General features: G+C 51.0%; 2 protein-coding genes, 1 long non-coding RNA gene and 1 pseudogene across 6 annotated transcripts; 2 read left to right on the plus strand and 2 right to left on the minus strand.

Annotated features, from left to right (window-relative positions):
- Positions 1-556: 556 nt before the first annotated feature.
- Positions 557-18250, plus strand: LOC142843208 (uncharacterized). The gene is made up of 4 exons (XR_012909594.1): positions 557-952; positions 13864-13950; positions 15049-15173; positions 16475-18250. It is a non-coding gene; the product is annotated as an uncharacterized LOC142843208 (long non-coding RNA).
- Positions 18251-24704: 6454 nt separating this feature from the next.
- Shisal1 (shisa like 1) lies at positions 24705-136672 on the minus strand. 4 transcript variants are annotated; one of them, XM_075960213.1, is made up of 5 exons: positions 136375-136672; positions 61399-61494; positions 58234-58447; positions 46867-47184; positions 24705-30347 (listed from the first exon to the last, which is right to left on the minus strand). In XM_075960213.1, coding segments are annotated over exons 2-5 (600 nt in total). In that variant the 5' UTR covers positions 61466-61494; positions 136375-136672; the 3' UTR covers positions 24705-30346. The 4 variants fall into 4 exon arrangements, with proteins under 4 accessions (XP_075816328.1, XP_075816327.1, XP_075816326.1 ...); XM_075960212.1 differs by lacking the exon at positions 136375-136672 and adding an exon at positions 94772-94778; XM_075960211.1 differs by lacking the exon at positions 136375-136672 and adding an exon at positions 86398-86466.
- Positions 136673-191025: 54353 nt separating this feature from the next.
- LOC142844707 (NADH dehydrogenase [ubiquinone] 1 alpha subcomplex subunit 3 pseudogene) lies at positions 191026-191277 on the plus strand (annotated as a pseudogene).
- Positions 191278-193684: 2407 nt separating this feature from the next.
- Rtl6 (retrotransposon Gag like 6) lies at positions 193685-198892 on the minus strand. The gene is made up of 2 exons (XM_075960214.1): positions 194950-198892; positions 193685-193775 (listed from the first exon to the last, which is right to left on the minus strand). The coding sequence occupies exon 1, from the start codon at positions 198092-198094 to the stop codon at positions 197375-197377; it is 720 nt and encodes a 239-aa protein (XP_075816329.1). The 5' UTR covers positions 198095-198892; the 3' UTR covers positions 193685-193775; positions 194950-197374.
- Positions 198893-287124: the final 88232 nt, after the last annotated feature.

The following is a 287124-nucleotide window of genomic DNA, read 5'->3' on the forward strand; positions in this document are numbered from 1 at the left end:
CAGTGCCTCCTGCTTTCCGGGTACTGAGTCACACCTTCACTTTCATCTGGTCCTTGGAGACATAACAGGAGCCTGTAAGGTGGGTCCGGAGCTCAGGGGCCTCACCACCGGCAGTACGGACCCTCCCTGTGTTGGTGGTGACAGGCAGTCTAGCCTGATCTTGGAGGCTGTGTCATTTCTTCTTGCTGGTGGCTCCTTTCTCAGCAGAACACACCAGGGAGCTCTCTCCTTGACCCGTGTAATGAAGGACGGTGTTGCCCAACCTCCCTCTTCTCCCTGCAGTTCCCACTTCCGGTGCTCTGACCCACAGATTCTGGAGGCCTCGAGGTTCTCCCACATAAGCCCCGCCCCTCCTCCTGGGTCTCTGCATGGGTCCAGCCTCAATTCGGCAGGCTCCTCTCGTTCTGCTTTCCTGGAGGAGGGAGTGTTGGTCCCGCCTTCCGTGTTCCCACGCCTTCAGTTCCCGTGCCTGACCGTTCCCACCCCTCCCCCACGAGGGCCACTGTCCCAGCTAAGCGCTAGCCTGTATTTCTTCTTTCTAGCGCGCTTGTGCAAATGTATGGAGCGTCTTTCTTCCGGTGCTGTTTACTTCTTATTTATTGTTTTTACACAGCCTCTTATTGGTCAGGGTCTCAACAAGTAGGCTAGGTTGGATGCCCGGGGAGCCTAGAGACGTACCTGTGCATGCGCACGGCTGCACCAGCCTTTCGAAGGTAGACTCGTGGGGTTTGTGCAAGTGGGGTTTGTGCCCACTAGTTTTATGTCATCTTGGCACAAGGGACAGAAGCTAGAGTCATTTGAGAGGATACACCCACCAGAGTGGCCTGTGGTGCATTTTCTTAAGGATGACTGATGGGGAGGGCGGAACGCACTGTGGGCAGTGCCACCCCTTGGCTGGTGTATTCCGGGTGTTAGAAGAAAGCAGACTGAGCAAGCCATGGGAACCAAGCAGGTAAGCAGTGTTTCTCCATGGTCTCTGCTTCCAGGTTCCTGCTTGGGTTCCGGTCCTGACTTCCCTAAGCTTAAGTACACCCTTTCCTCAAGTTTGCTTGTTCATGGTGTTTTTGAAACCCTAAGGCAGGTTTGAACTCAGGTCATTATGTTTGTAAGGCCAAGGCTTTAACAACTAACTGAGCCATCTCCCTGTCTCCGTGATGGAGCATCTTTAACTGTGTGGTTCATTCAAGTCCCTGAAGGACCCTCTCTGTATGGAAACTGTCCTATTAGGTAGAGACTCCGCCCCTTCCCCCCCCCCCCCCCTTGGCAGCTACCAGGCTACTTCTTAGCTCAATTCAGAGGCTGGCTTCTGTTGGGGTGCCATTCAAACCCCTCACCTCCAAGTCAGAGCCTGCTCTCCCCAATGCTGCCTCTGACCTCCCTGCCTTGCTCTCTTTGATCCACTTGGTGACATCATCCCCCATACTTGAGATCAGCAGCCCATTCTTCCAGGGTCTGGGTACCAAACCCCCGTGCTTCCCTCCAGCTCACCCTACCTTCTCACCCCTCACCCCTGCGCCCCCCCAAGTCCAGATCGCTGGTCTCCTTGCTTTATCCTCTCTGACTGCAGTTCTCCGACAGCCCGAGTGACCCTGTTTCACTGGCCTCTTTGAAAGCTGTTCTAACCCTCTGGGCACAGTGGGAGCTGCTGACTCACGGTCTGGTTTTCCTCGTGCCTCCCTCCTGCCTCCGTTAGTGCCTGGCATCCCCAAGCTCTCTCCAGCATGCCTGATGTCATCTCTGCCCAAGAGGCCCCATGCCATCTAGGCAGAAACACACCATCCCCCAAGGGCGTGGGGGTATCCCCGGAGCTTGGGAGCGGATGCTTGGGGGGGGTGTGAGAGGAGAGAAGCCCTTCCCATGCTTGCTCTGCACAGTCCAGAGGCTACTCCTGCCTCCTTCGTGGCATGAAATCCGACTCCAGTTCCAACCGCTGTTGAAGACGAAGCTGGAAGCAGGATAATTATAGTGGGCTGAGCAGGAAGATGGGAAGCCGGCCAGGGCTAGAGAGGAGCTGGCAGCCCCGGTGGGGCATGCGAACAGCTTCAGAGTGCCGGGAAATGCCTCGAAGGCCGGGGTGCCTCGGAGTTGAGCCGATTCCCAAAATAATCCAGGGGCAGCTGTCTCAGCTTCTGAAACTGGGTCTGTCCGGGGGAGCCGCGGGAGCCCCCGGCCCCACGCTAGCCCCGTTCTGGGAACAGATGGTGTTAGTGAGTTTCCTTTCTTTTACCAAAGTCAGCTGGTGAGGAACAGCTTGCTGAAGTGTTGCCCACTCCCCACTCTTTTGGCTACGGATCAAAGTCGCCCTTCCCCCACGGTCTCCAGTTCCTTTCCTTATAAGTCTTGTGCAGCTCCTTCCATTCCAGAAGGGTCCCCACAGGGTCCTCATCAGCTGGGGGGCGCTAGCCTAGGGAGCATCCTGGACTCCTCTGTCAGTGGAGTCTTGCTTGAGATGGGGCCTCAGATTCTGAAGAGGTTCCTGTGAACCTCTTAGGTGGAGAGCAGACAAGGAGGATACCCCAGAAATAAATCTTTCAAGGACGGCTCACCGCCACCCCCCTCCACCTGGCTGGCCAACAATTACCTGGATTCTTTCATTCACCCACATGCCTATCATACTGATTGACAGCTGAAAAAATAGGACTCACCACTCAAGAGCCTTCTCCATCTGAACTGTCAATAGGCCTTGCTGTGTGTGCTTTCTGTGTGTAAGGCTTGGAGCAGGGAGGGGGTAGAGCCACTGTAGTCTGAGGAGCTCGGGGCCCATTGCTTGGCCTGCTGGTTTGGATATGCTTGGGCCAGCTTTTGCCACGTGATCCCTGCATACATCCTTCCCATACATGAGACTTCTGAGTAGATGGCTCACCTCCCTGGGTCTCGGAGTCCTTTTCTGTTAAGTGGAAGCAAGAAGGAATCTGCTATTCGTGTTTTGTGAAAATTACAAAGAGAATCCATCTAAAGAGCCTGAAGTATGACTAGGCCTATGACACTCAGTAAAGTACTGTATGACGTCATTATCACCATCACCACTTCTCTCAAAGACAGTGCTGGCAGTCCCCGCCTCCATCCTAGTGACACGCCGTGACATGAGGTATGTGAGTCTGGGGCCTGGTTCACAGTTGGCATTCAGGGCCAGGAACAGAGAAGCATCCTATGCCTCCTTGTCCCAGTCTTGCCTGTGGACACTGTATAATTAATACTTGGTAGAAGACACAGTGATGATGACCTCTTACATCTTCCAGGTCAGGCAGATCAGTACATGCTACCTTACCTCCCAGACCCCAATGTCTGAGACCCCAGCACCCCAGGATGCCAGTGTTGAAGCGAGAACCGACTCCTGGCACTTCCCTGACCCCTGGGTTGGGCCTGTAGGTTCCTCAGCTCAGCCAAGGAAATGGGGACAAAGGAGTCGACTGCTCTTGTTCTTCCCTGTCCTGCTGTCTAGAGGGAGAGGTGGCAGTGTAAAGCAGGAAGGCTGGGCCCCATCTCCAACCGGGCCTCTTAACAGCCATGTGCTCCTGGGTAAATCATGGCCTGTCTCTGAACTGGAGTTTCCTTATGTCAAATATGGGGATGATCCTCCCTGTTTGGGTTAAATAGCAGGGAGGGAGCTGACAGAGCAACCGAGATAATGATGGATCATGTTTGAGCTGGGCAGTGTGCTAGACAAAGGCCACAGCCAGCTTTGGCTTCATCCTCCCCTTCCATCAGCAGCCACACCCCGGACAGGCTGGATACCTACCAATCCCCTTTCTTCTTCCCCCTGAGCTTGCACTGGACTACATTACCCAGCCTCCTTTGCAATCTGATGTAGCCCAGCAAAGCCTAGTCAATAGAGAAGAATAAAGTGAGATGCAGGCTTGTGAGTCTGGTTCTGGCCAACGCTTGGGCTCTCTGATGCTCAGGGGAGGCGATCCAACATGCAGTCTTGGAGGTTGTGTGCTCAAGGTGGTGAGGTCACACACGGAAGCACCAGGGAGCAGGGCCTGGCAGTCAGGAGCACCTGTTTCCACCTCTACACTGGCAAGCAACACCCAGACTCACCGTCTGGTGCTTGCTGCAGCAGCTGGTGCACCAAACCTGTGCACCTCCATGAACGGAAACTGCCGTGGCTCCACGTGGCTTCACGTGGCTCCGCGTGGCTCTATCACTCACTTCGTTTCTGCCGCAGTCTGGATGTGTTCTTTCTAGAAGCTCCAGCTGCTCCTTTACCAAAATACCACAGCCATTTTATAGTCTTAATTCTTGCTAAGCAGAGACCATTATACCTTCGATAGGAAATGTTTTAGGAGTAGAGAAGAAAGCCCTGGTGATGTCTCCCGGGGTCCCTGGGTGGTTACCTCCATTTCCTTATTATGCGTTCTTGGCTTTGGACCTTGACTCCAGCCAGCAGCTGTCTCTGGGTCACGGGAATCACTTCTAGCTTTGGTCTTGAAATGGGGCGGTAAATGTGTCTTAGACTCTGTTATGTTCTCTGTGGCCCAGAAACACAGCCCCATCCATACTGGGACACTGCCATGTCTCTGGGGGTCTTGGACCAGGACTGGCTGAGTGTGACGTCGTCCTAGAACAGATCAGAGCAGACAGTGAGGACCCGCTGAATGCCTGGACTGGGGCCAGGGGAGGACCATGGGGTGTTCTGACTACACCAGTCTGCTGCTTCCGGTTAGTTGACTTGGTGTGTGTCCTTCTGAGCCACACAGGCGGTGCCAGTCCAGCCTAGAGAGGTGGTCGTGGTCTGGGTGGCAGTCAGCTCATTCTATTGTCGGGCCATCTGCTGTTGGCTCAAGTAGAACAGTTTGGGTGAGTTCTAGGGCCATGGTGGTGGTGGGGCTTAGATCCAGGACCACAGGAAGGCGCCGTATGGCCAGCCCTGCCCCATAGCCCAGGGCTCCTTGGAGCATCTATTACCAGGTCGTTTCTTTGCTTTCTGAGATGTCCTCATCAGTGTAGCAGGTCACACCAGCAGCGAAGCCCAGCTGTCACAACTTATCCTGCTATCCTAGCGGGAAGGATTTTCCTTCCGCTCTGCTGTATGTCCTTGTGCTCCAGCAGATGTCAGAGTTAGCGCCATAGCCACCATATTGGCCTAGAACATTCTAGAAGCTTCTCACTTTCCCTCTACCCTAGCTGTGTTTCCATAGAAGCCTGGCTCAGCTTCCCGATAAAGGATCAAACTAGCACTAGGGGCAGCCTGGAACTGTGCTGGAGGCAAAAATACCCGACTCCTTTGCCTCAGGTATTTTGAAAATGTTAAGATTTGGGGTGGGAGAGAAACTCGCATTGCATCACACACCACTGAAACCAGCCATACACCTACTTTATGGGGGAGCACTCTTGTGTATAACTGGTGTCACACGTCTTTCCCGTTGTCACACTTGGTGGTGAGAGTATATATAGCAGGTCTCATTTCCAACAGATCAACACCAAAGGACCATTGAGAGATTGTGGACAGCAGAGGGGGCCTGAGGTCCAGCAGGAGATGGAACCCCATTGGGCTCTGTATGTAGCAGAGTGGGCCACGCTGTCACCTCCAGGATCCAGCCTAGTTCTTCTCTGAGTAAAGACAGAGAATGTCTTGGACCTGGGTTTCCTCAGAGCTCAGATTCAAGACCATCTATGGACTGACATCACGAACCCAAGGGAGCTATGCCAGAAGCCGGGAAGTTCTAGGCTGTTTAATTTCCAGGCACAAACAGAGAGTTCCCACTCTCTCAAGCATTGGAGAAGGGGAGCCACACATCCCGCCTGGCTGGACTTTAGCTGTGCAATGCATCAAAGGGCATCCTGCCCCTCGGTTTCCGAATACCTCGAGGGAACATTTTACACAACAGCGAGATCCTTCAGACACACTTAGTTCTACAGCTTCTGTGGGAAAGAACAAAATCACACATGAAAAACATCAACCTCGGGCAAAAATACCCTGTGTTTGGTGCAAGGCACAGGATAGTGATGGCTTCCTGGCGAGATGGAGGAGACACATTGGTGCTCGCTGCCTGCACAGCTACCGTGAGCCGCTCCTGGCTGTGTGTTTCCAGCCCCCAACTTTGCCCACAGCAGAAGCCCACGCATACATTTTCACCAGGAGCCCAGAGTCTCCAGGCCACAGAGTGGCAGGTTGATCCAGGAGAACCATGCACGGAAGGTGCTGGCTAAGGCTGGGATTCCTGAGGGGACCAGATGAGAGGGACTTTTTGGTGTGAGCAACAGTAGGAAGGCCCGTTGAGGGATGCTTGACTCTGCCTGTGCTGGGCCAATGACCACCCATAACCCTTCTCGCTAATGTTTGTGAAGCCCTGGTCTTGTTAGCAGGTTTTTTGCTTTATTTTTCCCCTTTGGTGCTGAAGATGAAACTCTGGTCTTGTCAATGCTAGGCAAGGTCTGGCCAAGGGTGGTAACAGGTGATCATAAATTGGGTAGCTTTGTAGAACTTGGCTGGCTTCACTCACAGCTCTGAAGAGTAGCATCTGCAATTCAGGTGAGCACTAGCCTGGGACTCTCTGGAATCCGGAATCCTCGAGGGAATCTGTTCCAGGCCCTTCCCTGATCTTGGTGGTTCCTTGGCTTCATCAATGCTGCCTCTCTGCCCTGCCCTCATATACCTGCCCCCCCCCCCGGGTCTCTTCCACATTGTGTGGCTCAGAACTTTCCCCCCAAATGCTCATTTCACCGTTTGAAAATGTAAACAAGAGGTCTGGGAAGAAGACTCATCTAGTAAGTCGCTTGCCACTCAAGGCCTGAGTCCAGCCCCCCAGCACCCATGTAAAAGCCAGGTGCTGTGGCACATACTTCCTATCCCAGTGATAGGAGCTGGGAGGACAGTGACAGATAGGTGCTTGCTGTCCGGCAAATGTTACCTAATTGGTGAATCCCAGGTTAGTGAGAGGCCCCTCTCAGAAACTGAGGTGGAGGGTGTCGGACACACACACACACACACACACACACACACACACACACACACACACACACGGCTGGGTTCGACACCTGTAATCCCAGCAGTCAGGAGGCAGAGACATGAAAATTGACACAAATCTGAACTCAACCTGGGTTACATAGTAGTTCCAGGCTAGCCAGGGCTATACAAGCAAGACCCTCGAAACTCCCAAACAAAACCAAATAACAACAATAAACAAAAGCCAAATTATAAAGGGGAGTTTGGAGCACCTCCGGCTGTTCTGGGAAGGGATAGTGCAGACAGGGACTGTGGGCAGGGAGGTCACCTCAATATCATCAGATAGCAGAATGACTCACAGGCGTCTCCCCTTCCACAAAGTCTGGATTCTCTCCCCCAGGAGGCTGATCAGGGTCTGGGTTTCTGCAGGCTGCCTGCCCTCCTGAGAACAAGCCCCTCCATCCCAGCTGAGGCCACTCAGCCCCCACCTCGGGGGTGCACCAAGAAGTGAGGTTCCCCAGTTGAGCCCGTGAAGCTTGTACGCATTTCGCTTCTGTTATACGAGTTTGAATGTCTTTTCAGGGGGACATTTTAATCAATGTGTTCCGTAAAAGAAAACCCTTGGTTTTGAAATGAATGCTTTCATGGGTTTAATTTAACAGCAGAAGCTTAATAGGGGAACAATTCTGCGCTGTTTAAATAATTCACAGCTGCAGGGATGTGTTCGATTTTGAAAACACAAGCAAGGTGAGGGCAGGACTCTGAACGGTGCGGTACTGGAAACCAACCCCTGCTGGGTCTGTTGGTTCCGTCCTGTAGTCTTAGTTCAAGTCCCCCCTGAGGACTTACTGAAACCCTGTCTCAAACTAAAGAGAAAAAAAAAAGAAAGAAAGAAAAGAAAAGGCGGAGGTTGTGGCTCATTGCTAAGCCTAGGGACACCTGGGAAGAGGAAGATCATTTGAGAAAATGCCTTCATCAGTTTGACCTGTAGGCAAGCCTGTGGGGCATTTTCTTGATTAATGATTGATGTGGGAGGGACCAGCCCCAGTGGGCGAGGCCACGACTGAGTGGGTGGATCTGGGTTGTATAAGAAATGAGACTGAGCAAGTCAGTAAGCAGCATGACTCCAGAGTTTCTGCTTCAGCTCCTGCCTCCAGGGTCCTGTCCTGACTTCCCTCAGATGGACTGTGATGAAGTGTAAGCCAAATACTACTACTACTACTAATGATAGTGACAATGATAATGATGATGATAATAATACTACTAATAAAAAAACCTTTACTCTCCAAGTTGCTTTTGCTCAGCGTTTTATCACAGCAATAGAAAACAAACTGAGACAGAGGTCCTGGGTTCAAGACCTAATACTGCAAACAAATAAAACCCCAGCCAATTACTGAGGAGTCAAGGTAGCTTCTCCTTGGTGGCACTGGGCAGCATTTGCAGTGGGGACACCAATGTCATCTTTTTATGGTTTCAGATGCTCTGGTGAATTGAGTACCACCTTGAAAGGTGATTTAAGATTATTAGTGCAGCCGGGCGGTGGTGGCGCACGCCTTTAATCCCAGCACTCAGGAGGCAGAGGCAGGCGGATCTCTGTGAGTTCAAGACCAGCCTGGTCTACAGAGCTAGTTCCAGGACAGGCTCCAAAGCCACAGAGAAACCCTGTCTCGAAAAACCAAAAAAAAAAAATTATTAGTGCAGGGACTGAAGAGAAGGCTCAGCAGTTAAGAGCACTGGCTGCTCTTCCAGAGGACCTGAGTTCAGTTCCCAGTAGCTCCCAACTGTCTGTAACTCCAGTTCTCCACGGGATCTGACACCCTCACACAGACATGCACACAGGCAAAACACCAATGCACACTAAAATATTAAATAATTTTTAAAGACGATTATTCGTGTTCTTTAGTCAGAGGTGACCAGCGATGGCTGCCATGTGTGTAGGGCTGGCCACCCAACTTTTACCTGGCCATTTTCTTCCCTTTTTGCACTGGTCCCACTTTGACCAGTCCCTGGGACACACAGGGGAAAGGCAGGCCACTGCCACTCATTCAGGAGAGTTGCCCGTGGAAATTGGCAGGAGCACAGCTTTTAACGAGTCTGGGCCCAGACCACGCAGCACCACGCCTCTGTCTTTCCTTTGCACCTCTGCCGCTGTAGAGGCCTCTGGGTGACTTAGGGAGTCTGTCTCCTGTTAGTCTCTGAGTCTAGACACAGCTTTCTTGTAACCGTATCTTCAAAGATCCAACAGCTTACATCATAACTTCTGGGGCCTGGGGTATGAACTCTACTTCTTTTAGGGACACTCTTCAACTTGATGGAGTCTTGGCGAGGGCCCTGGAGGGGCAAGATTTTCCTTTGAAGACTTTTTTTTGGGGGTCTTTGTAGGGCTGTCTCCAGGGACAGTAAGCAGGAACATGGGTCTCCAGGGCAGCACCAGATGGTGGGAGAAGTGGGGGGAACTACTCGCTGAGCGCACAAGCCCGTCACATAGTCCCACCCCTCTGTCCACAGTGCATCCCCAACCCGCTCTGACGCCTAGCGTTTTACCTGCTGGATCTCAGATGAGGGGTCCCAGCTCTGGCCACCCCATCACTCTCCTACGTCATCCTTTATTCTCTGTCCCGTGTTGGCTTTCTCTGCCATCACCTCTTTCTCTTGGCTGCCATGGTTTTCTGTGTCTCTCCCCTGAGGGTAGGAGCCCTGTAAATCTCCTTCACGGCACCCTGTGCCAAGAGCAGTGCCCAGATCTCAAAAAGAACTTTGTCAGATGGAGAAGTTGGGTTCATTTGACAACAGAGACTACCAGACAGTTGCGAGCTTCCTACCCTGGTGGCGTGTACGCTGCTTCTAGAGACAAATGCCTCCAGCCTGTGTTCCTTGCCCCTCAAGACCCCGAAGGACCCCTATTCTTCCTCAGGCATTCCTGTAGTTCGGAAAAACAAGAAGTAGCAGCATCCTGTGTCTGAGCCATGCAGATACCCGCCGCAGAAGGAAGGACAACTATTCATTATCGTCTTCAGACATTAGACGGAGAGCCACAAATAGACATCTCTAGCAACTGCTCCTGCCTGCGGGGCTCTCGCTTTTCTCCCTCATCGCATCTCACCACCTCCTGCTCGGAGAATTGGATATTTGCCAGTCGCTTGGTTATTTCCTGGGGGAATTAATGAGAAGGTGGGCCGTCCGAATGCTGGCAGGATGTTATTCTGAAAGCACGGATGTCCCCTCCATCTGAGCCCCAACGCCACATGCACAGAGACTGGCCTCCTTTCAGAACGGGCAGCAGACAAAAGAGCCACGAGTGATGAGGGCCTCCGGCTGGGAAGCTCCCTAGCAAAGCTGGGGCTTCAGATTGGGTGCAGCACACTGACTTCCTTCTCTGTGCATTTGGCCAGAGTCTGTCTCAGTCCACGCTCAGGACCTGTGCGAGGATAACTTCCTCCCAGCCTTGGCTCCTGACAGCTGTGTTCATGCCCTGCTCTTTCTCTTAGCTCATCCATCCTTCCCTTTCCTGACCATTCCCTTCTCCCAACTCCATGATGTGACTCTTCAGACCAGCTCCTGGTAGGATGGGCAGGGATTGATTGGTCTGAATGATATAGAAGAAACTGGATATCTATATATATATAACTGGATATACATATATAATAATATATAACTGGATGTTATAAAGGATATGCTAAGAAAATACTAAATAACGCAAAGTGGAATTTAGCTAGAGGAGTGTTCCGTGCTGAGTAGTATACACCGACCAAGACTGTCATAGAAATTCCAGGAAGGAAATTCTGTGCCTCTGACATAACTAAGCTTTAAGTTTGCCAAGAGCATGCTTCTTAAGATTGTGTTGTAAGTTCACTAAGATTGCTGCCAATTAGACTCTATTCTCATAGCACAAGGAGACACCCTTGGCTCATTGCCAGACATCAAACCCACCCCCACATCGAGGAACCTCTATAGGGCACTTCAAAGGGGACAATACCAGGTCAGGGCTGCATCAAGTCCTGGTCCATCGTTAAGCCCTTTGCCTCTTACTGGGAAGAGCATAATTCTGCCAGGTGGGGAGGACAACTCTGGCACCGGCCCAGGAAAAGCAGCCTTGGTCTGTCTTGGGATAACTATGGCAGTATTTCTACATTGCAAATCTCCCCATTTGTCTCGACAACCAGACCTCGGAGCTCTGTCTCTATGGAGCACGTGTAACTGCTCCAAGTGTAACTTGGGGCCATGCACCTTTATAAACAGGGATTTCCGTTCATGGCCGGTTCCCTCTTGTGTATTAGCCAGAACAGCTCGTGTGTTTTTATTAAAGAGTTTGGGGAAGGCAAATTATTTCTTCAGAACTAACCCAGAGCTTTGCGTCACTCCTCAGCCACACCAGCCTTGGGGAGCATTTGTTCCTGATGTTTAGTCACCTCCCTTACCTGCCCTGGCTCCCCCCAGGGGGGCTGCACGGTGTGACTTGCTCCAACCTCTCTGATGGGTCTTCCTTGCCCCCTCCCCCCATGGTCCCTTTGACCTTGAATGTGTTGGAGTGGTCTTAACTTCTGTATCCTTTTCTTCCCTCCTCCTTGCCTTGCTGATCTGATCTTACTTGGTAGCTTTATTTGCTACCAAGATGCTCAGGTCTCCGCTATCACCTCCAGTTGGGTTTCTTCCTGTTCCCATGGCCTTGACACTTGTGTGTCAGGGCTAAGTCTCCACAAGGACAATGAAGCCCTCCTGTCAAACCAGATAGCAGCTCCCAACTTTCCTGCTTCTCGAGCTTAAGAGCCCAGGCTCATCCACAAGGCTCACACCCCAGCTCTGTCTTCTGAAAGCATGGGAACCTGTTGGCTTCTCTCTTCCACCCTGGCTCTCTGCAGTCAGCTTTTCCCCAGCACTCCGGATTTCCATCAATGTGAAGCCACAGCTCACCACCCCTAGCCTCCTAACTTCCTGAGTCATCCTGCCTTATACTGGAAGCTCAAGTCCTTACCAAGGTCCCCAGAGTCCTCTCCAGGGTCTCCCTGTGTCTCCTCTCATGTTGCCTCCCTGCCCCCTCCTCCCCTCTTCATGTAATCATGCTGCCCACCTTGACATTCCCCTGACGATGCACCCCAGGACCTTTGCACTGGACATTCCTCTTCTTGGATACCGTACTCCAAGATCCCTACTGGACTCACGCCTTCGCCAGCTTTAATTCTGCTCACCATCCTGGTGTGACCCTTCCCCACACTGCAAACCCTTGCCTCGCTCTACTCGGTCTTCTCAGAGTGCCCGTTGTCTCCCATCACACAAGGTTTCATTAGTTATTGTTGCTTTTCTGTCCCCTACTGTTGGGATGGAGGGTCCTCCAGGGGAATTCAGTAGGCAGTCAGTGCGCATTTGCTGGATCCTAAGTAAGCAGGCAAGCGTGTGTAAAAAGGTGTGTGCACGGCTGACCCTGGCAGGCATGTCATGGTGCTAGTTGTCAGGTGGGGATCATGGCTAAGCTTTCTGACCCTCAGCGCTGTCATCCATAGTAGGGGATAACAGTGGGACCAACTTCTATGCTTAGCTGCCAAAAAGAAGCAAGGCGATGATGACTAGAGTCCCCATGCCATGCTTGGAATAAAGCACGTCTGCGTTTTCCTGTGATAGTGACCTCACCGGGCTTTTCATGGTGCCACCAAAGCTGGGGGAGCATGAAAATGCAACCTGTGTAGTGCCCGAAAATGCAACCTGTGTAGTGCCCGAAAATGCAACCTGTGTAGTGCTTGCTCGGGACTTCATGAGCATCTTTCTCTGCTGGGGCAGCTCCTTCCTCACCTACCCATCCACGGGAACATGGCTGAAGCTCTCTGTTCAGCTGTGATGCAATGCTAATCACAGGCTGCCCAATCAGCTTCCCAGGGCTGTCACTGATGGTTAAGGGCTTGAGACTTACCATAGGGAAATGAGGACCGAGGAGCAAGGACTAAAGTGATCATAGAGGAAACCCAGGTGACAGGCATCCACAGGTATGCTGGCCTTTGGTATCCAGCACGGTGCCCAGGGTGTGGATAGGTAGATGGAAGGGTCCAGATGAATGAATGGGTGACATATTGGTCACTTTTCTCACTGGGGTGGCAAAATGCCCAGAAAGAGCAACTTAGGGCAAGAGGAACTTATTCTGGCTCACAGCTTAAGGACACAGTCCACCGTGGAGGGAAGGCCTGGTGGCAGGAAGATGAGGCAGCTGCTGGTCACTCTTCCTCTTCAGTCAGGATGGAGAGAGAGAGATGAATGCTGGGTCTCAGCTCACTCTCTTTCTCACACGTGATCTTAGTCAAAAGGCTACAGAATGATTAGTGTCTCCTTTTTGTTCAGTCTGGTATCCCCAGCACGTGGGATGGTTCCACCCGTATCTACAATGGGACTTCCTTCTTCAGTTAAATCTTCATGGAAACACCTTCATAGGTACAGCCAGAAGTGCGTTTCCATGTCGATTCTAAATCCAGTCAAGTTGACGGTGAAGACTGATCATCAAAGACAAATGAAGAGTAGATGGGTGGTGGGCAGATGTGTGTAGATATATAAATATGTATGTCTCTAAGTACGGGTGGATGATAGTGTAGTGGTTGAATAAGAATGTCAAAGGGGCTGGAGAGATGGCTCAGTGGTTAAGAGCACCCGCTGCTCTTCCAGAGGACCTGGGTTCAATTCCCAGCACCCACATGGCAGCTTATGACTGTCTGTAACTCCAGTTCCAGGGATCTGTCATCCTCACACAGACATGCATGCAGGTAAAACACCAATGCACACAAAAAAAAAATAAAAATAAATGAATAAAAAAATGACCCTCACAGGCTCATATATTTGAATGCTTAGTCACTTAGGGAGTGACTCTATTTGAAAAGGATTGGGGGTGTGGCTTTGTTGGAAGAAGGGTGTCACTTGGGGTTAACTTTGAGGTTTCAAAAGCCCATGCCAGGCTGAGTCTCATCTGCTCTCCCTCCCCCTCTCTGACTTTGGATCAGGATGTAGTTCTCAACTACTCCAGCATTGTGTCTCCTGCATGTCACCAGGCTTCCTGCTTAATGATAGTGGATTCAACCTCTGAAACTGTAAGTAGGCCTCCAATTAAATGCTTTATCTTATAAGAGTTGCCTTGGTCATGGTGTCTCTTCACAGCAATAATACAGTGACTAAGACAGATAGATATATGGTTGGATAGGCTGGTGGATGGATGGACGGGTGGGTGGGTGGGGTAGATATGGATAGATGGATGGGTAGGTAGTTGGGTGAGTAGATAGATAGATAGATAGATAGATAGATAGATAGATAGATAGATAGACGGGTAGGTAGATGGGTGAATGGATAGATGAATGGATGGATGGACGGGTAGGTAGGTGGGTGAATGGATAGATGAATGGATGGATGGACGGGTAGGTAGGTGGGTGAATGGATAGATGAATGGATGGATGGTAGACGGATAAATGGAAATACATATAGTCTAGGTAAGAATAGGAAAACTAGTTTGTCTTATCCATCAAGAGTCATTAGACAAACAAGGATGACAAAGATACTGTTTTGTCTGTAGACGTGGCTGGTATCTGTTCTCTGTTTTTGTGTGATGGTGGACACATTGCCTTCCCTTTTTGAGCCTCTATTTACCCATTACCAAATGAGATATTTGGACTAGCCGCTCACTAATGTTCTCTCTCCAGCTCCCAGTCTCAATGAATCCATGATTTTCTGTGTGCTGCATAGACCTGCAGGGCTGTGGTAATTTCCAGAGGGCCCCATGGTCTCTGATACCCTGTGCAGTCTTACTACTTCCTCATAAAAAGGGAAACTCTGTTTCTCTGTCCCATGAATCTGAGCTGACCCCAAGGCTGAGTGACCCTCCTCCAACCTCTCTCTTTGGAGTGGTTCTTCTTAGAACACAGCCGTCATTACGCAAGAGGGTTCAAGTTGCCCTGAAGAGAGCTGAGGTCCCATCCCATAGCGGCCAGCATTAGCCGCTAGCCAAGAGAGGGCATGTGGAGCCTCACACCATCACACCCCAACCAACACAACACAGAGCAATAGGAGTGTAAGCACAGCCCACGGCTTTGCCACAGAACGTGGTGATGGGTGACTGTCTGGTCTGTGTCATGCTGGCTCAGCAGAATGCTCCATAGCCAGTACTTTCTAACGAATGGAAATTTATGTTCCTGCAGTTCTGGTGCCCGGAAGTCCAAGATGGAGTCCAGCATCTTGCTGCACCCTTGAATGGCAGAAGAGAATATAAAAGCACCCCTGCTTGCCCGGACCTTTTTATGGTGGTGTGAGTCCGCTCCTGAAGGTACAGCTGCTGAGATCTAAGCATGTTCTAGAAACCTTCATCTCACAGTATAGTCACTCTGGGGACCAATTTCTCAGCTAAGGAATTCATGGGGGGCATTTCAAACCAAAGCACCAGTTTTACCTGGAGTGACTCGCAGCACAGGGGGAGACTCTACACCACTGCCCAGAAGGGACCTTGGCTGAAAACTGGATTTTTAAGTAACATAAACAAACTAAATGCATCCATAGATTTTAAGCAAATGCCAAATGGGTTAACATATGCACCGTTTGCTTTCTTGGCCGCCTCTTTGGTTCTGTTTTCCTATTTTGTTTGGCTCCTTTTCCTCTTTCCTACCCAGCCTATCCTTGGGACAATGAAGCTCTGGTTTTATTCTGCTGAGACTTATGGCACTGTGCACTGGTGTTCAGAGATGCACGTAGAAAGGTGCCAGGGGCCACAGTTGCTGTAAAAACCTGACCAACAGTGTGCTGTCTGCTATCTTAGGTCTTCTCCAGCTTCTCTGCTTTAATTAACAAGTCCTTGTGACAGTCCTCCTAAAGCCACCTCATAACACCCTTCAACGCATCCTTCTAAATAGTTGCAGGGAATTCCTTGTCCTTCCATCAGTCAGCAGTGGCCCGAGGCAATGTGGATGCCTGTGATAGTAGATTGTGCATGCCCCAGGGAGCTTATGAGTCCATTTATTAGAGTCAGCAAAGGTTCAGAATGGAAACTTTCCGTAGACACATTATACCCGCCCCACCCCACCCCACCGCCCGCGCAGCTCAGGGACCATAGGGAGTGGGAAGATGGTAAGACAGAGGTCAGGGAGGACCGGAATGAAACTGTGTCTTCTGGAAATGATAGGGACCGCTGCACACACGAACCTGCAGCAGCTGTGGCAGTCTGCCCAAAATCAAGTCAATTAACGCTGAAGCACTGAGGAAAGGAGCTCAGAGCCCCCACCCCTAGCTGAGGATCGGACTCTCGAAGGCCTCTGGGGAGGGAGGGTCAGTTTTCTTTCAGGGTGTCACTGGCCCCCGGTAGGTCAACCACACTCCTGTGGATGGCCTCACGTGTAAGAGCATACGTGCAGCTCAGGGGATCTTTCAAAGAAGAGAGAGAGCATGAGGTTTGGAATGTGTGAGGAGTGAAAGTGGATCTGTATGGGAGGAGTTGGAGAAGGACCTGGGAAGAATAGGATCAAAATACATTGTACACAGTTCTCAAAGAATGAATAACATTTAATAAAACCTTTATATCAAAAACAAAGGCAATCCATGCTCAGAATATTGATCGTGCCTCCTTTGCCATTGTAGGTGTTCTGGAAGTTGTTGACTGTTGCTACGGCACATGACCCAGTGGCGCACGGCACGTCTCTCCCAGGATAGTACTCCAGGATGACGTGCTGGCATTTCGAGTTGGCTATGGGCCGTGTGTGTCCCACGGAGCCTGGCAAGCGCTGCACCTCAGGGCCAGATGGATGGTTTTGTTGACTGTCTAGACTGGAGCAAGTCGCAGAGGGAACATTACCAACCCGGTCAACTTCAAGGTGCGTCACGTCTGTGGCTACTGTGTCGTGGAGAGCAGGATGGAGCTGGAGAAATGTTCTTCTGAGATCTGGAAACTCTTACTCCATCCAGAAAGAGGAGGCTCATGCCAAAGGAGGGAGGCATCTGCCCACACCATTGCTTCACTTCTGTCTCACTGTAAGAGTGAAAGTCACACTGACTGTTATCACGCTGAGTGTTCTCGATGGAAAAATGTTTGTTAGTTGCTCACACATTCTGGAGCCTATCCCCTGTAGATAGAACACACACACACACACACACACACACACACACACACACACACACAGTCAATTTGTTCTCACCTAATACAGAATTCCATTCTGTTCATGAGGGATCAGAGGGGGGGGGTGCTCCTTTTGGAATGGATATTTTCAGGTGTTTTCTAGACTCTTCTTTAGAGTTCGGAACAGGCGGCCCTACTCACAGACTTGACAACAGGGGGCTTGTAGAATTGTTCCTGCCAGCCTGGAGGGTGCCCAGCACAACCTCATCATCTCACCAGATCCTCGTCTCACGGCAGCTTCTCATGATCAGTGCCTCTCAGTGTCCCTCGTGCTTTCCCTTGCTCCCTTCTGTCAGTGTGGCCATGTTTGCAGTTTGTTAAAACCAAGACTTGCTTGTGGTTTTGCCCTCTGAGTCTCTGCTTTATATGCTGATGTTGACTGTGCCGTCTTCTATCAGGTAGAAACAGCATTTTTTTTTTATGTTCATCGTGTCTCCTGTAGCTTCAGGGCATCTAGTATTGGTTAGGAATATTTCCCCATGTCCTGCAATTTTATTTTTCTCTGCAGGACTTCTCGCTTCACTTCCAGCCTATCTTACCTTTCTGTTGTTGTGAGAAAACAGCAGGACCAAGGCAACTTCTGAAAGAAAGCGTTTAACTGGGCCTATGGTTCCAGAGGGTTAGAGTCTGCACTGGCCAAGAGAGATAGAAAGAGAGAGAGAGAAAGAGAACTGGCAATGGTGTGGGCTCTTGAAACCTCAAAGCCCCACCCCAAGTGACACACCTCTGCAACAAGGCCACACCTCCTACTCCTTCCCAAGCAGTTCCACCAACTGTGGACCAAGTGTTCAAACATATGAGCCCATGAAGACAATCTCATTCAAACCAGAGCAGATTGTTGAGGAGAAAAGACAAACACGGTGCCCAGCTCCCCCAGCCCAGGGCAGGGGTGGTTTCTTACTGATCCACATTAGAGTCTGCATGAATGATGGGTGTGCTTTTACTATGCCTGCCTATTGAACTTAATTTTATTTCAATTAATTTGAATTCTCCACCTACACAATCATAACACGCTTTCAGACCACAAGCAGAGTGTGGCCAGATTCTTGGCTCCAGCCCAGTTTCTGGTAGAGTCTGCTCTCCTCTCTGACACCTCGAGCATGTAGCCTTTATTTTTTAACATACTATTTTTCTTGATTATTTGGTAATTTCATTCAATGCACCTTGATCACACTCACTCCTCATTCCTCCATGTCACCCTCCCACTTGGTGCCTTCCCCAAAGAAAAGAGAAAAAAAGAACACACCAAGTCCAGCTTGTGTTGCTTGTATACTTACTCACTGGAGCATGGTCGAACTCCCAGTGGCTAGCTCCTCAAAGCAAACAGAGTCCTTCTCCACCCTTGATCCTGCCAGAGGCAGGGACAACTGTGAAAAACTATACTTCAGCATTTTTATCACAATTTTTAAGGATTCTCTTCAATAGCTTCCTGTCTCTAGACCAGTTCACTTTTTGGGAGTGAGGGACAAAGTTGTCGGAGAAACCATCCTTGTCTCTCATTCTCAATTATGAGTCTGGGATCATCAGTGCCACTGCAAAAGAAGCTTTCCTGCCCCCAACAGTCAGCCTCATCATAGATCATGGGCTTCCACACAGGTTCTGATGGTAGTAGGGACCAGAGACATCCACACGGTCTTCAGTGGTAGGACACACAGACCACGGTCTTCAACATGGCCTTCGGCGGCAGTACGGACACCAAACATCTATAGCCTTTACTGTTTGTGTTTTTCTTGGCCTTCTGATCTAAACTCCCACGGGACCGGTCTGTTAATCTTTGCTCAAAGCATTCTCGGGCTTCTTCAACTCTCAGCTCTGACCTCTTCCATATTCTTTCCACAAACCAGATCTAAAGGCTTAAGAACCATGTGGTCAGGTTTGGTACAACAGCCCTGATTCTCTATTCCACTTTTTTACATGGGTCACTTTCTCTGTGAACAAACACAGCCAGCAAATCCAGGAAGAAAAACTTATTTTGGCTTATGGGTTGAGGTGATCCAGTCTGTCAGGATGGGGAAACGGCAGCAGGTGGCTCCTGGGTGATGGTGGCTTGTGACGGACATCAGCTGACACCTCCGCGGGACAGGGGACAGAAGACTGGAAGCAGGGCCAGGCTGTAATCTTGGAGGTCTGTCCTCCCTCCCCTAGGCCTACTTCTACCAAAGCAATCCCACCAGCTAAAGGTGCTGTAACTTCCCCAAACGGGATGAGTCATCAGCCGGGAACTAAAGGTTCAAAACACTGAGCCTGGGGAGACATTTCACTTTCAAATATTTCTGTCACTTATAAATAATAAAAATGTGTGGAGCTTGACATATTGCCCAACCGCACTACAGAGGCAACTGTGGGACTGGATCTGAAGGCCAAGATCAGGGAGCCTACACACACGGTGCTAGGTGGAGGCCACCTCTATCTCTGAGTTGTGCGCCCTGGGAAAGCATGCTGCGTGCTCACACCATGAAAGGGACAGAGGCCATAAGGGACGTGGCAGAAGAGTGAGAAGAATAGAGCCGGATACTTCATGAAGTCCTTTTTAAGGTCACTAATCCCATTCATGTGGGCTTCACCGTCTCAGCTTCATCTCTAACAGGACCTGCCTCTCAGTGCTATTGAGTTGGTCCCCCAGATCCCACCGTGGGAGTCTCGGGAACTCAGGTCCACCCAACCACAGCAGTCTCATATCTTCTTATGTTTGTTTCTCATGTGGTTCTGGGACTCTGTGTGGGTCTTATTTTCATCCTGAAGACTTTTGCTGAGGATTGGTCGATGGATTAGCTCCCGTTGTAAACCGTAACTTGGCCTTGTGGCCTCTGTGTTGTGTTTGGTTTTTTCTCCCGTGGTTGTGCGTTCATCACCATTGCTCTTTTCCTTCTGTTTTGTGTTTCTCTTACTAGTCTATTTTTGATCTGTGGGAGGTGTGGCTTGCTCACTAGCCTTCAGCTAGCTCCAGCATCAATTTGGGCACAGTTACTGATCATGAGCTGTCTGCTTCTTAGTCATTCAGACCTTTTCCCTCGCTCTAATCCCCCATCCCTTCACCTCCCTTCACCTCCTCTCCTCTCCCTTCCCTCCCCTCCCCTCTCCTTCCTTTTCTTCTACTCCCCTCTCCTCTTCCCTTGCTTGCTTCCATCAGTACAAGCTCTGGTTGGTTTGCTGCTTTGGGTTAGTGATCATGGTCCATTTTCCTGTCCTTTCTCTTTACTTTCCCCATATATACTCATGCTGTGCATAACTTTTATAAATACCTATTTAAAATATTTCAACAACATTCTCATTTATTTATTTTCTGTGTGCATGCATGTATATGTCACAGTACCTGTGTGGAGACATCACACTTCAGCTAGAGCTTTCTATTCACGTGTGTTTAATGGGGTCACTGTAGGGCTAGGTTTTAAGGGTTTTAACATCGTGATCTCCTACTCTTTGTTGTTTGTTCTCAAATAGGCCTGGAACTCTGCAGACCAGGCTGGCCTCAAACTCACAGTGTTCTCCCACCTCTGGCTCTTAAGTGCTGGGACTAAAGGCCTGACCTATGCCTCCTATCCTCTTTATAACCACTCCCACTTACCTCCTCTCCTCCCACTGATCCCTGGCAATCATTCATATATTAGTCATATCTTTGATAAATTTTAAGCATGTTGTAGAAACAGAACCATCCAGTATATAGCTTCTATATAATGTGCAGTATATTATAGTATATATATAATACAGCATATTACAGTATATAACTTATCTATAATCTATAGTATATTGCAGTGTATAACTTCTTATATAATATACAGTATATTACAGTACATAACTTCTATATAATATACAGTATATTAGAGCTTACAATTTCTATATGAAATACAGTATATTACAGTATATAACTTCCATATAATATACAGCATATTACAGTACATAACTTCTACATAATATATAGTATTTCAGCCAGGCGGTGGTGGCACACACCTTTAATCCCAGCACTCGGGAGGCAGAGGCAGGCGGATCTCTGTGAGTTCGAGACCAACCTGGTCTACAGAGCTAGTTCCAGGACAGGCTCCAAAGCCACAGAGAAACCCTGTCTCGAAAAAAAAATATAGTATTTCACAGTATATAACTTCCATATAGTACACAGTATATTAGAGTATATAAATTATCTATGTATGCAGTATATTAGAGTATATAACTTTTCTATAATGTATAGCATATTAGAGTATATAACCTCTATATAATATACAGCATATTAGAGTATGTAACTTCTCTATAATATACAATGTATTAGAGTATATAACTTCTATATAATAATAGAGTATATAGCCTCTATATAATATGCAGTATATTACAATATATAACCTTTATATAATATATAGTATATTACAGTATAGCTTCTATATAATATACAGTATATTATAGCTTATAACTCCTATATAATATATAGTATATTACAGTGTATAACCTCTATATAATATACAGTATATTACAACATATAGCCTCTATATAATATAGAGTATGTTACAATATATAACATTCCCCCTCTGACCAATAATTTCCAGATTGCTGTATATATCATTTTTTATCGCTATAGTATTCTGTGGGGTGGACGTATCACAGTTTTTTAGGCACTGACCTGGAGAAGGAACTCTGTTTGCAGTCAGATGCCCTTACGAGTGGAGCTGGAGTGAGCAGTGCAGGCTTTCATGTGGATTTTAGTTTTGAATCATCTGGAGCAGATGCTTGGAGAGTGGCTTCTGGGCTATGGACTGGCTTCATGTTCAGTTATTAAAGACTGATCTCACTTTTAATTACAGGCAAGTGTGTGTGTGTGTGTGTGTGTGTGTGTGTGTGTGTGCAAGAGAGCGAGAGAGAGCGAGAGCGAGAGCGAGAGCGAGAGCGAGAGCGAGAGAGAGAGAGAGAGAGAGAGAGAGAGAGAGAGAGAGAGAGAAAGACTATGTGCACTAGAGTGCAGTGTCTGTGGAGGCCAGAAGAGGGCGCCATACTCCCTGGAGCTGGATTTACAGGCAACTTTGATGGTAATATGGCAACTGGGAACTCAGGTCTTCTGGAAGAGCAGCCAGTGCTCTTAACTACTGAGAACACCCGCCTCCTTCTCCCCCACCTTAAAAAGAAACTGATAATTATTTCCAGAGTGTCTTTGCCACCCCTGAGATATGGATGTCACCCCTTTCTCTGCGTGGCCACCAGTTTGCTGCAGTTCTCGACATGGCTGCTCTATTGGGGGTTTTGTGACGTCACGCTGCAGTTCCTTGTTTCATTCAGTTGCTGTGATAAGCATCACTACCAAAATCAATGCGAGGAGGAAGATTTTGTTTTGTTCCCCTCCCCCTTACCACTTAGGTCCCAGCCCGTCACTGAGGGAAGTCAGGACAGGAACTCAAGGCAGGAACCTGGAGTGGAAACCACGAAGGAACACTGCTTATTGCCTCGCTCTCTCGTTCATATTCAGTTACATTTCTTATACAGCCCAGGACCACCTGATCTCACCCACAGTGAACCAGCAGTCCAGGCAATCCCCCATGGACACACCCATAGGCCAGGCTGATGGAGGCAATTCTTCAACCGAAGGTCCCTCTTCCCAAGTGTGTCAACTTGACAACCAAGATTAGCATCACAAAGACAAGGCTTGGGCTCTGAACATGGAAATGGAGTAAGATTGCAGCAAATGAGAAAACATCCCATGTTCATGGACTGGAAGAAGTGGTGGTGTTTAGTTGGCCATGTTCTCCAGGCTGATCTGCAGACACAATAGAGTCCTCTTGGCACCCAGATGACTTCATCCTACAGTTCACAAATTCCACAAGGAACCAGAACAGCCCAGACAGTATGGAACAGAACAGAGAGGGCTCAGATGTCTGAGCCATGCTAACCAGGACAGTGTGTTCTTGGCATTAGGAGATGTATTAGTCACTGGGACAGAATTTAGAGTTCAGAAATAAGCCTCACATTTATGATGAGTTGACTTTTGACACACGACGATTTCTCATGGTACTGGGACTATTGGATGTTCACATTCAAAAGCCCTAAACTTCACCATATGCAAAATTAATTCAGGATGGACCAAAGGCTTGTGTGAAGAGTCTAAATTATCAAGCTGAGAGAAATCTTCACAGACTTGAATTAAGTCAGTTTTTAGGTATAAGGCTAAAAGCACAGCCAATAAAATAAAAATAGGTTAATTGGCCTCCCCCGGAATCATTTGCCTTCTGTGCTCTCTGGAGTGAATATCTCTTCATGTCTAGTTTGATTTTTTTTCCTAATCATTTTCTTATCTCTTCTCCCCGTTCCCTCTCTCCCTCCCGCTTCTCCTTCTTTGAGACAGGGTCTAACAAATCTCAGGCTACCTCCACCTGGCTGTGTAACTGAGGATGATGTTGGTCGTCTCATCCTCCTGCCTCCGCCTCCCAAATGCTGAGATTACAAGACATGCTTCACCACACGCCATTTATGTGGCGCTGGGGTCTGAACACAGGGCTCTGTGTGTACTAGAGGAGCATTCTCCAAACCGAGATACACCCCAACCCTAATATGATGCTTTCTTGTTTCGCTCTGAGTTTCCTTTATGTGTTTTGGCTGATGTTATTTGTTGCCTTTGTAGCTGCAAATGTTTTCCTCTCGTCTATATAGGGCTTGTCTTTTCTTCTTTGTAACAGGACCTGTCATGGAGCAGAGCTTTCTGGAGGAATAATTGATATTTTTATCATGCTGGGTCTTTCGATCCATGATCAAGGTACGCCTATCTTTGGTTTAGAATTTTTTTGGGGTTTTTTTTTGTTTGTTTTGGGGCGGGGATTAAGTCATGCATGCACGATATTTTTATATCTGCATTTAAGTATTTAATTTGGGGTGGAGGGGCTTGTGGCTGTTATAGCATTTTAAACATCTCTGTTCTTATGTTTGATATTAGTAAGTAGAAATCAATAGGTTAATGGCTTCTCATCCAGTGTTCTGCAGCTTTTTAAACTCATGCTTCTGAATCTCTGTAAATGTAAAGGATTTTTTCTTCCTTTCCTACCTCCTCACCCTGGCTCCAGCACTCAGTGCTACCCTGAAGAGCACAGATGGGCGCAGGCATTTTGCCGTGTTTCTGGAGTCATTTGCTTTTGATTTTTTGACCAACCTGTTTTTAAGAGTAGCTTCAGGTTCCTAACACCACCAGTGGCCCTTCCCCCTAAACACACCTAGTGTCTCCAACATTCCACTAGAGCCATGTTCACCCACGGTCAGTGACCCATGTTCACTCCACGGTCAGTGACCCACGTTCACAGGTCATCATCATCAGGCTTCTGGGTTTTCCAGAGGTTCCGTGCACTTCCTGCTCTGTATCCTGTGGGTTTGGACACAGGTGTAGTGATAGGGACCCAACCTTACAGCACCATATACGGCTACTCCAGTACTCAGAGCAGCAGGACAGCCACGCCCAGCCTCCCAAACCTTATCCTGCTGTTGTTGCCCTCACCATGTGACCCAGGCTGCACCCACTCAGAACAGGGTCTGCCTGGCCCTGCCTGGTCCTGTTTTCTCTTCTGGACCTTGAGCAGATCTTGAGGTCTTCAGGATGGACCTGTGACCCCGCCCTCTACCCCTCAGCTGAGCCCCCAGATCCTGGTCCTCTTTCCCCCTCAGCCCTCAGCGAATTACACCACTCCGGTTCCCAGTGTGTGTTCGAAACATCAAAACCAACTTCAATCAGGAGAACAGTTAACTTGACTTCTCCTTTATTAAAACTAAGGACGTCATTATAAAAACCACTATATAGAAAGACAAACGCAGCGAGACAGCATCGGTGTAAACACGCCGCTAATACATCAAATTTGGAAGGGGGACAATTATCTGATATCAGGTTTTTGTTTTTTGTTCTTATTTTGGTTTTCCCGGTCATGGGCTCTGAGAGAGGCTCCCCCATGCCTTCTCAACATGAGCCTGGCGCTTCTAGCATAGAGATGCCTTCCTGCCCCACCCTGCCTACCTGGCTTTGTCCTACCGACCCAGGGAGAAACAAGTCCTTTGTAGGGAGGTCCCTTGACCCTCTAGGATGGCCGGGCTCTCACCCTGCATCTTTGTTGGTTATTGCACGTTGCCCGTACGCTCACCTGTGGATATGAGATGGGGACATAGCCCCCTCGCTTGAACACAGACTGTGGGGAGAAACAGGAAGAGACTGGGTGTGAGAAACAAAGACACAAGCCTGAGCGTCCACCCTAGTCAAGTACCAGCTGTGACCAAATGGGAGGCCATGGTGGCCCTGTGACTCCAGCTGCTGCTCCCATGTTTAAGGTTGGCGCTGGCAAGAGGACTCTATATGTTTTGGAGGGTGGTGTTAGTTTGTCAAGGGTAAACGGGTCAGGGTTTTGACATAAAGATAGGAGTGTTAACCACTGAGTGACTGACTAATGGTTAGCCCACTCAATCACCAAGCATTTCTAGCACCGGCTACCCTGGCAGGAATTTGGCCTGGAAACAGGGCGGGGCAGGACAGGCGATGCCACCTCCAAGGTCACTTTTGTGGGAGGGATAGATAAACGTTCTGTGTTTATTTTGCAAACAGGAGTGTTTCTGGTAGGCACGGCGAGTCAGGTCTGTAACATTGGACCCCAGCCTCTCACGGGGCCACTCCATGTTCTCTGATGGAACCCGTCTAGACACAGGAGGGACTTCCGGTGGACACTGGTGACAGAGAGTGGCAGGGGCTACTCAGCAAGTGTCTGCCGAACAGCTGAGGATTTGTGCAGCGTTGTGGGTGGTACAAGCCCCTGTGCTGATGGCCCCAGCTGCCAATCTTCCCAACCACAGCTCAGGAAACCGAGGCACATTGTTGAGGCTACAGAAGGGATAGGAAAGCATGGTGACACCCGACACACAGTAGGCATAAAGGCTCGTTCTCTAGAGGGTACGGGGCGCCACCTTGGCTCTGTGACATCATCTCCTCATGGTCCTCTGACAAGGGAGACATTGGCACACGCGTGGTGAGCTGTGTGACTCAGTCTGAGGTCGCTGCTGTCCCGACAGAGCTCCCTGGCAGATGCTGTGCTGGCTCCCTGCCCTTCACACACACAAGAAATGCCCGGGAGGCCACTCAGATAGTCACCTGTGCCCAAATGCCTGGGGAATCTCATGTTTACCTCCCAAGCAATTCCTGTTAGTGGGAACCAAGCAGCCAGATGGAAAAATTAAACAAGCCAATAAGAAATGTCTGGAAGCCCGAGGCTCTGGATCCTCTCACAAGCTCTTGCAGAGCTAGGGACCAGCTGTAAGGAGTTGTTCAGAGGACAATGGCTGGGATGCCAAGTGGGGCTTGCCCTCCTGGTGTGGACAGGGGTGGGGACTGGTGGCAGTCAACACAGGGCACAGCCACATCATAATCCTGCTGTTTGCAAGGACCTGGGGAGGGGCACTAGACAGGACGACTGAGAACCAGCTCTCGACTGAAGGCCACCTCAACCACCATCCCTGGCTTGTTTTCCTGGTACCTCAAACCCTTCTTTCTATCTTGGGGCTAAAGAGCCTGATGGGTTTTTGGATAACCCAGAAAGTGGCCCTGCCCTGGGCGCACCACTGGACACATCACTGATTGTCTGTAGTCTCAGAGTTTTCAAGGAATTAGATCAACATCATGTGTGTGCATGGGTGCATTGGCTCATATGTAGGTGTCTATGTTTATATGTGAGTGTATCTGTGAACACATGTGAATATGTGCACGTGGCATACATGGGTGGGTATGCATACACGGGACTCTATATCTGTTCTCCTCTATAGTGTGTATGATTTCACAGGTGTTTATTACTGAGCATGTAAACATGTGTAAATTACACTCACACGTGTGAGTATACATGTGCACATATGGATATATGCATATTCGTATAGATGTCAATGTGCGTATGTGTGGACACATGAACACGCACAAGTTATGTTTACGTGTATGAGTGCATGCATACATATTGTGTAAACGTGTGTGCTCATGGGTAGGCACATGTATGTGTGTGTGCGCGTGTGTATGCGTGTGCGCGCATGCACTCCTGTTTAGATTAAGTGCTGCTGCACACTGGTGACAGTCACCAGCAGATGCTTGGCCACTCCCACAAGGGGATGAGCAAGACATTTCCCTGGTGACTACAGCCAGCCAGGGAGGAGGCTCTGAATGGAGGTCCCAGAACGCAGATGACAGGGCATAAAACTGCTTACTAAGGACATACAGCTCCCCGTGGGAAAAGGTCAGACAGACACAAGGACGTCCCATGACCCTCCTTGAGCACATGGCGTCACCAGCTTCTCTGCTTCCTGTGGCTACTTGTTGCTACTAGAGTGTACTGTGGCCTGAGGCTTACAGAAAAAAGGCGGGGGTGGGGGACACAGGCAACTGGAGGAGACAGAGACAGCTCAATAAATATTCAGGAACTTGTCTCTACTCTGTGTCTTTTCAGGACAGGCTACTAACTGACACATCTGCCAGCCACAGACACATTGGGCAGGGGGCAGATTCTCATCGTGGCCATCTGGGGCCCTGCCTCCCACCCCAGGGCTCACATCCCCATGGACACAGCTCTTGTGTTCAGTAGCTTTGTGAAGCCGCGTGGGGTAAGACCCTGCCTTCTAACCCCGGCTTTCCAAGTGAGGAAAGGGGGCTTGGAGAGAGACTAGGTAGGGGAGCCAATGTCACCTAGCTGGGAAGGAGCAGGGTGCCCAGGGCTGCAAAGTTGAAGCCTATGCTGACCTCTGGCAATCAGGGTATTCCTGTGTCCTGGACAGTGTCTAGACTCTTAGCCCCAGACACATATCTGAGCAAGGCAGTCCCTCATAAATGAGAGATACAGACGTACATAGGTGAGAGATTCAGGCCATCAACCAGAATCTTCGTGGGGACCTTCAGCTATTCCCTAAGAGACTCTTGATGGAGAACCCCTCTGCCACCCAGTACCCTACTGTCTGCATGGCCATGGCCTCCTGTGTCTGAGAAAGGATGCCTAGTAGCCCTGAGCCCTGTGCAAGCAACTGCCAGAGTGTTACTCAGAGCCACGCAAAGCCAGAAGTCCCCTCAATATCCGGTCTGACTCCTTCCTGTTACTACTGGGGAACTGAGGCAGGAGGGCCCCAGGTCTTGCCTGTGATCTCTTCGTTCAGGTGACATCAGGATCTGTGCAGCTTGGGGAAGGATCCCCTTTCCTGCAGGGGGCCCTGCAGGTGTGGGCTGGTCCAGCTGGTCCACTGCTAACAATCCTTAGGGTAATGGTTGCTCTGCACCCTAGGATGCTTCAGCATGCAGGAGAGGGTCCATGCCTATCTTTAATCAAAATCCAAGCATAAACTTTCCAGGCTATGTGTGGGGCATAGCAGTGCATCTCAGGAAAACAGGCTGGGTGAAGAGAAAGAGGCCTTTGACCCAGTAGCCTCTAGAGTCAACAGAGTGACCGCTTCCATGTCCACAAATGGGACCATCTCTCCCTCTTGTGGGGCTGAGATCATGAACAGCCAGCCAGAGCGGAAAGAGCTTTGTGCTCTAACACACAATATTATCAATGAAGAAGTGCTGTGTGTGTACACCATTATGGTAAACACGGAAATCTGCATATGGAACCATCCCTTTACCTCTGCCACGCTTTGAGTCCTGGCCACCCTAGCTTGTCTGCATCTAGGAACCTGACAGGCATGTGGCTCCCATGGCCCCCTCTTTGGCTCCTCTTCTCTAGATACCATTGCTGGTCTTGCGTGTCATTTGGACCGGGGCTTAAAGATTCCCCAACCATCCAAACCTCCGCACACAGTCTCCACAATGTGATCCCCATGGGCACCTCCACCCTGGCTCTTCCTTCTTGTTACCCCTTGCTCACTGTCCCCTAGAGTGTGTGGCGGGCAGGTGGCCAACCCATGTGGGGCTATCGCTGGTCAAGTGAGGCTCAGCTTCAAGTAGGGTGGGTGATGGGGCTGAGGGCAGGGTTATTTGACCTCATTGATAGGGGTGGGGTGGCCATGTCTACATTGACAACGCGCCCTCTGGAGAGTTCCAGGGTCACTTCAGGGGGATGTCTTTTCTTCTGTGTGCCCGAGGGCAGTGGGTTTGAGGCGGTGATGGTGAACTCCGTGGGCAGATGTTACGGGTACCCAGACTTACTCGGAAAACCCCCATTTTAAGTAGACAGACTCATAGAACCCTCTGCTCCGGGTTTCCTTAGGAACCTTCACCCTGCCTGTGTGTTTTTTTTTTTCCCTTTAAAGGTGCAGCACCCCAGGGCGGGACCTGGCATCCCTCACTTCTGGATCTTACCATTGCCTGGTGCATGGCAGGCGTGTGGCTAGTGTGAGCTTGTGGGGGAGGCTCAGGTAGTGATGACGGAGGACCTGGGTGGTGGGTGTGCTGCACTCCTGTGAAAATGTCAGGTGTGTGCTCCAGTGACCACCGTGGGGGACCTGGGTTATGGGGCCTGTTACACCCTGGGAATCAAAACCTGGACTTGGGTTCCTGTCACCTGGGGGCCAAACTGTGGAGCTGGCCCATATGACTGTGGCACCCTTCCGCAAGCTACACTGTTTCCAGAGGTGTTACATGCCCACCTCCCAGGAACTGTGATGGTTCACACAACACAGCCAAACCTAGGCTGCCCAAAGCCAGCTGAATATTTCCTTAGTACTGCTGCTGTGGGAACAGATTCCACTAGAACCCATCCTCAATGGTATGCTCCAGGCACGGGAAGGCTGGGCCCTGTGCCTGTCCCCTCCCCCAGCTCACAGCTGCTGACCACGGTAAGAGGCCTGAGCCTCAGACAAGGGCATGGGCAAGACTCTTCAGTCACATGGTGACATGTGCCCATCAGAGAAACTACAGCCAGTGGCGACGGGGCTCGATTAAACACTAGCTGAACGAACATATAGAAAGAACACCCTGATTACACACGTGCGCGCACACACTCACAGTCGATATTCCGACACGGATAGGCCTAAGGGGGCCACTATTGGGGGGAGTGGAGGAAGGGGGAACGTCAGTGTTTGGACCATGGTACAACTCACGGCCACAAATCCTTCTGGCTGGGGTCAGCCAGGGCAGCTAAGTGTTGTTCCTCTCAGTCCACACCGAGTCTCTTCTCAGAAGCCACCAGCCCAAAAGAGAACTATTGCTTGCAGACAGGTGGCTCAGAGCCCCTTTCCTGTACCCTGTCTGTCCCCGGACCCTGAGTTTGCTCCTAATCTCAGAAGTCCTCGGAAGGGGGTTCTGGGCACAGGTGGTATTTCCTCTTCTGTTACCACGCCACTGCCCCGGCTCTCCCTGGTGTCTTGGTTGAAGCTATTCTTGGAGGCTGCACCAGGAGCTCTGGGTCTAACCTCCTCCATCCTGAGGCACAGCAGAAGGGTTTTCTAGAGAGAGTAGGAGAAAGAAGTATCAAGCATTAGGGTGAGGAGAAACCAAGAACACGTGACATTTGTACTAGAGCTCCTGGCCCATGCAATAAGACAAGAAAAATGTACAGAGTGCCAGGGCTTGAATACAAAAAACCCAAATCACAATTAACTGTACATAATTTATCTGGAAAATCTAACAGAGCCAGCAGGCTGCTTATCAGGACAGAGATTGCAATGGTAAATATGGTTCTCACTCTTCAAGCCATCAGATCAATTGATAAGACCCAGTGGGGCTCCTCTCACACAGCTTGACCATACACCTTGGCTTGAGACAGTTCCAGTGAACACCTGTCATTGAACATAATTATTTTACTTTCATACTGTTAGTCTTTAGCCTTCCGGAGTACTCTGATTTGATGAAAATGTATATAGCATCCTTGTGTAATGAGCTGACAACTATTCAAAACAGATATGGATGCCTTCCATATGAATAACAAAACCCATTATGCCTCTTGGATAGATCTCCATGGCTTCAGACCAGACAAAGTCACAAAAAGGAACTCAAGACATTCATGGACCAGAGATGGGCCGGGAGACCAGTGGGTAAGAAGAAGGATGTAAGGGAGGCCTGAGGACCGAGGGCCTTGAGTGGATGAACCCAGCTACAGGTACAACAACAGGGAGGGGGAGCAAACTCATTATGCCTGCTCCACAGGTCACCATGCTAAGAACAATCACCCAGGGCCAGTGAGCCAGATCAACGATAAATGTGCTTGACCCCAAACATGGTAAGTCACATGGTGAAAGGGGAGAAAGTCACTCTCTGACCACTCACACACGCATGCTGTGTACACACCCACACACACGACACACACAGAATAAAGAGATGAATGTGATGTTGAATAATAAATAAATAAAACAGCTACCCAATTCCAGATCCCTGTCTTCCTAGAGGCAGATGAGGGTGACCACGTGATGGAGTGACTGACCTAGGGAAGTCAAAGACTACTAGGCTGCAAGAGGAGCGATGTGGTTGGCTGTTTCCTTATCTTGTATTTCCAGGGCCTAGAATAGCAACTGGCATCCAGTAGGATTCAATAAATACCTGATGAATGAATGAATGAATGAATGAACCAAGCCTGGGCATGGGAACCATCTTTCAAGAGAGACTTGTTTGATAATACATACATACAGACATATATATGTGTGTGTGTGCGTGTGTGTGTGTGTGTGTGTGTGTTTCAAGACAGGGCTGTTCTGGAACTAGCTCATGTAGACCAGGCTGGCCTCGAACTCACAGAGATCTGCCTGCTCTGCCTCCCAAGTGCTGGGATTAAAGGCGTGCGCCACCACCACCTGGCCAGTTGTTTGATATATTTTTGAATTACTATCCCTGTGAAGCCGTCTAAATAAACTACCAGAGGACAGGCCTGGGCCTGTGAGGAGCACAGAAAAGGTGCTCTCTCTAGGAGTATATTTGAAAAAGCCCAAGGGCGCTGACAAGTACAGAAGAGAATGGAAATGAAAACAGGGAAGGGTATAAATAACAGACCGTAGGAGGGACAAGGTGAGGCGGAGGCGGCGTAGATAAACGAGGTCTGGCTCATTTAGAGTTGGGGGTCTGAAGAATCCCTCAGCAGCTAAAGTCAAATCAGAAGTGCGAAGGGGCACGAGGGAGAAGAACGCAGCGATCAGGAGACAAGAGGAGGGGAAGGCGAAGACACTGAACACTGACGCTGTTCATTGTGGGGGGAAAATAAGCGCCGTATCACGAAATAAATGATCAAGCCTATTGCATCCCATTATAATCATGGAGGTAACCATGGCATCCAAACACAGCTTTCCGAGTGATCAGAAGGCGTTTACACGGAAAAGAAAACAAAGAAAACCCGGGCCATATGGGGGAAATTGACAGCCCCCACCAAAGCTATAAACGCAAAAGATGTATCATAAACCGGGATGACAGAAATGGGACTGAGCGTGTCTGCGGTGGCAGTAGACATTAATGAGCCACACGAACTTGCTAAAAAAGAAAAGGCGCTTAGCGGGGATTGCAGCTACGTTCCACGTCAGGCCAAGCGGCTCAGAAGAGCCCCCCACTTCATGCCACAGGAGCCTACACTTCAAAAGGGTCAGGCGGTAGGTTCTGTTTCACGCGCTCTACCCCATTTCAAAAGAGAGCGTGCGTGGTGATACATGCAACAGGATACCAGGAGGAACTCAGGGTCAGACACAGTCGAAGCTGGGTGTAACTGGGACGGAGCCTGGTTCAGGGCTTTCCCGAGGCACGGTCCCGGGGTCCATCCTCAGCACCGGATGAACTGGGTGTGGTGGGGATTCTAGGTTCCCCAGGCTACATGAGGCTTAAAGCGAAACGGGGGTGGGGCAAAAGGCAGAAAGAATAGGAAAAGCCAGGGCAGTGTGTGGAATGGTAATGACAGTCACCATGAGGCCCAACACTAGCGAATCCCTGTGCTCAAGACAACACAGCTTTGCATTTGCTCCACAGGAACAGCCAGGGATGCAGGAGAAAAAGAGCCAGAGTGAGCTATGTTGGTTCGCCCAGTTCCCCTCTCTCCATGACAGATGGAGGGGCCAGCATAAGGGAATCTCTTCTCTCTCTCTCTCTCTCTCTCTCTCTCTCTCTCTCTCTCTCTCTCTCTCTCTCTCTCTCTCTCACACACACACACACACACACACACACACACACACACACACACGCTGACAATCAGGCCTAAATTTCAAACATCAGAAATAAAACAGTGTCTGGTCATAATAAAATATAATTTGAACAAAAAACCTCAACTCAGGTGTCAGAGGTGTAAGTGATACACACTTATAATCTCAGCTTTCAAGACACAGAGGCAGGAGGATGGCTGCAAGTTTTGAGCAAGCCTGGACTACATAGCAAGCCTCTAAACAAACAAATAAATGGCTGGGGCTCAGCTGATAGAGTGCTCACTGGCCTCACGAGTGTGAGGACCTGAGTTCAGAGCCCCAGCATCCACATTGAAAGCTAGGCGCCATAGCAGGCTCCTGCGATCCTAGCATTGAGGAGGCAGGTAGGCGCATTCCTGGCTTGGCTGGCCATGCAGTCTAGCCAAACTGGTGAGCTAGGTTCAGTGAGGGACCCTGTCTCAAACAATGAAGTGGAAAGTGATTGAGGAAGACATATGGTGTTGCCCTGTAGGCTCCATGTGCGTGCGCACACACATGTACATATACACACAAACTCGCGCACCAGAGAAAAACTCCCAAAATAAAATAAACTCTACTACCAGAGACTTTATAAACTCTTTAAAATAACACCTGGATGAAAGAGACTGAAGAATAAACATCACAAAGCATCAGACAAGAAAAACAGGAATTTCAAAATTGGCCAAAAATGAAACTAACATTTCCAAAGCCGAGTGGCGCAGCTAAAGCTGCACCAAGAGGTGGCTTCATAGCCGTAAATAAGCCCTTCAGAAATGTGAAGCCACAAGTGGGTCACCAAGCTCAAGCAGTTAGAAAAGGCGAAATCAAACAAGCAACAAAACCAAGGAAGACCCAGGAAAGCAAGAAAGAGATCAAAGTGGAAACAGCCAGAAGATGACTCTCATAAACAAACCTAGCTTTGGTTCTTTGGAAAGCAATAGGCTATATGAACAGCTGGGATTCCAACACAGTAGAGAGCTGGGAAGGGAGGACCCGTGTACTTTCCGTCCAAGTCCATTCTCCAACTAGAATGACTTGCAGGTCTCCACAGACACCCATGTGGCCAGCAATTGGCACTCCCTCTCCCAGCACTAGTCTAATGGTGTTGACTCTGCCATGCCTCCTGTTCTAGGATGTTCCTGCCCTTTGTCCTGATTCTTCTTGGCTTCCAAGGATGCTCCAGTCCCTGACTATCAACCCTCCAAATGTCTTTATCGTCTCAGACCATATTTCCCTATCATCTCCTGCCTCCGTTTTGTCCAGAAAACGCAGGATACTTTCCACATGCTAGACACATCCTCCCCCCTTTCATCTGGGAAACTCCTACACAACCATCAAGAACCCTCATTAGGTGTCCTTTACTGACGCTTCCCTGCCTCCCTCAGGCATCGGTAACATGTTACCCCATATCCCACATCGCTGGGAAGGGACCTGGCTTCTATTGAGCACTGTCCAGCAGTCCTGGGTTGTGAAATGCTGTGTGAGTCTGGGCAAGTCACTAATGTCTTAGGGCCTCAGGTGCCCACTTGATGCCACTCCAGGCCCTCAGTGGTCATTGCTGACCACTGTGACATGCCTCGCCTGGACACTAACCACAGCATAGACCATGTTGGGATGGCTGGCCTTGGCCTAGCTTTTTTAGAAGAAACTGTTGGAGCAGGGGTACCTGCTATGCCAACCACATTAAAACAAATGGGTCCTAGAGGACCTGGCCTGGTCCCCAGCTCAGTGGGGGCCTGAGAAGGAAGTTAGTTGATGCTGGGGTATGGGTGGGCAGGGGATATCCTAGTTGAGGACATTCAGGAAGCCATAGCAGGCCTGGTAAGAGGGACAATGGCTACTATAGACTTAGACCCTAGATGAAGGTCCTTGGACTCCATCCCAGGGTCATGAGATTCTAGAAAATTCTGTGGGAGGCAAGTTAGGGCTGGTCAGTACTCCTGAGCCGGGTCTTCTCAGAGTGCCGTCCCCTGTGCTGGTGAGCTCCATCCTCGGTAACCCATTTTCAAACTTTACTAGGTAAGGACTTGGGCTCTGAGGGGACAGTTGACTTGCCCAGGACCAATGTCCAGCCAGTGTTGTCCGATCTGTGCTGCTAACCACTGGGCAACACCGCCATTCTGCACAGGGGCACTGGTGAGCAGTGCTGAGCCATGCAAGGGGCGGGGGAGGGGGCACAGGAGGAGCTGTGCAGCTGGCTGGTGGGGGGGGGTGGAGCGTCTGCGGCCTGGTTGAAATGAGATGGAGCACCTGGTGATTTGCATAGTAATGAAAGCTTCCCAAATGCCAGGAGAGTCTGGAACAATAAACGCGAAGGAGAGGCTAACTACAGGCGGAGTGTGGACAGAGTAGCTCATAGCCATTCAGCCCTGGCTAGCTGCCGGGCCAAGGCAGGAGCCCTGACACTTCTCCTGGGGTGTTCCCCCAGCAACCCCACAGTTGGGACAGCTTTAAGTACATATTTTTTTTAAAAAACAAGGGAGCGGAAAGCGGGATGCTGGGAGAAGCATGGCAGGAACAGATGCAATACCAGGGCACAGCGGCAGCCTGGGCAGCAGATGTGGGCCCAGCAGGTGGCAGGTCTCCAGTAGGAGGTGCTGTTCCGGCAGAAGGATGGAAAGCAATGCGCATTCAGATGCAGCTTGCTCACCGTGGGGCTGGGTGAGGATGTGAGCAGGCCAAGTTCTTCTTTTAAACTGCAGCGGAGCTGAGTGCACACCCACCCGTGGCTGCCCTCATACACCTGAGTAGACGTACGTGGACAAGACCTCTAAAGTCCCCTGCCCCCTGCCTGGGAACTACGATTGCACTTGTCAGCCAGGGAGCTTCCTGCTGGGAGTCCCCTCAGGGTCCTAACAGAAGGCGTGGTCAGGCTCATCTGGCGGGGCACACCCAGGGGAGCCATAGACATGAAAGGGTCTCAGAAGCAGTAGTTAGAGAGAAGGCTCAGTGGTTAAGAGCACTGGCTGCTCTTGCAGAGGGACCCAGATTCGATTCCCAGCACCCACATGGAGGCTCACAACTGTCTGTAACTCCAGTTCCAGGAGATCCAACTCCCTTTTCTTGCCTCAGCAGAAACCAGTCAGGCAAGCAGTACACAGACTTAGGCTGAGCATCCATACACATGAAGCTTTTAAAAAGTTTTAAAGAAAACAGAAACAGGAGTCAGACAGCAGCAGCTGCTGCAGGTGGGATTATGGGCCAGTGAGAGCAAGCACCTCAGGAAGTCTCCTTACTGCCTCCTGAAGGAGCAGGCCTGTCATCTTGATGCAGGTGCTACAACATCTCATGGCTCTGGGGCTCCTCAGCTCTGCCCCACACTGTGTGTGTGTGTGTGTGTGTGTGTGTGTGTGTGTGTGTGTGTGTGTGTGTGTGTGTTTGCCTTTGTACCCAGCCTGCCTACATCTCAGTTCTGCGTCAATTCCCTGTTTTGAGTGAGTCTCCGCAGTCAGCAAGGATTCAGGCCCTGGCTTGGCTGCTAGCAGTGTGGACCAGGTCCTGGTTAGCCCTCAGGATGAGATCATCTCCCTTCCTCCCACCTATTATCACCTGCCCCCATGAGCATCTTCTGCTCAGCAGGGATGCGCGTGGGTACTATGTTAGTAGGTAGAGAATCCTTGAGCAAGAGGACAGCAGTGATGTCACCTTCAGAAGCCAGTGGCCTGTACCACCTTCACTCCAAGGTTAAGTCAGCTGCCACTTGCTCCTGGAGCAAGGAAGCTTCTAGGTCCACATTCGACCAGCATGAGGGAGGTAACCCATCGGTTCCAACACAGGCCCCAGAGGGGGGCAGAAGTGTGTGGACAGCTGTCCATCACAAGTGCTTTGGTAGGAATCTCTTGGGCCACCCAGAAGGACAGACATTGGCTGTTGCCTCAGCGTAGAAGAGATGAGCAACAATGAGGGTGGCGTAGAGGTGAGTGACACTGGCTTGCACTCATCTCTGCTAGGGACATGGAGGCTTCTAGGGACCAACTTCTCCTTGGCTGTTTGACCTTGGATGTGTTCCTGACCTTTCAGAACCTGGTACCATTAAACAGCAGGAAGAACTCCCACCGAGAGGTTGGTAGGGTAGAATGGCATTGCCCTCCCCCGTTCCCCGGAGTCTGACTCTCTTTCACTTCCCACAGGATCTCAGGCCTCTCTGTGATGGTACAGACAGTATCATAGCATCCTCTAGCATCCACTCTTCCTGAGGACATGGTGGTACTCTGAGGAATCTAATGTGTGAGATGAAGGCACGGATCCATCAGGGGAAGGCCTGCCTAGCGCGCATGAAGCCACATGATCCATTCCTAGAACCACATGAACTGGGTACAGGAAGGCAGGAGGAAGAGAAGGCCAGGGCCAGCTGGGCTACAAAGCAAAGATCTTTAACATGAGCCCTGATCTCTCCTTCAGAAGGAAGCTGGCAGCTGAGGGAATGCATTTGTTCTGATGGCCAGGGTGTCTCTGTGCGGTTACAGCTTGGGGGAAGGGCCAGGCATCTCTATGGCACAGGGCAGCGGGCAGCACATCTTGGAAATGGGGCTGCAGGGTGGGCTGGGGGCTTTGGGGCTCCTGATTCTAGTCCTTCCTGCTGCCCTCCCTCCTGTTCCCCCACCTCTCCCTCAGCTGTGGGTCCCTTGGTCCTTTTAACACACACACATCCTGCTGGTTAATTTTTAATGGCACACTGGTCAATAATTGATGGTACCACTTTAAGAGGAAACTTGTGTTCTACATCAGCCGCCTCTGCTCAGGCTGTCATCCTTCCTCGAAGGCCTCTGTCTGGAACTGCCCATCCCCGCCCCCCAATCAAGCCGCCTTCACCTCCTGCACCAGAGGTTTTAAAGCACTTAGCCACTCTCGTCCCATTAGCATCGCCAGCAGCCCAAGAAGGTCAGGAGGCTCTGTGGAAATGTGGGGCTGAGACGTGGAAGGTCACGGCTGCACAAAGTCAAACAGCAAGGGGAGGCAGAGGGTAGAATAGGGTACCCACTCCTGCCCAGAACTCTGCTTTGGTCCTATAAACTCTGATGACTCAGGCACACCCTGTCGTCCTGTGGACTAAGTGGCTAGGCTCTTACTGCAGTGGACACAAGGAGAGAGGATTTTCAGAAGAAGGAGCCTCCCCTCCATCAAAAAAAAAAAAAAAAAGGCCTCAGCAAGGTTCTGAGGGATGAATAGGAGTTTGCTATGGCTGGGAAACAGTAATAAGTGCTGGGATCAAGTCTATGCTGAGTCACACAGACATCACAGTACACCACATGCTGGTACACAGTCAGCCATGAACCAGAGAATACAGACACGCAGATACACACACACACACACACAGCAGCAGCACACTGACACAGATAGACACCATCACAGACACACATATACACATGCACACTGACAGACACCAACACACACACACGCATGCATGCACACAGGCACACATACATTCATGCACACACACAGACAAACATACGCACGCACACACACACACAGCAGCACACTGACACAGACACCAACACAGATACACACACACACATGCACACTGACAGACACCAACACACACACACGCATGCATGCACACAGGCACACATACATTCATGCACACACACACACACACCACCCCTTGTCCTTGTCCACTGTTGCCAGAAATACCGAAGATAAGCCATTTTTCAGAGGTGGTGGCCTACTCAGCATCTCTCCTGGGTCATCATGCCTGCTGGAGACCATCTGTCCTTTGGGCATCTTGTGCCTCCTGTTCACCTGTTTCATGTCCTAGTTACTCAGTATCCACCCCACCCTCCTCCTCTCCCCTGAAACCCAGAGAGCCCAGCCCTCACTACAGTGTAACCTACCGAGCCATGTCTACCACGCCATGCCCAGGTCTCTCTGGAGTCCACTGTGCTCTTACTGACCTGCACCCACCTTTTCCAGGTCCTATTCACCTCTAGAACAGCCTTGCAGCCCCACCCTTGGCCTGGACACAGTCACTGCTCCTCTTGGTGCCACCTGCCACTGTGACCCAGGCCTTACCAACCCCCACCCGCAGCTCGGATGGATTCTCAGACTAATGGACAACACGCTCCTGTCCCCAGGCTCCACAAAGAGGTCTGCCTCCCCCTCCTCCTGCTGTCAGCGAGGAGACACACTATTGCCATTGACTGACTAATGGCTTTTAGGAAGACAGCATTGGTCCATTACACATGTGTATCGATCGGTATACATCTGGATTTGAGCTCTGCGAGGCAACAAAGATGCGTCCTTGGAAATAGGAAAGTGGCCACGATAGGAGCAGAGACACAGTGATCACAAGAGAGAGACTTGGAGGAGCTGCTCTGGGGGAGTGTCAACTATCCCTCTCTACATCCTCTGACCCCTGACCCCACTTTATGGAGGACGGTATTCCATAGAGGAATCCAGCTCCCACACTGTAGGGATACTGGTCAGAGAATACCCAGAGAGGCTACTGGGCAGCTCAGGTCAGAAGACCATGGATGGAGGAGATGGGATGGTCAGTGGAAGTGAGGCCTATCGGACACCCTGCTAAGTAGCAGCCAAGGGTCCCTGGATGGGCGGAGGCTCTTGTTTCCATGAGACTCTGGTGAAGTGTCTTAGGTGGTTGCTTGGCTGGGGTGGGATGTTGGACTGGAGATTGACGGAGACTGTGGGCCCTGCACAGTTGTGCATCCTGGCTCTCCCGACTCAGAACCACAGCTCCACGGGTTGAGTCTTTCTGAACCCCGGCCCATGGCAGGCAACGAGACTGAGAAAGTGAATTCTGGAGCTCAAAGATCCAGGGACCAAGCTGATAGCAAAAAACTCAACCCCAGGTCCCTTCTTCCGTGTGGTTGGAGGAACAATGACAGAAGCCGTCCTTTACTTCCAGCTAGGACGGGGCACGGGGCAGTGTCCTTTCCTCCAAGTACACGAGTGGGAAGGAGCAGGCAGGTGGCTTTTGATGCCCTCTCATGGGTAGGCCTCTGTGGTTCGGGGTGTGATTTTAGGGATTCTATCAGGGACACGGAGGGATGTCCCTTCCCCATGGAAGGTCACACTTAGCCTTATGAGATGTCTCTTTATTAATGACTCATGGGACTGGGATCTCTACTTATACAATTGTTGTGTTAGGAAATTTTAATGAAAGTTCCACACAAGTGTGCGGGTTGGATCTCTGAGGTGTAGGCCTGTGTGGAGGTGGCCAGCTGGGAAATGGGTGCCGTGTTGCCCAGTTCCCAGCAGACCTCCCCGCAGCCTCCCAAAGTCCCTGCTTTCCCAGGTAGGCAGGTAGGGGCTTACTCAAAGACCCAGGGATCCAGACCGGAAAGCTTCTCTCCCACGGTCTGCTGAGAGGCTCCTGGTCCTCCAGACCTACAGTCTGCTGGGAACTGAGGCTGGAAGAGGTGCCTGCGACCTCCCAGCTCCAAAGGTCACTCTGGCGTGGCCTTTGAAGTGGCTTCCCTGATCGTCTCTAAGGTGTGTTTGTCCTTGATGGAAGGCATTGATTTTTTCCAAGCAAAGCAGGTGGAGGTCAGCGTGAGCCTTCGCTGAGCCAGTGGTGGCTTCTGAGGCTCTGGGCTCTGCCTTTCTTGTCTCTTGACTCCGGACCCTCAACACGGGGCGTGGACACAACACCTGGCCTCCAACAAGCACTGGCTGTCTGAGTGAGGGTTCCGTGATGTCTGTACAACCCTCGCCTCCACTCAGGCTGACTCGGAAGCAGGCTGGGGCCAGGAAGCTGGTGAAGATCCTTCGGGGATAAAGGATCCAGCCACACAGTAAAAGTGACCATCCTGTTTTCATCCTCCCCTGAAGTGGCCTGGAGCTGGGAAGAGCTGATAAACTGACCTTCTAGAACCACGGTGGCCCCTTAAGCTGACCACCAGCTGCCTGCCTGCGGGTGACCCTGCAGACACCAAGTTACTTGTTAACGTAAGCAGAAGAGACACATTTGTCCCCAGAGAGGTTACAGGCCAAGGGGCAGGTGAGGGTAGTTGAGGTGGCAACGTTCCACCCCTGGGACGTTCATGACTGGTGACAGAGAAAGGGTTGGCAAACACTGGACACCCTGCCCTCAGAGGCCAGCAGAGTCCACATACACTGGCCAAATCCCAGCGCATGCTGGCTGCTTTTGAGGTGTGAACAACACCCCAGCTCACTATCCCTAAATGAGGAGGGATGCCCCAGGCTAGCCCATCTGGCCCATCCTGCAGATATCTTCCAGCCAGACAAGACCAGTACAGACATTCTCTGACTCAGGAGCACAGCCACAGCCAACGCAGCAACATAACGTGCGGAGTTCTGAAGGGTTACCATTTCCATGTCCACTACAGTGTGTTTTATCATCAGCTTATACAGTCTGATTTTTAGCCATTCAGCAAGAGGCTTCCAAATTCCCACTGTCTTTCTGGGCATTCTTGGCATGGGGCAGGAAACCCTGTCACATGTGGGACACGCATAGGAAACCCTGAGAATCTAGCCCGAGCTGTGTCAGTCAGAGCAGACCTGGGTTTTCCAGAAAAGCAACTTGACTGAAACTTAATTAAGAATATATTTAGTAAACGGTGAACGGAGGGTAGAGGGGAATCCCAAGGAACCGAGGTTTGAGGAACAAATGCTGGTTCGTGGAAGCAGAGACCATTATCAGTGGTCTTGGAGGCACAGTGAAATAGAGGCTCACCAAGAGAGGAGACAGAACGGATGAATAGCATCGCCAAGACAATAAAAGAGATAGCGCCCCAGAGTTGCATCATGAACCCCATCCGTGGTGCCAGCAGGCCCGGCAGCTGCGCATGGGGGCCGTCAGACTGTGCATGGGGGTCATCAGACTGTGCATGGGGGTCATCAGACTGCGCATGGGGGCCATCAGACTGTGCATGGGGCCATCAGACTGTGCATGGAGTCGTCAGACTGTGCATGGGGCCATCAGACTGTGCATGGGGTCATCAGACTGTGCATGGGGTCATCAGACTGTGCATGGGGCCGTCAGACTGTGCATGGGGGTCGTCAGACTGTGCATGGGGGCCGTCAGACTGTGCATGGGGTCATCAGACTGTGCATGGGGGCCATCAGACTGTGCATGGGGCCGTCAGACTGTGCATGGGGCCATCAGACTGTGCATGGGACCATCAGACTGTGCATAGGGCCATCAGACTGTGCATGGGGGTCATCAGACTGTGCATGGGGCCATCAGACTGTGCATGGGGGTCATCAGACTGTGCATGGGGCCATCAGACTGTGCATGGGGCCATCAGACTGTGCATGGGGCCATCAGACTGTGCATGGGGGCCATCAGACTGTGCATGGGGCCGTCAGACTGTGCATGGGGCCATCAGACTGTGCATGGGGCCGTCAGACTGTGCATGGGGCCATCAGACTGTGCATGGGGGTCATCAGACTGTGCATGGGGCCATCAGACTGTCACTCCAGGCTCAGGCTTCTTCCTGCCTGGAGTCCATCCGGAGGAAGCAGCTCACTTCCTCCCCTGGGGAGAGGCCAGAGCCAGTGAAATGTTGGTTGCACCCCTTCAGTGTTGGTTGCACCCCTTGTTTCCCTCAGCCCTGCCGCTCTCTCTGGTTTCTGTCACAGCCAAAGAAAAAAGGAAAAAAAGAAAAAGAGGTGTGAGCTGTCTTAAATGTCGCTCTGTGGGAAACTTAAGTTTAATGCCAGCACGAGGGATCTTCACAAGCCAGTAGATGCTAAAACGATGTTTAGAGACATTAAGGAAATGCGCACGATAATGGCCAATTTACTGTGGATAAAGCTAGAAGGCAAAGTCCCCGTACATCCTTGAAGGAAAGGCAGAAAGCAGGCACAGGGGACAGCAGGAAACAAAACAGCAGCCAGGTGGGCCTGATGGCTTTCCTCTCCCCGTCGTTCACTAATTAAATAACAGCAATAATAATAACAACTCGTGCTCACTGAGAAGCTGGCCATACCTGGAATTCTCCTTAGGAGGCTATGAAGTAATCTGATTTGCACCCATTTCACATATGGGAATGCAGAGGCTCCAAAAGCCTAAGTGATTGGCCTGAGGTTTCCCCGTCAGCCCCAAGGGGTGGGCGTGTATAAAGCCAGGTCCAATTCTGAGACAGCTGCTCTCAGACTGTAAGTCTGCTGGAGTCTGAGCCGGAAATGTGGGGATTAAGCTGACTGGAAATAGCGTGGGCGCTGCACAGCTGCAGTGCCCCAGCCTCCTGTGGTGGGGAGGGAAAGGCGGCCAGACCAGAGAGCAGGTGAGGGGCAGGTGGTTGACTGGCTGGGTGGACTGTCAGGTGGGTGAGCAGGCAAGTGGATAGGAGGGTGGGCAGGGAGGAGGGCAGGAGGGTTGGCAGGGAGGAGGGCAGGAGGGTGAGCAGGCAGATGAGGGTAGGTTGGTGGGTGGGCAGAGGTTCGGCAGGGGGTGGGCAGGAAGATGGGCAGGGGGTAAGCAGAGTGTGGGTAGAGGGTGGGCAGGTAGGTGGCCACTTCTGCTGGGTCCTTGAATGCTAGGAACAATGTTGGTACTGGAATAAGAGAAAGGAGAAAGACCCTGGAGACCAATCCCCTGGGCAAACAAGTACCAGGACCATCAACCAGGTCTCCTCAGCCTTCAGGGAGGGTCTCGAACAGTGGGACCCAGCTGAGTCCCACCACTGTGGGCCCCCATGCCAGAGGGCTTCTTATGAGGCTACTTGGAGCCCTAGGCTTCCTGTTTTTGAGGACATTCTAAGTTCCTCCAGGGATGGGTGAGGTCCACATAGGGAATCCACACTTCTAGCTGGTGACACCCAGCCTGGGACAGGTGTTCCCAGGTGTCTTAAGAGGCAGATGTCCCAGTAGAAGAGGGACCTCCATACCCACGACATAGGCTCCAGCATCAGCCATCCTGAAGTCCACGTCCTGCCCAGCCTGCCGGCCACTGTAATTCCCCTGGGCCTCAGTCTCTTGCACTGACCTGAAGACACTCATCCTGCAGTGAATCAGGGGGTCACCAGAACAGAGAAAGAGCCTAAGAATCTGAACAAAATTCCTCTGTAAAATTCAATGAAGGCTTGCCTCTCCAGCTCACCCCAGGCTCCCCTATTCCCTAACTCCGTTAGAGCCAGACAGCTGGCTGGAGCTCCCTATGCCTGGCTGTTCGATTGGCACCTGGTTCTGCCTTTACCAGGCAGTCACATTGCTCAAGAGGAAGATGAACAGAGAGTGTGCTCACAGGGCTTGAAGGACCAGGGCTGTGCTACAGTCCCCAGGGGCGCTCTAGTACTGCTCCGGATGTGGCAAGAATTTAGAAAGGACCCAAGGCTTATTCACCAAGCCCCAGCTGGGAGTCACCTACTACCAGGTGGTGGCCCTGCTGCTAGCCGGATGGTCAATGGTGCTGCTTTCCCCTGCCGCCCCCATAGCAGGGCAGGGCTGCCCAAGGCCTGGGCAACCGAGGCCACACACAGCTGCCTGGAACTTGATCTTGCTAGAGCCTTAGACCTGCCCTGCCCAGCTGGCCAGCTGGCTACCTGCCCATGAGCCTCAGTTTCCCTAGAGGGTCCAGATCTACCGCTCATCTCAGTTTACAGAGAGCCTCCCCGGGGTGAGGCGATGTATGGGTCCTCCATCATACCCTCTAGGTGATCTGGCTCCTCTGCAGGAGGCTTTGTACTCCAGCAAGGGGAGGAAGGCTGTGTCGGAGAAGCCGGGGAATCAGGCAGCCAAGATGCCGAGGTCTTCCACACAAGTCAGGGTGAAAAGGGCAAAGCAGCAGGCTGAGCTCAGAGGGTGGCCTCCAGAGTCCTGCACCCTGTCCCTCTAGTCTCCTAGGGGACCCTGGAGTGGCAAAGGAGGAGGTTCCACATGGTTGCTCAACCCTTTCCCCTGTTTCTCCTCTGACAAAACTGAAGCCTCATCGCTTGTCACGGCACATCCAAGCACTAAAAGGGACCAGGAGGTGATGTGTGAATGTGGCCGGTGACTAGAACACTCCCTCACAACACATCACAGCTTCTAGGCCATGATTCAAATGGACAATCAGGTAGCTTCAGACACAACTTCCCAAGTCTGTAGAGGGAATCAGGAAGGCAGGGACATGTGAGCTCCACAGTCTGTGAGTCCCAAATAGCCAGGCAGACATCTTCCCTCAGTCTCTATAAATTCTAGCTTTGTACAATTCCAAGCTCTGGGCACATCCTTGCCACCCCCTCTACTCCTGCATCCTGAAGGTGCAGCGTGGCACTTGGCACAGAGTCAGTCACAACAGGTTCACATTGGTGCAAGCCAGTGTGGGAAAGGGGAACACGGAGACAGACACAGCGCTCACAGCAGGTAAGCCGGGGACACCGGGGGCAGAGGTGGGGACTCAGTACATCTCCAGGCACCATGGGCCTCCATGCAGGCCAATATCCTAGCTGTGAGTGTAGACACTAATAACCTTCATCGCCTTGGAGGCAGGTGGGGACTCCGCCAAGATGTCTACCAGTGATTCTCAAACCAGGGTGCCGACAGGCACCCCACCAGACCAGTGAACTCTGGGTAGTCACAGACAAGACATGAGGTACACACTTTGGGAAGTCCTGCCATTGGGCACAGTAAACAGGCCGCGCCATTTGTGTCTGGCTCCCCACCTGAATGGTGGCTCTCCACACCCTCCCCTCACATCTCAGGAGCCAGCCCAGGGCCCATCCGAGGGTAGACAGACAGTGGCTGTCTCTTACATGATAGACAGGCAGTTACTCGGTCCATAGGCGCAAGAGCCGGTAAATACATCTGATTAATTAATTATTCATGCCATTCATTATTAAAAAGGTCACTACCTGGGAGCCGCTCCAACAGTGGCTAACAAGCTCGCCTGTACCTCCCAGGAGAAGCAACAAAGGTTCACAGTGTGCCTACTATGCACCATGCACCCCCAGAATAACCCAAGAAGGGGTGCACAGCTTTGACTTCTCACGAGGACTGGGAGGTCAAAGGACAACACAACAGTTGACGTCATAGCACTGGGAAGGGGCAGAGACAGGCTTGTGCTGGTCAGTCCCCTACAGAGGCCAGTGGTCACTGTGCTGGGAGGGGTAGGTGGTCAGTCACCCTCAGAGCCCGGTGGTAACTGTGCTGGGAGGGGTAGGTGGTCATTAGCCCACAGAGCCCTGAGGTCACTGTGCTGTAAGGTGAGGGCCATGGGCAAGAGGGCTCAAGATGACCTTGTAGCCTGGGCTCCTGGCTGTGACCCCAAAAGATATTGTGCTCAGGGTCTGAGGACCCACAGTCTGTGCCCACAGCTACTGCCTAGGCCCCCAGCCTCTGTCCACCCAAGACCCTGGGCCGAGGAGCAGGCCATGCCCGTCTCTGTCCTTGGGCTGGTTGGCCCCGTGGGACAGCTGCTCTCAAAGTCCTCGGCTCTGGGCAGCAATACTGCCACCCCCCACCATCACCATCAGCCTAGAGATAACAGCTGCCCGGATGATGAAACCAGACCTGGCCACCCTCAAAGCCAAGTCCTTGATATGTCACCTCCCTTGCCAGTTTCCTTCTCCCCCCAGCGTCAGCACAGGACAGCCTGCCTGAGTCACCTCCAGGTACGCAGAGCAAAGGAGCTAAGGGCTAACTAGGTTTATTTCCTGCTGGAAATTCTCCCTCCTGTCCCTGACGAGCTTCCCTTTCTTTTGACTAAACCACAAGAATACGAAAAGCCGTCCAACTTCCCCTTTCATCTCGGAAACTCGAGTGACAACCTGTCTCATTTTTTGGCTTCTCCTCTAGACACACATGTGCCGCCACAAGTGGCTTCAAGTCCTCCTTGGCAAACAGTAAGGGCGTCAAACAGCCTGGTCGCCCATGATCCGAATGCAGCAGCAGTACCAACATCAAGTCCACCAGAGCTGTTATTGCAAACACTCACCAGGCAGATGAGCTTTGGAAGGCCATCAGGGGTGGGCTGTGTGTGTCTCCCCGCAGCGTGTGCACGGCCTGGGGGGCTTGTGGCAGGACACCAGGGGGAGGCTGCGGCTGCGGGGCTGGCTGTCCCGGCCGAGGGGCTCGAGCGGGGTTCCCCCACCGCCGGGGGTCCTGTTTCATCCACCGTCCGTGGATGCCCCACCGGGTCAGGTAGACCTTGCAAATGTCGTAGTTCATTGCTGAATAATAAAGCAGATCCAGGACCAGCAGGGTGAGCACAAAGAAGCCGTAGATCCACACTCCCAGCAGTGCTGTGTAGTTGCTGGGGAAGAAGAAGCAGAGACTGAGCCACACTCCCAGCAGCCCCTGCTCCGCCAGCATCCACAGCGGGATGATGGACAGACATCGCAGGTGGTTCACCCCACCACCTGCCTTGTCTTCCTCATACCCCATGTCCACTGCCCTGCCCCTGCCCTGTGTTCTAGGGTCCTTCCCCGATAGGTACTCTGCAAGAGCTCTGAGCTTTCTAAGCTGTGTATTGGGGACCCCGTAACTAGGGCCCCTACTTCATCCTACTTCTCCCTGTATGTGCCCTGGCTCCCTGCTGGCTTTGTGCATACCACATGTCCCGGACACTCCTGTTCCATCTCGCCTGGCCTCACTCCCAAGGGCAGAAGCTGGAGGCCTGTCATTGCCTTGGGCCACACTAAACCAAATCATACCCCACGTACATCAGAACCCCATGCTATCTGCTCTCTGAAGGGGTGCTACATCTCCAGACCCTGTGCAGAACTCCCTTCCCTATTGTCTGTGACACCCACGTCAGCTCAGCACCCACCCTTGCTGAGGTCCCTTCATTCTGATCACAGGGAAACCTTAATCTCCTCTATGACTTTTTTTTTTTTAAGCATAGGGCTTTATGTAGCCCTGAGCTTGCTATGTAGCCAAGGAGAACCTTGAATCTCTGATCCTCGACAAGGGCTTGGTTTGTGTAGTAATGGGAATGAAACTTGGGGCTTCAGGCAGGCAGGCTTGGAAACACTGCTCGCTGAGCCCCTCCATCACCCTCTATTTCCCCACAGAGGTCACAGTCACCCTGCAGAGGTAGCAAGAGCCCTTTGGATTTAGCACCCCAATCTCAACCGGTGGCAAGCCTTGCAGACTCTTTACAGGTTGGTTAAGCACTGAAGCACACACCGGGATCACTCCCATCCCAGGGCCTTTGCGTAGGCCACGCTGTCTGCCAGGTAGCCGTTCCTACATCCCCAACCCCTCCCCCTCTGCCCAGCTGTTCACGGTACCCTCAGGTGAGACTCTCCAAAACCCCCAAGACTTCATTAAAGCCATCCTTTCCTCTGGTCCCTGTCACCTGTGGGCATACGTGTCCTCCTTACACCACTTCTCCCAGGTTGGGGCCTCAGTTCCAGGTTTGCCACTGCCCCTGGACTGCTGAGCTTTTGATAGTACCCGCCAAGGACTGGGGCAGTTTAAAGGAACTGGTTTATCCATGGCTCAAGTGACACCCACCTCAGTCTCTCCCCTGCCGTGGGCATCTGCTCGAGTGGGTGTGGGCCAGCCAGAGTGTGGAGAAGAGACTTCCACTCCAGGGGGACCTGTGGCTCTGTCCAGACAGGACCCTTGAGTGCTGCAACCCCTGGAGGCCCTGTCTGCATCTGGGGCTCCTGCCTGCCTGACCTAGGAGTCTTGACTCCTCTGTCTGCTTTGCCCTGTAGTCTATGAAAAAACACCACCCCCCATCTCTGGGTCTGTAGTGTACAGCCTTAAGTCTCTCCTCAACATAGATTCTTGGCTCTGCATCTTCTCAGGCAGGCCTCTAGCTCGAGTTGGGGTCTCTGGTGGTGAGGCGGTGGCTACCCCCTGCCCAGCCCTGTCAGGATGGAAGCCACTAAACCTACTTTCATTCTCTACTCAGGGGACTGTCTCCCAGCTGGTCAAGTGCTTAGACTGAAGATTTCCCTTTAGAGTCAGGGCAGTGGGGGAGGGGGCGAGGCTAATGGTGAGGCTCTGCTATGCTGTGTACCTGAAGCTTGGCAGCCTCAAGACAGGTGTTCAGAATTCAGTACTCAGTCCCCAGCAAATGCTAAACACCAGAAGCCTTAGCTCTTTCCTGCAACCCCACCTCTCAGACAATACCAAATGAAGGTGTGAATGACTGACAGCCAAGCCCTGGGCTTTTTATTAATGGCTACTAGCTTTGCCTAGAAGTGTCAGGGCACAGCAGAGAAAGCCTGCCAGAGGAAAACGGCCAAGAGACCAGCTCAGCCCTTACTAGCTGGAGTCTCACGGGAGACAGATGTCTAGGTGGGCTCTGGTCCCAGGCACCCATCTCTCCCCAGATTTCTCTCTCTTGCAGCCCCCATGGCAGGGCTCTGAGAACCAGGCTGTTCCTGGTGGTTCCCATGGCAGCAGCCTGGGGGCTGAGGAGGCGGGGAGGGAGCAGGGCCGTTCTCTGCAGATGCTGCTTGGCACCCAGAGCAGGAGGGGTAGTGGCCATGCCTGGAGCTAGGAACACTCTAAAAGTGAGCGCAGGGCGAGGGCAACTGGAGGTCCCTCTGCTCTGCATGGTGCTAAGAAGGAAGGAAATGGACCTGCCATGCCTATGGGGGAAATTGGGCAGTGAGAGCCAGCTCTGAGGGACCGAAGTCTATGCTAAGATCCCCCAGTCATTCTTCGGAGCACCTGGGCCAAACCCAACACAAACAGCTCCAAAGGTGTCCCACCCAAGACTTGGGGACCAAGCCACCCCAGCTGTGATGCATCTCTGCTGGGTTCAACTCCCGACCTAATGTGTACCCAGAGATTCTGGGGCTGGGTCACAGGTTGGCCATCAGGAAGCCTCCTGGAGCTTCTGAGGTCACCCTGGGGCCTGTTTGCATTTGTAAGACTGTTGCCCCATGAGACTGGGGACTCCCTGAGGGCAGGTAGGGATCAAACTTGTCCCTGCATACCCAACACAATGTTACAGTGAGGACACGGTGAGAACTGAGGATGGGCAGGACACGGGCGGACGGGCTGATGTGAAACTGACCAGTGCTGGCCAGGTGTTTGAGTTGTGTGAATGGCATGCCCAAGGTAAGCTGGGACACTTGCAGTTCTGAGCTTGTGCCTCGGAGTGATGATCCCATTTGACGGATGAGCCCACAGGAGTAGTTACATGCCACCATTCACAGTGGCTAATCCTCTCCGGTTTTACAGAAGTTGAAACTGAGGTTTATCTCCTCAAGACCATGGAAAGTGAATTTTCCATTGTAAGGGTGACCAGGCCACTTTCGACAGCGTGTTCTGTGTTCCCGCATCAGGGATGAATCCGGCAGAGGGCTGTTCCCATTCCCACCCAGCCTACCCCACCAGCCGGCCAGCGATGCCACAGCCAGGGTCTTCCTGCTCCGGCTGACAAGGTCATTGTGCCTATGACTTCACTGTGGGGATGAGGATTTCCATCCCAGGCCAGGAGTTTAGAGCCAGGCCCCTACAACCTGAGAGTATGCTGAATCCTGAGAAATCCCAAGGTCAAATCTGGGACAGACACCAGAGAGGGAGTGCCCAGCTTCTGTGCTCTGGTCCAGACTCCACCTGTACCAGGAATTAATAACAAGTCCTGTCCCCTCTCCCCTGAGCGTTTTGCCTAACGAAAGGTCACTGTTCCACCTGTGTGCATGGCTTGGTTGTACGTGTCTGCAGCAGGACAGTCTCCCCGTCTGCCTGTTCATGCTTGCTTCCATGGAAGGCGCTGCCTACAGGAAACATGCCCTGTGTGTGGCAGGTGGGGTGCCAGGACCGAAAACCTCTCCGCAACAGCTTGCAGCCCCCAGGCCATGCCCTCTCAGGCCTGCCAGCTGCAAGGATTTGAGTCTTTAATTTTTAAAATGTAATTTGAAATATGCAATCTGGAAATTAACTGCATCCAGATGCCAGGGCTGCCACACACACACACACACACCCCGCCCCGCGCTGCCTGCCTGGAGGGAGAAGACGAAAGACAGAGTCCCAGGTGGGGCATCTGTGACCCATCCGCCCAGCCTCAGACAGTGGCAGGCGCCGTGTGCGGGACTGTGTGACTCAGCTTCCTTGGGGTTCCCAAAGCAATGATAGAATCTTAGCGCTGGAGGAGTCACAGTGTGTCTGCGGAGCGGAGCAGCTACATCAGCAGACATCAGCAGACAGCTGCAGCCTGGCCTGGCCTGGCCTGGCATGGAAATCCCCACCCCCACTGTGAAGTCATGGGACCGATGATCCAGTCAACCGGAGCAGGAAGACCCTGGCTGCAGCATCCCTGGCCGGCTGGTGGGGTTGGCTGGGTGGGAATGAGAACAGCCTCCTGAGGAGTTCATCCATAATGAAGGCAGGATACACTGGAAGTGGCCCAGGCAACCTTACAGTGGGGACACGGTCTCCACAGGTGTCGGTTATTCAAAATTCACTTTCTATACTCTTAGGGAGATGAACCTCGGTTTCTGTTTTGAAGGAGGATTGATGACATGTCCTACTTTGGGGGTGTAACCATGAAACTTAGCAAATTGACATGAAGTCCTGGAAAGAGAATGAACCTTGGAGGCTGGGGCTGCAGCTCAGACAGTAGAGTTTTTCCTAGTTGCATGAAGCCCTGCATTTTATCCCCATTACACAAAAGGTTCATGTTGGCATATGCCTGTAACCTCAGCACTTGGGCAGGCAGAGACAGGAAGATTAGGTATTCAAGGTCGTCCTAAGCTACACAGAGTTGGTAACTAGCCTGGGCTACATGAATCCCTGTCGCAAACAAAACAGAAAGAGACAGAGAAGAAACCAATGAAGGCAGGCTCAGGTGAAGCCAGGGGTGGCAGCAGATGACTGGGATCCCAGCACTCGGGAGGCTGAAGCGCAAGAATCTAGCTAGTTCATGGCTAGCCTGGGCTAGAGTGAGACTCTGTCTCTAAACAATCACAAATAAAAGGAAGTACTCAATAGGTCTAGGCCCAGACAGGCATAGTATCTTGTTTAAGGCCACACATCAAGACAATGTGTGTCAGTCAATGCCATTGTGTGTGGCACAGATCTGAGTCTTGGGTTTAGTAACCTGGGAGGTAGACTTCACTTCTACCAAAAATGCCATTTTCCTTACTAGGGAGATGTCCCAGTGGAGTTAGCTGCTGTCTCTTCTGGCCCTGTTGCTAATACGCTTTGCCAAAGGGCTGGGCCACAGGGCCAGGAAGCAGCATGCTGCATACAAGAGCCATCTGGACCCAGTGGCACACCTAGACAAGGTCCCCGAATAAACCTATAAACACCTCTCTCCAGCACTGGGGCGGAACCGGGTGTGATGGGGCTGGCACTGGCCAGAACCATGTGAGCAGAGGTGCCATGGCCATTCCTAGGGGGAGCCATCAAATGCCACAAGTGACTTCTTCGTCATTGATCCTCTCCCGTTGCCACAGATCATCCTGTCCTAGATGAGGACCACTACACCAGCCTGGGCCATGGCAGTCCATGTGCAGAGCCACTGGTGTCCCAGGAGCCCATCACCTCAATGCAGCTGGATCCAGGAGACAGCTGGACAGATGTTACTGTGGCCTTGTGTGCTGCGTGGTTTCAGACACTCTTCCACCCTCTCTGGGCCTCAGTCCTGGCAACTGGGCTTGTTCACCTGTAATCACTCTGTATGGGTGGCAGGGAAGTCCTGGGGGTGTCTATCTGGAGTGTCCAGGCAAGGAACCATGGTAGCGCTAGAAGATCTTTTCAAACATGATGATGTGTAAGGAGCTTGTATGCCTGACGAGCTTTGGTGGGACTGTGCGGGTGCGTAAAATGATTCAGTGATGCCCACCTTACTCTGGCAAGCCAGGGTCACTGTTCAAAGCACGCTTCAAGATGCCAGGAGGCCAAGGAAGAGGCCATGTGGGGAAAGCAGGGTGCTGGGGCTCAGGCCAATAACTCCACACTGCAGAGCGTCACTGTGGCTACTGAGAAAGGAGGGCTTTGGCAGAGCCCGGAAAGAAGAGGCCTTGACAAGCTGGCGAGGCCCAGGAGTGTCAGCTTCTCTGTCTCGCTGGAGACCCCAACCCTACACCTGCAGGCCCCTCTGTTCAAGCCACCTCCTGGTATCCTGTTCCTAGAGAGAGAGAGAGGCAGAGAGGGAGAGACAGAGACACAGAGACAGAGAAAAAGAGAAAGAGAGAAGCAGAGACAGAGAGAGAGGAAAGAAGGGAGGGAGGAAGGAAGAGAAAGAGAGAGAGAGAGGCAGAGAGGGAGAGACAGAGACACAAAGAGAGACACAGAGGCAGAGAGATAGAGAAAGAGAGAAACAGAGACAGAGAGAGGGAGAGAGAGAGAGGAAAGAAGGAAGGGAGGAAAGGAGGGAGGGAGGAAGAGAGAGAGAGAGAGAGAGAGAGAGAGAGAGAGAGAGAGAGAGAGAGAGAGCACAAGAACTAACTGATCTCTCTGGCAACTCTAACAAAGGCCTCTCCTGACTCGTCAGGGGCAAGGCCTGTCTGGGAGGGGTGCAGGGGTGCCTGGCTGGCCCTAATTTGGCCCTTGGCTGCCTGCATGGCTGGAAGCAGGCATCTTGCTGCGGTGGTGGAATTGGCAAAGCAGTCTCCTTTCATTCCATGGCTTGCCTTTCTTCCAGGCAGCCGGAACCGCCACACACCACTCTGCTCATCCAAAAAACACAAATAAATAAGGCAGTGGCTTCGACTAGGTCACCAGCCCACCTCCTGCTGACTCATAGTGGAGAAGGCGGAGCCCGCACTCTGAACAGGGCCCTCTGGGGTCACCACCGCTTGCTTGAACCAGCAGGCCGCATCCGCACAGGTTTGGATCTGCCTGAGGTTCTGGGTCTCCAGCCTCAGTGGAGATGAGACAGCTTCCCTGGCTTTGGAGAAGGCCCAGCTTCCTGTACATGTGTAAGGAGTGACAGAACAGGGTTCCTGTGTCCCTAGCCTTGACTCTTGCCATCTCTTGGTGGCCTAGGACAAGAGACCTCATCAACAAGTTTCTGGTCTGGCCCTTCTTCTACCCAAGAGCCTATGAAGCTGATGGAGACTCCAGGCCCAGGGTGTCTGTAAACCTGGTGTGGCAAAGGCCTTAAACAGTAGTACAGCCAACCGGTGGTTTCCCACCAGGAGCCCACCCGAGAGTAACCTTCTTGGGCTCTGTTTCAGCTGCCATCCTGACTTCTGCTTCCTCATCCTCAGTCGCATCTCTGCGACTGACTCTACCTGAAAGCCAAGCCCTGCGGCAGTTCCCTGGCCTGGACCCTCCCCACAAAGTCCCTGGGCCTGGAAGCAGGAGAGAGGGTTCCCATGGTCCCTCAGTGGGGTTTGCTTCCCTCACAGGCCACATTCTGGCTTCTGTGGCTGATTAGGTCCCCAGAGGCCTCATCTCAAGAACAGGCCTGGTGATACAGAGACAGCTTAGAGCCCTCAAGAAAGGATTCTGGTCCCAACCAATTGGAAGGCCCTGCCCCTGGCTGGGGAACCCCATTCCTGGCTGGGAGGCCCTGACCTTGGCTGGCAAGCCATGTCTTATCTGGAAGGCCAGGACCAACAAGGTCTCATCCCTCTCCCCTTGTCCTCTGCAAGGAGTTTGCCCAGAGTAACCTTTCCCTCCACCTGTGTCTACCCCACTTTTCTTCTAAGTCTGGCTGCCTCATCTCCCTTAGAAGAGGTGCTAGCTTGGGGGTGAGGAGCAGGGCCCAGCTGCCTGCATGGGCTCACCTCACATCCCCAGAGGGCCAAAGCTCTCATCTGTGGAAAGGGGGGTATAAGGAATATGGCTCCTTACAAAGGAGGATGCCCTAGGATAGCAGACCCCACATCTGTCGACAAGGTGTGTATGGGATGCTCCCGACATCTGGCAGGTAGAAGTCAGGGAAGGTCCTACAAGGCGCAGGCCTAGATGACCTCACAGCAAAGAATGACCAGATCCCAGCATCTGGGTGCCTTGTGGGCAGTCCCTGCCTGAGCCTCTCCCCTAAGGTCTGCCTCTAATTAGAAGACTCTCTGAAGTTCCTAAGATGCCTTCCAGAGTCCTAGGATGGCTGTGGTCCCCACTCTCCTTGTGTGTCAAACCAGCTGTGGCTGGGAGTCCCATGGCCTGCATAACAGGGCAGGCAGCTCAGACTCAAGGATGCTATATCCAGGTGTGCTTCTGAAGGCTGAGGAATAAAACCTCCAGCTAAGCTTCAGAGATTCACTGTTCCTACTCCCTCTGGCAGCCAGCAACTACAACCAAGCCCCTGCTTGTGGGAAACCCTGTGTGAGCAGATTATAGAAACCTGTGGGCTTCTCAGGAAGGCTCCCAGACCCCAGGTGCCAGACCTCAAGGAAGTGTGGCCCTGGGGCTTTCACAGGCTCCTATAGCACTCTGGAGTCCCAGCCTCAGCCCTGTCCTACACTGCTTCCTCGTGGAATTAGCCCATGGTCTCACAGAAGGCTTAGGCCAAATTCCAGACTTGGTTCCAGCCCTGCTGTGATGGACGTGGACTTGCTGAGCTACTTCACACACAGGATTATTCCGAGGCCCAAGCAGATGGCAGGATATTCAGAGGGAAGCACCAAGCATCAGAGAAAGGAGTTCTTAGGAGCTGGCCATGGTGGGAGGAGGAGGAGTTTGGATGAGAGTCAGAGTCTGCATCTCCTGCCTACCCAGAGGAAAGCAGCACCTTCCCCAGTGTGAGCAGAGTCTGGTAGCAAAACCTCCAGCCCCAGCGTCAGACAGAGGCAGAGGCTCTGCTCCTCAGTACTGCTGCTCCCAGCACTACCAGAGATCTTGTCTACAGCCACTCCATGACACCCCTACCCAGACCCCTATCCTGCTTCGGCACCAGGAGTTAGTTTAGCCTTGTGTGTACTGGAAAAACATCTGAAGCCTCCTGTAATGTCAAGGAAGATAAGAATGCCTGAACATTGACCCGTTTTAGAGATACTTGTCTATGAAGAAAGAAAGAAAGAAAGAGAGAGAGAGAGAGAGAGAGAGAGAGAGAGAGAGAGAGAGAGAGAGAGGGAGAAGGAAGGAAGGAAGGATTGAGGCCAGAAAATGTGAACGTAAGCCTGGCATCAAGGCCATTCTGTGACCCCAGGTCTAGAAGGCTGCATGCAGGTTCTGGGGCTGTCCTGGGAGCCCCTGCATTGAAAGCAAGGAAGAAGGGATACAGAGTGATTGCTTCCAAGTGGCATAACTGGAAACAGGAGAGAATCAATTGAAAAAGTGTTACGAAAACTGAGGGGGAAATTCATAAATAAAGATCACTAATTTTTATCATCTACAGTCAGAAGAGGAAAGGGAAAGACGCTATTTCTGACAGCAACATGAAAAGAACAAGGAGAAACAAATGCGGACAGCGCGCATGACTTCGCTACGAGGAAAATCAAAAGCATTGCGAAAGAAAATTTGAAGGGCTGGGCTTAGCTCAGTGATGAAACACTTGACTAGAAAATCTGAATCAGTGGGCAAAGAAGCTATATTCCCCCCCCCCGCCTTTTTTTCTTCAAGACAAGGTTTTTCTGTGTAGCCCTGGCTATCCTGGGACTCACTCTGTAGAGTAGACCAGACTGGCCTCAAACTCAGAGATCCGCCCGCCTCTGCTTCCTGAGTCCTGGCATTTAAGGTATGTGCCACTACCAACCAGTGAAGCTCTGTGTTCTTGAGGAGAAACAGTAAACACAGGGGGAAAAAATAAAGAAAGAGAAGAAACAATATCACAGAACTTTTTTCTTCTATGAAGCTGTAACTCAGGAACTGCAGTAGAAGAGACCAATAAGATTTTTGGTTTTGTTTTGATGGGGGAGGGGGAGCAGGAGACTCACATAAACTCAGGTGTTAACAAGCCCAGGATAATTAAACCACAGAAATATGAAGACAGACCAGAAGTCAGCAACTCACACATGTTACACCAGCATATGACATGTACCAGTGAAGGTCATGAAACTATGACACTCTGCCCTGGGACCCGTGTGCACCTCATCATAGCATAGGGTGAGTTTGAAAGTCACACCAGCAGACAGGCCGGGCTGTGATGGTGCACCCTTTAATCCCAGCACACAGGAGACAGAGGCAAGTGGATCTCCGTGAGTTCAAGGCCAGCTTGGTCTACAGAGTGAGTTCCAGGACAGACTCCAAAGCTACACAGAGAAACTCTGTCAAAAAATAAAAAAGGCAGACAGTTCAGCAGGGACACCGGGCCTTGTTGGACTCTGAAGGTGATATGTTCCTCTCAGGCTCACAGGCTTAACCTTGGTCAAAACTCACTTGGTCCCCAGCTGGTGGAACTGACCTTTAGGACAGGTTAGGACACTTGTTAGAAGAAGTGAATCCCCAGGATTCAGCCTTGAGTCTTTATTAGAACGTGGACCCACTTCCTCTTCACCTCCCACTTCTCAGGTACACTGTGACCAGCCAGCTTTCTTTGCTTTCTGCCACACTTCTCCTGCCTGCTACCGTGTCTTCCCTGCCACAGTGGACTGTGTCCCCAGGAACTGTGAGACAACGTAAGCCCTTTTTCTGTTGGGTCACTTTAGTCAGGGCATTACATCGCAATAATGCAAAAAGAAAGCAAGACACGCTGTGTGTGGAAGAGATAATAAAATCCAGCTCTTGTCGGAAAAGTTACATTAGAATAAACCTGACCTAGACAACAGATCAGAGACTGAGAGGTAAAATCTGAAACACAAAATAGAAGATCTAGGAGACCTTTACAATGATCTTAGAAGGAAAGGCCTTTCTCAATAAGGGTCAACGTTAGAGGCCATGAAAAAAATAAATGGGTGTCCTGTGATCACAGGACCGCTGAGCATGCGCAAAAAACATCTCAAAGTGAAGGGTACCCTGGAAAATATTTGTATCAATATTTCCTTCATATATAGAGTTCCTGTTTAAAAAAAATAAGAAAAACACCAAGAATGTAACAGGAAAAAAATGGCAAAAGTCACGTTAACAGCCAGAAACACAAAGACCCCAGTGAAGGACAGTCAACTCTGTCCAGAGACGTGTGTGCCACCTTGACTCATCATGCTCCCCTTGGTACAGCCCCCTGCTGCTCTGCCAGTAAAATTCCTCTGGAGATCTCATCTTAATGGATTACCTCTGAAGGATCAGTCTCTGCATCAAAGCCATTACCGATACCATTGGACAAGAACTGGATAAACGAAGTCAAAAAACAGTTTTGGGAAATTCCAAGCTTTGCAGACTTGACCTCACTCAACTTCTGCAGCAGGACTGCCTGGTGGACACCCCCTACCCGTTTCTCGGGTGGGAACAGCAAAGCTCAGAGAGTCAGGCCAGGAACCTAGGCTGCCTGAACTCCTCGCAGGCAACCTCCCCAGGGCAGGCGTGGGCAGTGGCTGGAGCAGTTGGGAAGGGGGATGGTACTCACTTGTGCATGTAGCCCTCGGGGCCGGCCGTGAGGTTTGCCTGCATGACCGCCTGGAACTCTGTCTCGTTGCAGCAGTATTTGAAGACCGTGTTGTTATGGTGACAGCACAGGACGAAGGTCTTGTTGTCTGAGAGCCGGGGGCAGTGGAAACCGAAGTGGTAACGGCCTTTGTGGTCTGTGTAAGGCTCACAGACCCGGAAATGTGCGGACAGGACTGGAATATAGAGACACCAGGTTCACCAGGGTCCACTTGGCAGCCCACAGATGCCCAGCAGAAGGGACTGGCAGCCTGGTCCAGGGTCCTGCTGGCTCCTCCCTTCCCTAGGAAGAGCTTCATCTCCACCCTAAAGCCTCCTGGACCCCTGGTCCCTAGCTCTGTCACAACAGTTTGACTACTGTATTCCAGGCTGAGGGCTCCTTGAAGCCCTCCTCTCATCTCAGCCCTTAGTGACTAGACACTATTCTGTATACCAAGGGCCTCCCCTCTTAATCCACGTGGCTACCCTAACAGGCACGCTTGCGATGTCACTTCGCAGGTAGAGAAACTGAGGCTCAGAGGCCTAACAGACTTGGTGGAGCTGGTCAGTGGTGATGACCCAGCTCCTGCAATCTCCCCCACCTCCAGCTTGCTCCAGAGTAGGCTGGGTGTGAGCCAGGCTCTCCTCTGTGTCAGCCTACGTAGGACCTAGGGTCTATTTGTACTGAAAGTGTCAGCTCCTCAGCGCCTCGCATTCTGAAAGCTGTTGCCCCAGACTCGAGCAAGGTCTTATCTGGGTCCCACACATACAGCGCTGTGCTGGCCCCAGATCGTCCCTCCCTGGCCAACAGAAAGAGGCCCCTATTCAACCTCCTCTGCTGCAAACCAGGATGAACTGATAGTGATAAACAGGACCAAATGCGAACAAAGCAACAATGGAAAAGCTGGAGCGGCTGTCTCTGGCTTAATTAGTATCTTCATGAAGGGCTCACTGTATCTAATTTGTATCGCTGAAAAGGGGCTTCTTGGCGCAGGCATCTCCCAGGCACAAAGGCCCTGGCTTCTTAGAGCTCCCACGAGAAGAGCTGTCGGCTGAGAGGTTATTAGATTGCAGCCCACACAGCACCACCGCAGGGGACCCCAGCAGGCCAGCTGGCAGGGGGTGGGCACCCTGAGAGCTGGCGCCTAGGCTGGCTCCAAAGGCCCTTCCCAGAAGGGCAGTTTCTCCTTCTGTGGTCCCGAGTGGGAAGGTAGTGGCTCTCCAGGCTCCAGCCCACTCTTGTTCTTGAGAAGAGCCCTGCCCAGGGACACGGAGGTTACTTGTGTGATGCCCCAAGGAGACATGCCACCGAGTCCCGTCTACTCCCATCACTCAGAAGAGAAAAGCGAGGCTCAGAGCCTTGGCTGGCCAAGCATGCTAATCAAAATGGAGGCTCTTTGCCCCCTACTCAGCTCTTTGTCCCCGTGGGGTGGGGCAGGGGAGGGTAGCAGGTTTGGATCTATTCTGACACACCCCTGCCATGGGGATGCCCATGTACTTGGGCTGGGAACCTCTGCCCCAGAGCAACTGCACGTAGTGGGATTCACGGGGAGGGGCAGAGGAGAGCACTCAAGTACCATGGCATGGTTCTTGCATGATTTGAAGCTCTGTTGTGGCTCTGTGTGCTCAGTGTGGGCACCTGGGGATGCTGGACACACGTAGAGTGCCAGCTGAAAGACCACGCCTGGCCCCTGGCCATGAGACACAGCATACAGCAGAAGGCTGTCAGGCCTTTGCGGAGGTAATTGTCAACACAGGAGAGATGGGCAGGTCCTGCCCAGGACCCGGCTCGCAGCCCCACAGCCATTCCTGGATGCTCTGGCCACTGGCCTTAACCATTTGCCAGTGACCAGAAGGCCTTGCAGCTTCCTCAGGGATAGAGGAGCCCCGGGCTGGGACCAGGATTGCTGGGTGGATACCCTGGTGGAGGATGGTACCCCCCCAAGCTCTTAGACACCCCCTTGGACTCCTCCCCTCGTTGGAGAAGGATCAGCACCCCTGTGGTGGAGACCCCAGGGAGCTCTTTGAACACTTTCAGTGCAGGCTCACTTCCTCCAGCTCTTTGGGTTCTAGCATCCTAGCACTTGTGTAAAGCACTGTGAACCCCAGTTCCAGAATCAGCTGTTCTCCAGTTGTGTGAACCCCCCACCCACTTGCCTTCACTGAGTCCCTGACCTCAGTGGTAACAAGAAGTGACTGGTTCTTTACACCCAGATTAATGAGGACCAGCCTCCTCCCCGCCTCCATTACATGAAGAAGAGCTGGGGAGGTGAGGACCAGGGCTCTCCATCACATGGAAAAGAGCTGGAGCGGGTACGGTCCCAGATTCTGGTCTCAGCTTGGCCTCTACTCTGCTCTCCGGCGAGTCCTGCCCCCACCCTACCCACTTCACGATCTCGCTCTGAGCTACAGCCCAAACAAAGTGTGAGAGAAGAAAGCCACCAGTCCTAAGCCATGACTTGGCCACAGTGTGGGAAGGTTCAGAGAGAAGAGAGAGAGCCACACACAAGAGACAGAAAGAGACAGAGACCAATCAGTGAGAAAGAGATATGAGAGAAATATATGGGAAAAACAGAGACACATAAGAGAAAAACCTAGAGAGGTAGAAAATATACAAAGAAACAGAAAGGCGCAGAGACAGAGGAGGAGAGAGGGCGAGACACAGGCAGACAGGGCCACGAGAGGCTTTATGTAGGGCCAGACTCAGATTAGGTCTTGGCTGTCCAGCTGGGCTGTCTGTTCTTGGCTCAGGTCTAGGTTGGAGGCACGAAGGGTCTGGTTTCTGTGAGCCCAAGACTGCCTGTGGTATCAGTCCGGAGACTGACTGGTATCGGGAGGGTGTGGCTCCAAATCTTAAGTCTGAATCCTGGCCCCTCTACTAGCTGTGTTCTCCAGCCTCAGTTTCTCACCCATCCAAGAGGTAGATCGGCATCGTCTACTTTTGACTTACAGAACTAGAGGAACAAATATGAGTGCAGGCCCCTGGCAGCCCCATTGCCCCCAGTATCCAACAGCTCATCCCTGGGTGGGAACCAGCATCAGGAGACTAAGATACCCTGTCCTGTCGGCATGCAGAACCCCAGCTGCAGCTCTGGCCTGGAAGGGACCCCCACTTCCCGCTAGCCACTGAGCCCCACTGAGGTTTTACCTGCAGGAAACAGCAGAGAGAATACTGCGAGAACGTTCCGGGACCGCTGGCCACAACTGGTCATCATCCGGCTGGCATTGACCCGTCCGGCGCTGCCTGTGTAAGACACAGAGAGTCACGGCAACTGTCTCTCCACACTTGCTTTGTTGCCCGCAGAGGAGGGACAAGCAGACAGGCAGCAGCCGGCAGGAGCGTGCGGGGAGCCTGGGCGGGCGAATAGAGGATGGAAACACCTCCATCCAATTTCCTCTCTGGAATGAATGACCTTCCCCCAGCAGCCCCATCACCTCCTTTGCTTTTCACAGCAAAATGAGACTTAATCAAAGGATGCCGACGGCTCAGGTGGTGAAATCACCATCCAAAGTGTCCAGGAGGAGGGGGGACGACAGGTCTACTACCTCTGCCACCTCAGGGCTTGAGACCCTTGCCTCCCTGCTGTGTCTCCGAGGGTGACTTCCATTAACCTCTCTGTAAGCAGACACTGGCCAGGCCACCCTTCTGGGCACCGGGGACACAGCAGCCGATTAAAGAGGAAGCAAACAGTGGAGAAGGAAGCCTTCTCGGATGGTGTGTGTCTCAATGTGGAAGCCACGACACTCACAGGTAAGCAGGGGACAGTGCTGGGAGACTCGGAACACAGCAGAGGCTCCAGTGTGTACTCACACCCCCACACCCACACCTTTATTTACAGAACCCAAATAACCTAAGATTCCACAGACATGGGGGGATAAACAAAACCCATGAATAGACACGGTGGAATATTACTCAGCATTAAAAAAGAAAGGCACCAAGCTGGGGGAGTTTATGCCTAGCATGTGCAAGGCCCTGGGTTCAATTCCCATCACTGTAAAAATGACAGGAAGAAGGCTCTGAAACACTCTCCGATATGGAAGAATTTGCTGGCTGTTGTGTTTGGTGAGACAAGACAGACCCAGAAATACAAATGTGGAGTGATTCAGCTCGCTCTCACTGGGGCAAAGTGCCTAGAATCCTCATATCTGCAGAAACAGACACCTAGAACTTGGTGATCACAGTCCACATGGTGCATGGGTAGGCTGTAGACTCCCATCCCTGCCATCTTCAGGGTAGGTCCCTGCCCCTTCATGTGGTGCTAATGTCTCCACAGCAAGGATTAGCAATCCAAGGACAGTCAGGGACAATGCCCTAGTACACTGTCAAAAACATAGCTCAGCGTGGGAAGGGCCATGCCCAGGCCACAGAGGGGTGTCCCTCTCTCAACCCACACTGTCCCCAACTCTTACTCAGCTTCTGCGGCTGACTTGATGCCACCCTGCCCTCAGGTGCTCTCCACCTAATCACAGAGAGCAGAGGGGATCCAACTCAGGCTGCACCCAGTGAACAGTGTCCTCTGCCTCCCTGAGGATCGAGTCAGGGTTGGCTGAGGGCCACTGGGGTGATCTGGAGGTCGGCAATTGGCTAACTGTCTCTAGGTCAGGCATGGATGTGAAGAGCCCTTCTCCCAGTAGCCTGGGGGCCATATATAGGTACCTCTAGGAACACGTGCTGACCTTGGGCAAAGCTCGACATGTCACAAAAGCTCAGCACTGTGTGTCCTGGTGGTGGCACAGCCCCTAAGGGCCTGTACCCCCTCCTTCTATTCCCTCTTAAACTGTAAGCTGCTTAATTGCTCTGAGTTTGGCCTCCTGCCCCTGGCCCTGCTGGGAGGAAGAGCAGAGATTAAGGCTTTTGAGAGCACTTAGGAGAGGATTTCCATATGGAAACCCACAGGGTCAGCTCCAAAAAATGGAAAAATGCACTGTGAGGAGTACCTCTGAGATGCCCACACCCCATGGGAGGGGGGTGGTCTCACACTACAGACTCAGAGGAGACGGAGAAGCCTGGGGAGGCCGGCTGGGTGTTCAGATGCCCATTCCCCATCTCTAGCCTGTGGGGCCTGGCTGCCCCACTGCTGTCTCTGTATCTTAGGAGGGACTGGGGGAAGGGGTTGAATCTAAGAGCTGCTGAGCACCCACCACAACCCATCTCTCAGCTTCCACTCCCAGCAAAGATGCTGAGGTTGTCCTTCAGGCTGGGGTGAGTCCGAGTCCCGCCATCTTGGAGTCACAGATGCACTGCCCCCTCTGGGGTGTCTGTCCTTATTTCCACTTGCCCATCAACCTAGACCTGTGGAACCCCATGCTCTCCTGACACCAATGTGTTAATTCACTTACTCCCCTGCTAGGCTCCTCAAATGGACTCAGAGCTCAGTCTACCTTCCCTGCATATGGCTCTGAGCACACAGAGGAGCAAGTCACTGTCCACAGTGCGGGCTGTTCCTTGTGTCTACAGCCGGACTTTTCAGGGCTCACTCCTGGGTTCCTCTGTCAGGTCAGAGGGCCCTGGGCTGCAGGGCCCAAGCAGCAGGCTTAGCTTAGGGTTCCCAGGCCCTGAGGGAATCCTGGCCCTACAGGATCCCAGCCTCAGATACTCAGGCCTCTCTGGGATGGTGGCATGCTGCTGCCCTCAGGGCCAGGCCAGCTGTGTACACTTCCGTCTGCGGGCCCAGCAGGTCCTGCCCGTGCTAAGTGACCATGTGGCTGAGTCTGACTGTGAGCAGCCTGAGATGATCTCACGGACTTAATGGTCTTCAGCTCCATGGTCCAACTGAGCACTGGGCCCCCACCTGGGTCTGGCCTCAGAGAAGTAAATCAGAACTGAAGGCCCTGGCGGGGAGGGGACATCACACTGTCAGATACTCCCATCTGGGACATGCAGAAAGTGACATCCGCTGGAGAGGGGGCAGGGACTGAAAGAGGGCTTATCTCCCCTCTGCCATGCCTCTGAGGGCTGTGCCACCCCGACTCCCCACCCCCATTGCTGCCTTATGCTGGCTGGGTCTTCACTGAGCATGCTCTGTAAGACACACAGACCAGTTCAGCAAAGAGGAAATAAAAGCTCAGAGAGGTGGAGTGACCTGCCTGATCTCACACAGTCACTCAGACAGGAGGCAAAGAGCAATCTACCTCCAAATGCCAAAACAGCCAAAACAGTGTGGAGGCCTCTTGAGGCCTCCCAGGGAGCGCATGGCGCCGGCTCATCTGAGGTTTATCCTTGTGTGTTCCAGCACTCTGAAAACCAGTCAGCTGCCTAAGATGGTAGCTCTGCCGCCAACAATAAAACCTCTGAGTAGTCCTAGAGTGATGTGGGACTTCCCTGGCTGAGGGTCCAGGATCACGGTCGGCACGCACCACCGCGGCCCACCTTCTCCACGGGTCAGCTGGGGACTGCTGCTCTGAGATTTCAGGGTTATTTTTAAACGCCGAATATGGCGAGGCTGGGAGGGGAGGAAGAAGGGCATGTGAAGAGAAACAGGCCTTGATGAGACGGATGAGACCCCACCGCCAAGAGTGGATCTGTTTTTCCCATCAGCAAGGCTCAGCAGGGCAAGGGCATGGTGAACAAGGGACAGAGGGACAGGAGGGACATACTGGGGGCCTCACCAGTGGCCCATGACCTGGACACTCGGCCACCTCTGGCACTTCCTGCTGCCGTCTTCAGTCCTACTGTTAGAGGGTCAGGATCAGCCAGGCTGGGTGACGCCCTCCAGGCCAGTCACTCTGCCTGGGGCTACTTTCTGGCTCTCTGACACCTTTTGTAACCAACCACACCTCTAGTGATTGGGAGAGCCACCTTCAATCTGCTGGGCCCTGGAACAAGGGTTGCTGTGCTGCCCCCAAGACTCTGCCTATAGCATGAAGGCCTTGCACAAGGCTGCAGCCAGTGTCCCAGCCTTTATGTCTCAGCCTCAGCCTGACAACCCAGCTCCCAGGCAGGCATGGTCCACATCCCACGGTACACACCAGACCACTCGCCCACCTTAGAGGTCAAGGCCCTGCTCCCCACTGGGGCCTTGGCTCTACCTCACCACCCCGAATCACCTGTTGCATAGACTTCTGCCTCCAGGGTCTATGGCTCCCCTGAACCTTTGCAGATGTTGCCTCCCAAACCCGGGGCCACCTTCCCCCACCCCACAGCTGGGGTCAGAGGCTCAATGGGTTGAGTCTACTTGCAACTTTCATTTCAGATTCTCGCCCCTCAAGAGACCCCCCCCAAAATGGTGCCCCCCAACCGTCCAGATGCATGGGCAGAGACCGTGGGCCATGCGCTCGTGTGGTTGGCATCCCGTCTTAAGAGTGAAGTGAGGGGGGCTGGAGAGATGGCTCAGAGGTTAAGAGCACTGTCTGCTCTTCCAGAGGACCTGAGTTCAATTCCTAGCAACCACACGGTGGCTCACAACCATCTGTAATGAGATTTGGTGCCCTCTTCTGGTGTGTGGGCATACATGCCAGCAGCACATTGTATGCATAATAAATAAATCTTAAAAAAAAAAAAAGAGTGAAGTGAGGGGCAAGGGGCCTGTTCCTCTGCAGACAGGAGCCACAAGGACAGTCATTGGCCGGATCCAGTCCCTGGAGCACACTGAGAAGCCAAAAGCTGCGGGGAGGGAGTTCTCCTATGTGTTTTGGGTTCCAAGTGGCCTCAGGTGGAGGCCCAGAGTCTTGCCTGTACTGGGATGTCCATTATCAGATCTGCCTGTGTGGCTCAGGACAATGTTACCTTGCTGCTAAAGCAGCCATTGTATCCCATGAACACCTGATGAGCTGCCACAGCGAGTCACACAAAACTGACAGGCAAAGTCCCATGGCCATGGATGAAGGGCCTGGAAGGAATTGGCATTAAACCAGTCGTGTGATGAGCTAGTGGTTAAACCTGGGCCCCACTGCTAGTGGTAGTGATGTTAGTGTTAGCATAAATAATTCCACCAGGCCCTTCAGAGTCTCACTCAGAGTCCTGTGGGTAGCATCGCTGTGGCCGGATGGGAGCCATAAACAGGGGACACAGGGGGCAGTTAGCAGGACCCACCTGGGTTGGCACAGAGCCCAGCATCTCCCCCACTCCCCTTGGTTCACCATCCCAGTCTGTGCCAGAGACCATGCGTGTGGGTAGAGGGAACAAAGGGCCAGGAAAGAAGTGTCAAACCTGGGCCCACACTCCAGAAACCAAGATGTGAGGCCACGGGGACATGGGCCCCTGCATGCTCAGACACATACATCAAGACAACACATATGTCTGCATGTCTGCTCAGCATATATACAACCCAAGAAACATACATGCACATACACCACAACCCAGAGGCGAGTACACGTATCCCCAAGGCCCAATAGCCCCCACAGCCTTGTGTAGACAGTGGTCATTCAAGTGCGCAGTGCTGTTCCCAGCCGTCAGCCTGATGTCAGCTTCCTGAGTTTTGGTTTTTAGGACAATATGTACCAGGAACTTGGGACACGTCACCGTGAGTTTGAAGGTAGATCAAAGCTTGTACCTCTGATCTGTCTGAGGCAGTAGGAGGCATGAGGGTGCGAGCCAGAGTGGGGTGGCTGCAGTATGGGTGGGGGAGGAGGCAGGAGAGGCGACGGGCTGCAACCAGGATGCGTGGTCAGCAGTGGAAGGGGTCGGCCAGCTCCTCATACCCTAGGACAGCTAATATGAGTCCAGCCCTGTCACCCCGTTGAGACCCCATTGCTTTGGCTCTTTGTCTTTTGGGGCAGTGGGTGTGGCTCACAGTAGGCATCTCCCAAACCCGTGCAGAGCTGGCTGAGTGGAGCCACGGATCTCCTTGTATGAAACCCACAACCCAGAGCTCAGAGAGGATAACAGTTGTTACAGAGTCGGAGGGTAGCAGACTGCAAGCTGAGCTGAGGCTGCGGAGTCCCAGCTACAGAGGGACTCATCGGATTCGGGGTGCAGGCTCAGCTCCGTGTCAGTACAGGCGGTTTTGAAAGAAAGCCTTGGCACTAGCTAGGGGAGGCAGGGCAAGCTGCTTTATGCTTTACTGGTCTGTTTCTTGGTGTGTGACAGGGCACTCCTGCCACCCACCTTGTGGAGAGTAATAAGGCTAGACAGGGGCCTGAAGCTGGCGGGGCAGCAGACACAGCTGGCAACGGCTCAGAGTTCATAGGCAGAACTCTTTGCACGCAGCTCCCGAAGGCAATGATTAAGTCCTGAGAGGCTCCATGCCCCCTAACGAACGTATGGTATGACCACGCCGATGCCACTTCAGCTCTCCCTGGCTCTGCTGGGCTTTTCCTCAACCCCCATGGCCTTTACTAAGCTGGCTGGTGAACGGCTTCACAGTCTGGACGTCTCCCAGACTTCTAATTCCACCTCTGTATTTTGCACACAGTAGGCACTAAATAAGTATCCATTTTTTTCTCCTCAGAATAGGAGCTCTGCAGACACTCTGGACATTGGCAAAGCTTTAGAAACTTCTAGATTAAAAATAAACAAAAAAATAGAGGTAAACAGAGGCATGGTGAGGATGGCTAGCTCGTTGTGCCAGACCCCCAGTTTGGAGCCACATGAATCTGCAGCAAAGGGTCCCAGCTCCAGGGCTAGTGGGTCAGGCATCGGCTCTGAGCCCCAGTGTGCAGGGTATTATCTTCCTGTCAGGTGAGGGAGGGGAGAAGGCTCTGTACACTGGCGTCTAACCGGGGAAGAATGCAGCTTCCCGCCTCCCTAAGTCCCCACTTCCAGAGAGGAGTTTATCCCCATTTAAGGCTCCCTTCCTTCCTTCCCTCAGCGTCTGCTCCCTACCTCACAGCCAACCAGGCTTTAGAGGGTCCAAGTTCTGAGCCCAACCAGGGCGGCTCCACCTGCCCCCTTCAAGAGCCTCCCCACTCTACACCATCAACAGTTCCGTGTGTGCTGCTTGCCAGATGTTTGAGGCAGCCCCCCCCCCCCCCGCCCTGCCATCCTGCTTCACAGGGGAGGAAACTAAGGCCTGAAGAAGAAGCTGTGTGGGGCTGGCTACCTGTGGCTTTCCAGGCCTGGTGAAGGAGCACAGGGTGGGGGTGGGGCTGCTCTTCCCCACTGGGCCTCAGTCTCCCTCTGCTCCGGGCAAGCCTCTGCCTCAGGCCTCCCGGCAACCAGCTGTTCGGAGGAGGGGAACCAGCCTCAGGAACCCCAGGCACAGAAAGAGATGTGACTTAAAGAATGTTCCTTAGAGTGACAGGTGGGAGGAAAGGCGGGCTCACCCACCGCCTATCAGAATGTGGTCGGTCTTCCTCAGTGCTGGGGGCCTTCTCAGGGAGAGGAGCAAGGCCCTGTGCTTGTTTCCTATCTGTAATGGGGCAGCCCACACATCCTAAGGGACACGGGAAGGGCTAAGGAGGAGATGAGGCATTGATTGACTGATTCATTCATTCATTCATTCATCTCCCCATACACTCGATCCTTTATACTGCACATGAGCCTAGCCTGGGAACCACAGGCCTGCAGGGAGCTATACAGGTAGGACTCTTGAGGGCGAAGGGAGGGCCTAGATTGGCCTAGGTCAAAAGTCCTAGAAGCTGAGGTCTGGTAGGTAAGTAGACCCAAATCAGACCAGAGGAGACCGAGTCTGTGTGAGAGGGCACACTACCAGCAGCGAGCACGGCCGTGCCAAGGCCATGAGGCAGGAGGTGGATCTGAACCTGTGGGTGTAGGGTAGGAAGAGGGCGGTGAGGCTGGAATCACAGGCCAGCAGGGCCTGGTGAATGCTGTGGACACCAGGAGGGCACTGCATGCTTCATGAGAGTCACCCCACAGCGCACAGAGATGCCAGCACCTCCTGGGGAGGACAGGACAGGGAGGGTGGAGAGGCTGCCTCATTGAATACCTGCTGTGTAGTAGGGGAGGGGCTCAAAAAGGAGCCCACTGTCCCCCCCCCCTCCTAGAGACCTGATCTGTCCCCACTGTGTTCAGCCTAGTAACACTGGGCTGGCCTACTGGGTGAGCATGGAGGAAGAGAAGGGCATTCCTGGACACTGGGTTGAGAGAGGGGACCCTCACGGAACAGTGCCTGTGTCCAGAACCAGCTGTCATCAGGGTCAGAGCTCCTAATGCCAGCCAACTTTTCAGAAGCTGAAGAAACGGGAAGGCCTGGATCAGTACCTGGTTCCCTCCCCCACCCTCCCCGCTGCTGCCTGCCATATCCTGCTGGTCCATAGTTCAGTGGATCACACAACTTACCCTGCCCACCTCAGGCCTGTAGCTCTCAGCACATGTCAGGCCCGGGTCCCTCACCGAGCTCTCTCTTCCCAGCCACCTTCCACGCTAGGCTCTTGCATAAGGACACAGAGGCACAGAGAGGGTCAGCACTAGCCCAAAGTCACACAGCAAGAGGTGGCAGATTTAGGACATGGACAGGTCGTGAGCCAGCTGTCTGTGCATCCCCGGGGAGCTTCTGCCTGGCCCCGGCCATCTTTAGTTTTTCCTGGAAACTCTCACAAGACATCCCCTCTTTTCAGAGTTCTGTGAGGCGGGGCCAGAGACACCTGCACATACTGCAATCCCTCTGCAGCTGCTTTCCTCTTTCCTGGCTCTCAGTAGCCATCAGCCCTAAACCGGAGAAGGGCGAGAAGCTGGGTCGGGCCTTGTATAGGCAAAAGAGGCTTCCAGCCCGCCAGCCGGCCAGCCCTCCACCCCACCCACCCTGTGTTTGCTGAAAGGAGTCTGGCTGCTCCTGGGGCTGCAGAAGTTAGGAACATGTCACCAGTGAGCCCCCTCCACCCAGACTCTGGGTTCACTGTCCCAGGGGGCCCTTTCAGCACCCAGTGAGAGTCCCAGTTCTCAGATGAGCAGACCAAGACAATCCTGCGAAATGTCCCGGCTGTGGCAGGATTCTGGGGGCCTTTTGATTGGGGCTCAGCACACAAATGAACCCACTGAGTCTTGACTGGGAGGAGGCAGTGGAAGGCAGGGAGTCACTGTGAGGACCTCTCCTGTGCCCTCCTTGCCCTGCGGTGTGCAGGACATAACAAGCTCCGGCATCAGCAAGAAGGGCATACATATCTCAGGAACCCGGAGAGGTGGCAGGTAGCTGGTCACCACTGGCTAACTCCATACCAGCTTGGCCAAATTCCTGTCCTGATTTCAAGATGGCTGGCACCATACCCTGCTTTTCAACCCATTGTCCAGTAAAGGTCATGTCCTGCTAGTCCCTGGAACACACAGCTTATCCCCACCTCAGGTCTGCAGCTTTCAGCACACAGCAGGTCCTGGTCTCTCATCTAACTCTCTTTTCCCAACCATCTTTCAAGGCTCTTGTTAAAAGGACACGGAGGCACAGAGAGGGTCAGCACTAACCCAAAGTCACACAGCAAGGAGTGAAAGAGCTAGGACATGGGCAGACCCGAAGGGCTTCTGTGGGGTCTTTCTGCAGGGAGAGCCACCCTTCCCTGCTCTTTGAGATACTTCATGCTGGACACAACCCCGGACCCTGCACCCCAATTTCCACATCAACCCTGTTCCTGGCTGCCCCACCTCACAACACCTCCCACACCAGATCTGTGTGGCTCAGCCCTCCCTGCCTGCCTTGGACTGGCATCCCTACAGCAGCCTGCACTTCAGCTTCTGGGTGGCATTAAGAGCCTGGCCATAAAGGAGGCCAGCTCCCCGAGCCCCCGCCCGCTGCCCCTGGAATCTACCCTCCTGAGCCAGGCCAGAGATAAACCTTTTTTATCCTTCTTGGCAGGCAGCACACATGGGTTTGTGTGCCCTTATCTAGCCATAATCCAGATGGACTGTGGCAGCCCAGAGGCTGGGTGCCATGCAGGGCACATGTCACGTGACCGCCTTGTGGTAGGGGCTGGGAGGTTATGTCATCCTTGAGGTTTGGGGTGCTGTGGTGATCCTTGGTATACAAGTGAGGGCACAGGGTGGGAATAATGTGCACAGGTTATCCTGTGACAAAGCCGAGACACAAACGGAGGGAGCTGACTGAGAGCAGGAAGGGCTCTAACCTGGAAGTCTGAACGCAGATTCAAGTCTCAGCTCTGACACTTCTTAGCCATGAGTCGCTTTGCCTTTCTGAACTTGGGCCACCTGGCTACTTTTGTCACTGCCCTCCCGAGGGTCAATCGTGGTACAAAGTTGGTACCACCTAGGGTCTTCTCCCCAGTCCCTTTGGCAGAGGCAGAGCTACACAGAAACCAGCCGCATACCAGCCGAGCAAAGAGCACCAGGAGGGGTCTGTCAGGGAGGCTCACTGGAGCACATCTTGGGTCCTTCTCCTCCACCCACCCAGACACCAGGTCTAAGGAGTGTGGCTTACACCCCCTTCTAAGCCAAGCAGTGAGAGACCCAAGGGCACCAAGTTCTAGAATGGGCTCCCAGTGGCACTGTTTATGAAAGAGACCTGGAAATCGTCCAAAGGGAAAAATATGAAAAACGTCGCGAGATGGCCAAATGCCGGAGCTTCCTCGGCTGTCAAAAAAGGAACGGTCACATCAGACATCCAGGGCCACCCTAGCCATGCAAAGCCAAGGAAGATGCTTCCAAGACTGAATTCAGATCGACACTCTGTACAAGGCTGAAGAGAGCTTTAAAATGTGTACCTACTGGATGGATTGAAATGCATCCAGATTTGGCAAGGCTCATGGGGGAGAATGGGAGATGCTATATAGGGACCCACGGGAACCAGCACCTGGCCCTGGTGAAGACAGACAGACAGACAGGAATATTTACTACATCACTGACGAACAACAAACAGGCAACTATTGAAGGCACCACATGGAGGTAGATGGGAGAGAGCTGGAATCCAGGAGCATGGTCCCTCAAATAAAATATAGAGCAATATAGAAAAGTCCTACATAAAAGACAAGATGGGGGCCAGGGAGAAGGCTCAGTGGGAAAAGTGATTTGTCACACAGGCATGAGGTCCTGATTCTGGGTCCCCAGCGCCCATGTTAAAAGGCCAAGAGCAGTCGTGGGTGCCTGTCATCCCAACACCGAGGAGGCAGAGATGGGTGGACCCTGGAGCTCACAGGCAAGGGCAGCTGCATTGGTGAGCACTAGGTTGCGTTAGTGAGTGACCCTGTCTCAAATCACAAGAGGGAAAAGCAGTTGAGGAAGATTTAAAAGATACCAATGTTAAACTCTGACCCCCCCCCCCACAGGCACACACTTAAAAATAAAATATACATATGTCTCAAGAGTGACAGGCAAGCCCATGCCTGCAGAGAGATGAGGCACACAGGGAACCCTGGAATCCAGCTGGGGTTGTGTTTCCTGGGGTCCAGGCTCTGACCCCAGGAGGGACTTGATCCCCCATCCCAGGATTCCCCAGGATTCTTCACGTGAGCCCCAGAACTCTATCCCTTGGGAGACTTGATCACAGACTCCATGCCTCAGTTCCTTCATCTGTCAACTGGGACCAACGGTTACAGATGGCTCATAGCTCAGTGCTTTGGTCTAACCTGGGGAATTCCACTCTCAGAACTCAGGTCACCTCTGACCCAGCCCCACCGCATGGCTAAGGAACACCTGGCCTCTTAGGGGGAATAGTTTCTCCCGGTGCTGGGTGCTGTGCTTTGGTCTGCTTATTGCTGCCCCCCCCCCCCGGCCCCAGAAGTCACAGACAGAGTGGGCAGACACCTGGGCAGACGCTAGGAGCAGAAGTCTGGTTTTGCAGATGGCGGGAGAGGGGGGAAAAAGAACAGCTTCCTTTGGGTCTCCAGAGGATCACATGGCCACAGCCCAAGGGGGATCAAGCAGATTATTCTAGGACCTGCCTGAAGGGAGCACTATTCTGGCAGAGGCCTTTGTTTTGGATTCAGAATGGGAAAAGTTAAGTGTTAGTCAGGCCAACTAGCTGGGTCATTCTGGGGCAAGGGAAGTGTGCCAAGGGTGACAATAAGCATGGTCTCCCAGTGTGCGACCTTGGGCAAATCAGGAGCCTCTCCCAGCCTCTGTGTTCCCATCTGTCTAATGGGATGATATTCAGGTCCCACAGTTTAATGTCCATACACTTAAGGTTTTTATTTCCTTCTTGGGGCTATTGGAAGGTAGTGGTCAGTTCTCACTGACCCTAGTGAGAAGTCCTCCAGCCGCTGGGGGCATGCTTGAAGGGGGTGCTGAGGCCCCAGCCCCTTTCCTTCCTCTGACTGCCTTGTGTACCCAATGAGGAGATAAAAGAGTTCACTCTACAGTCCTACCACAATGCTCTGCCTTACTAGAGGCTCAGAGCAATAGGGCCAACTGACCATGGGCTAGCTGTTCAAACGATGAGCCAAAATAATCTTTCCTTGGTTTAAGCTGATTGTCTCAGGTGTTTTGTTGCAGTGCAGAGAGAAGATCCCCAGACACAGCCTAGGTGTGACTGTTGCAAATGACTGTGGCAGGTTAGGAAGGCAGTATCGCTGTTCCAAGACAGAGCTAGGGAAAGGCAGATGCTTTGTTCAATAAAGCTTTATTAGCACCAACCATCAACCCAAGTCTGCAAGCAAGCCCTCAAGCCATCCCTCTCCGGGGAGCTGATTGGAACTGCAGACTCTGGGTTACCTCACTCCTGCCTGGGAGCCTTGCGGCTTGCTAACAGCTCAGGTGTCTGCAAGGTTGAGCTGTCCCAAACTGGGTACCCTTGGGAGACCATGCTGAATCGAGGGAGTGAGAAGAAGGGAGTGTGCGAAGGGATGGCAGTACCAACTATAACAAACCAAGTCACCAAGGAGCCCAATTGACAGCGGCTGCTGTTCCAACCAGAAGCTTGTCATCTGTGATCAGATGAAGTTGCCTCTAGGCCAATCAACTTAAAATTTATGCAAATAGGACCACCATGGAGATGGCAGGGTACCCTCTCCCTGACAGTCACAGCCAGCCTCTCGGGCAGCCTGGAGGATGTGGCCACTCACACATCTGTCCCCAACTTGGTCCATGACTGGGACTAATGAGCCCCCACTCCCCATAATTGGCGCTAAAGCTGCCATTGTGAGCCAGGCAAGGCTTGGATGTTCCTCCCAACAGTGGCACCAAGGATGACCTGTGACCTGGCTACCGGCCTCAGTAGGCCAAGCCTACCTGTTCTCATTGGCTGTCACCCAGGATGTCTCCTCAGAGGCATCGCTGGACACGGATAGGACCAAGCACTTCTAAAGACTGCAAGGAGTGAGTGGCTCTTGATCCCCTGGTGAGCACACCTAAGCAGGCAAGTTTCTCCCTGCTGACTTGCAATCTTGAGGCCCCTACCACTCCTAATGTGTCAAGTCCCAAATCAGAATCTCTCAGCAGTCAGATCCCCAAACTCCTCTATCTTGGATGTCACCTCCCTAACTTGCCTTTCACCCCAGAGCAAATCACTGTGCTGAAGGGAATGGGGGGTGTAGAGGAGGTCAAAGGACACCCCACCCCAAACCAGACACCAGCTAAGACACAGTGTCCTGCCTGAGTTGACCACGTGGGGCCCTCACTCCTTCTTACACATGCCTGTGGTCATGGGGTCACAGCGTCCCTCAGAAGCAGACCAAACCTCTGATCATCTCGCCTGGCAGTGGGAGATACCTGACTTCCAAGGGCTTTGTGCCTCCTCCCAGGTCGGACCCCAGGGCTCCTGACCCAGGGGTTCCCTCCTTTGGTTATCCTCAGAGCAGAGAGAGAGAGAGAGAGAGAGAGAGAGAGAGAGAATCACTTCCTACCTCCCCTTTACTGTTCTCCTCAGTCCCTACCCCCTGCCCAAAGGGAGACTAGAGATCTGACCACATTGGAACAAGACTGGACTCTCAGTGCTACTGTCTGTGGGTACCTGACATGCCCCTCTATCCACTGCCCAAGATGCCAAGAGGGTGATGATGGAGGGACTGCCTACCAACCCTCCCAGCTGGGGGCACTCCGACCTGGGGAACTTGCTTTGCGGATGTAGGGGGCTAACCTTAGTGGAACTTAGAAGTTGTACCTGTTAGTTTTTCATCAACTCCACACAAGCTGAAGTTATCTGAGAACATCAACGGGGCAAAGGCCTCCATCAGACTGGCCTGCGGGCGTGTGTGCTACATTTTCTTGAATGGTGATCAATGTGGGAGGGACCAGTTCACTGTAAGTGGTACCACCCATGGACAGGTGGTCCTGGGTCCTCTAAGAAAGCTGGGTGAGCTAGCCTTGAGGAGTAAGCCAACAAACAGCACTCCTCCAGGGCCTCTGCTTCAGCTCCTGTTTCCGGGTTCCTGCCTTGACTTCCTGCTCTGACCTCTATCAGTGGAGGATGTGGAGGAGGAGTGACCTATCAGTCGTGGAGGTGGTGGTGGAGGAGGTGGAAGTGAAGGAGGTGGAGGAGGAGGAGGGAGGAGGAGAAGGGAGAGGAGGTGGTGAAGGAGGTTGAGAAGAAGGTGGAGGAGGGGAGGGAGGAGGAGAAGGGAGAGGAGGTGGTGAAGGAGGTTGAGAAGAAGGTGGAGGAGGGGAGGGAGGAGGTGGTGGAGAACATGGAGGTGAAGGAGTGTGACCCAGGGTGTGGGAATCAAACACAGCACTTCATATTGGTTTAGCTCAGTGTTTTATCACACAATAGAAGCAAACTAGAACAAGCATTCACTTCGGGAGCTTACCCTGGGTGGGAACCTGGGGGGCAGAGCCCCATCACACATTCTCAGAGGCACCATGTCCCCTGGCCCACCCTAGCAGACTTGACTTTTTCCAACTGGAAGGTGTCTGGTGATGGAGAGGAAATTGCCGTGTCCTTGTGACCTCAGTTGATGTCTGGATAAACAGTGTTCCGGAGGTCTAATTAGCACCACTTTGGGGGACTGTGGGCTCAGAACTTTCTTCCACTGGGGAGGTAACATCAGAGGCTGTTGTGGAAGAGCTTGGTTTGCAAAAACCCAAGGAGACGCAGCAACAGAGAGAAACTGGGTGGGTGGGTGGGTGGGTGCCTAGAGAGGGCGGCCACAGCTACAGCCACTGAAGACAGAGTAGGCCAATCTGGGAGAGAGGACCCTGCATACATGACCTACCCTTAAAGTAGGGAGCCCACTCTGGTCCGACATGGGAAGCTTGAGGATGAACTTTGACCTTAGAGCTGTCCCTCTCCCTGCCTGTCCTCTGTGTGTGCTCAGGGACAGTAAGGAGTGGCCAGCCTCAGAGGAGGACTCAGTCTGGTCTGAGGCATAGTCACTGGCAGGGGACATGCACCTTGTGGCAGGTCACATGCGGCAGATGGGAACTGGAGCCGTCTCAGACTTCCTGCCCTCGGTCTGTCTCTACACTGCCTCCAGCCAATCCAGCCCCATCCATGCGGCTCCTGTGTGGCTCAGGGTGGGTACCCAAGATGCTTGGGATTCAGGAGTTGTCTTGTGCTCTGACATTGTCACCTGGGAACTGGAATCCACAGAGTAGGAGCCAAAATGGAGGATGATCTGCTTCCCGCGGTGGAACCAGAAAGGAAAGACTGCACCAAGCACCTACTGTACACCAAGCTCCACAAACCTCAGCAGCTTAAATATTCAAAAGAGGAGAGGCCTCTGCTCTGAGTTTGCAGAACAGAAAACTAAACCCAGAGAGATAATTTGCCTGACTAAGATCACACAGCAGCCGCACATGTGGGACTTAGACTGAACTTCTCTGGTCTCCGCAGCCCAGAACCTTTCTGAGCCTTGGCTCTTGGCTTTGCATTTCAGAGAGAAAATCCAGGTTTAGGGGGAAAAAGCTGCCAGTCCCTGAACCAACCAGCCTCATACCTGTGACCAAAGAAAGAGCAGGGACATTTGAGCCACCGGCCTTCCCATTGCCCAGAGGTGCCTATAGACACCTGCAGACATCAGCTCTCTACAGTCCCTCATACTCCCATAGGGGCCACTCAGGCCCCCAGGGAAGTGAGAGCTTTCTGGCCTGGTCCCTCTCTGACTCTGCCCTAACTCTGTATTCAATTATTTAAATTTAAAACAATTAGCTTGTGGCTCAGGTTCCAGCTGCGGGGTAAAGAAGAGTGGGAAACTCTGCACGCCTGGGAAAGAAGGGGCTCACCGACATGGAGGCTCCAAACCTTCCAGGGGTACTCCTGACCCCAGGGACAAGGCTGTGGAGACCCATCAGGCTTCAGTGCCACCCGCACGGAGAGCAGTGTTACCAGGAGTGAACACGTAAGTCAAAGCCTCATTTTGTTGCTTCTTGCCTCCCCTTGTCCTTCCACTTACCGTTCTGATTAGAACTGTTTACTGGACAGCTGCTACATATGCCTTCATCCTAGGGCCTGGGGAAACATGCCAGACCAATCTTGGGGACATGTGCCATCCTGGGTCCCCAGAGTGCAGGGTCTTGGCCCAGTGCTTTTCCTGAGAGCCTCCCACCACCCACAAGGTGCCTGGGGAACACAGAGACCGCCATGGCTGTCTCTGCGACCTCTGCCAATGTTGACTCTCCGAGGCTGAAGCAGGGTGATGCCGTTCAGTAAGCCCCCAGGTGTCCAGCTGGTAGTGGGGGTAGAGGAGGCAGCCGTGGGCAGGGAGGGCATGAGTAGACTGGAGGGAGTGGGGAGGCCTGGCTAGCCTTGGCCAGGTTACAAATAAACTCCAGCCCAGCCGCTTCCCAGCCGCGCGGAGAGAGAGAAAATAGCTTTCACACTGTATTTGCTGATTTTTTTTTCACTCTGCTGCTTCTAAATCGATCCCGAACAGATTGTCCGATTGTTTGGATTTCAGGAGAGAAGTCGCGCGCCTCGGGCTGGTCTTTCTCCTGGTGACATTCTCCCCTTCTCTTTTAGCCAGAGTTTAGATGGACAGCGAAGGCTGTCCTGGGCCCATCCTGGGACCTGCCGGTGACAGGTGAGGGACTGGCTCCAGAAGGGTTCTGCTCTCCACAGCGGCATCCCTGACTAGGGATCCAGAATGACATGATGTCCTTGGTGGAATATCTCTGCTTTCCTGCGACCATGGAGCCCCCCCTTCCCACTCCCTTGTCCAGGAGAGTACTCTAGCCGTCAAAGTTAGTCACAGCTATCAAAGAACTACATCGGCTCTGTAATCCCGTGGCCCACAGCAGGCAGGGTAACTACATGCCCTTTCGGGGGGCTCATAAGACCATATTGCACAGAGGCCTGGGTCACTTGTCCTGCTAGGGTGAGTTGATTAGTAATGTCTGCCTTGGGCACAGCAGTGGGTGGTGGTGACATTCATTCCACTTACTGTCATTCTAAGTCTATGCGGTGAAATGAGAACTCCAAGCTGATCTGAGTGGGCCGGGTAGGGAGTCTAACTTCCACGCAGCTCTCCATAAATGCTTTGGGACAGACAGGCTACAAAGTGGAGAGTGTCTCAGACTCATTCTTCAGGGCTCCCTGAATGTTGCCCTTTCACCTCTCTATTCCCTCCAGCACCTGGGTTGTAACCTCCTCCAGGCAGGCCTCCTTGATGCCCCCACCCCTGCCAGATAGAGTTGCTCCTTATCTGTCATTCCCAATATCTGTGCATCTCCTCCCAAAGTGGTCACGCCCCAGGGCACAGAAGGTGACTGTCTCAGCTCTACTAGGGGCTCTGACCCTGCTGGGTAAGTACTAGAGGTCAGACACATGGGACAACTGATCCTCTCAGTGTTGCTTCCCTGGGTTGCTTCCAGCCATGGAAGCCAGACTTCTTGCCTTTCCTCGCTCATCGCATGCCCTAGATGAAGCAAGACCACCCAAAGAAGGGTTCTGCACCGCTCCTACAGGCCATCCCTTCCCCAGGCTGGCTACGTTTTCTTGTCCCAGGATTTAGGTTACAAACGGGAGGTGAGGAAAGAACCATGAGCCCTCAGTCACCTGATGTGGACCCACTTTACAAAGAAGGAAACTGAGGTAGAGAGGGGAAAGGGTACCAGGTGAGGCTGCCATGCTGAGGATGTGGCCAAGACAGAGACCATCCTCCCTTCCTTCATCTGCTGACCAAGGAAGGCATTCTCCTAACTCAGAGCTGGCTGGGCTCTGGTGAGTCATGCGTTAGGAAGATCCTCTGCTGGGACTGGCCATGAACCTGAAAGCAGGTTCTGTAGCAGAATGGAGCTGTGGTCAGAAGGTGGAGGGCGTCTCCAAGTCACTGGGGCTCCAGGGGAGCTGGCAAAGTTGCCCAGCTCTGGGGCTGCTTTTCAGCACCTCTGGCTTTTGTTATCCCTTCGCTGTTCTGTGCCCTGGGCTCTTTACAGGAACTGGCACCGAGGACTGGGTGGCACGCGCTGCTGTGCCATGTTGCTCCTGGGCTCCAAACCCTCCACCACTGCAGCTCGGACCCCAGGCCCCTTCTCTGATTTTGTTCCCCTTTCAAGCACACTGTCACTCCACCCAGGGTTCTGAGCAATGACTGCACGAGGGTGGCCTCTTGCATGGTGGGGAGGAAGAGTCAGAGACACTCCGGGGAGACCGGAAGTTCAGGCTGAAGAATTTGGCTCTGCCAAGCTTCAGGACTAAACGCTGGGACATCAAGGAGCCTGGGCCCCAGTTTAGGCCACCAACCCCTTCAAAAAATAGTGGCAGAAAGGGAGACAGGAGGGTGCCGCCTCTGCATTAGCCTTTTCCTGGGCTGCCCTGACATGAGGGTGTGGTGCTTCTTCCGCCATGGTTAATTATTAATCAATTCATCCATCCATCCATCCATCCACTCACTCATTCACTTGGCCATCTCTCTCTTCAGTTAGAGCAAACCTGTCCAACACGCTAGGCCTGGGTGGGGGTAAGAGGCCTCCACCCCGAGTAGAGAAGGCTAGCCCTGCCCTGGCCTCTGTGGTATCTGTGGCATCTGATGACAGCGTGTACTGAGCATTTTCTTAAACCCCATAGCACCTCTGCGATGAGGAAACTGAGGGTCAGAGAGGAGTCAGAGCTGGGGTGGGGCAAAGGAGCCATCGATGGAACTGGTGGGGTTCTCAGAACGCTACAGTTCCTGCCCCCGTCCTCTCTGCACTCCTGCAGATATGCCTGACATTACTATCCTGGGGCTCAGAAGGATGCACAAGGCCCCTGGCTGGCTGACAGGAGTGGGGCAAAAGTGCCAGTCCATCACTGCCTCCTCACCCCCTGTTCAGCAGTTGCCATGGTGCTGGGGCATTGGACTTCAGCATCCTTTCCTGACATAACAATGACAACTACCATTGTGGCTACCCCTGCTGCAGGGGCCGGGGGCACCATGGACTTGCTTATCTCGGGTCTCCTCAGTGTTGAGGAAGCAATGGCAACAGAGCAGGATTTTACATCACAGAGTGTAGCCTCTGAGAGAACTGGCTGGGCACTGAAGGCAAGCACCAAATGCATTCCAAAGAGCCACCCATTTTGCAGGTGGGGAAACTGAGGCTGCAGGGCTGCATAACTTACCCAGGGACTTCCAGTGAGCAGCATGCAGAAGACAGACTTGTCCAGAATGGAGCCCAGGATTGCCTCCATGACTCCCAGGACTCGTTGCCTTGGTGACGGGCCCCAGCACAGCAGCTGGGCTCAGTCCCAAAAGGGCTCCAATTCCAGGCAGTTACACCCAGCAATGCCACATCCCGGGCCTGCTCCCAGAAGCCCGAACTATCTAAACATCACAGTGGCACAAACAAGGTGATGGGGGCTGCGGGCTTCCTGCTGTGCCGACAGACAGTGATGATACCACCCTGTGTGCAGACCCACAAAGCCTGTTCCAGGTGTGCAGAGAGTGGGACTCAGAGCACAGGTGGGCTTGGGCAGGCCCAGACCCCACATCCCTAAGTCCAGTCCCTACCACAGCCCAGGGCTTCAGAGGCAGTGTCTGAATCTCTTCAGTTTCGTGCTGAGTTTCAATAACAGCCTTCACGCTGCTCCCCACCCTCACGGAGCCCACTCAGTCCGGGGTCAAGCCGCATCTGTCTGCAACTGGCCACTATCCTTCCTGCTGTCAGGGCTCAGCTCTCCTGAGAGAATCAGAAACCTGCTTCAGGCCATCTAAGGGTGACAGGTGACAACGGGCACAGAGGGCTAGGAGACAAACATATGTCAGGCTAGATTGTAACAAAGGAAATGTATTCAAGCCTGAAGATGTCACTCTGGGGCCAGGCTTCTATGGGACATAGAACATCCCTTTCGAGAAACGTCGTCTGCCTCCTCTGCTGGGCATCACTTCTGCACGCCCTTCAAGACACACTCCAGCTGATGCTCCCCTTTTCAACAGCCCTCCCAGCCCCTCTCAGGTACCTCTGTATTCCTGCATCCAGTCTGCGCAGCACAGCAGGGCAAGTGGGTCAGATTCTCTCTGCCGCTCTGAGCCTAGCTTGCAAGGTGCTCTGGGAGTTGGGAGTGAATGAATGCTAACTACGCTGGTTCTCAGCTGGATTCCAGCTGCAGGTTCCCAGCAAGCCTCCGTGAAGCCAGCCCCACTGCTGCTGAAGCACGCGCGGAAGGAAAGCTGGAAGGGATCTGCCTTTAATTTGTGCTGATGTCTGAGAAAGTGACATTTTATCACGAGCCCCTCGCACATCCAGGAGCTCCAGGACCTGGCACGGGAGTTGAACTTTCCCAGCCCTGCATCCCGGTGCAAGGCTCTCAGCCAGAGCAGCTATGTCCCTCCTCCAGCTTTCCCTCTGCCTGTTCCTAAGAGGCCGCCAGGCAGGAATAAGCAGATTACGGAGCTGGCTTTTAAAAGACCACGATTGCTCTTGTTTTCCAGGGAAGTGTGAACAACAAAAAAAATATATTTTTCTCTCTCTCCCAGGGCTCACAGAACTTAATTCACTGTTAAATGGGTGTCATTTGGGATGTGCAAAGATGGTTTCTCTATTCTCCAAGGTGTGTGCACCCATATCTTCTGGCTCAGCTGTGCAGACATGAGGGGGTGATGATCAGAGCCCCCATAAGTGGGTAAGAGCAGAATGCTGGGCACATGTGGACCTGTGTCCCTATTCATTGAGGCTAACTTTGAAAATAATTACAAATGGACGAGTGTTCACATGATCAGGGAAGGGATTCCAGAGGGGGCTCTCAAGAATTGGCTCAGGGGGGAGCAGAGTAGAGAAAGTCCATCTTTTAAGGCATTTGCACCCCTACTCCCAGGTCAGTGTCCCCAGCACTTTCCAAGGCAAGGTACTCCCAACATGCCAGGGACAAGCTAAGTCAAGATACCCAGAGAAGGACACTGATTACCCTCAAAGAGAGGGAGTGGACTGAGATGTTGTCTATGGGGGCAACATCAGCAGGACCAGGGCAGCTGGGACAGCCAAGGCCCAGATGGTGATGGCCTGTTCAGACAGCCCAGGATGAATGAGGACTTGGCCCTGGCTGTAACAAGATGGGGCTTCCTAGGGGTAAGTCTGAGCAGGCCTGAGAATGCCTGTCACCTTCCCAGCGGAGGGGTGTCATCTAAAAGTAGCTACACCAAGGAGCCCTGGAATGTGATGAAATGGCTGGAAGGAGGGAAGGGCAGGATCACGGAGAAGGAAGAGACAGGCCTACAGAGCAGCACTATAGGCAGGGGACACACCACACAAGGAGAACCTTCTAATGCTGCCAAGCTTCTCAAAACCACAGCATAGGACAGGGGCTGGGAAATAAGGCCCCACATTGCTTAGGGATTGCCATAGCAATGGAGGATGCATTAACAGAGGTGGAACACCTCCAGGAAGGAGCCCTATTCTGAGACCATCACAAGGAAAGCTAATAGAGCAATATTGGTGAGCAGACTCCCAGTGGTCACTACACCGCCTGCAGAGCCAACTCCTTCCTCTCACCAGGGTCAAAGGCTGGGTTCCAGGCAATGTGGCCTGGTCCTCAGTAGCAGGGTGCTAACTGGACTCTGATTAGCAGCTTTTCCACTCCAGGTCCCCCATTTGCACAGAAGAATGGGCAAATGTACCCACGGGAGCTTGTGCGAGAGTCCATAAGACACTGGCACAAAACTGGGCATTGCTCCGAACAATGGTCCTCCCTGTCGCCGCCTGCCTCACGGAATCCCATCACGGCAGGCACAGCTTAGAGTCTGTGTCAGCGAAGTCCCTTCCTGCAGGCACAGGCAGCTGACACAGCCAAGCCTGGAGTCCACCTGCCACCTTCTCCCAGAAGCCAGGCCCCAGGCATCAGGCATCTGGGGAAGGGCCAGCACGGGCTGCATTTGTGTTAGAGGGGCACATTCCTTCCTCAGCCCACCTCTCTGCAGGGCTGCCCTCTGAAAGCCTTGAGACCTAGAAGCTTTGTTCCTCACTGATCCCTGCCCCCACTCATCCCCTATCTCCACTCTCAGGCTGAAGCTAGGGGTGTCCATTCCCAGGGCCCTGCTGTCTCACCTCCTCTGTCCTCCCTATCCTGCAGTGTGCCCCCCAGTCCTCACTGATTAAGGAAGGCCTTTCCCCTCCCCACCGTTCTCAAGTTTGCTTGTGGAGAGTTCATCTTTCTCCCTCTAGCTGACCTAGGGTTTCCTCAACCCTCCCCTCTCCTGTGTGCCCACCTCTTGTGCCCCACTGTCAAATGGCTCACCAGGGACTCTCCTCAGCTGCTGAGGCCCAGGCCTGGGGCCAACGATGATGAAGGGCAGCAAGGGAACAAATGGACAGCAGGTGAGCAGGGAGTGGCCCCCAGCTGCCTTCCTTTTGGACAGGTCCCAACCGCTTGCTTTTCTCAGGCCTCCGTAAAGGGCTGAGCAAGCAGAATTGCCCTCACACCCAGCCATGCCCCTTCTTCCAGCCCAGCTGCCCCAACAAGCCAGGATGGCCCAGGACAGCAGGATCGCTGCTCTCAGAAGTATTCTCTCTCCCTCCCTCCCTCCCTCCCTCCCTCCCTCCCTCCCTCCCTCCCTCCCTCCCTCCCTCCCTCCTTCCCTTCCTCCCATCTATCAGTTCTATGGCTGCCCTGAGAGAGGCCTGAGTCAGGCAGGAACCCAGAGTGCCTGTGAGGTTAACACTACCACCCCACCCCCACTCCACCCCCATACACCCTGGCTGGCGGGCAGCTCCCGCTGTTAATCCCAGCCCTGTCGAGGCTGAAGAAGAAAGATTGCAATGAATTCGAAGCCATCCTAAGCTACAGCATGAGCTCCAGGCCATCCTGGGCTACACCGTGAAATCATGGTTCAACAAAACAAAAACCAAGCTAAAACAAAATTAAAAAAGACCCTGATCGGATGCGTTTGGCTTAGCTTGAGCCGGGAGGTTCATTGGCTGCTCGGCAGCAAAACTTTCTGGCTAGCTCTTTTCCATAGTCTTCCGACACCAGGGCAGGCCTAGCAAACAGCCCGGTGTGGAGGGAAGAAAGATTGCCCTACGGAGGTCTCAGCACTGTGGGGAGACCTTAGTTCTGGGAAGCCCTGACCAACTTGGGTTGATACCAAAGTCTGGCTTCAGAGTGTGGTTCCAATGAACATTTTAATCAGCCCCCACAGAGGACAGTAGACACTTTCAAAGGTTCCTAAGCACCTTTAGGCAATTGGAATCAAGCAAGAGAACAAAGAGGGACCTAGGGGGCAAAGTTCTGGATTGTCAGGCTCTGGGTGGAGCCCAATTTGCAGAATCGCCCACAATATTTAGAATCGTAGAGTGTCAGTGACCTGAGGCATCTTAGACAGTATCGGGGAAACAGGTTCAAAGACGGGCCTGGGGCACATAGCATCGTTATTCACAGGAACTTCACCAGGCTTGCTTTCTTGGTGGTTCCAGCAACTGCTGCAGATGGGAACCACTCCCCTTCTATCTTACAGATGAGGAAGAGATGGTCTCAGAAGAGTTGAGAGCCCGGCTCAAGGTCACACAGCCTCAAGAGAGGTCCCTGGAGTTTCCCACGCAAGGCATTTTTCTCTTCCTATGCTGGGCCAGGGTTCCCGGGCAGGAGCACCCACTAAACCCAGGTTACCAGAAAATAGAAAAGTCTGGGAGGAGGGATTCTTACACATAAATGCTCTCGGGACACATTATATAACTATGGTTCCCCATCCCTCCATGGCCCCAGGGGTCTGGCTGGGGCAGTAAGCACCCACTTTGGCACCCACCCGGGGACCCTAGCCTGGGGGACCCCGACAAGAATCTGACTCCGCTTGGCCCATCAGGCAGTCGGCGCTGCTCCTTCCAAGGAGAACAGTTGGAGGCGCCAGGATGCGCTGCCCCCTTCCTTTCTTTTTCCCTCTGGCTGGATAAGAAATACTAATACTAATAATGATAATAATAATTAGAATAAATAGAACCCAAATACGCTGGGGTCTCGTTGCTATGACAACGGCTGGTGCTAATGAGCTTTTCGGAGGCCGCTGCCGGACCACCCAGCCCCGGGCGCGGGATTACTATCGATCCGGCCCTGGGAGGCGGCGGCAGCTCAGTCTGGGGGTCCCTAGTGTCGCCAAGAAGGGACCCCTGGCAACCAAGCGGCTTCCAGCGCGGTTCCATATCCCTGCCCCACGCGCACTGGGTCCCCAGCCGTCCGCGCTCCGCGGCGACTCCCAGCCCGGCCCCGCTGCGGTCTGGGATGGTTGCCCGGATCCGGCGACCACCACTTCGCCCCGCCCCGGCGCCCCTGATCCCCTGACACGGTCTCGCCCGCTCCCCGCAGCCGCGCGTGGACCCCGCAACCCCGCGCCCAGCTCACCTCGTGCCCGCGCCGGTCGCTCCTTGCTATGCAGCCGGGAGCCGGCGCCCGCGGGAGCCGCCTGCAGGGGCGCGGGGCTGCCCACGCGTGCCGCCGCAACAGTTGTCTGCCAGGCTGCGGGCGTGTGGGGCTCCGGGGCTCCGGCCGCGCTCCGCCCGCTGCGCCCCACGCGCGTCCCGCGCAGCGTTCAGCCCGGCCGCCGCGCCCTCTGCTGCCCTGAGCCGTCTCGGCCTGCGCTCCGCTCGCTGCCTCTCACTGCTTCTCTACCTCTCTGCCTCTCTGCGTCTCTGCCTCTCTCTCTCTCTCTCTCTCTCTCTCTCTCTCTCTCTCTCTCTCTCTCTCTCTCTCTCTCTCTCTCTCTCTCTCTCCCTCCCTTCCTCCCTCTCTCCCTCCCGTCCCCCCCCACCCCCGCCCGCTTCCCTTTTCCACCTTGCTTTCCCTTCGCCTTTGTTTTTTCTCCATCTCTCTCTTCTGGCTCTTTTTCCTCACCTTCCCCTTTCTTTCATCTCTCTCGTCCCTTAGATTTCTTCCTAGCTTTTTACTTTTTCCTTGCCCACTCCGTCTCCCCCCTTCTCTTCCTCTCCTCCAGTTTCTTCCTTCTCCCTTCCCTCCTCCCCCCTCCCCAACCTCCACCAGGGGCTTCTTCTCAATATTTCCTTCATCTCCTCCTTCCCACCTGACCCGCAGCCCCATACCTGCTCCAAGAAAGACTGAAAGACTCCGAGATCAGCAATTGCGTGCAGGGACCCAGCCTCTTTTCTTTCCAGGACAGACCCTTGCCCGGGCAGCCAGTGGCCTTCTGCCCCACCTACTTTGTGCACAACTCCAGGCTCGGGCTGAGAGGTGTATCTTACCAACCAACCCCGCAGCCAGGCAGTCAGGGCAGACTTGGTTTGAATTTCCTTGGGTGAAAGCCCTGCTTCCCTAGTCTTCTAGACCTGGGTCTAAGTCTTTACCCTATATCTCTCCCCAGAACACCCCTAGTTTTGACTTCTCCTGCATTTCATCTCCCACCTGAAGGGCAAGGAGGTGCTGGACTCCAGGCTCAAGCTCCTGGGCCTATATTTTCCCACTGCCTCAGAAAGTCCTGTGGGTTGCTCATGGTGACCCTGAATTCCTCTCAGGGGACAGCCGGGATGTAACATCTTCACTATTTACTGAAGAAGAATATCTTTTGAGTACTTGGGAAAGCAGACCCCAAGATCCGTCCCTCCAGGGTGTTATTGCCCACATTTTGGGGTCACCTTTGATTTTTGAGACCTCAGTGGAATCTCAAGTAAAACTGACCTGAGCGCTACCTGCCTTGAACTTACTTCTTGCCACCTCGCTGAGTGGTTCCATTCCCCTATACTGACAGATAAACACTCAGGATTAGAGGGGTTAGGATAGTACCTCAGAGCCACACAGTCCACAAGGGGTGAACGGGGCCCAAAGTGAAGCCCAACAACCTCACTCTTTTCTCCTGGTGGAGAGATCCTTCCAGAACAGATCCTTCCCCCTCCACTGTAGAAGAGACTGAACTTTCTCCAGGCTCTAGAAAGAGCCTCATGGCATGCTGGAACCTGCCTGGCACTTATGCTTTTGAGGCTAGGGGACCCCCAAGAGGTGCCAGATGGGAAGGACCAGCACTGTCTCTCACCCAAGCCTGTATCGGTGAAGGCCTTGGTTTCCATCCGTGCCCTTTTCTCTTCGTTGATATAGCCAGGACTGACTCACCAGGCCCACCTAAGACCAGGGCTGCCCATGGGAACTGCTGCAGCCGATGGCCAGGGCACCAAAGCTGCCCAGGCTAGGTGAGGCCAGGCTCTGGATAAGGCCTGGGAGGCGAAGCTTCCTTGGTAACAGGAGGGCACAGAAGGGAAGGCCTCCCCAGCATTCCGGGTTTGGGACACAAACCAAGGTAACTCTGTATTCGTTCTTGATGCCATAGCCCTTGGCTGGCACAAACTTCTCCTTCCAAAGAGCAAAGAGGAAGTTGAGGAAGACCCTACTTCAGCTGAGGTCGAAGACAGGAGGAGGCTCTTTGAGCTCTCTGACCATTCCATATCAGCATGGGGACCAGCAGGATTGAGGCAACTGCAGGTCTTGGTAGCTAAAGGACTACGTAAGATTTGAGCTCTCTGGCTCCATTGAGACCCTGGCCTCAAGTGCTCAGTAATGGAGACTGAGACCAGAGGCACTCCCATGTATACAGCAAGGGAGCAGGGCATGGTGGGAGAGCAGGGGGGAGCATGTGATACACTGTGTGGGATGCTCATGACTGATATGTCATATATGTGTGTTAGGTGTGGGTATTGTGCAGTATATGTTGTGTGTGCTGTGACTGTATATATATACACACATATATATTTGCATGTGTGTTATATGGTAGTGGTGTAGGGTATTTTCATATGTGGTGTGGTGTTAGTTGATACAATGTGTGTATGGTGTATGTAGTGTGTACAGGGGGCTGGATGTAGCATATTTTTTATGTGTATATGTGTGATATATGTTGGGTGAGGTGCATGTGTCATGGTGTAGATAGTACCTGGGGGAGATGTACAACAGATATTTGGGGTGAGTGGGATGAATAGGGCATCTCATTTTGCCAGACACTCCCATGTGGTCCCCAGGTATGGCATGCCTGGGGGGGGGCAGGCTGCCTGGGATGAAAGCAATCTGTGTATGGTACATTCTGGGTGGAGGTGCCCTCTTCCTACCTCCCACATTGATGTGGAACAGGCTCACCGCAATGAGTGTAGGTACCTGGAGATATGTAGGACTCACTGAACCTCACAGGTTGTTGTGACAGCTGATGTCCAGCCTCTTGCCAGCCCAGTTCAACAGGACACAACCCAGGCCCCTGTCTTCACCCCTTGACCACTTCCTCTGCAGTCAGCCTGTGCCAGCTACACTGAGGCCATCATGGGCACAATGAGGTCCCTCCACCCCTCGCCCCATTATACAGATTTCCCTACCTTGAACAAAATCCTTTAGTCCCCCTGAGCCTTATTTCCTCATCTGTGAGGTAGAATAACCACCAGGACCAGTGGGAAGATTAATGACAGACCACATCACCTCAGCCCTGTATCTCAACAAGCCAGCACTGACTTAGTAGGTTCTTGGTCCTGCCGGTGTCCTCTTGTCCTTTAGAGAGAAGGAGGTTTTGTCCTCTGCCTGGCCCCACCCCATTTCACTGTCGCTTGCCTCTGCATCCCAGGACCTTGTGGTTGCTATACCCATGACCACACACAAAGCAGCTTCACGTGTCACACATCTATCCCATGCCCTGCAGTTCTGAAGTCTAAGTCAAAAGTTCTGCTGGTTCTGGACCAAGGTGTCCAAATAAGAGGGGCTATATTTTCCTGGGGGCTTCGGGGGAGAGCCTTTCCTGCACCTTCAGTCCAGGTGACCCCAGTATCCGTCACTGGTGGGTGTATTGCTTCAGCCTGCACCAGGGGCTCCCCCAACAATCCCTGTCAACTTCCTGTCTCAGCATCTTTAACCCCATCACATGCAAACCTATTTCTTCTTTTCTTTTTCCTTCTTTTAAACAGGGTTCCAAATATCCCAGGCTGGTCTCAGACTTCCAAGGGTGACTTTGGACTTCCTGACCCTCCTGTTTTCACTCCCCAAGGGCTAGGACTGCGGGCATGCATCACCATGCACAGTGTGTATTGCTGGGGATGGAATCTAAATGTGTGTGCTAGGCACATGCTCTACCAGCTGAGCCACAACCTGGCCTCCATTTCTCTCCATTTTATTGACTTATTGTGTGTGTGTGTGTGTGTGTGCGCACACACACACACACTCATGTGCCATGGTGTGCATGTGGAGATCAGAGGAGGACTTTCAGGAATCAGTTCTCTCCTTCCACTATATGGGTCCCAGGAATTAAACACAGGTCTGTTTGGCTTGGTAGGAAGGCTTTTACCCATTGAGCCATCTTGCTAGCCCTTGAGGGACCAACAACAGACTCAGGAATGGGGCTGGGTTGCCAAGGGGGAAGAGGAGTGATGCTCAGCTTTCTTCCCCTTTGAATCTGCAGAGCAGGGAGCTGGGAGGACCAGGAGAGGCAGGCAGCTCACTGGTCATCTATAGAGCCATCAATGCATCTGTGCCAAGTCCCCTCCTCCACCGGGAGTCGAGTGAGCAGGGAGTTGGGTTTGGTGTCTTCAGAGCTGACCGAGCAGCTGCTCTCACCCCATCTCATCACCTGCAGTGGGGAGCCCTGCTCTGAACCCCAGCACCACCCTCATCCCCCAGCCTTATTTACTATTTCTCAGCCTTCGGGAGGCCTGCTCCCCCGCAAAAGCAACTGCTCACCGGGCAGGCAGGCGACCGGCAGGCGGGCCGGCCTGGCGATGACTCATGCTCTCTCTGCGAGTACAGCCTTTTCAAAGGGCTGGCTGGGGAGGAAGCTAAATTTAAAGCCAGGCTTCCCGAGAAGATCACCTGCCACGTCAAAATCGTTGCCATTTAATTAGAAGTTGGGGGCATAAGGCTTCCCACCCTGATCTCTCTGGAATCCTCCTGGGGAAGGCTGAGGGGGAGGCACAGCCCCCAGGGGGCAAGAGCCAGCTGACTCCCCAGCTGTGACATGTCTCTCCCAGACTTCCTTCAGGGAGTGGCCCCCACCTTCCAGGGACCATTAGCTCCTTCCTTCCACCTCTTCAAGCTTTTAGGGTTCTATCCTTGGGCCCCAGTTCCTCAGTGTACAATACACGTCGAAGAACAGGGCTCAAGAAGTCTAGAGGTCCCTGATCCCCCAAATAAGGATAAGGCTGGACCAGGCCTCAGTTCTGTCTTTAGATACATGCTGGGCCTTGGGACTTTTCAATCCTTGCATTGGGGATGTAGGCTAGCTTGCTTGCATTGGGGACCCTGCTAGCTTGCTTGTTCACAAAGAATAAGAGATCTTTGCTAAAACGAGTATTTGGAGGTGCCCTGGAGGACTGCCTGGTGGAGATAGGGACCCCTGAGGTAAAAGTCACCCAGGCAAAGCCCTTCTGTCTTGGTCAGAAGGTGAGACCCACAGCTGTGTGTTTCCCAGGATCCTCTGGAGCCACAGAACAAAGTATGGCCTCGGCCTCCTCATGCTGTCAAAGCCAGGCTGCTCAGGGGCTTAGGAAGCCAGCTACGGTATCAGCCCTGAGCCAGGCTCTCCAGTGAGGCTTCCAGGGCTGCGTGTGCCCTGGGTCTCACTGCACATGTCAGGGAGGTCCATGTAGCTACCTAACCGGGTTAGACATACTGAACTGAGCAGGATACATGTGCCACAGTCATCTTGGGGACTTGGGAGCTCAGACTTGGAGAACTGACCCAGGGGTTCAGAAAACCTCCCCGATCACATGCCCTGCAGAATGACCAAAGGCCTGATTGTCTACACTGGAACTCCTTCGAGATTCCCAATCCTCCCCTCTGTCCTAGCCTGCTCCCTCTTGACTGCAGCTGCCATAACCACTTCCCCTGCTAATTCTGAAGAAGGAGAGGAAGGACAGCTCGCATTTCTCACAGCTAAGGCAGGCACCGTAGCTCGCCCAGGTTCAAGATGGCCCCAGCAGCTGGTCTGTGACTTTGCAGCAAGGCAGAGAGGGAGGAAGGTGCAGACATTACAAAGAATGTTGAGGGTAGGATGAGGAAGTTATGAGGTGTGATGACTGTACCCCTTGAGCCCTTAGAAACAAAGACAATTCCCAGCGCCCCAATGTGGGAGGGGTTGGGATGCTGATAAGGTTCTCCAGGCAAGGAAGGGAAAGGCTGAGGGCACTCTGGTCTCAGTAGGAGACAGAACCCTCTAAGTGCCAGGGCCTGGGTTCTACTTGAAGATACCTTTATGACAGCCTGTGAGGCCTGAGCAAAGGAACCCCAGAGGCCGGTTGGATGTCTGCCACTGACCATGAGGGCCACAAAGGGATGCTGGTGGTAAGCCAAGATAGCTTTCTAGCCAGTGTACCCAAGAAGGGCTCGTGCCTGTGGCTTCTGAAGACATTTTGCCTGATAGCTCATCTGTCCCATTGCAACAGAACCGAGTCAGCACAGCTCTGACCTGCTACCCCTCTGCTTTGTAGACCTGTGGTCTAGCCTGCGGAGTGGAGTGGGCCTGGTCTGGTGTTTATCTTGAGAAGACAAAGGCCTGCCACCATGAGACGCAGTAGCAAGGGCCCTCGGTCTCCCAATTTACTGAGTTGCCTAAGTCAGACTCTGCTATGTAGGACATCAGGCTACCAGGGGCTGTCTGTCTCTAGTGTCAAGAAGGAACCAGGGATAGGTCACCCACTTCACTGCTCAAAATTGGAAAATAAGAGCCCCAGAGGGGTTAGTGTCATGCCTCAGTTTCCCCATCTGTACCTTCACTAATCATCCTCCATCTCCTCCCAACATACACCCAGGAAGCAGCAGGCTCCAGGCTCCATTCTCAGGGGAGAAGACACACAAAATTGTAACACATCCAGGGGATGTGATGTTACAACCTGTCCTCACAAACAGCTTCCTAGGTGACAAGCTGACAATCGAAGTGACAAGCCAAGGTGTGGGCTTCCATTCAGGCTTCAGTGACGCTCTCAACCCTGAGCCTCAGCCCCAGTTCACCCTGTGCTAGCTGGTGACCCAGGCAGAGGGTCTCCCAAAGCTCATTCACAACAGAAAGAGCTGGTGCTGACAGAGGGAGAGGCATGCCCAGGCCTTGGGGACATCGGTTTATATGGGTTATTTTACTCCTCCATTTGGCCCACTTGGGTTTAGATTCTCCACAGCTGGTGGCCCTCACAACTCACCTTGTCTTCCCATGGAAGCAGCATAGACATAAACCAGAGGCCGCAAAGATGAACAGGGCATATATCAGTTGGCTGGATGAGAACCCAAGCCACAGGCCTGACGGCCACCCAGCCCTGACTCTCCTCAGCAGACCTGAAAACCTGGTGCCAACATGAGGCTAATTATGGCCCTGGCACAAACAGAAGCCTTCCTGGCTCACCAAGTGTCCTTGAGAAGTACAGGAAGCAGGGCCAGGACAAACCTTGTGTTTAGGTTGTGGGAAGGGGGCTCGGAGAAATGGTCTAACTGGCCTCAGGACACACAGCTCGGATACTGGGAAGGAAGAGCCCTCTGAGGACTCCCATTGGCCTGGGCTATCCCTTCGTGGGGGAGGGGTCTCCGAATTGGAAGGTTAGCGTGATGGACTTTGCTGCACAAGCCTGTTGTCTTAAGTGTTCAAGGGCCAAGCAAGGCATCCCTGGCTGGAACAGGAGCCTTAGCTTGTCTGTGTGACTTCATGTCACAGGCTGACACTCTGCCTCTCTCTCTGACCTGCTTGTTGGGACTGAAGATTGCCCTCTAGGGTTAACTGAAAGGATGGGTGTAATAGTGTGTCTTTTTAACCAAAAACCAGGTAGGGGGCGTCACCCACCCCAGTACCACTCAGATGCCCCTCAAATCTTCACAGCTGTCTCAGAAGTAGCTTCTGAGCTCCTGTTAAAGAACAGAGCAAGCCCAGAGATGTTAAGTGACTTACACAGCATCACACAGCTGGGACCACCACTCTCTCCAGGCTGCTACTCTTGGCAGAGTAGAAGGCCCTGGAATGGGGGCATGTCTTTCTGCTTTCTAGGCCTCAGTTTCCCAGCTTGCTCCATGCTTACTGCCAGGCAATAGTGCAAGGCTCTGGCAAGCTCGGCCTTGCTGGCTTCTGGATGACTCTGTCCAGGCATGGGGATGCAGGCTATCCAGGGTTCAATGTCTCAAGTGTAGGAACCCCATGGGGTTCCAAGTCTCTTTATCACCCTAGACTGTAAACTTGGCCTCCCCAGCGACTTTTAACACTATAAAAGAAAAAAGAAAGATAAATTTAAAAAAAATGTTTCTGTACAGCTCAAGGAGCAAAGGGCTTGAATTCTGTTCTGGAAAGACTTCCAGTAGAGAGTAAGCCATGGACTGACCACTGGCCTGTTAACTAACAACTGGTCAGCCACAGTGGCTCACATATGTGAAGATTCTAAGCTTCCAAAAGGCCTGGTGGGGTGTGGAGTGGAAGACTGAGGGAGGGTGTGTGGTGGCCAAGGGCCTAGAGACACCCAGAAGCCCTCAGGGGTTTCCTTGCTGATTTACCAGGCAGGCCTCAGTTCCTCTGGACCAGAGCAATGAGTGTAGATACTGATGTTCAGAACCTGGGTCCACACACCTTAGGCTGAGTCTTATCAGCCCACCACGAGCAAGGTATTCGTCATATATAGCAAAGGCTAGGGAGGATCAGAGAGCTTAAGTATCTCTTTCGAGGTCACACAGCTGGTAATTGGAAGATGATGCCTCTGCCATATTGATCACAGCAGCACTGTTTGTGTAGAGAAAAAGCAGACCCCAACTTCAGAGGCTGAGAGGTACCCTTGCCTAGCCCTCCCCACCCAAGCCACACGAGGGGCCAGAGCTGTGCCGACAGACTCGTTCATGGCTGGCTTCCAGTCTCCCTTGACTACTGGATCCTAGACAAAGGAGACAGGCTGCCTTCTGCCCCAAAGCACTGTGGGAACCCTGGGAACCATCTGCCAAGATGGAAGCCAGAGTCACAGCCCACCAGGGACTCTAGGAAAGACGAGAGTAACTGCAAGTGGGGGATCTTGAGATGAGAGTTTGGGTACTCGTCCCAGGCTACCCTGCTCTGAGCCTCCATGCAACCTTCATGTCCCTTCCACATGTGACAAAGTAAAGCCCAGGCTGGGCCTGCTGCTTACCAGAAACCTGTCACTCGGGACAATACCTTTCCTCTTCAGTGGCCTCGTCTCAGAACTAGACCCATCATTTCTCCTTCCAACCCTGAGATGTGGTTGTATCCACAGAGACCTTGGCAGGACATGGGGCAATCGCAGGCTCACACCACCCCCAGCCCTCTAGAGACACAGGCCCGGAGCTTGGCACTTCATTTGCATCAGGTCCCCTGTGTGGTGGGCTCCCAGCTACGTGTTGGCATTGCTGTTGGTGACAATATGGTCACATGATGTCACTGAGAACAAGGATGTGAGGAAACCATGTCACAGTGCAGATGTCCTATAGTAGGACCGCCTGCTGCTCCCAGGATCACGATGAGCAAATTCATACCAGGGTGACTCGAGCGTAAGATAAAATGATGGCATTAAGAGATGCGGTCAGCACAGAAAGGACAAGGCTATGGGTGGCCGGGCATAGCAGGCTTCTGTTAACTTCTCCCTGGTGAGCACAGAGTACACAATCCAAAAAAACAATATCAAGTCAGGCAGTGCTGGTTACACAGCTAGTCACAGCCACTAGCCAGTGCCCAGAACCCATTACACACTGGCCACGCCTTATGGTCTCTACCCTAGTACCACAGATGCACAGGGACCTCACTGCCTGCAGTGCACTAGACAATAGAATCTTCCCCACTGGTATAATCCTCCATGGTGGCTGCTGCCGTTGAGCAAATGTCCTTGTTTTATTTGTGGTCACAGCCAAAGCTGCTATTTGTGCCACGTATTGGGTAACAGCGGTCTAGCAGGGGTCAGATGTCATCAGCCCTACTGTGATAGGTGACTGCCATCATGGCCAACCTCCCTCCTCTCCCCCAAACAAATCAAGGATAAGAATCAGTGTGCTTAGGGACCAGAGCCTGGAGTTCTTTCTTGTCATGATCAGTGCCCAACAAAAGCAACCCAAGGAAGAGACTGGAAGCCAACCTTGAATGAGTCTGTCTGCACACCTTGGGCCCCTTGCTCACAGTCTGAGGGCACAACCCAGGAAGGAACATAGAGACAGGAACATGAGGCAGCTGCTCACTTTGTGCCTAGGCGAAGCAGAGGGAAATAAGCGTTAGTGTTCATTTCCATCTTCTTGTCATTCAGCCCAGAAGCCCATTCCAGACAGTGGTGATGCTCACATTCAAGATGGGTACTCCTCCATCAGTGAAACCTCTCTGGAAACACTCCAAGTGACAAACTCAGGGGTGCGTTTCCATGGCGATTCTAGATGCAGTCGAGTTGATGATGGAACTGAGCGGTTGCGACTCCGTCCCTCACAAACTTGACACAAGCATCACCTAAACTCGTACCATCCCATCCTGTCCCAGAGGGTCTCTCTTCCATCTCATTAAGATGCATTTAGCTCATGTCTGAAAGTCCCCATTGCCTTTAAACGTCTAAAACACTGCTCAAAAGCCCAAAGTCTCTTCTAAGACCCAGGCAGTCTCCTTCCCATGAATCCCTATTAAAACCCAAAATACCAAGTTAAAATATGTAAATATGTAAAAATATTACATATTTCTAGTGGTGTCACAGAAAGGATGTTCTCATTCCAAAAGGGGGGAATCAGAAGACAGCAAGGAGCATTCAGACTGAAGCAAGACTCAGATTCAGTGAGGAAACACAGATCCATATCTGGCATCTGGGACTCAGGATGGAATTGTCTGTGTACCAACAGCCATGGGCCACCCTGCTTCCCTAGCTCTGCCACCTATGCATATCTGACCTCTCTTCTGGGCTGGTTTCACCTTGTGCCTGCAGCTTTTCTCAGTTGATGTCCCATGGTCCTGGCATCTCCATGCCGGTCTTCATCATTACAGCTTCGTGCAATGGCCTCTCCTTGTGAAGACTCCAAGCCTGATCTGAGGGGCTTTCTGGAATCTCCAAAGGCTTTATAACACATTTGTTTTGCATCTTTCATGCCTGAAAAAACATCAGCTGCTTTGGACCACAGCAGAGATGACCTCTGAGCATCTTCGAGCCTGACTCTGCAGTAGGGATCAGTAATGACAACCTCAGCTCAGGTTCTCCCCTTCCAAATGAATTTGCATTTCTACTGGAGCCTTTAATTGGTGAAGCTTTGGTGTGTTAATCTCTGTAACAGTGATATCTGCTCCTTCTGAGCCCTCTTATCTCCACTGTGAGCTCTCTCATTCTCTCCCCTTTGCCAATCCTAGGGTTTCCCACACCTTTCTCTTTTCTTTGTTACTTTCTGTTACTACGGCCTAGATAGAAGCGGTGAGCAGCAACCATGCCACACAGCCCAGGCATCAAAAACAAATCTGCCCTTTACTTTTGAGTCCCGTCTCATCCACGTTCTCAAGGCATGGACAGAATGAATCTGGATTCTTGGCCAAATACATGGGTCTAGCCCAAACCCCACTGCCTGTCTGAAACTTCACAATTCCACTAAACTCAATTTACAGCACTCTGGGGCTCCTTTAGCCTGTGACTCCAAACTATTCCACACCCTCTCACAAACTGGTCCCCCACAGTCGGGCTTAGCACAGTGTCAGCCCTTCTTCTCAGCACCAGGTTTTTGTTTTTGGCACCTTCGTGTGGCTGTGAAAGGAATCAGATGGAGGGTGGAAGGAAGGGAGGGAGGAAGGGAAGGAGGGAGGGAGGGAGGGAGGGAGAGAAGAAGGGAGGGAGGGAGGGAGTGAGGGAAAAAGGAGAAGGGTGAGCCTCATGGTTTAAGAAGAGACAAAACCCGTGACGATGGGGAAGGCATGGTGGCAGGAGTATGAAGCAGTGGGTCACCTTGCATCTGTAGTCGGGAAGCAGAGGTGAGGGTAACACTGGTACTCAGGGGGCTTCTCCTTCACTCTGGGACCAGACCCCTGAGTTGGAGCCTCTCCACATTCAGGATGGGTGTTCTTGGTGAAGTCTTTGGGAAACCCTTACAGTCACAGCCAGGGCTGCGCTTTGGCATCGTTCTGCCATTCTAAGGCAGTCAGGTCAACACTAAAGATCACCTGTTGCAGCTATAGGGTCAGCATCTTACCGTCCCTGTGAGAGACACCTCAGCCAGCTTGGGGGCTCTGCAGCAATGCCTGTATAGCAGAAGGGACAGCAGAAGCAGGTGGGTGAGGGGTGGGGATGCCTGGGACCCCTCCCCCCATGGGTATCAGCAAGGCTGAGGAGCCTTCCCAAGGCCCCTTCCCAGAACTGGAGTTGGAGCTCAGTGTAGAAGATCTGCGCAGTGGCGTGAGGGCTGGCTGGTCTGAGAATGACAAGAAGAGCCCCCCTTTGCCACCACGGGCTTGCTAACCCTTCCCAGACAGGCCCCCATCACCAGCATGCTGGCCTCACTGAGCAACATTCTTTTCGTCAGGCCTCCAGTTCTCACCTCTCAGCTGCTACTTCCACATACTCTTCTTGATACCCACAGGTGCCCCTTGGCCCACACCTCACTCTCCCCAACATGGACTTGGGCGATAGTCATCAAGTTTCACCCCAGCTCCATTCTCTGGCCCTGAGTTTTCAATTAACTACAACCTGAAGATGTATATGAAACTCCCGTTCCAAGTGTCTCTCCCCTGTGTACAACCTTGCTCTGGCTCCTTACTGCTCTCAGCTAAATGCTGCAGAGCACCTGCCATCTGGGTACCAGAAGGCAGCTCATTTTGCCAGCCTTGCTATAGATGGGTCCTACAGGCCACAGGAGCCAGCGCTGTGTCCTTCCCTAAGCGTCTTCTCCAGTACTTGTTAGGCTCAGGCTACTGCAGCCATTTGTTTCCTGCAGGGTCCGTGCATCCCTTGGGCCTTCTGCCTGTCCCAGCCCTTAGCGTGGAGTCTGTCTGTGCTTAAACGTCACCACCAGAAGTTCCTTGGGGACTCAGCTCAGTGTCCCCAGTGTTACCGTGTCACAGGGCTCTATGTGTGTTAGGCTTCACGGTGTCCTCACAGGTCTAGGCTCTGACTCCTCCCAAGAGAAAGAACAGGTAACAGTGCTCAGAGCTCCCGGAATGTTACTGTGCAACTTAACGCTGGTGTTTATTAGTGAGCACAATTGCTACTGGCATCACACCTCCCTCCATCCCTTTTGAGTGAATCCCCAAGTTTAATCACTTCTCCCCATACCCTAAATGCAGAGACTCTCCCCACATGCGAAGTCATATATGTATGTATATGTGTGTGTGCGTGTGTGTGTGTTGTCATCAGCTTTACACACTTAGGATTCTCCCTTCAGCCTTCTGGCCTCCCCACAAATCCACAGGAAGACTGGAGGTTCTATTGGAGTGTCAGTGTACTGTTATGATGTATTGTTACAAACCCGTGCAAGAGGTCTCTGCTTCCAGCTCTCTGCAGTGTCACTAGGAAGATAGCAGAATAATTTGGGCCGGCCACCCAACGGAGTTTCTGCAGGTCACTGGTTCAGCTCAGAGGACAATGGAAACTCAGTTTCCCTGCTCCAGGAAGCCTACCAGGCCTGGTCAGTTCAATTAAGGTGGCCTTGAACTCTGCAGCTTCCTTCCGTCCGGACTTCCTTGACTACATTGAGAAACCTCACCACGGATTCAAGTTTGTCTGTGCATCCTGAGGATGGTAAGTGGGTGATGTGTATCCGGAAGGTGATGTGTAGGTGATGTGAAGGTAGGTGGATACAGGATTGAGTAAATGAGAATAATTAGAAAGATGGATGTGTGGGTAGATGGATGGATAGTTGGGTGGGTAGGTGGGTGGGTGAGGAAGGGATAGAAAGGTAAGTGGATGTGCGGGTGGGCGGATGGATGGATGGGTAGGTGAATTGGTGGATAGGTGGGTGGATGGGCGAATAGATGAACTGGTGAATAGGTAGGTGAATCGGTAGCTGGATGGATGGATAGATAGATAGATAGATAGATAGATAGATAGATAGATAGATGGATGGACGGACAGATGGATAGAAAGGTAGGTAGGTAGATGAATAAGTAAGTAAATGGATTAGTATATAAGTGAGTGGGTGGTGGATGGGTAAGTGGGTGGGTGGTGGATGGGTGGGTAGACTGGTAGGTAGGTGGGTGGGTGGGTAGTGGATGGGTGGGTAGACTGGTAGGCAGGTGGGTGGGTGGGTGGTGGATGGGTGGGTAGACTGGTAGGTAGGTAGGTAGGTTGGTGGTGGATGGGTGGGTAGACTGGTAGGTAGGTGGGTGGGTGGTGGATGGGTGGGTAGACTGGTAGGCAAGTGGGTGGATGGTGGATGGGTGGGTAGACTGGTAGGTAGGTAGGTAGGTTGGTGGTGGATGGGTGGGTAGACTGGTAGGTAGGTGGGTGGGTGGTGGATGGGTGGGTAGACTGGTAGGCAAGTGGGTGGATGGTGGATGGGTGGGTAGACTGGTAGGTAGGTAGGTAGGTTGGTGGTGGATGGGTGGGTAGACTGGTAGGTAGGTGGGTGGGTGGTGGATGGGTGGGTAGACCGGTAGGCAGGTGGGTGGGTGGTGGATGGGTGGGTAGACTGGTAGGTAGGTGGGTGGGTGGTGGATGGGTGGGTAGACCGGTAGGTAGGTGGGTGGGTGGTGGATGGGTGGGTAGACCGGTAGGCAGGTGGGTGGGTGGTGGATGGGTGGGTAGACCGGTAGGCAGGTGAGTGGGCAGCTGCCTATGCCTTGCTACTCATCCTTGCACTTCTCAGAACTCTGAGTGTCAACACCCCAACTTAATCCCCTCAAACTCTTGCTGGATTTTGTTCCCACCCTCCTCAGCTGTTTCTTACACACTTCCCAACTGTGGTAGCTAAAGGGGCCTTGCTAGCCAACTTCATTTTGCTGCCTCCCTGCCCCAAGCCCCACTCTGTTCTGCCCCAGGCAACACATATCTAGTGGGTGCAGTTTCCAGAGGACTGGACCACCATCCAGCTATGCCAGAGCCCAGCCCACCCCCCTCCATCTCCTAGCATGGCCACCATCACCATCTAAAAGTCAACATGGCCTCTCTTCTACCCAGGGTCTGTGACCAAGACTTGGTGGTAACCCTGGCCTCTTCTGTGGCTTTGAAGCTGGCCCCAGCCACACAGGAGGGTGGGAATGATGCCAGATCATGTCTTGTCACGGGGACTAAGAAGAGATGTGGCAGCCTGCATTTTGTTACTATTATCACAGTACTGGCATCCAAAGCCAGAGTCTCACCCATGCTAAGAAAATGCTTCACCATGAGCTACACCACCCTCTGGCCTTGTTATATATATATATATTTTTTTAATTTATTTATTTATTAAAGATTTCTGTCTCTTCCCCACCACCGCTTCCCATTTCCCTCCCCCTCCCCCAATCAATTTACCCTCCCTCGTCAGCCCAGAGAGCAATCAGGGTTCCCTGCCCTGTGGGAAGTCCAAGGACCACCCACCTCCCTGTCAGAATGGCTAAAATAAAAAACACCAATGATAGCCTTTGCTGGAGAGGTTGTGGAGAAAGGGGTACACTCATCCATTGCTGGTGGGAATGCAAACTTGTCCAACCACTTTGGAAAGCAGTGTGGCGGTTTCTCAGGAAATTCGGGATCAACCTACCCCTGGACCCAGCAATACCACTCTTGGGAATATACCCAAGAGAGGCCTTATTGTTTTTACTTTTTATTTGGAAACAGAATCTCACAAAATCCCTCAGATTGACCTTCAGCTCACTGTATTCCAGGGTGACCTCGAACTTGCCACTCTCTGTCTCAGCCACTTTCTTGAGTAGCTGGCATTATAGGTCTACACCATGCAGCATCTGCACTGGATTGTGATAGGTCTGGCTGCCCCCACCAAAGGGTGGGCTTCTGGAAAATAAAACCCGCAGTTTCCCAGGGACGCATAGTTAAATCTGAGAAGTATTTACTGGATACCTAGTGGGTCACTGAGTATGGGCTACTCCAACACATGGTCCAGGCCTTTGCCATCTGTTGAGGAACAGTGACCAAATGGTGGGATTATGAATCTATCTAAATGATAGCAAATGGGACAAGACACAGGGCCTAGTGAGTCCTGCCCTCACCTGTCTGTTCACCTATGCCAGTTGCTAGGCCTTGAGCATGCTCCCTTCTGCCTGGGCAAAAACACTGCTAGATCCTCCATCAGAGTGTCTCAGCCAAAGTCAATTTCCTCCCAGTGATAGAAGGTGACTTTTTTACTTCTACAGTTCAGGATCTGAGACACCCGAGACACAGCAGTTCCATTGCCCACCCCTGCTGTGTGCCGTGCTCCCCCGCAGTGTGGACAGCTGTTGCTGGTATCTCTAGGCACATGGCTAAGCCCTGCCAGCTGTTGGAGAACAGAAAAAGTACCTGGGTGGGGAGAATTTTCACCTTCAAATGTGCTGAGCCAGCACCTGGCTGTCATTCCTGTTTCTGAAGTCTCTGTAGGATGAGGACATCCCTCTGCCACTTACCAAGGAGTGACCTTAAGCCTGCTGCCCAGAAGAACCTGGCCTTGCCTGGCCTAAAGGTTTGGGGGTGGCTCCCTACGACCCTGATTCTGCTCCCATTGAGTGACCTGAAGACAGCGGGCCCCTGCTCGGCCCCCATCTAGCCCCTCAGCTCCCCAGTCTTGCTAACTGCCCACTTGGCCTCAATTGCAGAAGCAGGAAAGAGTAATAGCCGAGTGTTTCCCCAAGCCTTACATCCAGAGCAAAGCTCAGGCCAGGCACTCCTGGACCTAGTGACCCTGAGGGAGTCCCTGCACCTCTCCCAACTTACCATCCTGTATCACATGGACCTAGTGACCCTGAGGAAGTCCCTGCACCTCTCCCAACCTACCATCCGTATCACATGGACCTAGTGACAGTGGGGGAGTCCCTGCATCTCTCCCAACCTACCATCCGTATCACATGGACCTAGTGACACTGGGGGAGTCCCTGCATCTCTCCCAACCTACCATCCGTATCACATGGACCTAGTGACAGTGGGGGAGTCCCTGCATCTCTCCCAACCTACCATCCGTATCACATGGACCTAGTGACACTGGGGGAGTCCCTGCACCTCTCCCAACTTACCATCCTGTATCACATGGACCTAGTGACACTGGGGGATTCCCTGCACCTCTCCCAACTTACCATCCTGTATCCATGGACCTAGTGACACTGGGGGATTCCCTGCACCTCTCCCAACTTACCATCAGTATCACATGGACCTAGTGACCCTGAGGGAGTCCCTGCACCTCTCCCAACTTACCATCCTGTATCACATGGACCTAGTGACACTGGGGGAGTCCCTGCACCTCTCCCAACCTACCATCTGTATCACATGGACCTAGTGACACTGGGGGAGTCCCTGCACCTCTCCCAACTTACCATCCTGTATCACATGGACCTAGTGACACTGGGGGATTCCCTGCACCTCTCCCAACTTACCATCTGTATCACATGGACCTAGTGACACTGGGGGATTCCCTGCACCTCTCCCAACTTACCATCTGTATCACATGGACCTAGTGACACTGGGGGAGTCCCTGCACCTCTCCCAACTTACCATCTGTATCACATGGACCTAGTGACACTGGGGGATTCCCTGCACCTCTCCCAACTTACCATCCTGTATCACATGGACCTAGAGACAGTGGGGGAGTCCCTGCATCTCTCCCAACTTACCATCCTGTATCACATGGACCTAGTGACCCTGAGGGAGTCCCTGCATCTCTCCCAACTTACCATCCTGTATCTCATGGACCTGGTGACCCTGGGGGAGTCTCTGCATCTCTCCCAACTTACCATCCTGTATCACATGGACCTAGTGACAGTGGGGGAGTCCCTGCATCTCTCCCAACTTAACATCCTGTATCTAACAGGGATGTGCCTGTGTATGGCACACACTAGGAGCCTCCAATGCTTCTTGCTTTTTTGTAGAACATTTGCTTCTGTGATGGCATTCAGAGAACAAAAAGCAACCCTGCTCACTGTGTCTGAGGGCAGGGGGATCCTGGGGACATCCCATATAGAACAAGAGCCCCAACAGTTACTTTCTGAACTGGAAAAGTGGCATGGGTTGCCACTCCTAGTAGGATGCTTCCCACTTCTAGAGGCTATCAAGTACCCTTTGGGGCTAGGGACAGCACATCATGCGTGGGTCAGGGACCATCCCTGGATTTCACGACCCTGTGGGTGTTGTAGCTCCACAGGCAGCAGATTCAGACTAAATAGACCCTACAGGGTCCCTCTGTCCCCTGATGGAGCTCTGTGTCCAATTGCAAATCATAGAAGACTAGCGACGTAGGCCCCACCGGGACCGTCCTCTCTGCCTGCTGTTTGAGTACTGGGGCTCAGCTGAAGACTGGGCAGTGTTTAGGTTTGGACTTTAGAAGAGTCTATTGACAAAACAGAGAGAAAAGGTCAGCCTGCTAAACAGAAGCGGGAAGAGTTCCTCCCTCATGCTGCCCTGATCATAGCCCTGCCCACTGCATCCTTGCTCAAGCAGAAACTAGCCCTGGTACATCAGCCTGTAACAAAACACTCCAGAGGCTTCTGGGAATGAGGAGGCCCAGGAATGCTGATGGGGGGAACATGGAGGACCAACGGGTGGGCTACCTGGAAGCCGGCTACATTGATGATGGCAAGTCACAGTCAGCAGAGGTCATAGGGTAAGGGACTTCTGAAGTCAGTGTTTCTAACTGGCCACTAGGCATGTTATGGGGTGGTGGTAGTGGCCAAAGAAAAGGTATTACAGAGATGGTACACTGGGTTCCTCAGCCCTCCATGTCCCCTGTGTGGCACCAACCTGGCCCACAGGCCGCTCTTTCTGAAACGTCCCAACGCAGGGCTAACTGGATTGGCTCATAGGAGCCTTCCCAAGTGCCAGCATCTCACCAGGTCCCTGGCCCAGCTTACCCACCCCTGGATGCTCCTCCATTTTTTCCTGTTCTATTGTTGTCTCTTGTTTAGTCCAATGGCCTCCAAGCCCTTAGGCAGCTTGCTTTTTATCCTTGTTACAAAGTCATTCCTTTGATCTTGGTTTGATCTCCAGAGCGGGCAGGCACTGGTGGCTCTACATGGGCCTCCCATAGGCCTTAGGGACAAGCTGCCAGATGAATGGATGCACCCTAGGGTACCACTTTGAGGGCAGCAATCGCCTGTGGTTCTGAAAACTGGGATGGGTGGGAGCCTGGGAAGATGGCTCTCGCTCGAGCACTGGAGTTCTCTCTTTTCATTTATCAGAACCCATGAATCTAACACGTTAGGAGGAGAGGGATGCTTGGTGGCAATTCAGGTGAGGCCAGAGGACACTAGGAAGTCTGCCGGTTCCTTTGTGGTTTTTCTAGAGAGGGGGATCTGATTCCCACGCAGCTGTGGGCTTTGTTTAATTATTTCTGGGGCTTTCTTCAGCTCTCTGCCCACGGGTTACACGATATCATTACATAAAGCGATCTCAATAATGAAGCTCAGGAGACTACTCACTTCTTGCCGGTATAGACCAGGCTCAGTGCACACAGAGAACAGCAGCTGGGATTAGAATGTGACCTGGGATAGGGATTTTGGTAAAGAGGCTTCTCTTGGCACCAGGGACAGGAAGTAGAAGGGATTGGGCTCTGGAAAAACCAAGTCCTGGACTGGGATGGGACCCAGAGTGACAACCACCCTGGGTCCTCTATATTCAGCTCTGTGGGCCTTCAGCTAAGTAGTCTCCTGCCTCAGGACCTTTGAATTCACTTCTCTCCCTTTCTTCGCAGGGAAGTCTTTCTGACGTACCTACATCCAACATTTCTCAGGGAAGTCTTTCTGATGTACCTACATCCAACACTTCACTCTCCTCCTTCTGGCTACCATTCTCTCCTCACCCCCACCCTGACGTACACAATTATGAAGAGTGAGCAACTGGATTCCGGAATTCTGCAGAATATGCGAGAGTGAAGGCAGTGGAGCGATCCACCCCACCCCCCACCTAGTTTCTGGGTCCGAGGGAATGAGGTGTAGGTGAAGCCATTTGCACTATGAAGAGTTCCTGAGACAGTGCTTGCCCAGCAAGCTCAGGTTTCCACATGTGCCCAGGGGTCTCGGTGTCCCAAGGTCCCCCCTCCATCTCGTCTATAGCTAGCTACACCTGGTAACTGACCTAACTGAAACAGGCTCCAGACCTTAGCACAACCAATTCCATGATGGAAGTGCCATCCTGGCTATAAAACTCAGCACACTGACAGAAGCATCACCTGCCATAATGAAAACAAAGACCCGATCCATCCAAGTTCATAGTTCTGGGGAAGTCTCTAAGTGTGCTAACCTTGATTTTTGACTTTGGTAGTTCTGCTTCTGGCTAACTCTTCTTCTGAACTGAAGTATGTCCTCCCAGGATCTGGTTTTGTGCTTTGAAGCTCACCCTGAGAAAGGCTCCGGGCTACAGTGGGAGACTGAACATCCAGTGTAGTCATTGACTGGCTAGTAAAGACTTTCTATTGGCTTAAACCTATGCCTGAGTAGTTTTTTTCTGGCGGCTACGCTACAACGCTAATCAGCTTCCCAGGGCTGCAACTGGTTTCCTGCAATGCTTGGATGCTGCTGCCTAGAGCTGAACTAGCTCCAGATCCCTAGGAAAAGGCCAAGCCCTGGGCCTCAGATTGCAACTTCATGTAGAGGGAAGCGCCTGTCCTGTAACTGATTGAGAGAAGAATGTGCCAGCTATTCCCCGACTCTGGGAACAGGAACAGCCATGCTAGAAAAGCCCTGCATGCTGGTGAAGACAGGGTGGTATGACTACAGGACCGGGAGGGCAACGGCAGATGCTGAAGGAAGCCTAGATGGTTGCCTTCTCCATGCCACAGGAGGAACTTCCCCAGCCCACGCTTCGGTCATTGCTTGTGGATGCCATATTGTACATCCCTCAGTCAGTGGCACCTGTGAAGACAGCCTTAGGAAGTCAATGGCGTCACCATGTTGAACCGGCCTGTACCTGTTCTTCAACCTTCTTCCCTCCACTGTCCAGACGGTTCTCTGTGCACTTCGGACACGTGTGGGGGTCTCAGGAAGCCTCGAGTGGATGTGTAAGGAACATAGGAAGTCTTGAGTAAATGTGTTTCGTTGGCAGCCATGTCAACAACCAAATGCATCAGACCCACGGGAATGGCAACGTCTTCCCCCGGGTCAGGCTCAGAGGAACGGCAAAGCTTCCCTCTGATCCGAATGCAAATGTTGACAGTGCTTGAAAAAGCTGGCAGCCTCGGCTTTCTCCTCCCAGAATCTAGACGAAATCTAGGAGGAATCTAGGACCTTAATGAATACAACCCGAGATGTCCCATCTCCAGAGACCTCCTACAGAAACCCCATTCCCCCATGCCCTGCCCCACCCAACCCCACCCCTGCACACACATGTACATAATAAATGTGCTAGGGTTCTGGGTTGTTGTGATGATTCGGCACCATCAGAGTGCATGCAACTCATTCGGCCTCAATTTTTCTGTACTTGTGTCTGTATATCTGTTCTTTTTATCTTTCCTTTCCTCCTCAGCCAGGTCAAATCTAAAGCCATGCAGGACATGGTGGATACACACACCAGCGTCCATGTCTTTACTGCCCCTCTGCCAGCTCATTGACACCAGCCTCTAAGGAGGGAGTGACGCCCAAAGGTAGCTGAGATGATCAGGGCTCTGGGGCTATGACCTTGGGGGCTTTGAAGGCTCAGGAGAATCCTGACCCAATCTAAGAGAGGCCACGCTATTCAAGAAAGTGCCGCAGAAGAGGTGGTCTTGGATGTTTCCTGATAGAAACGAAACAGGAATTTCCAAGTCACCCATCCCCCTGGGAAAGGCCCAGAGAAGGCACACTTGTTGAGCCTCAGCTCTTAAGGTCAATTGATATAAGGACACGTGTCACCTGTGAGCCACTCAGGCAAGGTAAGACTGGCTGTACCGACTTCACAGTTAGAGCCCAGAGCTGCGTGCCTGAGGATAAGAAAAGACCCCTGCCCAGCTGCTTAGCACTCCCTAACAAAAAAACAGAGCCCATCTGGAGGGAGACCTATGCCCAGCGCCACCGCTGCCAACGGCCTCCCGCTCTGGTGAACAAGGCTGGCCACCCACCCGTCCTTTTGTTGGCTGAAAGGGAGGGCTAAATGGGGAAGCTGGCAGATGTGGCCGGCTCTGAGAGATGCCACCTGGGATTTTGCTTTTTTTCCCATTGAAAACAGAAAGCCTCAGCGACACACAGTCTCTCTTTGCTGGCAGGTTTAAGGGCTTCATGTAAACAGGAGCTGGAGAAAGAAAAAGAGCCTTGCCAAGGCCCGTTCCTGGCCAGGCGCTGGGCTCTGCGTGTGGTTTCTTCATTCCGCCATGATCTGACAGAAGACAGTGAAGGCGCAGGGGCTGAGCCCACTCAGGAGGGTCATGGTTTAGGTGTGGCTTGAGCGTGCGCCCCATGAGGCTCGGGTGTCAACAGATCGGTCTCTAGTGTGGGTGTGTAAGAGGCAACCAGACCTTTAAGAGACTGGGCCTCGTGGAAGCATGCCCACTTTGATGGGATCTCTGGACTCATTCAAGCCTGAGCCCAGGCACACTTGCTTCCTCTTTCTTCTTCTCCTGCACTCACTCCCTCCTTCTGCCTCACAACTTTTGCTAGAGCCAGCCTGATGCTGTTTGGACTTCCAGCCTCCAAAACAGCAACTTAAATAAACCTTTCCCCCACACCCTTTGTAAAACAATCTGCCTTGAGTATTTTACCGTATAAACAGAAAACAGACTAAGACAGGGTGCTGGGTAGTAAAGTCACACCTCTGAATGTCAGGCCCCAGTTAAACCTAGTCCTGAACTAGTTTCAGGGACTTTCAGCAGGAATGTTGCTGGGGGCTCAGGGTATGTACATGGAAGAGGAATTGCACCAGGTGCTGGTTAAAATGGACAGTTCAAGGATTGGGAGGATAGGGAGGTTTGGGAATTCAAGTCCAGCCTCGGGGACATAGCAAGTAGATTCAGGACTGGTGAGAAGGAATCTTGCTGAGAGGCTGACAACTTGGACACAAGGGTGGGAAACAAGGAAGCTAACTGAAAATGGGGATCCCCCAAGTTAGAGCAGGGCTCTAAGTGGCCTGGAGCAGCCTCCTAGAGAGCTAGGGCAGCTGCGTGAGCTTGGGGTCAGGTTCACAGGGATGCTTAACAGAAATATGACAGAGTGTGACCAGCCAAGACCCCCACACATTTGACAAGACTCAGCAGCATCTTAGGCAGAGTATGGGTGTCCAAGATCAGAAGGAAGATAATTAAGGCCATACTGTAGACCTATAACAGTATTGGGGCCCAGAACTTGGGGCCCCTGTGGGTCCTGACAGAGCTGATGTTTCCAGCCAGGTTTGTGGAAGGAGTTGGGGTTGGGGTGATAGCCTGGGGTAAGTTAGTAGTGGGAAGGCAGTGGACTCAGGGCTGGTATGGACTCAGTTTCCCATGGCATCAGCGGGGCAGTCCTTGCCTATAGCTGAGAGCACTTCTCAGGCAGGTGGGTGGTGGGCCAGGCCACTGCCAGGCAATTATCTCCCGTTTCCTGCTAGCAGAACACAGAGTTTGGTCAGATAGCCATATGCCTAGTATTATATGGAAAAAACCAGCACAAAATATGTCTGGGGGATGGGTCAGGGCCCCCGCCTGCTACCCAGGGTCTCTAGTGAGGTCAACAGTCAGTGTTGACAGAGGTTATTGTCCTGCCTGGTCCCACAGCCATTCAGTCCCAAAGAAAAGCACAGATGTCTACATTAATCATAAACTGGTTGGCCTATTAGCTTAGGCTTCTTATTAACTAATTCTTACATCTTATATTAGCCCATAATTCTTGTCTGTGTTAGCCACGTGGCTTGGTACCTTTATCAGCAAGGCATTCTCATCTTGTGTCTTCTGCATCTGAGTGATTGCAGACTGAGCCTTTCCTCTTCACAGAATTCTCCTGTTCTGGTCACCCCGCCTCTACTTCCTACCTGGTCGCCACCTATACTTCCTGCCTGGCTACTGGCCAATCGGCATTTTATTAAAACAATACAATATAAGTGACAGGGTAAGAGACCATTGTCCCAAAACAAGTCAGGGTCCTTGTGACTATAGAGACTCACTCAGCTTATCCATTGCTCTCCAGGCAGCGAGAATGCAATATTGGTTGGTACAGCTCCAATTCCATGGCTGGCAAACCCGTACCCAGGGTACCTGCTCCCTGGCGACTATCAAGAGGTTTACATTGACCTTACCCGGGCCCAGGTGGTGACTTCATGATAATGAAGAAATAACTTACACTCTGGGCTCATGCTGGGCAAGCCTGGCTGATACATTAAGTCCTTCTTCTGTGGAGCTGTATGGGAGCTTGTGCAATGGGCCGGGGAAGTTGGGTGAAGCATCCTTTGACACTTTCTTGTTAGAAAGCCGTTCCCTCCTGGTTCTCATCCATCTTCCCATGACCCTTGGCAGGACCATGCTCACCAGACCATCCCTCTACATTCAACAGAGGAAGAGACTGAGCAGGTACAGGAAGGTGACTGCCTAGGCTTGCCCCTGAAGAAGAAGAGTCTTCTTTGCACTTTGCGACCTAACAGGGGCTTCCCTGTCCCCAGCAGAGGCTGATGTGGGCTGAGAAAGAACAACTCCGAGGAAGCAGGAAGAGCTGGGACCTACAAACTAGGGGGAAATGTGAGAAACAGCATCCAGAACATTCTCTGATTGCCCTCCAAATGTTACAATCCCCCAAACAAAACCCAACTCTATTCCTTCCTGGGGCAGAGCCTGCGTGGTTGAGCTGAACTTCTGATGCAGGAATTTGACCGCCTAAGTGGTGTCTAGGGGCACCTTGTACACACAAAAGGGACCCTGTCATATGTCCCCTGCTGGTCCTCCTCTGTCCAGTAGCTCGGGGTTTTGCAAATTGACTGTTCACAGGGCAGGTCCACCACATGCAATACAATCTGGAAAGAAAATTCTCAGCGGGAGGCAGGCACACATTCTTCACTACCGCAACTTCATGCCCTGCAGTGGCTTGGGCTGGTGACAGCTGGCAGGGCCTGGGGACCAAAGTGGAGGAATTCAGGGCTGGGGCCAGCACGGTATGTCCTTCCAGCCAAGACGTGTCCCTGATGCATATTTCTGGTGGTGTGTCAAGTGGTTCCATCCGGCTCGTGAGGAAGGTGCAGAAGGAACATATGGGGGCCAGATTTCCCTGGGGAAGGAATCGCCTTCTTAGGGACTCAGTGAGGCTTTGGGCAGAGCCAATGTGGGGCCACACTAGAATCTGGCCCTGATTCTCAGTCATCCTTGGTGTCCAGTGTGACTAGCCAACCAGCCATATGGAGGGCAGTGTACACTTCTCAGGACTGGAAACTAGCACCGTCAATCACAGGTTCAGCCAGCAGCTTCCAGGCAGCAGCCATCCATCCTACCTGCCACCAGTGCATCCCTGTCATAGCCACTGCAGGTGATTTAGGAAGCTGGGCTGCTTGCTAGCGAGACAGTAGGCTTTGGGTCGGGTGGGATGGCCGGCCTCATGGTACAGTCATGGTTCTTACTGGGTGGCACTGCTGGGACCTGAGTAATTGGTGTTCCATAAGCGCTAGAATCCTGATAAACCCTGTGGCCGGGGTCACCCTGTGCTCGTCTCTCAATGAAATTCAGCCCCCAGCTCCTGAAGAAGCGATGATGTTGGAGACAGAGTTTTAAAGAAGTGACCGAGTCAGAAAGAGGTGGTTAGCGTAGATGGGGATGGGGGAGGGGAGTCCTTACAGGACGGGGGTCAGAACACTGACCAACACAGACAACCTGATGAGGACAAAGACAAGGGGGTTTCTACAACAGAGAGGGGCTCCTGGCCATGCCTTGATCTTGAACTTGGGGCCTGCAGAATAAGGTAGTGAAATATGTCTGTCACTTAACTCAAGCACGTAAACCAGGGAGGCGGCAGATAATTGGGTACCACAATAGTGAGGGGATTGGGTACCACAGAGGGGAGGGGGCCGGGTACCACAATGGGGAGGGGATTGGGTACCACAATAGTGAGGGGATTGGGTACCACAATAGTGAGGGGATTGGGTACCACAGAGGGGAGGGCCGGGTACCACAATGGAGAGGGGATTGGGCACCACAGTGGGGAGGTGATTGGGGACCACAGTGGGGAGGGGATTGGGGACCACAGTGGGGAGGTGATTGGGGACCACAGTGGGGAGGTGATTGGGGACCACAGTGGGGAGGGGATTGGGTACCACGATGGTGAGGAGAGGAGGGTCAGAGCCTCTGGTGGTCACCTTGGGGTCTCCCTGACATCAGCCAGCTCCCCTTACACCCTGAGATTCCAGGCTGGGATGCCACAGAGCAGTAGAAGCCTGTCCACTGTGTGTGAGGCTCCAGAGCCCATTCCCAGCCATGCAAAACGAGAAGCAGCTCAAGGCATACAGTTGTTCACGGTGACATCATCCTGCTCACAAAACCACTGAGGAAATGGGGTGCACTGATACAGTTTGCACCAGCTCAAACCTGACTGATCTACAAATTATGTTTGAGGAGGAAGGGCTGGGGACCTAAGGTACTTACTGCGTGGCCTCCCAAGGGGTTGCTGGCTCCCAATTTACCTTTTATTATATGTGTTTTCTTATCAATTGAGGGCAGCGGGTATTTTCATCCTGGCTTAGCTCTCCAGGCTGAAGAGCTACACCCCAGAGCTTGTAGCAGTTAGTCTCAGTGCTGGGATTAATTCACTGACCTCAGGAAACAGATTTAATGCAGGCACAGGGGAAGCAGGGTGAGTCTCATCGTGGCTTCCTGGTCAGGAGAGGGTGATGGGATTTGGGGGCTTTCTTTTCCAAACACCACCAGAAAAGACAGAACAAGAGGGCACAGCGCAATGTCTCCATGAGACCGCTGTCATCCAGGCTCACACTATCTTCTGGACCGGCCAAAGCTTTGTCTGCCAGTTTCCTGGGCATCACAAAGGCAGGAACAGTGACTTTCCACTTCCCCCATGTCCCTGCAACCGCCTTCCCCAAAAGTTCCATGGCAGAAAAACACTGAGCAGCAAACACTGGACACTACCCTAATCTATGCTAACTCATATCCAGTGTCCACTGTGGCCAGGCCCATTTTGCAGATTTGCAGATGGAGTCCAGAGGTGCAAGCGACCCGCACAGGTAATCACTCAAAACATAGCTAGAAGTTGTGCAGCGATGGCACACTTTAATCCTAGCAGTCGGGATGCAGAGACAAGTGGGTCTCTGGTAATTTGAGGACAGCCTGGTCTACAGAGTGAGTTCCAGGACAGCCAGGGCTACACAGAGAAACCCTGTCTCGAAAATGCAAAAAAAAAAAGTGTCAGAACTTCAGTGTATGTGTGAGCCCATTGGTTCCTGACTCTCAGCACCTGGTTGCTGAGTGACTACGTGAGCATGTGGCTCTGGAGCTGAATAGCTACAAGGTCTGTGCAATAAATAAATAAATACGTTTTCTGTCTGTCCCCACCAGAACACCCTCAGGGTACTGTGAGGACATCTGAGAGGAACTGGTGTAAATGGAAACAGATTTCCATTGCGAGAGCTGCAGACTTTGAAGCAGAGGCTGGCGGCCCTGCAAGCCCACCTATGACTTGGAAGCAGGGACAAAAGCAGGCTCAGACTTCCAGGTATGGTGTCTCTCGGCTCCTTTGGTCCCTATGCAGTTCCAGAGTCGGCTCAAGGAACCTCCAATGGGACCATCTGCTTACCAGCAAGTCCTAGTGGCTTTGAAGGCCAGACAGGCTTACTTCCAAGCTTGAGGCCGTGGTGACCATACCCTGTCCCTCTGCCCAGGACAGCCCTGACCCTGATGACTTCCAGCACTCCAGAAGGAGAGAGCCTCTCCCACTGGATCTGGGGTGCTGGCAGGTGAAGAAAGGGCTCCCTTTGAATGAGAAAGGTTTCATCAGCGGATGGTGTGACCTGGACAGTGTCCAGAGCCTTCCCAGGGCATTCCGGGAATCCCGCCCTGGCTCAGTCTGATGAGGCTGGAGTTGGGGTTGGAACCAGCTGGCTCTGAGCTGACCCAGAGATGGGAAAGAGTGCAGAAAGAGGCCACAGCCCTGATGTAGAACCTCCGATTTCACTGATGAAAAGATCAAGACCTCATTATCCGTCATTAACACCCCTTCTCCTCCTGATACACAAAAGGTAGAGCCCGTATGATAGAACTACCTGAATCCCATCCTCTGCTACTGGGGACTCACTTAGTCCTGGGAAGACAAGAGCTTTGTGTGTGGGAAGAAGACCCTCTAAGATCCACATAAGAAGCCAGAGCCAAGGCTGGGACACTCTCAGCACACCCACCCCTTGCTCATGCTCCACAAGCCAAGCTGGGTCTGGTTCCCATTCTCAAGGAATTTTGGCTTGCTCACACACTAGCTGAAGCCCTCAGTTGTCTATGAACCCCTTAATCACTGGCGCCAAGTCCTGTCCAGGAAGGTTTCTTTTCCTTGAGACTTTGTGTAGTAACGTGGTTATCTCTCAGTACCATGGGAAGGTATAACCAGGCAAGCTTGGGAGGGGAGGCATTTTGCGTCGGCAGTTCATTCAGAGATGAGCAACCCTGTATGACTGGCCCTTCCAGGGTCTCTGACTGATATAGCTCAGGCAGAAGCCACAACCAATGGCTACCTGAAACATTCAGCAGAGGCGATGGGTTGTGATGGGACTGAGTTTGGCTGCTTGTCCAGCTGAACCATGGTGAGGCTAGAGGAAGGGCCTGGCTGTGTTTGTCCACATCTGAAGCAAGTTTTGGGAGCCATGTAGGAGGGTGGGGACAACAAGCTACTCAAGAGCTACATGCCATGATGGCCAGGAGCTGCACTGTTCTAGAAGCCACTAGACAATGGCTCAGTCCAGTCTTTAATCAGTGTGGATTTGGGGAAAGCCAGTAGATCCTGGAAAGCTGAGGAGAAGGGGTGCATTGGCCACCAGGGGCCAGAAGATAAGGTCACCAAAGAAAAAAGGAGGGAAGAGAAGAAAACCCCAGTCAGTTCTTGCTGTCTCCCTGATCCCATATGAGGGCTCCAGGGAAAGATGGTCCTTGGGGACAGAAGAGGACAGACAGACATCTGGCCTGATGGCTCTAGCTCTCCAGAGCCAGTGTCTGGGATACCCATGTTCATCTGTGGAGGTCCTCACATCCCTAGGCTGATGAGAGGAGGTGACTAGGTTATGGGTCAGAGTCCTCCGAAGAGTGGGTTCCCCAGCATGAGAAGATACAGCAGAGGTGGAGCTGGTGACTCTCTGTGAGCTGGAAATGTGTCCCCCTGCCCAAGGCAGTCACCCATTACCACAGCCTGGTCCACAGTAGGGCTGTGTTAGTCAGGCAGGTCCCTGGATTTCCAGGAAATCAACTGAGACTAGGGGCTGGGGCACTGCAGAGCAAAGACTGTGGCCACAGAAGAGCCAGCCCGTGTCCCAGGAGACCAAAAGCCCACCTTAACCATGGTCAGCTGGGGTCGGCAGAGCCGTCTCAGCAGAGTGACTCTTTCTTCCCCATCATCTGAGTGTCCCACACTTCCAGAGCTGTGCCTTTATGACAGGCCTTTCCATCTAAGCCAGGGACACTGAAAAGAGACTCTGGTCTTCAAAAGCATTTTGAAGCAAGTACATCTTTTCACGGCATAAATGACAGTTTGAAGAAGCCAAATCTGGGCTTCAGCTCTGATCTATTCGTAGGTTCTTTGTACAGAGGAAGGGGTGGCTATTCAACACACACACACACACGTACGAATGCACACACGCAGGCTCACACATGCACATATATGCTCACGTATGCTCTCACATACATACATACTCATTCATACTTACATGCACACACACACCTGTATATTTGTGCTACATATGCTTACACACTGACACACATGCATAAACATATTAGCATGCATGTGCACATACACACAGAGACACATGTGCTATGGGATAATCCTTCTGAACACTGTAAATATGTATTCCTCTCATTGGTTAATAATCAAGCTGAATAGTCCTATAGCCAGCCAGAATAAGGAGAGGTGCGAAGGCCAAATGGAAATACAGGGAGAAAGAAGGGCAGAGTCAAAAGAGATGTGAGCCAGCCACCAGAGGAACAAGATGTGCTAGAGGACAGGTAAAGCCACAAAGCCATGTGGCAAAATGTAGATTTATAGACTTGGGTTAATTTAAGTTGCAAGAGCCAGTTAAAATAAGCCTGAGCTATAGGCCAAACATTTCACAATTAACATAATCTTTTGTGTGATTATTTGGAACCAGGCAGCCATTACAAAAAAAACTCCACCTCCATTTACACACACGTACACACATGGGCACATGTACACACATGCATGTTCACATACAGATACCCATACATGCACTAACTCTTACCTGAGGCACATGGTCACAGAAGCAGCTACAAAGGGAAGAGCAGCATCTGTAGGGCAGCTCTCAATGACCTGCACCAGCCTAAGCAAAGAGCCTCAGAGTTGAGGGGACTGGTCAGGGATTAGCAGCTTGGTGGAAAGGCCAGGCTGGGAGAAGCCTGTGCAAAGGCCCTGAGGCAGGAGAGAAAGACGCAGGGTGGCCCAAACAAGGCTGAGGAGCTTTGTGAATCCCATTGAGATGTTTGGTTTTTCCTGAGATTTAGGAGTGCTTGGCAGTTTCTTGCGGAGGATGTCACCAGGCCCTTTGGCTCTCACTTAGCCCTTGTGGCCTTTCTCCAGCAGCATTCAAACCAGATGCCATTGGCATCGTTAATGAAGTGTTGATGCTTGAGCATCGGGAACCAGTTTCCTGGTTGAAGGTGGGAACTGACTACAGCTGCCCCTGGCAAGAACAGTCCTAAGTACAGTATCCCACAAGGTGGCCTTGGGGAAAGTGACCTGGCTCTGGTTCTGGAGGAATTGGCTGGAGCTGGTGGCCCAGGGCAGGACCCTGTGTGGAAGGTGTGATGGTTCCTTTGGCAGTTATGTGTGACAGCACACTTCCTTTGGCTCCCTGGTGAACACCCACAAGGCTCCTGTATGAGGTGAAGGGTGTCCCAACGCCACCTGGGAGCTCAGTGTGAGCGTGCATGGTGCTCTCACCTCTCACTTCCTTTCTGCCATGGTGACAAACACTGTGACCGAAAATTCTTAGGGGAGGAAACTGTTGGTGTGGCTTTCACTTCCAAGCCGCAGGTCATCATTGAGGGAAGCCAAAACTGGGGCTCAAGGCAGTACCGCTTGCGCTCCACACAGCGCTACCTCCAGCCAAGAGACTCGGAGCTGAAGACAGGTGTCAGGAATCACAGCTGTGCTCAGCTAGCTTTCTTACAGAGCTCAGAGCCGCCTGTCTAGGGAATGCTGCCACCTACAGTGGGCTGTGCCCTCCTATGTCATTTAGCAGTTGAACAATGCCCCACAGACACACACGGGCCAGTCTGGTCTGGACAATCACCTACAGCTCCCTTCTCAAGTGATTCTAGATTGTGTTACATTGGCAGTTAAAGCCACCTAAGAACGTGGAAACAGGCTCTTGGCATGTGTGGTTCATCAAAATGCTGGATTTGGGGAGCCCTAGGCCCATGGAAGAGATATAAAGTCAATGACAAGACAAAGACTGGAGCAACACAGGGGCACGGCAGCCACTAGGGCCTAGAAGGGACGGGAAGTCTAGAAGGCTTCTCCTTGAGGCCTTTGGAGGGGGCCCATTCTGCTGACACTTCGATCTTGGTTTCCAAGTCCAACACCATGAGAAGATGAAAGTCTGTCATTTCCAGCCTCAGGTATGAGGTCACCTGTTCCCGCAGCTCTAGACAATGGCTATAGGCTCCAACCCATAGGGATGCCTGTGTTACTGTGACAAGACACCTCTGCCGGGGTGACTCCAGTTGTCTGCCAGATTATTTGAAGCCATGAGGCACCTGAGCCCCTTCCTGTCGTGGGGAGCCCACTATCATAAGCCTTTTCTCTTTTACTAGAAATGTCTCATCAGGAGATGGTGATCATGTGATCAGCTTAGCCAATCAGAGGCACAGAAAGAGAACCCCTGGGAGCTCCTGGGGAGATGAGGCCATCAGTGGGTAGGGCTTGCAGAACATCCAGGGGTCCAATAACTAGACTTGCCTAGGTCCTAGGCTACCAGGAGCCACCAAGTGGTTCCTGCCCCTTTCCTGGTCGGGGACACCTTCTAAGTGTGATGGGGCTGGAGAGATACATCAGCAGTTAAGAGCACTTGCTGCTCTTACAGAAGCCCAGGGTTCGATTCCCACCACCCACATGGTGGTTCACAACTAACTGTAACTCCAGTTCTAAGGGATCTATTACCCACTTACAGTCTCTACGGGCAACAAGCATACACATGATATATAGAAGTGAACACAGGCAGACATACACATAAAATAAAATTAACTCTTTTTTTTGGGGGGGAGGGCTGTTTCGAGACAGAGTTTCTCTGTAGCTTTTGAGCCTGTCTTGGATGCTAGCTCTGACTGACCAGGCTGGTCTTAAATGCACAGAGATCCACCTGCAAATAAACTCTTTTTAAAAAGAGATTGAAGTTGGATGGTGATGGTGCATGCCTTTAATCCCAGCATTTGAGAGGCAGAGGCAGGCGGATCTCTGTGAGTTCAAGGCCAGCCTGATCTACAAGAGCTAGTTCCAGGACAGGCTCCAAAGCTACAGCAAAACCCTATCTCAAATATAAATAAATAAATAAATAAAAGAGCGAGCGAGCAAGAGATACAGATACAACTTTCTTAAGCTAAAAAAAAAATTGGCTTTGTCTGTAAGCAACCAGTGAACTACCTCTCAGTGGGCTCTGTCCACTCATGATAGATACAGAAGCCTGAATATGACCTATTTTGGGTACCATTGGGCCCCCAGAAAGTGTACCTTTGTTACCATCAGAGGAGAGAGACTGGGGGAACCCACCCAGGGTGTTGCTGGATGGACCCAGTTTCTGCTGATGGCTCTTCCCTTCCCCTGTTGCCTGAAGCCTGCCTCCTCCTTCCCAGCCCTCCAGGAACAGAAGCTCTGAACATGACCAGTGTTGGGGATAGGATGGGGTATGGGACAGGGATATGATAGGTGTGGGATGAGAGTGGAATGGGATGGGGAAGGGATGGGGATGGGATGTGATAGGCATAGGATGAGGGTGGAATGGGATGGGGAAGGGATGGGGATGGGTTGTGATGGGCATGGGATGGAGGTGGCATGGGATGGAGGTGGCATGGGATATGATAGAATGGGACGGGGATGAGGATGGGCATGGGAGGGGATGAGGATGTGATGAGATGGGATGGGATAGGGTGGGATGGGATGGGATGGGGGTGGCATGGGAGGAAATGTGATGTAACATGATGTGATGGGGATGTGAATGGCATGGGAATGGGATGGAATGGGATGGGAATGGAGATGGGATGAGATGGGATGAGGATGAAGATGAGATGGAATGAGGATGAAGATGAGATGGGATGAGGATGAAGATGAGATGGAATGAGGATGAAGCTGTGATGGAATGAGGATGAAGATGTGATGAAGCTGTGATGGATATGTAGTGGGGATGTGATGGCAGCTTCCAAGATCTGAGAGGTAGAAAGAGTCCACAATCATGGCCTAGAAGTTATAGGAAGTGATTAGCAGCTTAGCTGTGAGCCAAGAATCTTCTGGAACTTTAGAAGAATCAACTATCCTGAATCGAGCCCTTATGCCTCAGTCCACATTGCCCTACATATCCCTTCTTCCAGTTCCTCCTCGGAACCCAAACCCATCACAGGTCCTCAGAAAGTCTTCATATGATACCTCTGAGTGGGCCCTAGTGAAGGAGTCTTCAGTGGGCGACTTTGCATTGCTTCTTCTCTCCAGCCCTGTGCACTCTGTGTCCTTCAACACCCTCTGTGCTGGAGCCCACTCCACAGGTGACCCCAGCCCACGTTCCCTGTCACAAGTAGTGACAGCTGCCTTCCCGATTTCTCAGAGTGCTGTTAACACAGGCTCCCCCAGTCCCTCCAACTTATGTGTGGGAGGAGGCTTGGCCCAGAATACTTGGAGGCTGGGGACAGATCAAAGCCAAGGGAGTAGCAGAGCAATAGGCTTGGGACTCAGTGGCCCAGTTAGAGCTGGGTCCAGGCAAGCCAGCTGCCTAGGGGACAGATGGTACGGGGCCTGGGGACCATCTAACTTCACCATGCCACTCAAGCCTGGGTAGGCTACAGGGCAATGTTTCAGGAGCCTCGTGTCTCAGCACAGCTCACCGTTCATCAAATCCTCACATCTTTAACCAGTTAATTGCTGGTGGTGATTGGGGCTGATTGACTATTTGGATCATGAAGAAGGGTGATTAAGCCAAGCTCCCAGCAGCTGGCAAAGAGATAGACAAGGACACACACAACGGATGCTTGGAATGGCCAGAGCTGTGTAGGGTGCTCAAGGAGGAGGCTAGGGGCCCTGCTGAGCTGGGGAGGGACACTTGATGGTATAAACCTAGCGTTTCAAAGAGATAGAGGACACATTTTCACTATGAATCCCCTTCTCATCTGGTAAATCCCCAGGGAGAGTTGCCCCCTCTCTCCTTCCCCCTCACTAATAGACACAATTTTAAAATTTAAATCTCTTACAAAAGCATCAGAAACACAGAACACCCAAGGATGCATCTAAAGAAGGCAGTGTGTCATTGTCCAGAAGCATCAGAAAATTACCAAGGAAAGGAAACGAGGCTTAAGAGCAGCAGAGAGAGACATCCACAATGAGATTGGGCCCTGTGAAGATCCTCATCCCACCTGTGGTGACCTGTGCATGCCACACTCTCCCAAACCCAGCAGGCTTTGCGGTGTGCATTTAGAAATTGATAAATTCCCCCAATAAAGCTTGCAGAGAAACAAAGTGTCCTGTTATGTTCAAAACAGCACAAAGTTGGGTATCATAACGCCGGACCTGAGACTTCTCAGTGAGTCCAGCATGCATTGCTTTAAGCATGGAGGGCCAGGCAAAACAGGCAGCAGGGGTGCAGAGAGAGCAGCCAGTAAGGGCAGGTACTGGGAGGGTGACAAGGACATCTCCTGTTTTCTTGATGCCACAGAGAGAACACATCAAAAACTCATGCACGAATGGTCTGTGGGATCTCTTGACAGCCCATTTCATAGGTAAGTAAACTGAGAGAGTGAAGCTCAGAGAGTTACAAATCACTCACCCCAAGTCACTCAAGACTAGGATTATCACAGATCAAATGCAATAGACTGGGCCCAGGCCAGAGAAGAACCCCGGGGTGAACAGGAAACAGCCTGCGTCCTTTCTCAGAGTCAAGACCCTTTGGAGAGGTGGGAACAGTGTGTCTGAGCTGTCTTCACTGTTGACTCCTGTCAGCAGGTCATGGGCTCCAGCAGCCTCCGCTGCTGGGTGACACTTAGCTCGGGTGGCTTCTGCCTGTGCCTTCTAGGTCTGGGAGGGAGGCGAGCTAGAAGAGGCAGAGAGGAAGAGGAAGAAGAGAAGGAGGAGGAGGAGGAGGAGGAGGAGGAGGAGGAGGAGGAGGAGGAGGAGAAGCCTTGGAGCAGGTGAGCAAGGCAAGAATGGGCCCCTTGCTGTGCAACCGAGTTCAGCCATGGCAGGGAGGCCCCCAATAAAGATCACCTGAACACCTGCTCCCCAAGAAGAGGGAAGAGGAGCCATGAATTGCCCAGCATAGCACCAGTGCCTGCAGATCGTAAGGTGTATCCTCTGCTCTTGTTGGTGCTGTTACCGTAGGGTTTGTGCAATGGAGGGCGCAAAGGGGTAGACAGGGTTGCCAGGGTGAGGCAGGCTTGCGACTGCAGAAAAGAATCATCCTACCTGGTGTCTCCGTGTTCCCCTTATCCACACCCTCTGTGCACACGATGAGGTCTCAGGAGAAGAATGAGCCCACAGTGTGATCGGAGCCATGAGGAATGTGTAGCCCACACCATTACGGCCTCTGGAACCAGGTGTGTGAGAATGAGATACAGGCAGAGACACAAAGAGGCCTGGTCAGGTGTAACGCCTTCGCCATCACCCACAGACAACCAGTGGCACCAGGATAGTGAAGACTGGCAGTGAGCACCCCATTATTCAGGGTGCACATGCACAAGCTGGGTGTGTGGGAGGGGGGGCTCCTGGGCTGGAGGTGCCTCTGATCTTCCATATCCACATGGGATGGTATGACACATGGGATGGCTCCCAGTCTATCGGGTTGCTGTAAGTGCAGAGTACACCCTCATTTGCAAGCTGAGGCAGGTCGCTGGTGGTCAGGGACACCAGCTGGGTCCACCATCCTGTGCGCGTCCATCTAGGTAGATAGCAATTCAACCTGCTGCCTGACTCCTCGAGACGTTAAAGCACTGGGAAGTGGGCGGGGGTGGAGGAAGCGGCTGGGCCTGGGGACCGACACTCAGCTTGGCTGGCCCTCAGAGCATTCATCTTGATCCCAGATCTCAATTAGCGTTGCTAGACCGCAGGGCGGCTTTATGGAGTGGAAAAAATCCATTAAGGGTTTTAAAGCAAAGCTCAGGACATCATCGCCTCATTGCCAGGGCTTCCATGAGCTGCAGTCTCGGCCAGCTCTCAGGAGGCCCTCGTCCTCCATCCACCTGGATCAGGTGTGGGCTGTGCCGTGGGGCAGCTAAGGGAGCCAGGCCCTTAGGAGAGGCCCCCCACGATGGTCACACTCACAAAGGAGGGGGGTGAGCTTTTTGGAGCTGTCCTCTGCACAGGGATTCAGCCAGCCAGCGCTCCTCCCCTCGCCTCCCACCGGAACAGCCTGGGACAGTTCAGACCTGATGCTATCTTTCCCCTGCCTGACACCCAGCTTTTACACCCAGGTTTCCTCTGCTAGATGCCCTCCCTGCCACCCACCAGTGGTCATCTAACCTCTCTGAACCTCCGCACTCCCCCGCCGCCATCTGTACTGTGATGGGATCAGAGGAACTGCGGGGTGGGGGAGGAGTTGCTAAGGAAACAGGTGAGGTGAAGGTGCAGTGGTCAGCACAGGTGACAGCCACCTCCTTTGCCTCTCTGCCTAACCATGGGTTAGCTCTGTGTCTTTACAAAGACTGTTCCCTGCTCCCCGTTCCGGGCCTGGCTGCTGTGCAGGCTTGGTCAATCTTCGCCTCCAGGGAGCCCTCCCTGGTTACCTAGGACAGTCCAGCTTTCCCACCCCAGTGCGGAGCACATAAGAGGTGGAGGTGCTTGAGTTTTGCATGGTCAGCCTTGCTGAGGCAAGGCCCAGGTTGAGGCCCCAGTACTGAATGTGTCTCAGAGATCCCAGAAGCCTCTGACACAGCCTAGGGTCCCTCCTTAGCTTTGTCTCTGCTGGGAGTTCACAGGCCTCAGTGCCCTCCCTTCCCTACCTAGATTCTGTGCAACTCCTATTCCTCCTCCTTTTACCCAAGCTAGCCCTTCTGCCCACTCCTCCTGCCCTGGCTTTCCATCCAGGCTTACAGAATCCAAATCTACCTGCTGCGGGAAGCTACCAGCTCCGGTCACCTTCAGTCAACCCCCACCCCCCACCCCACTTTTGCTGTTGGCCCCAGACACAGTCACGTGGACACTCCACTTTGAGAGCAGCAACGAACACAGAAGACTGAACCCAAGCGATGTCCCATAGCCCATCTACACAATCCCGTGTCCCTGAGACTGGCTTAGCCTGGAGCTGTTTAGGGTCATACACTAGGAGCGCAATGTGACCTCATCCAGTGCAACTGTCTCCTTCCTGACTCAGACAGACCCTACCTCCAGCTCCCTCCGCCCTCAGAGCTGAGTACCCCTTGGCCAAGGCTCATGGTGCTAAGCTGAGTGCAGAGAGGAGCCTGCGGGCTCTAGAGAGAGATGAAGTGCACTTGCTTGGAATTAATGGGGGGAGCAGAGAGCGCCTCCCTAATTGCCCTCCTTTCCAATGTTTACAATCACTGATTTCCCCTGGCTCCAGGCTGCCCGTCTGTGGGGCCAATAACGCAAACCCCCAGGTTCTCCTGAGATTCTGGGCCTGACCTCTCTCAGGTATGCCAGCAGGTAGAAGGATGAGAACAGTCTGCCTTGAAGGGAACAGGGGGGTGGGGGTGCCTTCTAGGACCCAGAAACAGCCAAACAAGCTTGAGGAAGAGCTAGGGACCCCAGTGGCTGGGTCCTATTGGGGATGTGGGGTGGGGAGAGAGGAGTAAGAAAGTCCTCAGGCTGAGCTCCTGTGCCCCCACCCCTGCTGCTAACAGCTAGATGACTGTGACCCTGCAGATAAGGTCTAACTCAGAGGCAGGTGTGAGCAGATCTGTCTTATACACTGTAAAGTGCTAATCCCCACAGTGAGTGATGTCAGAGGCTATTCGCAGTACAGGCAAGGACGTCTGGCCAGCTCCCAGACCTTTAGGGTCCACTTCCCGGGCAGTGACATTGTGGTCTTCACTGCTCATGCTCACTGTAAAGTGTTGTCAATGGTATATGCACCTGAATCCCCAGAAGCTGTGAGTGTGGATCACCCACCATGGGCAGCCATGGGCTTTCTCTCTTCCTCACTAGGATATAAGGCCCTGGCCAGCAGGGACCCTGTCCTCTAACTGCATGTCGTCATAACATGGCCTGGGGGGACCTGTGACTGACCCCTCTATGACAAAGGGACTTTCCAACTGGATTGAGGGAAGAGCCTCTTGGTGGGAAAACCGGGCCTTGCCGCCTGCCCAAGGCTAGGTTAGTCACAATCCCTGGATCAGGAACCAGGAAGGAGGGTGATGTGAAAAGATGGGCAGATGTGACCTCCACTGTGGGCCCAGACACTATGGCAGGGGCAGGGAGAAGGTAGTGAGCTGGGGACCACAGGTTCCTTCTGGAAGCCGAGAACAGTCCTCTGCCTCCATCCAGCAAGGACACAGTGGACCCAGTCCTCCACCTTAAAGAGCAGATTTCTCCAGAACCCCTGAGTTTCCAGAAGCTCCACAGAGGAATGCAGCTGCTTATGCCTTTATTTCGGCTGGGGGGGGGGCAGGCTCCTCCTCCACAGCCAGCTGGGAGAAGAGGTAGTTCTGGGGCTGGTTGGTTTGTTTGTTTGTTTGGAATGAGTGGCCCAAGTGTAGAACCTGGGGCCTCACATTTGTTAGGCAAGCATTCTGTCCCTGAACCATCCTCCGGCAGAAAGGGATGTTTAAACCCCTGAGTTTGTAGCTGTTTGGGACACAACAAAAGGAAAGCAATCCACCTTAAAATCCCTTCAGGAAGGCACTGCCTGGGAGCTTGGGGGGGGGGGGGTGGTCCTCACTGGCTGCTGGCAGACCCTGAGTACAAAAATCCTCAGGGCAAAGAGTCAAGGAAATGAAGGAGACCAGAGTCCCAGATAGTGGAAAGATGACAGGCTCACCCAAGTCCTTATGGCAGGTGGTTTCACAGGGGCAGCAACCAAAAGGTAGGCAGAGACCATAAAGCCCTCGTCTCCTGCTTGAGTGCTGCCCAACAGTGGTGGGTCTACAGCAAGACTACCCTGATGGCCACAGTGTGCTTCCCTGGGTTGCCTCTGGAGACAGAGCTGCCTGAGTAGGGAAGATCCAAGGAGGTGGGCTGAACCTAGAACTATGCACGGCCAAGGCACATCAGCCGATCCCCACTTCTTTTCCCACTCGCTTTAACCTCACACAGCATCTCCTGAGGTCTTGTGTCTGTTGTCACCCGGCATTCCTGGAGGGCAGGGCTGCACTGGTGCCCATGTGTCTCCTCTGCCCTGTTTGTCAATGCACACGCAATAAGCACCCACGGTAGGCCAGACTCTGGGCTGCAGGAGTTGCCAGGAAGGGGCCTCTCATGAGGGGCGCTCAGGCCTGAGTGATGAGGACGGAGAGACTGACATACGCACCAATGGGTAGGGTAGGATGTGGGGGAGACACAAGTGATGGATGGGGCATGAAGATGTGGTGAGAGAGGTGCAGTGCTGGGGGGGGCTAGCAGGGGCTTCCTGTGGAAACTGAGGCAGTGTGGAAAACATGTAGGAGCTAAACAGGGGAGAAACGGGGGTGTCCCAGGTGTTAGGAACAGCGTGGGCCAAGGGAGAGTCACTGGAGGATGGTGGAGCGACTGCAGGAGTCAGGGAGAGGCGGCTGGGTACAGCAGCAGATCCCAGGCCTTCAAAGGAGTTGAGGCTTTGGTGTGGATAACTGGAGGATAAGGGAAGGGCTCTAGGGAGAGGGGCCCGGGCAGGTTTATGTCTTGAGAAACTAGCTCTGCTCTCACCCCAAGCATTCTGGTGGTAGAGGCAGCTGGCCAGCCCTGCTGGGGAGGTGGGACAGGAGGGGCTGAGCCCGGGGCTCCATCAGAGTAGGAGATTCCGGCAGGCCTAGCTCTTTCCTGGGCTGCCTACAGCATTTCCCTGACAAGTTGTCTAAAAATGTTCTTGATTAAAAGCAGAACACAGAGTGACAGAATTCAAACAGCCTGTCCGCCCATCCCTTCTCAGGATTGGCTGCCGGGAACTAATGATTTTTATTAGCGCCATCGGCTGTCACACGTCTGGTTACAATGACCACAGCCCGTGGTCTCTCCTCAGGACTGGAGGGACATTAATCACACTAGATGATTACCTCTGAATGCTGACGGGCTGAGCTCAGGGCCCACGGCCAGTGGCAGAGACTAGCAGGATGGCAATGGTGATGGACTCTTGCCAACTACCAACTCGGCCACAGATGAGCCACCTTCCCTTCTTGGACTCTGGTCTCATTTGTCACCCCTTGAGCCCACACTGTCACTCCTGGCAGAGGGGATATAATAGGTGCAAGAGCTGTGTAGTTCAGAGAGGTTTTGTAGCTTTCCAAAGGTCACACAGCATGATAGCTCTCAGTTGTATAGTCAAAGTCTGGGAATACCGGGTCACATCTCATCTTCCTTCCTGATTGTTCTCAGGAAGCAGATCAGATAGGGATAATTCCCACAAGAGAGAAGAGGGCATAGAAAGGAAGACAAGAGGAAGTAGCGGGCGTCCTCTGTGATATCCACTTAAGGGGACCACACACGAGTCCTAGGTGCTGGCTGGGGCCTGTGTTATCTCCATGCACCGACACAAATTTCATGCCAATCTCCCCGCACAACGTGGGGTTTCTATGCTAATGTGAAGTGACGCTTTGAGTCCCTCCCGGTGCCCAGTCCTGGTCCATGGGCCTCAGAGCAGCCAGTAAGCAGCACTCCTCCATGGTCTCCGTTTCAGCTCCTGCTTCCAGATTCCTGCATTGAATTCCTGCCCTGGCTTCCCTGTTTGATGGACTGTAACCCATAAGTGGAAACAAACCCTTTCCCCTGCTGACTGCTTTCAGTCATGGTGTTTATCACAGCAACTAGGGCAGTTGGTAGAAGCCCAAGAAACTGAAGGAAACTGAGGCAGGGGTGGTGCTGCTTGGTGGGACAGACACAGGACACACAGAGGCATCGAGACAGGAGGGGTGTCAGGGCGGAATGAGTTCAGCGGATGTCCCAGGCTCAGGTCTGCTGGGCACAGGACCCTGGGGATTTGGAGTCCAGCCTTGACCAGAGGTGTTGTTTGAGGGTGCTGGAAAGTTTGAAGCAGGGAATGGTCCTTGACGTCACAAGCACCATCTGGCTGATGGAGGCCACAGGAAGAGGAGGATGGCAGAATTAGGAGGTGACCTTTGGAGTCAGGCAGGCATATATGGCCTAGATTTGAGATCATGGAAACAATTAGAGTTGGTAAGGGAAGAAAACGCCATGAGGGGGAGGAACAGGAGATGAGGGGGGATCAGGGCATGGAGAGAGTCACGCTACAGAGCAGGGGACCCAGATGTGATGCCGAGCTGGTAAGATGTGTGGACGTACATTGTTAAAGGTATGAAGAGAACAGACAGGATTCAAAGCTCAAACTGACAAGAGCCTTAGGCTGAGGGAGAGAGCCTGGGTGGAGGATGGGAGCAGTTGGGGGAGGCTGGCACACTCTATTTTACACTATCTGTGAGATTTACACATATAATTCTCATGGCCGTGTTCAGGTGTAACTTTTTAAATTAAAAGAGAGGGGAGTTGAGAAGCTAGTAAGGTGTAGCCTGAACTCCCTTCTGTAAGAGTCAAGTTACCAAGATCAACCCTCTGAGGGAGGAGATGACGTGGTTAGTAGTGTGACCTTGAGACAACCGCTGAGACCCTGAAGCAGCTGGAAAGAGGAAACCCATCCAGGAAGCCTGGAGCCTAAAGGACATGGAAGCGTTGATTGGTGAATCTTGGGGAGGTGGGAGGTGTGGTACGCAGAGAAGCTGTGAGGATGTGGGAGACTGCCCTGTCACACGGAGCAGGTAAGGAGGTGAGGCAGGAGAATGCTCTGACCCGGGATTGGACGGCATCCGTGGATGCTTGGTGACAAGCCTAGCGCTATGTGTAACTCATGGCTGTGTCTGATGGTCACTATAGGCAGATGCTCTCTGCATTATGCCCACACCAAGCATGGGACATGGGCTGTTCCCTGACTCCCTGAAATGGGCCTGTACAATTGTGTTCATTGTGTTTAACCAAGTGGAGGCTCTGAGAGGGGCATTAGCTCACCCAAGGTCAGAGGACATGTCAACAGCAGAACTCGGACCGGAACTAGGTTGCTGGCTTTTCATGGGCAGCCCTTGTTGCTTCCATCAGGAAATAGATCACCTCTTACAGTCTCCGCCTGCAGGCCGGTGACAAAGGCAGAAGTATAAACCCATCCCCACAAGGGTGGCAGTGGCACCAACCGAGTCCAGGACTTCATTGGGAATAGAAGGCAGTCCACTTGTAAATACACCAAAACAGCATCAGAAGCCTTGGGTCTCTGGAGACCCCCAGAGCACAGAGGTAGGTGACAACAGCCAGTCCTGCTTCCTGTTCAGTAGCCCAGATCTCAGACTAAGTGTCCCTGGCTCCCTGGGCTGGAGATGCTGGGGTTCTGAAGGAAGCATACTCAAAGCTGGGGCCTTGAGTCTCTGGGACAGAGCAGGGCAGAAGGCAGAAGTCAGAAGGAGCTGCAGAAGCAAGAAAGGCCCAGAAGGGTGGGAAAGGCTTTGTGGTGGGCATGAGGGCAGCTGATGGACCAGAAACACAGGCTACAGAGTGTGGGATGTACCAGAGTGAAAAAAAAAAGGCCAGGGAGGAACTGCCCCCAGCTTTGTGCTGTGTTGGGTAGGCGAAAGGGGAGATTTTGCACTGTAAACCTTCTATAGACCTGGTACTTTCAGGTCATAGAGCAATCACACAGTCATACAGCCAAGACAGTCTTCATTCAAAGCTTATCCTCCTGCCTCCTGAGCTGTACCTCCCTTGAGAGACCACAGAGCTCCTGGGACCAACACCACGTGCTCATTAACACATATGGGTTCTAGACACTTCCTTTGCTGTCAGCGCAGCACTATAGACAGCCGAACATCTGGCCATGTCATCGCATGAGATCTGAATAGCAGGCTGGCAATCAGAGCTTCTCCTGCTTCCGGAGAAGAGGGATGGACCTGCCCGGGTCCATGATGAGCCGGAGTTGCCTGTCATTTAGCAGCTGCTTACTAAGGGCTGTCACTGCTGACTGTGTTGGCCTTTTAGACCATGTCAACCATCCCAGTAGACCCACAGGCCAGACGTTCTGCAGCCCCTGTTCCGGGTCCCCTCGGTGCTGGAATTACAGATGTTTGATACCACTCTCAGCTTTTATGGCTCTGATCACAGGTTGGCAAGGTCCGGAGTCACTCACCAAGATCCTAAGACACCGAGTGGGAGATGGGCCCATTCCCACCTCAGCCCCAAACTTCTCTCAGCACCCTGCTGTGAGAGCCCAGATTTGACAGCAAGATTGAGCCAGCCACTTTGGGTCCCCTTGGCCCTGGTTCCCTTGGTCCACCCTTGAAACCCTGACCTCGGCCCCAGAACATCAACAGCCACAACAGTGCTCAGAATCCTTGGTGAAGTGGCCCTTGTGGGGAACAGAGGTGAGAACCAGGAGGCGCAGTAACCCTAATTGCCTTCTAGGCTTTCATCGTGGGCGGCATTCTCTCGAAAGATCTACAGGGCTAATTGGCAGGCGAGTGGAGCTTGCCAGTTACAGCTCTTCCTTCCGAGTGACTGATCTCAAGGAGATCAGAAAGCTGGGAGTCACCCTGTGAGGAAGCTCAGAGCGGGCTTGGTGACAGGACCACACAGTGCTGGGGCTCACTGAAGGATGATGGCACGGGGCTCTGGCACAGAATTAGTGAAAGGACTTCTGACTTGGGGCTACCAGCTGAGGCTCAGGGAGCTGGACTCTGAGGTAAGTTAGCTAGCAGGGATTGGGTCTTGACTCTAGAGTGACAGTTAGGGCACAGTAGAGATTGACAGCCACCAGGCAGGGCAATTTCTGAATCTTCTCTATATTACCTAATCCCAAATAATTGCCAGCCGTCTATTCAGACTCTGTGCTGGGCCCCAGCCAAGGAAACAGCATAGGACCAGGAGGGGCCACAGCAGATTCTACCCTTGGGTTGATGTTCTCAAAGGACCAGAGGGACCAGGTTCCTCTCTACCCAGCCTGCAGATTTGTAGATCTTCCAGAATCTCTCATGCTCTGGCCAGACTCTGTAACTAGACAGACAGACAGACACATACATACATACATGCATGCACACATACATACATGCATGCATGCATGCATACATACATACTACCCACTTCTAGCAGCTGTCTCAGACCCCTTTGCCTATTCAGGTTCATTTGCATATCATTTGAATACCACCTCAGCCCTCCTCAATGATTTTCTACCTTTCTCTTTACTAACTGAGGAGACTCAGCCACACAGAGAGGAAGGCTCTAGAATGGACCCAGCTCTGCCCTTTCCCTTGGTTCAGTCCTATTACCCACAGTTTCTCTTCAAATTCTGTGTCTCAGAGATCTAGGGACCAGGAGGCCTCAGGACTGTGCTGGGATTGAAGGGGCGACACAACTGTATGGGGAAAGTGGATGGTCAGAGTTCCTGCGCTGTGAACCCCGTGCTGCCGGGGTTCATGGCCTAGGCTACCTGCTCATCAGGTTCCATGCCACAGTCCCCATCAGTCACTGCTCCTGCCCTCAGGCAACAATTGAATGGGGGTCTAATTATTTACCAGAAAGACGGTGTCCTTGGAACAGGAATAGCAGGGTCAACGGAAGGACCAAGGAACAGCCGAGGGAGACGAAAGACTGGCTTTGTAGTGTCTGGGTATGGGCTGCTCTTCCTGGGTCAGCACAACACATGCTTGGTCCTTTTAGTTGCTGCCATGAACTGAGTGGCCAGTGAGGTTCTTTCAACCTTGGTCCCCTTCTTCTGAAGGGGAAAGGGCAGGTGCTATATTCTGGAAGGAAGAAGCTAGGAGAAGAAGGTGACCAGTAAGACCCCCAGACCTGACAGAGTCACCTGCATCTGAGACCCTAACAGTCATTCTGCCCTAGTGTACCAGGGCAGGGCTCCACAGGACAGAGGAGGGGGAGGTCCACGCTACAGATGCCCAGCTAGGGGCCTCTGAAAAAGGTGACAAGGATAAGCATTGTGTGTCCCTCACCATCATCACCAGCACTGCCGTCACCTGATGACAAGGAGAAACCGAGGCGGGACCTTCAGACACGGCAGGGCAGGTTCCCAGCATTAAATACCTCTTGCCGGGGAGGATAGGCATAAATGACGGAGGGCCAGAGGCCTCGCAGGGAGGGCTGAGGACAACTCAATTAGCTCAGGCGAGTGGTTTTTATTGCACATTTGTGAGACAGGAGAAGAAAAAAATGCCCCACTCAGCCATATTTCAAATCAAGAAGGGAAAACATGCCCTGCATTTGAATCTCTGAAGAAACCACTTGAGATGAGAGAGGGAGAAGAGGGAGAGGGGTCAGCAGAGAAGAAGGCAGGTAGAGGAGAGAAGAGAGTAAAGGTGACCCACACAGGGGGCCATCTGCTCCTGTCTCCAGGAACTCAGATGTACCTCAAGAGGACCCCCGTTGACCCATCTGCCCACACAAGTCTGGGAGCTTGTCAGCCTTCCTGTCCCCCTGGCATAGCTCAGGGTGTGTGTCTAAAGCAGAGCCCAGGGAAAGCTGGGAAGGGAGGAAAGAGACCCAGGAAAGCCCTGGGCCCTTTGTCCCCTCCGACTGTCTGCTGCTCCAGAGTCAAATGGGCTTCCTGGAAGACACAGACTCAGTGAGCAGTCGCCATACTGCTTCTAACCAAGAGTTCAGTGGGTGGTTGCCACATGGAGAAGCTGGCTCCACACCATCCCACAAGCAGACTATTCTCTTAGAAGAGATGGTATTTGAAAACCCATCAAAGGGAAGCTGAGCCTCATCACACTACAGACCCAAAGTACCCAAAGTGAAGCCATGTTTATCCAAGATCCCAAGACTGACCTGCCCCCTAGGAGCTGCTATGAAAGGGACATTGCTGCCTAGGACTAGGGGGAGGGTTCCTGAGTGCCAAGATCTCACATAACTCAGGCTAGTCTTAGATTCACTTTGTAGCTGAGGATTGCCTTGAGCTCCTGATCCCCCTGCCTCTACCTTCAGAGTGCTGGGATCACAACCAGGGCTTCACGAATGCCAGGTAAGCACACTCCCAATTGATCCACAACTCCTGTTCTGCATGTTCACTTTGAGCGGCGATATAGGCGTTGCCGCCACGAGAGCCCTGAGAGGTAGTGACCACAAGCTCTCATGGTGACAAGGAGCAGTCTAGGGCTATGCCCAGACCTGACTCCAGAGTCCCACACTTTCTGAACACATGGTAACTACAATGTGAAGCCACCTGTCCCTTCTCTCTCTGTGCCCCCAAGGGACACCCTCCATATTCCCCCTCAACTCACCCTTGTCCCCACTCTCCCTGTGGCTTTCTTCTTCACTCCTCCGAACTCTCTCTGCCCTCCTGGAGAATGGACCCAAGCAGAGAACATCAGCCCATTCCACATAAGGATAAACAGAGGCTCTGGGGAGCTGTAAACATGCCAAGAATATACCCTCACCAGACACAAGGACCCTGGGCTCCTACCTCTTGGGTCTCACCAGAAGGCTTGTGTGAGAAGGAGGTACCTCACAGAAATGCCTTGGTCTTAGATTCATGTCCAGTGTCAACTCTCTGCCTAGAACTTGAGATCTTGGGGGACCAGAGAGTATTTGGCCAGGAAGAATAAGTCTTAGCCGTCTGCACCGACTGGCATTTAAACACCTTCGTTGATTAAGGACACGGAGCCGTGGATTCTTTATGTTGCCGATGAATGTGGAGCAGAGCTGGTGAGTGACCTTTAGAACTACGGGTCTCTCTTTACTCATCGGGCTGGCTGACTCTCCAGAGCTCAGTCGCTGCCTCTGAGGCTGCATTGGCATGAGCAATTGAAGAAGGGGCAATTCCAGTTCTAGAATCAGCATCTCAGGGTCCTGGCACTGCATCCAGGACTGGAGCCAGATGGCTCACAGCAGTTCTGAGGGGGCAGGTCCAGCCAGTGGCACAGACTCTGATGGGGTCCCAGGGATGGCCCCTCTGCAGAGTCCATACTGGAGAGAGATGAGCTTACTCAGCATGAAGCAGCAAAACCACCAGATTACAGACAGCCCTCCTGCTCTGCCTGCTGAGACCCAGGCATCTTGTCATTGTGGGGACACCTCCCTGGAAAGTCTCCTGTCCTCTCCAGCACCCTCAGATGCTTGCTGGTCTCCATTGCTCCTCTTGGACACTGTGCACTAGGAGGAATGTTTCTGTCTGGTGGCGTCTTTGAACGTGACTTTGCTCTTTGTCATCGTAAGGAAGGGGAGGATTATTTAGGTGTCAGCTCCAGGGTACAGTCCATCATGGCAGGGAAGGCATAGAGGCAGTGGATGAGGCGGGCTGGCTACATTGCATCCACAGTCAGAAGCAGAGGGAGATGTACGCTGGGGTTCAAGAGTCCAGGACCCCAGACCACTGCCTGCTATTTACAGGGGGTCCTCCTTCTTTAGTTAACCTAATCTAGAACCCCCTCATAGGCGTGTCTGCAGCTTGTTCCTAGGTGACTCTAGATCCTGATAAGTTATTGATATTAACCCCCACACTTGTTGACCTCTGCAACCACAGCTTAGGACATCTCTGCTCTGTCCCCCTGCCCTGCCGCCGTGGGCAAAGTGGCATGGGCAGACCTGCCTTCAAGGAGTCATGGCAAAGACAGAGGGGTAGATGAATCAGAGAGCAGAAGAAGGTGAAGGTGGTGTGGAGGATGGGGTCCTCTCTGTCTGTCCTCTACTCTCTCTACCCTTTAACCTTGCAGGGTGTCCAGGAGAGCAAAGGAACTCAGTGACCTGTGGTGTAGCCCTATGAGTGAGTGCTGTGAGCAGGCCTTCAGTGGGCTAGTAGACTTTGCTTTGGTCTCTTCGCCATTGCCAAGAGAGGCGTAGGCCCCCCGAATGCCTGAAATTCAACATCCCTGCCTAAGGCATCCACACCACAGTGAGAAGGAGTGAGAAGAAGTCAGGTGTGCTTCTGTGAGCCACAGGGGCTGTTCATTACACAGCACTATTGCCTCAAGAGCTGACCGATGTAGTGGAGATGTATGTGGACCAAAGGAAGGTTCCTTCTTCCCTGGGCAGTTAATGCAAATGAACGGTGCAGTAGTGAGCCAGGACACAATTATGGGCACAATTCACCCTCTGTTGGGCAGCCATGCCCCCACCCCAAGATCTCATCAAAGGCAGCCCACACGGCAGCATTTGGGTCTGGCGTGCTCACACTGGAGGGCAAGTGGAATCAGATTATGCCTCAGGACCAGTTTCTTTCCATCAGGGAGAAGCAGGCTGTCACTGAGACTCTAGGACCTGGCTTTGGTTTCCAGGCATCCTTTACAAAGCCTACCTGACTGTGGCCTGGGCTGTTCTGACTCCATGCCATCTCCGACTCCTCAACCTCCAAGGAAAATCGGACACAGAACTCCATCCAGTCCCATGCAGGTACAAGAGCAGCCTTAGGGGACAGGCTAGACCCAGAGGCACAAGGGGAAGGGATGTGACTCCAAACCTTCATTAGGTAGGAAACTAAGTGGCCAACATAAAGCACTGTTCCCAGGATAGAGACCCCGTGGTTAATAAACTGGCAGTGGCTTCTGGACTGAGCCTCAACGTGAATATTCTCCCATAGAAAGGAGATGTGCAGGGACCAACTGGGTGGACCCTGAGGGCAGAAACAGCGGGAGGAGGGGTGGGGGGCTGCCTCCAGGCCATCTGCCTGACCAGGTGAGTTTGCTGTGAAAGTTGATGTCAAGGAGACAAAGCCTGGGGCAGAATTACTGCAGGCCACCTAGCCTGTGTGTGAGTTTGCATGTCTGTGTGACGTGGGTATGTGAATGTGTGTGGTTGCCAGGTTCTGCTGCAGCCTATGACGTGTTGAGAAGCATTGGCCCTGGAGGCACAGACTTTAATCAGAAGACAGAAGCCATCACTGCAGCAGCTGAGACAAGAGGATTACCACGAGGTCAATGCCAGCCTGAGCTACGTCACAAGTTCTAATGCATCCCAGCTTACAGAGTCAGACCATGACTGAAATAAAAAGTCCAAGCCAGGCTTGGTGGCACACGCCTTTAATCCCAGCACTCAGGAGGCAGAGGCAGGCAGATCATTGTGAGTTGGAGGCCAGCCTGGTCTACAAGAGCAAGTTCCAGGTCAGACTCCAAAACTACAGAGAAACCCTGTCTTGAAAAAAAAACAAAAAAAGTCTAAAAGAATAGAAGAATAGAAGACTGTGACATGTACAAAGTATGCTCCTTCCCAGGCATGTCCCCAAGGGTAGCACACAAAGAGCTTCTCCCTGAGGGAAGTACACAAGGCAAGCTCCTCCCTGGGTGTGACCCCACACGCTCTACTCCCCTTCCTGCTTCCTCTCCCTGAGCTGCTAATCTTCTGGCTCCTTGAGAAGAAGAAGGCCTCACTCCATTTTTACTGCTGAGAAGACAGTGTCCCTGAGGGACCAAGGGCATTGTCAAGCTCACAGAGCCTAGGTGTGCTGGCTCCAGGAGCAAGTCCGTGCTGGAATTTTAGCTAAGATGATAGTCACACAGGTCACATACCAAGACTGGGCGTTGTGTGGGAGCTGGGAGTCAGGATAGGTGGACTGGGATAGTGTCAGAGACCAGAGCCCGTAAGCAGATTGTCCAGGACCAGCCAGATAGCAGGAGCCAGCCCTTATATGACAGGGAGAGGGCAGCAAGGGAGGTGTGCGTGGGCCATGGGAGTCTTGGGTACTTCTAGCAGGAGCCATGTGCCTACTAGTCCTGCCCTCAGTCCCAGCCCCAGCACCAGTGTGGGCTGCCTGCCATTTCTCTGTGGAACACCTCCCTCCCAGGCCCATGCCCCTTCTTGAAGCCAAACACTTCTGAAGGCCCCTCACCACCACTTCTGTCTCACCAGTCTGACTGGAGGCGGCTGTGGCAATTGCCAGCTCTTCCCCAACAAGGAAAACCAACACAGTTCATTCTTCCCTCAGTCCCACTGAGTCCCATTCCAGGCCCCTCAGGCCTGCCTATGGTACCTGCACCCACAGAGCCCATCAGGCACTAATAGCCTCACCATTGGGGGAAGATGCTGTGTGCCCAGGGACAAGGCACAGAAAGTCAGGAAGGCAGAAAGCCCACGCTGACAGCCCTTCTGAGCTCCCAATGCATGATGGGTCATGTGCTTTCCCATCAGCCCCCTTGGACCTAGCTTAGCACCCAGAGCAGACCCCGCCGAAAACTACTACAGAGTCAGAAAGCAGGAGATTCAGGCCCAGAATGGCCTCTGTCACTTTGGGGATCAGTAGCTGTCCCCCAACAGAACAGATCCTCAGAGAGACTTGACTTACTCGCCCTTCAGAGCAAGGAGTCGCCGTGCTCCCAAAGGCCCAGGCCACTTGTACCCCCAGTACAGCATCTCTTCTGAAGATGTACCGCCACACCAGCCACACATCCGCAGAAGGGGACAAGACTGTGATGCCTGGGTGGTAGCCAGGAGTCGTGAAAGACAGGATATTAAGCAGGTCCCCTACCAGGAGCCGGAATTTTATATTTGTCTTCCCTGTTAAAGCAGAGCCAACATTGAAACTATACAAAGCTAGCTAGCTGCTACTCCAGCCTCCCTTTTGAGCCCCTTTTATCCCAGGGCGGCAGGCAGCCCCTTCCCGAGGGAGCAATCCCTCACTTCTTACCTTACTGAGAAGCTGGTCGCTGTCCAGCAGAAGGGGAAGGCGGACTCTCTGAGCTACTCAGGCGTTCCAGGGCCAGGCCACATCTTTCCTCAAAGCAGCTCCCAGTCACTCTCCCAAGGCCTGCACATCTTATGCTGGGTCATTTATGAGCAGGTGACTGTGGGGGTGTTCAGAGCCCAGGGAATATATTCCTAGAGGTCATAGCCACTAGCTCACCCCAGGGGCCACTACCCCAGAGCAGGGCTTCACAGCCAGGCAGGGGCCACTGTCATCTGTGTGAGTGTCAGGCACTGTGTTCAGACTCCAGTTACGCCGGCCGCTCTCAGGCTGAGACTAGGTTTATTTTTAGAGCCCGGCCCTTTCCCAGACGCCAGGATCCCAGCTGAGATTTCCAACCACTCAAACTAGCCCATTATGGGTAGCACTGTCTCTGATTGGGAATGTTCTAGAAGGGAGTGATCAAATCTTAAAGGATTTGATCCTACATATCCTTATGAAAAAATTTAGGGCTGGGCCAGGGTCCTTCTGACAATTGGCTGGCAAAGCCTGGGATGAACTAAGACGGGGTGTTCCCTTCTCTGACCTGCCTGCCTCAGTTTCCTCTTCCCAAAGGTGAACCCGATCAGACCAGCCTGTCCAGAGAACATCTGGGCTGGTGTCACCCGCAATTCCTATTCCATGCTTTCCCCCACTGAGGTTACACGGAGGCCCCATGACATCCTCCCTTGCCCACATCATAAAAGTACTGGGCAATCTTTAGTAAATCTAGAGCACTAACTTCAGTCCCATCTATCCCGGCATAGGTCTGACTGATGGATTCCAAGGTTTGGAAGGGCAAGGGACTTGCGCAGGACTCCACCAAATGGTGGCAGCACGGGGCTCTCAATGACAGAAATTTCCTAATCTTTGCAAACTGGACTCAGCTAGCTTTGACCTCAGCGTAGTAACAAAGCATTCTCTCTGCAGGTGTTTGAACCTGAGCTGAGGAAGCTGGACCTTGATGGCCTGTCCACTCCTGGGCAGGTATTGCCCCAAAGCCTAAGAAATCTCTCCTCTTCCTTCCCTACCTGGAGGATGCCTCAGAGCCTGCAGGATGATTCTACTACCCCTGCTCTTTGTGTTCTCAGGGTCCCAGAGGGCAAAGGTCCGGCATTCTGGTCCTCTGCTACCCTCTTACAGAAACAGAAGATTGACTGACTAGGTCAGGAAGAGCAGGGTAGGGGGATCAGGCTGAGACTTCCTGTAAGCCCCGCCCCTGGAGACCTCAGGTCTCCAGGCTCCTAGACTACTCTGACTGGTCTGACCCACTGAGGCACACACGCAGCCAGATCCACCACAACCTCCCCACTCCCTCACCCTCCACCCTGCCTGAGGAGCTCTACCAGCTAGGCCCCACCCCTGAGGAGCTTCAATGGTCAGGCCCTACCCTACAGGAAAAAAAAAATCCCACCAATTCCTGTGCTTGCCTCAGATCAGACCACATAATCCCTTCATTCCCAGACTGTCCTGAAAAGTTCTGGGTGCCCCCCACCTTATATAAACCTCGTCTTCTGCTCAGTTCTCTGCTGCTTTTCACCCAAGCAGAGGCAGTCACTGTCCTGGGATCCCGCCCCCCCGCCCCCCATAGATCACTTGCTTGAGATTTGTTGTATGGTATGATTTTTTGGTATTCCTTGGCTCCTACAGCCAGGACACCTTTCCATCCCAGCTGAAACACAGTCAGCCCACTGGGGGCTTTCCATCTTTGCATCGGGATCCCCTCCCCCATGCCTCAACCATGGCTGTGCATTCGAGGATGGCTCACCAGGCTCACTCCTGACCGTATTACAGAGATGCCTGGGGAGGTAGTGGCCTATCCATCTCCCCTCACCCCGGAAGAGCCAGGACCTCCCCCACCTCACAGAAGTAGGCGGGTGCCAGCCAGCCTGCCCTGCAGGAGCTACTGCTGATGTCCTGACTTGACTCCTCACACTGCTCCCCCACAACAGGGGACCCATCCCCCCCCCCCCGCAGGCAAAACTGCAACCTCCAAGTGCCCCAACACCTGCAGTTCCAGTTCAAAGGACAGGGTCTCCCAGAGGAAAGGGCAAGAAACGAGGGCCTCCCCATGACGTCATACCACAAGGCCATTTCGAACTGTTTTCTAAAAACTATCTAATATCCTGGGCGATGGTGGTGAGGGAGTAAAGTAGATTACAGGCTGTAAATAGAGAATGATTTCAATGTTGTCTAAGGCATGTATTTATAGTGGGATACAGGAGCTGGTGCAGCTCCCAGCACCAACCCGGCAGGGAGTGCTGCGCCAGGACACTTCCCTCTTCCTCTTGAAGTTTTGGTGGGTTTTCCTTATTTTTCACCATGAAGAGGGTTTAATCAAGGGTTCAGAAAAGGACATGAGACATGTTTTAAAGGGGTCTTCTTTGCCCTGCCATCTTTAAACCACCATCCAAATACTCAGTCTCTTGTTTCAGAGGAGTCTGGTTGACGGGTGTGGTGGCCATGACAACAACAGTGACCTCTGACCTCTAGGAGACCTGGCTCTCGGTGCCCCCTTAGTTGTGTGCTTCATCCAGGCAAGAAGTGGTGCCTGAGGTCTCTGCCTCTGAGCCCAAGATGCAGGCACAAGTCTTCCCTGACCCAGTGACCGCAGGAAAATGAGAGCCAGGCCCCACCGTGGCTGGTGGAAAAGGGCTAGCCTTGGGAAGTCCCTGGAGACTCATGGGAGAGCTGAGCACTTGGACACCAGGGACTTCAGGGGAATGATTTGATGCTGTCATTCTGAATCTATGCTCTGAGGAAACAACGCTCCCTGAGGCTAGTCAGATTTGCCCTAGAGGGAGGTGGGTGGGGCAGTGCCTTGATGGACAGATACCCAAAGATGGCTGGGAACGAGGAAAGACAGGGCCAGCCATGGCAAGGGGGAGCTGGCTCTAGAGATGTACAGGCCTGACGGAGTGTGATGCAGGCAGGCCCCCGTTCTTTCCAACCTCAGTTTCCCCATTTGCTCTACAATAGGTTCGGACTGCAGTACCTTTAAGGGCCTGTGCACCTGCCTGCAAGAGGACTTGAAGGCATCATTAGCAGGCATGCACGCTACCCCTGGCTTGATATGAGATGTTAAGTAGAGGGCTGGGCACTGGTCTACTTGGCACCAGCCAGTCATCTGCCTGGGCAGCTCTTCAGAGTGCTGGGGACAGTGTGGGTCAGCACTGTGAGGATGCTGTTAGCACATGTTTGCATCCTTCCACAGTGTCGGAATGTATTGATAACAATTCTCATGGTCTGCTGGTTTCAATGGCAGCAACATGCCTTATGTTCCTGTTCCCCTTGCTGGTGAGGGGAATGCAGACTTTTGCTTCAATTACTAATGTCAACTCTCAAATCACACACTCTGCACCACACAGTGAACCTTACTATAGAATGTGTACATACAGGTTACAGGATGGCTGTCAAGGGCTAACAAGGAAAGGTGTTCTGAAGAGGCCTGAGAGGTCAAAGCTGTGGGAAAAAATGGGGACGTACGAGTCTCTGTATCCACAGCAAATCGAGCTGAGCTGGAGAGGTTGCCTGCCACTGAGGCAGGCTTCTGAGTCAGAGCTGAGCTGCAGGAGTCAAGTGAAACACAGGACCAGGTCCAGACAAATAAGTGGATGGATGGTGGGTCCTAACGAGGACTATGAAGATGGACAGATGGTAGCTGCAGGAGGCCATGTCAACAGTGGGGACAGAATCAACCTGAAGCCCTGGGATAGTTAGGAGTTCTCTGCCTTCCAGTCCCTTGGCACATACACTAGGTGGTCAGGTTGACTGGTTGGTGGGGACATCACCACAGCCTGCTAGATGTCTGCATCTCTATGGGTAGAGATGGGAGAGTTGCAGCCTTTTCTTGATCTACATATGTGATAAGTTCTTGGGTCTGTTTTGCCTGATACGATTTTAATATGCTCGTGTGTCCCTATAGTCACCCCCAATAAACTTCTAGGGTGACACCCTATCTATTCTTAGGAATACGTCGTTTGTCGGTATGTGTTACATTGGTGGTTCCAGGGGGACGGGCTGTTCACGTGTCCACTTGCATGGCCCGCCATTCTCCACCCACAAAACAGGTCCAACACTTCTTGTAAAATAGAATCTCTCAGGACAAGGCACAGAAAGACTACTTACTGTCTTACATGGGCTGAAGTAACACAGGACTGGGCACAGCCTGGTGTCAACAGTCAGAGGGAAGTCTGCTCCAAAAGTACTGGAGATGGGCAAGAGGTAAGGGGGCGGGGTGTCTTGAGTAACTACAGGATTATGGGGAGGGGACAGAGCCAGAGACGTATGAGGAAGAGAGGGATCGAGGGCAAAACAACTTCCCAATGGAGCTGGAAAGATTGCTAAACAGTCGAGAGCACTGGCTGCTCTCCCAGAGGACCCAGGTTCAATCCCAAGCCCCCACATTACGACTCATAGTAACTCCAGGTGCAGGAGGATTTGATTTCTCTTCTGGCCTCAGCAGACACTAGGCATGCCTGTGGTGTAAATATACATGCAGGCAAAACACTTCCACACAGAAAAAAATGAAAAATTTTAAAAAAGAAATCCCCCAAAGAAAGCTCAGTGCCCCTCTTCACAGAGCGATGAGCAGAGAAGCTCCCGTAAGCGGGTGTCAAGGTTCTGCCATCAAGAGCAGCAAACAGAAGCTACAGACAGGAGGGTTGGCTCAGGACACAGTGCATGACCTTGAGATGAGCAGACTGTCCAGATGCCAACAGACCGATAAACCGAAGACAGGAAGGTCAAGGTCAGGTGACCTGTCTCCTCTCCCCCAGCACCCAGAAGCCTCGTTTCAAACCTCTCTGCGCTTGATGCTGTTGATGGTTCCATTCCCATTGCTGCTGCTGAGAAGTCCAGCACAGGCCTTCTCTCTGCGCCTCCCTGCGTGGGATGGGCTTGCTTTGTCTGGCTTCTCCTCCCTTTCTTTTTTTCTTCTCTTTCTTCTTATTAAAGATTTATTTCTTTTATTTTATGTGTATGGAGGGTTTGTATACATGCACGGATATCCACCATGTGTTTGCCTGGTACCCTCTGAGTTCAGGGAGGGTATCTGATGTCCAAGAATGAGTCATAGACAGTCATGAGCTGTCATGTGGGTGCTGTCAATCAAGCCTGGGTCCTCTGCAAGAGCAGCCAGTGCTCTAAACCACTGCGCCATCTCTCCAGCTCCTCTCAGACTACTCCTAAGATCCCCTTTATCTCTTCACTTTTGACAACTTCAATGTGCCAGGAAGGATAGCTTTTTTAAAAATATGTATCCAGCTTGGTTTTACAGACTCATCAGTGTTGGAAGTTTTTTTTTATTCCTTAATCAAATTATCATTCAGTTCTTACTTCTTCAAGAGTTTTCTTCTGCAATCCTAGTCTTTACATTACCAACTGCACAAAGATTACCTGATGTTGTCTTCCAGGTGTGTGTGTGAAATAAAGAAATAAAAATGGATAACCCCTGTAGACAACACCTGAGGTTGGCTACATCCGTTGCACACACATGTGCGTATGTGGGGGTGGGGGCAGTGACTGACCTCAGGAGCCGTCTCCAGGTTCCATCTATTTTATTTGTTTATTACTTGAGACAGGGTCTCTTGCTGCCTTGGAGCTCAATGATCCAGTTAGGCTGACTGGCCAGGAAACCAAGGGTGCTCCTGCCTTTATTTCCCAGGGCTAGGATTACAAGTGTGCACCACCAGCCCGGCTGTTTTACATGGATGCTAAGTCTTGACCTCAGGTCCTTAAGCATGCTCAGTAAGCTCATTACCCACGGAGCCCGCTCCCCACCCAGGTCTCTGGTTTTCAGGGTTTTTTTTCTGGCAGTTTTGAATTTGCAGAATTTTTACAGAACCAGTGTGGAACTCGTGTCCACCTCAGGCTGTTTCTCTATTGTCACTTGTCACAAGGGAGGGATGGCTCGCCGTGCGTGAATGTATTTTACATGGTTGTCAACCAGTGCACGTACTTTATGTGTTTCAGAGAGTCTTTACTGCCCCAGGATCCTGCCAGGAGACCACTTTATAATTTCTTGTCATTAATTTTTTTTTTTTGCTTTTTCATGGTTTTAAAGTGTCTCCGACTTTGTTCCTGATGTCTTTATGGGGTGAAGGCTTACTGTGCAGATATTCCATTGGCTGCTCTATAATTGGGACTTCAATACGGGTTTATTGTGATTAAGCTGGGGGTACAAGTTTTGAGGAGGAGGACCACCAGGGTGAGACGACCAGGTGCCAGCCACGAAACAGTTCTCTGTTGGCATTTGCTATGTGACTTGGTCATGGGACTGGTAAAGCAGCTCTCAGTGTCCCCCACAAGGTCGCTCTTCTCATCTGCCCTCCTTGTAGTCTTTGCGGGACAGGCATCGTGTTCCTCACCCACTTGTGGAGGGAGGACCTCCCCACACCCTTTCAGCCTGGAGTCCCTACGTAGTTATCTTGGAAGCCCTCAGCCTGAGAGATCTGAATTCTCTTCCACCTCCTGGTGGCTCGCACAGGTGTGGGCTCACGAGTTCTTGCCTTACACTTGACTTCTCATGTAGCCACCGCTACTTTATCTCACGGCCCGCATCAGTCTGTCCATCTTTAGCAGCTCTTCCATTGGCTGTGTGTCTTTCATTCCCCCTCACTTCTGGACACAGGAGATGTCTTAGGCTCAAACTGTGTTTTCTGTCTCAGTCTTGGAATCAGCCAAGGCACCCTGACAGAATAGCGGAAAATCAGACTTTGGTACTGCATGTGGGCTTCTCCAGGATATTACTGCCTTTAATTGGTTACAGCTGGCAAAGTGAGGAGTGAGTGTGTGTGTGTGTGTGTGTGTGTGTGTGTGTGTGCACGCGCGCACAAGTACATATAGTTGCACACACATTAGTGGAAGCCAGAGGACAACATTAGGTGTCCTTGATCACTCCCTACCTTCCTTTTTGTTAAATTAATTACTTTATTCATTTTACATCCTGGCCACAGTTTCCCCTCCCTTCTCTCTTCCCAGTCCCCCTCCCCTCTGCCCCTAAACCCCCAATCCACTCCTCCATTTCTGTTCAGGAAAGAGCAAGTCTTCCACAGATATCAACAAAACATGGCATAGCAAACTGCAGTAAGATTAAGCCCCTCCTATTTGTTGAGGCTAAGGAAGGCAAGACAGTATGAGGAGTCGGGTCCTGAAAGTCAGCCAAAGAGTCAGAGATGGCCCCTGCTCCCACTGTTAGAAATCCTATAAGAGAACCACGCTGCACAACTGCCTCACATATGCAGAGGACCACGCTGCACAACTGCCTCACATATGCAGAGGGCCTAAGTCAGTCCCACGTAGGCTCCCTGGTTCCTTGTTCAGCCTTTGTGAGCCCCTATGAACCCGGGGTGGTGGAATCTGTGGGTTTTCTTATTCTACCTTACTTTTTAAGGCAAGTCTCTCTCTCGTTGATTCTGGAGCTCCCTGATTTAGTGGGGCTGGCCAGCCTGTGAGTTCCAGGGGTCCTCTTGTCTCCACCTCCCCAGCAGCGAGATTACAGATGTACATGACCACACTGGCTTTTAACATGAGTGTTGGTTATCCCAACTCGGGTCTCAAGTATTTTACCACTGAGCCATCTCACTGGCCCCCGTAGCTTCTACTGACCCTCACAGTAGCACTGCCGTTCTTCACCTTTTCGGTCCCTCCCCCCACCCACCAGGCCTCTCGATGATGAGAATCTCTGCTCTCCTCTCTGCAGCACGCCTCACTCTCGGAAGCATGCTCAGCTCAGCCTGCTGCACCAACAGGGATGAGCATCCCGATGCCTCACACGGCTTCCTCCTGACAGCTCATCTCTCTCTATGGATGAATGATACTCAGCTGTAAGGACTTGGTACAGTTTAGCCATCCTCCTGCTGGCCAGTGTCTGACAAGTGTGAATAACGGTTCTATAAATAGCTGCTGCGGGCTTTTGTACGAGTCTTCAAGTCGGTTAGGTGGATACCGGAGAGCAGTTGCTGCATTGTCGGGTAAGTCGGCGCTGGCTTTGAGAGAAACCCACAAGCTGCACTGCTGGGTGGCCAGGCTGGCTCGCATTCCCCCTAGTCGGGGACAAAAATTCTAGAGTTCCCTTGCTCTGCCTCCTCGCCAGAGCCAGGAGCTGTAAGAAAGCTCAGCTCAAGTCCCAGACCAGGTTGATTTTCTCTACTCTTCTTCAGCAAGTTTTACATTTTCCTATTTCCCGTTTGGGTCCCAGATCTGCTTTGAACCAGCTATCACATAAGGCCGCTTCTCGACTCTTTTTTCCTTTTGTGCATTTGAACATATTGCATATGCCATGTGCAGGTGGCGCTACCATAGGCAGGTGGTGCCTACTACCGTAACACCATTGGTGCAAAGACCGTGGGCTGCCTTCTTCACTTCTTGTGTTTTCTTTCTGTTCTTTTGTTTGGGTAACTTCTATTGTCTCATCCCCTATCATCTCTGGTACATTGTCAAGCCCACCCGGTGAGTTTATCATTGTTTTATGTCTCAGACTTTCATTTTTTAAACAGTTGGGGTTTTATTTTTTGTTTGTTTGTTTGTTTTTGGTTTTTGCCAGAGCTGGCGATATGGCTCAGAGGGTAACAAAGCCTGCTGCCAAGCCTGAGAACTTGAGGAGTTCCATCTCTGAGACCCTCAGAGTGGGAGGAGAGTACTGGCTCCTTCAAGCTGTCCTTGACCTCCACACATGTGCTGTGGCACGTGCATACACATACACACACACACACACACAACAATAAATAGAATGTAAAAGAGACCATCTAGATGATTGACCAGTCCCTGCTGGTGAGAAAAGCGCACTGTATCTCGATGGGGTTCCCCATCCTTAGTTCTGCCTGACTACTTACTACTTCATTTTTCTTGACTGAGCTGCGGCAAGCCCCCCTGCACCCCTTTGCCCTCTGCTCTGCTGGGCCTTCCATTAGCACCCCACCCCCATGCACACTCTTTCCCGTTCGTTCTTTCCTCCTGCAACAGAACCAGTAGACTCCCTATCCTGATAGATCCAGGTCTACCAGAAGCCTCCATCACAGTCACACATCCGGGACCCAAAAGCATAGCAGGAAGTCCCTGAAACACAGGATGTGAAGAACAGGAAGCAGGGCTCACACTGAGGGCTAGATTCTGAGTCCTCTATCCTGGGATAGATACAGAGCCCCAAGAGAGCAGCTGTACGGGCTCTGAGTCCCTACGGGGTGTGGCCTGGAAGAGGAGTTTAAGCACCCTTGGAGACTGATGGAGTTGAGAGCAAGCAGATCAGCATCTTCCACAGTTTAGTGCTCATGACTCCTGGCAGAACAGGGCATCACACCAGGGCTTTAACCATCAGGCTGGCGAGATGTCTCAGCAGATAAGTGAGCTTTCCCCTACAAGCCTGGTACTTGGGTTTGTTTCCCAGAACCTGTACAAAGGTGGAAGGAGAAAACCAACCTCACAAAGGTATCCTCCGACCTCCATCCATGCACCACATCCAACATCCACTCCACAGGCATACATCACAAACACAAACCCAAAGATACGCTGCTGCTACTGTCGGTCCTCACCAGGAGATTCTGAATCCTCACCGGTCAGGGACAGAACTGTGCTTGACACTTGCATACCCCCAGGGGGAGAAGCTGAGTTGCTTGGGAGCCTCAGGGAATGAACATGCTGTCCTGCAGGGAACAAACATTCTGTCCTGCAGGGCTCCCTCTTGCTCCCTGAGCCAGCAGGCACCAGGGCCCTCGAGATGGCTGACAGATGCCCCTCGTAGGCTTAATGAACTATTTGTAACTATTGAACTGTTTGCAACTAATGAACTATTGTGGTGGCCGAAATCTTTCCAACTGACAGTTCTTTAGTAGTCGGTGTTTGTTTTCCTCTATTCCCAGGGGAGAAGGGAAACAAGGAACAACATTTAGTTGCTGAGTCTCACCTGAGTTTAAGACCTTGGGGGATGGGGTGGGGGTGGCTCCTCCAATCACAGCTTCTTCTCCAATTCTGTGAACCCCGGCAGGCCAAAGTAAGGCCTGTACACTTGGGCACCCAGTGCCAACCACAGAGCCCACATCCTCAAAAAGTATACCAGGGCTTCATAAAACCCCAAATTCCCAAAACCAGTTTCTAGAAAGGTTCTGCAGGACCTGGCCCTGGTGCAGTGGATACCCCCAGGTCTCTTCTCTTGGAGGAGCTGGAGGGTATTGATGGCACAGAGGATGGGGGGCTGTGGCTCCTAGGTTCAGTTCTGCTTATGCCACACAAAGTTGCTCTCTCTGGGAGCTCAATTCTCCTGACTGTATAGGGGGGAGGGGTGCTGCAGATCCCAGCTGGGAGGGAGCGGACTCTCACCTTCCTTACCCATTACCCACTACCCAAGGGAGCCCTTGACGGTTCTGTTGTTCCCCCAACTCACCCGGACACTACGTGGGTACCACACTCGACACCTCACTGCTCTTCGCATCACAGCAGGGCTTTTGTGCAAAATGACTTTTATCATCCATGCAATATTCCATTGCACACTCCTGCTCGATACTCTTCTTAGTAAACGCTTCTGGCCAGCGGCATCGACTGTTTTCAATGCCCTGTTTAGACGGAACTGCCTTGTTCCGCACCTCTGAACACATCACCGGTGATTCTTCAACAGAAAGCCCTCTAGGGGAATTTCCGGAAAGAAATAATCAGATTTCCCAAAGCTTATCTCTGGTGTTTCTATTGATTTTACAGTTAGGAGCTATTACCCCCGCTCTGCAGACAGTAAGCGATTTTTCTCCTACCATCTGGAAAAGACTCCCCGTACACCCTTGCCCTCAGCCCGCACTACCTGTCTCCAGACCTCCCTCTAGCCAAGGCATTCCAATATTGAGCATTTCCCTGGGCCTGTCTGACTTTGGGCTCTGCAATGCACATTCTGAGGCTACAGGTTTTTTTTTTTTGTGGGGAGGGATCCTTCGCTATCTGGATATGCACGTCTTTATTCTGGGCTGAGAGCAGCATTCAGTGATTGCATTTTCTGCAGTACCTGCGCCTGCCTCTATGTCTCCCTCTGGGGATTTCTTTCCAGCTGATCGCTGACCCTCATTCACCAGGCTGGGAATTAATTACCCATGGTATCTGTCAAAGAACTCAGGAAAACGATTTAAAAAAAAAGAAAGTCCTTTTCCTTGCCCGGTGGCTTTTATTGTGGATGCAAGGGATGATTGTGAATTACATCAGAGCTATTCTGGGATATGGGGGCAGGGCAAAAGCCCCAGCTCCCCTCTCTGGGCAGGCACCGGATTTACAGGTACCCGGGATTGTGCCCTAATGTCACCCCAGCAGGAACAAGAGTATCACCCTGAGTTGTTCAGGATCTAGCTACTGAGTGACCTCAGTGAGGAGGACTGTCATGGGGAACAAGATGCCCCTAATTCCTAAAGAACATCTGGAACAATCTTTTCATTAAGGAACCAGGGACCCTCAAGAAGGGAGAGGTTATTTCTCATTGCAGAAGGAATGCTGGTAGCGTGGGTTCTGTAACCTTCACCCTGTCCCCTTCACCAGGTGACCCCTTAATTTATAAAGCATCACCTTAAGTTGGTTTCCCTGGAAACAGAGATAGAGACTCTGCACAGAAAGCAGCGGTTGGGGTGGGCTGCTCAGTGGGGGAGGACTCTCCATATAGATCAGTGGTTCTCAACCTCCCTAATGCTTTGACCCTTTAACACAGTGCCTCATGTTGTGGCGACCCCTCCCCCCAATTCTAGAATTATTTTTGTTGCTACTTTACAATTTTGCTACTATTATGAACATAATGTAATATGTTCATAATATGCAGGATATCTGATATGTGACCCCTGTGAATAGGTCATTCAACCCCCAAGGGGTCTCAACCCACAGGTTGAGCAGGGTTGCCATAGATGTTTCCAGTACCCCGAAACCCGAGAACCTGACTTTCTCTGGAAACAAAGTCTCTGCCAATATGTTATGCATCTCAGACTGCAGTTACTTGGGACAATGGGGAAGAGCTGCAAATGCACAGATATGCATCCATATAAAAGAGGAGGAGGAGACATGGAGCAGACAGGTACATACGGCAAAATCTGAGACTGGAATGATGGGGTCGCAAGAACCCTGGAGCCACAGGGAGCTGAGTAGGGAGGAGGGCCCCCTCGGAGCTTATGTAAGGGAGCATGCTCAGTGGCCAAGATGCCTTCCAGCTTTGAACATCCAAACTAAGGGGCTGTGCATTCTTTTGCCTTAAGCCACTGAACATTGAGTACTCTAGTGTGGCAGCCTCCAGGAGCCAGCATCTTGCATCGGCAGGATGGTGAAGTCAGGGCAGAGGGCTTAGATGAATCCTCTATGGAGCTTGAGGGTTGGGTTGCCTGCTGGGAGGCGGGAGACCCGCCTATGACTCCCTCATCCAAGTCTGAGCCTGGTGCAGTCCAGGTGCAGCAGATTGACGTTATTGCTCCAAGGCTACACTGTGACAATACAGTGGGGGACCATGACTCCTGAAAGGAAAGAAAACAAAAGGAGGCATTGCAAGTTAGAGGGAGCGAAAAGCACGAAAAGCACGTGCCTGCCCCATAACAAAGGATTTAATCATTTCCTTCTGAGAGTGTGTGAGAAGCAACACCGTCCCCAACAGGGTGAGAACGCCAGTGAAGAGAATAAAAAGCAAACGCATGCCGCCTCGCTAGCAATCAGGGGGCAGAATGGAGACAATGCCACATTATCCTCCCCCTTCAGGGTGGCTCCTGGCATAGCAAGGGGCGGGGATCTGGTGTTTACTTGGAGAATGGGGTGCATAGAGGTTCTGCTATTGTGGAAGTCTCAGGAGCTGCATGAGCCCCTTTGCGTAGGCAGGTTTGCGCACTGGAGAATCTCAGATGAGCCGCTCCACAGGTGCACAGAGCACAGGCCAGCCTTGGCTACAGCGTTGTGCTTCACAGAGCAGTGCACGTGGCGCCTTAATGTGTGCAGGTCGGCGCCTAGCACACCAGCTGTGCTGGGGTTCCCAGAGGCATGCGTGTAAGCACAGCGTGGAAAGGTCTCCACAAGGACACGCAGTAGGCCAGTTCTAGTGTGACCTTCACGCATGAAGAGGGAACCACACCAGTGGGGATGTGAGCAGACAGCACTCAAGGTCTCTGCTCAGCGGTGACCTGGCTTCTCTCTCTCTAGGAAACATAAACCAGCAGGTGACGCTGACCTGTGCCTTGTCCCCTAACACAGGTGCACATTGCTATCCCCATACAGACCCATCCATGCCCCTCCTCTCTCATTCATTTTCCCACCAGCACACAGCACCCCTAATGTCCCCTCCCCTGAGGTCTCAGGTCACCTCCTGGCATCCTCCCAAAGGCCCCTTCTCTGCCTGCCTGTCTGCCTTGCTGCTAAGCAGCTTGCACACCCTCGTGCACATCCCTTCCTCTCTCCTCTTTCCCCCTTTTCTTCCTCTTCTCTTTTTCCTCTCCCCCTCTTCTCCCTCCTCCTTTTCTCCCTGCTTCTCTGCATGTAGAGGCCAGAGAACAACCTCAAGTGTTCTTCAGGCACTGTCTGCCATGTTTTTTTGAGACAGGGTCTCTCATTAGCCCAAGGCTTGCCAACTCAACTGAGATGGCTAGCTAGTAAACCACAGGAGTCCCCATCTCTGCCTCCCTGAGATCTGCCTGGGGTTATGAGTGTGTACCCCAGATCCCAGCCTCTTTTCCTCCTGGGTTCTGGGGATCAAACTCAGGTCTTTGTGTTTGTGAGGAGAGCACCACAGGCTGAGACATCTCTCCAGCCCAAATCTCAATTCTTTTATTTTTAATTTTTAAAATTATTTTATGTATATGGACGTTTGGGCTGCATTTATATCTGTGTACCACATGGAGGACACAAGGGAGAACCAGATTCCCTAGAATTGGAGTTACAAACAATTGTGAGATGCTGTGAGGGGCCTGGGGATTGAACTCGAGTCCTCCGTAAGAGCAGACTGGCTCTTATCCTTAGAGCCATCTCTCCAGTCCCTCATTTAATTTACTTTTACGGTAAGATATACGTAGCACAAACATTTGGCTTTGAGCATTTTCCTTGCTGGAGTAGTATTGGGTCCTGCATGCATCTGTGCAGCCTCCATGACGTCACCTCCATAATTTCACCTTCAGAAATGTCTTCATTCTGCAAAACCAAGTCACTATCTGTGAAGCTGGTAGCTCTAGGGGCCTGGGAATGTAGAATCATTTGGTGTTGGTCCTTTCTTGTGTTCCTCAGTGTGCCCTTGAAGTCACTGTGTAACTGGAGATGATCCGGGGCTTCTGACCCCACCCCCCTCCACTTTACTCATGCTTTGGTAACAGGCCTACAGAACCCAGGTCCTCCTGCCTGTTAGGTGGCACTACACATCCAAACATCTTGATTCTTTCATGAAGCATCCGCCTCTCCCTGAAGCTACGGCAGATGCTGGGATCCATTCCCCCTTGGAGGACGACTCACTCTTGTTCTCCAGCCCGTCAGTTTGGTGTTTGCCAAGGCTCCGCTATCACCGGCATTCTCTATTCCACAAACCCGGCTGAGCATCACAGAGCGTGCCGGGTACCACTGAAGGAGCTTGGGGTACCACTGAGGCGGAGTCTATTCTGTCTGTGGTCCCAGAACCGGAATGGCAGCCAGCAACTTGTTGTAGTACATGAATGAGATAATCTGTGAAGCCTGAACAGGGCTGGACACGGAAGTCACTTCCTAAGTAGCAGTTACTGTAACACACCCCCACACGCTCTTCGTGCCTGTTGTAGAGTGTGTGCTTTCCAAATGACATCAACTTCTAGGGAGGACAGTCAGCCTCTCCCCCTCCAGGGGGCATCTCCAGGCCCCACCTGGCAGAGGAAGACACCGAGATGAAGAGAAGTGGCCCCACACTGCCACATCTGGCCTCATCTGCAGAATCTCCAGCTTAGGCAACCAAGCTTGGAGCCGCAAGAGGCTCAGGTGGGGGGGGGGGCACAAAACTACCCTATCCCACAATCACGGCTACCCCTCCCAGATACGGGAGAATGTGGATGTTAGCCTGGCCTCTGAGGCACAAGCTTTGCTTCTAGAAGTTTCCAGGCCTTGCCCAGGCTTGCAGCTGGATGGGGCTTATCCAATAGAATCAAAATTGTCCAAGAGTGGGCTTGCCTCGGAGATATGATGGAAATTTTAACAGGTGAGTGACAGCCATGTGGCCTGCTGGATATTAGGAGGTGACTGAAAACCTCTGGAAGCCCTTAACCCTTGCGCCATCCAGAGACAGAGCTCTCAGTCCACTTTGCATTGAAAAAGGCAGAAACCAAGAGAAGTAACCCTGGTGGGGTCGTACAGTGTCTGCAGTCCCGTGCCCAGCATGGCAGGCCAGACTGGCTTCCTCAGAGTAAAGCTTACAGCTGGCAGAAGAGCAAGCCACATTCCTGAGGTGGCTCAGTGGAAGGCAATGGCTTCATGGCAGCGAGACCAGTGGCATCCCTATCCAGGCTATGACTAACTGGAAGTGACAGGGGATGCAGAGCTGGAGCAGGTGGCAATTTACCCGCTCTGTCAGACATCAGATGTGCAGCGAGGACCCCTCAGATCCCTGAGGCCAAGGGACCTTAAGCAAAGGGGCAGGCAGGGCTACGTGGAGAGCAGGGCAAGGACATTTAGATGGGCTTAGCTAACAGGGGACTGGCCCCTGGGCTTGGCCTCTGGCTGGCCATCTCATCCCAGCAACCCACTGGGCCTCTCAATCCCGATAATGGATGAAAACCAGCACTGAGTGGATCAAGATGACAGAATCAGTAAGGATGCAGGCTAAGGCCTACTGAGCTCTCTCGGGGATTGCTTGAGGGCTGTCTACCACCACACTGGTGCTCTGTAAAAAAGGGATGGACACCCCTGGGAAAGACCAGCTCTTGGTGAGGACTTAGGGCTCAGCAGAAAAGGAATTAAACTAGAGACATCAAGATTGAGTCCTGAAGTCTGACCCAGACCAGGACTCCTACCTTCCTTGAAGCCTGTATACCACAGTCCCCAAGCTACCCCTATATCTTGACCTTCAACCTCTGACCTCCACCCCTGCCTCACATTGTCTCAGCAGCCATCACTAGCATGTCTCTGCTGTCTTCTTTGCTACTGGGAACTTCAAAGAGTTGTTCACATCCACGGGCAGGTGTGGAGAGAAGGGAATGTGTGATGTGCTCTTGCTTGCTTGAGCTCAGCTGGCTTAACGCACCTAACCCACCATCTTAGGGTTCCCATGGCTGTGATAAAACACCATGGCCCGAATCAACTTGGAGAATGTGCTGCTTAGTATGGGTTCATGTGATTTGGGAAGAAGGAACCTCACTTGAAAAAAATACCTCCACAAGATTGACCTGTAGGCAAGCCCGTAGAGTCTTGTCTTTATTAGTGACTGATACAGGAGGGCCCAGATCGGGGGAGCTGTGCTACCCCAGGACCCGTGGTCCTGGATGGTAAAAGAAAGCAAGGCACAGGGAGCAAGCCAGTAAGTAGCACCTCTCCAAAGGCCTCAACATCGGTTCCTGCGTCTGGGTTCCTGCCTTGAGTTCTTGCCTTGACTTCCCTCAGGGATAAAGTATTACCTGAGGTTTGTAAGCCAGATAAAGCCTTTCCTCCTCAAGTTGCTATTGGCCATGGTATTTTATCACAGCAATAATAAAAAGCAAACTAAGACTGGGACAAAAGGGCACGTGTCATCTCGCAACTTGCAACATCGTTCAGGGAAGTCACTAGAGGCAGGAACTGAAGCAGAAGGCATGGAAGGGTGCTGCTGCTTACTGGCTTGTTCGTGGCTTGCTCAACCTGCTTTCCTAAACCACACAGGACCACCAGCTCCAGGGAGGAACTACCCATGGTGTTCTGGACCCTCACACATCACTCACCAAGCAAAAACACCACAAGCCAAACTGGTGAGGCATCTTCTCATGGAGGTTCCCTCTTCCCAAATGACTCTCGATTGTGTCAGGTTGACATAAAGCTAGCAATCACACCCGTTTACACAGTTCAGGCCCCTCTGCCTAGGGGATGGTGCCTGCCACTCGCAGTGGGCTGGGTCTTGCTGCGTCAATTTAATTAAGATAATTTCCCCATGCCATTACGCCCATAGGCTGACTCGATCTATGTAGACCCTCATTGAGAAACTGGGGCAGGGAAGGAGCCTGGCTACCCTGTCCCTCCCCACTACGTACTCCACCCTCCAGCCTCTCCCCTGGGTGCACCAAGGAGCAATCTTTCCAGCAGCCCTTTATTCTCATTGACTTCTCTCACCAACCGTGACTTCTGAGATTTACCGGGATTTTCTGTGACGCGCTTGGCAGTTTAGTTGAGGAATTGGACAGTTTAGCTGCAGGAGTGTGATTTATTCAAGAGTCGTGCTCTGTCCTGAGTCACAAGACTCCTCTTCAGCCAGCTCTGGGGAAGAAGGGTGTTCGCTCTGGCCGCTCTGCCGTTGACAAGCTAAGTGGCTCGGGACTTGGGGGCTGTAACTCAGGTTTCTTCAAAGACACTGGGAAGCGCTGGCTGGCGATGTGATTGCTTTCCCATAACTAGGGCTGGGAACCAGAGCTGAAGTAGCCTCAAGAGCCCCAAGCAATTTTGTCAGGAGATAACAGGAGCTGACTGTGGCAGCATCTTGGGGCAGGATGGGGGCTCCTATAAAGAGAAGCTTTGACAGCCTTTGCAACCTACAGAAAGAAGCAGGCTAACTAGAAAGGACTTCCACTCCAGCCTACCAACCCCTCGTCCCCTCAAATGCTCACCCCACCCCACCCACTCGGTCCTTCTCTATATCTGGATGCCACCCTTTGGGTCACATGATCTTCTCTACACATGGGGTCTGAGTGCTTGCCCTGCCTCTGAGGTTGAACACGTTTTCTCAAAATGAGCTAATTGTAAGGCCACCTCCGAGGAAGACTCCCCTGTTCCTGTTCCTCCTCTGTTCTTTCAGCACCTTTTGCAAGGAGCATGAGGTACTGTGTGCATGTGCATGTGCGTGTGTGTGTGTGAACTCACATGCTTGTGTTGCATGCAGGTAAGCACCTTCCTCATGAATTCTGACTCACCCACCAGACCAAGAATGAGGACAAGGAGTCTATGCTGGGTTCACTTCCTGCTGGGCCTGTGGGAGACAGATCTCCTACCAACCACCTCCCTGGGTGCTTCTTGGAAACCAGAGCGATTTTGTGAGGCAAGTGACAGGGTGGTGTGGTCACCCAGAGGGCCCTGAGATGACAAGCAGATGGGGTGGTCCCTACAGTCTGGGGAGCTAAAGGAGAGCTGAGTCCTGAGGGAGCAGGTGCCAAGGACTGACATCGCACTTAGCACACGGAGAGGAAGAGAAAAGACAGGGAGGAAGAGGAAGGAAGGGAGGAAGGGGAGAGATGGTGGAGGAGGAGGGAAGAATGTGGGGGAGAGGAAAAAAGGTAGATGAGGTAGGCAGGCAAGGAGATGGAGGGGGTTCTGGGAGAGAAGGAAGAGGAAGGAGAGGCAGGGGAGGAGGAAGAAGAAGAAGGTGGAAAGGGGAGGGAAGGAAGCTAAGAGGAAGGGTGTGAGGAAAGCTTCCAGGGCAGAGGTTGGAAAAGACACTTGACCATTTCTGAAGGCGGCAGCTTCTGTGATGGGGGTCAGGAAACTCACTTCCAATCCTGGGGACATAGGGGTTGAGGGGGAAGGTTAGCTCTCTAAACTCTTCTCTCTCTTTCTGGGACTGGAGAGGTAGGGTCCAGATTCACAGAAAATTCTAGAGGTTCTCTGGGATAGAAGTCCCTTTGGAAGCCATGAGGTAGAGTAGCACAACCTTGGTTGGGCCAAGGTTGCCCTAAACCTACCAGGCCCCTGGCCCCTCGGAGACACAGGAACTCTGGTGGGCCTGAGTCTCAAACTTCAGTCCTGAAAAGGCAAGGTACCTGAAGGGAGACAGCGGCTGCCAAAAGAAGTAAGTTCTGAATGCATTTACCTCAGTTCAGATGGGTTTAATGCATGAGGTCCAGCATCAGGCCCTGCACACACACACACCTATCTGCAAAGGGAGAAAGTATCAGCTGTTCACACAGGCAAACATACACATGTGGTGTGTGTGTGTGTGTGTGTGTGTGTGTGTGTGAGAGAGAGAGAGAGAGAGAGACAGACAGAGAGAGAGAGAGAGAGACAGACAGACAGAGAGACAGACAGAGACAGAGACAGAGACAAGTATGGCTGCACTGTGCCTCTTCAGAAGATCCACATAGACAGCCCACCCACCCAAGGACAAGACCAGGTAAACAGCGATCCAAGGGTAACCAGCCAATCCAATTCAGCCTGCCTTTGCCAGCGAGTATGTGACTTCAGACAAATGTCCTTTCTGGATGTCGGATTTCACAGCTGTGAAACGGAAGTCACAGCAGGACAAAGTGCTCTCCTGAGTCCCGGATGAGATCCTAGAGGTGATGGGTCTACACAGGGCTTGACGTGGCTTCAGCTCTGTGGAAACTTCTGGCACTTTCCCCTCCTTTTCCAGGTTCCTGAAGGCCTGAATGAAGCCAGTGATCAAAGTGAGCACTGGTGTCTTCATTTCTGATACCTAAGTACAGGCGATAGCTCCCATTAGCCCTCCTGCCCCAGAAAAAAAGCCACAAGAACAATGAACGCAAGTGGCAATCCTCAGGGTGACCAGGGACTACCTGGACCCACCAAGGCTTCTATCACGGCTCCATCTTCATCACCCAGGGCCCTGAGCCACAGATGACAGGCTCTCCAGGACAGACAGAGAGACATCCTGTCTGGCAGCAACACACAGCAGCTGCTCCTGACACAGGCCTCCCCGCCTTCCACAGCACCCGGGACATGCGGCTGTGCCAGATGCCAGGATACACCGGTTCTGCCTCCCCAGGCACAGGAAGGAGAGAGGCAGCGAGGTCACAGCAGGATAACATGAGAGATAATTAGTGGTTTTGTCAGTAACATGTTAATCCCACCGCTGTCTGTGCAGCCCAGGCTCCAAGCCAGGCGCCAATGGAGAAAATGAAATTTCCTAACCTGTTCCAAGCACTGGCTCTTCTCACAGCCCTCAGCCTTGCTGCCCACTTAATCCCAACAGAGTGATGAGAGAGGGCCTGTGACCCACTTACGGATGAGCACAGAGGCCAGGAGAGGCTGAACTGTGTGAGCTGATGAACCCCGGATTTCTGCTGTCCCCCCCCCCACATGCCCCATGGAATGCTGGGTAAGTGCTGCCCTCCCAGAGGCCTGGCTAGAAGATCTAGCAGTATGGGGAATGGAATGACCATCTGTCCTGGCAAATTTCCAGGTAGAAATCAGGAAAGGCTTCCTGGAGGAAGGGATACTGGCGCTAAGAGCTGAGGATACAGCAGGAGTGGCCAGGCATCAAGTAGAGAAAGCCTTACTGCATTCTGCTGCCTTCACCCTACCCGTGTCTAACACAGAGCAAAGGTAAGTTGATGGCTATGGGGAGGGACACATTTGCTTCACCAGGAGCCACTGCGTGGCATCTAAGCCAGCTCTGTGGTGAACTGCCCCGTGGTGAAATTCAGGCTCCCGTGACTCCAGAGTGTGAATGATAAAACAGAAGCCACCACTAGCTCCCCAAAAGCTGAGGTGTAGGAGCAAAGAGGGGGGACCCTGGATCCGGCTCTTCATCCCCATGATCTCAGTTCCTGTGTCTGTAAACGGCATGGAATGAGGAGACTGCCGACTTCTAGGACCGCCGTGAATGTCAATGTTGTATACACAGCTGCTGCCAAGGTGTTTGGAGCACAGTAGTGCCCAATAAGTAGTGAGCTGTCACCCCTTGATGCCAGCAAATACCTTGTGTCTGTCACTATCTGAGCCTTGGCAACCCTAAGCAGGAGATGGAGTAGCCTGGATCCCTGTGTGCCACCAGGACTTCTGTGACAGTGTGGGGTGAGGAAAGACCCTAGAACTTGAAGTCACAACAACCCACAAAAGGCCATCAGGCCAGCTCACTTGGTTTGGCTCTGCAAATACCTCAGGCCCAGAACTTGGTTTGAAATAGTTTCCTCTGCCTTCTCACAGATAAATGCCAGCTCTCTGGAGGAGCAGGGCAGGGTTTGAGGACTATGAGCGCTGGACAGGCGAGCCATTAAACTGTTAAGCTGGGCACGTGAGTGAGATCCATCAAAGCCCCCACGTGGCTGAGCCAAACCCACAGTGTCTGCAGACAGTAGAACTTCTACACAATCCATGTAAAATAAACGCTTAACAGGATTATAGAAACATCAAAGGGGGAGGATTAAAAAAATAGGAGCCAGGATCCAGCGATGGCAGAAACAATCAAACAGATTAGAAAGAGAATAAGGAAATTAATAAGTCAGTAATTGTATAAATTGGTGTAATTACTCTGGGAAGCAATTTGCCGTTATCCAGTAAATATGGGGTGAACAAACCGCCATCCTACTGTCTCCCAGGAGACAGGTGCCAAATTTCTGGGATCCCTGTTTGGGAGGGTTGACTGGTTAGGTGGTTGGTTAGATGGTTGGTTGGTTAGTTGGTTCTTTGTTTGGCTGGCTGGCTGGCAGTTTGGTTGGTTGCTTAGTTGGTTAGTTGACTGACTGATTGATTGGTTGGTTGGTTAATTGACTGACTGGTTGACTGGTTGGTTGGTTGACTGGCTGGCTGGCTGGCTAATCAACCAACCAACCAACCAGTCAGCCAGCCATCCATCCATCCATCCATCCATCCATCCATCCATCCATCCATCCATCCAGTCAACCAACCAACCAACCGACCAACCAACCAGTTACTTGACTGGCTGGTTAGGTGACTGGTTGGTTGGTTGGTTAGCTGGGTAATTGGTTGGCTGGATGGTTTATTGGTTGGTTGGTTGGCTGACTATCTGGCTGTTTGGTTAGGTGGTTGGTTGGTTGGTTGGTTGGTTGGTTGGTTGGCTGACTGGATGGCTGGATGGCTGACTGGTTGGTTGGTTGGTTGGTTGGTTGGTTGGTTGGTTGGTTGGTTGGATGGATGGATGGATGGATGGATGGATGGATGGATGGATGGCTGACTGGTTGGTTGGTTGGTTGGTTGATTAGCTGATTGGTTGCTTGGCTGGCTGACTGACTGGCTGGGTGGCTGGCTGGTTGGTTGGTTAGATGGATAGCTGGTTGGTTGGTTTGAGAGTATCTTCTTATGTAGCCCAAGGTGACTTTGAAGTTGTAATCTTCCTGCCTCATTCTCCCAGAGTTATAAGTGTGTGCCACCATGCCCTGTCTAGGAATGTTGTTTGTAACAGCAAAACCCAATCAACCTACTAAGAAAACACAACAGAACTAAAGAAAAGAGAGAAGCAGGGATAAATAGGAGGGAGATACAGGGAAAGGGAGGGAGGGAGGGAGGAGGTTTGTGAAGGCAGAAATGTCTGCTGGGGAAGACTTGGTTCACAGGGTAGCTCCTCATCATAGGTAGGAGGGTAAACTGAGGCAGATGACTCCCTGTGAGTCTAGTTAAGATTCTCGGAGCTACCTAGCTCTGACACTTCCTGGGACCCCCAGCTCTGCACCCTGCACCAGGGCCCCATGCACAGTGGCATGTGTATGAATGGTGACACCAGGGTCACTGCAGTTGTCTTCTTACTTCATCTGTGGCCCATACACACCCCCATTGCACCAGCTCCCTGGAGCCCTGGTCTGCATGCCTGTCTCCCCAGCCTCTGACTCCTGTGTTCTCAGGATCATGGAAGCCGTCCAAGCCTGGTCTGTCTGACCCTGCAGCCAGAGCTGGGCTCCCCGCATGAGGGGCTGGCTGCCACTGATTTTGCATGCCCAGCCAGACCTGGTCTCTCCAAGCTGCTGCCTAGGGGTGGGGGATGGTGGTGCCCCTCTATAGTCAGACAGTCCTGGGAGTCAGTCTTGTATCCTCTAAGCCTTGTGACCTTGGTGAATGAGTCAAAGTCTCTGAGCCAAAACTGCTCATTTGCATAATGGAGAAAACACTAAGGCCCTTGGGGCTGCTGAGCGAGTGGGGGAGCTGTGTGATTTTTACAGATTAGAAGACTCTTGACCAAGAACTCCTACACATCATTCCCGGGGCTCGCTGTGTTACCCCATTTCTCTCACTGCAGCCAAGGCATCTAAGCCAACAGAACTCCACTCCACAAAGGACAAAACCAAGGCCATGAGAGGAAGGGAACACACAGGAGACATCTCAGACCTGAGAAGCCACAGGCTCCAATGTGACCCCTGCTGTACGCTGGAGGACAACCTTTGCCCCCTCAGACTTGTTCCTACTCAGCTAGATTACTCATATCTCTAGGAGGAGCAGCCGGCCTTAGGACGTCCTATAGCTTATATCCTTGTGATCAGCCAGAAGAAGCCCTACCTGGGATGGCCTGTCCCCAGAACTGTAATCTGAACTCCAGCCACCAAGCAAGGCCATCTTGGTCAGCTGCATCTCGGTGACCTGCCTCCGCAAATACGAGAATGTCATAGACGCCTGAGTGAGCTGCCCCAGTCAGGTGCCTGCTAAGCTGGCTTACTTCGGTGCCAACTCACTGATGCATGCTCTGAGCTTTGCTCCTTTATCAAACACAGATATAAGGCACACATGCACAGACCGGGCTCTGCAAAAAGAACGGGCAGCCTGAATATGCTACGCTCACGTGAAGCTCAGTTCCCTTGCAGCATGCCACACAAGCAGTCATCCCACACTGCCAGACCTGCTCTGTCTATCAGCTGGCTGGCTTGTCTCCATGCCCAGGGCCTGGCCCAGCACCACGCATAGGGACAGCATCTGTTCTATATCCGTTTGCACAACGTGGCCCTGACTTTCAGAGTGTTGCTTGGGGCCAGCTTGCTCTTAAACCTGGAACAAACTCTCTGGTGCCTCCTTGTTGCCCCCATGATCCCTGAGGTCACCCCAAGTGGGGAGAAGCAGATGCTGGCGGTTCCCTTCCACTCGCATAGTATTAGCCCCAAAGCCAGTGTCCAGGCTGGAGACATGTGGCCTTAGCAGAATAGGAAGAAATTGTCTCCAAAACACAGGGACAAGAACAAGGCTGGGCATCTCCTCCTCCCTCCCCCGACATCAGCACACCAGGATGCACTGGTCAGGGAGACAGGCACAGCTAAAGGGCCAGAAGAGAGCCAGGGGTCAGGAATGGCACCTGAGATCCTGACCTGGCCTCTCCCCACTGGAGCGACAGGGCACAGCACCCTTGGGAGCACAGTGGCAAAGACGACAGGAGCAGAGGTCCCTGTTCATGCCAACCTCTGCCCCTGTAAAACAAGCACACTGAGGTGGCAGAAGGAACTCACACAACCTCTGCCAGGCCGCTGCCCCTCTCCACCCAGGAGAAGTATCTGGGCAGCCAGAATGCTAGCCTCTGTCACAGTGAACACAGTCTTTCCCAGCTGTCCTGCACCAATCCCAGAACCTGACCATCCTCTCTGAGGACAGGCTGGGACAGATAGTGACAGCAGTGAGTCACACATACAGGAGAGACAGCCTCTCTGTGACCTTTCCTGGTGCAGGGACAATTGAAGCACAATTTCCAAAATTGCAATGACTTCCTGTCTTGGTGAGAATGCTGTGTTTCCGATTCTGTTCTCCAGTCAGTGCCAGGCCAGTCACTGCACATGAGACAGGAAGTCAAACCCTTTGAGGGAGTTAAGGTAGAAAAGCGATCTGTGTCCCTACTGTGTGCCAGGCTCTATAAGCTTGCCACCTGTCCATTGGTTCTTACACAGTAGGTATTGCTGTCCCCATTTCACAGAAGGGCAGACTTGGCTTGGAAGACATGAAACCCCTTGCCTAGGGTCAGGCAGCAGTATGGAACCCAAGACTCCCATTTGGTCATCTGTCAGTTTGTCCATTTGCTCTTCTAGTTCTGTGAGATGGAGTCTTATTATGTAGCCCAGGCTAGCTTTAAGCTTATGATTCTCCCGTTCCAGCCCCCTGGGTGTTAAGATGACATATTCGTGAGCCCATCATCCACTTCTTTATTCACTAGTCTTTGAATGCCTGGCCTTTGCCAAATACTGCAGGACTCGAAATCTTCTACTCAAGCATCCAAGTCATGTCTGGGGCTGTGTGGATGCTGTGTGTGTTGTGGTCCCTTTCTGATTTATCATTGCTCAGACATTAGCTGTTGGTGTTAGGAACATCGCTGCCCAAGCTGTCAAAGCGACTGCCTCAAGGAGAAGTATCCTGTGCATCTGTCTTAGTCTGGGTTTCTATTGTTGTGAAGAGACATCGTGACCATGGCAACTCTTACAAAGAAAAACATTTAATTGGGGCTGGCTTACTGCTTCAGAGGCTCAGTCCATTATCCTAGTGGGACTTGGCGGCCTGTAGGCAGACATGGCGCTGGAGAAGGAGCTGAGAATTCTGCATCCTGATCTGCAACAAGGCCACACCTCCTAGTAGTGCCACTCCCTATGGGCCAAGCGTTCAAACACTTGAGTCTATGGGGGACCCATACCTATTCAAACCACCATGCTATCTATTCCTAAACGAACTGCTGCAACCAGTATCGGTCACCTTCCTGTTGCTATGACAAAAGATGCTGACAACAGGAGGGATGGGTTTATTTGGGCTCACAGTTTGAGGCTGCAGATCATCATGGTGGGGAAGACACGGCAGCAGGAGCTTGAGGAAGCTTGAGGAAGTTCATGTGGCATCTGCCATCAAAGAGCAGAAATACGAATGACTGAACTTGGCTTGCCTTCTCTTTTTCATGTAGTCCAGGACTCCAGTCCGTAAAGGGATGCTGCTACATCCTGGGTGAATCACCTCAGTTACCCTCACAGGCATGCCTAGGGGCTTCTCCCAGGTCCTTCCAGATCCTGATGGTTAATAGTATCGTCTATTCAAATGCATGAACTGGAGTGGCAAGCCTCTTGTCTTAGATCTACAGCCCTGTCGCTAGCAGGCCATGGCCTGGGAGACTCCCTGGACCCATGGAGATGAAAGAGTAGGAGCACACTTTAGGGAAAAGTCATGTGAGCTTGTGGCTGTTTGTTACTGCAGCAGCACTGAGACAAATGATGTGTGCAAGCCTATCACCCAGCTCAAGTTCAGGTTGCATTGATTTATTGGGCGCTTGTCTTCCTGCCCCAGGTCTACATGTCCTGATGGTAGGTTGAAGGGTATCGTTTAGACAAACTCTGGTCCATCGTATTCTCCCAACACACTTGTGGGAAAGTTGCAATATGCAGAAACCAGGGTGTGACCGTGGTTCAGGGAGAGGATACTAGGTACCAAAGTGTGGACCTAGAATGGTACCTTCCAGAACCTTCCTTCTTCTCTTCTCCCTCTGCCCACACACTTGTCCTCAGGGACCTCATCCAGGTACAGGGGACAATGCCATTTTGATATTGAACCTATTACTGAGGTCAACTTGGCTTCTGCCAGGGTTTATAGCTCTATCTGGGCGTCATGACCCTTTCCAGCCACTGCAGGTCCCCATGCCCACAGCCACCGGGACACAGTGGGGGCTCAGGTAATTGGATCTGCTCTGGGAATGAGAGTCACCCTAGGGATACCTCCCCCTTGCCTGCCCCAAGCCATCCATCAGCATCTTGCCCCCTTGCTGGTGCTGCCCTTAATTGGATGGAGGAGGCAGCAGGCAGGCAGAGGCGATGACTGTGTTGTTCCAGCCCACACTCTCGCTAGTCTCAGACACAGCCCAGGCAGTCTCAGCCCTTCCTTCACTGGAGCCTGGGCACTACTGCCCTGTGACACTTAGCTTTGAGCGCCCTCCAAGATGGACCCAGAGGATAAGACGTCTCCTTACTAAGTCGCTTTGGCTCAGAGCTGCTGCAGAGGGTAGGGATAGATAGACTGACCCCGGACTGCAAACAGCAGGCTCTGCTCTCACGGATGTGACAAGAACTGAGCTGCTTCCAATAAGACATCCCATGCCCTCTTCACTGTAGGATAGGGGTCGCCAATAAGTCCAATTTCCCCTTAAGCTAGTTTAAGCTGGATCTCTTTCGTACAATCTAAAGAGTCTAGACAGGCCACCCACAGGGACTCAAAACTTAATTGGATTCGACTTAACTCTGAGCATCAAGGACACAAGGGGCTCAAGGAGCCATCCACTGTTAGGAAACCAACAGCAAGAGGCCTTATTCATATTCCTCCTGAGGGTGAGGTCTTTTCGCCCTCTTCTTGGAAATGGTCTCAGCATTGTACCAGCTGAACCCACTACAGACACAGCAATTCCGAGGCCTGGAAAATGGAACACACTGATTGGCTTAGCTCAGGTCACATGCTCCATTGGAAACCCACCTGCCCTTTAAGAGAAAGCTGGGCGGTGGGATCTAATGATGTTGAGAATCTGTAAGTCAAGCCACACAGGACCCACTCCATGGGCCCTGCCAACCTTGGAAGTCGATTCCTTTGTAGTTCTGCCTTATGCCCTGAAGAAGTCCTTCCAGACCAGAAGGAAGGGCTGCCAAGGTCCCAGCCTGGAGCCAGCTGCAGGGCCTGGCACAGACGCCAGGCTCTCATTCTCACTTTGGGTCAGAATCATCTTTATGCGGGCATGGGCACCTTTGACTGTTCTTGGAAGGAAGAAGAATCTGTATGAATGTTAGGTAGCCGAGGCTGGATTGTAGGGAGCAAGTGCTGGTCAATGCCTGGCTATCATCTCCCTCTCAACCATCTTCTGTGTTTGGGATGGGGGTGGGGGGTGGAGAAAATACTCTATTTTCAGGACCAGGGCAGGAGCATCCTTTTTACACCCAGCTAGCCTCATTCTCAGATTCCAAGAGTCCCTGCATCCCAGGAGCCTTGCATCTCAGGAGCCCTCACAACCCTGCTTCAGGAGTGGGCTGGAGTCTAGAGACCTCAAAGCCCATCAGGACCGCCAGAGCATCATCCAGAGAGCTCCATGCCAGGCCTTGGCAGGATGCTCATTTTCCCACAGGCCTCTGTAACATTGTTGCCTGATCCTTAAGACGGATCACTGTTCAAACCACACAACAGCCTCTCTGTTATCTCAATGTAACCAGCCTCCGCGGGGTGATAAACAGCCCCGAATTGAATCCCTCCGTCTGCAAATTAAACTCTGTGGGGCCGGAGGACTGCCATTACCTTAATTATATTCCAAAATTTTCCATTCATCTCTTGCCTGGTGCTGCAGGTCCCGTGTGGATCCGTCTGTGGACAGTGATGGACGCACAGTCTTGGAGCCAGCAGCTGGCGATGTCCCCCTCGTGGCTATCTCTGCAAGAGGCTCTAGGCAGCCTTAGGACTCTGCCTCTCCTCATCCTGCTTCAGTCTCCAAGATGAATCGCCTCCGCAGTGTGCCAAGCTTCCTTCTAAATGTGCTGGGGTCTCAGGCTGTGGGTTCCCAGGCAGGGGCCAGCAGCCCTGGGACACTATTTGCTTCATCACCCGGTTCTGGCATCAACGGATCACTATATCACTACGTTCTGGGTTCTTTTGTGGTTTTGAGTCTGGTCTTACTATATGCTCCCTAACTGGCCTCAGATTCACAGAGTTCAAGGCTAATCTTGAACTTGGAGTACTGAGATTAAAGGCGATGCCACACCCTGCTCATTATGATCTATGTTTAAATCCAGAAAAGGGGTGAATGCTGCCTGAAGTCCTGCAGCAGCACCTGTCCATGGAACTGGGGTATTCCTCAGGGGGAGACAGAGGGAGGGGGAGAGGGAGAGAGGTAGAGAGAGGGAGGGAGACAGACAGGGGGGGGGGAGACAGAGAGAGAGAGAGAGACAGAGACAGAGATAGAGACAGAGACAGAGAGACTCTTTCTGGGAGACAGGATGAAGCATAGATGTATACAGGGAAGATGGCCTGTGGGGCTGGGTCCAGAGCTGGTCTCACACCACACAGCTGGAATGCCCTTGGCCTTCAAAGCCCACCACTAGGGATCTGATCGGAGAAGGCCAGTCGGCATATCTGGGCTCACCACATGGCCCCAGCAGCTGGTGAAAGAATCCAGCAACTAAGTGGCTGATGCTCAGAGAGGAGGTGCTGAGCTACGAACAGACTGACATCCACACAACTGCTCATGATTCTGCTCGCAAGCCAGTAACAGGAGTGAGTGATAACCACGCTCTCATCTTTCATTAAGTAACGATAACAGATGGTCCTTGACTTCGAATGCTTCCACTTGGGAGGCATCGAGTTTGCAGCGTGAGGGAGTCCTGTATAATCGGTAGAAGTCACGCTTCAGATGTCAGCAGGTTGGGGGCTAGGGATCCTCCCCGCACATCTCCCTGGAGTTCCACGGGCACTGCCAGTGTACCCCCCTGCTGTGCTGTGTTCCTGGACTAGGAGGCTTGCAGGGTTAGGGGGGTTGGATCCACTTCCAGCTTACCAGGGCATGACCCCATCAGAAACTAAGGCCAGCATGAACACTCCCACACACTGATGCAATAGAAAAGGTGGCAGAAGACTCACCAGTAGATAGGCAGCGGTTGTCCTGACTCTCCCTTCCCAGGGTCTCCTGAGGCCTGAAACCACACACACACACACACACTTACACACACACACACACACACACACACACACACACACACACACACTTAGCCTCTGCCTCAGCACCCCACACTTTTTGCACAACTGGTTTAACCAGTTCCCAAATGCACCAGAATCCTGTTACAGAGCTGTCCTTCAGGTTTATGGTCTCCCACCTGGTGAAGCCTCTGCTGAGTTTGGACCTTGCAGAAAATCTCCTGCCCTCCCCGCTGTGCCTTCCCTCTGACGTCAGAGGGTTTTCTTCTCACCATATCTGCAACCTGTTGACGTATCACATTACATTCATGGTCAAGGGCCAATTCCCCCACTACACACCCTCTCCCCACCCCTGTGGAAGAAACGTCCTAGATCAGAGACTTTGGTTTGTCCATGGCTGTTCCTCAAGGCATTGGAAGTGCTCTTAAGAATTCTGTTTTTCAAGAGCATTGAGACCATTCGGTAGGGCAAAGCATAGCATGCCCAACAGATGTGCTGAGACATCGGGACTCCCACTGTGGAAGAATCTGAACACCTGTCTCACGATGGACTCAAAGGCTATCAGACCCCTGACCCAGACGTAAGAGCTAAGACTATAAAATCCTTAGCAGTAAAACCAGGACTGGGTCCGCATGTCTCCGGGTCAGCCAGTGGCTTCTTGGACCAGACCAACAAAGAACACAAAAGAAAATAAACTTCCTCAAGAAGTCAAGAAAAACATCTTGACTAGGCCTGGTGGAGCATGCTTTTTATCCCAGCACTCAGAAGGCAGAAGCAGACCAGCTTGTAAGTTCCAGGTTAGCCTGATCTACAGAGTGAGTTCCAGGCCAGCCTGGTCTACAGAGTGAATTCCAGAATGGCTAGAATTAAACAGCAAGACCCTGTCCGGGAAAAAAAAAAAAAGACCCTACCAAAAGTAAACTCAAACCTTTGTCTCCAAAGAAGTACCATCAAGAAGTAAAACGGAACTTGAAGAATGGAAGACACAATTACAAACTACGTATCTCCTGAGAAGGAGGGGGAGGGACTTGGGGCGAGCATGACCTTGCAGAGCAGTGACCTCAGCCCCTGTCCTCGTCACTGTCCTACTGCTATGAGGAGACATCACGGCCAAGGCAACTCTCATAAGAGAAAACATTTAACTGGGCACCTGCTTACAGTTTCAGAGGCTTAGTCCGTTATCATCATGGTGGGGAGCTTGACCGTAGGCAGGCGTGGCTCTGGAGCAGTAACTGAGACCTACACCCCAATCTGCAGACTGAGAGAGACAGACAGACAGACTGGGCTTTGCATGGGCTTTCAAAACCTCAAAGCCCACTGCCCCGCCCCCCCCACCCCTGCACACACATATCTTCCAACAAGGCCACATGTCCTAATCCTTTCTAACAGTGTCAGTCCCCAGTGACTAAGCATTGGAATATATGAGCCCATAGGAACCATTCGTCTTCAAACCCCCATTTCTACCCTATAATGTCATAAAGAATCTACCAAGGATTGGCCATTGAGTCAGACTCTCAGCATCCAGCTGCTTCCCCAAAACCCTGTCTCTGAACACAGCCGCTTTGAGAACCAAGCCTTCAGTGCTCCAACCTTGGTGGGAACGCTTCCCACGCTAATCACAAAGTCCTGCCCCAGCCCTCAAACGCTCATGTCCATTTCCTATCACAAAGGACATTTAATCCATCGTCAAGAATCCCCAGAGGCTTAACAGCTTGGACACAGTTCAAATGGTTCAAATGGCAAATTCAAAGTGTTCTCTGAGACTCAAAGCAAATCCTTAGCTGTGTCCAGTACAAGGGCAGGGAGCAATCTTCCCATCCCAAAATGGGGGAGCAGGCCCTTCAAAGGAAGGCAGAGGACTATAGAAACCCAGCAGAGCAAACATGAGATTCTGACGCTCTGAGGCAGGCACAGAGGAATGCAGCGGGGTGGTGTGAGCTGCAGCAGACTTGGGCAGCCCTGTCCCTGTGGCCTTCCATCTGCAGTACACGGGCCTCCTTCTGGGCTGGCTCTGCGCACTGTTTCTGGTGTTGCTCAGCAGGTATTCCATGTACCTTGCATCTCCAATATGCTGGGGTTTCCACTGAAGCTCAGGCTTTGCCCTCACGAGTAATAACCATGTAGGGCTTCTCTACTCTGCTTCTCCAAACCTTTCCAAATTCCTCCTGTAAACTGGTTCCAAAGATACCATGAGCACAGTCCCACCAAAACCCTTGGTCCTCAGTCTCTGGTTGGCCAGATTTTCACCGCAGTGACACACACAAGTGAGGAGGAGTCTCAGGGAGGGGGGGATTTCATTTGGCTTGTGGCTTCAGAGGCTTCAGTCTGGGGTCTCTTGGCCCCATCTCAGCGGGAGTGAAGTGAGGTGGAGAGGGGCAAGCAGCAGAGATGAGCATCTCATGGTGGCAAGGGAGAAGAGCTGAGATGGGGAGGGGCCGCGGATAGTATATGTCTCTGCACATCACGTCTGCAGTGGCTAGCTCTTCAAGATGGGTCCTATTTGTTCATCTCTACCACGTTCCAGCTGGGTCAACAAAGTCTAAAGTCATCAGTAGATTAATCCAGTGGCGACGACAGAGGCCTCACGATCCTGTCGCTTCCCTGAGTTCCCACTCTGACCCCACTGCACTGGGGACCAAGCCCTCAACTGTTTCTTGTGAGACATTTTGTTTTTGTTTTTTGTTTTGTTTTGTTTTTTAAGACAGGCTTTCTCTGTATAACAGCCCTGTCTGTCCTGGAACTAGCTCTTGTACACCAGGCTGGCCTTGAACGGATAGAGAGCCACCTGTTTCTGCCTCCCCGGTGCTGGGATTAAAGGCGTGCACCACCAACTGATGGGCTTAATGATATTTTTATTTTGAAGCTAAGGACATAACCCAGGGCCTTGGCTTGCTAGGCAAGCACTCTACCACCGATCTAAATCCCCAACCCTTCTTGTGAGACATTTTGTAACAAAGCCTTTGCAGCCACAGAATTTTGTTTCTCCTCAGCAGGATGGACACCTGGTGAGATTGCTCTCTGCTCCCAACACCAAGGAGAAGAATGCCATGTCTTCTCAAAGTGAAAGGGACAAAGATCGAGAGCTGTTTAGCCTCCACTGTCAAGCCCTTTGCTGTAGATGCTAATCACATTGGCAGAGCGGGTGCCCCGTGATTGCGATTTAATTGCCTCCCAAAGGCCACATCTCCACTGTACCTGGCACCAAGTCTCAGCATGCATGTGGGTGAGTCTGATATCATGAAAGCAATGGGAGCGGAGGAAAGTCACACCCACATATTACTAGGATGAACTGCGCGACACAGCCTGGGAAAACAGTGCAGTCTTCCCACAAATCGTGGGTTAGAGCCGGGCACCTGTAGGTATACACCCCAGAGAACCCCGAGGATGGTCTCCACGTATATGCATCTTCTCGGGTATTTATTGCAGCATTTGCCTCAAAAGTTCAAAAGGCAGAAGTAACCCACACCCCCCCCCCAACAAGTGTGTAAACCCAAGCGTGTGTCTGTTCAGTTAAATAACCTTCATCTGTAGGAAAGAGTGGGATTACCGAGAGAGTCTGGGAAGATTGCAAGAGCCACAGGACCAGGCAAACAGTGTCTTCTGGGCACAACGGGACCCCCTGCACTCATGAACTCATGCAAGCTGAGGTTGCCTGCGCAAGCTCTGCAAAAGAGCAAGCCAGTTGGCATTCCAACATGGAGGAGGAAGGGTGCGTGAGCTCCCTCCCCGAATTGAAGAGCTATGAAGAGTTGGTGGCTTCTCGAGGAGGGAGAGTCGGGTTTTTTTTAAGGGTATAGTCCCTGGTAGGTTGACCATACTCCATTGGGTGGCCCTACACCCGGAAGTACATGGGCAGCACATGCCAGACTCAGATATAGAAGGAAAAAGGCATGATGTCGGGAGGAGGGAACAGAGGGACAGGGGAATCCAGAAGGAGTCAAAGTAGAAGAATAGGGGGTGAATATGATGAAAATGCCTTGTTCACAAAGAATCAATAAAAATATTATATCTTAATTTTAAAAGGAATAAAGGGTTGGAGAGATGGCTCAGTCATTAAAGGCTGAAGCTAACAGCCAACTGTATTCTAAACAGAAATTTATGTACAAGCAGAACTTTATATACAACTTTATTGTATATAAATTCTATCTTAACATGGTTGTTAAAAAAGATATATATATATCTGTCAGGCTATGTATGGCTCCATGGCAGAATTCTTGTGCATATAAGTTTTTGTTTGAGTTTTTATTATTATTATTGTGTGCGTGATAGGTGCTTCCCTGCATGTATGTCTATGCTTATAAGTGTGCAGTGCACACAGTGACCAGAAGAGGGTGCCAGATCCCCTGACACTAGAGTTACAGAAAGTAGTGAACTGCCTTGTGGGGCTGGGGTTCAAATTCCTGCTCTTAACCCCTGAGGCTTGCCTCCAGCCCCAGGACCATGAGGTTTTATCTCCAGGCCCCATTTCCTGTGTCCTCCTGCTTCCTGCCTGAAGATACGGTGTGACTGGCCACTCCTGCCTTTGCCACAGTCTTCCCTGCTGTGACTGATGCATTCCCTCAAACCAACATAAACACTTGCTCCCTGACCTAGTTTGCTTTCTATTGCTGTTGATAAAACACCAACCAAACACAACTTGGGTTTATTTCATCTTACATCTTGTAGTTTATCACTGAAGGAAGTCAGGACAGGAATTGAAACAGAGACCACGGAGGCAGGGACCACGGAGGCAGGGACCATGGAGACACGCTGCTTGCCAGCTTTCCCCCCATGAAACGTTCGGCTGACTTACACAACCCAGAACCGCCAGCCCAGGGGATAATACCGCCCACGGTGAGCTGGTCCCATTCACATCAATCACTAATAAAAAATAAATAAATAAAAATTTTAAAAAACCCCACAGACAGTCACACTCACAAGCCAATCTGATGGGGGCATTTTAATTGAGGTTCCTTTTGCCCAGGTGACTCTAGTTTGTGTCAAGTACACAAAAAACCAAATCAAAACAAAACCTAACCAGCCTACAGCCCACTCCATTAAGTTGCTTTTTGCCAGACCATATCAGCACAGAGACAGCAAAGGTGACAGATACATTCAGCATTTGAGAAAAGTTTTGCTCAGAACAAGGCTAACTCGGCCCGATGTGCATATTGGCTCCAACGTGTTTCTTCTACCCACTCTGCTTTCGTTAGCTCCGGCATCCACACTCCCCCAGGGGTATCACATGGTCCAGAAGAAGGCATGAGGGTGCAGGGCAGGACGATGGCACCAACAGCAGGCCAGACTCCGAAACTCCTGGTCTCGGCCACTGTTTGCCTACAAATCTCAAACCGGGGATGCTTGTACTCAGTGGGGAAAACAGCTTAGAAAACTCCCCACAACTGACATAAAATTACCAGCTTGTAGCCCAGCCTAGGAATTCGAGTAAGGGCTTGTCCCTCCATCATCCCTCTGCTTTGTAAACTCCTGGTCCCTGACTTAACCCCAGCTGGCTCCCTTCTGCTTACAAGCTGAAGCCCCAATTAAAAAGCATTGTTTGTCTGGTTCACAACATTTGGCTTCGTCTTGTGTCTATTGTTTCCATGCCAAAAGATCCTGTCTCTGCCCCCGATCCCACTGCTAGATCTCAGTAATGGCCGCAGGAAGCAGACAGAAAACAATTGTGGTCACAGAAGATGCACGATGCCCCGTCAGCACACTGGGCCTAATTGGGGCGTGAGAAACGTACACACTCTGCAGATCGCTCGTTATCTTTAGGCACACGTGGAACCTTTCCAAAATCTGGCCGTTTTTTTGGCCATAAAAGAACTCTTAATAAACTTCAAAGGGTTTGATGTCACGTGTAAGAGCCCGGTGCAAGGTAATTAAGTTCAAAAATCAGGAAAAGATAGCTATGAATAAAAAATGCTCCTTCCAATAATCTACAGGTCATGGGAAGAAACGCCATGCAAATGAGAAGATATTTTGTCTCCTGTGAAAATAGAAGCAAGAACTTCCAAACATATGGGAGGCAGGCAGTGCTGAGAACGCCTGAGCCGTGAATATTAAGAAATAACCAAGGCTGAAAATTAATGAGCTAAGCATCCAGTTCACACACCTAAAAGAAGTAAAAGAAGCAAAAATATCAGAGGAAATCAAATAAAGATAAGCCCAGAAATTAATGACCTAGGGGGCAGAGGAATGTGAGAAATTAATGAAATTAGCGATTAATTCTGTGAAAAGACTTGGGGGGATGAGAGTTAACTCATCTCAGCTCGTTTCCCTGGAGACCAGTCTCTCCACATGGGAGCTGGCCTCGTGCATGCCTCAGCGATAGCCAGATGGAGCCCAGGGCTTGAGACAAGGCTTCCCAGTAGCTGTAGGGCTCAGAGCCAGGCCCTGCCTGGTACCTGGCAGGTGCTCACACAGCTGCAGAACCAGGCCCTTGACCAGGGCGGAGGAGATTTCCTAACATCACAGCATCCTAGCCCAGCGGTATTAACTCGAGATGCTCAGTCAGCCTAGACCTCTGTGAGCAGTGGGTGACTGTCACATGGATGACTGCTCCCTCTTGGAATTCCCCTTTGTGTTTATGACTCATGTAAGTACAGTCTGTATCGTGGTCATCCTGTATCCTGGATGCCTGACGGGACCGTGGATAAACCTCTGGAGAAACTGACCACAAGGAGGGAGGGAAGGAGGGAGGAAGGGAGAGGAGAGAGGGTATGAGCAGAAACTGAATTGGAAAGGGAGGGCTGCTACCTTGAACCCTGAACCCTGAAGATACTGTAAAGCCAGTATGATGATGTGCTAGACTGAGCCACGGTCTTTGAGGAAACCCAGGGCCTCTCCCAGGGAAATGAGTGTTGCAGGGCAGAACACCTTGCAGGAGGAAGCTACGCCTCCTCATCTAGAGGTGAGATGACTTGAACTGTCTGTGACCCGTGATGCTGTCACAAGGATCCTTAAAGCAGAGAAATGCAAGGAAAATGACAGCAGGATGTGACGGGGGATGGGCAAGCTTGAGGTGATCACTCTGAAGATGAGGGAGGCCACAGGCTAAGGGATGCTAGGAGGCACCAGGACCTGGAAAAGGCAGGACGTGGATTCTGTGTCCTAGCCCTGAGGGTGTGCTGATGCAATCCAGTGTAACCCATTCTGGCTTTCTGTGTCCCATAGAGCTGCGGAGCTTAGATGTGACTGTCTGCTAGGGGAGGACGGAAAGCTTTCAGAGCTGGCATCAGTGAAAGTTCTTAGGTCATTGGCGGTATGCCCTAGAAGGGGGTGTGGCATACCATACTCCTCCTCTTCCTCTCTCTGTCATTTCCTGCTCCAAAGTGACCGATTCCCCCACTTGACTTTTCCAGGAGACTGTGTTGTCTCTGCATAAGACAAAATCAGTGTCAACACATCATGGATGGAAGTTTCTAAAACCTTGACAGACCCTTCCTCTTCTCGGGACTTTTGTTAAACTAATGGAAGTCTGACTAATACAGACTGTAAGGTAATACGTTTGTGCTGTGTCTTTAAAACCATGTGTGTGTACATGCATGCATGCATGGAGTTGAGGCACAGAGGACCAGTCTCAAGATTCAGTTCTTTGTTTTTCTGCTGTGCTTTGTACCCTGCTCGTAGGTGATTCTCCTGTCTGTACCTCACCATCTCTCTGCAGGAATGCTGGGATTACAGATATGCACCACCTTGTCTGGCTTATATACGTGGGTGCTGGCTGTTGAATTCGGGTTGTCAGGCTTAAATGGCAAGTATTTCTGCCACTCTGCCCCCCCTCTCGTGTGTGTGTGTGTGTGTGCGCACGCGCGTGCGTGCGTGCGTACGTGTGTGTGTGTGTGTGTGTGTGTGTGCGCGCGCGCGCGCGCGTGCGTGCGTGTGTGTGTGTGTGTGTGTGTGTGTGTGTGGAGAGGTAGGGTGTTGGGGGGCCATGCACATATAGGAGTGAGCATGCATGCGTCACAGCATATGTATGAAGGTCAAAGGACATCTTGCAGAAGTTCGTTCTCTTCTTCTACCATGTGAGTTCCAGGCACCAACCCAGGCCCTCCGTCTTGGCAGCAAGCCCCTTTGCACATCTCACAGACTCATCATGGCCCCGATCCCCACAGGGTGCCAGTGCTTTCAGGATGGCCGTGTCTTCTGGATTTTCATATTCACCCTCTTCATCGCAAGTCTCCCTGCTGCTGCATGGATGCATTCTCCTCGCTCTAGGCTTTCTATCTGGGAGTGTCTTCACCCTCCAATTTCTCCCGTGACTTCCCACCTGTGCACAGAGCTCCTTCCATGAGACTTTTCCAGGCAAAGTGGAGTTGGGTCATCATTTCCCAACCTACTTTACCAATGCACATTGAAGCTGATTCCTTTGGGCTGCACCTTATGGCGTCATTGCAGCTAGGGGGACTTTGTTCGTTGATTTAACTTTCCTGTTCTCTCTGTTTTGTTTCTCTGTTTTACCTTCCCTGCATCTGAGAGACCCTTGGATATTTCTTCTGGGAATCGGTTTTGATCTGCCTGATGCAGATTTGCATGTACTTTGTTGAGTAGTTTTTTAAAGTACGTCCTGTGGGCTTTATGATATACCCACCGAGCTCATTGGTGTCCACTCAGCACTTAGAGTGGGATAGGGACCCTTACCCCTTTTCCATTCCTCCACTCTCCTGTTTGGAATATATCTGTCCTAAACATATGTGTCAGTGGAAAAAGTTTTACTTTATTCCTGGGACATAATAAGACAGTCAAGAAAAGTCACATTCTGTGCCCTTACTCAGGGACTGCAGCCTCTGGACAGCCCCCACTGTCCTGCTGATCCACTTTAGGGCCTGTTGGCCATGGTTCTTCTCATCTCCCACCACTTGAGAATGGCTCCATTGTCAGCTACTTTTGCTGGGTATAGAATTCCCAACTGTCAGTTCTTTCTTTCAAGAATCTCAGTGTTGGGTTGCCCAGCTTCCAGAAGGATCTGCTCTTTCTGGCATTGTCACCATGTGTGACATTGTCTTGCTGCCTTTGAGAGTCCGTGCCCCCCCAACACACATACACACACACACACACACACACACACACACACACACACACACACGTCTTTAGTCATTTGACTCTGATGTGTCTCTGAGTCTTTCTCTGGGTTTATCTTTGTTGGAATCCGTACACACACACACCCATCTTTAGTCGTTTGACTCTGGTGTGTCTTGGTGTCTTTCTTTGGGTTTATCTTTGTTGGAATCCTTTCGACTACTTGTACCTGTATGTGTTTGTCTTTCACCAAACCTGGAAAGTTTCTAGATGTAGTTTCTCAAACAGTTTTCCAAGGGAGGGGCGATTTAGAGTTCTGTGTGTCGTCCGAGTTCTGAGGCCAAATCCTTTTTTCAAACTCACATAGGAATGCTGACTCTTTTGTCATGCTTCCACAGGCCCTTGGGGTTCAGTGTTTGTTCTTTTTTTTTTTAGATGGGCCCCACTATGTAGCCCTGGCCAGCCCCTAAATCACTATATAGACCAGGCTAGCCTTGAACTCTTATAAAGATCCACCTGCCTCTTCCTCCCAAGTGCTGAGATTGAAGGTGTGTACCACCATGCCTGCCGAGGTCCAGCTTCTAATATTCCATTTCTCCATGTGCATACTGTGTGGACTCTGTCTCTGTCTTTGAATCTACTGCTTCTTCCTCAGATACCTTCATTCTTCAACGAGACCAACCAGTAACTTTTTATTCTGATTCTGACTCCAGTTCTCCGCTTTCCACCTGACTCCTCGTTATAGCAATCTATTTGTTTATGGGAATCTTCTGTTTTCTTGTTGTAATCGCAGCAATATGTTACCATGGCTACTGTACAGTGCCAGATATTCCAGTATCTGTGTTGTCTTGATGTTTGTGCTTATTGATGTTCTTTTTAATTTGAGATTCTCTTGGTTCTCAGCATGACATATGATGTCCTAATTTTTTTATGTTTTTTTAAAACCATGTGATATGGGGGAGAGGGGCATGCACATGAGTTCAGTACCCGAAGAGATCAGAGGAGGGCACCAGATCCCCCTAAGCTGGAGTCAACAGCTGGTTGTGAGCCACCTGACCTGGGTGCTGGGAACCGAGCTTAGGTCCTCTACAAGAGCAACAAGTGCTCTAACGACTGAATCATCTCTTCAGGCTCCACATGTGATTTTCAATAGTATCCTAGAGCCCTGGAGTACATGTTATGTGTTAGGGACATAAGTAAAACCATTTTGTGTGACTTGAAATAATGTGCTATTTATACAATAGGAGCTTGCCACCAGGTAGTTCTGAGAGATAGGCCTCAGAAGCAAGCCCAGGACAGGTCTTTATATGCTAATGATATGCTGATGAGATGTTTCATATCATTATGAACAACCCAACACATCATTATCAACACCCCAAGGTGGTGTTGATGTGCTAGTAAGCCAGCCCCAAGCTGAGAACCCTGATAGCACCAAGCTACCACCAATGAAATGATAGAGGAACTGGAACTTTGGGGATGGTCTCTAGGACCACACTGCCATGCTCCTGAGACATGGCTTCCCTAGCCTCTATGTTGATGCCTGTCAACCAAGGGACTTAAGATAGTGTGTAGCCTTGGCTTCCCTGACTGTTGAACTTCTGACACTGGCGCTGGGCTCACACATACCCGCTGGTCAGCGCTGGCCAGTGTTCTCCAGGATCTCCATCAGTGCCATCCTCCCAGCCTGCCAGAGTTGAGGGTGGATGTGGGTTGAGCCTGCAGGCTTCTAAAGGGTCCCCAGTGGAACCTGTAGCAGTATTTTCTGCCCAACCAGCTAGCCCTGCTTGGAAAGATGTCTGTTTAACTTTTTCATTGGAATAGCATTATAAGAAATGTTTGTGTAAATAAACCGAGCATACGCATAAGACAAATCTTTGTGGACATCCGAATCGGCAAGCTCCTCACAGCCCATAGGCCTTGCTCTCCACATTAAGAGACCCTGGAAGGGGTCAAGGCACCATAAGCAAACGGCCCACAGAGAGACTCACAGAGACTGAATCAACAATCAGGGAGCCTGTATGGGCCTTACCTATGTCCTCTGCATACATATTATGGTTATGTAGCTTGGTGTTTCTGAGGCACTACTAAAAGTGGGAGTAGGGACTGTCTTTTCCTCCTACTGGGTTGCTTCATCCGGCCTTAATATGAGGAATGCTCCTATAACTTGATACACCGTGTTTGGTTGATATCCCTGAGAGGCCTGCCTTTTTCTCAAGAGAAAGGAGGAGAAAGGGGATCTGGAGGGCAGGGACTGGGAGAAGAGGATGGAAGGGAAACTGCCATCAGGACATAATATATGTGAGAGAAAAACATTTTAATGACAGAATGCATTTTTTAAAAATTATAGACAATAGGGCTGGAGAGATCTCTTCCAGAGATCCTGAGTTCAATTCCCAGCAACCACTTGGTGGCTCACAACCATCTGTAATGAGATCCGGTGCCCTCTTCTGGCCTGCAGACATACATGCAGAAAGAACACTGTATACATAATAAAATAATAAATCTTTTTAAAAAAACAAAAGTATACACAACAAATCTCACAGCAATAAGACACTTTCTTGGATGGGAGAGAGAGAGAGCTCTGGATCTTGTAATCTAATGTGTAGGAACACCTAAGACACTGGGCTAGTGGGGGCCAGAGGAGTGATCTGTCTGTCTCTGCCCTCCAGTTGGGAGGAGAGGCTTACTCTACTGAGTACAGTCTCACCTTAATTGTATTTTAGTTTTGTAACTTTAGATCAGTGGTTACAGTGTTACAATTCTTCACTGTGCCTAGTTTTCAATTTGTCTGCTTTGTCTCTGTTGTTGGAAAGATCCCTCTCAGAGGACCCTGACCCCATCAGTGAGCCTTCTAGTCCGCCCTCTCATGTACAAGTAAGATTTCTCATTGCTGTGGTCAAGCGCGTGCACTTCTCTGTGAGGCTCTGCAGATTGTGTTTGGACATATTAATGCTGTGGAGTTTACTCTTAATTGAAGTTGTTAGTTTAGAGTGAGACCCGGTTTGGGAAGCCACAGAGCAGGATCTGCCTCCAGGCAAAACATTTATTAATGTTGTCAGCACCACTGCTCAGATGATGTAAAACCCCAGTCTGCTCGGGAAAAGCAAAAGGGCATTTCGCTTCTTCTTTTTATTTTTAATTTTTCTATTTGTGTGGATGCTTTTTGTATATATGTATGTATGTTGACCCCACGCATGCCCAGTGCCCCTGGAGGCCAGAAGAGGGCACTGGATCCCTTGGAACTGGGGTGACAGTGGTTGAGAACCACCACATAGGTGCTGAGAGCTGAACCTGAGTACTCTGAAAGAGCAGACAGTGCTCTTAACCACTGAGCCAGCTCTCCAGTCCCCCAAAGGGCTTTTCTTTCAAGATCCCTTGGGAAGGAGGTGGTGACATGGGAAAGCGGGTCCAAGGTCACATGACATCATCAGGTTAGGCTGAGGGGCACTATGCTCTTTATTCAGGTTAGACAGGCATTTGGAAAACCCAAAGGATGTTTCTGGTTGAGGGTCATGTGGAAAATTCCACAGAACAATGGGTTTCCTTCGGTGCATGGCACAGTGAGTGCTCAACCTCTGGACCTGAGAACAGGGATCCTGGTGTGTTCATACATCACCTGCAGCTTTCTCCCTTAGGGCTTTATTAGCCGGAAGCTCTGTCTCCAAGATGGACAGACTACCTCCCTATGGAATGAGACAGAACCATCTCTCCTGGAAAGATGGAGGGACTTGGAAGACTAAGAAGTTTCCAGACCATCCTGGACGGCGGTGGGATGGTTTCCTTGATCCATGCCAACTGGGAGAAGAGCTATCTATTCTCATCTCCCCAGAAAATGTCCCCCCCAAATGTTGAGCTATGCAAATCTGATGGTGTATTTCTGTCTGCATCAGCAGAAAGTCCCCCAAAGGTGATCACTTTGGGCTTTAGCGGTGCTCAGTCCCCCTTCTTCTCCCTCCAACACTCCGTTACACTCTTCCAGAACCCCCTCTCCTTTCCTGTCCTTCCACTCCTCAAGATTCCACTCTGCATATGAATTTCTGGTTTCCGCTTCTGCTGTTTGAATGAAAACTGAGGCCGTAACGACCCCTCCTCTGTATGGTACAGGAGAGGGTTTATTGTAGAGCCCTCTGGAAGAGTCCAGACTGGACACAGCCAGCAGACTGAACCAGCCATAAGAGGAGAGGTGGGGATGTGGTGAGAGAGGAAGAGAGACAAACCAGGAACCAAGATAACGGGTAACCAAAATGGCTGGGTTATAAAGGAGTCAGAGAAGCTGGGGAAAGGAAGGGAAGCCCAACCCCTGGGTTGGAGAGGCTGAGGGTAGGGAGTAGGGTGAGAAGTGCCTGGAGGAGCTGCAGGTACTGCGTGAGAATCCTCCCAGGTTTCTTTGAGGCCTGACACTGTTAAATCAATCTCCCTGTTGGTTCCTTATTGTGGGTTGTTGGTGTCACAATCAGATTTAATTGATGTTTTCCAATGTGCCTGTTCCCATGTCTACTCTACTCCTCTGCATACGTATGCATATAAGTATAAACATACTAATGTGTATGCATGTAAGTGTATGCAGGCCTGTGCATGCCACGGGGCACGTATGGAGGTCAGAGGATAATTTTCAGGACTCTGGTCTCTCCTTCCACTGTGGGTGCCGGTGACCAAACACAGGCCACCAAGTTTGCCACAGAGTTTGCCTTTACCCACTGAGCCGTATCACCTGCCTTTAATGTTCTCCTTTCTTTCTTTTTTAAGAGAATTTTTATGCATATGTGTGTTTGTGTAAGTTCACAGGCACCACATGTGTGCGTGTCCACAGAAGCCAGAAGAGAAGCTCGATTTTCAGGTGGTTGTGAGCCCATCCCCCATGTGGGGGCTGGGAACCAGAACCCATGACCTCTGCAAAAACAGTAAGTGTTCTTCAGTTTTTCACTACGGGGCCATCTCTCCAGCCTTCTGCCAACACTGGTATTTTAAATTCTACTTTTAGCACCAAAGCCAGCTTGAAGACTGGGTCTTGCCTGCTCTGCTGTCCGGACGTTGGTGGGGTGTTTGGTGCTGCCTCTGTCTCCTTTCTATTGTTTTATTTTCTTCTCTGTTAAATCATCTCTGGCAATGGATCGGATGTTGTATTTGATAAAGTTTGCAGGGAAATACTTTAAATGGTTTTATCTCCCTCTAAGGGGAACTTTTCTGCTTCTCTGGCAGCACTCAAGGCTGGTTTGATCTGCCCTGGGGGATGTTAGCACCACCTTCAACACTCAGGAAAGCCGCTGTAGCATCCATTACTTAACTACTTCAAGATTCTGGAAGCGGCCTGCCTGAGTGGCTCACCTGAAGTGGTCACTTCTCCAGTGACCCCCAGGTCCTTTGAACTCAGTGCTCCCAGTGAGTTCTGACGCGGGTGAGCAGGTGATGCAGCAGGTGCGGGTCTCTTGTTTCACCTGTGTCAGGGAAATTAGCCCAAGACACAAGACTGAGCTTCATGCAGCCCTGTCCTCCGGATGCAGTTACCCCAGAGCCTTATTGTCTCCCCACACCTAGCAACAGCTCAGGCATACATCGGGGAGCAGCGAGGCTGGCCCGTGGCTTCCCCCTCTAGCTGCTAAGCTGTGCTGCTGGAGTGAAGATTTAACAAGAAGTTTAAACCAGTAGCTTATCCTTTAAATTAACTAAGCATAGCAGTCGTACTCTGAGAAGTCTCCACGAAGACAGAAAGCAGACTAAACGAGGAGTCGGGGCAGACAGAGCAGATGCGGCGTGGCGGCTCACAGCCTGAGAGAATACGCACACACAGTTTAATGCTGAAAAGTCTTAAAATCTCCGAGAAACGGATAATTTCAACTGAAGTCCCCCAGATGTCGGAAGCAGAGGTAGGCAGTCTAGGACAGAAATGACAGCTGTCACTGTCATCTTGGTTACGTGGGTCAGAAGTTGCAGTCAGTCGGGTAGGGCGGGGGTGGGGAGTGAGCATCAAGGGAGGTGAGTCTCCAAGGTGAAGCAAGAATATGCTCAGCACCTGTGCGAGCTCAGGTTCCCTGCAGCTTCCACAGAAAGGCCCTGGAATCATGAGACTGAGAATTGATTGGAGTCACAGCACATGGGAGCAAGGGTACCCAACGACCCCAGGCAGAGAACACAGAGACAGTCAGGCGGCAGATAAACAGGGTGAACGTAAGAGGAAGCAGGGCCAACTCATCTTAAGGAAAACACACAGTATCAGGGTTGAGATGGAGATGAAACCAGTTTAAGAACGCTGTCCCTCTCAGAAAAGAGTGAACATGGTTCCCCCCCCCATTCAAGCGTGCGTAACGAGGTATATGCGCATGTGCAGTATGCGTGTTCACGCTGGACCAGGGCTGAGAGATGCCAGCAGGGCTCACATCCCAGGGAAGAAATCACCAAGCGTTTGCGTCTGTCTTCTGTTGCTGTAACGAAGTACTTGAGACTGGGTCATTTAAAAGGAAAGAGAGTTATTTGCACTCAAGGTTCCAGACGCTGTATAGAACCAGCGTTGGCTTTGTGCGGTTTCGACTCCTGAAGAAAGGGAGGAGGAAGGTAGAAGGGCAGACAGGTGTGTGTGATGGGGGAGGGGACAGAACTGTTCTGCAACAGTCAGCTCTGATGTCACTAATCCAGTCCTGAAAGAACAGTATTAATCCCCCCCTGATCCGAAGAATCCTGTCACTGTGCGGCACCGTGACACCAGCAACCAAAGCTCAACGTGAGCTCTGGTGGGGGCAAATCACATCCAAACCAGCACAGAGCTCAAGGGATCAACAGCTACTTATACATTTTACTCTGTATTTTTTTCCTGCCTTTGGATGCTTAATACGTACGGATTATTTTGTACATAAGTAGTTTTATTTAAAACTAAGAAGAAAAACGCATATATTAAAACCACCACATTTTCAGGGGAAGATCCTGCAATAATTCTACAGGTTTGGTTTTTTCTTTTTTTCTTTTTCTTTTTTCACCAGAGAACATGGGCCACATTTCTAAATAGAACAAATCAATAGACGTCATTAAAAGTTAAGCTCATACAAAAAAAAATAATAAGTGATTATAAATAGCAAGGACATGTTTGAAAAGCCACAGCGATGAGGGACAACTTGCAAATATTTGAAAGTGACAGCAGCGTGAATCAAGAATAGAAAGAGTTATTTTTCCCCACTTTTCCTGTTGTTAAAATGCCAGAGGAGGCTTAGGATGGAGAAAGTCACTCAAGACTGTCACTCCTAACTTAGCAACGAGGCCACACTGCATCAGCTCCCAGCTCATCCTTTTCTTGAGCCACAGAGACCCCATAGAAACAAAATGAAGTACGTCCCAAGCAATGAGGCCACTTCTCCCAAAAGAGGGGCAGGTGGTTCACTGGGACTGTACCACCTTTAGTTTCCAGGGGTAGGGCACTGTCATAGAGACAGGACTAGCATGGCAGTCCTTCTCAAAGTCTAGCTGTGTTCCCTGAGGATAAGCGCCATCACTCAGATTCTTTCCATGGTCCACTTGCTGCTCGCCAGGAATAAGGAACAAGCTGGCATTGTATCGTCATTTTCTCTGAGTTGCTGTATTCCATCCTGGAGGAAAGATCCATAAGACCTTAAGGAAGTCAACAACTCTCAAGTCTCAGGAAGTCCCTGAAGCTGAGCAGATATACTAGGACCCTTCCTCCCAAAGGTCATAAGCAAAAAGGGCTGCTGAGGAAAGTCTCTGACCTGTTGAGCTGCCTAAGAGTTGTGCAGAGAGCTCCAGGGTTCCAGTTTTCATGATCTGCCAGCTGTGCTGTGTTGGGATTTGGTGATGCATATGCCTTTAGGTAGTTCCTGTTCCTGTAGTAACCCTTCACCCACCATCCCATAAGTCACCCCAACAACTCAGCAGATCACCGAGTTAGACTTTGGTGGTATCCTTGCTTTAGGCTCACTCTCTGGGGAGAGTAAACGGTTCCCCCCTAGAATAGTGTCATGCAACACTTATGAAGAAACAATTTACCTTGCCCAGGCTGTCTCAGAAAACTGAAACCAGATGCCTGCCCTGGCTGTTGTCAGGAGCCGTTTCCCCCCAAAATTATTACAGGAACCATCTCCCTGGGGAGTCTGCAGAGAACCCCACACCCCCAATTGTATTGAGAACTGTTCTATTGACAGAGCCTACCCCACACCCAATTATCTGTTAATAGAGAGCTTTCTGTTAGCGGAACCCGCCCCACATTCCAAACTATCTAGAGAACTAGGTGTGTCAACCTGTGAACTCCTGGCCTACGTGACCGTGGACCACACGGCAAGATTCCATGCCCCCCCCAAAATTCCTTATCCTATATAAGCTGTAACCCTGTCTCTAATAAACGAAGACTCTGACAAACCTAGCATGGCCTTCTTCCTCTCTCTCGCTCATATCTTCCAGATAGTGCCTCTCCGGGACCCTGGAATTACTGAACTGCCAGGCGGGTTACAACCCCTAGACTGAGTAACCCGCCAAGGCGGTTTACAGGCTGTCTTTGGAGGTCTGCAAAATCCTCTACTAGAGACAGGAAAAACGGTATAACAACATCCCTGCAGACAGCAGCCGCAAACATCAATGAACCGATCAAATGACCCCATTGTTGGGGTCTGCAGCACTGAGGGTGCTCTGTCACCAAGTCAGACTCACCCCAACGGCCCAGGCTCCCTCCCTTGTCACTCAAAACTCAGTTCAACTTACTGCATTAACAGAGTAAAAGAGAGAAAGAGACTCATTCAAACAGACTCAGAAAAACACAATTGAAAATCATTTTTGAAGACCTTTGGTAAGGTGGGAAGTGAGACGGGACAGGAAATCCCTGAATCTGAAGCAGAACAACCAGCATTGACACCATCCCCATAGTAAGACACCAAGCAGGCACCCTGACAGGCACGTGGCCAGAAAGGGGCACATATGTCATGGTGCCACGGTCAACTGGAAGCCAGGACAGACAAGGTCATGAAAAACACAAGAAGAAACTAGAAATCTCTTTACTCTCCTCCTTCCTCTCTTCCTTTCTTCCCCTCCTCCTTCTCTTTTCTTCCTCCCCCCCCCCCCCCCCGGTAAAACAGGTTTTTCTCTTTAGACCAAGTTGCCTTGAACTCAAGCTCCTGTATCGGCCTCCTGGACGCTGAAATGGCAGGCGTGCCAGCCCACCTGGCTATAAAGCTCTCTAACTCCCTTTACTCAGACAGTGCAGCTTTGTATTTGGAAATCCAAATAACCCAAGAATTGTCTAAGAACTAGGAAGTGACTTGGGACAGGTCACAGAATAACAATGAACACAGACAGCTCAGGTGGGCGGGCAGGCAAGATGGCTCAGTGGGTAAAGGAGCTTGCCCCTAAGCCTAGGACCTAAGTTCCATCCCTGAGACCCATGTGGTAGAAGAAGAGAGCCTAGAGTGTCCTTGGACACTTAATTTAAGTCTTCAAATTAGCATTCATTTTCTACAAAAGGAACAAATAATTGGAGAGGAAACAATAAAAAAATCTACTGTACCATCAAGAAACAAAATCCTCAGAAAGCCATTTACAGAAGGGTTTGGGGGATTATTAACTAAAAACTAGGAAACATTTCCCGCAGAAATTAAACAAAATGAGAGAAGCTGCATTCATTTAGCCGAGGATTGGGTCTCACTTAAACATCAGTTCCAAATGACTGCTCTATTCAATGTCTTCCCTGCCATGGTCCCAGCAGACTCCTTTGTGGAAATTGATGGAACCGGTCTAAAACTTGAGATGCGAAGGAACTAAAAATAGCCGTGCTGCAAGATGCTCTCTGAGAATAGGAATGTTCTAGTGTGTGTCTTAAATGTGGCCCTTGTACCCGGGGAGCTAAATCTTTAGCTTTACTTAATTTTAATAAATTAAACTCCAGTCTTCACATACCTCCAGTGACTGGCTGTGTTGGAGAACACAGACCCAGAATCCCAACAGAACTTGAGCCTGGATCCGCAGCCCAGGAAGCAAAGCTTGAGGGCAGTCGAGATGATCCAAGGCAAACGGCACAGGTCTGAAGAGGGACAAACACGGACTCCACGTGGAGACCTCTGCATGCGGTCATCTGAGTTGGATGATGTCACCCAGACAATCAACTGAAGACCCAGGAAGTCCCTCAGGGAGGGGACTGACACATCCATCTGCACAGGAACGGACCCCAAGTTCATCCACCTCACATCACACATGAAAGCTCAGCTGAGTCATGAACCTACAAGTGAATACTAAAACTTTCCTGTATGGGAGCCAAGAGATGGCTCAGAGGTTGGGACTGTTTCCTGCTCTTCCAGAGGACCCAAGTTCATGTCCCAGCACCCAAGTCAGGCAGCCCACAACTGCCTGTAACTCCAGCTCAGGGGATCCAATCCAATGCCCTCTTCTAGTCTCTCTGCATACATGTGTGCACATGTCCACACAGAGAGACATAAATAAAAATAGATATATTTAAAAAATAACAAAACTGTATTCTAGAAGGTACAGAGTATTACTGTGTCCTTGATGTTGTCAAAACTTTTGGTGTAGTACGGGCCCTGAATGCTGGTGTTCTTCATGTTGACAGGGTCCATGGTTACCAGTACATCTGAGAGTGAAGGATTTCACCATGCACGAATTACTAAGCCAAGAATTATAAAGAACTCCTACCAGGTGCTGAGCTCTAATCAGTGAGATGCCTGCGGTAGGGCAGTGGTTCTCCACCTTCCTAATGCTGCAAACCTTTAATGCAGTTCCTCATGTCCTGGTGACCCACCACCATAAAATGATTCTGTTGCTACTTCATAACTGTAATCTTGCTACTGCCATGAATCATGGTGTAAATATCTGATAAGCTGGATAACCAATATGCAACCCCTATCGGGGTCACAACCCACAGGTTGCAAACCACTGTTGTAGGACCTTGGAGCCTTCATCTTCCTTTAGCACAAAGGAAGCCACGAGGCAGCAGAGGAGGATGAACAGCGGAGGTGCATGAGCAAACCAAAGCTCACACAAAACAGCGCAGCCACAGACACCCATATCCAGGCAACGCACTGAGAAATGACGTTTGAATGCTCAGCCCTAAATCCGGTATCTCTATCATCCTATCTGAGGAACATTCCAGAAGAGACAGTGGAAGGAGCAGGAAAGTCAGAGGAAGGGGCGGAGTGTCCTGAAACACGGATCTTCCAGGCATGAAGCAGCCACTGTACTCTTGAATTCGCAGGCGCCGAGATGGCCTGTGAGAGATCCACATCTGGAGCCACTGAACATCTGGAGCCACCGACCTCCTGTCATGTTGCGGAAGGAGCTCACGAGTGCCCCCAACCGCTAATGGAGGTTCATGGTTGACTAAGGGAGGGTGTTTTCTTCAACTGTGTAGCCACTGGCAAGATGCTCCTGCACCTGAAATAACTCCGTACCCACATTCCTGTAAGCAACCCTAATGAGACTCACTGGGTGACAGAAAGAATGGAATGGAAAAAGAAAAAGGAAAGAAAGTAGAAATGGGTCCAGTTGGGGAGAGAGGGGTCAGCAGGTGGGAGGGAACAGGAACATAACCCAAACCCTTTATGTGGCGAACCCCCACTGCTATGTCTGACTCGCTCAGGTGAAGGCAGTGACGCTGAACATCTGTCAGTTGTAACTCAGGGTAACCCCAGGAGTTCATCTAAGAGTTGCACACATGTGCGCCCAAGCCTGCAGCAGATGCAGAGAGAGCAATGTCACTCTCGGTTGTTCAAACAGCGCTGTCCATCCAAAAAAGACATGAAGAGGGAGAGGAATGCTTTGGGAGGTATGGGGAGGGCTGGAAGGGAGGAAGTGGGAAGGACGCACTCTTATTCTATTGTATATGCGCAAGGAATCCTAGCAAACAAATAGAAGTAACTTTAAAAGAGGTTAAAGGTCTGTAAGATAGAATTTTAGAAGATGATTGTCAAATTTAAAAACCTTTAAGGTGTCTGGATGGACCAACGACGTAGCATGTCTGTGGGATGGAGCCTTCAAAGCAGTGATCTGAGCATGCCTGGACATCACCATCTACTCTCTTAGGTCCCACGTATAGGAAACAGGAGAAGGGTCAATGCTGACCTCAAGCTAACCTCCAATGCAGCAGTCAGGGTGCAAGCAGGGCGGGAAGAGATTGGCTGGCTGGAAGGACCCAGAGCTTTCTGAGCGATGCCAAGGCTCTATACTGTAGTGCGGTCACACTTTGCAGGAGCACATTTATCTATCATAATTCATACTGTCTGTGTCAGTTCTGAGAACTCACCGTGTGTAGATTATAATTTAATTTTTTAAAGATTAAAAAAAAACCCACATATCTCACCAACCAGGGAGGAATAGCAAAAGAAGCCATATACCTCCGTGTAACAACATGTTGTAGACTCATTAACTATCTTTTTACAGTACCATTTTATTTTTTTTTCATTTTTTTTAGTATTTATTTATTTATTTATTATGTATACAATATTCTTTCTGCGTGTATGCCCGAAGGCCATAAGAGGGCACCAGATCTCATTTCAGATGGTTGTGAGCCACCATGTGGTCGCTGGGAATTGAACTCAGGACCTTTGGAAGAGCAGGCAATGCTCTTAACCGCTGAGCCATCTCTCCAGCCCCTACAGTACCATTTTAAACAACAGTAAAATGTGTATCCTACAAAATCCACCTTATGAGTATAAAAATAGCACATTTGGTGGCTGGAGAGACAGCTCAGTGGTGAAGAGCACTGGCTGCTCTTCCAGTGAAGACAAGATAGATTCCCAGCACCTACATGGAACTCCAGTTTGAGGGGCTCCAACACCTGTTAAGGCCAGTTCCAGTGACTCCAAAGCCCTCTCCTGGCCACTAAGGGCACTGCATGCATGTGGTGCCCATACATACGTTACACAGCTATACACTCAACAGACATAAAAACTTCATAAATTCTTAAAACACGTTTAAGTGGTGTACTCAACACACCCATACCTGGAAAAAATTATTTGTTCATGCCCTAATCATTGCTGATTTTACGGCTAGGCTATTTTGATAGCTTTTCCTAACTGGGCTGCATCCCAAGTTCAAGGCTACAGCCCCAGCAGCTGCAGAGGCCTCTGGGCTGGTGCCAGCCCTCCAGGCCAGGACCGAAACCTGCTGCTTCAACTCTGTATCCTCTTTGCTCACACATCAGTGACCAGGCCGGCTCCGGAAAGAGCTGTGTGAGACCCAGGACTGGCCGGGCACTGCTCACCTACAACATTCAGAACAGCGCCAGCCAGGTTCAGCAGGAGCTTGGCACACGAGTGGCCCTGGAGCCATGTCTCTTGCTGAGACCCTGAAGTTCCTTCCAAACACTCTGGGCAGCTGGCATGGCAGACCTGGCACTGCTGTGCCATGCTGCTTTTTCCTGCCCCAAATTTCCCTCCTCCCCGAGAACACCTCCTCCACACGCTGTTCCTCTGCCTCTCCCAGTCGGGAGCCCACAGCTCCTTGAGTTACCAAGTGAATTATTCATAACTGGTTTATTGAGGAAGCTCAGTTCGATGGGAACATACAGAAGCAAACACAGTCCAAACAGAGTGTGTGTTTCTGTCCCCTCCCAACTCTAAGGTTCTCCTGTCGCTTTTGTCTTTAGAGTGGTCTCTTAGCATGGAATGCCTACTTAGGATAAACTTAATGCAACCCAGAATGTGGCTGGGTCTCTGTGGGTCTGGGCCCTGGCAGGGCTAGGGTGTCTAGCTACTGATGCTAGCCTGTGCTTTGCCACCCAAGGCCACATCCGCCCTGAAGTGGGGATCTGCTCAGAGAAAGAGGCCAGCAGCAAGGATTCCTGTCAGGGAGAGAGTGTGGCTTGCCCTGCTGTTTCTGTAGCTCAGAACACCCAAGTGTGCCTTGGGCTTTCCAGGCCTACTGGTCCCTGATCCTCTCCCACCCCAGAACTCTGCCACCTGCTTTCCCATGAGCCCTGCTTTGGGATTTTCTGCAGTATGGTGGTCCCTAGATTTAAGTACCTTCCTCGGGGCAGCAGACATTCTAGAAAATGGAAAGTAGAGGGTCAACTAGAAACCAGGAAGGGACCAAAAACACCCTGTTCCCTTCTCGGGGGTACTTGGGACCCATGGATAGCACGGAGAAACATCTGTACCCGTGGGAGGATGGTATGCAAGGGGACACCCCGGGCTGCTGCCAGTGCAGTAAGAGAAGAAAAGCCCACTACAGAATGCTGCCATTGTCTTAGTTAGGGTCGTTATGGCTGTGATGGAACAACAGAGCCGAAAAGCAAGCTGGAGGAAAGGGTTTCTTCAACTTTCACTTCCACATCACTGTTCATCATCAGAGGAAATCGGGCCAGGAACTCAGACAAGGCAGGAACCAGGAGGCAGGAGCTGATGCATTCATGGCAGAGGCCATGGATGGGTGCTGTTTACTGGCTTGCTCCTCATGGCTTGCTCAGCCTGTTTTCTTATAGAGCCCAGGGCCACCAACCCTGGCACCACACCTGGGCCCTCCCCCATCAATCATTAATTTAAAAAAATGCCCTATAGGCCTGCTTATAACCTGATCTTATAGAGGCATTTTTTCTTTTTTCCCCTTTTTTATTTTTATTGACCTATATTTTTTTCCACTTCCTTCCCTTCCTCTCCCCTCCCCTCTGCCCTCTTCCATGATCCTCATGTTCCCAATTTACCCAGGAGATCTTGTCTTTTTCTATTTCTCATGTAGATTAGATCCATGTATGTCTCTCTTAGGGTCCTCTTTGTTGGCTAGGTTCTCTGGGGTTGTGAATTGTAGGCTGGTGTTTCTTTGCTTTATGTCTAAAAGCCACTGCTGAGTGAGTACATATTATATTTGTCTTTCTGGATCTGGGTTACCTCACTTAGTATGATGTTTTCTAGAGACATCCATTTGTAGAGGCATTTCCTTAATTGACATTCCCTCTTCTCAGATGGCTTTAGCTTGTGTCAAGTTCACACAAAACTAGCCAACACAGCCATCATAGAAAACACCACTGTAGGGGGTTCCTTGGACTTCCCGCAGGACAGGGAACCCTGATTGCTTTTCGGGCTGAGGAGGGGGGAGACTTAATTGGGGGAGGGGGAGGGAAATGGGAGGCGGTGGCGGGGAAGAGACAGAAATCTTTAATAAATAAATACATTAAAAAAAGAAAAAGAAAACACCACTGTATCAAGAGATGTGACTCTGTGAAAAACCCAGAGTCAGGTGCAAAAGTTGCCAGAGTGTTGAGATGGCAGTGTGGCCGACTCCACCTCAGGTGTGTTTGAGGAGGTGGAAGTGTTCGTGTGGCCGACTCCACCTCAGGTGTGTTTGAGGAGGTGTCTGTATTAGCCACTTTTCTCTTGCTGTGACAAAACACCACGATCAAAAGCAACTTGTAAAGAGGTTGCCTTGGCTTAGAGTTCCAGAAGAGAGGCCATCGTGGATGAGGAGGTAGCAGGCAGCTGGAACAGGAAGCTGAGACATCACCTCTCCATTCATAAGCAGGCAGTAGGGAGAGAAAATCAGAAGGGAGAGAGGCTATGAGCCCTCAAAGCCCACCCCCGCTGATGTTTCTTCCAACAAGGCTGCACCTCCTAAAGGTTCCATAACCTCCCAAGCAGCTCAATCCCCTGCAGTCCAAGTGTTCACATACATGAGCCGTGATGACTATCCCCTCAAGCCATACGTGAGCCGTGATGACCATCCCCTCAAGCCATACGTGAGCCGTGATGACTATCCCCTCAAGCCATACGTGAGCCGTGATGACCATCCCCTCAAGCCATACGTGAGCCATGATGACCATCCCCTCAAGCCATACGTGAGCCATGATGACCATCCCCTCAAGCCATACGTGAGCCGTGATGACCATCCCCTCAAGCCATACGTGAGCCGTGATGACTATCCCCTCAAGCCATACGTGAGCCATGATGACTATCCCCTCAAGCCATATGTGAGCCATGATGACTATCCCCTCAAGCCATACGTGAGCCGTGATGACTATCCCCTCAAGCCATACGTGAGCCATGATGACTATCCCCTCAAGCCATACGTGAGCCATGATGACTATCCCCTCAAGCCATACGTGAGCCATGATGACTATCCTCTCAAGCCACCTCAGTATCATAGACTGCGACCTGAACAGCAAACAGTTGCTTCTCAACATTATGACATGAAGGTGCAGATTTCAACATGTGAATTTGGGGACACACTTACATTCTACTGCAGATGGAGTAATCAAAAAACAACACACTGGACAAGACCAAGATGGCCGGGATGCTCTCTGCCTTTCTTAAGATTGCCTGGGCAAAGGAACCGGTGCTGGTGGTGTCCTCAATCTGTGGCCTTGCTATAATTATGCCCATAGTCAGCCCCTACACCAAGTATGCTGCCATGATCAACCAGTCCACACCCTTCAACAACCCAGTCCCTTTAGGAGGTAATGGGAAAGGCCTGATGTGCCCAGCCACTCCCAGGACCCTCAGGGGCCCAAGCCTGGAATGGCTGAAGAACCTGTGAATATTCCTGCTGATCAAAGAGACCCCCCCCCCGCCAATAGAAATGTAAAAACCAACCCCACAAAAATAAAAGTAAAAATATAAATGAAAAAAATCAACACACTGATCTCTATTGAGGAAACTGTTGGAAAAAGAGGCTTCTGCTGCCCAGGGAATGCTGGCCGCCTCAAACTGGAAAAACTGCATTCTGCGGAGGGTCTGAGAACTGTGCTCCCCATACGCAACGCTTTCCCTCCGTCCTATGTACTGGCAATGGCCCTTATTCAGCAGATAAGGAGCCCCTGAACCTGAGAACAAGGTCCTGTTGACCAGAGAGAAAGCCAGGAAAACTGGCTACTAGGGTTGGTTGTTACAGAACCGCCTGTGATAAAAGAAACTGCAAGCAAGTTACATTTGCAAAGGAATGGGAATGTTTAATCAAGTAGCCAGACCAGGGGATGAAATGTTTATTGTTAAGTAATTCCCAAAGACAATGTCCTGTCCTCCCCAAGGCCGTTCTCCTGGCCTATTAAGTGGGCCAAGGGGCACATGAACAGATGACCCCACCTTGTAAGTAGCCGGAGTGTGAGGTTTGTGGGCTTCCCCAGAGTGCAAGGCAGATGGCCGCTCTAGCTTGTGCTCTGGTTCGTGCTCTGACCAGGACAGCCGCCATATCTGCTATGTGATCACAGCTGCCTTGAGCAAGTCAGGCACTGGGGACACTGTTGGCAGAACCTCTGCCCTTGAGACGTACCATTTGGTGGAAAAGACCCAAGTTCAGTGGAAATATAAAATATTTGACAGATGAGAGGCTGCAGGAGGGGCAACCAGGAAAACCCTAACCAGGTCGGGGGAGATCTAACAGTAACCTTGAATCTGTGTCAAGGGTCATTGGAATGAAAAATAAGGTGGGATGTTCAGGCCTGAGAGGCAGGAAAGGACCTACGCTAGCCTCACAACTGGTCAGTGTCAGGCCTGGGTGATGGGCAGGTGTGGGCTGGAGATCGGTAGATGATATTATTTCCACTCCCTTGGGGACAACGTGGACAGACAACAGGGAGTCAAAACCACCAGAGTCCCCTAGGCCAAGTGGAGGAGCCTAGAGGAGGCACATGGTCACTGGCATGTTGGCCCAGATTCCCGCAGTCATGGCTGCCAGCTTTTACTTGACCAGAGAGGGATCCCTCTACTGTCAGGTCAAAGGGGATGATAAGCCCTCGAAACCAGGGACATCTAGGAAGCCATTAAGCACTCTGTGCCTGTGTATAGCAGAGGACAGCTCGTGGGACAGATCCTGACATGTCCGAGACACAGGCACATGGTGACAATGTGAGGACTGGGTCTGCTGCGGGCTGGACGGGACACGGCTCTGCAGCTGCCCGGCTCCACCAGCAATCCTCAGAGCGATGGCACCCACCCCCAAGCTGTACCTGTCACCGGGTTTTTAAGAGAAGCCTTAGAAACTGGGTGGTAAGAGACAAGAGCATGTGACGTGGGAGCCAGATCTCGGTACAAACACAGACAGGACATGGGCCAGAATGGGGCCGTGCTTGGGGCAGGCCAGCCTCTGTGTGGAGAAAGCTACCCGCTGTGCAGTGTTGGTGTGGAGACATACCAAATTAATCCCAGAAATGACTGCTTATTGGCGGGGGGGGGGGTAGGGTAGGGGGGAGGGTGGGGGTAGGGGGAGACCTGAGCCTAAAAGCACTTAGAGCCCTCCCAGAGGCTTACAGAGTAGGTCAGGACTGCCTGCTCTTAGTCCTTCCTCGCCCAGTGGTGCCTGACATACAAGGCCACTCTGCATGACACTGTGCGACTTCCTCCATCTCAGCAGCATGCAGTGGATTTCCTCAGAGGTTCACAAGGTGTCCCAGAGACAAGACAGGAGTGGTCTGAGCCCGCCACTGCCTCCTGGAAACAGGCCACTGCTTTGTTTAGAAATATTTTGTTCAGAAAACCTAAGTCTTCATTAAAGTACAATACTCAAGCTTCCGTGTCCTCCAATTCCTTTCATGGCTTAAATGCCACCTGAAACTGTGATGTGGCATGTGCTCAGACAGCCTACATGTGCCAGGGGATCCTGGGGCCAGAACAACAATCCGAATACATGGGATGGTCTGTGACACAGGCAACCATCATGTCTGTCCGTGCTATGATGGCGCCTGTCTTGTATAGGTCATGTTCTAGGTTAGACACCAGGGGCATAGCTGACAGAACCACCTCTCCCTCAAAGTGTAAGAGCTGCTTGGGGCATAAACGTGGAGACAGGGACCCTTCTACCACACCTGGGCCCCAAGGCCTAGTATGTCTATCTGTGTAAAGGGTTTCACAATGTCTCCCAAGACACTGCTGTGCCTCAGCCACCCTCCTGCCCTGTGTCCCAGCATCAATCACAACCACAGCAAAAAACCAGAAACACATATAGCATATACGATACACAACAGGTTAATATCTTTAATTCCATTACGGAGCTCTTACAAACTGGCCAGGCCCATCAGTAGAGCAAAGGACATCAGCAGTCTGCAAAAGAGGAAACGCAATCACTCGGTGTAAAGATGCTTAACGAGCTAGAATCGAAGGATGCAGCTGGAGCATGCTGCTGCCGTCCTCATCTTCCAGTCCTGGCAGAAGACCCTGATCAGAGACACTTACCCTTGCTGGTGGCAGCGGAATGGACACAGAAATTTCTGGAAACCATTTTGTCGGTAGGTAATAAAAGTCTCAGAGGGCCCGTATTCGTTAATCCAATAATCCCACCTTTGAGAGTCTACTCCAAGGGAGTGACTTGGCCCTAGGAGGAAATTCTGACACATCATCGATCTCTGACACAGCACTGTCCCTCTGCCTGAGGGGAGTGTTCGGAGTCACTTAGGATAAGGTTGGTGGCACATGGGACAGCTGTGTCATATGCTCGCAGTGGGGGTCCAGCACCATGGGTGTATAGGTGCAAAGAAAGATGGGGCCAGGGAAGGAAGGAAACACCAAAACACTGAATTTGATCATTTTCTTTCCTCCCTGGTCCCCTATACTTCCTGACAAGTGCTGTCATGGAGAATGGGAAGCCCTGGTCCAGCCACTGGTGGCACTGAATGGGGCTCCTCTCTTCAGTTCTACCCTCTGTGCTGGACTAGCTGTCACCAAGTCCAACGTGAGGTCCTAAAGAGATGTTAAACGCTAGGACTTCCCAACCCTGGGAAGCTTGCCCACTGGCCCAGCCTCCAGCTCTCAGTTCCTAATCCAAGCTTCATGTCATGACATCCTAGCAAAGCTCCTGACAGACACCTTCCAAGCACAGGGTGACAGAAGGGAGTTAGCATGCATGCTACACGGCAGAGCCTCTGCCACCTAAGGCCCTGTCCCCAGTGTGCTTCAGCCAAGCCCCAGCCTTGCTCCCTGAGTCACCTTAGGCCACAGCAGCTTCTCCAGCTGCATTCACTCCCCTGCAGGCTGATGCGCATCCAGTAGAGGTTCCGTCCTCCACATCAACAGGCCCCTGTCTCAGACCAGCCCAAATGTACTATCATCCGGCATTCACACCTTCCACATACTCAGCTGGGGTCCTTCAAAGTCACTAAATGCTTTGGGACGTGACGATAATTCCAAGGTCACGTTACACGCCAGGCTGGGAAGTCACCCTTATACCAGGCCAGGTCCCATGGTCAGTTAGATACTAAATACAGTGAAGTCTGCTTACCAGATGGGTGTCACAGCGTCTGGGGAGCAGGCGCAGTATGGCCACAACAGTCAATGCTGAGAGGAAGGCCACTCCTTCATATACCAGCTCCTCTCCCCTTCGCCCTGTTCTCTTCTGAGCTCCGGAAACTAAAACCTTAAGATATGTACAAAGCCTCCCCTCCCCCTCCTCCTCAGCTTGATGCCCAGTTATCATAGTCTCCCTCTGGAGCCGCATGGGCCTTGCATCTTGTCCTTTTGGCTGGGGACTAACCATGTCCCCCCACTAGAGCCACAGTGGGCTCCTCGGTAACAGATTCAAAGTGGTTCATCCAGGTCCAAGGTGGAGGGCAGTGTCAACCGTCTCTCATGTGCTCCAGGCTCCAAGCTCCAGGGAGCTATCGAGATGGTTCTAAATACAGGGCAGCACAGCCCCAGTTCCATAAACACAAACACCAAGAAAAAACAAAACAAAACAACAACAACAACAACAAAAAACCAATCACCAAGTCACCGCCACCAGAGCAGCAGAGTGACCCGGGTGAATCAGCCCAGACGGCAAAGGGAGATAGTGAAGCCACACAGGGAGACAGCCTGCACGGCTCTGGCTCCAGGACCCGCTGAGGGCTGAAGCAGAATCTAACACAAACACATCACCCAGTGGTCCAAGGAGCCAGGGCAGGTGGCATGCCTCCCACTGGTCTCTAATCTTGATTAAGAAGGCCACAAATAAATGTCCCAGGTGCCTCTTGCCTCCACAGACACCGCCCCACTTTTCTGCTGAAGCTATAGCTTCACCTACAGACCCCCCCTACTGGAAAGTCCTGAGACTCAGCTGTTGGGGACCAGTAAGTACCCTCAATGGAACCCCCGGGGAGTTTTCTGCCTGCTTGTGAAGCACCATGGTGCCAGCAGGACGCCTCGGTCTAGGCTGTTCAGCAAGGCTGCTGTGCTAACAGAGTTAACGAGAAGCAGGTGGCTGTGGGCTGTGAACCCTGAAGATCCCTGGCCTTGCAAGGGTGGCTGCTCTGGAATCAGTCACTTTTCCCAATGACAGAGGAAGTCTCTGAAAGAGGCCATGTTCCAGGTCCCAGCCTCTGGACTCCCAAGAGGGGAGAGCTTTGGGTGGGTGCAGAGGTGGCCTTTTGTGGTCAAGACAAGACCATGCAGAGGAGGGCAGGAGAACCCAGGAGAGGCACCCATCTCCCTCAAGGGGCCAAGTGGGCGTGTAAACACAGTCAGTTTGGCATTGAAATGTGACAGGTGTCACTGTCCAGGGCTCGGCTGAGTCTGAGTATGATTTACAGGTCATCCTTCTGGGAAGAAGCCAATGCTTTGTTCTCAGAACTGGAATGTGTGCCACACGAAGACCAAGGCTGTTAACCACTACGACCAATTCTTCGACAAGAGGCCAACAACACCCCTTACCAAAGGCGCTCGATGGTGTCTCCCAGAGGAACTGGCTCCCAGCCAGTCTTTTGTTCTTGGACAAAGGCTACACATTAGGCCCAGGCACAGAGAAGGTAATGTTGCATGGGCTCCTTTGACCCCTAGAGATGGTGTGGGTGGCTGAAAGGCAGAAGTGAAAGCCACCTGGCACCTGGGTGGAAAAGTCTGCGGCTAGGTAAGGCCCGCCGTGGAGCCACATGGGCAGGAATGAACAGACACCTGGGAGTCTCTCAATGGAAATCCAGGCGGCAAATAGGTTCCCAGGGTCCCCCTCGGTCTGTCGTAGCTGGCACGTGGATGTCAGGAATCTGCTGCCTGTGGCAGCCTGATGGAACTGCCCAGGGTCCCGGGTCCCCGATTAACTTAGCAGATGAATGCTAGATGTCCTTGATGCCATCAGAACGCTGGCAGTCACAGACAGGTGTGGACGAGTCTCCTGTGGACAGGAGAGGCAGGAGGAATGTCTGCGAAGGACCAGATGTTCCCAGCAACAGCAGTGGGGTACGCTGGAATACAGGCTCCCCCAGAAAGGGAAGAATCCCTGGAATGCAGAGTGACTACCTAGCAATCTTGCCAAGTGATCAGATGTGGGCAGGCTGGTTCAGGTATACATCAGCCACCTACAAGACCAACTTGGCTTCTTTCTATTCAGAACTCATCAACTGACAGGGTGCATGTAGGAGTGCACAGAAGCTGAATGTCGGCTCGCAGAGCCCACAGAGGCGGTCAGCCTAAACCGCTCCTAGGCAGGCGCATGTCCAAGGGGCTGTGTTGTGATTACTAGAGAAGCTGGGATTGCAAGCAACAGAAAGGGGAGCATGCACCGAGTTGCAAGTAAAGCTAGCAAAAACACACAGCAGGATGGATGACCAATGAGGATGGCAGGATGGCCTCCCATAGATCAGGAGTGGAGTGAAAGGCGTCTGCAAACAGGACAATGCTACCTTATGGACAATTCTTCTCAGCAACAGTCTAGCTACCTGGGTGGTCATAGGTCCCTAAAGGTTCCGGCTGCGGGTGGGCAAGGCTGGTGCCGGATTGGTCCCGTTGGAGGCTGGATGCACTGGGCAGGGCCCTGTGCCCGGTGTGGCCAGTTGGCGACATAACATCTGCCGCTCCCGCACAGCCCTATTGGATGCAGAAGTCTTCCGGATTTGGGCACGCCTCGAGTGCCTCAGCGGGGATTTGTAGGTTCTGCGCAGCTCGGCCAGAAAGCCCTGGTAGTTGTTTCGCAAAGGGCTGTCCGGCTGCATGTGGGGGATGGCCCACTTCTCCGCCTCCCCAGTCAGTCGGGACACCAGGAAGGCCACTCTCTCGGCTTCACCCGGGAAGCGGGAAGCTTGAAAGATCATGAACCTGTCCATCTGCATCAGGAACCCCGCCAACTGGCCGGGGTCTCCAGAGAAAGGTTCAGGCAGCGAGGTGGGCGGCGTGGTCATGGGTCGAGTCCCATTGGAGGTGATGGCAGAGATAGGTGGAGTGATCTGCAGAGCACCAGGGATGCGCGCCCGGGTGCGCAACAATGTGAGCTCCGCCATCACGCTCTCCAGCATGTTGGTGAGGTTGGCCTTCTCGGCTCTCAGTGTGGAGGCCTCGCGCCTGAGTGCAGAGTTGGTGAGTCGCAAGGAGGTCAGGGTGTCAGCCACATCATCCATCTGTGCGCTGGCACCAGAGGCAGAGGCTGAGCTTTCTGTTTTGGAGGTCTGAGGTTGGACCATTCTGGCAAAGATCAAGCAACGGAGAGCTGGAGAAGCAGAGCAAAAGGCCCTGGGTGCTGAAGCAGGGGCGCCCAGGCAGAATCTGGGAGAACAAGCCTGGGAACACTGATCCTGTCCTGGGTGCAGTTCCTTTCTGCAAGCTTTGCAGGGTCAAGGTGTGGTGCGCTGGCTGGACCTGCCCAGGCCTTGAAGGATGTTCGAGCTGGACCTGCTCAACCCTTGCAGGATGCACAGATTGAACCTACTCAGGCCTGCAGCATGAGCAAGCAGGACCTGCCCAGGCCTTGAGGGATGAGCGGGCTGGGCCTTCCCAGGCCTTGCAAGATGCAGAGGCTGAACCTGCTCAGGCCTTATGGGATGCGCAGACCTGCGCTGCCCAGACTTGGCGGGATGCACCTGCCGGAGTTCGGGCTGCGAGTGAAAGCGCTGCCCGCGGGTGCCACGAGACTACCTGCCCGAGAACAAAGGCGGCCGCACCTGAGCTGGCCCGGGCCGGGCAGCGCGTGTACCTGTCGCTCCGCTGCTCCTTCCGCTGCCAAGATGGCCCACGGATCGGGGCCGCACCCGGCTTGCGCGTCACGGCGACCGCCGGAACTGCTTCCCGGGCAGCGGTGGCTGCGGTTCCCGCGGGGCTGAAATGGCGGGGTCGTGGCACTGCGCGGTCACCGCACAGTCTTTGTGCGGGCGCGGCCAGCGAGACGGCAGCAGGGAACCAGGCAACTGGGTCGGGGCCTGCTGGTTGCCATGGAGACCGCCCGCTCCCGGAGCGCCGGCCGAGCAGCTCTGCCTTCCGGAAGTGACGCAGCCCCGCCTCCCGGGCCATGCGCCTTTCTCAGCAACCTATCAACAAGGAGCGTGGGTTCTGCTTTGAGTCTCGCTCTTGGAAAGCTTAGGTTCTTTCTGGTTCCTCCCAAGGCACAATACTGAACCTCTCCTCAGTGGTGGTGTCATTTTTTTTTAAGTTAGGTTGACTTTTCTTGCTATAACTTGAATGCAATTCAGATGAACTACATTGTAGGTCATGACAGCAAATCTTGACAAAGAAGAAAACTACTTTTTATTTTAATTTTTTGAGCCAGTATCCTGTAAGCCCTACTGGTTTGGCTCTCAGGAAGTAGCTAGGGATGACCTTGAACCTCTCCTGCCTCCACAGTCCCATTGCTGGATTGCACAGTTCACCACTACACCAGATTCAGATAAAGCAGAGTCTTATGTTGCTCAGCATGGCCTTGAACTCACAATGTAGCCATGCGATTCATAACATTTATGACGTAGCCACGAAATAATTTAATGGTGAGGGTCACCACAACATGAGGAACTGTATTAAAGGGCTGCAGCATCAAGAAGGGTGAGAAGCACCAGGCTAAAGGATTTGAGTGGAGATCCTGGCGTTTTCTAGATTACCCTGGGTTGGTTGTTTCTTCATGGTCAGTTCCACGCTGGGGTGCATTGGGAGAGAAAACGCCTTCTGTGAAGCCAGTCCAGGAGACAGGTGGCAGCAGCCTGCTGAAGGTAGGAGGCAGGCCTGGGGTGAAAATGTGTTCATTCTGCCTACGGTGTTTGGTCTTGGGGTGGGCGATTTCGGCTGAGGGTACCCACACGTTGAGAGAACAGTTGCGTTCCACTGTGCCAGACTGTATGTGTTGCGACCAGCTAGAACTCCAGAGCATGAAGCGAGAGAGGACAGGAGGAAGACAAGTATATCCTTACATCATTTCTGTGAGGTCTCCAAAATCGGGTGGAGGCAAGAGCTACATTAACTTTGACTGGAGACAATGAGTTCAAAAATCAAAAATGGTTCCGGACTGAACTCACCCCCTCCCCCGCACGGTGTTTCTGAACACGCCTGGGCATCCCCTGTGAGGCAGCCCCAGTGGTACCATAGGTCCCTAGATGCTGTGGGCTACTGAGGGGCCTGCTGTAGTTCCGCTGTGGTTGACAGCATAGACCCGAGGTTCCCCAGAGCCTTGGAAAGATGTGTCCTATGGTGCCGAGAACAATCCACAGTAGCCCCACTCTTCGGTTCCAGATGAGCAAATGTATTAAGCATGTAGCCAGGAAACGTAGAACAATCAGCAGGCAGCAGGCAGAAAGCAGAGCAGCGTCAAGTCAGTGCCCACAGCATCCAGCAGAGGCAGCTGCAGTAGCCTGACTGAGAGCAGGCCAAGGGGACAGCAGCCAATGGGGGCCGAGGAAACCCGGCGAGTGGCTGGGGGGAAAACGCAATTAGCTGGAATTCCCGGTTGCCATCGATGAGCTTCTTGGCTCCCACTCCCACTGCAAGCATTTTTGTGCCACGGGATAAACAAAAGTAACTTCTGTTGGGCATAGTTTGCCTTCTAGCTGTCCTCAGGGTGCAGTGATTTTCAGATCTGTAGCTGCAGGCTGTCTTCCTTTCTCCTAGACAGAGGCAGGGGCCAACTTGTCCCTGGAAGATAGAGATCCTCTGAAATAAACATGTTAGGATCTGGCAGCAAGGGAGTCTCCCCCCACCCCACCCCCCAGTCGGCTTGCAATAACCTTAAACAACACTGACAATTTGCTAATAAAATGTATGATACAGAAGGCAGAAGGCTCGCCCTAATTTTGGAAGTGTTAGACCGTGATATTTGCTTATACTTTTCCTCATTTCAAAGAGGCAAATAAAAGTTGTAGTCCGGGAAAAAAAGGAGCAAAATGAAAGTACAAAAACTGAAGTATGTTTGTTTGCTTTTGAGACTAGGCCGTGTAGCCCAGGCTGGCTTTGAATTTCATGTGGAATGCCTTGAACTTCTGATCCCGCAGCCCCTACTTCCCCAGTGCATACCGGGATTTCTGCAATGGAGAGCAAACCCAATGCTCATGCGTGTTAGGCAAGCACTCTGCCAACTGAGTTCCAGCTCTAACCACCAAAACGAAAAGAAATTTTTTAAAAAACGGAAAAGCAGAAGGAGAGCACTTGGGTTCAGTTTGGGTCCAGACGCTGCTGTGATTCCAGATATGACGCACAGCCTCTTCTGTGAGTACAAGAGGAAACACGAGATGATGTGACTGGGCCCATAGACAAGGCCAGCCTCCTTGTGGGCCACAGACACAGCCTCTCGTGTGATAGGGACTCAAGGGTAGGAACAGAGCCAGGCCGTCCTTTGAAGACAGAGGTGAGAAGAGAAGCAAGTCACTTGGAAAGAAGGAACTCATCTCAGTCATTTCATGGGGGTGGGGGTGGCAGCCTGCGTGAAAGGGTGGACCCTGGGCCACGCAGACACCATCTCCTGCGCCCATGTCACCTAGATGGATGAACAGACCATGACTCAGAATCACCAAGTCAAAATCATGTTCTTCACTGCAGACCAGGCCTCAAATGTTGGGTGCTGGGAAGAAGTGGGGAGGGAGGGAGAGAGGAAGAGAAGCTTTTACCCACAAATAAGAAAACTCAAATCCTGAAACATCTAGAGCTAGCTTGATGGCAACAAAATCAACACTCGTAAGATGAATTAACTCCAGATGAAATTAAATAGTTGGAACAATGAAGACACTTTAAGCTGAGCACGTGTGGGCGTTTGCTGAGAATAGTGAGTGAATACGATTTACAGAGAGAACAGAGATTGTGTGGCAGGTCCTTCTGTCGATGTGTTGCTTTTGTGGGTTAATGAATAAAGAACTGCTTTGAGCCTATAGCAGGGAAGAACAGAACTAGGTGGGGAAAGCTAGGCTGCATGCTGGGAGAAAGAAGGGCGGAGTCAGAAGCCATGGAGCCCCTGGAGACAGACGCTGGTAACTTTACCTGGTAAGCCACAGTCACATGGCGATATACAGATTAATAGAAATGGGTTAAATTAATATGAGTTAGCCAATAAGAAGCTAGAGCTAATGGGCCAAGCAGTGATTTAATTAATACAGTTTCTGTGTGATTATTTTGGGTCTAAGCTAGCCTGGCATCTGGGGACAAACAAGCGGCCTCCTCCAACACAGAGAGGCCATCAAAATCAGGCAGCTGTGGAAAAGGCACCGCCCATCCTGACAGCCTGAGTCCATGCCCAATACTCACATAGTGGAAGTTCTAGTTCATTCTGTGCTGTGATAAAACACTATGATCAAAAGCAACCTGGGTAGAGAGGAGGCTTATACTTCCAGATTACAGTCTATCATTGAGGAGGTCATGGCAGGAACTTGAAGCAGAAATCATGGCTGAATGATGCTTGCTGGCTTATTCCAAGGCTCATGCTTAGCTAGCTTTCTTATATACCTCAGGACCACATGGCTAGGGAATGGTGCCGCCCACAGTGGGCTGAACCCTTCTGGATTAATTGGTAATGGAAACACCCCCACACACACAGTCATGACCCTAAGCCAACCTGTTCTGGGCAATTCCTCAATGAAGGCTTTCCTATCGACGACTCTAGGTTGTGTCAAGTTGACAAATGAAACTAACTAGGGTCCATGTACAGAAAATTTCAAGCAAGCATCATCCCCAAAAGTAAAGAATGGACACACAGGGCTGGAGAGATGGCTCAGTGGTTAAGAGCACTGACTGCTCCTCCAGAGGACCCGGGTTTAATTCCCAGCACCCACATGGCAGCTCACAGCTGTCTGTAGCTCCAGTTCAATAGAATCTGACATCGTTATACCAATGTGCATGAAATATAGTTAAATAAAGTTTTTTTTAAAAAAAAAAGAATGGACACACATACCCGTCTACAATGAATGGATAGCAAAGTCTACCAGCTGCAGAAGAGGAATGCTGGTTTGTGGTACAAGGTGCACACACCTTGAAAACACTGTGCTATATCGAAGATGTCAGGCTCACAGTCCACACGAAGTAGAACCATCCAGAATAGGCAATTCCCAAAGATAGAAAGAGTGATCCATGCCAAGGGAAGGAGGGAATGGAGAGTGACAGGGCACAGCTGAATACAGGGTTTCTTTGGAGTAGAGAACGACGAACACATTCTGGAGTTAGTTTTGATTGACGTCACAATGTGGAAAATAGACTGAAAAACTACATGGAAATCTTTTTGTTGTTGTTGTTTTGTTTTGTTTTTCAAGACAGGGTTTCTCTGTAGCTTTGGCGCCCGTCCCAGAACTAGCTCTTGTAGACCAGGCTGGCCTCGAACTCCCAGAGATCCGCCTGCCTCTGCCTCCTGAGTGCTGGGATTAAAGGCGTGCGCCACCACTGCCTGGCCATGGAGATCTTTTTATGGTGTATCAATTGTATTATTAAAGCAAACAATGACCATTCACATCAAAACTCACAGAAATACAGGCACAGAGGAGACCTTCCTTGACTGTATATGAAGAAACTACAGGGTTGGTGAGATGGCCCTTGCCACACAAGCCTGGTGACCAGAGCTCCATCCCAGAACCCATGAAAAGGTGGAAGGAGGGACTCACCTCTGCAAAGTGGTCCTCTGTCCTTCACATGCGCACTGTGTTAATGACTCACACACACACTGAAAATACATACCATTTAAAAGAAGAGGCAAGTGTAGCACACAACCAAAAACTGCTGGTATCGCGGCTGAGGAGAGAGCACTTTCATCCGAAGGCTGGGCAGGCAGTGATATTCACACTCAGCATTTGTGTTCGGCATGGTACTGACAAGTTTAACTGGTGCAATAAGTCAGGGAATGGAACCAAAAGACTCTGTCTTGGTCACTTTTCTATTGCTGTAGAAAAAAAAGAACACTATGACCACAGCAACTTATAGAAGGAAGAACTTATTTGACTTACAGTTGTAGGGGGCTACAAGTTCATGACCATCACAGTGTAGGCACAACTGGAGCAGAAGCTGAGAGCTCCCATCTTGAACCATAAGCAGGGAACCCAGAGTGTACTAGGAATGGCTTTCGAAGTTGTAAAGTATGCTGTGACATACCTCCTCCAGCAAGGCCATGCCTCCTAAGCTTCCACAAACAACGTCACCAACTGGGGACCCAGTGTTCAAACAACCAAGAGTGTGGGGGACATCTCACTCTGACTACTAAAGATAGCAGGTGGGAAGGTGAGAAATCAAACCGACCTTGTTTGCATAAGGTGAGTTTAGGTGCTGGATACAAGATGAACATTCAAGATTTTATTTATTTATTTATTTATTTATTTATTTATTTATTTATTTATTTATTATGTATACAGTGTTGTACCTGATTGTATGCCTGTACATACCAGGACACCAGATCTCATTATAGATGGTTGTGAACCACCATGTGGTTGGTGGAAATTAAACTCAAGACCTCTGGAAGAGCAACCAGTGTTCTTAACCTCTGAGTCATCTCTCCAGCCCCAAGATGGACATTCAAAAACCAAATTTGTCGTGATAAAGTGGACAAGACCAGCCATGAACAATGGGGTCTGTTTTCTCCATCAAGGTAGGTTTTGGAGGCCCCTCGCCTCCTGAGATTCCACCAACAGTTTATGTTTCTGAGGAAAGATAATCATTAGATACTTTTCTGTTTCTGTGGTAAAACACCATGACCACTTATAGAAAAGTTTGTTTGACTTACTGTAGGCAGAGTTTTCCCATCCCATTCAGAGCCTCCTCTGAATTACCACACAGAAGCTCAATATTAATATTAATTGTAAATGCTCAGCCAATAGCTCAGGCTTATTACTAACTAGTTCTTACATTTTAAGTTAGCCCATATTCCTCATTTACGCTCTGCCACATGGCAGTACCTTTATTAGCATGGCACATTCATCTCCTGCTCCCTCTGTGTCTGACTGGCAACTCCTGACTTCCCTTTCCTCATCCCAGCATTCTGTTTGGCTTTCCTCCCTAACTGTATACTGTTCAGCTATTGGCCAGTCAGTTTGTCTAATAACCAATCATATCAGCACATAGTCACACAGTACACAGAAGGATTATTCCACAGCATTTACAGCTCCAGAGAATTAGAGTCCACAGTGATGGAGACAGCATGGCAGCAGGTGGCAGGCATGGCAACTGGAGGAGAAGCTGACGGTTCATATCTTAAACAGAAAGCAAGAAGCAGAGAGAACAAACTGGAAGTGGCAGGAGGCTTTGAAGCCTTAAATCCCACCCCTGGGACACACTTCCTCCAACAAGGCCACACCTCCCAAGCCTATACACACAGGACCACCAGCTGGGGATCAAATGCTCAAATGCCACAGACTATGGGAGACACCTCATTCACACCACCACAGAGAGACATTCTCTTCGGTGGTGTCGATGCTGATAAGTTGCTGTAAATAACCCTTTACCCATGCTCCTGTCAGTCATCCCAAATGAAACTCATGGATTGATTCACCAAAAGAAAAAAAAGGCAACTGAAAAAAATCAAAGTAAATTGGATTAGTAAACACTGAGCACACAGGGAAAACAATAAAACGCTAAGTATTGTTGATAATCAGTCAAAGAAACACCGGATGTAAATCAAATGGCATGTGTGTAGAACACCTCATATAAATCAAATGACGTGTATAGAACATTTGTGCAAAATCTGACCATAAAAATGAAAGCAAGTGAAAACGAATTAAAGGAAGGAAGAGATGGAAGGTCATGCCATTCCCAGTGTGTGCTCTCTGCTTCCTGCTTGCTGTTCAAGATGTGAGCCCTGGGAAGCCACAGCCTGGTTAAGGCCTCCATTCCTCACAGTCGGCAGGAGGCTGGCAACAGTCTTTGGAGTTCGGCAGAGATTCTGTAAAGAGAGAAGCTCTTTCTAAAGTATATAAAGAGAACAAAAGAACAGGGAGAGCTGAAGCTGTGTGAAAAAAAGATAAAACGGGTCATTATGGTCCGTCCTATTTCAAGCCTCATACAGCTGCACCAGTGGAGACCGTGTAACGCAAGTGGAGGCGGAGACTCAGAGGTTAGCGGGACAGAACAGAGGGCCAGGAATAGACCCACACACATATGCCCAACTGCTTCTTTAAAAAGTTTTCACATTATCTGCGTGTGGCGGTGGGGTGTGGAGGTCAGAGGACAGCCTGTGGGAGGCAGTTATCTGGTTCCTCCATGCAGATTGCAGGGACCAAACTTGGGATGTTAGGGGAGGGCTGAAATGGTAAAGCCATCTTACCGACCCAGCAGTGGTTTTTACTTTTCCACCAACTTGTAAGAAAAAGGAGTTCAGCAGAAGGTAATCGTCTCAATACACAATGCTGGAACAGCTGGGCATCATAGATTAAAAATAAGAACAACCTTGATCTAAGTTCCCATCTCAAAAAAAAAAAAAAAACCCTCAATCTGAGTCACAGACCTAAATTTAACTCTATAAAATTATGTACACAGAACAAACTATATGTGGGACAAATTCTTAGGATATGCAACTAGACAATCCTTACAGTTGACACCAAAAACACAACCCATGAGAAGAGACATGAGACATTTGACCTATCACAATTGGAAAATTCTGCCTTGAAAGAGGACATGCTGGTGAACAGCATGATCCCAACACTTAGCTGGCAGAGGCAGGGGGATCTCTTAGTGTCTGGAACTAATCTGGTCTACACAGAGAGTTCCACCAGCCAGGGCTCCAGAGTGAGACCCGGTCTCAGAAATAAATAAATTAAATGAATGAATGTATTAAAAAATGGTAGTGCGGATGAAAAGGCAGGCTACAGACTAAAGGACATGCTTGCAGACCACGTGCCCTGTGTGTGATATGCTTCTGCAACACACACAGAGTGGTGGGACTCAACAGCAAACAGCAATCCAATCATAAAGCAGGTAAGAGCTGTGAGCAGGTGTTTCAGCAGAGTCGATGCAAAGGGCAGCTAGGCACACACATAACGCCAGCCAGCCTGGTGGGTCAATGCAAATGACAGCACACACATAAAGCCAGGCAAGATGACAGCTGCTCGGGAAACAAAGGCTAAGGCCACAGTGAGAGTCTGTCGCACGTATAACCATCGCTAAAACTGAAACAACATAACCCAAAATCCCAACTAATCCCGACTATTGGGATTAGAAATGTAGAGAAATTGGGGAGATAGTTGGGGAGCGTGGGAGCTACTCTAAAAACAGAAGGGCAACTTTTTTATGAGGAAACCATGCAACCTGGCAGCTGCAGGCTTGGATCTTTTGGCCTTCACCCCAGGAATATAAAAACATGTATACACACTCACTCACACACACACACACACACACACACACACACACACACACACACACACACACTCACACACACCACACACACATGTGCACAGGTCTGGGTTAGTGGCTCAGCAGTTAAGAGTGACATTGCTCTTGCAGAAGACCCAGGTTTTGTTCCCACCACCTCAGTTGGGCTCTGTGCAACCACTGGTAACTGCCGTTCCAGGGCACCTGGTGGGCGCCCTCTTCTGGCCTCCACATGCCCTGCACTTATGTGCACATACTCCCACACAAACACACACATAATTTAAAGTGAAATATTTTTAATTTAACTTATGTGCATAAATGTTTCCAACAATTTCATTTCTAATAACCAAAATCTTGAAGTTTTTTTTAGAGGACTTCAAAAGAACGGTTAGAGGACTGTGAACTGTCCTTGCTGTGGAATACAGCTTTGCAGAGAAAAGGGACAAACTATTAATACAGACAGAAGCCTGAACAGATCAGAAGGGTATGACGCAAAGTGACAATAGTCGGCTCCAAGAGATAGAATTCCTCTTAGGCCATGTTCTCCATATGATAAAGCTATAGAAAATATGAATAAGTCAGTGTTTCCAGGGAGTGGGGAGAAATTTGAGTGGAAGGTGCATTATTTAACAACAGTGTGTTGTGTGTGTGCGCGTGTGTGTGTTTAAGCAAAGAGTGGTTGGTTACCACCGTAACAGTCATATGCCACTATTGCACTAATGGTAACATTTTGTCTGGCAGATTAATATTGTTCCAAACCCATTGTCCCACAGATGATCCTGTTAAAACTCAATGGGCATTTTTATTTATATATATATATTTTTTTTTTTTTTTTGGTTTTTCGAGACAGGGTTTCTCTGTAGCTTTGGTGCCTGTCCTGGAACTAGCTCTTGTAGACCAGGCTGGCCTTGAACTCCCAGAGATCTGCCTGCCTCTGCCTCCCGAGTGCTGGGATTAAAGGCGTGCGCCACCACCGCCTGGCTCAATGGGCATTTTTAAAATACATGAATTTAGTAAAGGAACTTGTATAAAGATTGAGGGGTAAGATGTGAATGGGAATAAATTAGAGAGGATGGGGCTACAGTAATCAGAATACTATTTATACATATATGAAACTCTCAAAGATCAAACCCAGAGAAATAAAAAGAGCTGAAGTAGAAACCAAAGCAAAACAACAACCAAAAAAATGAGTTTAAGAATGAAAATGTGGGGCTGGAGAGATGGCTCAGTGGTTAAGAGTATTGCCTGTTCTTCCAAAGGTCCTAAGTTCAATTCCCAGCAACCACATGGTGGCTCACAACCATCTGTAATGAGGTCTGGTGCCCTCTTCTGGCCTATAGGCAGACAGAATATTGTATACATAATAAATAAATATAAAAAAAGAATGAAAATGTGATCATTGTCACAAAGACTAAACAGATGAGACAAAGTTTAGAGTAGACATTGCCAAAAAGACATGACTTAGAAGAAAGTCCTGAAAGAGCACAGAGGAGATAGAAAGTAGGCAAGAGAGATGGCAGTAACCCAAACATGGACATTTCTTTTCTCCAGGCTGTATTAGCTAGCTAATACTGCAGGAAAAACGTGCCTTGTTTGTTATTTTGAAGGAACTGCTTTGTTGTTGTTGTTGTTGATCAGACTCAGGATCTCATGCTTGCTAGGCAAGGGCTCTTCCACGGAAATATATCCACAGCCCAAGTGTCTACTTTAGGGCTATTTTGAAGGTGAAGTCAATGGGATGGTGTGGTAGTTTGAAGGAGAATGGTCCCCATAGGCTCATATATTTGAATGCTTGGTCCTCACCTGGTGGACTGTTTAGGAAGGATTAGGAGATGTGGCCTTGTTGGAAAATGTGTGTCACTGGGAGTAGGCTTTGAGGTTTCAGAAGACCTCACCATTTCCAAGTGTCTCTGTCTCTTGCCTTTCTCTGCCTCTCTCTGCCTCCTACTTTTGGGTAAGGATATAAGCTTTCAGTTACTGCTCCAGCGCCATGCCTGCCTGCCTTCAGCCATGCTCCCCAACATGATTCTTGTAGTGATCTGAATGATAATGCCCCCCCACCCAAAGACTCATATATTTGAGTTGAATGCTTGGTTCCCAGTTGGTGGAACTGTTTAGGAAGGATCAGGAGGTGTGGCCTTGTTGGAGGATGTGTGATGGTGGGCTTTGAGATTCCAAAAGCCTACACCAGGCCCAGTCTCTCTGTTTCTCTCTGTCTCTGTCTCTCTGTCTCTCTCTCCCTCCTGCTTGTGGATCAGCTTATAAGCTCTCAGCCCTCTCTCCAGCACCATTGCCTTCTTGCCTGCTGCCATGCATCCCTGCCATGATTGAAATGTGCTAGCCCTCTTAAAGTCCAAATGACCTCTCAATTAAATGCTTTCTTTTATTAGTTTTCTCAGTCATGGTATCTTCTTATATCAATAGAAAATCAACTAAAACAGATGGCTATGAAGTGTTAAAAAGGGAGCAGGGACTTGAGACTGCCCCGAACTCTGTAAAGAAGACCACATTGACCGGAGCAGAGACTATGGGATACATGGGCCTCAAGGGGAAGGGTGTCATAGGTGTTGGTCGTAAGAGACTCTCCATTCTCCATTGCTGCAACAGAACAGCCGAGACTACATAATTCACAAAGAAAAGCAGTTTCTTATGCTCCCTTGTAGAGGGCTCACAGACAAGCACTAGGGAAAATGGTAATGTTAGACGTGTAGACTTGTCTCTTCAATGGAAGGATGTATACCTGTTTTCCACTCAGACAGCTGGGGGTGGATGTAGTCAATGGCCTGGTGATCTGTGCTATCTGTAGGGTCAGGCCACACTTGGATCCCCCAGACTGTTATGTTTATCTCGGACCCTTCCTCCCTAGACCTTTATCTTTAACATTGTTTCTCAGTCAATAGATCCCATGTACTTTACAGCCTGGTGACCCCTATGCTATCTGTATGTCCAAGACCACACCAGATCCTAGACCCTTAAGCTATAGAACCTATCATTATGGAAAAGGTCACATGTACTTTGCAAAAGTGTTTCGATGTAGTCACGCCTTAGCTTTATTGTGCACAGGGATTGAGATCATTGTTACCAGGAAACTTTTTGCTACAGTTTTACTGTACTTAAATATGTCTAGAATAAGCTGCCTAAGCCAGGCGGTGGTGGCGCATGCCTTTAATCCCCACTTGGGAGGCAGAGGCAGGCGGATCTCTGTGAGTTCAAGGCCAGCCTGGTCTACAAGAGCTAGTTCCAGGACAGGAACCAAAAGCTACAGAGAAACCCTGTCTCAAAGATCAAAAAAGAAGAATAAGCTGCCTAGTGTCAGGCTCATGAAGTTTGAACCAATGCTGGCTTACTAAATTGCGTTGAATGGATTTCTTTCTTGCCTCATGCAGGTTGTTTCTCTGCCAGCTCTGATTTCAGGGACCCCCACACTCGCAGTTGTGAAACCTGGATTGCCTACTAGCCTGGTGCTGGTGACAATGTGCATGCTGATTCAGTTCACAATAGAGCCATGGACAAGCAAGCAGGTGTGTGCAGCAGAGGCAAGCCCGAGGGAGCAGGAACACTTTATGAAAACCTACCCTTGAGGGAGAGCCACAAGAACCATAATTCATGCAAGAGAGAGGAATGAGTCTATTCATGAAGGTGCCACCTTCAACTATACCTCACTGTAGAGAACCACTTCTCAACCTGAATTCTGATGAAAAACCAACTGTTAAAACCATAGATGAGCCTTTTAGATGTGTCCCAGTGGAGTGTTGATGGTAAGATTTGTGATTTGGGAACCCTGGAGAACAGCCCCTTGGGGAGCCATGAACAAGGCAACGATACTGAAAGCCCAGGTGTGCCACTATCAGGAAAATGGTATCAACAGGGAGAGGAGAGGGCTAAGGGCTGGGCAGGCCACAATTCAGATGTCAGCAGCTGGGGCCTGGGAGGGCAGCAAAGCAAATTGGGAGAGAAAAGCAGGCAGCTGAGGGCCTCAGACCGGAGTGTCCTTCAGGAAGAAGGGCTGTGGCCTGCTGTGGGGCACGGAGCTTCCTTGCTCAACCACTCTGGGAGTGAGCCACTGCCAGCGAGAAAGCGAAACACAAGTGCCTGTTTCTTTCCAGTTGCTGAAATGGACACCCCGGCACTTGAAGGGAGAAAAGGATGGTTGACTCGTGGTTCCAGAAAGGTTACATCAGGGAAGGCAAGGTATTCATAGTGTAAGGCTAGCCCAGCAGCAATCCAGACACATGAGGCTATCCCAGGAACAATCCAGGAGATACAGCAAACAGGAAGTGGAGTCAGGCGATAGCACCTCAAAGCCTGCCCCGACTCAGGTACTTCCTCCAGCAAAGGGCTGTCTCCTGGATATGTCACAACCTCCCCAGACGGCACCACCAACTGGGCCATTGCTCATTCAAATCACCAAGGTGTGCTTCCTAAAATATCACTGATTGCCCAGAACAGTAGCCGATGATGGTGGCAGTCTTCAATATGGAACTATGGTTTTTCCTCTGAGACAGAATTGCCAGGAGTTCCCGCAGAGCTGTGTCTTGTGATGATGAGTTATGCTTGTTAATATCCTTAGGACTCTTTTTGGTGGACCATATTTTAATGAAGGACCCCTATGACTAATAGGGACTGGGGACCTAGATGGGTTCAAAGAGGACTCCCTAAACAGAAAATGAGCTCAGTTCTAGGTTTTTTGTTTGCTTGTGTTTGTATTGCAATTTGTAAGTATTCAAGCCAACTATGGTGGCACACACCTCTCACCCCAGCACCCAGAAGGCTAAGGTAGGACAGTCATCAGCTTGAGACCAGCCTGGGCTATGTAAAAAGACTCTGTCTCAAAAACAAACTAGAACCAGCAGGCTGATTCAGTGGTCAAAGGTCCCTGGTGCAAAAGACTGACAACCTGAATTCAATCCCAAGATCCTCATGGGGGAAGTAGAGAGTAGATTCCTCAAGTTGTGATCTGACCTTCACATGTGTACCATGGTGTAAGTGCATGCACGCGCGCGCACACACACACACACACACACAAATAAATAAGTAGGGGCTAGAGATGACTCAGCAGTTAAAAGCACTTGTTCATGCAGAGGACCTTGGTTCAGCTCCCAGCACCCACGTGACAGCTTACAATTGTCCTGAGATAATATTTTTGTTCACTGTAAAGAAGTGTCTCTGCCTAAAGCACCTTCTGATTTGTTTAATAAAGAACTGAATGGCCAATAGCTAGGGAGGAGAGAATAGGTGGAATTTCCAGGGAGAGAGAGGAACTCTGGGAAGAAGAGAGGCATACAGATACCAGTAAGATGTGCAACAAGTTGGCCGCACGGAATGGGAAAGAGCCACGTGTAAAATGTGGATTAATGGAAGCAGGTTCATTTCAGTCATGAGCGAGTTGGAAACAGGCCTAAGCTAAAGGCCAAGCTTTCATAATTAATAATGTCTCCAAGTCATTATTGGGGAGCTGTCAGTCCCAAAAGAAAGTCCAGCAAGAAAGCTTGTTACACACAACTGCCTGTCATTCTACTCCCAAGGAGACTTGTTGTCTCTCCTGACCTCCATGAGCACTGCTTGCCTGTGGTTCATATACACACATGTAGGCAAAACACTCATACACATAAAGCAAAGATGAATCTTATTTAAACCATTAAATAAATAAATATACAAGAAAGACAAAATAAAAAGAAGAGTGTGAGTATGCAGCTCTATATATCTCTAAGCTCAGGCATTTTACCTCTCTTGCGAGAAATTTTGATCAATGAATACTTTTATAAGTTAAAATCTATCCCCATCACCAGAAAAAAAGGGCTAATTATTCTTTTGAATTTTTTGTCAAATTTTGATACTGCAAAAAATAATTTCCTTCCATTTCAGCACAAAATAAACATTTTCCCAATTGAAACCAGGAACCTCCTCAAAAGATCCTCCATATGTGTTGACACAATCCAAGCACAGTGGTAGGATTTAATGGTCAGGTCTCCTACACCACCGGGATGCTCAGCATTTAATATCTCCAGCTCCTCCTTCTCCTTTGTGGAACTGGATTCCAGTGTTTCTCTATTGGCAAGAACTGCTTCCAATAATTACAGCGGGCTGAGGCTTCAAAGCCCGAAAGCCTTGGCAGTCCCCTATCGAAAGCTTCAGCAAAAGAGTTCCAGCAGATTGGAACATGAAGCCACACCAGTTTAGTGGACTCCTTTATACATAAAGTACAGTCCCACGCTAGGACAGAAGACTGAAGTTCAAAGCATGCCTTTTGCTTTAGAGAAGCTTTTCAGTTTCAGGAGGTCCCATTTGTTAATTGTTTCTCTCAGTGTCTGTGCCACTGGGGTTATATGTAGGAAGTGGTCTCCTGTGCCAATGTGTTCCAAGTGTTCTTCCCACTTTCTCTTCTATGAGGTTCAGTGTGGTTGGTTTTATGTTGAGGTCTTTGATCCATTTGGACTTGAGTTTTGTGCATGACAATAGATATGGATCTATTTTCACTCTTCTACCTATTGATATCCAGTTATACCAGCACCATTTGTTGAATATGCTTTTTTTTCCATTTTATATTTTTAGCTTCTTTGTCAAAAGTCAGGTGTTTGTAGGTGTGTGGATTAATATCTGGGTCTTCGATTTGGTTCCGTTGGTCCTCTTGTCTGTTTTTATGCCAATACCAGGCTGTTTTCAGTACTGTAGCTCTGTAGTAGAGTTTGAAGTCAGGATTGTGATACCTCTAGAAGTTCTTTTATTGTACACGATTGTTTTGGCTATCCTGGGTTTTTTGCTTTTTCATATGAAGTTGAGTACCGTTCTTTCAACGTCTGTGAAGAATTTTGCTGGGATTTTGATTGGCATTGCATTGAATCTGTAGATTGCTTTTGGTGGGATTGCCATTTTTACTTTGTTAATTCTGCCTACCCAAGAGCATGGGAGATCTTTCCACTTTTTGGTGTCTTCTTCAATTTCTTACTTCAAAGACTTAAAGTTCTTGTCATTCAGGTCTTCTACTCACTTGGCTAGAGTTACTCTGAAATATTTATGCTATTGTGAAAGGTGATGTGTTCTTGGATTCGATTTGCCAGTACTTTATTGAGTATTTTTGTGTCACTGTTCATGAGTGAGATTGGTCTACAATTCTCTTTATTAGTAATGTCTTTATGTGGTTTGAGTAGCTGGGTAATTATAGCCTATTGATTTAAATTTTGTCCAAGTAAATAACCACAAGATATTCACATAATTTGAGCTAAATAAAATTTACTAAATATATTTAAAATAATTAATTTACTTTTTAAACTTGTAAGATATTTGTCTATGCATAAATACATACAGAGTAAAAAAAAGAGTTTGTCAATGTTTCTTCTGTTTCTATTGTGTGGAACAATTTGAGGAGTATTGGATTAGTTCTTCTTTGAAAATCTTGTAGAATTCTGAACTGAAACCATCTGGTCCTGTGCTTTTTTTGGTTGGGAGATTTTTAATGACTGTTTCTATTTCTTTAACAGTTATAGGTTTATTCAATTTGCTTATCTGGTCCTGATTTAATTTTTGTAAGTAATATTTATCCAGAAAGTTGTCCATTTCCTTAAGTTTTCCAATTTTGTGGAGTAGAAGTTTTTGAAATATGACCTGATGATTTCCTCAGTGTCTGTTGTTATGTCCCCCTTTTCATTTCTGATTTTGTTAATTTGAATATTCTCTCTCTGCCTTTTGGTTAGTTTGGATAAAGGTTTGTCTATTTTGTTGATTTTCTAGAAGAACCAACTCTTTGTCTCATTGATTCTTTGTATTGTTTTCTTTGTTACTATTTTTGTTGATTTCAGCTCTCAATCTTATTATTTTCTGCCCTCTAGGTCTCTTGAGTGAGTTTGTTTCTTTTTGCTCTAAAGTTTTCAAATGTTCTGTTAATTCACTAGTGTGGGACATTTCCAGTTTCTTTATGTAGGCATTTAGTGCTATGAACTTTCCTCTTAACACTGCTTCCATTGTGTCCTATAAATTTGGGTAGGTTGTGTGGTCATTTTCATTGAATTTTAGGAAGTCTTTAATTTCTCCCATTATTTCTTCCTTGACCCATTTATACTTCAGGTGAGCATTGTTTAATTTCCATGTGTTTGTGGGTTTTCTAGAATTAGTGTTGCTATTGAACTTCTAATTTTAAGCCATGGTGATCTGATAAGATACATAAGATTATTCTAATTTTTTTATCTGTTGAGGTTTGTTTTGTTACTAAGTATGTGATCAATTTTAGAGAAGGTTCCATGAAGTGCTGAGAAGAAGGTATGTTCTTTAATGTTTGGGTGAAATGTTCTATATATGTCTGTTAAGTTCATTTGAGTCATAACATCTGTTAGTTCCCTTATTTCTCTGTTTATTTTTTGTCTGACTGACCTGTCCAGAGGTGAGAGTGGAGTGTTGAAGTCTCCCACTCTTAGTGTGTGGGGTTATGTATGATTTAAGCTTTAGAAGTGTTTCTTTTACGCATGAGGGTGCCCTTATATTCAGGGCATAAATGTTCAGTATTGAGATTTCCCTTGATGGGCTTTTTCTGTGACTAATATGAAATATCCTTCTTTGTCTCTTTTGATTGATTTTAGTTTGAAGTCTATTTTGTTAGATATTAGGATAGCTACACCAGCTTTTTTTTTAGGTCCATTTGATTGGAAAATTTTTTCCCAACCCTTTACTCTGAGGTAATGTCTGTCTTTATGTGTTCTTGTATGCAACAAAAGGGTGGATTCTGTTTTTGTATCCCATCTGTTAGTCTGTGTCTTTTATAGGTGAGTTGAGTCCATTTATATTAAAGGATATTAATTACCAGTGGTTACTATCTCCTGTTAATTTAGTTTTCATTGTTGGTGATGTTATTTTGTGTGTGTTTCTCTTCTTCTTTGGGATTTGCTGCTATGAGATCATTAATTGTCTATGTTTTTGTTGATGTATCCAACTTCCTTGGGTTGAAGTTTCCCTTCTAGTACTTTGTGTAGGGCTGGGTTTGTGGCTAGGTATTGGTTAAATCTGGTTTTGTCATGGAATATCTTGTTTTATCCTTCTATGGTGATTGAAAGTTTTGCTGGGTATAGTAGTCTGGGCTGATATCCATGGTCTCTTAATGTCTGCATAACCCTTGACCAGGACCTTCTGGCTTTCATTGTCTCCATTGAGAAGTCAGGTGTCATTATGATAGGTCTGCCTTTATATGTTACTTGGTCTTTTTCCTTTGCAGCTCTTAATATTCTTTCTTTATTCTGTATATTTAATGATTTGATTATTATGTGGTAAGGAGACTTTTTTTTTTTTGATCCAGTCTATTTGGTGTCCTGTAAGCTTCTTGTATCTTCATGGGCATATCTTTTTTTTAGGTTGGGAAAACTTTCTTCTACGACTTTGTTAAATATATTTTCTGTTCGTTTCAGTTGAACTTTTTCTATAGGTTCTTAGGTTTGGTCTTTTCATGATGTCCCATAGTTCCTGGATATTTTTGTTAAGCTTTTGTTATATTTAATGTTTTCTTTGACTGATGAGTCTGTTTCCTCTATTGTTTCTTCAGCACTTGAGATTCTCTCTTCCATCCTTTGTATTCTGCTGTTTATGCTTATATTTGTGATTCCTAATCATTTTCTCATAATTTCTGTTTCTATAATTCCCTCAGCTTGTGTTTTCTTTATTGTTCCTATTTTAGTTTTCAAGTCTTAAATAGTTTCTTTCATATGTTTGATTGTTTTTTCTTGGTTTTCTTTAAGGGATTTGATGATGTCTTCCAATTTTTTTGTTTGTCTTTTCCTCCATTTCTTTGAGGGAATTTTTCATTTCCTCTTTAAGGGCCTCAAACAGTCTCCTAAAGTTATTTTTTAGGTCATTTTCTTCAGCCTCTGTAGGGTTAAGCCAGCCCCTTTAGGGGGCGGGTTTGCCTCGGGTGAATGTATACTGATAAATCGGGCATGTGGAGGCTGCTAGGCCCTTTTTCCTTCTTCCTGTGCTGCGCGGGAACCTTGGTTCTGTAAGTTTATTTCTCCATTAAAGCTATATATATTTCTTTACTATCTGCCTGCATTTATTTATGCTGCTACATTTGGCGCCCACCTCATCTATATTTGCTTGTTCAAGTCTTGCTGTTGTAGGGTCACTAGTTTTTACTGGTGTCGTGTTGCTCTTTGTGGTGTTGCATGTGTTCTTACCTGTCTACCCATCTTTTCCTCTGATTGCTGTAGTTGGGGCTGTATGTGGGGCTGACTCTGGTGATCAATTTTCCAGGTGCCAGTAGATCCAAGGCTCAGATGGTTGTTCCTCATGGTGCAGTCAGTGCCATGGTTCCAGTCACCCTGTTCACTCCGTGTGCCTGGAGATTGTTTGGCGTTCCCGGGATTTGCTCTGCTCCTGTGAAGTTTGCTGTCTCAGGCCTACTCTGACCTAGGTCACTGGCTCAGTCCTGTTTCTGGTCTGGATCCATTTCTGCGGAGGTCCCTGGCTTGGGGTTGGTCCCGCAAAGGTCTCTGGCTCCAATCTACTCCCTTGGAGTTCCCAGACTCTGGTGCACCTGGACCCGCAGAGGTCCTGGCTCAGGCCTATTTCCCTCAGAGGTCCCAGACTCTCACATAGACCACAGAGGTCCTGGCTCAGGCCTACTCCCTCAGAAGTCCCAGACTCTCACATAGACCGCAGAGGTCTCTGGTTTCTGCCTACTTCCTCAGAGGTCCCAGACTCAGGTCTGGACCAACAGAGGTCTCTGGTTCCAGTCAACTCCCTCAGCAGTTGCTCCCCTATACTTGCTCCTGTGGAGATTTGTTGTCTTAGGTTGCTGACTCAGTCTTGTTTCCATAAATGTCCCCGGCCTGAATCAGTTCCTGCTCCTGTGGAGTTTGCTGTCTCCACCCTTATTTGTATTTTATATGTATGTCTGCATATATGTCTCAAATCTCAAGAGGGCTTTAGAAAGGAATAGTGTGTACAGATAGGGAGAACTGGGGGAGACAGGGTTGGGATGGTGAGGACTTGTGGCTTTTACCAGGAGCTCTGTTGGGTGAGAGAGGGAAGAAGTAACTGGAAGAGTACCTGAGGTCAGGTGAGCGACCACTGAATTCTAATGTCAAGTGGTGCTCATGGGGTTTGGAGGCTTGGAAATTCCATACCTCGTACTTTTGGATCAGAAATGTTAGACCTGTTCTCTCTCTCTCTCTCTCTCTCTCTCTCTCTCTCTCTCTCTCATCTCTTTGAAACTGACTGGATTTCTTAATTCTAAGGGTCTCTCACTAATTCTGGAGATTTTCAGTGCTCTGGTCTATCACCTAGCACTGTCGGTCTATTCCTTGTATATTCCTTGTTGTTTTGTCCCAATTCTCTGCATTTTCAATAGTTTTTTTTTTCAATGTGTTTTCTTTTCCTTTTTCTTTTCTTTCTTTTTTTTTTGTTGTTTTGTTTTGTTTTTCTAGATGGGGTTTCTCTGTAGCTTTAGAGCTTGTCCTGGAACTAGTCTCAAACTCACAAAATTCCGCCTGCCTTTCCCTCCCAAGTGCTGGGATTAAAGACATGTGCCACCACCACCTGGCTTCAATGTGTTTTCTAGTTAACAGTTTCCTCTCTTGTGTTAGAAGAATTGAGGAAAAAAAGATGTGACATATACTCTCATCATTTATGTTAAAAAAAATTCTAAGATGAATACATGACAGACTTTTTGTTTATTGGTTTTTCAAGACAGGGTTTCTCTGTGTAACAGCCCTGGCTGTCCTGTAACTCACTTGATAGACCAGGCTGGCCTTGAACTCAACAGAGATCCACCTGCCTCTGCCTCCTGAGTGCTAGGATTAAAGGTGTGTGCCACCATCACCTAGAATTTTTAAAACTAACGATACATAGTAAAAAATGTTTAAAGTTTCTGTAAGAACACGCAGGAGAATTTCCCACAGGGTTAAGAATTCTTCTTAAGACACCAAACCCAAGCTATGTGGAAGGCTTGAGAAGCTCAGTTAATCAAAACCTATAACACACACGTGTGTGCACATACACACACACACACACACACACACACCTTTTTCTTCTCCCATGGTGTCTACATCGTCCTTGATGTTAGGCCTTGGTCATAACTGTGGCTGCATACACGTGGTTAAGCTGAACGACACGGCATTCTAGGGCTGCTTTTTCCTTCCTGTGCCTTTCATTTATTTTTAATTCACTATTGTCTTACTTGTGTTTGCTTAGTTTTCTAATACATGTTGATGATTTAGCCTCTCAATGTGTGCACACACACCCGTTCTGTCACTAGCAGCTTGGTGGCAAGTGTGATGACCTTCCATATCCTGTGGTCACCTTTACCAACCCTTGCTCAGGATCCCTCATTTCTCCTCAGCGTCCCTCCTGCTTGCTTTCCCTCAGCCTCCCTTCTCTTGATCATGTTGTTTGCTGTGTGACCTTTTAGTAGCTTTCTCAGAACAGGCAAAGAGTTCTAATCTTTTCTTTTACACTTAGGACCTGGTCACACCTTGGATGCCTTGGGACTCAGATTAGCTTCCCCTCAGTATTCTGAAGACTTTCCTCTGTTCTCAGGTAACTAACAACACCTCTGTTAGAAGAAGACCTTTCTGCCTTGCGTTGCTCTGATGTTCTGAAATCCCAAATTATGCTGTTTGCGCTGGAAGTTTAATGAGTCTTTCAATCCAGAAACTCAAGTTCTTCATTTTGGATGTCATGGGTGACTTTCTTCTTTGGCTTTCTCTCCCTTTCTAGATAGACAATGTCACAACAGGGACAAGTTAGACCACTTTGTCCCCACTGATGAATCTAAACTTGTTAACCAAACTTTCAAATGTCTTCCTCAAAGTTCAAGGCTTCTCTGAACCTCACACCATCCCATCCTCCCCTCAGCTGGCTCACATCCCTCTGAGCATGCTGGTGCCTCTTCAGGCTGACCCAGGCAGGCTCTTTCTAACTGTGCTTGCTCTTTTGTGTACAAGAAACCGCTTTCTGCCTCCGCTGGAGAAGCTTGCCCACGTCCAAGCCCATCTGCGGCAATCCTTTAAAGTCAAGTCCCATCTTACTAAAACCAAACGGCTTCCTTTGCCAACAGAAACCTCAGTGTGTGGGAGGGAGGCACCCATGCTGGGCGGAGAAGCTTAGCTGCCTCTTTAGCAGGTGTCCTTTGTCCCACCCCACCCCCACCCGAGACACCAGCTGCTCTGCTTTTTGAAGATTCCCTAGGGGCAGGTCTGCAAGCAGCCATCTTTTGTCCTGCTTCTGGAGCCCCGCTTGCTTCATGGTGATGAAGTCCCTCTCATACCTGGCTCCCCACATTACCTGGAAAAATGACCAATTACCTCCAGGGAAGTGAAGCCCAGTGTTGTCCGGACACTTCATTACAAGTCGATGTCTGTGCTGCGCTGAACTCCTCACTGCCTCTTTAGAGGCTTGCACTGGTAGCTAAGTTTCAGTTATGTGTGCAATGCCACTGTGTAACAAACTGTTCCGACACAGAGGATGATTAGAACATCATTCTTTTCTCTCACAAGCCTGTGACTGATTGAGGCCCAGCTCGGCACTGCAGGGTGAATCCAGGCTGGAGAGGCAGGAGCCACTCAAGCTGATGCTCTTTCTGTTAGCAGCAGAAGCCCTGCACTGCTAGCCCACTCCACAGACACAATATGTCTTAATCACCGCTCGACTGCTATGATAAAAAACCATGGCCAAGGTAATTTATAAAAGGAAGCATTCAATTGAGTGCTCTCTTATAGTTCCAGAGGGTTGGTCCATGATCATCATTCATGGCATGGAGCATGGTGGCGGACAGGCCAGCATGGGGCTGGAGCAGTAGTTGAGAGTGTACATCCTGATCCACAGGTAAGAGGAGGAAAGAGAGCGAACTGGGAAAGGGGTGAGCTTTTGAAACCTCAAAGTTTCCAGTGACACACCTCCTAATCCTTCCCAAACATTTCTGCCAACTGGGGACCAAGCATTCAAATATGTGAGTCTATGGGGGCCGTTCTCATTCAAACCACCAGTTTCTTGAGTTCTTTGTATATTTTGGAGATCAGTCCTCTGTCTGATATGGGGTTGGTAAAGAACTTTTCCCATTCTGTAGGGTGTTATTTTGTCTTGTTGACCATGTCCTTTGCTTTACAAAGGTTCTCAGTTTCAGGAGGTCCCATTTATTAATTGTTTCTCTCAGTGTCTGTGCTGCTGGGATTATATTTAGGAAGTAGTCTCCTGTACCAATGCATTCAATTGTACTTCCCACTTTCTCTTCTATCAGGTTCGGTGTGGTTGGTTTTATGTTGAGGTCTTTGATCCATTTAGACTTGAGTTTTATGTATGGGAATAGATATGGACCCATTTTTATTTTTCTAATGTTGACATCTTGTTATTAGGCCATGGGTTTTTAAGGAGCTGTCATATGAAGCCATGATGGATGACGGCCACAGCTGCCAATCTTGCCTCTCTCCAGAAGACCAGGGAGCTGATGGTTCTAGCTTCCCATGTACCTTAGTTCTTCTGGGGACCAGTCCCCACATAGAAGCCACCAAGAGTGTCCTTACTAGAACAAGATGCTTCTGTCACCTGGGAAACCATGAGAGTTTTAGAAACTCTAGGTCAGGAACTCAGGCACAGACCAAGTATTAAAAAAATAAAGATGTTTCTAGAATTTTCACTGCCCAGAAAATCACAGGTTTTAGGAACTGGGACTTAGGAACTCCAGCTGGGAGGCAAAGACAAAAATGATAACCTGTATCCCTTCTTATTCCTGCTTTGAAATAAGTCATGAGATCTTGCTGCAGAACCTCTATTTCAGCTGTGCTGGACCATGATTGCCTCTCTCTGAGGTGCCACCCTCCCCCACATTACCAACACACATCACCAACACCAATACACACACCATATCACTACCCTATACACATCACACACACACACACACACACAACTATATCACCATACATACACATAATGCATACACATAACATACGCTCACATACACACTCACCCATATCACCACCAAATACACACACACACCCCATATCACCACTCACACACACACACATACACACCTATATCATCAACAAATACACACACACCACATCACCACACACTGTAATGCCTTCTTGTATTTGTCACCAACCAACCCATTCTACAACCTCCACACTCTACAGTTTACTCCTAAGCCACATTAATGCAGAAAGAGGAAAGAAATCAATTGTGTGTGTAGGACCCATTCTTGTCCACCCTGCTGCCAAGGCATTAAAGGCAGATGACTTGCCAAATCTCTCAGAGTAGCTTCGAGCACTCACAAGACTTGGACAGGACTGGGAGAATCGAATCCCTCATTTAACAGGAAGACAGCTCATGAGCCAGAGGCCCAGGTCCAGCGCGGCTCCTGCCTGGCTGTTTTCCAGGCATGGCCTTTGGCAACCACAGATAAGTGCTTCAGTTACAGAGACGAAATAGAGCTGCTGCTGTGAGCTGACCCCAGACTCCTGGGTCCACGTCTACCCCTGCAGCCCACCCCACAGCATGGTGGATGGAGGAAAACTTCACAGTCAGTGCTGGGAAACTGTGTGCTGATCCAGGCTACGGATGTCTAAGGAAAGACCTTGGGTCTTGATGGGCGTCTCCAGGAAATGGGTGTGTTGAGATGGGATCGTACAGACAGACAGAGCTTTGCCCTTGCTAAGGAGAACACTGTTGTTGTTCTTGAAACAGGTCTAGTGCAGTCCAGGCTAGCTTTGAACTCACTGTGCCAAAGAAAACCATAACTTTCCAATCTCCTACCTCCATCTCCTCCCAAGAGCCGGAACAACACCCAGCTTACGCATTACTGGGGATCAACCCCAGGCCTTAATACATATTAGGCAAGCACTGGGGCTCTCTGAGCCCTTCCCTACTCTACTGATTTACTTATTGAAGCGGATTGTACTCAAGATCTTGCTTTGCCTATAAGTATTGTGTACCTCAAGAATAATAATAATTAAAAAAACAGAGGCTTTGTAATAGCTTGCCTAGCATGCTCAAGGTCACAGGCTCCAATCCCATCACTTCAAAATAAATATATTAGGTTAATTAGTTGATAAGAGGGCTGAGTACAACAAGGGTTCCAGGAGGTGAAGGTCAGAGAAAGACCAGGAGGCACCAAGGGACCAGTTAGTTCTTGAACCTACTTGAATAGAGTAGGCTAAGGTCCTGAGCATTGTTGACCCCCCAAAATCCTATGTTAAAACCTCAATCACCAACAATTATGGTGTTACTGGCTTCCTGGATGTGGAAAGAGAAGAACAGACTTTCCAGAGTCACAGCAGGCCCGATCTGGTCAGTTGTTCCAAAGATCCAAGCAGTGATAATCTTAGAGAATTTGCTGAGTCTAGGGACCAGCATCTGCATCCTCAGCCCTGGCTCTATGGTACCCACAATGGCTGCATGGACAAAGCAGGCAGTGGGGGAGGGACAAGAAGGTCTCACCAGCGGCAGACAGTCTTGCTAAAACTGGTCTTACTGATCATTATCTCAGGAACATTCTGGAAGCTGATAAGAAAGATGAGAAAGTCGTCCAGCCCCAGACAGGTGTCACAAATGTTTATCCCAAGACCTGTTATTTCTGGATTTCACAGTGACGGCAGGAGAGAGCAGAGAGAGGTCAAGAGAGAAAGGCAAGATGGAGTCTGTTGTGGCAATGTCTAGAGACTCAGGAAGGTGGCTGGAGACACCCCTCACAGTTTCTGTGGTTGGGAACAAGACGTCAAAGCCAGGAGCTGACATTCTACACTATGGTGTCCCCACAAACTTAAAAATTCCTCTTGGTGTCATCAGTCTTGAAGGGATATGTGAACACCTTTCAGAAAATGGTTTTCAACCTGTGGGTCATGACCCCTCTGAGGTTGAATGGACCTTTCACAGGGGTAGCCTGAGACCATCGGAAAACACAGATATTTACATTATGGTTCATAACAGCAGCAAAATTATAGTTAGGAAGTGGCAATGGAAAAAAATTTTTGGCTTAAACTTTGGGTCAGATTCCTGCTTAGATCAGCAGCAGACATGGTAACCTTCTAAGGCCGTGGTTCTCGATCTTCCTAACGCTACAGCCCCTTAATCCAGTTCCTCACGTTGTGTGAAGGAAATATGAGGCAAAGGCAGAGCTGCTGAGCTTCTTGCTGTGTGGTCATGGTGGCACCTGCGGACCCTGTACAAAGCCAGGGCTCTTGCCACAGCAGCCTCCACAGAGACCCTACTCCCAGGGTATTAGGAGCTGTGACCATCTTCGGCTGCCTCTATCAGAGGAGACCCAGGACACCAGCTTCCCTATTCCACTCCGTCCTGCCACACTGGGATGACAAGAGGAGACCCAAACATGAGGAAGAGAGCCCTCTCCAGACACAGGACACGTGGCACCCCTATGTTAGATTTCTGCCCCTTGGAACTGGATATTGTTCAGCCTGCTAGGCTTACCCTGAACAGAGTCCAGCTAGTTCATGCTCCCCTCTCCAGCTAAGCAAACAGATCAGGAAATGGCTTACCTGTAGCTGAGCACATGCAAGAGAAGAGCAGGCACGCAGGTACAGGGGCCTCTTCCTTGGTGGGATGTGATGACATTTGCTAGAGGGCCAGTCCCTTTGATCTGTGTGTTTTGCCTCAAGTGTGCTAGCAGTATCCGAATTACCAGAAAGTTCTGCCATCCACCATCAAGAGAGCCATCCCCACCTTCCCTGTGATCTGTATGGATCTCTCAGCGGGAACCCTTCAGCAATTTGCTTTTCAAAGTTCCCTGTGAGATGAAAGACAATCTGGTGTCTCAGATTTATGCATGAGAGACTTTCAGCAGGGGAGGGGGTCTGTTCTTCACCTGAACTTTACGATGGTAGGTATTTGTGGGTTGGGTGAGTGTGGCTGAGGCCAGGCCCTGGAGTGTGTAGAGTGTCTTCTACCAAGAACTGCACCCTCCTCACACACCCCATTAGACATACAAGTCAAAGGTCAACTCTTCAGAGAAATCTCCAAAGACTATCTGTGGTAGTCCAGATGAGAATGGTCCTCGTAGGCTCATATGTTTGAATACTTCCCCGTTGGTAGAACTGTCTTGGAAAGATTAGGGCCAGCCTTGCTGGAGGAAGAATGTCCCTGGGGACAGGCTTTGAGGGTTCAAAAGCCTGCTCCATTTCCAGCTCTCTCTCTCTCTCTCTCTCTCTCTCTCTCTCTCTCTCTCTCTCTCTCTCTCTCTCTCTCTCTCTCTGCCTCCTACTTGGAGATCAAGACCTAAGTGCTCAGCTTTCCTGCCACTCTGCCTTTGCTCCACCATCATGTACACGAATCCTCTGAAACCATAAGCTCCAAATAAACTTTTTTATTTGACCAGGTTTTTCTACATAGCCCTGGTCCTCCTGGAACTCACAGTGTAGGCCAGGCTGGCCTTGAACTCAGAGATCCACCACCAGCTGTAAACCAGTTTAAAAAATACATGAGCCTTGTGGGGATGTTCACATGCAAACCTTGTCAATTCTGCGTCCCCAAGGCCCAGGGTGCAAGCATGCAGCAACCCTGGCTCGTGTAAAACCTCCCGACCACACAGATCCACTCCCTAGTCCCTACCCCGGGGAGGTGGGGATGGGATGTCGCCTCTCTAGACCTGGGGAATGTGAATGTGACTGTGAAGATGCACAGGCCTCAGCTGGGTGGGGAGGGAGCCAGGGCAGAACTGACTTTGTCTCCTTTCAGAGATGAGGCTGCTCTCCAAACCCAGCGCCCAGGGAAACATCTGCCAAAGCACTGCCTGAATCATCTTCTAAATTGCTTCCCTCTTGGAGACTAAGCGCTCGTGGCTCACAGAGAGATGACTGTCCACAGCCCAGCAGTCACAGCATCAGCCCGGCAGCAGGCTGCACTGCTGAGGGAGCCTGTCCTTTGGGGTCCTGGGCAGAGCCACCTCTTCCTACCTCTGTTTGGTCTTAGCAGCTGAAAAGAGCAGGGTCTGCTGGTGTGGAAGAGATTTGGCCTCAGCCTGGCTGCCTTCTTCCAACTGTGAGACCTTGGGCAAACACACTGTCCAGAAATGTGTAATCACAGTTGATAATAACCCTCCAACCCCAGCGAGTGCCCATTAATAGAAAGCTGCCAGCAAGGGTATGGGGTTGCAGGGACTGTTTGTTCCTCCCTGTAGAAGAAAGGCAGCTCCTTCAGCTGGTGTGATTGGCCCTGCCCACCCCAGTCACCTCTCTCAACCAACTGACCTTGACTGCTGAGAGCTGCCACGGCCAAGGCCAAGTACCCAGGAGCTGGCAACCAATGGCCCATCTACATACAGATTTAAAGGTCTGACCCAGACCTTGGTTCTGGCTATCCTTAGAGGCCTGCTGCCTTAGCCTCCGACTCCAGGGGGTGCTTGTAGGATTGACTGAGGTCTCTGCTTTGGAGGGGAGGGAGAAGGAGGGGAGAGGAGAGGAGACATACTCAGTACCATTAGGTCTTTCTTGTGTTTGGGCCCTGCGTGTAAAAGCCATTCTCAGTGTGCTCTCTTTGCTTTTCTCCCCCCTCCTCCCTTCCTCTCTCCCTCCCTCCCTTCCTCTCTCCCTCCCTCTCTTCGAGACAGAATCTCATGTAACCCAGGCTGGTCTTGAACCAGCTACAAAGCTGAGGCTGACCTTGAACAGAAGATTCTCCTGCCTCCACCTCCTAAGGGCTGGGGTCACAGGTATTTGACACCATGATTGGTTTGTGCGGTGCTGGGGATCGAAGCGCAGGCTTTGTGCATGCCAAACAGGTACTCTGCCTATCAAGCCAGATCTGGCTCTTTTCTCTGTCTGGCTTTTCTCTCCCACTCAAGTGTGAGCTGCTGCAGTTGTGGCTATGCAGTTACCATTGTGGGAACACCTGCAAGGGTCTCTCTTCATTCGTGGCTGTAGGCAGTGGCTGATGTCCTCACTTTTGCCCCCCACCACAAACATCCAGGCGCATCCACATCTGTGAGCTTCTTCATGTGCAGACATCGTGGATACAGCGCAGTGCGGGGCTCCGGCTCTGCATGGTGGCCGCTGCATTTAGTTCCCCTGTGGCGGAGACAGAGTGATGCTGTCAGGACTGGAGCCTATCTGCTAACCAGACATTTGGGCTGCAGAAGAGGTGCAGTCTAGAGGGTGAGCAGCTTTGTGGGGGCAAAGGAGGTTTCTTGGGTTCCTGGACAGAAGGTGTGGCCGGTGACAGTGTTTCCAGCCATAGCAAGGACTGGTGCACCTTTCCATGTGTAAACAAACTCCACAGATACATTGTGGAAAAATATTTCTGTTGACATGTAGATACATATGCATGAGACTCAAATGTCCCTCATGCTGCTGCCACCTTTCCCTTTAATACGAATCATTTATAGGTTGCTTGCTGTGTGCCAGGCACTGTGGGTACAGGGTTATACCAGAGAACAACCCCCATGCCACCAGACTGGCACATCTCTGTCAATGGATGTGCTGTGTGCTCTGTAAGGACAGGGCCCATAGGGCAGTGAGGAGTCATCCACCCTTAGCCAGGGCATCATGGATGAGGAGGAAGTGCCCTGGACACTGGGAGGGACAGAGAAGGGTCTTTAGCATCAAAGGTTGATAAAGAGACGGGAGACCAAAGGAGAAGGGGCATGTGAGCTGGAACCTCATGTCTTGAGTTGGGGAGCCACTGTTCAGGCAGGAGGGTGGCATAGTCAACTTTGGGTGTCAGCTTGTGCCTCCCCAGGAAGACCCCTGCAATGGTTCGTCTTCACAATCAACTAGACAAGCTTTAAAATCACCGTGGAAACGCACCTCTGGGTATGTCTGTGAGGATGTTTCCAGAGAGATTTAACCAAAGAGGGAAGACCCATTCTGACTGTGTACAGCACCACCTCAGGGGCTGGGGTCCCAGCAGCAATAAAAAGGAGAACTTGGGCTGAGCCCCAGCGTCCGCCTCTACTTGCTGTCTGCAGATGCAATGTGACCAGTCAGTTACCTCACATTCCTGTCTTTCTCCTAAAGGATGCCGCTCCCCATCTTAGATTCCTGGCCAGTCAGCATCTCTGGGTAGACCTGCACAGAACCTTCCATACTGATGCTTTTCATTCCATGTTGGGTACGGGGGGTGGGGGGGTTAAATCCCAGAGCTCAGGAAAACTGAGCAGTCAGAATGAAGCCAACCGGGAAGGATTCTGGGACCTCAGTTCACACACAGCTTCCATCCTTGCTCTCCTTCACCATGCCAAAGGAACCACCAACACTGCCCACCCTCAAGGGCAGAGTCCTGCCTCAGCCTCCTCAGCCTTGGCCTTTACCCATAGGAAGATGTGGTGTAGTAGGAGCTGCGGGTTGCATTCTGCCACCCAGCTCCTGCCATCAGCTAGCTTTACCCGAAATAACAACACACAAACTGTATTCTTTTAAACACTACCTGGCCCATTATATCTAGCCTCCTCTAGGCTAATTCTCACATATTAATTTAGCCCATTTCTAATAATCTGTATAGCACCACTAGGTGCGCTTACCGGGAAAGATTCAGCATGTCTGACCTGGCAGCTTGCTTCATCGCATCTGCCTCTGAGAGGAGCTGCATGATTTCTGAGCTCACTTCCTCTTCCTCCCAGCATTCTGTTCTGTTTACTCCGCCTACCTAAATTCTGCCCTATCAGATGGGCCCAGGCAGTTTCTTTATTAGCCAATGACCTTCCTCCATCAATGTGGTACTTAGATAAGGCATGCTTACGGTGTTGTACAGGACTGGGGAGGGGCAGGCTGGGCAGCAGCTAGAAGTGGCTGCAGGAGTAGCAACAGAAGACAGCCCCCAGTCTGTTCCTCCCTTCCCTTGGCTCAGTTTTCCAACTCTCTGTGTATCTCTGTGTAGCCTTGGCTAGCCTCAAACTCACAGAGATCCACCTGCCTCTGCCTCCCGAGTGCTGGGATTAAAGGCATGCACCACCATCTCTCAGTTTAGCCTTCCAGTTCTTATTTGGTGAACCTTTATACGCAAGCCTGTTCTGGAAGCTTTTATTAAGCCGCCACTGCCTTCTAGATCACGCTCTAATTTTTACTTCAGTAGAGAAGTAACTGGGTGCCCCCATTGGACAGAGACAGGAACAGGCCTGTTTCCGAGCCTCCAGAGAGACTAAGCAACATGCCCAAGCACGCACGCAGGATCCACACCCAGTCCTTTAAGTCCTCAAACGCCATGTGTTTTGTCATCGTCCCCCCAGCCCCATATAAAGACAAACCTGCTCTTAAAGTTTGGTCAAATCCTCTCTGAAGTGTGGAGAAGCAAAAATATACAGTCAGTAAATAAAAGTATTTGAAAGCCGGCAGCCATGGGCCCAGCTGTGCAAGGCCACAAGCTGAGGGAGAAGCTGACACTTCCATTTTCAACTGACAGCGGCGTGTGAGCTTGTCTCCAGCAAAAAGCCCCAAATGTCAAAACCCGCTTTTAATTAGCAGAAAACTTTGGGCGCCTGCTGCGCCAGGATCCATCTGGGACGCAAGGAGGCCCCAGCTGTGTATCAGCTCAGCAGGCAGAGCGGCGAGTGGTGGGGTCTCTCAACAGCTCTGAAGCTACTCTTCCTCCAGAAGGGTGACTTCCTGCAGAGGCTTGCTCAGAGCCTCATGTGGTCCCTCCTTTACCACTACGCCCTCCCCTCCAGGCAGGGTGCTGTGAGGCCCAGCAGTGGTGTCCCCAGAGAAGGTCCAGGCCCAAGAGGGTGTGATCCATGCAGCTGACAGGGAGCCTGGGCTGGAGATAGGGTTCATACCTTCCTTGGCAGATGAGGGACTTGGCTGGGGGCAGCTCTTATCAGCATGTCTTTGTTGGCCTTCATGAAGGATCCAATTAACACAGAGCTGGTCCAGGCGGTACCTTGGCCAGAACCAGAAGCTTGTTAAAAGCAGCTGACAGTGGCTTGTCACGCAGAAGCTGCCAGGGCCTGAGCAGGGGTTGGAAACCCTTCTTGTCTGTGCCTATTAGAAGGCTGTGAACGTAGGGCTGCAGCCTGCATTTGTCTGTCAAGGCCGCTGTCCCTGGCTGGTCTCTGCTGGACAGAGGAGGAGGAAGGGGCCCCAAGGATTCATCTTCATCTGCCCTGGCAAATACTCCCAGAGTAATTCCTGGGTATACACTGGTCACTCCAGGACAGCCCTCTGAGCTAGGAGTACTGTTTAAATCTAGGGTAACCGAGGCACAGAAAGGCTCAGCCAAATGTCCAAAGCAGAATACCCAACAAACTGTAGACCAGGTCTTTAAACCCTGGCAGTCAGACGCCCAGAGCCCACGGTTAGCCAGGACATCGCCTGGGGGGCCCTGGCCCCTATACCAACTTTCTCAGCCCTTTCTCACACCTGCTACTGCAATAAAGTCAGGGCTGTGAGTGTTCCTCCAATCATCTCTGCTCACCCAGGACCCCACTCTTGATATTGCAATCTGAATAGCAGCAGAAGGCGGAGAGCCACAGCAAGGCGAGAGGCACGGCCATTGGCAGTTATGAGTTGGCTCCATCTCAGTCATAGCTCCCAACACAACTAGCCAAGCAGCCAGACCCCGGCTGGACTGCTTCCTGCAAAACAATAACAGTTACACAGGTTGGCTGTGGGACACCGCTTAGCAGCTGAGGACTGGGTGGAGCTCATACATTTGGCTCTCGGGAGGCAGGCAGGACGGATGCAGCCTTCCTAGCTGCAAGAGGTGAAGTTGTTCTCGGGGTGACACCGCCAATTCTTGTTTAGCCCTGACATCAAGTGCAAGGTCCCTCACGAAGGCTGAGCCATCCTTTCTGACAGGTCCATGTCACATTTCTTCTGAATCCCTTGCTACCACTCTTGGAGAGATTGCGGACCACTGACCCGGGGACCTCAGCAGCGACCATCTTTCCACAGTCGTACCTACCACAGAGCTCTGCCCTACAGGGGGGCCTCTCACCCACTGTCTGCCCACCCTATGACCTCTTACTCATCCTCTAAACCCCAGCCAGGATAACCCCTCTCCTGTGTCCCCCAAAGCCTTGCTGCTGACCTTTGTCTCCAGAGGTCACTGGTTCCCCACCCTGAGTGTTTATAAAACTCTGAGGTTTAGAGATGGCGTAACTTGAGCTCACACAGGCATGCTCAAAAAGAGAGGAAGGCAAACAGTTTCTACAGCTCTGACCACTGCCCTCCCAGCCTCTCCTGGGCCTCGGCTTTTTCCCAGCTGCCTGGCAGGAAGCAGCCGGAGCCTCTCCCAGACAGCTGTGTGGCTGAATAATTTATAAGCCTTTTACGGGGAGCATTAGTGAAATGTCTCTCTGGAGTCAACATTGTTCATCAAAGACAGCGTCATGCTTAGCTGCCCTTTCCTCGGGATGCCACCAGGGGAGCTGCCCTTTCTTAAAAATAGAAATGTCTTCATGGCCTCTCCTCCAGCGGCAGCCGGGAGGTCTTTCTCAAAGGCAGATTCCCATCTGCTGCTGAGCACACAGGTCAGGCAATAAAGCCTGCACTGTCACCATTGCAGGTGACAGTCCCTGGAGAACCAAACTCAGGCCTCCCTTGGTGTCACTCCCCGAGGAAGTGACATTTGAACCAAGATCAGCAGGACTTAGAAGTATTGTGCAGAGGTCCAAGGACAGAACAAAGTAGCTCCCAGGAACGTGTCCTTCCTTCCTAGCTTGCATCTGGCAGCCCCCTTGCAAGGGCCTGGGAGTTACCCTCCTGAATCCTGGCCAGTGGAATGCAGCAGGCTAGAGTATCCATGACTGTGGTCAGCATCCTCTTCCTCCTCCCCAGTGGCTGGGGAGACTACATCTTAAAGATGGAAGTGGCCTCCAGCCGCTGTAGCCTGTCGGTGAGCTCCTGGCTCAGTGAGAGGCCCAGTCTCAGTGAGCTTCAGGGCCAGGGAGAGATTCTGTCTTAATGAGCTTCAGAGTCAAACGGAGTGGGGTGTCTGAGAGATGACTCAACAGCTAACAGCACCGCTGCTCTTCCCAGGAGCCCAAATTCAGGTCCTAGTACCCATATTAGGCAGTTCAGAATCCAGGGAATTCAGCGCCCTCTTCTGGACTCTGTGGGCCCCTACACGTGTGTGCACATAGACACACACAGGTGCAGACATACACACACACAAATAGCAAAATTTACAAAGTGGAAAGAGAGTAGACGACACTCCACACTAACTTCTGGTTGTGCATACATGTGCATGTGCACCTACATGCTCAAGTATACATGAACAATCCACACACAAAACAAGTACATGTTGCATTTACATTAATTAATTAGTTAATTTTTTTAAAAGATGAAAGTATCGAGCTGAACCCCCAGGTCATTGCACAGAAGCCAAGGCCTGGGAGAGTTAACTAGTTCATTCGCACTTCTCATGGGAACCAAAGTTTGTGTGAAGCCATGAGGTTTCAGAGAGAAAGAGAGAGAGAGAGAGAGAGAGAGAGAGAGAGAGAGAGAGAATACATTTGGGGGTTATGGAACTAATTTACTGTTGAAATGTATCTCCTTGTCTCTTTTAGTGTGGCTACTGGAATCTTTCATGCTGAGCCCATGTGGCTCACCGGATACTTCTCTTTACTTTAACTGCGATCAGCATGGCCTCTAGTTGATTGGCATTGCTTAGAGTGCAGGCTTTGGAAAACTAATCAGCGCGCGTTGTCTGCCTTGGCAGCCTCTGCTTCCCCTGAAGGGAGAGGGGAAAGTGGTACCCTCGCCATCACAGTGATCCCCACCCACTCCAGGCTCTGGTGTACAGTTGGCACCCTCACCAGCTGTGCCTCCAAGCACAGTAATTTCTGTGCCCGGGGTAGCAGACCCCGTGTTTGCACTCAGATCTCCTCATTTCCCAGTGACAGGTCCAGTGGGCACGAAGAGATGTAGGAGGACTCGGGTGACTGGCCTGTGTTCAGCGGCAGGAGGAACGGGACGCATGCCACCCAGTGCATTTTCCACAGAGGCAGCTCCAGGCGTGAAGCATCAGCTTCGGGGAGGTCCCTGGAGGAGACGCTCTCTGTTGCAGGTCTGAGGGGGTCAAGGCTATACTTGGGGGTCTGTGAAGACTTTGTTCAGATGCCTCTGCCTAACGCCTGACACTGGGTGCTTGCTGGGGAACAGAGGTGTTTCTGCGGATATAACGGAGGTTCTGAGACCAGCCAAGGCTGCCACGATGTTTGTGGTGTGATTTCCTGAGCCCCACACGTACATGTATTAAAGAGCCAAGTCATTCCAGCGTCTCCACAGCAGAAAATCTCACACACCCTCCTCACCCCTTCGCTACCCCAAAACTATTCCAACTCTTCTATGTGACTCTTTTGGCCTCCATCTTGGTGCTTTAATCAACTTGCTATGACTGCAACAAAACACAGGAGCTAATCAGCTTAGCAGGAGGAGAGGCTTATCTGTCTCCAGGGCCCACTTAGCCCATTGATTTGGCCTGTGATCGGAGGCTACATCATGAAGGGACGCTGAAGGGAGGAGCAAAGAAATGGGAGGGATCTCACCCTCTCCTGTCAGGGCACATCCCCCGTGACCTGAAAACCTCTCATGAGGCTTCTACCCTCTAAAGGTCCCACCACTTCCCAACAGTGCCTAGCTGGGGTCCAAGCGCCTTTAGCACATGGGCTTTTGGGGACCTTTCAGACCCACTGGTGCTCTCTCGGTGGTGCGTGTCTTCCTTAAGGTGAGGTTTGGGCATCCTCCCTTGACACCCATTACAGAGGTAAGGACCTCTCCAAATCACGACCCATATCCTCTCGTACTCCGCCATATGCCTGGCATTCTGCCATGGTCCCTTCACAATCCTAACAGAATCACAAATGGTCATGTGACGAAAGGCCACCCAGGCAGGCTGGTGACAGCTATAGGCAGAAGAGACGGCATGATGCTCTCCCCCTCCTCGCATGCCACTCCTAACCTGTTGCATTTTGTTCTCCTTCTCTCCCCTCAGCCCACCCCCACCGCCACCCTGCTTCTCAGCTACCGTGAAGAGAGGAACTTGGCTCTGCCATGAGGCTCTGCCTTTCTCTAGGCCCACAGCAATGGAGCAGCCCACAGTGGACACTCTGAAACTCTGAGCTGAAGCCAACCATTCCCTTGTCAAGATGCTCTCCAGGGTATCTGTTGCAGGGAGGAGAGTCTGTAGTAATATGTAGTAATATGGAGCGGCGGCGGGGCTGCGTCCCCAATACCCCAGCCGCCTGCCCAGCTAGCTTTTGCCCCAAAATAACAACACACAAACTGTATTCATTTAAACACTGCTTGGGTCATTTCTACCTAGCCTCTTCTAGGCTAACTCTCGCACCTGGACTAGCCCATTTCTTATCATCTGTATAACACCGGTCTTACCGGGAAGATTCTAGGTCAGAGCTTCATCACGTGTGTCTGCCCGGGAGTGGGGCATGGCGTCTCTCTGAGGCGTCTGCTCCCGAGAGGAGAGCTGTTGAGTCTGACCTCACTTCCTCTTCCTCCCAGCGTTTTGTTCTGTTTACTCCTCCTACCTATCTTCTAACCAATGAAATGGGCCGAGGCAGTTCCTTTATTAGCCAATGACCTTCCTCCATCAGCACAGTGAGAAAGAACCACACAAGGTGACCACAAGAGGTGACCGTCAGTTACAGTACCTTGGTCACATTCGTACCTGGATGATGGTTGGATTTGGTCTCTTACTTGGCATCCTGTCTAGGAAAGGGGGTGTGAGGGGTGATCTGGGATGAGGGTACCCCCAGGAATTAGACCACACACAGCAGTGGGAGGAGCCAAAAAGAGGGGAAGAGAAAACCCCTGGAAGTAGTGCACATCTGGTCGTCATGGAGAAAACACTGAGGGGCAGAGGCAGAGTTCACAGGAATGGCTGCCTCCAGAGACCGGCCACCTTGGCACATAGCCAGGCTACTAATGAGAGCAGGGTAGAGGTCAGAACGTGAGCATGGAGCATGCCAGGGCCACACCGGACTCCACCTTCTCCAGCTCTCCCAGTGGACTTTGACTCACCCACCTTTGGCTCCCAAAATGTTATCGCCCTGGCTTCTCCTTTGCTGGTCCACCTTGAGGCTAGACTCTCCACCGTGAACTTGACCGTCATTTTAGCAGTTATAGAGGTTTGAATGAAAAATGCCCCCCCCAGGCTCGGGTGTTTCAATACTTGGTCCCCAGCTAGTGGTTCTGTTTGGGGTTTCTTTGGTGGACAGTCTCTTATGTGCCTGTATCTCTAACAGTCTCTCCTCCCTTAAGCTTCTTCTTGCCCTGCAGGAGAAGATCTGACTTTAAGGAGGATGGAGAAGGGACTGCCTACAAAATGGGCTCTAAGCTGAGACAAATACCGTGGTCCTCAGTTGTCCTCAGAGGATGAACCCTAAGACCTCGAGGCCTGAGCCATGCCAAACCCTGTTCGTGCCTCGCTTTTTCTAACTGTATTAGCCATGATAAATGGGCTCCATCAGAAACTAGCCACAGTGGATTGTTAAGTGGATTTGATTAGAAACTAACAAAAAATGGGAAAGAAACAGGATGTTACATCCATGCACCTCTCTCAGCACAGCCATGGTGCTCAGTTGCAGCTTCATGATGCAGTTGGCCTGGCCCCTAAAACCTCCCTCAAGATGGAATGCCTGCAAGATCCATGGCCACTCCATTACAGCACAGCCAGCCTGGATGCCAGGGTTGTGGGGCAGCCCCCTCTACCTATGACAGAGGTCCACGGCCCCAGATTCTGCCCCCGAGACACTGAGTGCCTTCCAAACAATTTACTGAAGCATGTATCCAACTAATAATAGGGTGAGTGTATCCTTTGTTCAAAAGTTACCTTTACACAGAAGCATTTATCAAGTTTAATTAACGCGTCAGGGACTCCAGCGTGAGGGATGGCTCCAAACACAGCCCTGATGGTGCTAATTTTTCTACATTAATGCCAACACAGCATCCAGCTACAAGCAGGAAATAGACTATCAGTGGTAACACCACAGAAGAAAAAGCGACTTCCCTCCCGAAATCAAATTAAACATGTACTGGAGGTGGAAGGAGGGGCGGGAGCTGCAAGTTGAGCCCACAGGGACTGTGCCCAGTGCTGGCCCAGGACTCTGGCTCCCTAGCTGGGCCTCTGCTCTGGCCTAAAAGGCAGGGCCACCTGCGATCATTCACTCTCATGTAGCCTGGTGGTGGCTGGTGCCAGGACTGGCTGTGGTATTTTTTTAAGACTTATTTACATATGCATTTGTGTCTCTGCATGAGTGCCCTTGCACCCCCAGAGACTAGAAGAGGGTACCCAGTGTCTTCCAGCACTCTTTGCCTAGTCCTTTGAGGCAAAGTCTCTTCCTGAACCTGGGGCTCACGTTTTCAGGGCTAGGTTGGAAGCTAGCACACCCTTGTGAGTGTCTGTGTCTGCCTGTCCCTTGGAGCTGAGATTACAGGTGTGCACAGGGCACCCAGGTTGCTGCACAGCAGCTGGAACTGGAATTCGACTCATCATGACGGTACAGCAAGCACTGTTAACCACTGAGCCACCACTCCACCACCCCTCCCGCAGCAAACAGACACCAGCGTTGTGAACACACAGACATTGTTATGAACACACAGCTAACATTGGGGTTGGGGATAGGCGTCAACCTCTGTAAGTAACTCTGGGAACTTAAAGAAAAGTCCCCAGGGGCTGGAGATAGCTCAGTGGTTAAGAGCACTGACTGCTCTTCCAAAGGACCCAGGTTCAAATCCCAGCACCCCCATGGCACCTCACAATTGTCTGTAACTCCAACATCTGACACCCTCACACAGATATACATGCAGGCAAAACACCAAGGCACACAAAATAAATAAATAATTAAAAAAAAAAAGAAAGAAAGAAAGAAAGAAAGAAAGAAAGAAAGAAAGAAAGAAAGAAAAGCCCCCAGAGGGACACCACATAGGTAGACTCTGCTCAGGGTCAGGACCCCATAGACTATGCTATGATGTAGAAGTGCGTTCCCCACCACAGGAACAAGGCAATGAGTCTGAGGCCAGGTAGATAGGCCTGTGGGCTCTTGGCCCAGGCTCTACGGCTGGAAATGTCCCCACCCTCCAGCCCACCAGCATTATGGCATGGGTGACATCATGTTCTGCTCTGTCTCTGGCTCCTGGGTACAGCTGCTCTCCCCTGGAAGCTTCCTATCTTGCTCACGTATTGAGGGTTATGTGTTCTCTCTACTGCAGGAGTCTTGCTCCCACACTGAATTCCGTTTTACTCACTTCTCACCTTGAGGCTCCCTCCTGGTTTGCTCAGCCCCCATAATGGTGGCTGGTACCACCCAGGTCTAAAGGAGCCATGGCCATGGGCTATATACCCACTGGCTGATATGTTCCTACCCTTACCATGGGAACTTACATCTTGGCCTCTGCTTGGCTGCCACCCTCTTGGAACTCTGGGTCTCCCAAGATCATGGGTCTTCCTGAACCCCATCTCAGCTGAGGCTACTGTCCAATCTAGAACCCTGCTGAAGACTGTTGTTGAGTCACACCTGAAACTTGAACTGGAGTCTGAAACAGCACTGGGATGCCCATCCTTGGGCCTTGGACCCCTGCTTCTCAGTGACCACTGAGGATAGGCTACATGGGACTTCATCAACTCTTAAGCCTTTCTTGTGTGGCACCACAGGAAACACAGCCTTAGCCCAAGATCCACAGGGACCCAGCAGGTACCCTTACCCCACCAAACACGACTCACCCTGGCTCCCAGCTACGACCATCTCTTTAGACAGGATCCTGACCCAAAGGTCACTTAGTAACAGAGAGATCTGGAATCAGCCTGCAACGCACCACATATCCCAGATAGAAGGCAAACCCACAGCTCTATCCTGTGGGTCACTGGATAATACACACATGATCCCCTCAGTTTGCAGAATGAGGGAGAAAAAGGCTCAGTGGCTAGTCTTCCTGGGCCTAAGGCTGAGGGGCTCTGTGCCTGCCTGAGGTGAACAGGGATGCCAGAGCCCGTGAGGAAATGAGGGGGCAGAACCTTCTGGAAGTCAGCCCTGGGGATCTCTGGGGATCACCACAGCTTCCTCAGCCTCTTTGCTCCTTCCTGGCCTCAACTTCCGTGACCCCCTGAGAGATTATGAAAGTAGCCAGTACGCCGTGTTCTCCCCCACCCATCCATCCTACCACCTCCCTCATCATGACTGGTATTTAGGCTGTTTTTCCTGAACAGCTTCCATGTGCCACCTTGGCTCACACACACCCCACAGTCCCCATGACTTCACCACTAGAAGGAAGCTAGGCTGAGCAGGCCACATGCCCCACCTTGAAGCGGGGCCTGGACTTAAATCTACTTTCTCTGTCCCCAAGCCCCAGGCCACCTGGAGTGCAGTCTCTGGAGGCGACACTGAAAAACAGAGCTGTTCTGAAAAGCTGTGGGAGCCATCAGGAGGTGGCAGGCAGGACCACTAGGTAATTGGATACCTGGGGCCCAGTTCTGACATGGGCCACCCATGGCCCGAGGCTCAGCTCCCAGCCTTCTTCAGTAAGGCTTCCAGCCACCTTCATCCTCCCGCAGACTTCACCCAGGTCCTCAAGTTAATTATTCCCAGACAGAAAATTACTTTCAACTCTGAAAAAGGAGTGATTTGGGGAGGCAGATCTAATTACTGGCCCTTCTCTGCATGTCTCCAGAAGGCAAGGGAGAGAGTTTCCTGGGCCTGGGAATGCAATTACGGGGAACATTAGAGCCGCTGTGGTCAGTACCTACGTCAGCGCTCAGCCAGCTCCAGGCAGGAACTGAGCCCTGGTGGCCAACAGCCTAAGAGCCAGAGACCAGCTTTTATGATCTGAAAGGGGTACTCATCAGACTTTGGGGTTCATATGTGGCCCGGTGCCCTGTCCCAGGAGCAAGGCGAATGACATCCCCCCAAACTCATGGCCACGCCAGACCTCAGTCTCCTGACCCTATTTAGAACCAAAGTCTTAGCAAATTAAACCAGACTGTTTGTTTGTTGGGTGCTAAATTTGGTGAGCAGGGTCCTCACACAAAGAGGAGAGGATACTGCGGGACTGTGTGGCATCGTCGAGGGTGTGGGGTGGCCAGGGCCATGGGAAGCCACAGATGCCTGGAGTCTTCAGAGATTATCTGCAGCACTGTGTTCTTGACTTTCAGCAGGCAGAGCCACAAGAATACAGTCTTGTAAAGTCCTTTAAGAGCCTGGATCTGGGGTCTGCTCGCTCTGTAGCAGGGGACACATCCAAAGTCTCCCCAGTCAGGGTCCTTCCAGGCGCATGCTTGGTTCTCTCCCACCTGGAACCCATGGCTCTTCCCTGCCTCCTTCCCAAACTCCTTGGGCCCTTGCCACAAGCAGTCGCCTGTTCCCCACGCCCTACAATGTGCCGAGGAACCCTCTCGTGGCCTTCAACGCAGGCCCCAGCACCACAGTGCCCATTCTGTGACTCCAAAAGCCCAGAAGCCTACAGCTTCACACTCCTGGCCCTCAACATCACTTTCCACCCTGCTCCACCTACCAGGATGCTCATCCCACCAGCCCCAGCCACCCCACAGCAAAAATCACAGCCAGCGACTTTGATGGACAGGCCCTGAGGATGCCCAGGGAGTAGGTACTGGGAGAAGGAGGGTGGTGAATTCTGGGGAGAGGTGTAGACCCTAACTCAACCAAAGCAGCCCTTGAATTCCACCCACTCTCAGACGCATTTTTGCTCTCAGGATGGGTTAGGGGTTTCTCTGTCCACCACCCATTCTTGCACATGCTCAGTTGCATAGTTCCCACACTCAAAAGGCCTAGGAGGGCACAGAGCTAGCAGACTCAGCAAATGCACAAAGCTAGCTGCTTTTGTCAGCTTGACACAAATCTAGACATATCTAGGAAGAGGGAATCCTGACTGAGGGAATGCCTCCATCAGATTAGCCTGGGGGCAGTTCTGTAGAATATTTTCTTTATAAATGATAGATGTAGAAGGGTCCAGCCCAGTGTGTGTGGTGCCACACCTGGGCAGGCAGCCCTGGGTTCTATAAGAAGGCAGGCTGAGCAAACCCTGGGAGCAAGCCAGTAAGCAGCACTCCTCCATGGCCTCTGCATCAGCTCCTGACCTGAGCTCCTTTGATGGAATAATAGACTGTGATGTGAAATGGTGAGCTGAAATAACCACTTTGACCTAAGCAGTGGTGGTGCACACTTTAATCCCAGCACTTGGGAGGCAGAGGCAGGCAGATTTCCAAGTTCAAGGCCAGCCTGGTCTACAGAGTGAGTTCCAGGGCAGCCAGAGCAACATAGAGAAACCCTGTCTCGAGAAACTAGATAGATAGATGATAGATAGATAGATAGATAGATAGATAGATAGATAGATAGATGATAGATAGATAGATAGATAGATAGATAGATAGATAGCCTTTTCTCCTGCTCTTTTGGTCATAGTGTTTTATCACAATAGAAACCCTAACAAGACACTCACCAGAGCCAGTTCCTTCTAGCTTCTTACTCTACCAACTTCAATGTCTGTCTCTCTCTCTCTCCTCAGGGTAAACACAACTGATGTATGTCCGATTTCACAGCCATCTTCCGAAAAGAATGAAGAGAAAAGCCAAAAGCTGCAAGTCATGAGGTGTCTCCCCGGAAGCCTTTGTCTTTTCATTAGAAGATGGGTATGCTCTCCCCCCAAAGAAAATCTACTCACTTCTCAATGGCTGGGTTACATGGCCATGTCTAGCTGCAAGGGAGGCTGAGAACATAAAGGTTAGGTTTCCCTTCTCACCATAGAGAGAAGGAGCACTTGGCTAGGTCCTTCTAGGTATCAGCTGACAGCAGAAGTCACCCTCAACCAGTAGCCTCTCCCTCTGGGCTTTTCCCTGGGGCATTAGTGATCACACAGGCCTACAGTTGTGGAGACTATGGGGCCAAGGAAGGGCACAAGGACTGATGTCTGGCCTCTGATAAAGGAAAAGAAGAGGGGTGCTCACCCAACTTGAGGCTCTGCTAACAACATCTCAAGGACTCACTGTCATATCCCTGTGTCTGCTTACCTCTCTGTCTCCATTTCCAACCAGGAAGCAGGTCCACACCCTGTCCCTGCTCTTTCTCAAGAGTATCTTTGATGGCAAACTATCAGCTCTTGATGGCTACGTGGCAAGTGGATGAGACTGAGACCATTATAGGGACAGCCAGGGAAAAGACAAAGCGGTTGGAGAGAATCTGGGAACAGAGCAGAGCTATGGGGTTAGAAATGAGAACAGCCCAGGGCTGAGCCCCAGATGAGCCCAGCAAGTATGAAGGAAAGGACGAGCTGGCAGAGTGCCTGCAGCCCGAAGGCCAGAACAGACAGCCTGCTGCCCAACACCCACACAAACAGCAGCCACCTAAGCCTCATAACTCTGAAAAGTTGAATGAATTTCATGGGAACAGAATCCTTCAAAAACTTAGAATGAAAGGGGAAATTGCTGGCAAGAAAAGATCCAGCTCCCTTGGAGTCTGCCCAGCAAAGATCTGCTAAGAATTTCCTCCCTGTGCCTGAGACCTCCCCTTCTGCCCCTGGGACCTCTCCTTCTGCCTCTGGAACCTCCCCTTCACTCTTGGAACCTCCCCTTTTGCCCCTAGGATCTCCCCCCACCCCAGACTTCCCATTCTGTTCCTGCAGTGGCTTGGGGGTCTCAGGACAGGTAGCAAGATGTGGGTCCTTACACTTGGGCCTCCACCCCAAGCTGCCACATTCAAGCTCAGGAGAATTTAGATTTTTCACAACCCAAGCCTGACAGGAAGACCACAGGAGCTGACCCCAACATGGTTGTCCAAGCCCAAATAATCTACATCCTGTACACCAGCAGTCCTTGCCCCTATGGATTGAGAGAATCAAACCATCCCCACTGCATCCTGCTGTTCCTACTGGCCGTCACCCCCTGTTACTAACCGGCGGGAAGTCCCCCACAAAGCCGCTAGATGCTTTAACCTGTAGAAGTCTTCCCAAGAACCAGGAGAGCTGAAATGTCCCCTCCTACAGAGCAACAGATTTCCAAACTGCTACTACAAACCCACAAAGCCACTAGTGAGGACAACTCCGGAGCTAAAAATATCCAGGCAAGTAGAGAACAGGTGTCAAGGAAGGCCTCCTTCTCTGCCCGCCCACGTCACAGACTCACCTGGCAGCAGGTAGCCGTGTGTGTGGTACATGTGAATGCCAAAGCGCCGCTGCCTCGAAGGGAGTAAGAGAGAGCTCTGTCTGGAGTCAGGGATGAGTGGCTACGACCCGGGAACACATTCAGGTTAGTCTTACAGCAGCAGCATGGAGCTTTCCTTAGCAGAACAAAGAAAGCCCTGGTAAATCAACACTTTCAGGTGCATTGGTGGAAACATCAGGTAGGTGGGCTACAGCTGATTGGGGACCTCTCCGCTGTGAGTACCAGATGCTGTCAGAGAACATTCTTAGCATTTGGGGTGGTGGACGCTAGGGGTCTCTTCACACATCCCAAAGGATGTCTCAAAGTTGATAGGCCACATACAGAGCTGGACAATAAATGGTCATTTAAGGGAGTTAAGGATAGCCCAAGATAATCTGCCATTAGGCTCCGGATCCGCAGCATTCCAACTGCTCCACAATCATAGTTCTCACCTGTCAATCAGTCTTGGAAGGCATGTCTTCCTTCCAGAGTAACTTCTGTTCAAAGTTCAAATTGCTGAAACAGGGAGCCAAGCAGACAGCAGTGACTATGGGGAACAAAAAGAAGGACAGAAAGAACCCAGAGAAGCTCCACAGGCCCTCTCTTGGGGGCTACTGTGACAGCTGCTGATCAGCTCCTGTGGTCTCTGAAGCTGGTGGGGACAGGCCTGACACGTGGGGTTCCCTCCTCATCTTCCCTGTCATTCACCAGGCCTGCATCCCAGTGAACTACGCCCCAGACTGCACAGTAGTCAGAGAGGAGGAGTTAGGGGGCTGAGGAGATCTTGCCATTGTCCCTGTCCTGATGGTAAGCGGTTCCAGGTTTATTTACCCCCAAGAACTGAGCAGGGACACACAGTTGCAGCAGAAACAGTGGCCACTGATTTTCAAATAATCCATTTCCAAAGGGTCAACCAGGAAAGGGACGCAAAGGGAGGGACACATAGGGGAGGAATTGGGCCTCATTTATATAGAGCAGGCCTTACTTTTCATGGTCTCTCTCATGAACAGCCTATGTCTCACTGGCATCCTCAGTCTCCATGCAGGGGTGAGTCACAAGTCACCTGCAGACACTCTGGGGTGTTGCCCATGACAGTAGCTAGACATAGGTGGCCTCGTCTGTTGTTTCCCCCAGTGATGATCTTTTAAGGCTTTGCACAAGGCCTTCCAGACCATATTTTCCACATATTCTCCTGCCTCAGCATCACCTCTTATAAGACCCTGTGACCACATCAGGCCACCTAGATGATCCAGGATAATTAACTACTTGTAGGGTTCTAATATTGTAACCTCTATAATGTCCCTTTGGTGATGCAAGATTCAGGGTGGATTGGGAAGGGTCACCACCTGGCTAAAGTCAGAGCCGGCAGCCCTAGTTGAGGAGATGAAAACACACCAACGGGGACTCACATCGGTTCCTTCAATCAAGCTGCTGATTGGAAGACAGGCAGCACACCCTGCTGACCAGAGTGGGGTCACCAGGAGGGGATGAAAGCCATTCCTGTCTCTCAGCCAGAAAGAGAGGGAGACGTAGCTAAGAGCACCCAGAACCCTCTCAGAGACAGCCGAGCACCCAGGCTCTGTGGATACACACCGCACCCCTGCTCCAAGCTACACCCACGTGCAGGCACAAGGCTTGATCAGCCCCATCTTCCCACAGATGTGGGAGCGCTGACATCAGCAGGAGGGCCTTGGATGCTATCTGAGGTGACTTCTAGATCAAGTGTATTCTTGGAGCAGAACTTATCTACACAGAAGACTTCTATGGGGGTCGTCTCTTTATAATGATCTTCTGGGAGGGCATCCAGCCCACCCCACCAACCACAGGCTGGACCCTCTAGAATCCAGTCCTTGCCTGTACCTGATGCTGGGAGCCCCACACCCCCCAATTCAGCCAGCACACCTGCATCTAGCCTAGAGAAGCCTCTACCCATTGCCCTCACCAGCCAGAAGAACCAGCAACATTTTGCAGCTGGCCCTGCTCCAATCCGGCCCTTCTCAGCACTGAAAAGCCTCTTCCTGTCCCCTAGGGGATATCTGCCTCCTGGGCCCCCTCCAACCTCAAGTGCCCAAGAAAATTATTTCCTTAATCAAATATTCATGGGTCTGCCAAGCCTGAAATAGGCCTGAAAAGAAGAAAGACAATCTATGTCCAGCACAAAGGCTTGACAGGATGCGTGAAACCCTCAGAACTGCCTTCTGAGCTGTCCCTGGGCCCCTCTCTCCTCCCACTCCCTGTCAGTAAGGTGCAGGCACCTAGTGCGGTCACCAGGGACTCCTGCAGGGCTCGGCCCTTGATCTCTGCAATACCGAACAAGAGTCTTGTACTCAGTTGACACACCCTCCACTTTCTGCAAAGTCCTGTTGTCCGGGAGGCAGTGACCTCAGACTCCGGGGATACCAATGCCATCCTCTCAGATGAGGCAAACTAGTCACAGCCATAGCGCCATGAGGGGCCATCACCGTCCCGCACATCACCTCCTTCCTTCTTAACGTGCCTCACAAGAATGAAGCAAGACATGGCGCTCACATAAGCCAGGCAGGTGAGCGGCTGGAGCTCCGGTCACCCATGGGATGTCTCCCCCACCTGCATCACTATGAAGAATCACTTGTCCGGTACTTTGGCGAGACCATGAGTGGTAAACATGGAATGTTCCAGAAAAATGAAAGCCCAGTATGGCGGGGACAAGAAAGGAGAGATGTGAGCAGACACTCATGAGGCCGTGCTGGAGTGGGTAAGCACAGGTACCGACAGGAAGAGGGGATGAGGATGTAAAAACACACAGAGGAGAGAGGCTGTGTGACCACCGAGCAGAGAAGGGAGCGGTGGGCCTACAAGGCCAGGGAAATGTTCCTGTTTCCTGCAAAACAGGAGGCCAGAGGAAGCAGGAAGGACCTTCCTGCTGGATACTTTGGAGGAATCACAGCCCTATGGACAGCTCAGCCTCAGACTTCTGGCCTTCAGACTGAGGAAGAGAGCATGTCTGTCTGTTTTAAGCCTCCAGCCTGTGGCATCATAGCCCCTGGATTTGGCGGCACTCTTTGACAGCGAACAACCCAGGAAAACTCTGCCTGAGGTAGATGAAGAAGCAGGCCTAGGTGAAACTCCCCTTCCCGTAATCAGACTGCCTCCAGCCCTGCCTGGCTCACCGGTGCCTACAATGCGACATCCAAGTCAGGTGATTGATAATGAACAGAGGTTTATGGGGATCTCGGTTCTGAAGATGAGGAAGTCCCAGGTCATGGGCACTCTCATCCTGGGGAGGGCTTTGGTGCTGCCCCATCTGATGGCAGAATGCAGAAGGAGAAAGGCGCTTCTATCATACCCAGAACTTGGACTGCCCTCCATTACCCCTCCCAGTGAGGCCACCCACACGCTGAGGACTTCAATGCCAGACTCAGGGTAGAGCCTCACTCATCACCTCTAAGCCCGAGTAAGCTTCCAGCAGGTAAACTGTGGCATCCGAGTCAGCACATGCAGGTGGATGGGGGCTACTGTTTTGGGCCCATTCCTGAGCTATCCTCCATCCTCCCTTCATGTCCTGTATCCCTCAGTCAGAGCTTCTCTTGGGTCTGCAGAATGCAGCTGCTTGTCACCAGTTAGTAGTTCCCAGTCTGGCCGGATTATTGGTCCTGAGTGTCCCTGAAGCTCCCAGCCTCATCCCAGCCTCTCTCTGAAATCCAGAGGGCTCCTAGCCTCACTCTGAGTGCAAAGACTGCATCCATAGGGCTGAGGCCTGGTGCAGCCTGCTCCTCAGGCCCTGCATTGCTACTCAGTTCACCCTCGCCTCTCCCAGCCGAGGGTGGGAGATGAAGAGGCCAGACCACTTAGCACATCATAGACACCAGAGGAACCAGGCTTTCCCTGAGCAAGATGTGTGTGCCACGCTGGGATTCCGATACTAAGGGTGCCTCGGCACCTGGGTGGACAGGGGCAGGGAGTCTTGTCTGGAGAAGCAATCACAAGGTTGTTTGTGTCTCTTTGTCCTCTGCCTAATGGAGCAGCCCTCTACCAGGGTCATCTGACAGCGCACTCGCATTTATCCGGCCTGCAGTTAGCAGGGTAAATGAGGCTGCTGGCTCCTGACAGCCTTGGAGCAAGCATCTCAGTGCGCCAGTAATTACTCCTCCCTAGGAGCCCACGAGGGTGGAAACCCTGGCAGGGGCAGAGGCATGGGAGATCCTGGAAGCCTCCAACCATCCACCATCCTGCTCGCTATCCTGCCTAGAGACCCTCTAGAGGACAGCGGGGACTGCCCAAGCCTCTGGTGACACCCGTGACTTTAATGTGTCATCAGCTGACACAGCGTCTGCCAAGGGCTGCCCCACCCTGTTCTCTTCACTGTTCATCCTGGGGAATCACGAATGAGGATGTACCGAAGATGAGGATTTGGGGGCAGGTTTCTCCTCTGCTGGTTCTGACCAGTTAGAGGCAGCCCTGAATAGCTCAGGAACAAGAGGATCTCCTGAAGGAACAGCCTAGGAGGGTGGACTGTGGTCAGGGAGTGGGGGGTAGGGGTGCCTCTTCTACCAGGCTCACTTCCTTATGCTGTGTGGGGCAACAGCCAGATCTACCCTCCAGGGTCACCCCAGGCAGAGGAGTCCCTCAGGAAGGCAGCAGCTGAGGTCAAAGGCAAGCGTGTGCATGAGGGCAGGGGGCTAAAGCCATCTCCCAAGCAGCCCACACCACAGACAAGAATAGGCTTTGCGGGAGATCATACATCCTGGGACCCAGGTGTGAGGGGGTGACCACCTCCTTACCCCTTCCTGTCCCCTTCTCCCCCAAAGCCAGGGGTCTGCAAGCCTCTTGCCCCCCTATACATTTATGCACATGTTGACACCAGTATTCTGCCCCTCCAGTTAGCCTCAGGGGCCATATGTGACCCAGCAGGTCCCACACAGCCCACTCTAGACATGAAGACCACAGCAAGCTGGGACCTTTTCCCCAAAGTGAGCCACAAGCCGCCACTCACCCAAGATGTTAGTACAGGGGGGATGTGGCAGAGATCATCAAAAAGGCCTCTTGCTGGAAGCCACGGGAGCACAGCCCTGATGTGAGACCCAGGTCTCTCGCTTCTCTCAGCCTCAGTTTCTCCACCTGTGGGAGCGGATAATTACAAACTGAATTCCCGGATGTCGGGAGGCTCTGTGAGTCAACGCCTGAGACTCAAATTAAGAAAAGCCAGGTGCTGGGCAGATGTGGGGATCTGCGATGATTGGGCTGTTGCCATGGTGACAGGAGCTCCGTGTTTAGTGGTAAACATCTCCAATCCTCAGAAGCAGCCTCTCCACTATGTTCTGACATCTTGGAGGCAGGCATGTCCAGGGTGTAGCCACAGGTGACAGGAACTGGCCCAGTGGGCTGTCTAGGGACAGGGCTCTTTCAGGTTTCCTGCCCCAGCACCCTGTGGGTTTCTATCTAGAACGTTCCCCCAGGGCCAGAACCACCTAGCTTCCTGAGCATGCTTTAGACTCTGAAAGTCTCCTCTCCATCTGCCTGCGACAAATGTCCCCTAAGTCTCTGGGAAGTATGAGGTGACCCCGTCCAGTCTCTGTATAAAGGGTACTTCCGTCACGAAGGCAGAGACAGCAGCATGGCATCAGGACAGCAGAGCAGGTCTGGGCTGGGATGGGCAGGTGGGATGGCACCAGGCTCGCTGTGGCCTGACTCACTTGACTCTAATATCCACGGGAACAAGGGCTTTGCAAAGCTGCCCCACCTGTCAACTACACCGGAGCCTGGCAAACGGGAAGCACGCATAGGCCTGTCCATGTCGGTGCAAGGCCGCCCCCTAGGGTAACTTCTGGGGACTGCAGGGAGATTAAAGCTCACGCAGTCAGGTGGAAGTGTCCTGGCCCCACAAGGCCAGTGACTACTGTGGGCACCAAGACCTTGGCACTGAAGGGCCTGCATGTGGGAGGCATGGGAGTCAGAGAGAAGCACAAATACAGTGTTATCAGGAGGCAGAGCTCTGAGGATACAGCCAAGGCTCATCCCCTGGACCCTTTCTGAAACCACCCAGCAGAACTCTAAGGTGAGGAAAGGAGGAGGGAAGGGGAGAAGAAGGAGGAGAGAAGGGGGAAGGGAAGGGAAAGGAAGAGAAGGGAAAGGAAGGGGAAAAGGAGGGGGAAGGTAGAGAGGGGAGAAGGGAGGATACTGGGGAGGTCTGGGATCCTTCACCTTGACCTCAGTCTAGAGAGAGATATGATGTGAACTCCCAGGAGTTTAGGGGAACACAGCGGATGTAAAGAGTCTGGGATAACCCTCCGCCTGCCTGTTTGGAACAGCAAGTTCTGGAGTTTAGCAACATAGAGCCACTAAAATTGCTCCCCAGGGGAAGACATAAGCAACGGCTCCCCCTTCTCCTAAGGTCCCAATGCCAAACTGAGGCACAATTCCACCAAAGTTCAATCTGGGGGACCAAGGTGTCTATTGGGCTTCCTACAAAGTATAGGTGAGGGGTTGCATGCATAGGTGTGGGTGTGCCTACCCCCTCAGGAGGTACCTGGACAGCAGGGATAAGGGCTTCCCCTTACACGCATACGTGGAGCCCCCTCTGCTTGTTTCCCTGGCCTGGAAACCCTACCTCTGTGGTCAGATGAAATTAAGGCAGAGTTAAAAACAACAGGTAAAATGGGAACTGGATACTCAGATGAGGGTCTCATAACCTCCCACCCCTCCATAGGGGTGCAGAGAGTCAGCAAGCCCAACTGGGAGGCCCTTTCACAAGAGGACACAGCTGAACTCCATCATGGCAGTTGTATGGCTCAGAGGTCCAGTCCCATTCAACAAGCCAGCAGAAGGAGAAGCAGTCAGAAGAGGTCAAGAGCAAGGGCCCTGAAGGCCAAAGTAGGAATAGCCGAAATAACTGGAGAATGTCACAGGTTATTTTGACTCTCTGCTACTGACTGCAAGAAAGAGACAGGCAGAGCTAAGGGTGAGAAGACAGTGGGGAAGGTGACCAGGGGTGGCCCTGCAGAAGCCATACAGTGAGTCAGAGTTCCTGGCACTGGGATTGACTGATCAATCACATGAGGGTCAGAGGTGAGGCCTCCTCCAGTTTGGAAGCTGCTCCAGACCAGGGTGCAGACACCAACAGGGGAAGAAGGCTCCTGCATGTCAAATTAGGAAATCCATGGACATTATCAGAGGCTTCAAACTCTGGAGAGCAATCCCACCTCAGACACAATCACACCTGAGCATCCATGACCCAGATAGGTGAGCATGGGCCTCTCGGGCACACATCTGCCCTTGACTGGAATTTCTCTACGGCCCTGCAGAGTCAGAAAGTGCAGGACCTCCGTGCAGTGAAGTCCCAGGAAGAGGGTCCAGCCAGCACAAGGGATGTTCAGATGTCCTCTATGCCTACTGTGTCCTGTCCATCCCAGAGCTTCTAATACCACAGTGTGACACAGACAGAGACCCAGGAGCTTGGGTCAAACCCTCAGGTACATAGGAGCCCCTGGAGACTAACTCAAGGAGAATCAGAGGACAGAAGAGAAGCAGATTCTCCAGTGATCCTGTGAGGGAAGTGGCTCGTCCCATTTTACAGACAGCACAGTTGAGGCTCTGGGAGGTGAAAGGAGCCTCCACCTACCTCAGTCCCAGGATGTTTCACCTAGACCATGCCACCCTGCAGCCAAGCAGCCCCATTGTCTCCAGGGACCCCAAAGCTGAGTTTGGGAGATTCTTCCATCCCCTGAAGGAGAGCCCCCTCTCTGGAACAGCTGCAGTCAATTCCCCATATTCCCGACTTTCTTAATTATCACTTGGTGCCCAGCCTGGTCTGCCATCTCCATAGTACCTTCAGAGATTTCCTGCCATATAAATCCTCTGCATCCCCCGTGTCCCCAGCCTAATTCTCGGGATCCTGACCTCTGCTGACCTCTCCTTCCCCATCTCCCTGATACACTCTACTATTTGCAGATTCGCCCACCTCAGTCCCTCGTCTGCTCCCTGACACATTCCCATCTTTTCATTCCACTGGAACCCCACACAGCCCCATCACCACAGGACCACAGGATGAAAACAGTTATCTTCATTTTGAAACAGGCTGACGGCTTTGAACTCACCATGCAGCCTAGGCTGCCTTCAAACTCAAGATCCTCCTGCCTCTGCCCTCCCACCATGAGTGCCAGAATTACAGGTGTGTGCCAACACAACCAGCAAGCATGGTGAAGTTTGAATCCACCTGAGGCCGGGCCTCACGGCTCAGGTGTGTTAAATCTCATCCGCATGGCTTGTGTGTAGGTGCACATGTAAACATGTGTGTTTATGTGTGAAGGGCATGCATACCCCATAAACGTGTGCTCATGTGGGGGTATACATACAGGAGAATGCATGCAGGAAACTGGAGGTCAAGAGTGGGTGTCCAAATAAACAAACTGGAAAAGCAAAGCACAATACATGATCATCTCATTAGATGCTGAAAAAGCCTTTGACAAAATACAACACCTCTTCATGATAAAGGTCTTAGAGAGATCAGGTATACAAGGAACATACCTAAACATAATGAAGGCAATATACAGCAAGCCAACAGCCAATATCAACTAAATGGAAAGAAACTCAACATGATCCCACTGAAACCAGGAACAAGAAAAGGTTGTCCACTCTCTCCATATCTATTCAATATAGTTCTTGAGGTCCTAGCTAAAGCAATAACACAACAAAAGGAGATCAAGGGGATACTTTTGGATATATACCCAAAGGCTGCTCAATCATACCAACAAAGACATGTGCTCAACTATGTTCATAGAAGCATTGTTTATCATAGCCAGAGACTAGAAACAACCTAAATGCCCCTTGATGGAAGAATTGATGAGGAAAATGTGGTATATTTACACATGGAGTACTACACAGCAGAAAAAAATGACATCTTGAAATTTGTAGGCAAATGGATGAATCTAGAAAACATCATATTGAGTGAGGAAACCCAGACCCAGAAAGACAAACATCATATGTACTCACTCGTAAGTGACTTTTAGAGATAACGCAAAGAAAACCAGCCTACAATTCACAATCCCAGAGAACCTAGACAACAAAGAGGACTCTGAGAGAGACATACATGGATCTAATGTACATGGGAAGTAGAAAAAGACAAGATCTCCTGAATAACTTGGGAGCATGGGGACCATGGGAGAGGGTAGAAAGGGAGGGGGAGGATGGGAAGGGAGCAGAGAAAAAATGTGGAGCTCAAAAAAATCAATTAAAAAAAAAGAGTGGGTGCCCTCCTCACTCTCTGTCACACTTTTTAAGACAGTCTCTCACTGAACAGGAGCTCCTCAGTTCCCTCAGGATCCCTGGCCAGTGAGAGAACCTAACCCTGGGGCCCACCTGTGTCTGCCCCCATCACTGGAGCTACACACATGAGCCATTGCTCCTGACTATAACATGGGTGCTGAGGATTCCAGCCCAGGTGCTCATGTTTGCATGGCAGGCACCTTCCCAGCTGGGCTTCTTCCCAGACCCCTCACCCACATTCTTTACTCCAGTCAGGCAGAGGCCCCCAAGTTTCCCTCAGGCCCCCAACTTGAGTAGGACTCACAGACTTCAGTGAAGGCTGGTGTCTGGGGTGGAGACCTCTTAGGATAAAAGGAGACAGAGTAGAGAAGAAAGACCCAGAGGGTCCTGGGAACCACAACTGTCCCAAACATAGTTCAGAGGGACCAGGGTGGAAGCCACAGACCCTGTCAGTCTAGAAAGGAAGGGAGCTCTTTACATTTCTGCACGAGGAAAACCCTCAGTCGTGGGTGGATAACTGCGATGAAGAGTCTGAAGAAATTATGTATAAGTCTGTCCTGGTCTGGTTGGCAGCAGATCCAGGGAAAGAGGTTAGGGGGACCTCCAGGCCCAAGGGCAGCTGTGTCTTCTAGAAGCATCTTTTGGGGTGTCCAAACTCCTAGAGACCCCAGTGAGCACACAAGGGATGTTGGCGTTTGCATCCAGAACAGACCTTGAGCTGTGTGTTGAGTTGGGTTCTGATGCAGGGTCTCAAGGAGACCCAATCGTGAGGGTTTTCACCATGTCCTTGGAATTGTCTGTTGATCTGTTCCTAGCTGAAATGGCTATTGGGAGGTGATGGGAACTTTAGCAATTCGAATCTAGTACAGTCTTTCTCTGTCTGTCTCTGTCTCTCTCTGTGTCTCTGTCTGTCTGTATCTCTCTGTGTCTCTGTCTCTCTCTGTGTGTCTCTGTCTCTCTATATATCTCTATCTTTCTGTGTCTCTGTCTTTCTCTGGGTCTCTGTCTCTCTCTGTGTGTTTCTATCTGTCTCTGTGTTTCTGTCTCTGTCTGTCTCTCTCTGTCTCTGTCTCTCTTTGTATCTCTATCTCTCTGTGTCTCTGTCTGTCTCTCTCTGTGTGTCTCTGTCTATCTGTGTCTCTGTCTCTCAGGGTCTCTGTCTCTGGGTCTCTGTCTTTCTCTGGGTCTCTGTCTCTCTCTTTGTGTCTCTGTCTCTCTGTTTCTGTCTCTGTCTGTCTCTCTCTGGGTCTCTGTCTATCTCTGCTTCTGGCTTCCATATAGTGAGCAGCTTTCTTCCTCTGTCACGTGCTCCCACCATGACATTCTGCCTCACCTCTGGCCCTAAACATCGAGATGGAAACCACCCTGGACTGAATCCTCTGAAACTGAGCTAACTGACAGACCCAACACAGAGAATGTTCTCACCTCAAGGCAAACGACTTTGCCAGATCGAAGCTGCAACTGCCTGGCCAGGGTGAAGTAGGTCCTTGCCTGTGTGGAGCAGGAGAAGAAGCACCATCTACCACCCTGGAAGTACAAGGCCACCAGGGCAGAGGGACGTGTGTACCCAGGACCCTTCTCGGGTCTGTGCTGCATTTAGGAAGCGCCTAACAGTGAATAACAGTAAAATCTCTTGAAGGAGTCTTTTCAGTGCCCAGGTTTGCACAGCCAGGGAGGCCAGGCCTGGGCCTGGAACCCTGGAAAGAAGGCTTGGTGGAAGGGTGCTTGTCTGGCCTGTGCAAGGATCAGGGGTTCACTCCTCAGAAGCACTCAGTGGCCGGTCACTGTCTCCTGAACACAGGCCTGGGTCTCGGGAGAGAGCAGAATGCTCCAGTCATCCAGCTCCGCTGAAGCATGACTGCCTTCAGAGGCTCATGGGAGAAGACAATTCGGAGCAGCCCCTTCAGACAGGGGAGGCTTCATGGCCCTCTGACTCCCGGCAGCTTTGCTGACAGTCAGCAATCCTGAACTGGATCTCATTAGCACAACCTCGGAAACTTCCAGCCAGGCCCTAGACTGCTGGAGCCAGCAGGGACCTTTGCACTCACCTTGCCCACAGCTGTTATGGTTTATTTGGGAAACTGAGACCCACAGAAAGGCAGCCACGCACACTCCGGCATCAACTTCCGGCATCAACCGGTGTATGCAGGTGGGACTCCAGCTTCTGAACGTCCTACAGGGCCCACCCCTCCAGTCTGAGGGAGCTAGATCCCTCCTGGGCTGGAGAGTCCCCACCTCTGCCCCTCCCCCTACCCAGGGAGAGGAAAGAGCTAAATTCTCACTTAACAGCGGGATGCTTCTGGGCCTCATTACCATGATGCAAATTAATATTTATTATGCAATTATTCATCTTTGTAATTGCTAGTATTTCAAAGGGAGCACGGAAGGTTTAATTAGAACACGTGGAATGTTATTAAAATGGAATGTCAGAAGGAGGGGTGCCCCTCTCCCCTCTGCAGCCCCAAGCCAGCTAACTCTAGAAGGTTCTCAGAGCTGGAGTCCACACCAGCCTGGCTTCCCTACCTGGACACTCCCCATGAGATTTTGATCCTTCTTTCTTATTCTCTTAAGGTCTTGACTCCTAGAAACTTTGTCGTGTGATAGCAAATTTAGACTCAAAGAGCCTGCGGATGCTGCAAGATGCTTACATCATGGACAAGTAGCTTCCTGGTGTAGAGGCCAGCACCTGGACCCTCTGAAGGGACTGTGGCGAGCTGGGCATGGTGGTGCACACCTTTAGTCACAGCATCGGGAAGCAAACACAGACAGATTGCTGTGAGTTCAATGTTAGCCTGAACTACAAAGCAAGTTCAAGGCCAGTCAGGGCTACACGGAGAGACCCTGACTCCACGAAACAAAGACTTTTAAAATTTAAAAATGAATAAAAAAGGGCAATGGCATCAGGACAGGAGCCTGCCACCCTCTGCCCCAAGCCGGCCTGGCCTGTACAATCTCTGTGAAACAGTCCACCCAGCACCCAGTTTCTCCCCCCTCCTGCCTCCCCCTGCCTCCTCTCACCTCCCCTGTCTCCTCCTCCCACCTCCCCTTTCTCCTCCTGCCTCCCCCTGCCTCCTCCTATCTCCCTCGGTCTCCCCTGTCTCCTCTTCCTGCCTCCCCCCTGCCTTCTCCTACCTCCCTCTGTCTCCCCCCTGCCTCCTCCTTCCTCCCTCTGTCTCCCCCCTGCCTTCTCCTACCTCCTCCCTCCTTCCTCTTCCTGCCTCCCCTGCCTCCCCCTGCCTCCTCCTTCCTCCCTCTGTCTCCCCCCTGCCTTCTCCTACCTCCTCCCTCCTGCCTCTTCCTGCCTCCCCCTGCCTCCTCCTATCTCCCTCTGTCTCCCCCCCTGCCTTCTCCTACCTCCTCCCTCCTTCCTCTTCCTGCCTCCCCTGCCTCCCCCTGCCTCCTCCTTCCTCCCTCTGTCTCCCCCCTGCCTTCTCCTACCTCCTCCCTCCTGCCTCTTCCTGCCTCCCCCTGCCTCCTCCTATCTCCCTCTGTCTCCCCCCCTGCCTTCTCCTACCTCCTTCCTCCTTCCTCTTCCTGCCTCCCCTGCCTCCCCCTGCCTCCTCCTTCCTCCCTCTGTCTCCCCCCTGCCTTCTCCTACCTCCTCCCTCCTTCCTCTTCCTGCCTCCCCTGCCTCCTCCTATCTCCCTCTGTCTCCCCCCTGCCTTCTCCTACCTCCTTCCTCCTTCCTCTTCCTGCCTCCCCTGCCTCCCCCTGCCTCCTCCTATCTCCCTCTGTCTCCCCCCTGCCTCCTCCTTCCTCCCTCTGTCTCCCCCCTGCCTTCTCCTACCTCCTCCCTCCTTCCTCTTCCTGCCTCCCCCTGCCTGCCACACAGCAGACATTCAGAGTGCTTTTGGGTCTGTGGCTCCTGTAATAGACATTGTTTTTGGTGACAACCTGAGATGGTCAGAAGGTAAGTGGTGATTCTGGAAAAGCCACATTTGAAATACAGAGACCTACCTGCTCAGCAGCAGCCGTGACCCTGTCCCCACGCAAAGAGCCTGGGTGGAAGAGCGCGCGTCTGTAGTGCAGTGGGGAAGCCAAGGCCAGGTCCTCAGCCTGGGAAGCTGAGCAGGAATGGGGGAAAAGCTCAACAACTCCGGCATGGGAGTGGGGGGGGGACCAGCAGGATGCTCAAACAGGTGTTTGGTGTGGGTGTTACTAGCAAGAGAGGATAAACTTAGATAGGAGACATTGGGGGCCTCTGGGCTCCCTGTGGTGATGGGCTGACTCACAGCCAGGCCACAGCATCACGGAGACTGACCCTCTAGGAACTGAGATGACCAGAGAGAGGCACAGGGAGACAGAATTTGTCTCTGGGTCTCAGGGTCTCACTCTTCTTCATGGAGTTCTGTCCACTCTCAGGGAAGGGCCTTTCCCAGACCCTGAGGCACCGTTTTGGCTGGACAGGCTGTCAACAAGAGACTCACTTGTTACACACACACCACCAACACCAGCAGCACCACCAGCACCACCACCACACCCAGCTTTTGTGGAAGTGCCGCGGGATCTGAACTCGGGTCCTCATGGTTGCATAATAAGCATTTACCCACTGATCTATTTACCCAGGTTGTTTTGAGATAGCCTCATGTAGGTCAGACTGGCCTCAAAGTAGTGATGAAGCTGAGAATGGCCCTGAACTCTTGGTCCTCCATGTCAGTCTGAGTACTAGGATTCTGGGTGTGTGCCATAATTTCACCTAGGACTGTTGACAGAGAAACCTGCAGTTGAGGTGTAGAAAATGGCCTCATGACTCTGGCCCTGAGACTGGCGCCTTCTGCTCCAGGCTCCAGGTTAGCCCAGCTTCCTTTTACTGTTCTGGGCACACACCCCGCCATGGGTCACTGTGCCTGTGGGTCACCACTGCAGGTGCCCTGGCCTCTATCCCTTTATGCTCATCACCAAGGTCACCAGAAGCTCACCTGGGGGCCCCAAATCCCACAGGGCCTCTGCAGACAAACTGCCCTTCTACCTCACGGCTTAAGCAGGACAGACAATGGCAGGCCTTCTTCCGAGGCTTTCCAACTGTTCCTAACCAGCCAGAAGTGTCCTCCTGCTGTGAGCCTAGACCACCTGCCAGGCAGAATGAATATGCATATATGCTAATCCGCATAGCCTACAATTTGCATGACAATCAGAGGCCAATTCTCCCACTCAGGAGTGGCTTCCAAAGGCAGCTCAGATCTGTTTTGAAGGTTGCCTGGGGAGGCGGTAAAGACTCTACGTCCCAGGGCTCCAGGTAGACTAGCCCTCAGCCCTGAATTTTCCACAGGGAGAGAAACTCAAGGGCCAGGAAGGCCAGGCTGCTTGTCCCTGTCTTGCTGAGGCTCAGGAAGGGACAGTCTGGGGGATGGACTCTCTGAAGGACCCTCCCAGATCTTACAAAAAGGAAGTTGTTTGCTTACGGCCAGGTCTCTTGGCCATACTCCCATCTTCCGCTCCTCTCAGACTCCCAGTTTTCAAAGTTGCAGAGTTTCTAGTAACACACACACACACCCCTCATGACTGCTCAGGGTTGCTGCACACTGCTTCGCCCTGAGCCATCTTGGGGAGAGGGCCTTGAGAGTCTCCCATGGATTGGGGACAAGGCAATCTCAGGTGAAAAAAAAAAAGGACACCCTAGGACTTCATACCAGACCAAAATCCAGGCTCAAAGCCCCAATCACCTCCCAGCCTCCCACTAACCCAACGTACCTCCGCAAAGAGGGGCAGGGCCTAAAGGGAGTCTTGGGGCACCATGGTGGAACTCCAAGTAGGCAGGATGGGAAGAGCATGGGGGGGCCAGGACTCTAGGTTCAACACGGACTCAGTTTCTGGTACAAAATTGGCAGTATCACCCACTGGGTGACAGATAAATGTGAACATCTCTGTCCTCCTACTGACCTCACTGAATAGCCTCTGGCATGTTGGGAGAACCCATGACTCAGTTGGCACCCTGCACCCTGAAGGTAAGGACGTTCATAGCAGGTAGGAAGTCAGAGGGGGGCCTGAGGGCCTTGCAGCTTGAACCACATACACGCAGTTTGTCCCTTGTGAAAAGTTTCTGTTCCCCCATGTTGGGTCTCTCCACCGATGTAATAAATCAGATCAGGCCGAATTAATTAATGAGCCAAGCATTCCCGGGTGGTCCCAGGGGAAGAAGGGAAACCACCAGGTGAAACAAAAGAAGGAGATTTTAAATGCCCTAGCAGGGCGGAGCCGCCGATGGAGAACAGGATCTGGAATAGGAGGAGCAGGGCTGGGTGGAACTTCCCAAAGCCTTGTATTGGCAGTCTAGGAAGGATAGACATAAAGTTGCATTTGTGTAGGACGCAATGACTCTCTATCGGCAGTTTCACACAGAAAAGCTACTAAATATTAAGAAAGCATCATGAGCATGCGCCATGCACCAGCACCGCTGTCAGGTCCTAGGTTTACCCTCTGACTTCTGCAGCGACCACTCAATGGCTAGAGATGAAGACTGGGGGTGGCCGGGGGCAGAGTGACTCAGTAATCCCACCAGCCTCTCACAACTCTTAACGTGCCATTGGGGTGCCTTAAAATATATGCCTCTAATCCAGTTCTCAGAAGGAAAAGGCAGGTGGATCTCTGTGAGTTCAAGACCAACCTGCTTTACTTAGTGAAACCCTGTCTCCAAAACAGCAAAACAACAAAAACAAAAATCTCAGCATGCAACTATTCTAAACCTCAGCCCTTGCATTCCTGTGATTTTATCTCAGGGAATGAAACTGTAAAAGCAAAGCAAACCCTGTTAGCAAGGCTTGCAAACACCATCACCCCCAGCACTCCCCCCAAGACTCAGTCCGGCTAGACCCCTACCCCCCCCCAGCAGATTCAGTCCAGCTGGCCTTCAATGGAGTGCTCAGACAGAGGCCCACCCGTATTGAGGAGCATGATACAGGAGCGGCAAGAAACTCCTGACAGTTGCAGCAAGCTGGGACCTCTCTGGGGAAGCGTGTCAATCAAAGAAGCAATTCCCCTTCCCCAGAGCCTCAGCACTGGTGAATGACTCCACTTATATGACACTTGGAAAGACAGTAATGCAGGAGAGGTCGGTGCCATCCTGAAGAGAAGGGCTGGTATTGGAACTGTTCTGTATGGCGGTTGGTGGTAGAGATTTAAACTTGCACACGTGATAAAGCTGAGCAGAATTCTCTCTCTCTCCCTCTCTCTCTCTCTCTCTCTCTCTCTCTCTCTCTCTCTCTCTCTCTCACACACACACACACACACACACACACACACACACAATCTGTGAACTGTAACTACAACAGGTGTCATTTTGGCTGTGATATCCAGCTACCTGCTCTGCCAAATGGCACCATTTCCAGAGGCAGCATAAAAATGACTCCCCCCCCCTTTTTCTTGGTATCTCACATAGCCCAGGCTGGCCCTGAACTCACTGTGTAACTATAGATGACCTTAAACTTCTGATTTCCCTGCCTCCTGCTGGGTTGACAGATGTACACCACCACATCTAGTTTATGCAGTGCATGGGGATCGAACCCGGAGCCTTGTGCGCGCTAGGCAAGCTCTCTACTCACTGAGCCACATCCCCAGCCCCTTCTCTGGAATTTCTTATAGCTGCTTGTGAATCTACAATTGTCACCATTGCTTTTAGCAACATCTTTTTAAAAAAATTGTCACAGCCCGGCACAGTAGTGTCTCATGCCTTTAATCCCAGACAGAGGCAGGCGGATCTCTGTGAGCTCGAGGCCAGCCTGGTCTACAAAGCAATTTCCAGGACAGCCAGGGTTACATAGAGAAATCCTGTCTCAAAAACCAAACAAACAAACAACAAAAAAAGAGATGTGTCTTAGTTAGGGTTACTATTGCTGTGATGAAACACCATGACCAAGGCAAGATGGGGAGGAGAGGGCTATTTTGCTTGCACTTCCACATCTTAGTCCACCCTTGAGGAGAACCAGGACAGGAACTCAAGCAGGGCAGGGACTGGAGGCAGGAGCTGATGCAGAGGCCATGGGTGGGTGCCACTTACTGGCTTGCTCATCATGGCTTGCTCAGCCTGCTTTCTTAATTTTGTTTGGGGGGGGGGGTGTTTGTCTGTTTGTTTGGTTTTTGGGGACAGGATTTTTCCATGTAACCCTAGCTGAGCCTGTTTTCTTATAAAACCAGGACCACTGATGGGGTGGCCACACCCACAATGGGCTGGGCCCTCCCATATCAATGCTAATTAAGAAAATTGCCTACAACCTGATCTTATGGAGGCGTTTTCTTAATTGAGGCTCGCTCCTCTCAGATGACTTTAGCTTGTGTCAAGCTGACATATAACTAGCCAGCTCAAGATGCCAACGTCTTGAGAAGGTTCGGAAGTCTGTTGGAAAGTTCCTAGCAACTCCACTCCTGATGGCACTGTCCTGGAGTCCTGAGATCGGGTGCACACAGAGACGCAGTCAGTGCAGCTCTTTGCTAAATAGCTCAAACTGCAGCAACCCCGTGCCTGTAACTTAGGCAGATGCACACACGCTACGGACAAAATGCCACAAAGAGAAAGAAATACCACAGTGAGATGTGCATACCTGCCAGCATTTGGGAAGTGGAGAGGACAGGAGGATGAGGAGTTCAAGGTCATACATATTTGGCTTCCTAGTAGTTCAGGCTAGCATGAGACCCTGTTTAAAAAAAAAATGAGCGTGTGTGTATGTGAGTGTGTGTGTGTGTGTGTGTGTGAAATGTTACTACTAAGAGAAAGCAACTTCTATAGAGAAGAAACAAGCAGATCTTGTGGACAGAGTGCCAAGCAGTGGGAACTGGACAGAAATGACTCCGAGCTGCCAGACTCCAGGTCCAGAAATCCCAAACCAGCTCTCTGTGGGGGCAGTAGCTATCGGAATGCCACCTGCATGGGAAAACTGCTGAGGAGTGGCCCAGACAGCCTGGATGGGGGCAGTGGTATGGTGTGTAGGTGGATGAATACTGCCGGCAGCTCTGGAGACACAGGTACCTCCGTGTATGTCCTAACAAACAAAATAAGCATAAAACTCGTATCATGGAGCGAACCTGCAGTCCCACATGGTGCTGATGCTCTGCACTGAGCAAGTTTTGCCACTGAAGTGTTCTGAGCAGTGTGGCCTCTTCTCAGAAGGTCACTAGGCCTCCTCCTCCCAGCAGGGACAACCTGAAATGACTAATCACCATTGTCTAGTCAAGTGTCTGCTAGGGACGGAACTGCCCAGTGGAATGCGCAATGGCTGGAGAAGCTGGCACACAGCCAGGCAGGCCGAGAGGAATAATCATTAAATCAGTAATAATAAACACAGCAATAACTTTGATTGAAGAAATAAGAATAATTTTGAGAGTCACAACTGCATCAGAAGTGATAAAACGATTACAATAGCAGCCCGCCACTCGCACAGAGCAACCGTGAGATGATAAACAAGGTTTGGACAATCATTTAATGGCAGGGTTCCTGCCCATCATCCCCCAGACTCTGTAATGGTGATGTCACCTCCAGATAGAACATGACCCTGCTATACAGCTGGATGGCAGGCAGAGGTCACCCCTGAGAGTCCTAATCAGTGGATGGATCCCCAGCTGTTCCCCCTCCTCCTCACGTGAGTGTGAGGTAGGGCTCTGTGCCTGTGTGTGTCTCAGTGTCTGGGGGGGGGGGGGGTCCGTGTGTGTGTGTGTCCGTGTGTGCGTCTGTGGGTGTGTCCGTGTGTGTCTGTGTCCGTGTGTGTCTGTGTCCGTGTGTGTGTGTGTGTGTGTCTGTGTCCATGTGTGTGTGTGCATGTGTGTGTCAGAGTTTACCATGTGGGATGCTGCCTCCCATGGGATAGGAAAGGAGCCTCTGAGGAAGAAGGCAGGGTGAGGATGTGTTGGCAGGTTCTGAGAAAACCACTCCTTACGAGCCTACCCTCTCTCAAACTAACAATGTCCACTACAGGTCAAAGGGCAGGACATAGGTCTGACTGAGAGGGACTCCTCCACACATTGTGCCTGGGCTGATTGTTGCTGAAAGCAGCTTGTTGCCACTGGAAGTAATGCAGGTTGGTGACTGCAGTGGCACCAAGGCTCCTTGTCACCACTATGGCCCCAGGGCACCTCAACTGACCCTTGATGGCCCCAGGGAGTTACCATTTCCTACAGCTGTGCTAAGCTGGCTACACACGTCCTGCTTGTTTGGTTGCTAGACGGTTTCCATGACAACTAATAGGGGATGAAAGAAGCCTAGCACCTTACCACATCACACTCAAATGGGTCAGAATTGGGCCCCTCTGGCAGGAACTCCTGCGACCAGGACCTCCCAATGGGGATAGGGGTGGTTGCATCCGAGGGCCAGAAGCCAGCACCTAGGAAATGCATATGGTTGAGACCTGATGCCTGGAGGATGGGAACAGCAGGAAGACGATGGAGCCAGGCGCTGGGACACAGAGGACTCTATGACGGCACCCTCTCTGTGGCTGAGCAGGAGCACCAAGCAGCTGTGGGTGGAGACTCTTGCATGTTGGTTCTTCCTGCAGCCCCTTGCCTGGCTGGGACAATTAGGAACGTGAGGCTGTAGGAAGTGAAGCGGCTGTCCTCACGTAGTACCCATCTGCTTGTCACTGTGGTGTCATGCGGGCTGGAACAGGTTGCTGTCTCTTATCCTGAGCAATTAGCAGACATAAAGGGTGACCTTTACCTGTGACACTGGGAGACCCAGGCACAGCAAGAGCTGTGGTCCTGGGGCAGAGAACACAAGAGAGGTAGGTAGCCTGGGATGAAGGGTGTGCCGACCAGCTTTATAACAACATGACACAAGCCTTGAGTTCCTGCCCTAACTTCCCTGAATGATGAACTGCAAGCTGAAATAAACCCTTTTCTCCCCAAGCTGCCTTTGGTTGTGGTGTTTACCGCAGCCCTGGAAACTCGAGTTAAAATAGAGGACAATGATAACAACAGCTGAAGCACCTGGTCCTGAGACTCGGGGCGGGGGGGGGGGGGGAGATGCAGTCTAGGGACACATGACGTCAATAGGGATGACGGGAAATCGTGTGATCAGATGCCTGGGAGACAGAGCCAGGAGAGTTGTCACAGGGGAGACAGGCACCAAGAGGGACAGGTGGTGGTGTGGAAACAGGCAGTGAGAAAGAAGCCCGCCATCCTACCTCACTCCCTGCAGCTCCCCAAGGGGTCCTCAGCTAACATTATAAGTGGGGAAAAAGAGGACAGAGATTAGCACCTGCATTTGACAGATGGGGAAACTGAGGCACGACAAGCCTGAAACACAAGAGTCTGTGGAAGAGCCAGGAGCAGGTCCAGGGCTCTAGCCCTGTTCCGGGGGACCCTGGCTCCGCAGCAGCCATCCCAAGCTCACAGTAGGCAAGGGGTGGAGAGAACCCCAGAAGAAAGACAATCATCTTCATCTTCTCACCCCAACCTGCAAGATGGGGGGACAACAAGGTTTTCGCTGCCTCTAAGGAGGCAATTGTTGCTATGGTGACCCTTGTTACCTGGCAACTGAGTTACATCATCCTGGCCACCTGCTGTCTCTCCTCTGGAGCTAAAGGCTGGCTTTAAAGATACACCTGCATCCAACAGTCCTCTTGTCTCAGAAAACCCACCTGTGGAGACAAGTCAGGTAGTCTTGGGCACAAGAGGGTATACAGAGACCCCTCCCCCCAGATGTGTGACAACCAGAAATGGAGGAGGCTTTCATTTTCAAAGATGAGAATGACTGCATTAGCAAATGGGATAATCAAAATTGTGCCAACCCCTCCCCCAAAGAAATCTTCAAATAGTGTACCATACAGATAGAGTTAGGACACTCAACCCACAAAGTCCCCAGGCCAGTCAAAGCAGAGCTGGAATCCCGGGTCCTGGTGAGCCTGTCATGGGGCCCTGTCTAGCTCAAGGTATGGGCCTGGCTCCTCTGTCCTGACTTTATTTGCATCTACCACCCTGGCAGCAGCTGAAGGTATTTGTGTGGGTGCTGGCCTGTGCTTTAGTGCCTCTCCCGCTTGGAGACTACCTGGGGGTCTCTGCACCCTTTGAAGCTCGGAGCTGCACAGAAGGTTCTTCAGCGACCGCCATGTTAGAGGGCTATACCCCAGTTGCTTCCAAGGCTCTGCTCACACAGCATCTTCTTCTGGGGACCACTGTTATCCTTGGGCTGACCCATTCTGTGTGTTAGACCGGCTTTCCAGTTGAGAACGCTCAACCCAAATTCCGACTCCTAGAAGTGATGGGTGTGGTGGAGTCTCGGCATCAGAGACTGTGAAGTGGCTCTAAATCTCAGGGTGAATATCCTCGAGAAAGGCAGAGGAGGCCGATGAGATGGCTCTGCAGGTAAAGGTGAGGACCTCGGTGACTAGTGGAGAATTGACCCCCGAGAGTTGTTCTCTGACCTCCACACAGACACACCCAGACAGGTTGGGGGGGGGGGGGAGGGAGAGAGAGAGAGAGAACCAAAGAGAGAGAGGGAGGGAGGGAGAGAGAGAGAGAGACAGAGAGATGGGAGGGGGGAGAATAAAGTCTATGAAATGAAGCAGGGGATGGAGAAGTGGTTTACCTGGGTTCAATTCCCAGCACTCACATGGCAACTCACAACTATAGGCAGAAATTGCTTGTTCCTTCCCATCTGCCCAGACCCAAAATAATTACACAGAAACAATATTAATTGCAACACTGCTTGGCCAATAGTTTAGGCTTCTTATTAACTAACTCTTACATCTTAAATTAGCCCGTTCCTATTATTTTGTATTTTACCACAAGGGTCATGGTTTACTGGTTAGATTCCATCTGTCTCCTTTGGTGGATACATGGCGTCTCTCTGACTCCACCTTCTTTTCTCCTCTATCTCTGCTTGGAATTCCCGCCTTGCTCTACTCTGCACTGCAATAGGCCAAAGTAGCTTCTTTATTAACCAGTGGTAATAAAACATCTTCACAGTATACAGAGGGGAATCCCACATCACACAACTGTCTGTAACTCTAATTCCAGGGCATCCAACACCCTTACATAGACATGCATGCAGACAAAACACCAGTGTACATATAATAAAAATAAATTTTAAATAAGAAGCAGAGGAGAAGACTCAAGATGGCCACAGGAAAGTGGAAGCCGACACAGAACCATGTACCTATAAGCCAAGGGATGCCCTGGGCTGTGGGAGCTGGCAGAGCCTCTGGATCTTGATTTCAGACTTCTGGACTCCAGAACTCAGTGGATACATCCGTGTAGTTTTTTTTTAATATTTTTGAATGATTTATCTAACTTTATTTTTATGTGCATTGGTGTGAAGGTGTCAGATCTCGTGGAACTGCATTTTCGGACAGTTGTGAGCTGCCATGTGGGTGCTGGGAATTGAACCCAGGTCCTTTGGAAGAGCAGTCAGTGCTCTTAACCGCTGAGCCATCTCTCCAGCCCCACATCCGTGTAGTTTTAAGACTTCTGTGTGGTCATCTACGGCAGCCAGAGGCTATGATGGCAACCTTGGGCAGTACCCTCCCCGCTTGAACTCCTCTGTACAGCATCCAGATGGCTCACACTCACACAAACCTGACCGTCTCCAGGGGACAAAACAGGTGATGGAGGCCAAGGTGGTACAGAAGAGCTCACTTCAGGGTATGACAGGGACAATGCTCCCACCGCCTGACCCTTTGAGCATCATCTTCAGGACTGATGTCCAACAATATTCCTATCTCTCCCCAAGTTGTCACCTAGGGTTCAGATTAGAGGGCTGGACCCCTAGTCTCCAGACCCATTTCCAGCAGACTTTGGAGGAGACAGGAGTCCCAAGATGGCGAAGTCCCTAGCAGGATGCTGGTTTGAAAGGCACATCTTGTCTAGGGACAAAAAGTCACTTAGGTCCCAACCCACTGGAACCACCCTTCAATGCTTGCCAAAACCTTCAGCCTGGAGCCTCAGCCTCAGGCCTGCACTCTCGAACAGAGTGATGGCGGCCCCTGCTGGCTCGGAGCCTTTCCAAACCCAAGGCATAGGAAGCAGCTAGGGCAGAGGTGGCCGGGCACACAAGAGCTCTGGAAGGATCAAGCGTTGTTCTCAATCATTATCTGTGAACACTCAATACCAGGAGCTCCCTGACCACCCAGGGAATTTCCCTTGCAGTAGAGCAATGGGACTACAGATCAGGGACTGGGACCTGACTTGAAATCAGAGACCCTAGCCCAAGCTCTATGGAGCAAGATGAACCGTCAGGACAGATGGCTCCAGGACAAGCTGGGAAAGTCCCAGGAGGTCCCTGACCTTGCTTGAGCCTCAGTTTGCCTCATCTTTAGAATGGTGATCTGAGTAGTCCTGTTTGCCATCCAGGACCACTGGAGGGATCTGAGAGTTGCCAGCAAGTGTGTGATGGGGGAGGGGGAGACTGAGTCAGCCCCGCAGCACGGCACTCAGAAGGGCCAAGTGCTCAACTTGGCTCTCTCTACTGTCATGAGCCTGGAATGCTTAGCTTTTTACTACACTCACTTTTAAAGGTTTATTTTATGTGCATGAGTATCTTGCCTGCATGTGTTGTCTGTGAGCCACATATGTGCCTGGTGCCCACGGAGGTCAATAGAGGGCATCAGATCCCTTGGAACTGTAGTTACAGACGGTCAAGGGCCACCATGAGGGTGCTGGGAACTGGTCCCCACAGCCTCAGTTTTATTGTTTTTATTTTCTTTTTTTGAAAAATATTTATTTATTTATTATGCATACAATATTCTGTCTGTGTATATGCCTGCAGGCCAGAAGAGGCCAGCAGACCCATTACAGATGGTTGTGAGCCACCATGTGGTTGCTGGGAATTGAACTCAGGACCTTTGGAAGAGCAGGCAATGCTCTTAACCACTGAGCCATCTCTCCAGCCCTGTTTTTATTTTCTTAAGCAGCACTGAAGACTAAAATCCACATGTCTGGTGTGCTCTGTTTGGTTTGGTCTTGCTTTAGCTTTTCCTTACACTGGGCTTCGTTAGACTGTTTTCATGTAAATACATAATACACTTGGTGCAATCTCTCCTGCCATGCCCCACCAAGTGTTACTTCTCAGCCCTCCCATCGGTCCTGTTTGCCTGCAGCGGCATTTCCACTTCCTCATCATCCGTACCTATGTACCTTTGTATCTATGTATCTAGAGATCCACAAATGGGAGAAAGCATGCCACATCTGTCTTCCCGAGGTAGACTTGCGGTTGACATGATCATCTCCAGTGGTGTCTGTTTTCTTGCAAACAACACGACTTCATTCTGCTTTGTGGCCGAAAAAAAATAAAAGCCCCCTGTATATATATGACATATTTTCTTTATCTGCTCCCCTGTTGATGGACACCTGGGTCGATGTTTGCGTTAACACAGGCCTTGGTGTGCTGTTCAACCCAATTAAGAACTCATGAGTTCAAGCAATCCTCCTACCTCGCCTTCTCTGAAAGGACTGCAGGTATTGGCACTGGCTATCTGAGTCATGTTTACTGGGCTCCTCCTTCCCTCAGGCTCCTGACCCCACCATGTAGCTGTGGATCATCCCAGCGCCTCTATACTTCCCAACCCCAAGCAGCAGTTGGCCTCATCACCTTCCAAACACAGTCTCTCCAGGGAAGCCCCTTAACTGATGGAGCAGCCATGGGCTTCCCTACCGGCCCTGCCACAGCCTGGGGTAGCTCTCAGTAGACCTTGTCCCAGCTTACAGAATCAAGCCCAGCAAGAAGTGTCCCAAATACAGAAACAGAGGGTGCAAGTACCGTGCTCCAGCTCTGCCTCTGAGTGCTCAATCTGCACCGACATACTGGATAGTGCCTGTGGTTTTGGGGAGCTGACTGGCCTGGGCAAAAGCCTGGCTGCAGCCCGAAGACTAGTGTGTCAAAGTCTGCATCTGTGGGGCACGGGTGCCCTCTAGTGGCGGATAGGAAGAAAGCCGCATACAGCCTGGAAAAAGGACCGCGGAAGGGCTTCTCTACAGGGATGTCTAGGTAGAAAGGGACAGGTGCCAGGCAGGGGTTGAAGTCCTCAGGAGCCTCAGATGGCCGTGCCACCCTTCCCTCCTGCTATTCTCTGGTTAGTTACTGTCTGTCACCTGTGACTGAGTGGATCCAGAGGAAGCGAAATGAGGTCTTGAGTGGTAAGGGATTCCTAGTGGGCATCTAAAGCCAGGGCTCCTGAGAGCCTCCCATGCCGTGCTCAGCTCCAGCAGCATCCTCCTTCAGTGAGAGCTGAAGCCAAGGTGGCTCATGCGAGTTTAAGGGCTGGACCATCTAAATCCTGACCTCCATCCGGGACTCACAAACATGGCTGCTACTGCTATTACAACCCCCTTCCTGTACAGCTAGACGGGCGTCATCATAGCAGAGACTCCACTTTGCTCCCAGCAATGATCCCCAGTGACTCTGGAAATGGACCTGTGGCCACCTCTCCAACATGCAGATAGAGAGTTAGGAGAAGAGGACGGGAGCAGGGCAAGGAGGACAAGCTCAGAAGCAAGCTACACAGTCAGACCCAGGTTCAAATCCCAGCCCGAACACCTTCCCATTCTAATTCCCCTCCCTGAGTCTTCATCCCTTCCCTGGGTTGTTGGTGTTTACACACACGGGTAGTATGATACTCGAACATGAGCTCAAGCCTGAGGCTCAGTGTCAAAGGCAAGTGTGCAGATCCTGCAGAACACTGGCCATGCAGGAGACCCAGAAGCAGCAAGTTACCGTCCCTTACAGCAGGGAGTCAACAGAGCAGGACCTGAGGCTGGGAAGGATCTGAGTGGAGCAGACCCCAGAAACCAGGCACATCTAGATGAGTCTATACATGCAGAATTCCAGAGATGCCCAAAGCAGGTTAGTGATTGCCACGTTAGGGCTGGGTAGGGAGGCTCTCGCTCATCCCTGATCCATAGAGACAGGGAAAAAGATTTCTGTGCCTGCGGATGTAACTAGTAGGTAGAGCACTTTCTAAGCGTGCCTGAAGTTCTGGGCTCCATTCCACATAAAATGAATGTGCTGGCGTGTTGGGGTTAATGAGTCCTGGCCTTCAGCTGCTCTTCCCTCCTAGAACCTTCTAATTAAAGTTACTAGAACCTAGCATAGAGGATCAGAGGATGGGGTTGTCACCTGTTGGCCCTTGACTGCAGTGTATTTAAGCCTACATGGTGCTAAGAAAGAGGGGCTTTGGTATCAGTGCTAAAAGGTCTGTGTGTCGGTCTGTCTCTGCATCTGTATTCTCAACCTCCAGCCCCTTGCCCGAAGCTCACGAACTGGGGTCTAGTGCATAGAGCGCAGACCGGGGCTGCGGTGTGTGGCAGTGGCATTCACCTGCCAACCCCAGCACAATCCCAGTAAGAGGATCAGAAGTTCACGGTTTGGCTACTTAGTGAGTTCAAGGGTAGCCTGAGCTACATGAAACTGTCCTAAAAACACCAAAAAGAAAAAAATAAAATAAAAGCCCTATATTTAGTATTAAATACCACTATATTTAGTATTAATACTTCCATATTTAGTACCAAATGTACTAAAGCCACGTTGCCCATCCCCCTGCCCCCAAGAGGATGGATTTTGTGGTATGTGATTTCAGCTCGGGTTTTTAAAGGCCGAGAGACTCCTTCGCCGACGTTGATCCCTCAAGTCACATGCTTGAGCACAAACAGCTGAGTTTGATTTCCCTAAATCCACATTTAAAATAATCTGGTGCACACCTTTAATCCCAGCCCTCCAGAGGCAGGCAGATCTCTGTCAGTTCAAGGCCAGCCAAGTCTACTTAGTGAATTCAAGGACAGCCAGGGCTAAGCTGAGAGACCTGGTCTCAAAAACAAGCAAACAAATACCAAGTACAGCCCCAGCACTCGAGTTTTGTTCTCTGGCCTCCACAGGTACACTCCTGTGGCTTGGCAGCTAGTGCCTATAATTCTAGCCCTTGAGAGATGGGGCAGAAGTATCGGGAGTTTAAAATAGTGGTTAGGTCCATGGTAAGCTTGAGACCATCCTTGGCGAAAGAAACCTTGTCTCAAGCAAACAAACAAACAAATCTTTAAACATAAAAACAATCCAGGTGCCGGGCGGTGGTGGCGCACGCCTTTAATCCCAGCACTCGGGAGGCAGAGGCAGGCGGATCTCTGTGAGTTCGAGACCAGCCTGGTCTACAAGAGCTAGTTCCAGGACAGGCTCCAAAAACCACAGAGAAACCCTGTCTCGAAAAACCAAAAAAAAAAAAAAAAAAAAACAATCCAGGCATGATGGTTCATATCTGTAATACCAACACTGGAGATGCTGAGCCAGGAGGATTGTGGTAATCTGAAGGGGAGTCAGAGCTATATAGTGAAATACTATCTAAAAAAATAATAAAATTAAATTTAAAAAAAAACAATTTAAAATTAAACAAAAAATTTTTAAAGAACAACACACTGTAAGTCCCAGTCTCTGGCCTCCATTTTTGGAGGCCCCGCCCCTGTGCCCGCCAAAACCTTGACCCTCCCCAGTCTATTTAAACTGCTCCCCGAAAGTCCCTTTGTGGCCTTTTCTCCCACCACCACCCTCCCCGTCATTTGTGGTTTCCTGGTTCCCCTCAGGTCCACCCGAGAGTGCAGGAATCCCATTAAACCTGGATATCCTCTAATTTGGCTCATTGTCATCTGGCTTGATTGGAATTTTTGCATCAGCTTGTTTTAGGAATATTCCTAACATCTGGAGGCTCCACCAAGATGGGGTGGCCTTTCCACACGGCCTACGGCCACGCCTCAAAAGTGCCCTAGTCTGCAATCCGAGCTCTCCACATCACACTAAAACTGGCTCCCAGATTACAGGCTGTGTCTTGGTGAGTCCCTTTTTCTTGTCTATGCTATAAGGTTTTGGGGGACCCATTTGTATTTACTTTTGTCGATTATCAGACTGTGGTGGAAGAGGTGGGCCAGTGCCAAGAATCTGATCTCAGCGGCTAGGCTGGGCCTAGCTGAGGTAGATTTTATTTGCTTTAGGGATGCCTGGCATTCAATTTCCACGACCCCGTTTAAGCCTAAGAGCTATTTTGGCGGATACGCTGTAATAGACTTACGACACACAGTCGGGCATAGACTTTAAAATGGGCACTTGCAGTTCAAAGCTAGATCCTCTGTTGCCCCTGGGATGTCTCTTACAAAATCTTTATAAATTGGGGCTGTCCGATACAATCTGTCCCAAATGGCTAATTTCCCTATGAACTACGCATTGGCCACCAGAAGGAAGCCTTGAGCTTACCGTCCTCCAGGACCTAGGAAATTTTTGTTACCATAGGGACAAATGGACAGAGCTTACATATGTCCGTGGGTTTTGGGCTCTGCGCTCTCACCCTTCCCTCAACAGCCAGTGTCTTGCAGCACCAGTCTTGGTCGCTAAGTCCCCAACGCCTCCAAATTCCTGGTCACCTGGAAATTGGGATCCCAACAATTCCAGCTGGACCATGCAGCCGGAGGCACTGGCCCCTCCCACACTCCCTCAAACCCCTACTACCCAAACCCCTCCTGTGAAGCAACATTTTTCACAAGTCTCTCCTTCCCCTTCTACCCCCTCCCTTGCCAATACAGAAGTTCAAGGTCAACTTCAACCTTACCCACCTTCCTCCCCCTCTCCCCCTACCTTGTCTTCCCACCCTTGGACCCTTCTGCACACTGGGCTAGTCCCTCCCAATCCTCCCCAGTCTCCTCCCATGCCAGATCCCACCATAGCTCCACCCTTCACTGCTCTCTCTGGGAAGTGGCGGGAGTCTAAGACATTATGAAAGTTCATGTTCCCTTTTCTCTTGCACATCTCTCTCATAGAAAAGCAGCTAGGTTCCTCTTCGACTAATCCTCCTGCTCATAGTAAAGAGTTTCATTACAGAGGCAAAACAGTATGGTTCGTTGCCTCCTTCGGGGTATAGAAATGGTCTCGGAAAAAGTAGTTAATTTAAAAATTCCAGCCATTCAAGCTCAGGCCTTAGCAGTTGCTCTAAGGCCACGGGAAGGGGGAAAAGGGAAGCCAACCACAAGACCTTACCCTGATGGAGCCCGGCCTAAGTCAACCTCACAGACAAGTACTTAATAACAATGCCCCCATGTGGGCTTGTCCTCTGCGCCGTGGAGGTCTGGCCCCACCAACAAGTGAAACTGTGCCAGCCTTTGAATTTCTCAGCCTTGCAGAGGATTGACACTGTCCAGACTTGGTATATCCCATAACCCTATCCTAGCCTAGGGTAAAGCTGCAGGTAGTGGGTAAATCTATTACTTTTCTTTTGGACACAGGAGCTACCTATTCTGTTCTAACATCTCACTAGGGCCTTACATTCCCCTAACCAATTTCAGTTATGGCAGTAGATGGGACCTGTTCCTCCCCACTTAAAACTTTGCCACTGCCCTGCATTCTTGCAGGACAATTTTTCTCTCATTCTTTCTTAGTGATACCTGCTTGCCCAGCACCTTTACTGGGTCGAGATATCCTTAGCTAACTCCTAGGTCTCTCGAACTTCAATGTACAGGACCTCACACGACACCTGCCTTCTCACTTTCCCCAAGGAACAGATGCCTGGTGTTTCCGGGATGACAGTACACAGGATGTCTTTCCAGCCACACCTCTCGCTGAGTGTGGACCCACCAACACCCAGCTCTCCCCTTCCCCACGTTGTCCCATGCCCACAGGAAGTAGCCAAATTTGAGTCAATACCCCTTTTTCCTAAGATAGCCTAAATGTTAGTCAAAATGTCACTTCAGCTTCCTGTCACCCCTTATACAAACAGTCTGGAATGTAAGTCCCAGTCTCTGGCCTCCATCTTTGGCCCTTGTGCCGGCCAAAACCTTGACCCCCTCCCCGAGGAGGGGCAAGGTAGCCCGCCAAAACTTTGACCCCTCCCCCAGTCTATTAAAACTGCTCCCTGGAAAGTCCCTTTGTGGTCTCTTCTCTTACACACACACACACACACACACACACACACACACACACACACACACACACACTGGTCGCATTTGCGGTTTCCCGGTTCCCCTCGGGGCTACCCAAGAGTTTAGAAATCCCATTAAAACCTGGATATCCTTTAATTTGGCTTGCTGTGATCTGGCTTGACTGGGATTTTTGCATCGGCAGAGAGCTTGCATTAGGAATATTCCTAACACATACATACAACGACAAACTGAAAATGAAGTGGGGTAAAGTCCCAGAAGGCCACACAAGTGGGCAGCCTTGCAGGAATCAGTGCACTGCCTCTATTTTAACATCCAACACAACCAGGATTTAAAACAAAAATGGAAACTGAGTGCGGAGGCACACTTCTGTCATTCTTTATTTGGGAGGCAGAGGCAGGAGGATCAGGGGCTCAAGACCAGCCTCGGCTACAAAGAGAGTCTGGGACTTCGTGAGACCCTGTCAAAAAGCAAAGAAAGACAAAAAGAAAAGTAAAAACCTCTAATGCGGTAGAGTTGCCTGCAGTCTGCTCTCCTACCATCCAGAGCGTCAGGCAGCCCCGACACCTCCTGGCTGAGCTGGGCTCAGGCACAGACACAGGAAAAAGCTGGAAAGAAAAGGCCTGGACAGAGCTGCGCAGACGGGGGAGGGCAGTGGACGTAGGGAGCTGGGAGTCTCTGGGCCTGTAGATGGAGGCTGTGAGCTTGTGAGCCATGAGGAAATCATGTCTAAGTGTTCTCTGCGGTTTGGGATAGCCATCCACATTCTGATGCTGTCTCAAGAGGCCGCGGTGAAGGCTTGCCTGGACTCTGCTCTTCGGGTTTGATGCAAGCCAGACGCTCTTCTGATCGCATGTGAGGCTGCTCTTGGTCCAAGGGGAATGGACTTGCTGCTCCTCCACTGTGAAAATAGGGCATGTTGTTGGCTGGATATTTGGAAAACAATAATGCTGGTTTGGAAAACCAGAAAGAACAGAAAACTTAACCCATGACCATCTGAAGATGCTTACCCATAGTGATTTTCTTAATCTCTTCTCTTTTTTTAAATTTTTTATGATTTATTTATCTTTATTTTATGTGCATTGGTGTGAATGAAGGTGTCAGATGCCCTGGAACTGGATTTTCAGACAGTTGTGAGCTGTCATGTGGGTGGTAGGAATTGAACCCGGGTCCTCTGGAAGAACAGTCAGTGCTCTTAACTGCTGAGCCATTTCTCCAGCCCCTTAATCTCTTCTCTTTATCCCACATCAGCATCCCACAAAATACTTTGGCTATCAGCGAGCACTCTTCCTCCTGATTATTCATTTTGTCTTTTATTGTTTTTTTTTATGAGTCTTGCTATGAACCTACCCCAGGCTGACCCTGGACTCAATATACAGCTGCTCATCACTTTTCCTGGGGAGATGTGGACAAATATCTATTCATCCCAGACAGGACACTGAAAACAGACCAAGGAAATAGGTCCATTCATGTTTACTTGGTGAACCAGTGAGTTTATTGGGGTGACTTACAGACGTGTGGGAGAGAGGTTACTCGGCAAGGGCACAAGTGAGGGGTTACTTATAGAAGTAGGGGATGCAAGGTCAGCTGCATCCCTAAGAAGCCAAATCCAACACAGTGATGACTCACAAAAGGCTGCATTCCTGTAGAGAGCTCTGTTAACACCTTAGATAACCTTAGGGAGAGGACTCGTGAATCTTGTAAGTTTCAGGAAATTCCTGAGCCCTACAAATTTAGTTTATACTTCCTGGGCCTTGTATGTTTCTTCTAAGTCTTGCATCAGTGGCTCCCACCTCAACTGTAGTCCAGGCTCTGTAGTTTTATTTGGGTTGCTGTTGTTGGTTTTTGTTGTTGTTAGTTTTCTTTCTTTTCTTTTCTTTTTTTTTTTTTGAGACTTTGTTTTCCTAATCAGATTTCACTGTCATTTCCCCATTTCTTCAAAACTATGTTGTAAGCCTGTGTGATGGTTTAAACAGGAATGGCCCCGTAGGCTTATATATTTTGAATGATTGGTCATTAGGAAGTGGCAATATTTGACAGGCATTGGAGGTGTGGCTTTGTTAGAACAGGTGTGGCCTTGGGGATGGGCTTTGGGGTTTCAAATGCTCAAGCCAAGCCTAGTGCTTCTCTCTTCCTGCTGTCTTCGGATTTGGTTATAGAACTCTCAACTTCTCCAGCACCATGTCTGGTCTGTGTATCACTATGCCCCCCTCATTGATGATAATGAACTATAACCTCTGAAACTGTAAGCAAGCCCCAATTCAATGTTTCCCTTAATAAGAATTGCCTTGGTCACTTACCACAGGGTAGGGAACCCTGACTGCTCTTTGGACTGGAGAGGGAGGGGGAGAGGAGTGGGGGGAAGGGGAGGGGTGGGAGGAGGGGGAGAAGAGTGGGAGGAGGGGGAGAAGAGTGGGAGGAGGGGGAGGGAAAGGGGAGGCTGGGAGGAGGTGGAAATTTGTTTTTTTTTTCTTTATTCTTCTTTTATCAATAAAAAAAAATTTCAAAAAAAAATTTTCAAAAAAAAAGAATTGCCTTGGTCATAGTGTCTCTTTATAGCAATGGACCAAGACATTCTCTGATGATTAATCTTTACAGTAAGCCTGACAGGGTTTAGAATCACCTGGGAGACCACCTCTGAGTGTGTATGTGTGCCTATGAGTGTGTGTATGTGTTTATGTCTCTGTGTGAATGTATGTGTGTGAGTGTGAGTGTGTGTATGTGTTTATGCCTCTGTGTGAATGTATGTGTGTGTGTGTGAGAGTGTGTGCATGTGCTTATGCCTCTGTGTGAATGTATACATGTGTGTATGTGAGTGTGTGTTTTATGTCTCTGTGTGAATGTATATGTGTGTATGTGAGTATGTGCTTATGCCTCTGTGTGAATGTATATGTGTGTATGTGAGTGTGTGTGTTTATGTCTCTGTGTGAATATATACGTGTGTGTATATGAGTGTGTGTATGTGTGTTTTCAGAGGCATTTAACTAAGTGGGAAGACCCACTCTAACGAGCAGCAGCAGCCTGTTTCTGCTGGCATCTCAGACTGAAAGAAGAAAGAGTGAGCTGAGCACACTGGTCCCTCTGCTTCCTGGCTGACTCACAATGTGGCCAGATGCCTCCAACACTCCCTGCACCCCCAAACTGTGAGCCAAAATAAATCTCTCCTTCCTTACGTTGCTTCTGTATGGCATTTGTCATAGCCAGGAGGAGAAATGCAAGACAAAATCCAACGCTTCACCCCCACATCCCTAACTCCCTCCACACCCGCTCACAGCCACCCCAGCACTCTGTACCAAAGTGAGCATTGCTACAAGATGAGCCTCTAGGGTGAGTGTGTGTTTCTGCAGCTAGGAGCTGTGTGCTGGCAGATAGTGGCATGCTCTCTGAACCCCACTCACCTCCTGAACTCTCCACCAGATCAACCTCCAGAAAAGGCAGACACCTAAGCTGCCACCAAAGGCCCAGACTGCTGATTCTTCCCCAATGGTATTCATCCCTGACCTAAAACACTAAGTACCCTCCATCTGCCTGAGTACAAGGGCCTCTACCTCTGTCTCTGAGGCTGCTGGCCTTCGGGTAAACCCTGTGCAGTGACAGACTCCCAGGGACCCAGGTCCAAAGTCCCAGCCCCTAGGCCCTCTTTAAGTGAGTACACAAAAGACGGTCACAAGACGTGACGTGTGGTCAGCAGGCATGATTGGTGATGGCCACTACGTGGTCCTTTCTCAAAGCCTGTGTACCCTGGCTGGCTGTGGCTGGGCTATTTGGGAGGGAGGACACACTGTTCCCGGCCAGAACACTCCGGTCTCTTCCCGGAACAGAAGATGAAAGGCTCTGGGCTTCTGGACTTCGTTAACAATTCCTTTCTTCCTCTTGCCCAGTAGAAGTTTCCATTCAACCAGGGAAACGTTTTTCAAATTAAATGTACCCTCCCAGAACTGTTTGGCTCAGAGACTGAGGATGGATGGGGGCCTGGGGTTCCTCACAGTCTCGGAGAGTCTGGATATCTGTCCCCACTTTGGAGGCTCAGGGCCCCAGGGGCAGGCTGTTCTACTTCCTGATGGGCTGAAAGGCTACTAGGGAGGAGAGCAAGGGTCAGTGTGCAACTGGTCAGTGGACACTGCTTCCGGCTCTGAGCCTCTGCCAGCCGTGGCTGGGGAACAAAGGAGGGGACACCAGGGAGCCTCTGTCAATCATTTGTGTTCTTCACCAGTCACCCTTCCTCTTGACATGGAGTGCAGACTAGACCGGGCTCCTCGGACACAGACAACTCCCTCTCTCTCTCTCTCTCTCTCTCTCTCCTCTCTGTCTCTGTCTGTCTGTCTGTCTGTCTCTCTCCTCTCTCTGTCCGTCTCTCTGTCTCTGTCTGTCTGTCTCTCTGTCTCTCTCACACACACACACACACACTCACACACAGAGTCAGCACTGACATATGCATTCACTACACTGAGAAAAACATATTTTCTGATTTCTCACTGTGAGCCACAAACTGGGCTTGCAATTGACATTATAAATCTCTGTATCAGGTGTGTGGCTCACACCTTTCATCATGGCACTCAGGCTACTGAGACAAGAGGGTTGCCCCGAGTTCAGATTTACCTTAGCCTACAGAGTGAAATCTTGTGTCAGAATTTAAAAAAAAAAAATCTGTCAGCTAGAAAGTGAATTTGTCCTAAACCCTGGCTAGCTGAGGCACACAGTAGCCCAGGGAGGGTCAGCACCTGCGTAGGTCATACCCAAGCTGTCAGCAGAGATGGGACCAGAGGTCTAGAAGCCTTCTGAGGGAGAACTGTGAACATGGCTGCAGGGCCGTGGGGGCCAGGGGTCAGACAAGGGGTCAGAGGCCCTCAGGTGACTAGCACAGAAGAGCACTGTGGGAACTGTGGAGGAGCATGGTCACCTCCACCCCCGCCATCTTGAGGAATCAGGAATGGCGCACTGCTACTGTGACTGAGCTCTTGTTATAATATTATGGCTTTTTAAGAGACAAGCCACCCCCACTCCCTTCCTCCTCTGCTCCACTCTCTTCCTGTCCCCTCTCTGGGAGAGGCAGCTTCTGCCTCTCTCCCCACTTCTCCGCTTCTCCCCTTTTCTGTCTCTCTTCCCTTTTTCTCTTCCTTCTCTCTCTCTCCCTCTCTCTTTCTCTCTCACCCATTCTCCCCTTTTTCTTCCCCTCCATAACCCAACTAATAAATATCAAATTCTATTCTGTACGATGTGCCTGTCTATGTGCCTCCCACCTGCCGCCTGCTCACACGGCTCACCGGGCTTGCTGCCACCACATGGCTGGGGACCAGCCACCTTGGTTTGTGGACATGCTGCCACTGGGACCCACAGCAAGCTGCTGGGGACCTGCTGCAAATCCATAACACTTGTCTCTTCCCAAGACAGAAATCAGATTGGATTGCGGTGGTACCCCTGGGAGAATGAGGTGGTAGAGGACCTGTGTAGAGTCCATGAAATTGGGTTCAGTCCCCGGGGCTGAATAAAAAGGAGCATGGTGGCTCGTTCCTGTAATCCAAGCACTCAGGAGGCAGAGGCAGGAGGACTGGAACTTCAAGATCACTCTTGACTACAGAACGAATTCAAGGTCAGCCTCGGGTGCATGAGACTCTGCTAGAGTCAAGCTGACATCTATGTCCTGGGTCTCAATTGTCTTACCTCAGTTCTGTCCCAACTGGAGAAGCATCGAGCCTCTGGGGAACCCAGACCTGAGGTAGACGGAAAGACCAGGAGGTATATGAGAAAGACCAAACCCTAGAGTGTGCTCGGACCGCTAGAGTAGGGAGCCTGCCGTCATCAGCCCAAAATGTCACTGCTGTTCACCAGCAGCATATAGCAGGACTCTACAATAGGGGTCAGGGGAGCTGATCATGGCATATACCGAATAACTCCACTGCTGTGGAGACTGAAACAGAGGATTGCAAGTTCGAGACCAGCCTGGGTTGCAACTCAAAACCCTATCCCGAAGAAAAGGGAGAACTGTACCCATGTGCACAGCTAGAATCTTGTCAGAGCCCCTTGTAGACAGTCGGCACCCAGAGCCCACAGTCACTCCAGGCCTCTAAGCCAACCTGAGTCAGGCGGGTGCCCTGGGATCCCTGTGAGCAGTTGATAGCAGCAATAAAGGAACAATTGCCTGATGCCCACTGGCACTATGAGGCCAAGAGTTTCTTCCTCGTGATCTCAGGCCTTCTCAACACCCTGCTACTTAATAAACCAAGAAACTGAGGCCCAGAAAGGCAAAGTACTGCCTCAAAACCACACAGCACACCGAAGCCGAGCCTGGGCTGGTTGACGCGAGATCTGGTATACATCTTCCCAGATGTGTCCTTCAGCCAAGATACACTACCATAGCAGCACATTGGGCACACATTCTATCTCATTTGACCTCGGGAGTTGAAGAGGCTCAGACCTCGCTGGCGCTTGAAGGGGAGAATTGTCTGCCTTATACCAAGTCCTGGTGTGGACACCAGGTCTCTTGAGACCCCAGTACGCAAGGCGAGGCTTCCAAGAGCCTGGTTTCCAAGAAAGATCTCCACATTGGCCTGGACCGCTTAAGTCTTTAGGATCAAAGCGTTCACGCCAATTTGCTCTTCCTTCTAAACATGGGTGAGTCCCTTGTTGGTTCAGCCCCAGGGATGGGGCTGAAGGTTCACACACCAAGACCACAGCCCCAGGGTCTCCAGTGCAGCAGGAGGACGACCTAAGAACAGGATGCTGTGGGGAGCCATGGCTTAAGCATGTGCAACCAAAGACAAACCAGGAGGAATGGCGTGTGCTTCTGGTTGCCTTATCTCTCTTTTTCCACAGCTGGAGATCAGGGGCAGGAGTTCCAGCCACACAGCATGGTACCTTGTGAGGCACAGGGTTTGTAGGTCCCAGGAATTGAACTAACATCGTGAAGCTTAGCCACAAGCACCATCACCTCCTGAGCCATTTTGTTGACTCCTCACCCAGGACCCTCAATCTCACACTCTCATCTTTGCATGATGCTATTCCCTCAGGTGCAGGTCCTACCACTGAGTTCTGTAAAGAGTCTTGGAGCTGAGGAATGAGTCTCCCAATACCACGGATCCTGGCAGAAGACACCGGGCTAGTGCAGGTAAATCAAGGTCAGTGGCGAGAGAGTGGCAGTAGGAGCCAGAGGATCTGTATTGTTGCAGCAGGTTTCCCAGCAACAGCACAGACAGAGCGATGCTAGCCCTGCATGCTGGACACCGGGCAGGCGCCTGGAACTCTGGGAGCTGAGCCCTGGCTAGCAGGACTCAGTCATCCACTCCAGGGGAAGAAGCGTCTCTGTGTTTCCAGGCTGTTTGCTTACGGCGTGTTGAGGAGTACCTTCCAAAAGTTCATATCCACCTGGAACCTGTGAACAGACTTGGGGTGGGGCGGGACCTTTATTCAGTGGGACTGCTGTGACACACGGAGGGGAGATGCCATGATGGGACAGAGGTGGAGGTCGGAGCAGTGTGCAGGGCTAGGATTGCGGCAGGCGGGAGAAGCAGGAAGGACCCTCTCTATTCAGGGCCCCTCTCTCAAGACGGCACAGGCTCCGGCTCATACTTAAATTTCTGTCTTCCAGTTTTAAGGGCTGTGGAAAACACATTCTCTTATCTTAAGCCCCTCCTCCCACTCAGCCCATGGGCCTTTGCTCCTGCAGCTGAGAAAACAAACTCATCAATGTCAAATTCTCACAAGGCAAGCCCAGAACAAAGAAGAGTTCTTGCCCAACATGCACGGGCGTGGGAAAGCCGTGGGAATCATCTCCAGCCCACCGTGATGGCTTTGCTCAGCAAGACTGAAGACCCAGCCAGCATGTACATCGAGACCTTTTATTTTCTGCACCTTGTCCTGTCTTTGGGGATGTCTAAGCCCTACAGCCGCTGACTCGTTATGTGATCCCCGTGCTCCCAAGGGAACTTCTTACTGCAGCTCAAAAGAAAATGTGAAGTCACTTCGGTATCGCTGTCCCAAGACGGATTTCCACTCAAGAGTGTTTGCAAAAGGATAGTACAGATGTCAAATACTAAAACGCTAACATCTCTAGGCCCTGCTCTTTCAGGGGACAGCAAGGCCAGAAGCCAGTCAGAAACTCTAGTCAGCCTTTCTCCAGCCCTGGGAGCTGCAGCATCCTGAGCTGGCCAGAGGTTTCGGCACATCATTTAAGATCAGATCAGCAGACAAGCCCTGCTCAACCATCAGGGACACAGCTGAGGGCTGTCGTGGGCACCGCCTCCTGAGCCTTTGCTGGTGGGGGCATAAGTAGTGTGTCCTTAATAAGCTGCATCCAGGGAGTCCTTCATCCTCTCGGCTCCCACCTGATGGCAGCAAACCTTTCCACTTATGCAACACCCAGAACTCACTGACATCCAGATTTCCAACAGTCTCATTTTCTGTTGGACTGACCTTATAAAAAAGGAAAAAACAAAAAGTCCGGCACTAGGGAGGCAGAGGCAGGCCGATTTCTGTGAGTTTGAGGTCAGACAGGTCTATGTGGTGAGCTCAAGGCCAGTCGCAGATACACAGTGAGACCCTGTCGCAAAAAATAAACAAAATCTGTCCCAGTAGGGAGGAGCACCTCCTCCATGGCCAGGGCCATATATATCCTCACAAATTTCCTCTTAATTCAAACATTCCACCAGGACAGGAGGCTCCTTAATACTGAAGATGTCAACAACTCACAAGGCTCAGGAAGTTCCTGAAACTGACCAGATGCACTAGGTTTACCCACCTCCTCAACGTCAGATCAGTGATATGGACTGCTGAGGAGATGCAGATCAGTCGAGCTGCCTAGAAGATTCTCTCTGAGCTGTTGAGCATCCTGCAAGTCGTACAGAGAGCTCCAGTGTTTCAGCTTCCATCAGCTGTCATCCATGCAGGGCTGGCCTTTGTGATACAGCTGTCTTTGAGTCATGCCTCTTCCTGTAAGTAAACCTTCATCCATACTCCTTTATGTAACCCCAATAAACTCACTGATTCACCGAGTTAGACTTGGATGGTATCCTTACTTTGGTTCTTTATCTGGAATGAGTGAACAGACATTTGTTTGTGCTTCCCCAAGACAAGTGTCATGCAAGATGGTGCTACACAGTATGCATTTGAAATGCAGGAACTAGGGACAGGGCCTGTGCTCCGCCCATTCAGCTCTCCTCTTCATTGTACACATGTGTTCTGAGCACCTCCAGGGGCCAGGCACTGTATCAAAGGTGTGGCTATAATGACTGATATTGACTGGTGATGTGGTGGTTTGAATGAGATGTGTCCCCCATAGGCCCATGTGCTCAAACCCATGGTGGTGCTCTTTGGGGAGGTTTAGGTTGTGCAACTTTACTAGAGGATGTTACTGGGGTGGGCTTTGAAATCTTACAGCCTCACCTCGCTTTCAGTTCCCCCCACTTTCTGCTTCATGCTTGTGTTTGAGGGTGTGAGCTCCCAGCTTCCTGCTCCAGGTGCCATGCCCGAATGCTCCCATGCCTTCCCACCATGATGGACTCCTAACCCTCTGGAGCTGTAAGCCAAATGAGCTCTTAGTAGTCACCTTGGTCACAATGATCTATCACAGTATGGTGGTTTGAATAGCTATGGCCCCCCACAGACTCGTGTGTTTGGATGCTTGGCCCATAGGGAGTGGCACTGTTAGGAGGTGTGGCCTTTTTGGAGTAGGTGTGGCCTTGCTGGAGGAAGTGTGTCACTGTGGGGACAGGCTTTGAGTTCTATGTTCAAGTCATTTCACTCCCTGCTTCCTGGGGATCAAGATTAAGAACTCTTGGTGAGTGGTGGTGGTGCATGCCTTTAATCCCAGCACTTAGGAGGCAGAGACAGGAGAATCTCAGTGAATTTGAGGCCAGTGAGCTCCAGGACTGTTACACAGAGAAACTCTATCTCAAAAGGAGGGGGGGAGGAGGAGGAAGAGAAAGAGGAAGAAGAGGAAGAAGAGGAAGAAGAAGAAGAAGAAGAAGAAGAAGAAGAAGAAGAAGAAGAAGAAGAAGAAGAAGAAGAAGAAGAAGAAGAAGAAGAAGAAGAGCTCTCAGCTCCTTCCCCAGTACCATGCCTGCTAATGGACTACACCTCTGAAACAATAAGCCAGCGTAAGCCTTCATCAGAGTGGCTGTGGTTGGGATGTCTCTTCACAGCAATAGAAACCCTAACTAAGACACAAGGGAACAGGGGCTGGAGAGATGGCCTAGAGGTTAAGAGCACTGACTGCTCTTCCAGAGGTCCTGAGTTCAATTCCTAGCAACCATATGGTGGTTCACAACCATCTGTAATTTGATCTGGTTCCCTCTTCTGGCATGCAGACTGAACACTGTATAAATAATAAATTAATGAATTAATTGATGAATATAGTCTTCATGGCAGGACCTAGACACACTGATGAGACCGTCCTGCGAGCATGTTCATGAGGGAGTTTCTGGATTGGGTTAACTGAAGCTAGAGGAGTCACCCTCAATCTATGTGACACCATTTAATGGGTTGAGGGACTGAGCTGAATAAAAAGAGGAAAGCCAGGCAAGCACCAGCATTAACGTCTCTCTGCTTCCTGCCTGCAGATGGGATGTGACCAGGTGCCTCACGCTTCTGCCACCCTGCTTGGTTCACCGTGATGACTGGACTCTCCAGCCCCTTCCTTAAGCTGTTTTGATCAGGAACTTTGTCTCAACAGTAAGAAAAATAACTGACACACAGACCTAAACACACGGAGAACATTCAGCGTAGGTGACCCCAGGGACTCCGAGAGCCATGTCTGCAGTAGAAGCTCACCCAAGAAAGACCTCAAGTGCTCCAGCTTCACTTGTTCTTTTCTTTTCAATTATTTATTTAATTATGTGTATGCATCCATATTTGTATTTAACTGAGTGCTTGCACACTGGGAGGCCAGACTCATGGAGCCACCTGATGTGGTGAGTACTAGACTGGAATTCAGGTCCTCGTACATACTCTTTTAAAAATATATATTTATTTATTTATTATTTATACAATATTCTGTCTGTGTGTATGCCTACAGGCCAGAAGAAGGCACCAGACCTTATTACAGATGGTTGTGAGCCATCATGCGGTTGCTGGGAATTGAACTCAGGACCTTTGGAAGAGCAGGCAATGCTCTTAACCTCTGAGCCATCTCTCCAGCCTTCACTTGTTCTTGGTTGACGTAAAACCCACCAATTTTGGAGGCCATGCGGCTGATATTTACTTCTTGTGAGCTCTGCTGGAGATAATAAGACTTCTGACTGCTGTTCATGACATTTCAGCTGCCCTTGTTTTCCCGGACCCAGAGGCTGGTTTTGTTGAAAGTGCTGACTCTTCCCTTAGCCCTGCAGATGTCAGAAGGGACTAAATATGGATAGAAAATCATGGCGCCTCTGCCTGTCTCCTTTGCTGCCTCAGCCTTGGGGTCCAATTTCTGCTGACCTCTGTGATAGATCAAGGCTGATCACGAAGGCAGCATCGCTCCCTGGCCAAGTGCCTGCAAGTCTCCGGTTATTCACTACTTCCTGTCCATCACCCTGGTTCCTCCTGCCCCTCCCTGGGAGGATCATGTGGATCATAGCTCCAGTTCTAGTTTCATTCTGTTGCTGTGCTAAAACAGAGAGAGAGAGAGAGAGAAGAAGAAGGAGGAGGAGGAGGAGGAGGAGGAGGAGGAGGAGGGGAGAGGGAGGGAGGGAGGGGAGGGGAGAGAGAAAGAGAGGGAGGGAGGATGAGGAGGGGGAGGGGGGAAGGAGGGAGGGAGGGGAGAGAGAGAGAAAGAGAGAGAGAGAGAGAAACAAAACAAACAAGCAAACAGAAAATAAACCCACTTAACTTAGGGGGAGGAAAGGGTTTATTTGGGTTACACTCCAGGTCACAGTCCATCATCCAGGGAAGTAAGGGCAGGCACTTGAAACAGAAATCATAGAAGAAAACAGCTTGTTGACTTACGAGGCTCATACTTAGTTTCCTTGTACAACCTAAGCCCATCTGCCTAGGGAATGGTACCTCCCACAGTGTTCCGGGCTCTCCACCATAAATTAACAACCAAAATGCTCTACCATAGACATACCCGCAGGCCAGTCTGATCTGAGCAATTCCTCAGTTGAGACCCCCTTCTCAGGGGGCGCTCTAGACTTCATCAAGATGACAGGTAACACTAACTCTGATACTCTCTCATCTTTAAGTTAGCTACCTTTTCAATCTTTTCCCTTATTCGGATAACTTGTCCTGATTATTAACCTTCTCATGGTGAGCAATGAACTTGAGTTCTGGAACAGAAGGTGGCCATGCTGAAATTCTTCATGACTTCAGGACCCCCCCCCAATCTAGCAACCAGGAGCATCCACCATGGGACGAACTTTCACACACTCTTTGGAAGAGGCCAATCTAAGTAGAGAGCCCTTGACTCCTCCCTGCCCAGCACCTTGCCTCCTTCTGTCCCACCCCCCCAACTTTCTTATGGGAAGTCACCCTACTCAAATATGTAATTCGTATATACTGGAAGGTGGTGGGAGGAAGCTAGCAATGTCGACTGGCTCATGATGGATGAGACAAAACAGCCACTGAGACGCTTCTTTTAAAAAAAAGAAACAAAAAAAGTTGGGTCCACAGAGTAACTCAGAGTTGAGCCCCTCTGCCTCATTTTGTGTCTTCTCCTTCGCTTGGAATCACTACTCACTCCTGCATGCCAGGATGTCAGTCATTCAAGAAGTGTCTGTCTGACTCACCTGATCCCCTTCCAAGGCTGAAGACACAGTCATTCCCCTAAACTGTGACCTCAGGTTCCAGGAGGAGCAAATCCTTGAGGGACAGACACTCCAGACCGCAACTGTCAGTGAAGGAGAACCCTCCAATGATCATCTTGAAGAAGACAGCTGGAACCCTCAAGTGAGGACACTGATAAAGACATCTCCAGAGCCTTGCGGGACCAGAGCCAAGGAGGTGACAATGGGGCTGTTCCTTCACCAGGCCTATTTGATTATGTGACTTCCTGCTGCCCACCCCAATCCTTCCCTCTGTTTAAATGTCAGAACCCCAAAGGTGAACTGGGATTCCTCTTTATTCCTCTTCCCAGTGTGGCCACAATGAACAATAATAATTGTTGTTGTTTTATCACTGTTTGTCCCTTTAACTGGTATATTGGGAACTAGTGCCCAAGTCCTGTCTGTAGTGGTGGAGCCCCGGATGTTGCCCTAAAATCTTCAGTTATGTTAGGTAGTTAGTTAGACATTAATAAGCTTGAAAATCATTAAGAATTGGGGTCAGAGAGGCGGCTCAAAGGTTAAGAGTGCTTGTTGCTCTTGTAGGAGACCCAAGTTTGGTTCTCAGTACCCATGTTGCGTGGTTGGCAATTGCTTATAACTTCAGCTTCATGGGAATTGACAATAGGGTCCTGCACATGTCTACACACATATTATTAAAAAGTAATAGAAACAAATCGTTAAAAGAACAAACAGAAAAGATTGCTATCTAACATAGGCTTCCTGGTAAAGAAGCAGGACGTATCTTCTTGTCTGCTCCTTTAAGAATTCAACCCCCAAGCAGGCATAAACCAAGTATGAGGGATACATATCTGTAATCTTAGCACTTGGGAGCTGGAAGCAAGAGGATCAGGAGTTCAGGGTCATCCTTGGCTCCCCAGGGAGTTCAAGGCCAGCCTTGGGTACATAAGACTCTTCTCAAAAAAGAACTAAAGAGGCTGGAGAGGTGGCTCTGGGTTTAGGATCACTGGCCGCTTTTGCAGAGGACTGGGGTTTGGTTTCCAGCATCCACATAACAGCTTATAACTGTCTGTAACTCCAGTTCCAGGGGATCTGATGCCCTCTTCTGACCTCCTTGGGCACCAGGCACATATGTGGTGCACAGACATACATGCAGGCAAAACCCCCATACAAATATATATATGTATATATATGTATATACATATATATATATATGCATGCATGCATATATTGTTTTTTAGAGACAGAGTTCTCTGTAGCTTTTGGAGCCTGTCCTGGAACTTGCTCTGTAGACCAAGCACGCCTTAAACTCACAGAGATCCACCTGTCTCTGCCTCCCGAGTGCTGGGATTAAAGATGTACATCACCACTACCCAGCTCAAAAATAAATATTTTTTAATTAAAATGGCATGGCATGGTGGTGCATGCCTTTAATCCCAGCACTTGGAAATAGAAGCAGACAGATCTCTATGAGTTTGAGGCCAGCCTGGTCTATTCAGTGAGTTCGAAGCCTTTGAACTCTATGTAGTAAGACCATTTCAAAACAATAAACAAACAAAATTTTAAATGTCACAGTTCTTCCTCTGGGGTCACTAAGAAAGGTGAGTATAAGAAAGGGTAGAAGGACAGAGTTCCAAAGAAGACCAGGCAGTGCCCTCAGAAACTCCAAAGGGCAAGAATCAACCCTTGTAGGAGATGAAGTGAGGGCTTTGGCTGAAGAACCAGCCGACTGGTGTTGACACACAGGCTGTCAAGGTAGACAGGGCTGAGGGCTGACAGTCCCAGCAAGGGGCATCTCCCACTCCATTCCCAGGTTTTACTATACAGAGCAGTGTTGGGGGGAGCTGGGGCTAAGAAGCACAGCCTTTCCCCAGGGCCATGAATTCTCATGCTCTGAAATTCCAGGAATTTGCTCAGTCTAAAAGTGAAGATGTCTTCCTGAGAATCGGATGCAGTGAGTGACGTTCCAGCCCAGATGCTGCAAAGGCTGTGGTGTGGCTGGGGCAGGGGGCTGACTGGGGAGACTGGGCTCCACACAGAGTTCAACTCACCTCAGATAACCCTGACCATCAAGTGGGCATTGTAGCCTCTGCAATAAAATACATAAAAGAGAAGAGAATCCTGAGGTCAAAGTCAGCCAGGACTGCATGAGACCCTATCCCAAAAAAATCGAGATTGAGCTGGGAAGATAAAAGAAAATGAAA

This window comes from Microtus pennsylvanicus, chromosome 2, assembly GCF_037038515.1.
Source record: "Microtus pennsylvanicus isolate mMicPen1 chromosome 2, mMicPen1.hap1, whole genome shotgun sequence".
In the NCBI taxonomy this organism is placed as follows: domain Eukaryota; kingdom Metazoa; phylum Chordata; class Mammalia; order Rodentia; family Cricetidae; genus Microtus; species Microtus pennsylvanicus.

Bases quoted from the DNA above. Each gene is read 5' to 3' on its own strand.
- Shisal1 (XM_075960213.1), bottom strand. From the start codon at position 61,465: ATGATGACCAGTTGTGGCCAGCGGTCCCGGAACGTTCTCGCAGTATTC. The intron at 58,448-61,398 runs GTAAAACCTCAG...TCTATATTCCAG, and splicing joins CTCTCTGCTGTTTCCTGCAG to TCCTGTCCGCACATTTCCGG. The intron at 47,185-58,233 runs GTGAGTACCATC...CTTCTTCCCCAG, and splicing joins CCCGAGGGCTACATGCACAA to CAACTACACAGCACTGCTGG.
- Rtl6 (XM_075960214.1), bottom strand. From the start codon at position 198,094: ATGGTCCAACCTCAGACCTCCAAAACAGAAAGCTCAGCCTCTGCCTCT.